The 288,358-nt window shown below is 45.9% G+C and overlaps 5 protein-coding genes, 1 long non-coding RNA gene and 1 other non-coding gene across 13 annotated transcripts in view; 1 reads left to right on the forward strand and 6 right to left on the reverse strand.

Annotated features, from left to right (window-relative positions):
* c33h22orf23 (chromosome 33 C22orf23 homolog) overlaps positions 1-17,347 on the reverse strand; it is an 18,509-nt gene extending 1,162 nt beyond the window's left edge. The window contains 5 exon segments of the mRNA XM_052042862.1: positions 3,065-3,165; positions 4,168-4,299; positions 7,767-7,945; positions 11,526-11,592; positions 17,080-17,347. Of these exon segments, the coding sequence (XP_051898822.1) occupies positions 3,065-3,165; positions 4,168-4,299; positions 7,767-7,945; positions 11,526-11,592; positions 17,080-17,347 (747 nt within the window).
* Positions 17,348-22,736: 5,389 nt separating this feature from the next.
* Positions 22,737-95,173, reverse strand: micall1a (MICAL-like 1a). Its single transcript, XM_052043030.1, has 16 exons — positions 94,969-95,173; positions 78,755-78,803; positions 65,233-65,374; positions 63,441-63,541; positions 60,613-60,749; positions 57,474-58,297; positions 48,208-48,292; positions 40,315-40,631; positions 35,511-36,070; positions 33,932-34,066; positions 30,547-30,673; positions 29,116-29,206; positions 28,702-28,775; positions 28,499-28,613; positions 27,321-27,367; positions 22,737-24,884 (listed from the first exon to the last, which is right to left on the reverse strand). The coding sequence occupies exons 1-16, from the start codon at positions 95,106-95,108 to the stop codon at positions 24,760-24,762; spliced, it is 3,069 nt and encodes a 1,022-aa protein (XP_051898990.1). The 5' UTR covers positions 95,109-95,173; the 3' UTR covers positions 22,737-24,759.
* A 14,781-nt stretch (positions 95,174-109,954) lies between these two features.
* On the reverse strand, positions 109,955-163,763 carry LOC127585514 (beta-1,4-mannosyl-glycoprotein 4-beta-N-acetylglucosaminyltransferase-like). 6 transcript variants are annotated; one of them, XM_052043032.1, is made up of 3 exons: positions 163,266-163,763; positions 152,438-152,519; positions 109,955-112,639 (listed from the first exon to the last, which is right to left on the reverse strand). In XM_052043032.1, the coding sequence occupies exon 3, from the start codon at positions 112,636-112,638 to the stop codon at positions 111,100-111,102; it is 1,539 nt and encodes a 512-aa protein (XP_051898992.1). In that variant the 5' UTR covers position 112,639; positions 152,438-152,519; positions 163,266-163,763; the 3' UTR covers positions 109,955-111,099. The 6 variants fall into 6 exon arrangements, with proteins under 6 accessions (XP_051898992.1, XP_051898995.1, XP_051898993.1 ...); XM_052043035.1 differs by lacking the exon at positions 152,438-152,519 and adding an exon at positions 147,095-147,114 and having other exon boundaries at positions 163,266-163,293; XM_052043033.1 differs by having other exon boundaries at positions 152,438-152,523; positions 163,266-163,283.
* On the reverse strand, positions 130,008-130,089 carry trnal-aag (transfer RNA leucine (anticodon AAG)). Its single transcript has one exon. It is a non-coding gene; the product is annotated as a tRNA-Leu (tRNA).
* Positions 163,764-194,743: 30,980 nt separating the features above from the next.
* Positions 194,744-220,551, reverse strand: tab1 (TGF-beta activated kinase 1/MAP3K7 binding protein 1). Of its 2 annotated transcripts, XM_052043265.1 has the most exons (11): positions 220,398-220,551; positions 219,725-219,858; positions 216,315-216,465; positions 211,936-212,022; positions 209,501-209,639; positions 208,848-208,964; positions 207,092-207,203; positions 205,929-206,073; positions 204,654-204,876; positions 198,448-198,610; positions 194,744-195,972 (listed from the first exon to the last, which is right to left on the reverse strand). In XM_052043265.1, exons 1-11 carry the CDS (start codon positions 220,428-220,430, stop codon positions 195,753-195,755), a joined length of 1,524 nt encoding a protein of 507 aa, XP_051899225.1. In that variant the 5' UTR covers positions 220,431-220,551; the 3' UTR covers positions 194,744-195,752. The 2 variants fall into 2 exon arrangements, with proteins under 2 accessions (XP_051899225.1, XP_051899224.1); XM_052043264.1 differs by lacking the exon at positions 220,398-220,551 and having other exon boundaries at positions 219,725-220,028.
* Positions 220,552-220,999: 448 nt separating this feature from the next.
* Positions 221,000-244,054, forward strand: LOC127585643 (uncharacterized). Its single transcript, XR_007958549.1, has 3 exons — positions 221,000-221,543; positions 236,897-237,092; positions 242,215-244,054. It is a non-coding gene; the product is annotated as an uncharacterized LOC127585643 (long non-coding RNA).
* A 4,148-nt stretch (positions 244,055-248,202) lies between these two features.
* The window catches only part of LOC127585436 (protein FAM227A-like), a 55,663-nt gene continuing 15,507 nt past the window's right edge, over positions 248,203-288,358 (reverse strand). The window contains exons 8-15 of the mRNA XM_052042863.1: positions 283,807-283,936; positions 273,461-273,574; positions 267,619-267,722; positions 265,398-265,551; positions 254,747-254,817; positions 253,017-253,142; positions 252,805-252,886; positions 248,203-248,312 (exon numbers count right to left, since the gene is read on the reverse strand). Of these exons, the coding sequence (XP_051898823.1) occupies positions 248,203-248,312; positions 252,805-252,886; positions 253,017-253,142; positions 254,747-254,817; positions 265,398-265,551; positions 267,619-267,722; positions 273,461-273,574; positions 283,807-283,936 (891 nt within the window). The remainder of the gene's footprint in view (positions 248,313-252,804; positions 252,887-253,016; positions 253,143-254,746; positions 254,818-265,397; positions 265,552-267,618; positions 267,723-273,460; positions 273,575-283,806; positions 283,937-288,358) is intronic.

The following is a 288,358-nucleotide window of genomic DNA, read 5'->3' on the forward strand; positions in this document are numbered from 1 at the left end:
GAGGTCCTGCGGAATGAGTATAGGGAGTTAGGTAAGAAGCAGAACCTCGAGGGTGGTGATCTCCGGATTACTCCTGGTGCCACATGCTAGTGAGGTCAGAAATAGAAAGATAGGCCTGATGAATTCATGGCTGAGGAGCTGGTGCAGGGGGCAGGGATTCAGATTCTTGGACCATTGGGATCTCTTCTGGGGTAAAGGCAACCTGTACAAGAGGGACAGGTTGCAATTGAACTAGAGAGGGACCAATATACTTGCAGGGAAATTTGCTAGTGCTACATGGGAGGGTTTAAACATGGTAGGGAGGTGGGACTCTGAGCAGGACCAAGTCATGGGATAAAGCAGTGGCCAGCGAGAGCAAGTCTAGTAATCAGGATAGCCAGGGGCACAGTAAAAGCAGGGAAAGGAATGCCCATTTATTTCAATGCACAAGATTTAGAAGGTAAGACAGATGAACTCAGTGCGTGTATTGGCTCTGAGGACTGGGATGTTATTGCCACATCAGAAACATGGCGGAGGGAAGGGCAGGACTGGCAGCTCAGTATTCCAGGATACAGATGCTACAGGTGTGGTAGGGATACAGGTAACCAAGGAAGGGGTGTAGCCTTTTTGATAAGGGCGGATGTAACATCAGACGACATTCTTGGGGGATTGTCCAGTGAGCCCATATGGGTAGAACTTAGAAACAAGAAGGGGTGTCACTCTAGTGGGGCTGTATTATAGGCCCCCCAATAGTCAGCAGGAACTTGTAGAGCAGGTGTGTAGGAAAATTGCTCATAGTTGTAAGAACAATAGGCTTGTATTAGTGGGAGATTTTAATTTCCCCGGTACTGACTGGACTACCCAGAGCGTTATGGGCCTGGATGGGGTGGAATTTGTGAAATATGTCCAGGAAAGTTTCCTGAGTCAATATATAGAGGTCCTACTTGGGCAGGTATGATACTGGACCTTCTCTTAGGGAATGAGGTCAGGCAGGTAACGGAAGTGGCAGTCAGGGAGCACTTTGGCTCTAGTGACCATAATTCTATTAGTTTTAAGGTAGTGGTGTAAAAGGATAGGACAGATCCACAGGTTCAGGTCCTAAATTGGAGCAGGGCTAATTTTGGGAGAATTAGGCAGGATCTAAGAGAGGTCGATTGGGTGAGCCTGTTTGAAGGGAAAGGAATGAATAGCAAGTGGGAGGCTTTTAAGAGTATGATATCAAGAGTCCTTTATATCTTTTTATAGTTATCCCTATTGATGAGTATAAAAAGATTAAGAATACTCTTAAATCAGGAGGGCAATGAGAGGGTATGAGATGGATCTAGTAGGTCCCCTTAAAGATCAGCAGGACCACCTATGTCTTGAGCTGCAGGAGATGGGTGAGATTTTTTAATAAATATTTGCCTTTGGTGTTTACTGGTTGCTCAAGAGACAAGGGAAACTAGTGGAGATGTTCTGGAGAACATTCATATTACCAGGGAGGAGGTATTTGCAGCTTTACAGCACATTAAGGTGGATAAATCCCCAGGGACTGACCGAGTGCATCCTAGGACTTTGTGGGAGGCTAGAGGAGAAACTGTGGAGTCCCTTGCGGAGATTCTTGCTTCATTGTTAGCCATTGGTGAAGTTCCCAAAGACTAGAAGATGGTAAATGTTGTTCTGTTGTTTAAGAAAGGTAGCAAGGACAAGCCAGGGAACTACAGGCAAGTCAGCCTGACATCAGTAGTGGGAAGTTACTGGAGGGAATTCTGAGGGACAGGATCTACCAGCACTTGGATAGACAGAGTCTGATTAGGAGGAGTTAGCATGGCTTTGTGCACGGAGAGTCGTGCTTGACAAACCTTTTAGAGTTTTTTGAAGAGGTAACCAAAAAGGTACGTGAAGGTAGGGCAGTGGATGTTGTCTATTTGGACTTTAGTGAGGCCTTTGACAAGGTCCATATGGTAGGCTGGTCTGGAAGGTTTGGTCCCATGGAATCCAGGGAGAGTGAGTTAGGTAGATTCAAAATTGGCTTGGAGGTAGGAAGCAGAGGGTGGTGGTTGAAGGTTGTTTCTCGAAATCGAGGCGGGTGAATAGTGGTGTGCCACAGGGGTCAGTGTGGGGACCCTTGTTATTTGTTATTTATAGAAATGAATTGGATACGAATGCACAAGGCTTGATCAGTAAGTTTGCGGATGACACAAAATCATGAGGTGTTGTTTATAGTGAAGAAGGCTATCGTAGACTACAGGGGGATCTTCATCAGTTAGGGAAATGGGCTGAGGAGTGGCAAATGGATTTCAATACAGATAAGTGTGAGGTGATGCATTTTGGATCAAACCAGTGTAGGACTTACACTAAGAATAGTAGGGCACCAGGGAGTGTAATGGAACAGATGGACCTGGGAGTACAAGGGCATAGTTTGTTGAAAGTAGCGTCACAAGTAGACAGGGTGGTGAAAAGGGTGTTTAGCATGCTGGCCTTAATTAGTCAGGGCATTGAGTATAGGAGTTGGGACATTATGTTGCAGTTGTATAAGTTGTTGGTGAAGCCGCACTGTACACTGTGTACAGTTTTGGTCACCCTGTTATGGGAAAGATGTGGTTAAACTGGAAAGAGTGCAGAGAAGATTTACGAGGATGTTGCCAGGACCAGAGGGTCTGAGTTATAGGGAGAGGTTGGTCAGGCTGGGTCTTTATTCTGTGGAGTGTAGGAGAATGAGGAGTGATCCTATTGAAGTTTATAAAATCATGAGGGGCATAGATAAGGTGGCTGGTGGCAGTCTCTTCCCCAGGGTAGGGGAGTCCAAAACTAGGGGGCATAGATTTAGGGTGAGAGGGGAAAGATTTAAAATGGATCTGAGGGGCAACTTTTTCACACAGAGGCTGGTGATTATATGGAATGAGCTGCCAGAGGAAGTGGTTGAGGCAGGTACAATGGTATCACTTAAGAAGTACTTGGATAAGTACACGCAGGGATGGGGCTTAGAGGGATATGGGCCAAACCCAGGGAATTGGGACTAGCTGGGTGGGTGTCATGGTTGGCAAGGACAGGTTGGGCCGAAGGGCCTGCATCCTATCTGTATTGCTCTGTGACTCTATGGTACCTGGGAAATTTCAGTGTGAATGATTCCGCGGAATTCCTTCCCTCGGCCAAAAGATTCCATTTGCTCCAGGAATTGCCGTCTCTCTTCAATCTCATTACATACTGAACAGGAGGGAAGACAAAGACAAGAATGGTGACGGCCACCCCATCCTTGATACAGCTTGGCATCACATTCTGATCTCACTCTCAGATACTGTACTCGCCCGTCCCCTCCCTCGTCACCCACTCAGAAACCACTTTGCCCCATTATTCCATCCTCAGGCACCAGCCACCCAACCTTCCCTACCCACCCTCGCCACCACAACACCCTGACCATCTGCTCCCACCCTCAGCCAGCACAGTCACCACCCTGCCAGCCTAGACCCTGCCTCACTGCACACCCAACTCTCTGATAATATACTTCACCATCCTACAATATATTCTCCTCACCTTCACTCACTTTTCCCATGAACTCGCCAATGCAAGCTCCCAATAAAGCATTCTCTCTACCTTCATTCCTGCCCATACCCATAACATGCTCCAGCACCTCAACAAGTTGGGGACGGGAGCTTGACTGGACAGCACGGTGGTGCAACAATTGGAGTGGCTGCTTCATAGTTCTAGGGACCATCAGTTGCTGTCCAGGATCCTCAGTGAGGGGCATGAGCTCCTCTGGGTGCTCCTGTTTCTTCCCACATCCTAATGATGTGGTGGTAGGTTAATTGGCTCCTGTAAATTGCCCTTAGATTAATGGCCAAAGAATCAAAGGCGAGTTGATGGACAGGTGAGAGAGAATAAATTGAAATCAGGGGAATGGGACTCCACTGGGAGCCGGCATGGGCCTAATAAATATAAACATTGGTTCCATCCACATGGAGCCATGTCTCACATCCTCGGCAACAGTCTACTGTCACCCAGGACCAGAGACACAAGGGGAGCAGAACCAAATAGGAGCAAGTTCAGTGAACATCAGAATCACAACCAAGACAAGAAACAGGTACTGGACCAGGAGCAGAACTGACATGAAGCACTGACCACTGCCAGATCCTGGACTAGCATTGTAGAGTGTTCATTTTAGTATATGGTACTAGGGATGGGTGTGATGCTGCTGGCACAAGTACTCACACTCGTCGAACCGGTCAATTTCTGGTTTCTCTTCTTCCTCTTCCTTGGGTTTTTGTTTTTTGCCTGGCATCAGACCGTCCTTCCCAGTTGCCATGATATTTTGCAGGCGTTGCTTTTCCTTCTCCAAGTTTCCTGAAGTGTAACCATACTTATTATCACAGTGAATAAGTGAGAGAACGAGCATAAGGAGGCGGTATAATGAGAAAGTTTGCAGGCGACATGGAAATTGGTGGTGTTGTTGATGGTAAAGAGGATAGTCAGAAGCTACAGGAAGATGTTGATCAGATGGTAGGTTGGGCAGGGCACTGACAGATGGAATTCAATCCTGACAAGTGTGAGGTAATGTAATTTAGGAGGAATATTATGGGTCACACATACACAGTGAACGGTAGGGCATAGGGAGTACTGAGGAACAGAAGGGTGTTAGTGTACAAGTCTAAGGATCCCTGAAGGTGGTAACACAGGTAGATAAAGTGGTGAAGAAGGCATACAGGACACTTGCCTTCATTAGGTGAGGCACAGTATATAAGAGCAGGGAGGTAATTGTACAATTTCATAAAAGATTGGTTAGGCCACCTCTGATGTATTGTGAACAGTTTTGGTCGCCACACTATAAGCAGGATGTGATTAAACTGGAGAGGGTGCAGAGGAGATTCACTAAGATGTAGCCTGGGATGCAACAGTTTATGAGGAGAGGCTGGGTTTGTTTTCCTTGGAGTGGAGGAGACTGAGGGACATCAACAGTGTTTATCAAGCGGCACTTACTAAAACGTGCTCACCCATGGTCAGTTAGGGCTTCACTGGGGCAGCTCTGCTCCAGACCTTATTGTAGCCTTGTTGAAATCTACACCTCATAGCTGAAGTTCAGAGATAAAGTGGGCCGAGAGCGACTGCCTTTGACATCATAGCAACATCGGATTGAGTGTGGCAGCAAGGAATCCTGGTACACTGACGTCGTTGGACATCAAGGGCAAAAACACACCAATGGCTGGAGTGATATCTCACTCAAAACAACATGGTTGTGGCGGTCGGAGGTCCAGCATTCTGGCCTCGGAGCATCATTGCAAGAGTTCCTCAGGGTAAAGTCCGAGCATTTTCTTCCATAATAAGAAATGGGGATGTTTGTTCAATTCCACTCACAACTCCTCAGCAAATTAAGCATCCCATGGCTGCATCAGCAAGACCCAGACAAGCATGGGTGATAAATGGCAAGAAATATTTGCATTACAAAAAAGCTGGGAAATGACCATTTTCAACAGGAGAGAATCAAACTACCTACCTTTGATATCCAAAGGTATTACCATTGCTAAACTGCTCACCATCAACAGGCCGGGGGTCACCAATGACCAGAAATTCAACTGAACCAGCCACATAAATACTGTGGCTACAGAAGCAGGTCAGACCACTGAGTATCCTATGGTAGGTGATCCATCTCTTGACATCCCTAAGCCTCTTCACATCTGCAAGACCCAAGTCATGAGCCATCTTCTGGAACCACTGAAGTCCTTCTGAAGGTACTCCACAATGCTGTAGGGTAGGGTGTTCCAGGACTTTGAGCCAGTAACAATGAAGGTATAGCAATAGATTTCCAAGTCAGGATGGAGGGCTACTTGGAGGAACTGGCAGGTGATGGTGTCCCCTTGTACCTGCTGCTCTTGCCCACAGGTTAACACTGTGGATGGAAGGAGCTGCTACTTGCTTGTACAAATGCAGCTCCAAAACATCCAGGATGAAGCAGCCCACTTGGCACCCCATGCACTGCCGCAAGTTTTCATTCCTCCTACCACCAGCACGCAGTGGCTGCAGTGTGAACCTACTGTGGTAAGATTCCTGAAATGTTGGCCAGAGAGCTCAAGGAACAATTGCTGGGATCAAATGTGTGCGTGCGTGGGGGAAGGGTGACATGGGTGCTATTGCCCGAGGTGATGGTCACGTGATGGGTTGACCTGGACAGGGGATCAACCCAGTTAGGGGCGGAGAGAAGTAACCAGGGTATAAAAGAGTGAGCACACTGGTGGTGAGGTCTTTCTGGATTGGGGCTCACACAGGTTAGGTCGCGACTGACACTGTGGACTGGTTGGAATGGGGCGCTGCAGTTAAATGGGCTCAGGCATGCTTCTGAGATAAGTACCACTTGTAACTTCGCAATAAAGTGTGTTGTGTGCAGCATTGTGTGTACAAGGCTTATTTCTATCGGATCTGCGAACAATCCTGCTTAACTTTGGCACAACAACTATCCACAAAATGCACCGCAGTTACTTGTCTGGACTACTTTGATGTCAACCTCCCGAACCTGCCATCTCTCTCAGCAGGGAGGACAGGGTGAGCAGGTGCAGGGGAACACCGCCACCTGCAGGTTCCCTGCAAGTAGCACACTGCCCACTTGGAAGTGGATTGCCGTTCCTTCACCCGCACCTAAATCCTGGAACTCTCAACCCAACAGCATAGTGAGGGTACCTTCATCAGAAGGACTGCAGTGGTTCCAGAAGATGGCCCCTCACCACCTGCCCGAGGGCTGTTAGAGATGGGCAATGAAAATTTAAAAAATGTTGGAAATGTGAAATAAAAACTGAAAATACAAGAGTGTTAACATTTGAGCCCTTTGTTAGTTCTCTGTCTCTCTTTCCACAGATGCTGCCTTATCTGCTGAGTGGTTCAAGCATTTTCTGTTTTTATTAGGACTGGGCAATGAATGCTGTCCTTGCCAATGATGCTCACATTCCAAAAAATGAATTAAAAAGAAATCATTATGATAAAATCCTGATATAAAATTATGAGAGGCATAGATAGGGTCGACAGTCAGAATCTTTGTCCCAGGGTAGAAATGTCAAATGCTGGAGGGCACAGCTTTAAAGTGAGAGGGGGAAAATTTAAAGGAGATGTGCGGGGCAAGTTTTGTTTTACACAAAGAGTGGTAGGTGCCTGGAACAGGCTGACAGGTGGTGGTGGAGGCAGGTTAAGGGGCTTTTAGGTAGGCACATGAACATGCAGGGAAATGGAGGGATATAGATGATGTGCAGGGAGAAGGAGTAGTTTAATTTGGCATCATGGTTGGCACAGACATGATGGGCCGAAGGGCCTGTTCCTGTTGCTGTACCGTTTTATGTTCTATTATTTAACTTAGAGTCAAAGTATATTTTTGTGAAATCTCAATCCCAGGCCAATATATCCTTGTTAAAGTGTGGTTCCCAGAATTACCGACGTACTCCATGTGTGATCTAGCATTCACAAGCTGCAGCAAAACCTCCTTTTCCTTGTACACTAGTCCTCCAATGGCCAGCGTGATCTGTGTACTAGTCTCTTTAGGCTTCCAACTTTTCCCTACTCACAGTGTTCTCTTTTTTAGATGCAAAAACGTTTAACTGCATTGAAGCCCATTTACACAATTTAAAATACATACATAAACTTGGAGTAACAAAACCTTGGAATGTCCAAGTTTGCTGACTTGGACTTATTCAAATTGTTTTAGAGGTTAAACTACTAAATTCTTCCTGAAGTCTCTCCCTGTAGGATTCATGCAATAAATTTGTTCACAACAAACTTGACTGTTTAGTGGGTTGTTGCTAATGTTACTACATTGGGTGTATCTGATCACTTACTTGTTGGTCGAGGCCGAAATCTTTCCCGTTGGTATGCATCACCAGCACGACAGCTTTCTGCAGGACGTAGCTGTGGTTTGGAGAGGAGTTGGACTCGGAGAGATGGAGCTGGCGGCAGTGGAGTAGGGTCTGAAACCTGGCTAGAAGTGGGGTTGCAACTCACAGGTAAGAATCACCCTCTACAAACAACACAGAGAAAGGAAGACAATAAACACAGTCTACCACTCAACTACAGGCTTTCAACAAATATGAAAAAGACACATTAAAACAGCCCTGGAGACCATTCGTCCCATCACTCCAATGCCTGCCATTTGAAATTCTGAGATTAATGTCATTGACAACTGAAATTATATACGAAAGCCTAGATCATTAATATACCTCAAAAGGAGCACTGTTCCTAATTCTGACCATTGAAGGCATTCCATTGTATCCTTCCTTCCTGTCTGAAAACAAATGTTGAATCCAAGCTAGCACTGCCCCTTTAATATAATGGGTTCAATTCGCTAATAGAGTTATTGAGCTATACAGCACAGAAACAGGCCCTTCAGCCCAACTTGTCCATGCCAACCAAGGTGCCTATTTGAGCTAGTCCCATTTGCCTGCATTTGGCCCCTGTGTCTCTAAACCTTTCCTGCCCATGAACCTGTCTAAATGCCTTTTAAACGTTGTCATTGTATCCGCCTCTACCAGTTCCTCTGGCAGCTCGTTCCATGTACCCACCACCCTCTGTGTGAAAAACTTGCCCGAGGTCCCCTTTAAATCTTCCCCTCTCGCCTTACACCTGGGAAAAGACTGACCATCCATATTATCTATGCTCTTTATGATCTTATAAGCCTCTATGAAGTCATCTCCTCAGCCTCTTTGCTCCAGAGAAAACAGCCCCAGCCTATTCAGTCTCTCCTTATAACTTCAGCCCTCCAGTCCTGTTGGCCTGTGGCTTTGCAGGTCACAGTTACTTAAGATCTCCAAGCAATTTTTAAATGTGTTCTATATCCTCCACCCTTTCAGGCAGTGAACTGCAGACCCCTACCACACTTTGAGTAATGATGTCCCCTTCTAGTCCTTTGAATCTCCCCACTAATCCTTTGAATAATTGCTTTAAACATATACACTCTGGCTTTTGATCCCTCAGCTAAGAGAAATAAGTTCTTCTATTTTACTAGCTCGACCCCTCAGAATAAAGGAGGCACAAGAGACTGCAGATACTGGAATCTGGAATAACACACAAGATGCTGGAGGAACTCAGCGGGTCAGGCAGCACCTGTGGAGGGAAATGGACAGTCCGACATTTTGGGTCGAGGACCCTTCATCTTGACTGAAAGCTAGAGGGGAGGTGGTCAGTATAAAAAGGTGGAGGGAAGGGGTTGAGCAAGAGCTGGCAGGTGATGGGTGGATCCAGGTGAGGGGGGGTGATAGGCAGACAGAGGAGGGGAGAGTGGACACAGCGCCAGAAGCTGGAAGGTGAGAGGTGGAGGCAACCAAAGGGCTGAAGATGAAGGAAATCTATTAGGAGAGGAAGGTGGAGCATGGAATCAAGTTGGGGGGGTGGGGTCAGGTTGCTAATGTCTGTCAGAAGCATTTTGAAACTCCACCTTCCCGATATCAATCACATTACTTTCATCTACCTTCACTGTTCAAAGAAACTCCATCAAGTTACTCAAACATGACTTGCCTTTATGAAATCAGTGCAGGCCAATCATTGAATTATCCACGTTTCACAGAGTGGACAATGCATTTATCTTGATTACTGTCCCCAAATACTTCCCCAATTCTAATACCGGGGCTGACAGGCCTATGGGTCACTGGTTTGTTTATCCCAGAGTGAACAATTTTTAACTTTTTTTATTTCAAAAAACTTAACTTCCCTCGTACATAAGCCACTGCTCTATAATCACACACTCTTTGCCCTAACTTCCTTCCTTGGGTCTCCTCTGCACTCTGTACTCAGCTTTATTCTCCACTGTACCATGAGCCCAACAGTTATTGTAAGCCCCTTCCTTGGTTTCATTTTAATCTCTAGTCATCTGGTGAGTTAATGGTAAAGTGAGGGACAATGGTATCACGTGGATGAGCCACGAGCACAGAATATAATGAAAAGGATTGAAGACGGTCAACAGTGCCTCAGGTAACCCACGTAGGAGGACGCTGATGCTAATCAACATGTTGGAGGATGTGAAGAGGGACTTTTCCCTACAAGGACAGTGTAATTGTCACTTCTACCAATCCTATCATTTGAATGTGTCACAGTTTTTCAGTGCTACGTACTTGAAAATTGCCTATTTCTGGAGTGCAATACCCTTGTGACCATTTCCACCCTCTCCTGAAATTCAACTGGACTTTTTTTTTCCCCCACAAACCACCTTTGGATGAATTCCAGGTCCATTGTATAAGGAATAACATTGGTGCCTGTGCAATGCTCCCTTACTATGAGGCCTGGGAAATGGCCTGGGAAGTTATATCACATTGTTCCGAGGAGTGCCCAACTTTTGTTTTAAAAGCTTACCCAATTCTTTCTCGGATCTCCTCCTCACTCTGCTGATCCTTACACATCAGAGATTGGTACTTTTGGGGAATGCATGAAAATTGGGGGCTGTGGATGGGGTGGTGGGGTAGAGGTGTTCAGATAGCAGAGTATTTGGTGGGCTGAGTGGTCTGGGGATGTCAGCCCACGTCTCGAGGTTGGAGATTTGATATATCTTTTCCTTTCTCATAACTACTCAAACCTTTTGACATGATGACTGTTGTTTCTAACATGCTATCTATTGGAACATTTGCATCCGTTGTTCCCCAGAACCAGTCCCAGCACTGCTTTACTGTTAGACTAGCACTTTTTCATGCACAATCAAGAAATTCCTCCTTGTCGTTACGCTTACATTGTTATTTTCAAAGTTTACATCATGATAACTATTATTGTGAGTCTGTTGTAATTGGATCTTTATGAATTTTGCCAGAAAAACGTACTCCTTTATTTGCTTTCTACTACTTGATGACTTGAAATATACACTTTGAAATAGAAGTTTCAGTTGCTCCAAACATATCATACAGGAAAGATGCCCCAGTGATGTGTAATTGTGTTCCCAAATGTGAATTCTGGGGTCTGTTAAACCATTTGGTCCTTTAGTCTTGGTCTGCCTAGAAATGGAGCTGACAATCATCACTACTTGCCTAGCCCTTACACACTGCTCCACAACCAGACTGATCCAGTAAGGTACTGATCCATGTCGAATCTGTTCTCAGTCTGAGTAGCTACCCCTGATACCTACACTTATTTTGTAGTCTTTGTGCCATTGGTTAAGCTTGCACGCTGATTCAACGTGCCCTGACCCTAGTCATGGGTCTAATATGTCGTACTTTACTGAAGGAATTTCTGAATCAATGCTGTAATCTCCCACAGGCTCATACAACCTTTGACTTGTGAGGGCCAGGACTAAACACAAGAACCAATCAAAGCCAGAAGTCTGCCTTGCCTGAAGAAGGCAAAGTGAAGAATTAAACAGCTTTTCCACTTTGTAAATTCTGAGTTTGCATCAAATATTTCTAGAGGCTGAGTTTAATACAGAATAGAACATAGATAGAAGAATAAAGCATAGAATAAAGCTTTTATCTACCCTGCTCCACCAAACACCTGCCAGGGCAGGTCGATCATAGCTTAGAAACAGGTAGACTTTCTGCATGCTGTCCCATAAACATTCTAGGGCAGGTACAACATGAGAATTTATTTACGACAAAACACAGAGTGAGAAGTGTGTGTGAATGTACTCACCCTGCAGCCTTCTGTTCAGCTGCCTCTGTTGGAACAGATTCAGTTTGGATTCCTGCATCATCACTGTATCAAGACAAATGAGGAGTCAGGTCGTAAGTGCAGAAATCCTGGAACAGCAATAGGAGGAGTAGGAAACATGTCCTGTGGGAAGCTAGCCTGTTTACTTGTGTTACTTTCTCTTACTGTGGCTGTGCTGCTACCCCATTTGATGTCTGCATCCTCAGTATCAGAATTATCATCTCTGACTAGACGATGTGAAATTTGTTTTGTGGCAGCAGTACAGTGCAAAGACATAAAAAAATGACTACAAATTACAAAATAAATAGTGCAAAATAAAGGAATAATGAGGTAGTGTTCATGGACTGTTTCAGCAGTCTGATGGTGGAGGGGGAGAAGCTGTTTCCGAATTGTTGAGTGTGGGTCTTCGGGCTCCTGTACCTCCTCCCCGATGGTAGTAACGAGAAGAGGGCATGTCCCGGGTGGTGAGGGTCCTTAGTGATGGATGCTGCCTTCTTGAGGCACACCCTCTTGAAGACTGTCCTCGATGGTGGGGAGGGTTGTGCTAGAGATGGAGCTGGCTGAGTGTACAACCTCTGCAGCCTCCCGTGCATTGGAGCCTCCAATTCAGGCTGAGATGCAACCAGTCGAATGCTCTCCACCGTACAACTATAGAAATTTGTAAAAGTCTTTGGTGACAGACTGAAACTCCTAATGAAGTAGAGCCGCTGGTATGCTTCTTCATGATTGCATCAATGATTGGGCCCAGGATAGGACCTCTGAGATGTTGACACCCAAGAAATCCTCTTTCCACTTGTACATGAACCTCTCTCTCCGTTACCCTGGCTTTGAATCACTCTTTATGTGTGTGTACTGCAAAGGTTAGAATCAAAACAACTCTGTGCCTATTCTGCTCCTTTTCAAGAATACCTGTGCTTGATGCCATTGCACCTCTCTACGTTCATCACTCTGTAGAATTCCTCAAACACTTGTCCAACTCCTGTTTAAAATTATTTATAAGAACAGTTCCACTACAGTTTCAGGAAGAGTGGTTCCAGATCCTGATGACTATAAATATGGGGAAAAAATTACCATTCCCCTCCAGACTTTTGAAATTGAATGTTTATTGCCCCACTGATAACAAATTTTTTTGACCTATTCAGCTTTCCAAAAACGTCATTTTGCTGGTAAACCTCTACGAGGTCACCTCTTAATGTTCACTGTTCCAAAGAGACCCATCCTAACTGTTCAAGCTTTTTCTCGTCCTTTCTTATAGTCATAGAGTCATGCAGCACGGAAACAGGCCATTCTGCTCACCACATTCATGCTGACTGGTGGGCATCCATCTGTGTTAATCCCATCTTCCAGCACTTGGCCCAGTACTCTTCTATGCCCGTGCAATTCAAGTGCTTGTCTAGACACTTTGTAAGTGATGTTAGTGACCCTGCTTCCACCACTCTCTCAGGTAGTGTATTCCAGCTACTCACCACTCTTTGGGTCAAAAGGTCCTCCTCAGATCCCCTCTAATCTCTTACCCCTTACCCTAAATTTACATCCTCTAATTTTATCTACCTATCCACCTCTGATATGGGGAAAGGTTTACTGTAGTCCACCCTATCTAAATCCCTCATAATTTTATATAACTCAGTTGTGTTCCCACTAATCTCCTCCCCTCTAAGGAAAACAGATCTAGCCTCTCCAATCTCTCCTCGTAACTGAACTGCTCCATTCTGGGGAACATCCTGGTGAACCTCCTCTGCACCCTCTACGGCAATATCACATTCGTCTTATACCTTGGTGACCAGAACTGCACATAGTAATCCAGTTGCGGTCTGACCAATGTTTTATAAATTTGGGAGCCAATCATCCCTGCTCTTGTATCAGTGTCCCGACTATTGAAGGCCAGTATCCTATAAGTCTTCTTAACCACATTACCTACCTGCACTGCCTCCTTCAAGGATCTTTGGGCATTTACCACAAGGTCCCACTGTTCCCCAAAATTCCCTAGGACCCTACCATTTATGGTGTACAGTATGTCCTAGTCTCATTAGTAGTCCCAAATCTCCATCTGCTATTCCTCAGCCCATTTCACCAACACACTGATATCACCTTGAAGCCTAAGACTACCCTCCACACTGTCAATAACTCCACCAAACTTCATGTCATCTGTGAACTTACTGATCTTGCCTTCTACATCCACATCATTCATGTGCAATTGAAAACAAGACGGGTCCCAGCACCAATCCCTGGTGATCACCACCAGTCACAGGCATCCAATCACAAAAACAACCCTCTATCATCACACTCTGTCTCCTATTGACAAGCCAATATTGGATCCAACTTGCTCTTGATCCCATGGGCCCTAACCTCTTGGACCAATCTCCCACGTTAACCACATGTACTTTGTTACCTCTTCAAAAAATTCAATCAGGTTGGTCAGATGGGATCTGCCCTTGACAAAGCCATGCTGGTTCTCTCTGATTAGTCCCCTGCCTTTCCAAGTGATCATCAATCCTGCCACTCAGAATTTTTTTTCCAATAACATCCCTACCACTGATGTTAGGCTCACAGGTCTGTAACTGCCAGGCTTTTCCCTGCTGCCCTTCGAGAAAAGTGGGACTTACATTTGCATCTTCCAGTCATCTGGTACCTCACTTGTGGCCAGCAAAGATTTAAAAATGTCAGACAGTGCCCCAGCAATATCTTCCCTTGCCTCCCATAGCTGCCTGGAATAAATCTCATCTGGCTCTGGAGATTTATCCACCTGTAAGTTTGCTAAAGCATCGAGTACCTCCTCTTTATTTAAGGAGACTTGCTCTAGAACTTCCCCTTCATTGAGTTCTCTAACTACAAAGTCTGTTTCATTTGTGAATACTGATGAAAAGGCATTTACTTAGAACCTCAGTTACGGTTTCTGTCTCCACACACAGATTGCCTGTGTCCCTAGTGGGCCCTACTCTGTCCCTGGTTATTCTTTCGCCCTGAACATACTCATAAAACACCTTCAGATTTATCTTAAGCCTGTCCACCAGTGATATTTCTTGACCCCCCTTTGACTTCCTAATTTCCTTTTTAACCATCTCCCTGCATTTTTATGCTCTTGATGAGCCTCCCACCTTTTGTTCTTGATACCTGCAAAATACTTCCTATTTCTCTTTATCCAACCCTCGATATTCCAGGGTTTCCCTGTATTTGTTACCCTTCTTTTTCACCCTTACAGGAACATGTTGGCCCTGAACTCTCGCTATTTCTCCTTTGAATGTTTCCCAATGTGCAGATGTAGACATCTGCGGAAAACATTCTGACTGGTTGCATCATTGCCTGGTATGGAAACTCCTATGCACAGGAACGCAAGAGGCGACAGAGAGTGGTGGACTCAGTCTGTTCCATCACAGGTACAGCTCTCCCCACCACTGAAGATGCCTACAAGAGGCGATGTTTCAGGAAGACGACATGCATCATTAAGGACTCCCACCAGCCGGGCCGAGCCCTCTTCTTGTTGCAGCCATCGGGCAGGAGGTAGAGGGACCAGAAGACTCACACCTTAAGGTTCAACAACAGCTTCTTCCCACCTCAGGTTTTTGGACTGACCTGAAAAAACCCTAATTCTACCTTGGACTATATTTCCCTCAACTTGCACAGAAGTCATTACGGCTTTTTTTTGTTTGTCAATTATGTATAATTTATGTTAAGTTTATGTAATTTATATTTGTCATATTTGTGCTGTGCTGCTGCTGTAAAAAGCTAATTTTCATGGCATTTATACCTGTATGTCTGCCCGCCCATGACAATAAACCTGAACTTGAACTGGACTTACCTGCAAGTAGAAGCTCCCAGTCTACCTTTGCCCTTTCCCCAGTTTAAGACCTTTAATCCTGGTCCATCCCTATCTTTTTCCATAATCACTTTGAAATATACAGTTATAGTCACGATCTCCAAGATGCTTCTCCACTGACACTCCCTCTACTTGACCAGCTACATTCCCCAAGATCAGTCGAGTAATGATCTTTCACTCATTGCTCATAATCAACATAACTTTTCCCTCAATTTGCCTATTTCCCTTTCTCCACTTGGCAACATATAACTAGAGATGACAGTGTAGTAAACAATGCTAATGGAAGCAGGAAGTTGCAGAGAGACAGTGTAAAACTGAGAGGATTAATTAATGGCAGATAGATTATAATATGAAGGCTTCAGATCCAAGAAGGCAAGATCAGATTACTTTCTTGGTGGTGAGATGCGAGGAACTGCAGACGAGCAAAGAAGGCTTTAGGTATTGCTGAGATTTAAGAGGCAGGTACAAAAAAGTTTAAAAAGCTGATTGAATGTTGGTCCTTACCTCAAGAGGGCTGGAATACTAAGAGGTTGAAATAATGCTAGAATCATAAGAAAATCAAATGTTTTTCAGTTCTGAACACCATACTTAGGATGGATTTATTGGGTTTAGAATGGCTTCAGTGCAGATTCACCAGAATGATACAGGGACTAAAAGAATTATGAGGTTGGGCTGTGTAAACTATATTTGTATTCCATTGAATGTAGAGATTGCTTCTTTTTGCACAATTTATTTTTGTAACAGTAATTTTATGCCTTTGCACTGTACTGCTGCTGCAAAACAACACAATTCACATCACTTAAGTCAGTGGTAATAAGTCTGATTCTGAGAAGTAGGAGGTGATCTAGCAGGGTTCAAGCCGAGTTGTTCAGGTGATGTCAAAAATCACTGTGAAAATTCAGAACTACTTCTGCTATAAAAAGCTGTCAACATCAATTGAGAATATCAAAAATGGTCAGTATCCACTGCACTCAGACCAGCACCAGCTCAGCCTGCTCCCATTGTTCTGTGCACAACACATCTTCCTCCACGTGCTGCCAAATGCCTAAAGTTGTCTAGTTGTACCCCTCACTGTCCTCCACCCCTCCTCCTCACCCCTCAGCGTGTCCCTCACTCCTTCCCGTCCCTCACTCCTCGTTTCTCCCTACTCCTCACCCCTCCTCCTCATCCCGCTGCCTCTCCATCACCCCTCCACCTCTTTCATTGTCCTCATCCCGTCCTTCCCTACTCCTCACCCCTCTACCTGTCCCTCACTCTCACCTCTCCCCCTTCCTCACCCCTCCTTCAGTCCCCTCACCCTCCCTCACTATCCCTCACCCTCCCTCACCCCTCCTCCTGTCCCTCACCCTCACCCTCCTCATCCCTCACCCTCATCCTCCTCCCCCTCCTCCCGTCCCTCACCCTCACCCTCTCCCCCCCGTCCCTCACCCTCACCCTCCTCCCACCCCTCACCATCACCCTCCTCCCCCCTCCTCCTGTCCCTCACCCCTCCCCCTCCTCCTGTCCCTCCCCCTCCCCCTGTCCCTCACCTTCACCCTCCTCCCCCCTCCTCCTGTCCCTCCCCCTCCCCTGTCCCTCACCTTCACCCCTCCTCCCCCCTCCTCCTGTCCCTCACCCTCACCCTCAGCGTGTCCACGGTCTCCCTGCTGTAGGAGGCTTTGGCACAGTTCCAGAACCCGCTCCCTATTTGCACTTTCTCAGGTCCCTGCTGAGCATACATGTTGCTGGATGTGCGGTGCCGCCGCCCCGGTCCCGGTCCCGGCCCCGGCCCGCTGCCGCCCCGGACAATCCGCAGTCCGAACTCTCACGCGGAGCCGCTGGGCCCGTTGCCGTGGAAACGGAACGCCGCCACCTGATTCCCAGCAGGCGCCTGCCTGCGTCACCCACTGCGTCATCCGGTGCAGGGGGCGGGGCGTGGCTGTACCACATCCAGTGCGGGGGGAGGAGCAGGGCCGTACCATCCCCAGTGTGGAGGGAGTAAGACATCGGGGTGGCACCCGATCCAGTGGAGGGGTCAGGGCAACATCTCAGTCCTGATGAAGGATCTTGACCCGAAACGTCGACTGTTTGTTTCCTTCCATAGACGCTGCCTGACCTGCTGAGTTCCTCCAGCATTTGTGTGCGTTGCTCCAGATTCCAGCATCTGCAGAATCTCGTGTCAACATCCTACCCACTGGATCCAGTGGGGTTGGTCTTGTGTCAACATACCATCCACTGGATCCAGTGGGGTTGGTCTTGTGTCAACATACCATCCACTGGATCCAGTGGGGTTGGCCTTGTGTCAACATCTCATCCACTGGATCCAGTGGCGTTGGTCTGGGTAACAAGTGGTTTGGGGCAAAAATCCTGCACCACATTGAAGAATATCTGGATGAGCACAAGAAGAGTCATAATGTTCATGGCTGTGGATCAAGAGCTGGGAAAGGGGGAATGGGGTTTAAACGTTTTTATAGGCAGCATCCGCACAATGAGCAGAATGGTCTCCTTCTGTCCCATAACGTCCTGTGATTTTTTTTGGGTAATAGGGATCTCGAGATTCAATGTGGGGGAAAAGGGTAACAAACCAAAGGTCCTGATCCAGTGAGGCTTGATAGGGTGGCAGATACAGCCTCCCTAAGCCCACTGCATGGTTATAGAATAGCAGATACAATGTCCTTGGATCCAGTAGGAGTGTTGTGTACCACAATCACATACCCAGGTAAGCAGGTGTGCCTCACCTGGATTCATTGTAGTATTAAGGGCAGAAGGATACCATTTAGGTCCAGTGCAGAGGATTATAGGGTGGTGGGTGCACCCTAATGGATCTAGTGTGGGGTGATTGGGCGGCAGATGCAATCCTGATTGATCCAATACTTCTATTTTGGTGATAATTGAGGTGACAAATAACCCATTCCCCCTCACTACAATGCAATGCAGGGTGATAGGGGCAGGTACGCAGTCCTCAACAATGGGTGATAGGGAAACAGGTATTCTGGATCTTGATGTGGCCCCTTCTCTCCTCTCCCTCCCCCCCCCCCCAACCATTCCAATTGTCATGAGAATGTAGTGGAGAGCTGCCTTTCTGAACCATTGCAGTCCTTTGGGTGAAGGTGCTCCCAGTGCCTTTGGGGAAGGAGGTTGCAGGATGAAGGAATAGTGATGCAGTTTCCAGTCAGAATTATTGGGGACTTGGAAGGAAGCCTGCAGACAGTGGTGTTCCTGTGCCTCTGTCCTTGGTGGAAGAGCTTTCAGGCTTGAAAGGCCTCAAAAGTCTTGGTGAATAACCAGTGTATGTTGCAGATGGCCCCACTGCAGCTGTGATGACCAGTGGTGGTACAGAAGTAGAAATACTGGCAGAACTCAGCCAGGAGGCGAATCACTCCCTGCAGGAAGCCTGGTCTCTGTCCTGCTCTTGCACAATCAATCCATTAAGATTCTTTACCTTGGAGGGCTGCAATGACGGTGGGGATGTGGGATGGTAATGCCATTTAACCTTAAGTGGTTGGATGGTTATTCACTGGCTCTTGTATGGCAAAAAATGTCTTGGCAATAATCAGCCATGCCTGAGTACCATCTAGACCTTGCTGCATTCAAGCAAGAGCTGATTCACTTTTGGAAGGTTTCCAAATGGAACTGAACATGGTGTAATCAACATACAGTATATAAGAAAGGTCTTGGCTGAGTTGATCTTTGTTCTCACTCTACTTTCCTGCCCGATTTTCAGAACCTTGATTCCTTAGTCCCAAATTCTATCTTCATCTTGAATGTACATAATGGCTCAATGACTCAGAATGGCTCCTAAGGACAGAGAATTCCAAAGATTTACATCCTCAGGGAACTAATTCTTTATCACCTCTGTCTTAAGTGGGTGACCCCTATCCTAACACAATGTTCTCTAGTTCTAGACTCCAGGCGGAATTTCTCACCACATCAGATGCAAGAAAGACGTATCCTGTCAAATTCCCTCAGAATTATCTCTTAACAAGATCACCACTCCTTCAGAAGCATAGGTTCCAGATTGTTCAATTTTTTCCTCCTCAGACCAACTTCTCATCCCAAGAGCCAATTCAGCAAACCTTTGCTGCAATGGCTCCAAGGAAAACACATCTTTCTTTAAAGTTAAATGCAACTAAATGTGGGTGCCCCAGGGTCTGGTCTTAGCAAAGCTCTGGACATTTGAAGCTAGATTTCCTTACTCTTGTATTCCATTCCCCTTACAATAAACATCATTCCATTACCTACCTAATTATTTGCTGTACATTAAATTCTCTGAACATTTCCACTCTTGACCTTATGGCAGAAGGAAAATCATTGATCAAGCAAATGAAGGCAACTGTGTATAGGACACAGCCCTGAGGATCTCTTGCAGCAATGTCCAGAGGTTAGAAATTAATAACTTCAACAACCATTTTGTGGACAGGTCATAACTGAGCAATTTTCCACATTTTTGAATGTGTAACATTGTTGTAATGTAATTGAAACAATTTGACAGGGATGTTATTTTCTCCTGGTATTCTGTCTTTGGTGTGAAAGTGAAGCTTTTCCTCTACAGGGACTATGTATTGATCAATCCTATCATGCATCAGCTTCAAGTTCCTGGGTGTCAACATCTCAGAGGATCTATCCTGGGCCCAACACATTGATGCTACCATGAAGAAGGCACGCCAGCAGTTTTACTTTGTTAGGAGTCTGAGGAGATTTGGTACGTTACCAAAGACTCTTACAAATTTCTATAGACATACAGTGGAGAGTATTCTGACTGGTTGTATCACAGCCTGGTATAGACCCTCTAATGCACAGGATCACAAGAGGCTGCAGAGGGTTGTCGACTTAGCCAGCTCCATCACGGGCACAACTCTCCCCACCATCAAGGACATCAAGAAGCAGTGTCTCAAGGCGGCAGCATCCATCATTACAGACCCTCACCATCTGGCACATGCCCTCTTCTTGTTACTACCAGTGGGGAGGTGGTTCAGGAGACCCACACTCACTGATTCAGGAACAGCTTCTTCCCCTCCGCCATCAGATTTCTGAATGGTTCATAAACACTACCTCATTCCTTTTTTTTGCACTATTTAGTTTTGTAATTTCTAGATTTTTATGTCTTGCTGCCACAAAAAAAATTTCATGTCATACATCAGTGATAATAAGTCTGATTCTGATCTGCACAAGAGGGCAAGTGCATTTCCCCCTCATGTTGATTCACTCACCATCTGCCATGGAAAAGGTTATGCGCCCACATCCTTCAGGACTCAGCCTGCTTGACGATGGACACAAAAGGTGCTCTGGGTGGGAGACTTGCAGGGCCCTTGGTGATGCAGTACTTCTGCCAACTGCTGGTCAACAGGGAGGAACTCTGTCCTCAGCGGAGAGATGACGGTAAGTGGTTTCCCTGCATCTGTTTGACCTGGTGCCAACTCTCAGGGTCATTTATTCCCACCAGTCTACCACGGCACCAGTCCTCCTAGTGGGTCTGTCCTGCCAGCAAGTCTAGACATATTAACACCTTACACAGACCAAGCTTAATGTGCTATTAAATGCTGCCATTAAACCATTCCAACTTATCCTATCACAGACATTCCCTCTGTTCTACACCCACCCCCACCATCTGCCCTCCTGCTGATAACTAGCTTACATTTCTCTCCTTCCCAGTTCTGAAGAAGGGTTGCTGACCCAAAACATTGACCGTTCCTCTTTCCGTAGATGTGGTCCACCAGCCGAGCTTTTCCAGCATTTTCTGTTAACGTCTGGTGTTTCCAGGAATCATGGAGGAGGATTCTGGGATGTTGGCTGTAAAGTATGACTATGTTAGGCTATTGCTCTGAGGTAGCTTTGTCAGTTGAGACATCGGACAGCTGGAAGGAGGGCATTGCAAGGGTGTTGGGAGCAATTACTTTGTCTGAATCTGCTGCCTTGTTTGCTGCCGGGTGGTCCATCTGGTTTTATTCTTGTTTTAATCTAGTGGTTTTGATGAAAATTAATGTCTCACCAGACCATTTCAGTCAGCAGTTAAGAGTCAAACACATTAGGGGTCTGGAATTACATAAAGGCCAGAGTGAGTAATGATAGCTGATTTCCTCTCTTGAAGGACATTAGTAAAAAAAAACAATCTGGTTCACTGAAGACCACCATGTTTCATAGTCACCATAACAAGGAATGGATTTTTAAAAAAAAAGTTAGAGATTATTTATTTAACTGAACTTAGATTCTTCCCAGCCATGTTGGAATTTGAACTTTTTCCAGATCATTAGACTTGGACCTAGTAACTCAACCACAACTACTTAGCCTGTCTCTCTGGATCCAGTGCAGAGGATAGTGGCCATGTACATTCACCCAGTATCCAGCTCAGGATATCATAGTGGCTAGTGCTCCAGTAAAGGAAGATATGGCAGCACACGCAGTATCTCCTGATCAAGGGTGCAAGTACACAGCGGGATTGAGCGAAGGCCAATCACCTGTAGGTAGAGTCTCACTGGATCCAGTGGAGGGTGATTATAATGGCAGGCACATGACTAACAGCAGGTGCAGGTACATTGGATATAGTGCTGGGTGTCAGGGCAGTTGAAGTTCCCCTAGATCCATGCAACTAGTTCAGGCTAATACACCCTCCTCCATCTCTCTTCCCCCCCCCCCAATACTTTCTATGGAATGATATCACTGCAGGTAGAAGTAACCCTACACAGTATAGTCACACTGGATCCAGGATATGGTGATGTAGCTGCCCAGTCTGAAATACAGTCAAAACAGGTCCAGTATGGGATAAAATGAGAGCAGAATGTCACACTCCATCCAGAGAAGGTGATAAGAGATCAGGTGTCACTCTCAATTCAGTGCAGTAAAATCCAGACAGACACAGTAGATATGGACTGTATAACTGGCTCCATTGCTGGGTGGTTTGACAGCCGGCAGTCACTGGTTTCCGTTCAGGTTGATTACAACAGGTGTTTTCTCCAGATTCATTGAAGGACAATAACGGAAGCTGGTCAGACTGGATCAAACACAGGGTGATATGGAAATAAGTGCAGTTACACTATACAGTGGAAGATGATACGAAAGCAGATGCCATCACTTGGATCCACCAACAGGTGAAATGGGACCAGGTAAAATCAGACCTGCTCCTCAGCCTGACCGGGGCTTCCCTGAATTCAGCAGACATGGAATCTTTTTGCTTAACAGTTCATCCCCAACAAACCTGAAGTAGTTTTGAAGTTGCGGATGTTGCAAATCTTAGTGATTGAGAAGTAAAACAATGGCAGAACCACTCAATAAAATCTGCCAGGCACCAGGAATACATTGCTTAAACCAGGGCAATGACTGTTCCCAGGACACGTGGAGTAACATGCAGATGGGATCCTCCATTACAATCAACAATCACTTCTGTTTCATACACCAGTCGCACATTTGGACATCTTTCCATTTTAATAGACCCAATTTTATCAATTTTGTTAGCAGAATAATATAGCTTCAGAACAGTTCTTGTGTGTTTCAATAAATATTATATACAAATAGGTAAGATAAAGTAAAAGTCAAAGATTTGGATCAGCAAAAATGATCTGAATGAACTTATGAAAGCAATACCATAATTGAATGACTAATACAAAGACATGGCACCAATACCCCAGTTACAAGAAGTATGAAAAAGACTTTAAACTGAAGATTTGACAATAAATTGGATTAAGGCTTTTTGGCAGCTGTTCCTGTATGTTAAGTAGAGATACAATTATTGCTGAGAGCTGACAAAACTTCAACACACTATGTTAATCGGGGTGAGAGTGCAGATACCAAGTGTCAGTCCAGTATTTAGATCAATAGAGAGTATACAGTGTGTTGTCCTTGTCGAATCTACTGATGGATTAAGTTTCAAAAACAAATCTAAAAGTCCCTGAAAAAGTTTGAATCATGCAAGAAATCCAAACTGAAGTTGTTTCTTGCTGGAACACATTTACCCTTGTGACCTTTCATAAGATAGTACTGCAAGTACATGGGTCAGATTGGTAAATCCCCTTGCCTTGCTGAATTAGGAACAGCTCCTAACAAGGGCCTATTGCCTGGCAATGCAACATACTATAACATACGCTGAGCATGGCCAAGGTGTACTCAGATTGTCCAGAGATTCACTCAAATGGAGATGACTAAATTTTAGTTTGAAGCTTGTGTAAATGACCCTGCTGAAAAATATTAACAGCACAATGCACGCCGAGACACCACTGGTCATTAAAGTACAATATTAATAGAAATAGCTTCACTATGACCTTCACTATGTTTGAAAGCATATTTGTATTAGTTGGTCTCTGAAGCTGGATCTGTGTGATGTGTATACACTCAAGAAATATGCATGAGAGCACACAATTTATGCATACTCTTAAACACGTACACACATTTTCTACCAGTTTTAAAAATCTGTCCCAATGTCACACAGCGGCACAGGAATCCCCCTGTTCATCACTGCTTTTACCATCCTTCAGGACAGAGTTGAATGCATTACTTGTAGCACAGAAATAAGGGTATTTAGATGACTGAAATCAAACTAATCTTACTCTTGCAAGTCCTAGCTGGAAGAATTTCACAGACTGAAAGTTTTTAGCTTCTTGCTGCATAGAGATTCACTGGAGAATTGCTGATAGACAAAGAGTGGGAGCCCAGTCTTCTATTCAGAAGCACTCTGTACATAGGTTCACTCGAAACAGTGCCTCTAGGTTATTTGTAAGAAGCAAATAGCAGTACATCACACTCCCACACAGTGCCCAGCACACCATGCCTGCACATTGTACTCCACATACCATGCTACTGTGTCAGCAGGTTCTGTTCTCAATACTGTGAAGGAACTATTATAATCTATCTTTTGAATCACTGGTGCAATATTGCATCTTAGGATAGTGCTAGTCTCTTTGCAAAGGTTTCAGTTATGTTTGATGACAGATTAATGGCATAAAATGTCTCACAAAATAAGCCTCCACAGCGTGCAGAATTCTGAATCATTCCTGGGTCACCAAGTCTTCACGCACTGTGGTGAACAGCAGCAGAATGCAGCAGGAAATGGGCCGATCTCCACACAGGAAATAGAAACTCTGCTCCAGAGCACTGGGTGACATCCAGGCGTGACCTAAAACAAGCCCTGAGCCAGTCTAACGCGAGCATTCAACTCTACAGCTGTGAAACTTTGCAGAAAACCACACGGTGGAAAGGAGAGAACTTCAGCCAAGTAACGGACTGTGTCACCAATAAGATTAGACAAATAACACGACTGTAGTGGTTTCTATTGCACATACAAGGACATATAATAAGCACAGGAAGGAGCTGCCTAATATCAAGTACGAGACTCCTATGAACCAATCACCAGACACTGTAGAGCTGCTCCCAACATGACCAGCTGTGCCAACCACACCTGCAGATCCCCCTTCATTGCTGCACTTATTCCGTCACAAGTTCTTCTCCTTGGCATTTTTAGACTTCCCCTCTGGTTTGTTGCTAAGAAACTTCAGCATCTTGCTTGGTTTGAATTTTGCCTTTTTTTTCATTTCGCTGTTTGGATCTTTGTGGAAATCTATTTTTAAAGAAAAACACCGATGATTAGAGATCATATTTCTGAAGGTGGCAAAGAGCCCGCAGCGTCGCAGGGCCTGCGGCCTTCACACGCAGAGGCCTGCATGAGGGACAAAGCCTGGATCCACAGGAGGCAGAGTCTGCTGAGGACAGAACCTGAGACAGCACACATGGGGGCCTGGAGCCTGAGGGAGGGACAGATTAGGGCCATGGTCTATAGGGGCAACAAGCCCTGGAGCTCTAGCCTGTTTGGGGATCAGATCCTGACTTGGAACCTATAAGCCTACAGAGACAGCTGAGCCTGAGCTCACCTACAGGGATGTGATGCTGCTGGAAGTTGGACCAATTGATAACACAAAATCACCTATTTGGCTCTTCAAGCCTGCTCCACAATCAGTGTAGCAGATCTTCCACAGCTCCAGCTTCTGGCACTATTTCCATCTTTCTCAATTCCATTAGTATCGAAGAATCTATTGACAGGGATCAAAAATATTCAATAGACCATCCTCAACCCTCTGGGGAAGGGAAATTCAAAGATTTACAATATTTTAAGTAGGGAAAAATAATCTGCTTATCTCAGTCAACTCCTTATACTGAGATAGTGATTAAGTTTGGAATTCCAAAGAGAGGCAACTCAACATTCCAGAGTACAGGTTGTCCTCAGGTTAGGGCAGGGTTCCATTCCTGTGAACTGTTTGTAACCCGAATAGTTTGCAAGTTGAAAATGCGGTCACGGTGCCAGCCCCGCAGCAGCCGGCAACTCCACCCTGCTAGTCTCCCAAACGCTTGCTTGGATGTACGGGCTGTATACAAGTTGGGCGTTTGTGAGCTGGGGTGGGCAGGGGGGCCTGTATAGAAGTTTCAGGCATGACAGAGGGGGATGTAAAAGGCAGGGGGTGGGGGTGGAGAGGGATATTGCATGATTGATCGAGGCTCTTCAGATGTGGCCACATGGTAGAACTTAGAATAATGAAAGCAGTGATCACTTGGCTGGGATGATACTACAGGCCTCCCAACGGTCAGCAGAAGACAGAGGGACCGAAATGCAGGAAAATCACAGAGCTGCAGGGGGGATAGGGTTACAGCAGCAGCCAATTTCAACCTCCCCAATATTAACTAGAATCACCTTATTGTGAAACGATTAGATGCAATGCAATGTTTAAAGTGCATCCAGAAGAGTTTTTAGTGCCTGAGACACAGAGACGGGGACAGGGCCCCCAGAGAGAACTTTTAACTTATGGACCAGAGTTGGGACCCAGACATGTAATGCAGACACGCCTCAGGAGCAGCAGCGCAGAAGAAAAGAGAAATCTGCATTTATATAGAACAACTTCACATAGACAAACATCACGGGGAGCTTCACAGGAAGCTAAACCACAGGAGATATTAGGCAAAATAACTAAAAGCTTGGTTTTAAATTATAATTTGAAGCAAGGTTTAGAGAGTGAATCCTATAGAGATAAAGGCCGAGGCCGCAGCCACTGATGGTAAAGTGATGGAATTGGGTATGTGTAGGAGGTGGAATTGGAAGACTTTGGAGCAGTTGTAGGGCTGGGCAAGACGACAGAAGTAGAGAGGTCAAGGTTAAGGAAGGAACTGAACAAGGATGAGAACAATAAAATCATATCATGGTGGTGCAATCAGCTTCGGGGACCCTAATTTGATCCTGACCTTGGGTGCTGTCTGTGTGGAGCTTGTATGTTCGCCCCGTGACTGTGTGCATTTCCTCCAGCTGCTCTGGTTTCCTCCCACAGACTCGCTGGTAGCTTAATGGTTACTGTAAATTATTCCTTGGTGAAAGCTATGGCAAAAAGAATCAAAGAGGAATTGGTGGGCAGGTGTGAGAGAATAATTTGCAGGGGTACAGGGGGATGGGATTGATGGGATTGCCCCCAGGACCGAATCGTCTGAACAAACTACACGTCATCTTAAGCAAAAAAAAAGACTTTGCCACATCAAGGCAGATCGGCTTGCACACAGCGCTGACGTATGCCGGTACCCATGACCTTAGTCTGTAGGGGCTTGGAGCAGGCTGATACATTTCCACGGGCATATACTCAATGCTAAAATCAAAGGTAAACCTCGTTTCTGGTACCTCACTTCTATGCTTCCACTTTCATCATTACCACCTGTACAGATCCACCCCCCCCACCACCAAGAGGGGGGGGGGGGGGGGGAGAGAACATGAGTCAATGTCAAGAGACCTGATGATATAAAATGACCCAGGATGTGCATATCAAGAAAGGATCTGGCAATTTCAGGAGGTCCACTCCCCACACAGGGTCTTCTCCAAACTTCAGACAAACCATTCAGCCAAGTATTCTGCTGATGTGCTTAGAGGAAAAGGAGCAAAAGGATAGATACAGTGCAGTGTTTAAATAAACTGCAATGTTTAAAGAAATCACCCCTTCTTTACATTAAATGCAAATAATCTTACCTTTGTTTTTAATCATTGTTTCCAGCAACTTATCCTCCTCTTCCTCTCTGTAAGACAGTGATGTGAGCATTTACCTTCCATTTCCCTCTTGGAGCTACTTGTCTGAAAATGTACCTCACGATCCTCTGCCTGTCCCCCACAACACGTCTGTGCCCCACTATTCTGTCCCATCCCCCGCAGGAACTTTATACTTAACTGTCCTGTGTGTGTCACTTGCAAATACCCTGAGCCTTTCATCTAATGGGAAGACTACTGCACTATCCTGGCCTGTGATCCACAGGGAGCCTGTGCCCCACTATGCCGTGCCCATTATCCCCAGGAAGGTTGTACTCCACTATTCTCTGCCTGTCACATAGAGACAGGAATATATGCATGATTCTATTCCATCACAAACAGACCAAGTGTCTGTAACCAACAATCCTCGACCTGTATCATCCAGACAGAAACTGGTCTTCTGTGCCTATCTCTGGACAGTAATGTACCCCAGAATACAGTGCCCATCCACCCCAGAAAGGTGTTACCCACAAGATGTTTGTACCTTCTACCTTGTGCCCATCATATACAGACAGATAAAGGCACTCACTACCCTATGCCCCAATCCCACAGGAGGATTATACTCCACTGGTGTGTTCCATCACATAGAACAGTACGGGCCCTTCGGCCCACGATGTTGTGACGACCTATATAAACCTACCCCACGATCAATCCAACCCTTCCCTCCTGCACAGCCCATAACCCTCCATTTTTCTTACATCCGTGTGCCTATCCAAGAGTCTTTTAAATGTCCCTGTTGTATCAGCCTCTACCACCAGCCCCAGCAGCGCGTTCCAGGCACCCACCATTCTGTGTAAGAAAAAAACCTACCTCCAACATCTCTCCTAAACTTTCCTCCAATCACTTTAAATGGATGTCCTCTGGTATTGACCATTACCATCCTAGGGAAAAGGTGGTGGCTGTCCACTCTGTCTATCCCTCTCATAATCTTACACACCTCTGTCGTCTCCTGTCCTGCTGACAGGAACGTCCCATATCCCACTGTCCTTTGTCCGCAGGCACGATGGGCCATTAGCCCATTATTCTGTGTGGGTACCCCATACACGAGGAGTTTGTACTCCACCATGCTGCATCCCTCACCCACAACCTGTCACCCCCAAAACCTCATTCATTCTACAGATTACCGCTGTCGGTCTTCATCCAAGCTGTTGATGATGGCGTTCCTTTGTTCAATGACCGTAATCAGCTCCTGCATCAATTCTGCCTCCCGTGCACGATCCTCATCTGTCCAATCTTTCTCTGCAGAGACAGTTACAGCAGTGATCAGCCTAGGGCAGCTGGGACTGTAGTGGGGAGTTCTGGGTTCAAGCACGCAGCAGACACTGACCTGGTTTATTCAGAAGACAGCGCAATTCATACTCCACATCTGCCTGCCGCTCCTCCAGGTTTTGCTGTTTAAAGCTGGGCATAAAGATGGGAATCAGGTTACTATGGATGTCAGTGAGTGAGAAGGGGGCTCAGCAATTTTTGCTTGTAACACCAACAGCTCATCAAATAACAAATCACCAAATTGCTCAGTAATCTGAGGGAAAGAATGAGGGTGGGGAGAATGAGTGCAGTGGGGGAAAACATTGGTGGGAATGGAGGGGAGGGACAGGAGAGTGATGGGGCCTGGAAGAGGGAGGGGAGAGGGGAGGTAGTGCAAAGCCCAGGTGGGAGAATAGAAGGAGGAAATGTTCAGAAAGAAGCCCTGTTGGGATGAAGGTTTTGGTCACCACATTGTGAGGCACACATAACTTACGTGTAGACGAGCTCTGATTCACGGCGAACCAGCAAGTGCTTCTCATGGATCAGTTTGAACCAGTCGACCAGAAGATCATCTTCATCATCGTCTGGAGATGAAAACATAAAATGCATGCTGACAGGCATTGCGACAAGCCCCACTCCCTCCCCAGTATCAGTCCCATGCCCACTTCCTCAAGCTCCATAAACGGGGCCCAGGCAGAGGGGAAGTGGGCTGGGCTGCAGCAGAATATGGGGGTGTACAGTGGCTGCACTGAGTCCAGGGCTTCACCGGGTACAGGGCTGTGTGGAAAGGGGTAGTGGGTATAACGGCAAAGTTAGGAGCTGTGGGACAGAGAAGGCTGCTGGGAGAGACATGGCGGGAAGGACCCATGCATGGGATGAACGGATGTGGCAAAAGAGGGGTAGTGACGGGTCTGACAGTTTGCCCTTTACAGAGTCCCAGGTGATGTGGCTCTTGAAACAAAACACTAAAAAGTTAAAGACATGGAGGAAACAACTATAGTCCAAGTTGAAAAGAAATCCTTGTGGTGTAACAACAGAGGTTTCATATAGTTCAATCTCCAGAAACCAATGGCTACCAGTCCGTTTTCGAGGAACTGAAGTATGTTCTGGTCATACCTTAGAAATACACAGCTTACAAAATCTCCTCATGGTTTTGAAAACTGTCACTCCATTATTTAAAGTTAGGAGTGATAAATAAGGAAATAAACTTGGTCTATTAGTCTGAGATCAGTTCTTAGAGTTTGTTATTCGGGAGAGAAGTGGCTGAGTATTTCAGCTGATAACTAATCTGAGGCAGTATAAATTTCTCCTGTGTAATTCATTTTCAATAAACCGGATTCCCATTTCGCAGAAGTGACTATGAATGTTCTTCAAGTGACTCCCAGAAATTAATTGAAAAGGATTCCATGTGAGAAAGTTTTAGCAAACACTGAAGCATGCACACGTGGTGCCAGCCAGTTGAAAAGGGTGGGAACCAGTTAATCTGGGGGTTAATCTGGAGCCGCTACTGTTGGTGTCAGCCATAACTTAGTTTCTTACTTCTGAACCAGAATGTTCTCCATTCAAGTCCCAGCCCAGGGATTTGAACACACAAATGTAGGCTGTCACTTCAGTGCTGACTGAATGAACACTGGACCGTTATTTGCAGATGTTAAACTGAGGCCCCGTCAGCTTGCCCAGGCTACAACGTCATAGGGCAGCAGGGGAGATATCCCCACTACCTGTCCAATATCAATCCCTCAATTAAAGTCAGATAAAGCATCACATTGCTGGCCGAGGGAGCTTGTCATGCACAGTCTTCCCTGAAAGAAACCAATTTCAACAGTGGCTAGTTCTAACAGGCTCTCTAATATCCTTAAAGGTACAAATAAATACAAGTCCTCTTGCCCACTTTCCTAGTTTGGTGAGTGCTCGCTCAACTCACCATTTTCACAGTTGCGTAGTTTTTCCTCCAGAGCAACTCCACGGAGTTCCAGTTCATCCAGCTGCTGCTCCAGTTGTTCCAACTCTCCTTGGATACTCTCCTCCGGAATGTATTGATTCGCATGCACCTAAAAAAATCACAAGCTGGTGACCACAGAAGATCAGGGAAATTGACAGATTAGATCTAGGGTAGGGCATGGGAAGTGTGAATCCCTTTCAAGTTCCATACAAGAGACTAGAGAATATAGGTTCACATTACTCAATCTCAATTGTCTTGAATTTACTGAAAAGTTTGATCATAGCTTCATTCTGAGAAGGTAAAATTAATATCAATTGTCCTGCTTCTCCTACCCACTGATCAACTAAAAAACAAATCCTATCAGTGACTGTGACAACAGTTGATACACACATGGGCGCTCTTCAATCCTGAAGTCGTGCCCTCTTGTACTAGACTCCCCTACCATGGGAAACAACTTTGCCACATCTACTCTGTCCAGGCCTTTTAACATTCGAAATGTTTCTATGAGGTTCCCCCTTATTCTTCTGAACTCCAAGGAGTACAGCCCAAGAGCTGTCAAACGTTCCTCATATGTTAACCCTCTCATTCCTGGAGTCATTCTAGTGCATCTTCTCTGAACCCTCGCCAACGTCAGCACATCCTTTCTTAAATAAGGAGCCCAAAACTGCACACAGTACTGCAAGTGAGGTCTTACCAATGCCTTACAGAGCCTCAACATCACATCCCTGCTCTCATATTCTATTTGTTGAGAAATGAATGCCAACATTGCATTCACCTTCTTCACCACTGACTCAACCTGGAGGTTAACTTTTAGGGTATCCTGCACGAGGACTCCCAAGTCCCTTTGCATCTCTAAATTTTCAATTTTCTCCCTATTTAAATAATAGTCCGCCTGTTTACTACTTCTACCAAAGTGCATGACCATACACTTTCCAACATTGTATTTCATTTGCCACTTCTTTGCCCATTCTCCTAGTCTATCCAAGTCTCTCTGCAGACTCTCCATTTCCTCAACACTACCTGCCCCTCCACCTATCTTTGTATCATCGGCAAACTTAGCCGCAAAGCCATTTAATTCCATAATCCAAATCACTGATATACAACGGAAAAAGCAGCCCCAACATGGACCCCTGCAGAACACCACTGGTAACCGGCAGCCAACCAGAATGGGATCCCTTTATTCCCACTGTTTCCCGCCAATCAGCCAATGCTCATGTGTGGCTGCTAGAGATAAAGGAAGAGCTTCTAAAGAGGAGGAGATGAGCAAGAACTGACAACACAGAGCAGAAAAAGGAGTTGCTTGAGAGGAAGCAGGAGACAGCAGGGCCGAGACTGCAGATCTAAGAATATTGGGCGATAGGTTGATGAGTATTACTATTTTCTCTCATCTGTAAGCTTGACCCCCTTGGAGCAAAGGTTGGGAGGAGATTTGATGGTGATGGATAAGATCATGACTGGTTCAGAGGGGGTAGTTCCCATTAACCAATAGCTCAAGGATCAGGGCTCACAGGCTTAAAATTATGGACAATAGATGCAAAGAGGATGTCAAGAAAACTTGGTGTAGGCAATAGCCATGATTGGGCAATGGCCTTCAAAGGGGAATTGGATATGCACTTGAGGGGAATAATTTGCAGGGTTATGGGGAAAGGGTTGTGGGGAAGAGACTGCCTTTCCAGGAGCTAGAGACATGATGTCCTCCTCCTGTATTATGGTCTAAACCACTGAAATTGTACCCATTTTATCAAATACACCAGATAAACCAATTAAAGTAAATTAAGTATCAAATGAAATCAAATAACTTAAACATTCTTTGATTATAATGGCCAGGCAAGTGGGGTTTTCTAACTGGATCACATGGGAGTTGAAGGCAATCAATCAACCCCTTCTCCAGTAATTATCTGCAGCTTAAATCTTGGCTTCCAATTGCTGATCTGGAGACATTACAATGTGGATGTAACAGAAAGTGTAGGCTGTACACTTTGAATCAGGAAGGAGTCACACCCCTTGGGCTAGCTAGCAGTTCAGATTTTGTCAATAATCAGGCCCAGGAGGGTGTCACTCCGAATCAGGAAGACACTGGGACCTCAGCCTCACCCAGTAGTTTTGATACCTGTACGAATGAGAACAGGCGATGGGTAATTCGACCGTTGCATCACGGCCCACAAGGAAATTCACGCAGAGAAATTAAACGAATCATGGCTGTTGTGAGGGTTGATGGTGATTCCTGCTGCAATGCCAAGAGAAGTTCAGAAGGCTGCACCACCTCCCCAATGTCAGTGTTAAAGGACACCTTACAGCTGCATAGGAATTAGGAAAACAAAGTGTTCTTGCAATATAATAAAGATGCATTCCTTATTCTTGTAATTGTACGAACTACTTTTTGAGTAGCACGTGCAGTTTTGGTCTTTCCTCAGCTGGAGGTGGTATCATGTAGATTCATCAAGTTGATTCCTGGGAGTTTAGAAAAAAAGGAAAGCTCATTGAAACAAGAGCTTTCCTTTCCTCTCTCAACATCTTTTACTTTCTCTCAGAATCTTCTCTCAGAATCTGAGAGAAAGTAAGATGATGTGGAGAGACTGTTTCTTGTGCCTGGATAGTGCAGCAATAGGGGGAACAATATTAGGATAAGCAGATGCCATTTATGACTAATGAAAAAGAAATGCAGAGGCATCAGGCACAAGAACAAGCCCTTCCACCCACTGAATCTACGTTGAGCATCAAGGACCCATTTGCACTAATCCTATTCCATTCTGCCACTCACCCACACACTTGGGACTACCTACAGTGGACAATACCAACCCACGTCTTTGGGATGTGGGAGGGAACGGGAAACCCAAGTGGTCACAGGGAGAATGTGCAATCTCTACACAGACAGGATCTGAGATCAGGATTGAACCTGGGTCACTGGTGCTGAGGCAGTGGCTTTACTAACTGTGCTGCCTTCTTCTCTCAGATTCGGGAATCAGGTCGGTACATGGGCTGACGTGTGCAAGTATATCTAGATTACTTTGTTCCAGTTTCTGTATTGTGACTTTAACCCTTCTGACCTGGAGCTACGAGGACAACATTTAATTAGGCAGCGGTGATGACCCTGTGCTCAGCCTGGCCTGGACAACTAGTGACAGGGATTCAGTGAAGAACAAAGCAAGAGAAAACAAATACAGTTTTAATGCGCTGCATTACTGTAACATTTATCAGTGTTACGCACCTCCCACAAACCACCGCAGGAATGTGACACTGGACTAGCACAGATAAAATCTCACAAGCACGAGGAAGTTCCTGTATTAGAGGTGTAGGTTTTATTGGGGAAACATATAAAAGGGAAGGTTTTATTGGCATCATGCTGAAACTCCTGATTTGTACCTACCTTGCGTTTAATCAGTGGGAATCCATGGCCGGGTGCTGGTGGACGTGCTGGCTTTGGCCCTCTCCGTGGTCTGAGTGGGGCAGCTCCTCCAGCAGGAGAGGATTTTCTATCAAATGGATTTTCTTTGCAAGATGACTGCGAAGAAAAGAATTTAATTTCCTAATCAAAGTTAGTGGGAACGTGTGGGCGAGATACTTCCAGCTGTGCATTGGATGCTTATCATTAGCTTCAATAGAATTTCGCCTCATAAACCAGCTAAGATCACTCATCATTCCAATGTTCTGACACATTCCAAAGTGAACCACACAAAGCAAACTTGCTACTTCCAGTCAGCACCAGGAAAGCCACACTGAGAATCAAGGAATGGTTGGAAAGAAACTCGATATAGAGCGATCCACTTTCTTCTGAACAATAAGTAGTATATGCTTATCACAAGGGTTCTAACTAACACCTTCATTTGTTCAACTGCACATATAGAAGCCACATACAAAGTTAGCACAGGGAACAGTGTCGTGATACTAAGAACAAGTTTAAATACACAGGCTTGGAGTGGGATGACGTTCAAGCATCTGGCCTCCTGAGTCATTTAACCAGAAAACAATTTCCATCAGGCTGCTCACCAAATCTGGAGTGGCTCGGTTTGGAGGCAGGCACAGGATGAAAGCACGATCTTGGGACTGGTGAGCAGCAACCCATGAATCATAGAAATTTCACAAGACTATTCTGTCCACACTGGCTAAAAACAAACTTTTAGATTGATCTCACTTCGCAGAATCAATGCTGAGACAGCAAAACATTTCACTCTGAATAAAGAACGTGCCTCTGATAACTGACAGGAGCCATGGTCAGCAAATGTGTGGGTGATGGATAAGTACAATCTGGTACTAATTAAGGTTCAGGCACAGTATTAACTGACCATAAGGATGTGATAAGGCTGGCCAGGAACACGTTAGAACAGTCAATTGTGGATGTAGCAAAGGAATGGAGAGAAGTTTCAGCAGCTGATGAGTAGAGGCCATGCAGAACTGGGAGATGCAGAGTGTGGAGGTGGAATAGAGGAGGTTTCAGAGACAGTGATGTGGTTTGAATTTGAGCTCAGGATTACCGAAATCCACTTCCTACAGGTTTACCCACTTGCTTCATCTAGTAATACCTTCTAATTTAAACTTCTGTCAATGCCATTGATCTTTATACCCTTAACAAACTTGGATACAACTTAATTTACATCCACTAAAGCATTAATAAATGGTGATTAGCTGAAGCCACAACATAGATCCTCTCAGCACGAGTCACATCCTGCTCACTACCCCAAATGCCTCCTGGCACATAGATTTCTGACAGTTCAATAATTTTGCCTTCAGCACTGGTACTGTCCACCAAGTCTTTTACTTAGGATTTAGCCAACATTTTCAACACTCATTGACATTCCTCTGCCCACTCAGCTTCAGTCATCTCTCCCAAAAAAAGAAAAGAGATTCATCATGCGTGACCAACCCTTCATAAATCCCCTCTGGCTCTCAGATCAGCTGAACATTTTCATTTATTGTACATTCAGTTGTGCAACACCCTCCACACCTACCTTTGACTGAGGGTCAGTGCAGGCAGCATTTGCTCTGTTTGATTCAGGGGACGGATGAAGTGACGGTACAGGGCTATGGGCCGATGGAGGCTTTGGTGGAGGTCTGTGATAGCTGGACGGTGCTGGACCTTCACTGGATGCCGTGGTGGTCTCTTTAATTGCTGGGCTCCCACTAGCCACCTCCGTGCCCCTGCTAGCCATCTCCGTGTCCCCGCTAGCCACCTCCGTGCTCCCACCAGTCAATGCTGGGCTCTCATTGGCCACCTCTGGGTTCTCACAGGTCACGTCTGGAATCCTGCTGGCACCTGTTGGGCTTCTGCTAGCCAATTCTGGGCTCCCACCAGTCGATGCTGGACTCTCACTGGCCACCTCTGGACCCCCACCAGCTACTATTGGGCTCTCGCCTGCCACCTCTGGGCTCCTGGCAGCCAGAGCAGGACTATCTTCAAATCTTCTGTGCAGTTCCGGAGTAGACTTTGCAGAATCCCCTGTAACACTTTCCATGCTAAGGGACGGGGATGGGCTTGTTTTGGGGGCTGGAGACTGGACCGAGCGAAGGGCTGAAAGAGATTGATAACTCAATTTGTCTTTGATGCTCAGGAATGAAATGAAAGATACCAAAGGGAGATAAATGCTACTTCCATTTATCCAACTAATAAACACATTCTGCTGTTAAAGTATTCAAATGTAATTCAGTCAGAAATAATAATTAGCTTTCCTGCTCTATGTAATCCCAGATGCACAATGCTGTACCATTTAACAAGTTATGGAGAGCCTCTGTGGGGAAAGCTGGAACCATTAGTTTTAAAATACTTAACAGTGTGTAAAAGAAAAAATCCTATTACGTGCATGATACCCAAGGATGAAATAAACCCAAACACAATCTTCAGGGACGACCTGAAAAACTCCAAGTTACAAAAATTTAGCCAGCAAGAGATCTAGTGTTTTAAATAATGGTGCAGCTTGATACAATACCTGCGCACATTCTGACATGCTCGAGCTGCATTACTGTCTATCCTTTCTGCATAATAATGCACAAAAATGGGTGCCGTATTCCAGATGGGATTTGATCCGGGAGATCTGAAGCTCCTTTCCCTTCGCATTTTGTCCTCCGTAAGGTAAAGGACAATTCCCACTAGTCATTTAGGCAAGTTCTCTTAGATTCTCAGTTAACATTGTGAAATCTACAAACTTGGATTCACAACTTTCAAGTCCTTCATCTAATCATTGATATCAATGTTGAAAAGCTGAAATCCTAACTCTACACCACACCTCACATTTACCCATTAGATCACCAACATTTCCAATACATGACTGGAAACGGTTGCCTTAATGGAAGCTGTCACTGCCAAACAAATTTCAAAATGGAGACTGGAGTCCAGTTATTTAAGAGAGATGAGCTTCTTTATCTTATAAGTCAATTAGTTTGGAGAAAGAGGTTTTGCCTTAAGGGTTCATTAACTCCAATTTTGTTGTAATATTATCAAGTCTGGGGTAAGCAGTAATGTCAATTAATCAATGCATTGTCTGCCCACTTTAATCTCTGAGCTCTGCCCACTGCCCCTGGGGTGCTTGATTTAGAAAGTTATATGGAAAACAGCTCTCAGTATCATTCATTCAATTGCACTCTCGTTTGACACAAGAATCATACAACCTGTATCTGATATTGGACTGTAAAGTCCACAAAACTACTTGGACGTGCACTTGAAGAGCTGTGACTTGCAGGGGACGTGGAAGGTGGCAGTAGCCTGGTTGCTCTTCTTGACCAGCAGACATGATGGGCCAATTGCCAATCTTCAATGTCATGAAACTTCCATAACTCTAAAAGTCTACTTATCCAAGATCTTGCTATTATCAGATTATGGGAAATGCTTTCCAAGGATGAGTATAAAATACCACAGGTAAAAGGAAAACTAAAGTTAACTGAAGGAATGAAACTAACTAGATTCAATGTTTAAAACCAAGTAGTGAAATCCCCAGAATCTGATTTATAGCATGAGGATATTACTGATGTGATTTTCAGGAAAAGTACCAACTTCATTAGCAACAAGCAAGATGCAAGATGCTGGAGGAACTCATTGGGTCAGGCAGCATCTGTGGAAGGAATTGGACAGTCAACAGTTCAGGTTGAGACCCTTCCATAGAACACTACAGCACAGAAAAACAGGCCATTCGGTCCTTCTAGTCTGTGCCAAAACGTTATCCCGCTAGTCCCATTTACCTGCACCCAGTCCATAACCCTCCAGACCTCTCCCGCCCACGTATCCATCCAATTTATTCTTAAAACTCAAGAGTGAGCCTGCATTTACTACATCAGATGGCAGCCTGTTCCATACTCCCACCACTCTTTGAGTGAAGAAGTTCCCCTTAATGTTCCTCCAAACGTTTCCCCTTTCACCCTAAAGCCATGTCCTCTTGTACTTATCTCTCCTAATCTAGGTGGAAAGAGCCTATTCGCATTAACTCTGTCTATACCCCTCATAATTTTGCAAACCTCTATCAAATCTCCCCTCATTCTTCTGCGCTCCAAAGAAATAGTCCTAACCTGTTCAATCTTTCCCTGTAACTCAACTCCTGATGACCCGGCAACATTCTAGTAAATCTCCTCTGCACTCTTTCAATCTTACTGATATCCTTCCTATAGTTAGGTGACCAGAACTGCACGCAATACTCCAAATTTGGCCTCACCAATGTCTTATACAACCTCACCATAACATCCCAACTCCTGTACTCATACTTTGATTTATGAATGCCAGGATGCCAAAAGCCTTCTTTACAACCCTGTCTACCTGCGACGGCACTTTCAGGGAATTATGTATCTGAACTCCCAGATCCCTTTGTTCCTCCGCACTCCTCAGTGCCCTACCATTTACTGTGTATATCCTACCTTGATTTTTCCTTCCAAAATGCAACACCTCACACTTGTCTGCATTAAATTCCATCTGCCATTTTCTGGCCCATTCTTCCATTTGGTTCAGATCCCTCTGCAAGCTTTAAAAGCCTTCCTCGTTGTCCACAACGCCTCCAATCTTAGTGTCATCAGCAAACTTGCTGATCCAATTTACTACATTATCATCTAGATCATTGATAGAGACAACAAACAACAATGGCCCCAGCAGAGATCCCCGAGGCACACCACTAGTCACAGGCCTCCAGTCTGAGAAACAATCGTCCACTACCACTCTGTCTTCTCCCACACAGCCAATTTCGAATCCAGTTTACAACCTCTCCATGGATACCTAGTGTCTGAACCTTCTGAACTAACCTCCCATGTGGGACCTTGTCAAAGGCCTTACTAAAGTCCATGTAGACAACATCCACAGCCTTTCCTTCATAGACAACATCCACAGCCTTTCCTTCATCTGGACTGGTCATTCAGGGAGCTCTGGCTTTAAGTTCTCAAACTTTTGCCACTAAGGGGAACATGCTCAAGGCAGTTATACTTCAAAAGGTCCAACGACAGTTTTCCCTGCCAAGCTTTGATTCTAATTTACTTAGACTAGATCATCCCACTGAAAGTGGCTCTTCTCCAATGGACTATTTTTACCTTGGAATGGTATATATCCTTTCCCATCGGCATTCCAAATTTACAACTATTTCCTAGATGTTCCCATGAAAGCTGCTCCAGTTGGCCCGGCTCATTTCCTAAAGTCAAGCCCAGCAATGCTACCTTTCTTGTTGAGCCAGAAATGCACTGATCAAGAAAGTTTTCCTGAACAGTCATCAAAAACTCATCTTTGCCACTTGTGATCGCTATCCATTTCTGATCAGATAACTGCATTCCCGCATTATCGGCTTTTGTATACTTCTGTAAATTTGCTCAATACCGTTTCCACCAGTTGGTAGTCTGTAGGATAATCCCAAGTGGGTAATTAGGCTACAGCAGCTTTGTTTCACATGTCTGTGCTTGTGCACATGTACTGTAAACCACAGACTTTCTTTACTCTTAATTTAGTCGTTCCAGTGTTATTTATCTCTTCCAATCCTTTCTGCACTTCTTTTTCTATTTTTTTTAATGGTAACTTAGTGCTCAAACCCCAGCCAAATTAATTTAAACCTCACCCAACAGCACTGGTGAATCTTCCCAAGAGCGGTTGGGGTGCAATCTGTCTGAACTGTGGAAGTCCCATCGCGCCTTGAATCCGTTCCAAAGCCCCACAAATCTAAAGCACTCCCTCTTACACCATTTGTTTGTGCACTATGTTGTAGAGAACTCATTTTGTTTGTTCTTTCTCTCTCTCTCTCTCTCTCTCGGGGTCTGTAGTCACTTTAAACCTATTTTATCTCAACTTTTCCTAGTTTTGGTGAAAAGTTGCTGACATGATGTAACTTTCTCGCCACAAACGCTAGTAGATCTGTTGAGTAGTTCCAGCATTTCCTGTTTTTTTAAAATTTGACTTCCAGTATTTGAAACATTTTGCTTTTATTATCCCGCTGCTCAATTGTGGAACAGTTGCAACTTGGTAGGGATACTTGTGTCCGAATATCTTCCACTAACTGTAGTACCACCACTCCCCACCCCAACAGTGTTCGATGCTAAGAAAATACAGAGCCAACTAGTTCAAAGGGAAATGCATGGTCATTTTATCGTCAAAATAATGGCAGCTTATTGGGATATTCTTCAAATATCACATACACAATAAATAATCGTTCATCAGTCAGTAAATACCACTAAATACATCTCTGCAAGTGACCCAACCTCAAATAATCAGGGAAATAATATTTATCTTCTAGAAACAGATTTTCTCTCAAATATATTCCAGTAAGTCAGCTTTACCAGCCAGCAGATAGTGAATAGGCTCACCTGACGGCGATGCGTTTGGTGCTGGGGGTGCTGGCCGCTTTTTGCTCCTTGGGCTGTTAGCTGCCTGAATGCCATACCATGGGTGATTTGCTTTGAGAATAGTCTCAGTTGACGCTACACTGGGTATTTTCTCTGATGTGTCATTTGTTTCCTCATCATCCACTTCGAAGGGGTTTAAAGAGAGAGCCTCTCCCGTCTCCCGCTGAGCGTTGCTCGGATTGGGCCGCGTTCCAGGCCGGGGTGGAGCAGGCCTCTTTTTTGGCTCAGAATTCACCAACGAAAGCCAAGGAGGGTCTTTAGGCTTGTTGTCTCCTTTCCTGTTTGAATAAAATAATGCATCAGGAACCAGGACAACAGTACCTCCTTTTAAACTGATCTCATTTCCTTTCAGGAGGCACATTATTCAAGAAACTTAACTTTAATAATTGCGAGTGCAAGATATGAGAAATGACAGGATCAGGACGTGCCTTGTGACCTCATGTACAAGAGAGAAGTACCCAAACTGAAATAACCACTGCATACAGTTCCAATGTCTGTCTGTAAACACTAGTATTAGTGCAGTATGACACCATACATCATACCTGCACTTCAAGTTGCGTAAGATTCTTTTCAAGACATGTAGTAACACATTTAATAATGGTTTATGTTTCATGAAATAACAATAGCTCCATGGATTTAGTTCTCGATTCTGGTTGAGGAACATGTCACATTAAAGCTATTTTTGTGTTTGTATTGTCATAATAGTTTTAAAATAAGTTTGCAAGATAAATAGTCAATCAGAAACCAAGAACATGGGTCCTCAAGAATACAAATGTTTGAACTAACAATAGTTCCAAAGGAATTGCAACTTCACTATCCCTTATGAGCGAGCTCAATCTTAGCCTGTCCTCAGAACCTGCACAGCGTTAAAGACATGGAGCCATTCAGGGAGTACCGGGGGGGAAGGCAGCAAAGTGACAGGGAGAACCATGGACATTATTTCCTCAGGAGATCTTCCCTCCACAGCTTCCAGCCTTATAGTATCCCAGCACCACACAGCCCACCCCATCTCCTGCTCAAAATCTACAAATGGGACTATCCTGACAAGCCCATTATTTCAGCCCATTCTTGCCTCACCAAACTTTATTTCTTCCTATCGTGATTCCATCCTTTCTCCTCTCGCCCAGTCCCTTCCCGCTTATATCTGTGACACCCCTGACGCTTTCCACCACTTTGTTTCCAAACTCCCCGGTCCCAACAGGCTCATCATTCCCATGGACGTACAATTCCTTTACACCCCTGGATGGTCTGAGGGCCTTCCACTTCTTCCTTGAGTAGAGGCCCAACCAGTTCCCCTCCACCAACACACTCGTTTGCCTGGCTAAACTAGTGCTCACATTGCTCGGGATAGAGTGAGTGGAGTTCAAGGAGGCGTCGTTCAAAGGTGCAGCTATGGGCACTCGCACGAGCTCAAGCTCTGCCTGTATTTTTGAGGGATGTGTGGACAGTTTCAGTCCTACCTGGGCCCACTCTCTCAACTGTTTCCGGCACACCTATGACTGCATTAGTGCTTATTGCTGTACTTATGCAGAACTCAACATTTTTATTACTCTTGCAGCCACTTTCCACTCTGCTCTCAACTTCACAAGGTCAATCTCTGACTCCTGCCTTCCTTTCCTGGATCTCTGTCTCTCCATCTCAGGATATGACATTGCAAGCCTACTGACTTCCACAGCGATCTCAACTGCTCTTTGTCCCACTCTGTCTCCTCTAAGGAGTCTCTTTCATTCTTGCAGTTTCTCCATCTGTGTCATATTTGGTCCGATGATGAGACTTTCCGTACAGGTGCCTCTGAAAGGTCTTCCTCCTTCTGGAACTTTGGCTACCCCTCTGGCCATGGCTAATAAAGCCCTTGACTGCATCTCATCCATTTCCTAAGCCCGTTCTCATCCCCTCTCCTCCGAGGCAAAACAAGGATAAGAGTTCCCCTGGTCTTCACTTTCCACTCTACCAGCCTCCTCATTCAACAGATCATTCTCTGCAACTTCTGCCACCTTTAACAGGATTCCACCAGCAGACATCTTCCCTTCCCCTCCCAGCTCAGGATTCACAGGGACCATTCTCTAGTTGACTCCCTTGTCCACTGACTTGTTCTCACCAACTATCAACCTTCTTACTGCACTTTCCCATGCAACTGCAGGTGATACAACATTTGTCCTTTCACCTCTTCCCTTTCCATCGTCCAGGGAGCCAAGGTCTTTCCAGGTGAGGCAGCGATTCACTTGCCCTTCTTCCAATCGAATGTACTGTGTTCCGCGTTCACAGTGGGGGCTCCTCTACATTGGAGGAACCAAACACAGATTGGGCGATTGCTTTGCAAAGCAGCTGTGTTCAGTCTGCAGGAGTGAGCAGGAGCTTGCCGTTGCCTGCCACTTTAGTAGTGCATTCCACTCTGAACTATTGGTCTGTGGCAGCCTCCTTACAATGAGGCCCAACACAAGCTGGAGGAACAGCAATTCATCTTCTGTCTGGGCAGTTGCAGCATTCTGGACTTAGTGCTGAATTCTCCAACTTGTGGTAACTTGACTTCTGTCAGTCCCAGTCATCCGTCTGTGATAATTGGCTCAGCTCATTTTGCTTTTCTTATTTTTCTTTATTTTCCCTCGGAGTGGAGGACACGCCCAGCCTGCTCTGCCGGGCACATTATCCTGCTCTGCATATCACAACTCCTACATCCTTTTGTCTACGTTCTCACTCTATAACTGCTCCCATTCACTTATTGACCAGAAAACCTTGTTTACAGCTCTTCTCCATGGTCATTCCACGTTTTACCATATTGGAGACACCCGCAGCTTAACACTTCTTCCCAATTCTGACAAAGGGTCCCTGACCTGACAAGTCGGCTGTGTTTCTCTTGCCACAGATGAGGCCTCACCTTCCAAGTATTTCCAGCACGTTCTGTTTTTATTTTATATTATACAAGGGAGAACCAGCGGGAAAGGCAGCAAGATTTTTCTGATGACAGCATCTTCCTCTGATAGCATAATGGCTATTAAGGTCACTGAGCAAGCAGAGATGATTGGCTTTGGCAGACGTGTGCACTAACACCTCCAGTTTACACAAAATCACATTGTGGGTTAGGGAATGAGGCCTTGCTCTGCCTCCTCCTCACCCACCCTCTCCTGGGTCCCCTTGACATGCAATTCTGTGAATCTCCTCTCCTTCAGCCTCCACTCACCCTACGTGATGGATCCTGTCCTTCCTCCTCCAGCAGGCACCTCTCCCTCCCTTTTTCCTCAACACCTCCCCCCCGTTTCCTACCCCAATGCTCCTTCTCCCCACGTCAACCCCTTCACATGGCCCCCGTTGCGCTCCCCTCCCTCAGTGCTCCAGCCTAAAATAAAACCTCAGGAAACTTTTGTCATCCATTTGAAACAACTGGTTGAATCCCCAGAGAGAGGGTTTCGGTTGGCTGCGCAAAACTGCCCAAGGCTGGATGAACAACTTCAGCCCGGGCTCACATGGTGTGTGTGGCAGGGATTCTCCACTGGTGAGATGAGTGAACAGATGTCCATATCCTCCCCCTGACCAGCATGGCTATTGCTCCAGTTGGTGGGCCCTATCACCTGTATGCCCGACAACAGAATCCCAAAGCAGGCACTCCATTCCAAACTCCATCATGGCAAGGAATTACCAGGAGAAATAATGAAACAATCTCAAAGCCTCTTTGAAAAAATGTAGCATCCTCACTGATCCATGGGAGTCCCTGGCTCTTGGCTGCTTAAATTGGAGATGGAGCACCTGGGATGACACTAAGAACCTAGTCCCATACTTGGAGCACGCAGAAGCCCAGTGAAAACATCCAAAGAAGCAGACCACCTCTGACACGGACAAGCACCTCCCTGCCCCACCTGTGGCAGACTCTTGAAGATTCCATATTGACCTCATCAGCCACCCAAGTACCCACAGAACTGGAGTGGCAGCAAGTCATCCTCAAACCTGAGAGACTGCCTCAGAAAGAGATTAGTTGATTGACAATGTTAGGAAAAGAATCAAAGGAAGTTCACTTTCCTTCTCAAAATATTTTTTGCTCTCTGAAAGGCCACTACTCAAACATTCTACAGGGTTCGAACTGGAACATTAAATATTTGGACACTGAAAATCATGGCTGGGAATTGCTGTAAGGTGCCAGCAGTTTCACCATTTCCTGGCTGCACCTCATGGAGTTCAGCAGTGAAGCAGAATCCTGCTGAGGTTCCAGGCTTTGGGCTGGGGAATGCTTTCTTGGATCTCAAGGACGAAAGGCAACATGTAAAAAAAATATTTGCGCTTTGTTTAACACTGAACTGTTTAGAAGTGATTTCAGTAGTTTATGTTTTTTATTTCATTTTTTAATGGTTTTCAGATGTTCCAGAAACATTGGTAAACTTTTACAATTGGCAATGCTGGAGTTTGGACTTTGTAGAAGAGCTTCATTGGCAGTGCTTGTTGTAATCAATCCACGTCACTCTATTACATAGTCTGTTACCGTGCTGCTAGACAGGACCTCAAAACTGGAGATAAATTGGTAAATTGGTTTATTATTGTCACATGTTCTAAGCTACAGTGAAAAACTTTGTTTTGCATGCCTTCCATACAGATCATTTCATCACATCAGTGCATTGAGGTAGCACAAGGAAAAACAATAACAGAATGCAGAAGTTACAGTTACAGAGAAAGTGCAGTGCAAGGCAGGCAATAAGGTGCAAGGTCATAATGAAATAGATTGTGAGGTCCAGAGTCCATCTGTTGTACTAGGGGACCATTCAACAGCGGGATAGAAGCTGTCCTTGAGCCTGGTGGTATGTGCTTTCAGGCTTTTGTACCTTCTGCCTGATGGGAGGGGGGAGAAGAGAGAAACACAGGGGAATGGGGAAAGCACCAGCAGATCAAGGCAACAGACCTGTATCATCAAAATCCAGGCCAGTAGTTCCAAAGTCTGACAGATGTAGAGTCACAATGGCAGCAAAGGTGCTACTGCAGTAAGCATTTGCCAACACAGGGTGGCATTTCAGGCACAAGTCTCAAACCGCTGTGCGCTCCAGATAGTGAGCGGGGATGCACACAACAGTCCTGGGCTCTGAATATTTATGAAGCAAATGTTATTGAAAGGATTACTGGAAAGGACCCATGAATTCAGATGAATATAATTACATAACTGAAAAAAATAGAATATAAGCATCGTAATTTTACAAAATCATGGGCCAGTCAACACCTCAAAGGCAAGACTGATTAGTCCTGACCTAGATCTCATCCTTCAGTTCTGCATCTGTTACCTCTCGGCATTTAGAGATTTCTTTTCATCTCAAAATTTAGTGAAGAAATTGAAAGATTAACAACGTTCTGGGATCAGGGATTATTCCTCGGAACTGTAGGGAGGCTAATAAACAAATATTCAAATAGGACTAGGAAATGACAGATACATTAACTTGACCAGTAAAGGAAAGTTGGTGCAAGGGGCCATCAGACATGCTCAGTATGGCTACAGAGACAGACTTGCAATGCGGTTTCTATAAGGGTGTATTTGACAGCCTAGCTGAAGTTTGTGGTGGTTAGTCAGTACGCGTTTAATGGTAATCTGGTTATTATTGTGCACTTGTAATTGAGAAAGTTAATGACATGGCCTCAGTTCACCAAGAGGTGGCTGTGATTTGCCAAGAGTTGGATAGTTTTATCAAGAGCTATTAAGGGGGCAGGGAAAGATTCTAATATTAATCTGCCGTAGCAATGTGAGTCATTGCATGTGAGTACGGTGTGCAGAACACCATCCGTGTTTGTTTGAGGTCTGCTGGAACTGCAGCACAGTGAGAGCGAGGAATCTTCAGTGAAAAGTGCTGCTTGGGGCATGCAGCTTCAGACTGGAGATTTTTTTTACACTCCAGATTTCCTTCACAGTAGGGACATCAACGTAACCTTTTGGGAAAGTGGAGAGCTGCTTAAGGATTCTGAAGTCCTTTAAGGGTAAGGAGATACGCTTGTCACTGCTGGGTGCAAAGGCTCTCTTCCTGTCCCGCAAGAGAAAGAGTGAAACCTGGCTGTCCATGTTTAATCTACGTGCCTGTCTTTGATATGGATGGTCCTGTGAGGTGGTTCCCCAAGCAGACTGTCAAAGTCTCAAAGCTTTCACACAAACACTAACACCTACATGGTTGATGGGGAGGATGACTCTCCCTATCAGATCTTATGTATGATCAGAATATTAGCCAAACTGCAAGCTGCCCTTGTGTCAACCATAGTGGATGTGAGACTGTTGCCCATCTCCTTCTAGGATCTGTCTTTGCCAGGAAGGTCTAGGAAGCAATGCAGAAGTATTTGCTGAGGTTCAACCCAAACACCAGACACTGCTCTATGGGCTGTTCCCAGGAACACACTGGGACAAATATCAACTGGTGCAGGAGAACCAGCAATGCAGTGAAAGACAGCCTCTGATCTGTCTGAAACTCAAGTGTTCCAGAGCAAGTGTTATCCAGCGGAATGGCTGCTCTAAGGTCCAGGGTTACATAAAGTAATAGTCCTACAACACAAGCTGCAGTGACTTTTTGGATGATGCTTCAATACTTCTCACTTTCATGCTGTAGGAAAAAAGGTCATCATCTGGAGCTGTGGTAGCCTTCAAAGCTGTCGAAACATTTCACAGGATGCAAGAGCGGTGAGGTTGTGCTGCCACTATACAAGTTAGACCACAGCTTGAGTACGGTTCTTGTCTCTACATTACAGGGAAGATGTGATTGCACTAGAGAGAGTGCAGAGGAGATTTACAACAACGTTGACAGGACTGGAAAATTGTAGCTGTGAGGAAAGTTTGGTTAACCTGGGGTTGTTTCCTTTGGAACGGAGGAAACCAAAGGAGAACTCAGCTGGAATGTATAAAATTATGTGAATAAACAGAAAGGAGCTGTTTGCTTTAGCAGACACACCAAAAACTAGGACACAGATTCAAAGTCATTGGCAGAAGGATTAGAGGGGGTGTGAGTGTGAAAGGGTAGAAGGAGAAACCCTTATAACATCTTAGATGTGCATGGATGTATAGTTGAAGAGCTGTGACCCGCAGGGCCACCAGCTCATTGCTGGAGAATGGGACTAATTTAAGTAACTCTTTTTTTCCATCACGGTCATGATGGGCCAAAGGGCCTCCATTCTATGCCATTAAATTTTTTTTATGATTCTACCTTTGCTTCTGTCTAGCAGTCTGTCGACACACAGTCTTGGCTTATGTTCAAGAAGGTACCAAACAGCAGCTGAATATTGAGGCAGGAATCAACAGCAGAGTCTCATCCAGAAAGACTCAGACGATCTGAGAAAGAGCAGCGGTGCCCTGAGCAAGCAGCTATATGAGCGCCTCTATTGAATGGTTTCAGCTGATTGAGCAAAAGCATCATGTCACTGAGGAAGGTAATGCAGTGGCCATCTAAAGATAAAATTACAGCTTACACAGAGCATCATATTAAAGGATAGCTGGAACCCAAATGACACCTTACAGAGATTCTGCTAAGGCAGGCACACTGCTGGTTGCAGACATCCTGTACCTCCCATATACCCGTGTTCTGCAGAAACCCTGCTGACAGCAGGTGCACCTTACTCTGCACCACTTTGCCCATTGCAGGCCTCTTCATATACCTGTCCAAGACAGGGACCTTGTGTCCCATAAAACCCTGTGTATAGTTGGTCCCCACGTATAATGCACAAACATCAACGGACCACCCCTCCTATCCCAATCGCATCCCCCACAGAAATGCCACCAACTGCAGACTAGCCCTCCCTTGCCCCAGCCACATGCACCCTGTTAGCACTCTACCCAAGGCCACAAAGTCGTGTTCGCTTCAACAATTCTACTTTTTTATAAACCTGTAGAGCTAAAGGCCCTGGTTAACATACCTGCCCTCAGGAGTGCACCGTTCAGTAAGGGATTGGGGCCGATCTCGGGGTTTCGGCACTGGTGTAGTTTGCTCAGTCACGCCTCCTAAACAAACAGCAAAAATAGTGCTGAAGCTTCTATTGGAGAGTTAATGAACAATGACAGTTGTTTCTTTGACAATTACTGTAAAACTCTTGGAGGCTCCTCTTCACACAGTCACCAGTGTAACATTAAACAGCACCAGCTCATGCTGGTTATTCACATAGGCCTGCTCCAGTGAAGTTCTCAGGTTCAATGTCACTGCGTCTCCTGTAAATTCAATGTCTCCTAAAATCAGGAGTTTACTGTTATTATCCGCAATCTAATTAAGTGTCTCATAGGTGTCAACGATGATTTTCTATGGGAACCGGGTACTTGGAAAATCTCTCAGATGTAGTCACGGTGCATTCCAATCTTTCAACAAGAAATATGCAAAAATAATCTATGCATCTCCTTTCATTTACAGCCAATGAAGATCTTATTAGGTGTAGCTACTGATGTAATGGATAAAATACAACTGGCATTTTGTGCATAGCAAGCTTCCACAAACATCAGAAGAATAATTCTGCTGTTTTAGAAATAGAGGGAGGGATTAATGTTGTCCAGGATATCTGGGGCAATTCCCCTGAAATTGAGTTATGGGATCTTTTACATTTACTTTAGAGCACAAAGCCTTGAATTAATATTTCATCCTGACGATAGTATCAATAGTGATAAATGGGTTTAATCTTATAGATGCTTGAGAGATTGAGAGATGCTTGACCAAATTTGTTAAATATTCCATATTGTCTGGCATTTGGAAAGGACAAATAAAGTAGGAAGGAGGGGGATGTAACCTTCAGAATAAAGTGTAACATAACAGTAGTGAGGAACAGTCTTGGCTCAAAAAGATAGGACACAGACTCGACAGAGAGAGAATAAGAAACAAAACACGCTTTACAGTCCCCAACAGCAGCAACAACTTGTTGAAAACATTAACTAAAAAATTAGAATAATATGTAATGAAGGTAATAGCGATGGGAGACATTAACCTTCAGTGAGACTGGGTAAATAAACATTCCGTAAATAGTTTGGAGGATGAGTTCCCCGAGTGTATTCTGGAGCAGTATGTCCTGGAACCAAACAGGCATCAAAGTAACTTCGATCTTATCTTGTGTAAATAATGTGATCACATTTAACAGATTCCAGCAATGCAGTGATGCTCCACTGTGCACTCTAAGTTCAAGCAGCACCGGTCTGGAGTGGTTCCCCACAGCGGGTCACTGCAGTGGCAGCAGGTCCTGAGGGCAGAAGCACCGTCTCAGGAATGGTGGAAAGTGTCCCAGAGAGGGCAGGAATAGGAGTGGGTGGGAAAGAAAACAGGTCCCAGACACGGTTAGAGCAGCGGGGGTCCTGGACACTGTGCATCTGGGAGTAAGTTCCAGAGACATTGGAAATAAGATGCACGCTATGGAAGTTGAAATGCCTGTGGCAAAATGCTACCTTGTGATTTACTTCATTTTTCCATATGAAGATGAAGCCACTGTTTGGTCCACTGGATCCATGCTGACTGTCAGAGCAACTCCACCTAAACATACGTCTCTACTTATTTCCTCAACTAATATTGCCCATTAATACACCACCGATTCTACCAGTCACCTACATTCAAGGATAACTTAAGGTAGCCAATCACCTAACAACCAGCATGTTTTTTGGGAGGTGGGAAGAAACCAGAGCAACCAGGGGAAACCCAAGAAAATGTACAGACACCACATCAGAGGTCAGAACCAGCTCGGGCTGCTGGAGCTGTGAGACAGTTGCATACCTGCAGAGGCACTGTGTCACCCGTGATAATTAGTACTTAGCAAACTTTAGCTGTGGGTGTAGGCATATACTGGATACAATTTGCCAGCCATTTAATTGGGGAGAACAGTATTCTATTTATATTGTGTATTTTTTCATATGTTAGCATCACTGATCTAAAAAACCCAAGGTTCTCTGGAATAACAACTAAAAACAGATGTTTTTGTCAAAAACAGATTTTGAGATTGTGTTGTGTTTAAAAAAAAGTATTTCTAAATGCTGGCATGACTTCTTTTGAAGATAACAGTTACTTAATACAACATGCAGAAAATTATTTTTTGGAACTTTTACAACTATGTAAAATTGAAAGGACTGTTTAAGACATACAAGGGGCCATGGAGACAATGAAAAGAGAAATTCTGGAGCAGTGTGTCATGGAACAGACCAGGTAACAGACTATCTTAGACTGAAACTTGCGTAATGAGGCAGGCTCATTTGCAATCCTGTTGTAGGAATCATGTAAAGAAAATGGTCACATTTAAAAGAATTCTGCACTCAGTTTGAGAACATTGTCCAGTTGGAAAGTAGTCAAACTAAATAAATCCAATTACATAGGTATAAGAGGCAATTTGACTAAGGTAGATTAGGAAATTAAATTAAAGGATTACCTAATAGATTAACAACGGCTGCATATTCCATTCCAAAAGAAGGACTTCAAGGGTGAAGCAAAAGGAAGGTGAGGGGGAGTATTAGCGTAAATGAAGAATATACAGTAATGATGCCAAGAACAGCAAGTCTGAGAAATGAGAGTTTTAGAAATCAGCAACAATGAGAAAAAGGATCAGATTCTACATTAGTCTTAGTGTTATAATTAGATAGATAGCAGCAAAACATGCTTTTCAGTCCTAGTCCGTGCTGCCTATTAAACACCAATTTTCACACTAATTGCAACCTAATATATCTGTGCCATATTCTCACCGACAACTCTCTTACCAAACCCCCTCCCACCACCTCCCCACTTCAGCTATCCACGTTATATTGAAGACTTAGGTGAAAAGACACAGCCAAGTTTGACATTACAAAGCTAGGTGGAAAAAATGTCACAAATAGCCCAGAAAGGGATTCAAATAGGTTAAATGACTGGGGAAGGAGATGGCATATGCAATATAATGTGGGAAATTATTAGGTTATGCACTTTGGTATGATGAATTGAATAATAGTATTTACATGCTGAGAAATGAATAAATATTGGTGCACCAATTCACAAGGTACAAGTAAATAATTAAGGAATTGAAGAAAATGTATTGTTGGAAAGGGACTGCAGGGCCAAATATTGTTGAGATTGTTCAGGACTTTTGAGAGGCTACACTTGAACTGTTTGGAGCTTTGGTCTTCATACTTAATGAAGGGTATACTGGCATGGTGAAGATTCACTGGACTGAGTGCTTCCCCATGAGAACAGATTAGGGAAGACTGGCCTCCACTCGTTTAGTTTCAGAAAGAAGGGAGGTCAAGTTGAATCATACAAGATTCTGAGAGGGATTCACAGGGCAAAAGCCAAGAGGCTCCTTCCAGTAGTTCAAGGATCTGGAATTGAAGGGACAATCTCAGGATAAAGGCTTCCCATTCAGGGGTGACGAGAAATTGCTCTATCCAGTGGGTTGTAAATCTTTGGAATTCTGTAGATTCTCAATTGAGTATATAATAAAAGTTGAGATTAATAAATTTTTTGAACACCAAGAAAATTAAGCGATCCAAGGCTCAAATGGGAAAACAGACAAGATGCAGAATTACCCATGATTCTCTTGAAAAGCAAAGCAGTCTAGAAGGTTCTCATGGCCTCCTGTTTCCATTTCTTACCTTCAACAGTACAGAACTCCCCAAACACTGCATTGGCATGTCAAGGTAGACTTTTGTGCTAGAACAACCTGAATCTCAAATGAGGCCACACTGTTTCAAGATAAGGGAGTGGTCATTTAAAAGAGGGACATAGAAATTTCTTCTTATAGAGAATGGTGAACCTCTGGAACTCTCTGCCTCAGGCATTGTGGAGGCTAGCTCATTAGAAGCATTTAAAGTGGAGGTGTATATGTTTTTGAAAGATCGGGAGATTGATGGCAATGGGCATTGGGCAGAGAGGAGTTGAGGTCTGGGGTAGATCAGCCATGATCACATTGAATGACAGGGCAGTCTTGAGGGATCAAATGGCCTATTCCTGCTCCAATTTTCTTGTGTGAATCCAAACGCGACTCAGAGCAACAGCCTACATGACATCAGTAGTGGGAAACAATGTTTCAGGACAGTTACCTTCAGCAGAAATGATGAAGTTAGATCAACTTGAAACACTGACTCCGTTTCTTGCTCCCCAAAAGACCTATTGAGTAGTTCTGGCATCTTATAGTTTTTGTTCCAGATTTTTCAGCACCTGCAGAGTTTTTCTGGTTCAAGGACATGGTGGAACCTCATTCCCGGGTCCTAAATATACATACACAACCACTGCATGTCTACCTCCTTAGGCAGATGATCCCACAACTCTAGTTCCAGAGAGTAGGCGAGTTCTCCTTGATATCCTGATTCCAAACCTATTCCTCAAGTATCATTAAATGAACAGTTTGAGGTGGCCTTTTATTTTAATGCTAACTATGAGATGCTGTCATAGATAAAATTGGTTATATTGTGTCAGCAACTACATATTACAAATATTCCAATGAAATATTTTGGAACTCCTGAGGTTGTATACAGATCTCACAGAATTACAATTATTTTTAAAATTATAGAATTACTTACAAAATTGTTTCTCCTCTAAAAAATACCAGAATTAAAAATAAACATTTTTCAGGATTCTCTTCAGAACAGCGTCAGAATATATTTTTAAAGTTGGCCACAAAGAAAGATAAGCTGACCTGCAAAATGTACTGCAGCATGAGTGCTGATTACAGATTGTTCATTTTCTCTGGCCTTGCCTTTGAGGTCCCTGTTAGCTTGGAAATGCTGAATCAGGGAAGATACCAAGGTTGTTTCAAGCACTTTGTTCCACATGGAGGTCAGGTGTCTTCCGACTTCCATTCTATATATGGTCTCGCTCTCACTAACATATTTCTTTCTGTTGATGACCTCATTCCATAACCAAGCCGCCAACTCATTAAAGACAGGGTCACACAATGATCTCCTGAGAAGCTAATATACAGCAGTTTCACCATATCTGGAAAACCACTGCCCTTCCTAGATAAAAACCTTCATTCATATGGCCTCATCACATTGAAATGTCTCACAACTCATAATACAGACAGCAGTCAGTGTGTGCACTAGATGAGGCACTGGCTGCGTATGGTAAACACCATTTAGCTGCATCCTTTAGTATTCTTCCTTTACAAATCCTTATACGGTACCACTGAAATTTCCTTCTCATTTCTCTTTAATAACGATAGAAGGAATACATTGTGCAGAAACATTCCTTCTCGCCTCCTTCATTCTTTGGGTAATAAACTGCAATCTGCTTGTTAGTAATTTAACAATTACTACAAACCACTCCTCACCATTTACCTTCTTTAAACCTCTCAAATATTGAAAACTGTTTACACATCCCTTAACCTTTGTTTCATTGGAAAAAGTTCCACATTTTCCTATCCTTATTCCCTACACTAACCACTGACTCCTGAATCAATACCTATGATGTAGATTTTAAATCCAAGATAAATGAGATTTCCATGACTGAATCAGGCCTTCCCGTCCATCTGATCTATGGCAGTTATGTTCCAGACAGCTTCCTTCCTTACTTGAGTTTCACCCTCACATATTTGTGGAGCTGCATCAGTGTTATTTGCTTCAACTAGTCCTTGTAGGATCAAGTTCCACATTCTCACAACACTGGGAAAAGAAATTTCCCCGGAATTCCTCTTGGATTTCCTACTAAACTTACGACTACTAGTCTGATCTCACAAGTGAAAAAAAAGTTTTTCCTACGTCATTGTCTTAGTTTAAAAATTCTCTCAGGTTACAGAGTGGATATTTTTATCAGGCTGTTCAACACTTCCTGATAGGAACAATCACTTGGGTCTGGTATACTTTCTTTCACCGACATGATTAGCCATTGGTAAGTGCAAAAAAAATCTCCTTAGTTTGTAAGGTCTTTCTGCAGCAATGATTTGTTGAGCCATAATAACGTAACTTGGAGCAGTAGGTCATCTGACCCTTCCATCTCTGCCATTCACCATGGCTGATCCTTTAGCTTAGCATCATTCTCCAGCACCATCACTACATTCCTCCACTCAAATAATATTCAGAAGTCTACTGAATGAACAGTGCCTAAACCTCCATAGCCTCCCGAGGCAGGGAGTTCCTAAGGTTCATCACTGAAAGAAGAAATTCCTCATCTCAGTTCCAAACAGCTTACCCCTTATTCTCCAACTATGCTCTCTTAGACTCCTCAGTCAGGGGGAACATCCTCTCTGTATCTTGCCTGTCAAGTCCTTTAAGAATTGTATGTTTAGACAAGGTCTCCTCTCATTCTACTCAACTTTAAATATATTCCCAGTCTAGTCAATCTCTCCTCATACAGCAAACCCATCATCCCTGGAATGTCACCTTTGATCTCGATGGACTGCCTGAGGAGGTGGAGGAGCTAAAGACTGATTGTATCCCATCCCTCCATGGTAATTAATACTCCTAACAAAATTCAATCACATTTTTCAAATATGGAATTATTGCAAAAACTTTTTGAAAAGTCCCCAATTCCCATTACCTACCATCACCCCTGATTACCCAGCTCTGAAGCTATGGCTTCTTCCCCCAAAATAATTTCTCTCTATCTATTCTATCAATTCCTCAGACATATCAATTACATTAAATCTTAACTTTACACTGAAATTAAAAAACACCAGTCTAGGCAACTTCCCAGGACATAAAAATGAGAATTCTCTAGCTTATTCTGTCATTTAATGAGATCAAGAATAATACCATGCACCTGGCTTTAATTGCAAAGCCATTATCCTTTGATTGGCACAAGCCAAAACACTGATTTAAAGTGAATTAACCTAGTATTGATTGCTGTGTAGAAGTGCTTTCCAACTTCAGTCCTAAATGGGTTGACTCTAATCTTTAGACTAACGCCCTGATCCTTCACTCTCCAAACAACAGAAACAGATTCCTAACTGTTCCTTTAATAACATGAACAATGCATCTTTCTTAACACAGTCTAGGACTGCTTACAGTGCTCCAGATGTGGTATAACTAGCATTCCATACATCTATAACACAATCCACCATTCTACCTTTTGAAATAAACATGTTTTTAAAATTAATTTTGTATTGTTCCTTAAGCTTTGAGTTCTGCAGTGCACCCCTAGATCTCCCCACTCATCTGCAATCCCTAGCTTCTCACCACGCAGAAGGCACCCTGACCCACATCAGTTATCTTGACACTTTCCCCACAGTAATACCATCTGCCAGTTTTCCCCATTTCCAATCAATCTTCCCCTTCCCTGGTACTTACTATGCACCCAATGCACCAACAGCAAATGCCACCTGAGCAACTATGTAACTTCCAGATTCACTAAAAAGCCGAGGACCCCTTACTAACTCCTTATAAAACAAATGATAATCACATCATGCCAACTGGAGTGTTAGCTAATTTCCCTAATACCTTCTAACCAACTCTCTATCCAAGCCAATAGGTTGCTTCCAATTTATGCAAACTCCTGTCCGTTGTATGGATCCCTGATGAATGCTTTCTGGAAATCCATATAAATAATATCTACAGAAATTCTCTTATCTACTTTGTAAAGTGGCTGTCTGAAGTGTCCAACTACATACATCGGACATGATTTGTCCCTAACAAATCCTCAGCACTTTGCTCTCACATTCACATTAATTTAGTTGCTCAGTTATTATATCACCATTAACAGAACCAATAACTTTCTGACGATGCATTAGGTGGCAGTTGGTCTAGTTATTTTATTAATTCCTAGTTATAACTAGCACATTTATTCAAAAAAAGGTTCTATACTTTCAGAAGCTGCCAGGATCAACTGGAGTTGCTCTGAGATAATTGTATCCAGCTCGATTATACACATTGCACAGAGACCATTCAGCCACCATGTCCCACTTCTTTGCTAGGATTACTGCAAAGTCATTTAATATGAAAAATTGTCATACTCCAAGGGACTAACTCTTCTGGGACCTGGCAGGCTGCCAACAGTGCCTGCCATCTTCACTCAATGACAAGATGGGCCAATCTCACTGTCCCCTCTGCCCGCTGGAGCAGGGTGCAACATCGCAGAGGCAATGAGGCCTCAGGCAATGCACTGATGAGGCCCTGCTCTGGAAACACCCTGACAGACTTTAACGGAAGGCAAATCTAGGGGCAGAGCTACGCCGCCTATCAAAGCCTGTAATTTAAGCATATCAAAACATTTAGAAATAATAAAAATTATTAGAGAAAAAATTGTTTTGCCCTTTTCTTCCTAATCTACAGGCCAAAAATTCTGATTGAAATGCACAGGGATCCACTCCTACACAAGGTAATTTCTCCAGTGTAATACTGGAGAATCTTAATGAGACTGGTCTCTGCAAATAGATTCCATGCGAAGTCCAGCGATAGAGCGTAGAGACAGGTATGGTGCTGTTACTGTCTCAGACATACAGGACCTCCTTCCAATGGAATGGCTGAATGCTGGTAGTTTCCTTCAGCACTGCCAGCCACCGCCTGGAAGATTAGTCTCAATGGTGAAAATTCAGCAAAGGGCCAAACTTGTTTCAGGTTGATGTGAAGGGTTGAAGACACAACAGACTGCAGATGGAGGAATCTGGACCAATAAATATCTGCTGGAGGAACTCAACGGGTTAGAAAGCAAACTGTTGGGAGAAAGGGACTGTTGGGAGAAAGGGACTGTTGACATTTGGGGATCAAAACCCTGCATCAGGATTGAGAGGAGAGAGGGGAAATAGCGAGTATAAAAGAGGGGGGTGGTGAGACAGGATTGGTGGACTTGGGGGGGGGGGGGGGGGGGGGAGATGAAAGATGACAGACAGGTCGCACCAGGTAGGGGAGGGAAGTGGGTGGGTGGGAGTTGGGAGACCATTGAGAGGCAGATGTAGCAAGGTGGGAGGAGGGGAGGGTTGGCTATCCTAGCTGGCTTTCAGAACCTGAAGCTTATATTCATCTTTAATACTCACTCTGGCTTGGCATCCCATTTGTTAAATTTATTAGTCTACTCCCATTAAATCTAACAACAGTGTCTTCTGCTCCTGCTCCCTTCTTCCAGCCAGAACCTAAACACTCCCAACACTTTAATTCTAATTTTCCTGGAAAGCCACTTCTTTTGCCAAGCTTTGCGTACAAACATGCTGCACTCATCCTTCAGCTTGCCATCCATTCTCTTCCTCCCTCAGAGGTACGCTAGGACAAGCCCCGATATTAAAGGTGTCGCATCGATACAACCAGTCGTTTACGTTGATTCATTGCATACCATTTGCCAGAGCACTGGTCTCCGATCTCCGGACATAGGTTTCATTAGTTCCACTGCCAAAGCTGACCCGTGGTCGAGGGACAGGACGTGGTGTTGCCATGGGTGACGATGCAGAGTCAACTGTTTTCCTTGGAACAGGAACAGGAAGAGTTTTCAGCCTCTCTTCAACAGCTTCTTTGTTCACCTCGGTCTGGCCTGCCTCTGGGTTTTGGTCGGTGCACCTGGCTGGAGCCTCTGAGGTATCGGTTCTCTCTGTGGCGATGTCCGTCTCCATGACTACTGCCTGCTGTTGTTCATTCTGGGAAGCGACCAGGTCAGATTGTGTCCCTGATTCAAGCTGCTTGCTTATGCCATTCTCAGTTTGACCTTTGCAGACATAATGGTCTGTTGACCTCTGTGATTCCTCTGGCATACGAGACTCCACACCAGGTTGTGATATTTCCTTGAAGTCTATGCTGTTGGAAAGCTTTGGGACTCTGTCAGTAGCAGATTGATAGCGTTCAGAAGGCACTGAGGGTGAAAGGTCGCTTCCTGGACTGTACGACTGCTCACCACTTTCCTTTGCATTTAACCCTTTCAATGGGATGCGAAGGCAGCCTTCTGACACTTCTGTAGGCACCTGGGAATGATGTGGTATCCGTGGGATAGCTGATGGAAGTGTCTGAGCTGGCAGAGGTCCATGGTACGTCAGCAGGCTCTGACCAGACACCGGTCGCTGCAGCTGCCCAGCAACCCGCCCTCGATGGTGTGTACACACGAAAGTGCCTGAATGTGCACCTGGCTTGTAGGCTCCAGGGAGCAAAGTGCTGGAACACTCCTTGCACCTGAAGCAAAACAGGGCAGAATGATCAAATCAACACGGCAGATCAAACAAGGGCAAGTAGGACATTACATAACTTGGGAAAAGTATCATTAATTACTCCAAGATCAATGAATCTGATTCCAATTCAAACCCCATCCCTCTACAATCACTCATCAGTAAAGTTAACAGCTGCCCTACAGACTGGTAGAAGGCATGGCTGTGAAATTCTTCAGTACAATATTTCAGGTTTTGTTACTACATTTGGCTTATATTTTTAAATTCTCGTAAGTGTCCAATACTCCCAAGCTAATAATTCTGCTTTTTTGGCTAAGCATCAAAGGTATAAGGTTTTCACCCCAGACTAAGGTTTGAAAAATGGCCAAATCAATATAACTACATTTATCAATCAACTGATGTGCTCTCCAGGTGACTTCAGCCACATTTTCTCATCTTGTATCTTAAACTGAGGCCAAGGAGGAGGGTGGACTTGGTCAAAAGGAAAACTTGACAGTGGTACATGATACAATCAGAGATGATGTGCTTGTTGGCCAGTCACCACAGCCCTAAGGATACTGCCTTGGTGTTCTCGGCCAGCCACTGAACAAAGAACATGGAACAGTACAGCAGAGGAGCAAGCCCTTCGGCTCACAATGTCTTTGATGCCCAGGATGCCAATTTAAACTAATCTCATCCTCCTGCACACAGTCTGTATCCCTCCATTCCCTGCCTGTTTATGTACCTGTCTAAATGCTTCTTTAACATTGCCATCTGCCACCTCCCCGACTGCACCAACTACTATGTAAAAAAACTTGCCTTGCAAATCCCCCTTCTCACTATAAAGCTATGCCCTCTAGTATTTGACATTTCCACCAGGGAAAGAGACTATTATTCTATGCCTCTCATAATTTTATACACTTCTATCAGGTTACACATCAGCTTCTGACCCGTCAAAGAAAACAATCCAAGTTTGTCCAACCTCTCTTTGTAGCTAATACTCTCTAATCCAGGCAACATCCTGGTGAACCTCTTCTGCACCCTAACAAAAGCCTCCACATCCTTTCGATAATACAGCAACCAGAACTGCACACATTACTTCAAATGTGGCCTAACCAAAGTTTTATACAGCTGCAACACAACTTGCCAATTTAAAATCAATACTCTGACCAACAAAGGCAAGTATGCCATACACCTTCCTTCCCACCTTATCTACTTATGTTGCCACTTTTATAGAACTATGGACTTGCATCCCAAGACCCCTCTGTACATCAGTGCTCCTAAAGATCCTGCCATTTTCTGTATACTTTCCCCTTACAATGGACCTCTCAAAGTGCAACACCTCACACTTGTCCAGATTAAACTCCATCTGCCATTTCTCTGCCCATATTTCCAAGTGATCTATATCCTGCTGCATCCTTCGACAACCTTCCTCACTGTCCACAACACTGCCATCTTCAGGTGTTTCATATCTGACACTCCGTTATAAGGTTACAGTTCATCTCTAATTACAATCCTACTAATAAGCCCAGCCTACAGCATGACCAGGGTAATACTGGCTGGCGTGTTTACAACTTCAACAGCCACAGTATCAGTGAATACCCATGTATTGAGGTTCATTTTTAAAAAAAAAATCAGAACTTCAGCTGGACCAGCTTTATCAACAGCCATTTACAGTCTCTACAAGGCAGAGGCTGCATACTCTGCAATAAGTGGCTCATCAGGTGACCTCTCAAACCCTCTCCACCATCTACAAGGCTCAAGTCAGGAGTCTGACGTAGGACAATCACAAGTGGTGCAACTGTACTCTGTGTTCACACAGCTCCACGCTAACTAGAGCAGAGCAGATGGACTGCTGTTGCCGCTGCACTTCCAGTATCAACTTCACCCCCTCCACTGCACCACTGGTGCAGGGTTTACAATTTATAGGACACATCGCAACAACTCAAAGGATCTCAGGAGGGCCTCATTCACCAAGGGAGGCAAAAATCATGGGAGCAATATCAGCTCCAAGTCACATACCATCCTGACCTGGCTACTTATCACCATTCCCCACTGTTGCTAGATTGAGATCCTAGAAGTTCATAAATAACTACATTGTGGCTTGTGGACTAGAGAGGTTTGAGAAGAAATGCCACCTCCTCGACACAGCAAATATAAAATGTTAACAATTTTGGCTTTGCCAGTATTGCCTCACCCAGTAACATGTCAGTGAGATTTATGATCTGTAAACATTAACAATGGCTGTTGTTGTGGCCTATTTCATTGCAGGAAGCAGCCGCTAAGTGGCCTTGCTCCAAAAGTATTAGTGTTACTGCAATGCTTCCCGTTGTTTCCCATTACCTAAAGCAGTTGCGATGGTAAAGTTTCCCATCCACCAAGTATCGTTGCACCAAGTGAACGTGTTTGCTGCATATTGCACATGTGCTGCTCAGCGTGTTCCGCTGGGACCTCTCTTCAGTTGCCACTGGGGAGTCACTCTGGTGGACAAATAAACATGAAAATTAGGAATGACACTGCCAACACTAAACGATTCAGAGAGAGTCTGCAGGAAACAAACAGTCAGCCAGCCACAGGACAGAAACAAACCATTTGCCTCCAATTGTCTCTGCCGATGTTTACTGACCACACAAGCCTGCTTCTGGCCTCCTACATCTCACCCATCAGTATCTCCTATTCTTCTCAAGTGATTATCGACCTTCACTTAAAACATATCAATGATATTTGCCTCAACTATTTGTGGCAGTGGGTACTATGTTCCATCCACTTTCTGGGTAATACTCAATTATGTATATTAGTGACTCCCTTATACTTGTGGCACCTAATTTTGGACATCTCCACAAGTACCCTATTTACCCCATTCATAATTTTATAGATAACCAGCAGGTCCTCACACTCCTCCCACCACCCCCCCCTCAAAGATTTTCTAGAAGAGATCCTAGGTCCGTTTAATCTGTCCGAACAAGTATAACTCACCTGGTCCCTCGATTCCTTTTCGTAATAGAGGCCAGAACTATGTGCAGTACTTCAAATTTACACAGCTCATGATACATGAGGGAATGTAACAATGTGGAATGACAGGTGGCTAGGGGCTCCTGTTGCACAGCAACGAACATTACATTTTGTGAATATTACACAAGGGTTGAAGAATGTAACCTTGTAGATGTGAACCAACTGCCTCAGATTTACAAGTCTGTTCCAATACACATTTCGGTGGCACAAAAGTTACTTAATATTAATCACCCACGGTCGAATATTGCCTAGGTCTTGCAATGCAGGCATGGAATGCTTCACTTGCTAAGGAGTTGCAAATGGAATTGAGCACTGAAATCATCAGCAAATGTCCACACCTCTAACCTTATAATGAATGGACATCGAAGCAGATGAAGACTTTAATAATGTCCTGAGGATAGGATGACTGCCCTTCCTTTGTGCAAACACTGATGTGTATTCTCCTTGATGCTCACTGACACCAGTTTTACCAGGACACCCTGATGCCACACTTGACCAAATGCGGCCTTGACGTCAAGATCCATCATGTTTATCTCACCTTTGAAGTTCATCTCTTTGGCTCATGTTTGGACCAAGGCTGTGATCAGATCTGCAGCCAGTGATCTTGGGCAAAACCAAAACTGGGCATCAGTGAGAATGTCACTGGTGAGTAAGTGTTGCTTGATAGCACTGTTGATAATAGCTTCCAACACTTTGCTGAGGGCAGAGTAGATGATTGGATAGCAGTTAGTCAGAAGGGATTGGTCCTGCCTTTTATAAACAAGATGTAACGGGGTAATTTTCCACATCGTTGGGTAGCCGCCAATGTTGTAACTGCATTGGACCAGCTTGGTTGGAGGTACAACTATAAGATGGGATGTTATCGTGTCTCACAGCCTTTGCTGTTTCAGTGCTCTCAGCCTATCACATGGAACAAATGGAGTTGGTTTGTGCGATGCTGGGGATCTCAGGAGGAAGCTGATAGGAACCACTCAAGTCACTTCTGGCTGACCTTGGTTGCAAATGCTTCAGCCTTTCCTTTAGCACTCACATGCTAGACCCTGCCATCAATGAGATTAGGGATGAGCCTCCTCTTGCCATTAACTCAAAATACTCATCACCAACCCAGTGTGACAGAACTGCAGACTTTTGATCTGTGGGTTATGGGGTCACTTAGCTGACCATTGATTACTGTTCTTAGTGTTAAGCATGCATTACAGCTTCATCAACTTTGTTCCTGCTCTACCCTCCTCCACCACTCATTGAACCAGGGTTGACTCCAACTTCTATCAATTCTGATGAAATATCATTGACCTGAAATGTTAATTCTAATTCTCTTTCCACAGATGCTACTTGATCTGTTGAGCACCTCAGACATTTTCTGCTTTTTCATTTCAGATTTCCAATGTATGCAGCTATACTGAATCTCCAGGTGGGCACCAGATATTGCTCATTGTCAGTGGCTCTGTTCAGGGTTACGCTGTAGTTCCCCATTTAAAGGTGTGGTTTTAGCTGTTTTGGAGACCACTCACTCTGCTGGACCTTCACCAACACTCAATTCCACTCCAATTCATGCAGCTCCTCCTCCAGCTGCCATTTAAGAGCAGAGGGAACTGATCTTGGCTGACAATAAGTGGCCTTGGCTCCTGGACAAACATGAATGCGAATCTTGTAAACAACAATGCCACAGTACGAGTTGGTGAGGAGGCATTGGTACTGTGCTAAAAGCTTCTGCAGGCACACAGATGAAACACCAACACCATAGACTGCTGCCCAGTCAATGTGGAGCAGTCCCTCCCCATCACTTTTGGTTGCCTTATATGCCCAGCCACGATCATTGGCAACTTTCTTGGTGTGTCCTTGCATCAGATTGTACAAGCAATTTCCAAGCATCTGCAGGAGCACCGCTGAAGTTCTTTAGCCTAACCTCTGCCTCACCACTTTCCTCCTCAAAATCCAGCTTTTCCATGCTGAGATCCCCCTCTGTGGCTCAGCACTTTTTTTTTAAACTGATGCCCTCTTGAAGACCACCAAGACATTTTTCTATAGGAACATAAATAATTGCTGCTAAGGTTACTATCAAGATAGCACCATTCAGTGAACTTTTAAATAAGCAGTGTCAGTTCAATGACAGTTAAGGTCACCCAAACAGTTGAGTTTCACATGACTAACAGACGTACATGCGGTGAAAGGACTTGTTTGTTCACAGTGATCACTTTCTTAACTGATGGCTCCGATGGTGATATTCCAGCTGGTCTCTTCATGGAGGGGGGAACACCAGCTGTAGAAAGAAAACAATATTACTGTGAGTCATCAAACAGACTAATCAGCACTTGCCTCACATGCTGGATTCTGTCCTCACATTTGTTTGGCTGGGTTAGTTGTTTCTAAAATGGAAGCAGTTCACCCAGCGAGGAATAGTGACCACCAGCACAGCAGGAGATGCAATCCATTTATCACTCTCCAGTCTAATACATCACTACTTGATTAAAATATTATTCAACAACATGCTGCCTCAGAAGATTCATGAACAGTTTCAGGAAATGAGATATAAAATTATGCAGGAGGGTGGCGATAATTCCGGGAGGTGGGTTCAAGTCCAGTATGTTTTCCAGGCTTGTGATGCTAGGAGTACAAGTGAGCTCTGAACAGTCAGGAGTCATCCTTCACCATAGGTCTCATCTACCTTTTCAGGAGGATCCAAAAAATCCTATTGCTCTATTCAAAGTAAAGGAGGGAGCTACAGGCACAGTAGTTCACGACAGGAGGTGGCCATTCACTCAGGCCCTTCTGAAAAGCCACAAATCCCTTCAATGTTTTCTCCTTTAGACATTTATCCATTTTGCCACAGATGGCCAAACACGAATCTTTCCCTCTGTCAAGAGGTGCATCCTAAATGCAAAGCTGAGAATGGAAGTTAATGCAAATGACCTGTAGAATCTTAACTTGTACACAAAGTTTGAAAACTATTTATAAAGGAACTTACAAAAAATGTTTGCAGTAAGATGCATAGCACAACGCAGGTAACAGCTGCAGCCTGGAAGTCTAGCCTGCAGGCTGACAACAGAAAAACAGCCGCAAGCTTACAGAAGTTGGAGACGTGAGACTGTGGGAGGAACATGTGTTGCAACAATCTCAAAGTAACAGGGTCCATGAGCTCTACCATTCATAATATTAGAACATAGAAAACCTCCAGCACAATTCAGGCCCTTTGGCCCACAAAGTTGTGCCGAACGTGTCCCTACCTTAGAAATTACTAGGCTTACCCATAGCCCTCTATCTTTCTCAGCTCCATGTACCTATCCAAAAGTCTCTTAAAAGACCCTATCGTATCCGCCTCCACCACTGTTGCCGGCAGCCCATTCCACGCACTCACCAATCTCTGAGTAAAAAACTTACCCCTGACATCTCCTCTATACCTACTCCCCAGCACCTTAAACCTATGTCCTCTTGTGGCAACCATTTCAGCCCTGGGAAAAAGCCTCTGACTATCTACACGAGCAATGCCTCTCATCATCTTATACATCTCTATCAGGTCCCCCCTCATCCTCCGTCATTCCTTAAAGCTTGCACGATCATTTCATCAGTTTTAACCCTAGTTTCATTGCTGCTAACTTTTAATTTCAAAGACTTTTAATCCTTTCAATTTCAGTGGGATTCTTTCCTAGTTCTTTGCCTTGTTATAGTGCAGAAGATACTGTACATTTTCAGCCTTGTTTAACAAGACAATTGGTAATCACATTTGCTGAGGTTTGCATGACTGAAACTAGTAATAACTTGAGGAGCCCGTCCAGCACTACAACCATCCTTTGTAAGCTGTCTTCAATTTATTTAACTTTGGGATGAACTGCTTTATTTTTTTTACTGTCCAAAAAAAACCCACTAGAAATACAGTCTTTTAGAGTCTGTACCTGAATAAATTAAAAACACAATCAACATTCCAAATCTTGCACAAGTGTCCTGACTCCATACCGTGGGTCTGGTTGGTGAAGTAATTGTAGAGCTGAGACACATAGGTCAGAATGCTGAGCCGATCTGGAACACGCATCGCCACCATGTCCTCTGCGTCCAAGAGTGCAGGGATTCCCAGCTCCTGCTCCGCCACTTCAAATGCCTAAAGAGACACAAACACACTTTGTGAAGGTGCTCAGTGATTAAAGGACCAGCTTGGAATGAACCCTCCTAGTACCACGAATGAGTTGCCTTTTCTGGGCCTAGAGAAAGTTGAGGAGCAGAACCTCATCCTTGGATGAGGGACTTTACAGCACTGAATGCACGGCAGGAAGGCGGCTATGTCAGAGTCACTTGCTAGTCACCAGTGAATGGACCTTATGACTGCCTGTTTGTCGGTTGCATGGAGCAAGGAATCTCCTGACCTTTGCATTAGTGGGAGACCTCCAGTGGCAACGATACAGGCCCCAGGGGTTTTTGGTGCACCTACACTGCTGGGTGATGGGGGCTCCTGGTTAACTGAGATTGTCAGACAGATTGGGGTCTGGAATTCCCATGGAGGAGAAAAGGGGAACTATACCACCTGTCCCATAACTCACTTTGATCAGTATACTGTAAAATCTCACCCTAGCTTCTGTTGCCTAATCTGTCCTGCATTTTTCTTTGACTTTTCCCCCTTAATAATGTTATCACATTGTTAGTTTAAAGGGCCCTAAGCCCTTCAAGTGTTCCTTCAGTTACTTCAAACTATTTAGCCACACTTTTTAAATACTGGTGCTGCATTTAATTGGAAACTCACTGCTGTCCAATGATATTTTGCAAATATGAACAGCATTTATACCGTGTACATATGCCTATGACAACAATAAACTTGAACTCCAAGAACTATTCCCCAGCTCCTGTTATCAGAGCATGAGCTCTTCTTTAGAATTTAAAGGCTCTATGTTAGCAGTTAGGTGATACCGAACTCCACATTTTGATCAGACTTCATCTGCAGAGATTTTTTTAAAAATCCTATTTAATTCTTTCTCTAATTTTCTTGAATGTGTGCTCTCCCATTATTGAGCCAAATAGTGAAAGCAATGTTGTATTTGCTCCATGGCACAAATTTATAATCCTGAAGCCCTCTTGGGTAAACACAATCTTCTCAATTTCAATGAGAAAGAGTCCCAACCCCTTAGATCTCGATTTGTAACAGTAATTATTTATTTTATGGTAATACTGGTTCTCTTCAATTGTCTTTATTACCTTTGCTATAATGGGATGTTCAATTATAGCTCTTCTTTAGAATTTAAAGGCTCTATGTTAGAGCCTTTAAATTCCAAAGGCAACTGAGAAAAGTTAATATTACCATAAAACAGGGACAACACTTACAAATGAAGATCTGACAGTTTTAAATCTACCTGTAGGTTTCCAGCATTAAATGTTTCACTTTTAGTAGCAAGTACATTTGTGCAATCCTCTTGCCTCACTGGCTTTTAAAATCTCATCTTCTAGGTTGTAGTTCCTTATCAAAATCTATTCCGTGCACGTTTTTGTTTGGCTTTGGCTTTGGCTTCAGTCAGTCTTGTTGAAAGGCACACTCCTGCTTATGTTCTAATATGGCCAAAAGTCTTTCACAGCATCTGTACTCTGATTTTGTGGTGCATGTAACTGATGATGCAAATCAATCCATTCCCAAATTCAGAATGAATATGATCTGCTGGGGGAAAGGAACTGTCTACATTTCAGGCTGAAACATCCTGATGCAGGGTTGAAATGTAGATTTAAATGTGCAGCTAGAAAGTCCTCCAACTCAGCTGATTCACTGTGCACTCTGTCAATCCAAATAACAGCAGGTGTGAATAGAGGGAACAGAGGAACAAACAAATGCTGGAACTGAAAGACATGGAACACAGCAGCTGCTGGATGTCTGAAATGGAGAATACTGGGCGAGCCCAGCAGGTCAGGAGAGAAAAACTAAGTTACATCAGAACTTGCCAGGCAGTGAAAAACAAAAAAACTGCAGATGTTGGAAATCTTATAAACAGTAAATACTAGAAGTGGTCAGCAGGCCCAGCAGCCTCTGCGAGAAAGAAATGCTCCATCCACCACTGTGAAAGGTGAGTGACCTGACACACCAAGCCTGCTCTCCCTTCTCCATGGACACGGTGTGACCTGCTGAGTAACCCCAGCATTCCCTGCTCTTACATTGGATCCAAACCAGAAACCCCGTTCAAAACAGAAAATGCTGGAAATGCTCAGCAGGTCAGACAGCATTTGAGGTCAGAGAGACAGAGTTAACATTTCAGGCTGACAGCCCTCTGTCCCAAGGAGCTTTCTTCTTTTCCCAGCAAAATACTGATGTAAAAATAATTGAAGGTCCTCCATTTAGAATATCAACTTCACCTGATTTTAGTGGGCCCACTTTGCTCCTGACCACCTTTCTCTGTCTAAAATATTTATTTAAAAGCAATCACATTTTTATCTCCTTAGCAAATTTATCTTGAAACTACTGCTTTTGTAGATCTTGCTGTTTTGTCACCTTTTGACCTTTCCCAATTACTGGCAACTGCAGTTATTTCTCCTTTGTATATTTTTCCTTTATTTTTGCATTTTCTGCTTTTTTTTTTAAAATGTCCATTGGCTTTGTTTGCCCTTTGTGGACATAAACTGGTTCTGACGACATTTTTATTGGACAACTCTCACTATACTAACTGCGGCTTTACCCATTACATTTGTCTGGTAAGTAATGGGCAGTCTCTTCCTTGAGTAATCTGGAAACATAGTAGTTGTTTCTTGTTTCTCCCTTCCAAACATTGCATCAAAATTGATACTGGGTCAGCAGCACCTATCCCAATCAGTGTCTGGGCCCAACCCAGATAGCATGGTTGCCATGGAGCTTTGGAGATGGAGGGAAGAGAAAGATCGTTGAACGTTGAAGGATGGACAACTGGCACGATCCTCCCAGCAGGAACTTATGGACAGAACTGGCCTTATCGTTTGCAGCAAAACTTTGAACCATTACCTGGGGTGTATCCAAAGCAAACCCCACCCACACAATAGTACACCCTTAAGCCACAACCTGTATTGTCCACTACCATCAGTTATTGCATATTTCTGAGACATTCCAAAAGAATCAAACCATTAAAGTCTATTTTACAATTTCCTAAAAATATTTATAAAATTAAAAAGCAAAAATCTACAATTGTATAAATACTCAAATGACTTAAAGAACATTAAACACTTAAAAATTCCCTGGATGGTCCCTCAGGTTTGAGGGTGGCTTGCTCCCACTCCAGTTCTGTGGGTTCTGAGGGGGCTGAAGAGGCCAATATGGCCAAAACAAGAGACATTGCTGTAGGTGGGGAGGAGGTGCTTGAGAGAGTGCACAGGTGAGTGGTTTGGAACAGTGGTTGGATATTGCTAGAAGACCTTTGGTATGTGGATGTTAAGTACAAGCCCCATTCTGTTGTATGCTTCTGTGAATAAATCAATATCGACTTGGAGCTGAGGTGCTGAACGTGAATGTACTTAAGTATCATCTACTTCCTGCAGCTAACTGGAGTTGGAATGACCTTGGTTCTGGAATAGAGGTGAACATAGGTTTAGCAATTTTCCATTCACCGCGTTCTTTAACTCGGTGGGAAGCTTGTCGGAGGAGACTTGTAATATTGGAGCAGGACAGATTGAGAAAAGGAATTAACAAAGCCTGCTCAACCCCAGCTTGCATTGCTCTGTGTGGATCCATTGCTTAGAATCACTACATGCATGACATCGTGCAGTAGACATGGAAAGAACACAGCTTTGAGCACTGCCAATTTTGAGAAGGATTCTTCAGTGTCTCTTGATTGACAGAAAGTTTTCTGAGAGGTCAAAAAAGGCCATGTACAGAGGATGATGCCGCTCTCTGCATTTTTCCTGGAGTTGTCACAAAGTGAACATCATGTCCATGCCTCTAGATGGACAGGCCCTGCACTGTGATTCATGGAGCAGCTCTTCAGCGTCTGGGAGGAGACAATTGAGGAGGATCCTTGCAATGATATTCCCTGCAGCTGACAGCAGGAAGGCCCCTCTGTAGTTTCCCACTGCCAAGTGTAAACTTCAGCAAGGAAACTGTCTGCTCCTGAAGTCTTGCTGTTTTTCAGTTTACACGTGACCTTTTCAACTTCTTGTCAGTATGGGACTGCGAGACTGGACTGAATCATCAGTGAATCATCCTTCACAATTTCCAACATTTTACCACCAGAACATATTCACTCCTCCACAATTTTATAAGTGCCATTCCCTTCACGAGTCCCTGGTCCACTCCTCCATCGCCACTAACCACTCCGTCTCGTGTCGTTTTTCCCCGTAACTGTAGCAAACGCAACAAGTGTCCTTTCACCTCTTCCCTTCCACCATTCAGGGACTCAGTCTTTCCAGGTAAAGCAGCAAGTCAGATGTAATTCTGATTTAGTGCACTGCATTTGGTTCACAATGTGATCTCCTTTACATTGGAGAAACTAAATGCAGATTGAATGACCACTTTGCGGAGAACCTGCACTCAGCTGTAGGGCAATTCCAAGCTTCCTGTTGTTTGCCACTAATTCTCCACCCAACTCTGACCTGCACTGTTATAATGAGGCCTAACGCAACTCATCTTCCATCTGGGCACGTTGTAGCCTCTGGATTCGATACTGAATTATCCACCTTCCGATAACTCACTTTTTTACCCTCTCATTAGCAGGCCCTGACCTGCTGTATGCAACACATCACACTTCTTTCATCCACAAACTGCCCCCACTAACAACCCATTCCCACAGCAACCCTGGCCCCAAACTATCAAGGATACTCTCTATGTCCCACCTACCCCTTCCCCCACCTTTTCTACAATTAAGAATTTTCTTTCTCAGTTCTGATGAAGGACCTTTAGCCTGAAACATTAACTGTTTCGCTTTCCATAGATGCTGCCTGACTTGGCAAGTGTTCCCAGCAGTTTGTGTCTCAGTTTTTGTTGTCAGGAAGTTACTTGAGTTTCTAATTAATAAAGAGTGAACAACTGAACACCTAACTATCGCTGAGTTGATCTGAAAGAGATAGTGGATTTGTAAAAAAAAAAATAGATCACACTTGAAGTTTTTGAGAAGGGGATGCTTATGAACATTATTGATATGTACACCAGAAAGTATCTGATCAAATCCACTCTATGAAGTTGTTATTTTAAAGCAAATTTTTAAATTATTCATTAGGAAAACATAAGAACATAAGAAATAGGAGCAGGAGGCCGCCATCTGGCCCGTCGAGTCTGCTCCGTCATTCAATAAGATAATGGCTGATCTGACTGTGGATTCAGCTCCACCTACCTGCCATTTCCCCATAACCCTTAATTCCCCTACTATCTAACTGTATATCTGTGTCTTAAATAAATTTAATGAGGTAGCCTCTACTGCTTCCTTGGGCAGAGAATTCCACAGATTCCTCTGGGAAAAGCAGTTTCTCCTCATCTCCGTCCTAAATCTATTCCCCCCGAATCTTAAGCTATGTCCCCTAGTTCTAGTCTCACCTACCAGTGGAAACAACTTTCCTGCCTCTACCTTATCTATCCCTTCCGTAAGTTTATATATTTCTATGAGATCCATGCCTCTAGATGGACAGGCTCTGCACTGTGATTCTGCACTGGGAGCAGACAGTTGAGGAGGATCCTTGCAATGATATTCCCTGCAGCTGAAACGAGGGATAAAAATAGCTGAAAAAGACAGTGGGAAGGTGGGACATAATGAGTGATTCTCCACAACACTGTGCTGAGGGCACAACTTCACTATATTCAGAAGCAACTTGGATCACAGGATAGAAAGTCAGTTATCCAATGACAAAAATATGCAGCACAGCAGTTGGAAGTTCTGAGTTGTAAAGAGATATTAATAGATTAAATTAATGGGTAAAACCATAGCAACTGGAGTTCAGAGCAGGCAAATTATAAAGCCTTTAAAAGGATAAAACAGTACTTTCTAAATGGCGAGAAAAACCGCAATGATCTGAGAAGACTTGGTGGTCTGTGTACATCAATCATTAAAATGTTTTGACAGGTCCAGAAATTATGAAAAAAAACTAATGGAATTCTGGCCTTCATGTCTCACATAGTACACCAAGTAGATCATGCCTAGAGTAAAAAGTGAGCAGTTCTGGCCTACACAGAATTATCAGATGGATTCCTGGACAAGGGTCAAATAACAAGAAAAATACAAACTTGGGCTATAGCCCCTGTGTATGGAGTCTAAGACAATGGGCACTGTTTAAAAATTAGGGTCCCTCCTATCAGGAGTGATTAGGAGACACTTCTATATCAAAGGGTGATATTAATTTGAAAGACTAATTTGCAAACTGTAACTGATGCTAGTCAATATTAATTTTATATGGAACTAATTTTTTGTTAATCAAGCACCTCAAACGCACATATATGGAGTCAGGTCACAGATCAGCTAATATCTCACTGGACAGCAAAACAGGCTCAGGGAGATAAAGAGCTAATTCCACCTCCAAAGAATCATCACTTGGCTACCAAAATGTGAGGGAGCAGAAGCGAGCGAGATAGGTTTTCTACAGGCCTGTGGATTGAGGCTGGGACAGTCACATTGAAGTGGGAAGTGCACCCCATCAGGTAGTAAGCAATTGTGTCAAGTTAAATACTACCGCTTTTAGACAAACACTGATATCTGATCCTTCCTCAGTGCAGATAAATAGAACAGAACTAACCCGTGATAATAAATAATGGTCCCACTTTAAAACCAGATTCAAAATAACACAGCGGTTCCTGTTGTTTTCAAAAATAGATCTGAAAGAAAATAGAATGGTGATGTCACGGGTTACGCAGCTGCCATAGGGTGGTGAGTGCTGTCCGAAGCTGGAGCTCCCTGGCACGGCTGGCTGTTTAGCTCTGGCTGCCTCCAGCAAGCCGCACACCAACCTGCTCAATCAGTGCCTGAAAACATACCACCTCCACTTTCAACACCAGTGGACAGGATGCAAACAAATTCAAACCATTCACAAACTAAATTGATGGGACCAGCTGAGAACTAACGGCGGTGTGTGTGTGAATTATCACTCAGCTAAATAAAGACCGTTTATCCAGATAATGAAAACCAACACTGAACTTTTCAGTCCCAACTCCACTTAAAACACAACACAATTTGCTCTCTGCCCGTCACTCATTTTCTCAATGGAGAACAGAGTGCCGTGATTTTCAATGATCTCACTCTTTGCCCACCCAAATGAATCGCCTGGATTCCAAAAATGACTGCAGACTCCCAGCTTTCCCAACCATCACCACACACTACCCTCAATCCCAGCTGTATTCTTGTTCTTGCTGCACCTCTACCAGGACTTCTTTTTAAGAACATCCACTCTCTAAACAGTGTTTTCTCATTCATTCAGTTTTATTGCCTGCCCTGATCAACTCTTGAAGCTGTTGGTGACAACTAAGAGGTGCTGGTGGTGAGCTCTCTTGAACTGTTGTGGCACATGGAGTGAAGGTATTCCCACTGAACTGGAATGAGGGTTTTGATTTCTGACCATGAAGGAATGGCAATTTCTATACAAATCAGGATGGTGTGGCACCATACACATTCCACCTACACTAGATCAGGGTTCCACACTCTGCACCTTGGGGGGGGGGGTTGGTAAAACACCTCTGTGGTTGGTCAATGCAAGGCCTGTCCTCTCGAGTTGAAGAAGTACATAGAAACAAATGCCATCTGCGTACTGCAGCTTGATGACTGAAGTTGGTGTGACCTCAGTTCTGGAGTGGGGGTGATGTAGGCTGAACAATTTCCTATTTGTCCTGAAAATTAGCTCCATTGAGCCAGAGGTTTTCTGGAGGTGCTAGGAGAAAGACTCAGAAAAATGTGGTGATAAGGATACATTGAAATATCAGGGTGGCAGTGGTTAGATTTTCTCAACTGCCTGGCACTGTGGCATAAATAATATTTGCCACTTAACAGCCCAAGCCTGAAATCCATCCTTGACTTCCTGCATGTGTGCAGGATTGCATTGTTATCTGAGGTGCCTATGCAACTGTGACCACCAGTGAACATCCCCACATCTGATGGCACCGAGACACCTGAAGATGTTGCCTTGACTACTTCTTGGCACTCAGATGTTTAGCCTCCATCTTCAATCTTCCATTGTCTCGGGTACGATTCCAATCAGGGTTGTCCCCCTGTACCCAATTCCCCACTTGGGCATCCCCCTCCATCCCGATTCTCAATAGCAGAAAAGCAACAATGCTTTCCACGGCATTTGCTCCATGGATTCTGGAAGGGTTAGACTCTTCAATGACCCCTCACTAAATGGCTCCCTAAAGTGCTACTGATGATGACAAAATCATAACTGGGATAATTAAACACAGTCACGCAATTTATTGAAGGCTTAGTCAATGTATCGCAATGGTTTGTGCTGCATATGGAGCAGAACTAATTTGGACTAATTCTCATTCACTTGACTAGTTATGTAGTAAATGACCAATCTGCCTCGGTGACAAACTTATATTGGAATCAAATTTGTTTTCTCACCTTAAGTATTGACTGGTGGCACCTCACTCAAGTCTGTCATCAGCATAAAGGCTCTTTATTCCATCTGATTATTCATTAAGCCCTCACCAATTCCCTTAACTCACATAACACAATCCAATTAATTTAATTAACTTTGCAGTTAATCCATTTATTTAAGATGTAATCTGATCTGACAATGCTCCATTTATTCTAGCACACTATTAGCACAAGAGCCAACAGATGCTTTGGATAAAATTCTATGCTTCTCTCAGTAAAATCTCACAGTCAGTGCTTTACTCAGTGAACCTTTAGCAGGTAATAGCTGCATGATGTGTACCAGTTTTTAATGGGACAACTAATACAGCCAATTTAACTCTTAGGTTGAATGCTAAAATCATTACCATCTAATTGCTGTGTTTAAATTGGGCATCACAGCATGGAATCCATCAAAGACTGTAACAGAGGAGTGGAGAAATGATAGGTTGGAATGTTGAGGAATGATCTGACAAGGGAGGAATGCCAAGCAAAGGTTGGTAATGAATGCATGGGCTTAAATACACGATGACAAATGAGGCTGGCAGGCTGCAGGCCGAGGTGGCAATAACAGTACTGGCCCAAACGAGAGCAGGAATGGGAAATTAATATTCCTGACCTCAACTTATTGAGGAGAGGAAAAAAAAGGGGATAGCAGTACTGATTAAAGATACTATTATAGATTGAAAGAAAATACTATGACTTAAGCTTGAATTTATTGAACTATAAATTGATAAAAACTGAAAGAACCCCAAAGGCCTACTTGGAAAAATTGTTTCTTTTAAATCACCAATAAAGTCCACTGGTCAGAGCGTCATCCACACAATACTTCCATTTTCATTCATTTTAAGAATACCACAGGCAGTTTTCAAAAGGTACACAATAACCAGTGATCAACCCCGATTGTTTGTGGGATGTGTTAATTAGTGGTGTGGTATCGGTGAAAAAAGCTGAAACTCTGTGGGTGAATTTGGACGGAAAGGTAGGTGTGGACGATTACATGAAAGATGATGAAGGGGAAGCCCAAACTGCAGAGTGGTCACTTCTGTGGTGAGCAGAAAACCACCTGTTATCTTTCAGTGTACCTATCCAATGGCTCACGCAACATTAAAATATCCAGCAACAAAGAATCTGCTGGAGGAACTCAGTGGGTCAAACAGCATCTGAGGGGAAAAAGAAATCGGTTTCAGGTTGAAACCAGAACTCAGGGTCCTTGTGCAGGGTTTTGACCTGAAATGTCAGCAGTTCCTCCCCCCACCCCTGCAACAGATACTGCTCGACCCACTGAATTCCTCCAGCAGATTCTTAGTTGCTCAGATTCCAGCATCTGCAGTCCTGTGTCTCCATTAAAAAATGCCAACTTCGCAGCAGGTATTTGCCAGAGGATTTTGAAAATGACTTAAGCACTGACACCACGGAGACTAATTAAAGAGTCATTACCCTTGATGAAGGCCCTGAAATAACAGTGATTAACTGTAACTGCCTCTTTTACATTCTGTGAAAACTGACACGGAAATTAAGTAAGAATTCCAACTCTCTAGCAACATTGCTTGGAAAAGTTCTGAACACATTCAAAATGTCAGGAGCTAATGTGACTTGTCTATGAACTAATTCTGCAAGCTACACAGTGAAGTTGCTCTGAAAGCTGAAATCTATTTACTGAGTATATGTGCTCCTTCCACTGTTACTTGTTAATAAGTAATAAAGTGAGGCCTCAATTTTGTTCACATCCTTGGAAATAGAATTAAAATTCTGATGGCGACTATAAATCTTGTGCTCTGCCAAACTCAACCAATCAGCACGAGCATTTAAGTCTTCTTTACATTATATATTCACCAAATGGCTGGGCAAAACAGAATACTCAGCCTAGGCACTGCAATTTCTGAGATAAAGCTTGGTTTTGGATTAGCACGCAAGTCACTGATCCTCTGAAGTAATTTTCCCAATCTTTTGATGACTGCAGTTTAATTTTTAACCACTTAGTACAGGATAATGATCAAGAAATGCTGCAGAATCATGTTCCCTCCAGCCCCTACAAATCCAAACGTTACAGCACTAGGTACTGGATAGATACAAATAATGAATTCAATAAATTTTAATCGGCTATGACTTAACATGTTTGCATTATTACACAAGTTCAATTTAACTGTGCTTTAGAGAGACTAAATATCTGTGTTTCTTCATGGAAGTTCATTAAATAACAAAAAATACCCACGTTTGCCAAACACTAACAACTCCCCACCCCCCAAAATGAACGAGAACTAAATGAAAAATTCAAGCCTTACATATGAATTTACATTCAAAACGCAGCACATGGTCAGAATTAAACACTAAACCACTGGCTGTTGTGCTGCCGAGTATGTACTGCTGAACGTGAAGCAGTTGGAAACGGCAAGAGGTGTAAGTGCAAATCAAATCTCAAAGATGGAGGAAGATTACAGACTGGGGAAAATGAAGGCGTAGTGGGGAAATGCAGTTAGGGCCAAGGAGATCATTCCTGAGAAGTTCATTGAAGGTCAATCCCAATGTGTGTCTCTATCCAGCCAGGAAAGCAATGCTGACAGATGCCCTGAGTAGTATACTCTATCACAGTTTCAATAGGCGCCCCGGGCTCCCTGGCCCATTACCACAGACAGGTGCCCTGTGCTGTGCATCACCTGGTCTGCACACCTTATTGTCACACTTGCTGCAACTCTGGTCAAAATGTACACAAGTGAGAAGTGCACAAATGTTAATGAGTGGAAAGCTTAATTGGGTTCTGTAAACACAGCTGCAACACACACACACAAACTGTTGCCAGCACTGCTACTCAATCTACAGAGTGAACTTGTGTACAGAAAGAATGCATCACTTCTCCCTATTCCTGCAAATTTTCTCCAGTGCCTGTCCAATTCCCCGAGTGACCTTTTTCAAGATTTTTCCAGATCATATTCACACACTCCATTAAAAAAGAATTTCCTCCCATTCCCCTTGGATGTTTTGCCCAAAACTTTTAAATTATGCCCCCAGTTTCTTGAAGCACCTGCTAATGATAGAGCTTTCCTATCATATTTAAACCAGTAATATTCTTGTACCATGGAAACACACGAGACTGCAGATGCTGGAATCTGGGTCGAGCAGCAGCGGTGGGAGGAAAGGAATTGTTGAGGTTTCAGGTCAAAACCCTGAACCAGGACTGACAGTGGAGAGGCGAGATGGCCAGAGTTCTTGTACACGCTACCAAGTTCTCCATTCAAAGGCAACAACCCAGCTTATCCAGTCCAAACATAAGCGATACCCTTCATCCACAGAGACAGACCGATGAATCTTTTCTTCATTGTGTCAAGGACCTTCACTTCTTTTCTAAACTGTGACGACCAGACCTGGACACGAGTAGCGGCCATCTTATAACCTCACTGTTTTAGTACTCGGTACCTCTATTTCTGAATCCCAGGATTTCAAACACATGACTAACCATTATCTCAACATCTCTTGCCACTTTAAAAACCTTTCAGACACATACAACCTCCACACCTTTAAACTGTCAACATTTTTCTCTTGTCTTTTTCTGCCAAAGTGCATCATTTCACAGTTCTCTGTATAAGTTTCAGTTGCATGTCTGGGAATTCTCCCAGCTTACCATGCTTGGTGTCATCAACAAACCTGGAAATCCCAGCCTGCGCATCCACACTCAAGTTAATATACATGGAAAAAAAGCAGTGGCTCCAACACCATGCTCTGGGGAATACCATTAGATGCCATCTTTCATTCTGTAAAACTACCATTGCTCTCTCCTTTTACATAAGTATACCTAGGCAGCTACAAAGCCTGTAGTTTCATGAGCCTCAGACTTCCTCAAATGTTTTCCAAAAATCTATGGAAAGCGCATCGACTGACAACCACAATTGTTTCATTGGTAAAATCAATCAGATAAGTCAAATGCAATTTGCCTTAAATCTATGCTTGATCTCTTTGTCAATTTCTTTTTAAAGATTTTCCACTGATCGCTTACAAAAGCTTTACCACAGCAGAGATTAAACTGAACAATCTGTAGTTGATGGGTTTAACTTTACTCCCTCAATGAACAAGGTAATATATTTTCTATGATTTAGTCATTGGCAAGTTCCCCATTTTACCCCTTGGTAAAATATACCAAAGGGCATATTTATATAACCATTTATAAATTATAAATTTATAAATATTAATTATACAACCATTTTATATTTGCTTCATTATTTCGACTACCAGGTTTGACATCCAGGCGTCTCTGGCTTTGGTTCCTTTACCCCTCTGCCTTTTGGGACTGTAGCCAGACTATACCCAAAATACCTCCATTTTAAAAGTCACCCGTTATTCTATTACAGATTTACTTATCAATATTTAGTCCCATTTATCCAAGTCATCTATGTTCTCCGTTAGATCGTTCCTTGCCCCTTTTCATTATGAATCTAAACCTTATGAGCTGACAATCACTGCTCGCCAAATGTTCTCTCACTGGCAGGCAGCGCATTTCACTTTTTAGAACCAGATCCAACAATGCCTCCTTCAGTGATGGGATCACTGAGGGAGAATTGGAATTGTCCTCTTAGAATTGCCACCAGTTTGATCTAATGAGGAAATGGCATTGGGGTCTAATGGTGGGATCTGCTGTACATGCCTGGAGTCACAATGAATGACAAGTCTTTATAGATTCAATGGAGAAGCTGGGCTTAACCAATGGCAATGCAAATTAAATGTACAGAAAGTTAAAAAAAAATGTTGCTGCTATCAGTGAGAGTAACAGGTCAGAGCAGCCATTGCGCACCTCGTACTGACTCTCAGCTCAGCATTCCAATGATTTGATTCACTCTGGACTGAGATGCCACAAATGCCACTTATTGTTTCACCTCCTTTTGGGAGCAGGACGGAGTGGTGATAATATGAGAAGTGACTTTTCTTTAGATTGCATGCAAACCACTACCAAAGTAATGGTTAGCTAAAACTACAGCAATAAGAAACTTGAAAGTTAAGATAATACAACTTACCAGGCGATTGTTCTCATAGACATTTTCTTTAGAGAGCGAATCAAAGTCTCTGCAAAAGAGATAAAGATGACAGACATAACGCACCTTGCAATAGTTGGGGTTTGTGTGACAGAGCATCCACGAGCAGAATGAGGGAGATGCAGAGAAGAACGAGGGGAATTGAGAAAAATGGCAGGGGATGAAGAGATAGAGAGTTAGAACTACACTGAGAGAAAACATCAATATATCCCACTTAGTTTCCTGCTTGTGATGGCACTGGCCTGGACTGCACAAAGGAAACTCTGGCTGTGTACCGAGAGCTTCGGGCTGGATGGTACACTGCCGCATTTCAAAAAAAATTTAAACATTAACAATTTGGAACAGCACAAAGGAAACACTGCATTAAGCACGAACTATTTATATAAATACCATGAATAAGAACATGAGAAACCAAATTAAACCGGAAAGAAGTTTCTTTCTGATTGAAATGCACTCAAAACTTGGGTACTTCAACAGTCAGATGGTTTATCCTTCAAATATATATTTCATTTAGAATACTTGAAGTAACACAATCAGGAATGTCATTATCCACATTCATTGTACCAAGCAATACCACACATTCCCTTGCAATAGGCCACCTCCTGGAGCAGCCCTGCAACAAACCTAACCCTGCAGTGCAACAGCTCAAGGTCATAGCCCTTCTGTCAACGGTAACTTGTGGCAACCACTGCAGAAGTGTGAACTCACCTCTTCTTGGCCAGAAATGAGTGGCAGAAGCAGCAGAGACCAAAGAGGTAAGGCAGAGGGGTAGAGTAACCTGGGGGGGGGGGGGGGGTGTGGGGGGAAGTAACCACAGCCAGGAGGGGTGCCAGTGGGAATTATTCTGGCTTCTGCCCTCTTCCTTTCCAGTCTTGACCCGAAACGTCGACTGTTTATTTCCCTCCATAGATGCTGCCTGACCTGCTGAGCTCCTGCATTTTGCGTGCATTGCTCCAGAAGAGTGGGAATGTGTGGTTGCTGAAGGTGGCAGAGTCAGGTAGGGAGGGTGGGGGAGGGCAGGTAGACCTGGGGGAGTGGGGGAAAGCAGAGGCAGAAAGCTGCATGGGACAGGAGCGAGAGCCACAGGGGCGTGGGGGGGGGGTGTGGGCGTGGGGCACACAAGAGACAGAAGGGGTAAATGGGGAGGGGCTAACAGAGCTGGATGTTTACGAGGGTGGAGGCTGGTCAGAGATGGGGCTGAGGGCGTGGAGAAGGACAGAGGTACATCTCCAACTCTGCCTGCAGCTACAGCTACACACTTCCTCCCGCTCTGCTTCCTACATTCCATTCTCCCGGTTTATCTGTTCCCCCCACAATTGTTGACAATGGTATTTCCATTGTCTACCATTTTCCTCAGCCATGGCCCTCAACTGCCTGTGCTCTATTTCTCACACTTTTGCTGTGACCCCCTTTGCCCACCCTCAGAACGAGGTGCCCCTTATCCTCACCTTTCCACCAAGCTTAGCTCGCACAACGTTTACCAGTGCTACCAACCAGACCCAGTTTTCTCTTCTCCTCAGAAGGGACCATTTCCTCCGATGCTCTGGGATCACTCTTCCTTCTCACACCAATACCCACTCCCCTTCTCATTGCACCCTCCCAAGGTGCCAGATGCAAGACTTGCCTTTTTACCTTCCTCCCCACCATCCGGGGTCCCAAAGACACCTTCCAGGCAAACCAGCCATTTACTCGCACCTTCTAGTTTAGTACACTGCATGAACTGTGTGTGATGTGATCTTCACTACAATGAGTCAATACATGAATTGGGTGACCGCTTTGCAGAAAGCTTGCATTCACCCTACAAGTATGGCCCTGAGTTCCAGTCAGTATAATTCTCTGTTCTACTCCCACTCCATCCACAGCCTCCTGAAGTGCTGTTGCAAAGCTTGCTTTAAGCAAGAGGAACATTTTGGGCACATCTTCTGACTGGGCACATTGCAGCCTTTTGGGCTTAATATGTTCAGCAATTCCAAACAGTTCTAGTGCTTTTATTTGAGATTTCCAGAATTCTTTCCTAATTTATTTTCTGATCATTGTTCTGCATTTTCATCTCTTCTGAGGTTTGGTTACTTTTGGTTTAACAATGTTGTTCCTTTCTCCCCTGCCTTCCATAGATTTTTTCCTCTTGTTCTTCCCTTCCCATTTTCCAAATCTACAACCTGTTTTCTCCCCCTCATATTTTCCAGTGCAGATGAAAGGTCATCAACGATACATGAATGGGTTCTCTATAAATGTGACATAACGTGCCAACCATTTAGAGTCCTTGCTGTGTTTTTTATTTCAAAAGGCAGCTAGTCAAACAAGTCTCCGCAGTCACTGGGTCCTCAGTTCTGTCCTTAAGCCCTGTAATTTTTTTACCACTTAATTACCGAACCTACCTTATGATTCACAATCTCATGCCTTTCCCTCACCGTCCCCACCAGGATTACAGCTGCCTGGCTAGAGCTGCTTACTCCCCACTCCAGTCATAACCCCTTTGAAAATCTGGTTGAAAGCTGGTCAAATGACATTTTGTAAGGGATCCATAAAGCTTTGAATCTATAAACTTCAGCAATTCACAACAGTATGTTGTGCCTTAAATCCACTGTTGGTCTTCTTCAATTAGAATACTGCATTCCGTTTGAATGTAATCTGTGATTTATGCATCATCTTTAGAGCCTGGTCTTTCCACACCTCCAATAGCAAACACCTTGAAAATTAGACAGCTTTTGTTAAGGAGATCAGTCAAGAATGGGTTTACAGGAAAATTAAAGCAGGATCTCCACTTCTGCAAGTCTTCAAACCCGGACTGAAAGCCATCAAGTAATCATTGTAAATTAACCGATTTTTCTCGTACGTTTTTGAACTTCTACCCAGATTTCCAATAACGTGCTAATGCTACAATGGAGAAAGTTATTGAAGGCTCTTGGCACTTCTCTTTAACTTGTGCTGGAAGGTGAAGACCAAGTCAAGTCAGATATACAGGTCCTCCCTAGGTTACGACAGGGTTCCGCTCCCAAGAACACTTTGCAACCTAAAGAGTTTGCAAGTTAGAGAATGCAGCCACCCAGTGATATATTTAAACAAAAAGACAGGACAACCAGGGCAATGTGTAGCTAAACCGGGTGTTTAATTCCAACTATTCAGATTTTGCCATGAACCCACGTTCCCATAGAGAAGATCCCTGCAGCCCCACAGCAGCCGACAACTCCATCCTGCTGGTCTCTCAAGTGCTTGTTCAAATTTACAGCTGTACATCAGTCAGGCATTCATAACATGGGAGGACCTGTGATGTCTCTCATTCCCTGGAGTGCCAACTTGAAAGTTCTCAATTGCTTTCACAATACCAATAAACCTCAGGCCCTGCATCCATTGCTCATCTTCAAGCTGCCAAGGGTTTTCTTAAGGAAAGCACTGACAGGCTCAAACAGTTACAAAGCTCTTTAAAACATGAAAAAAAACCACGATGATGCTGGAGGAACTCAGCAGGCCAGGCAGCATCCATAGAGAAAAGCCGGTGGTCAACGTTTCCGGGTCAGGACCCTTCTTCAGGACTGAAGATAGGAAAAGGGGGAAGCCCACCGGGGGATGGGTCAAAAGGTATGGAGGAAAAATGGGGGTTAGAAAAGAGGGGCTAGAAAGGGGAAAGAAAAGAAGCATGGTTGGGAAGGGGTTGTGGGATTACTTAAAGTGGGAGAATTCAATGTTCATGCCGTTAGGCTGCAAGGTTTCCAAAATGGAAAATGAGGTGCTGTTCCTCACTTTGCACTTGGAATTCTCCTGGCAGTGGAGGCGGCCGAGGACCTGACATCAGTGATAGTGTGGGAGGGGGAGTTGAAGTGAATGGCAATGGGGAGATGCAGATGTGGTCATGGATGGAAGTGCAGGTGTTCTGCGAAACGGTCACCTAGTCTGCGTTGGTCTCGCCAATGTAGAGAAGGCCACACTTGGAGCACTGAATGCAGCAGATGATATTAAGGGAGGTGCAGGTGAATCTCTGTCTTACCTGAAAGGACTGCTTGGGTCCCTGGATGGAGGTGGTGTAGGGGCAGTTGTTGCACCTATGGCAGGGGCAGTGGAAAGTCCCTGGGGTGGGAGCAGGATGGGTGGGGTGGGAGGAGTGAACTAGGGAGTCATGGAGAAAGCAGTCCCTGCAAAAGGCAGAAAGGGGTGGGGAGGAGAAGATGTGCTTGGTGGTGGTGTTGGATACGTAGGCTGGTGGGATGAAATGTGAGGACAAGGATCTGCAGTCCTTTGTTTCTCTGCTATTTAAAACATTGCTGCTGATGACCACCCCACGATATGGTATGAGACATTAAGGTTTGCCTTCAAGTTTCAGCACTTTGGTGAATTTTTTTTGGAACTGTTGATGAGTTTTCTCAACTGCATAGATGAAACTCACAATTTCAAGGTCATTTAAGTATTCAGATATCTGTTTGTAAGAGGGTCATCACAGATGAAGCAAGGAACAGAAAAAGATTCTGGAAATTTGGGATGTTTCAAGAGTCTGATAAGGCCTGCCACTGAAGCTGCTCCATCCACTGCAAGAATGGAAAGTTTACGCAGCAAGACACCAGCCTTTTCCGATCTTTGTCAAGCGCAGTTTTTTGTTAGTGTCAATATTGCAACTAGTTTCTCTGTGAGATACAACAGTTGTTCTTTCAGTGGAAACATAAATACATTGCCAGTTGTGGTTTATTGTCTGGGCTTCGATTTCTCAAGAATGGGACTGCAAGCTACAGAATTCTTCAGTTTGCTTTGCATTCTGCTTGCACTGATCTGGGAGATATGCCTCTCTGTACTGTGGCACAAAACTGAACTTTGCTTTATTGGTTGGTTTTGTGTTCATTGTATTTAAAACTGCCTTTCCTTCTGCAATATTATTCTTGAATTCTCTATTGAACAGAACATTTAGCACAAGTGACATTCAGTGAAATAATAAAAGTTGCTTCTGATATCGTCAACTTCCTTACCAAAGGCTGGAATAAATGCATACTTTTAGTGTCATTATCTTGTTTTTGCTCACTTCTGATAAGAAAACTTTATTCTTTGTGATGTTTCAACTTGCTAAATTTGAGAGATAAATTCTTTGCAGTAAAGGTAACAGTTTGCCTTTTTTTAAACAATGAATGCAAAATGTTCTTTCCATTATGCTTTCAACTTTATTTTCTTCATACCTGTGTTTCTCATATTTTGATGATGCCATAGTCATTCTCAAAACTAACGTAGGGCTAAGGAGACACAAGGGGTTGCAGATACTGGAATCTGAAGCAAAAAACATACTACTGGAGGGACTCAGCAGGTCAAGCAGCATCTGTGGAGGCAAAAGGATGGTCAACGTTTTGGGTCCTGATGCAGGGTCTCAACCTGAAACATCGACCATCCCTTTGTCTCCACAGATGTTGCCCGACCCTCTGAGTTGCTCCAGCAGTTTGTTTTTACTGTAAGGCTAATAACACTTAAACCTCATCAACAACAAGCACAGCACGCAGTATTTTGGCCCAGCAAGAGAATCACATGCATACTAGATGTAAAGTTGAATACAGTCTGTATTCAACTTGAATACAGTTCTGACTGCAGTCATTTAGAAGCACAGTACAACACCACACAGAGTGCATTACTTATGGCCAATTTGCCAAGATGAGAGGACAACTTGCTCTGAACATCACAGTTCCCACCCCAGAGTGTCAGGCTGGACAAACCATCCCTAACCCTTATAGCCACTATGTAAATGAGATCAATCCAGAGTCATTCCAGACATACAGTTGTAGCAGGAACTAATCTTGAGCCATCTCTAGTTTCTTCATTTATCGGTACATATGCTTTGGAGGTGGTTCAAAGATTCATCAGACTGGGATGAAAGGGGTTTCCTCCGAGGAAAGACTGAACAAATTGGGTGAGACAAATGAGAGATCTGTGAAATGCACAAAATTCTGAGGGGGGTTTGACAGGGAAGATGTTGCAAGAACATTTTCCCAAGTGGAGGTGTCTGGAACTAGGAGCAGTTTCTCTGGATAGGGAGTTCTCTATTTAACAATGAAGGTAGGAGATATTACTTCTCTCACAGGGTTGGAATTTTTTGGAATTCTCTCTTGCAGAGTGCTGTGGATAAGTGACTGAAGATTTAAATGAGATTTAAGGCTGAAGGAGAGAGTTTTTGACTATAAGGGAATCACGTCTAAGATTAATTCAGTGCCACATCCAATACAGAAGAGCTTGAAATAATTTTCAAACCTCCCCAGATGGAGGAGGGTGTTGGTAAATGTGGCACCCTTTTATACAAAGGGTGTAAAAGTAGGTCAATTCAATTAACACTGGTGGTGGGGAAGCTTTTATAAACAATCAGGGAAATAATTGATGAAGACTAGGAGAAAATTAAGGCAACAGAGAACCAGCACGGATATACCAAAGGACTCGTGTCCCAGTAGAAAGGGTAAACATGAAGGTAGCAAAGGCTTTAAACTAGCAAGAAGCGAAGATCAACAAGAAACAGATGCTGTCTAAATATAAATACAACAGGAAAAAAAGCATAGGAAAGAATAAAGTAAGAGAGAATAATGACGGCAAGAGAACAAATAGACTAGAAGTCTAAAATAATCATAAAGTGAGAGGAAATCTTACTGAAAATGAGTTAAACTGTCTAAACAGCAATAGTGTCAGTGCCTGTAATAAAACAGGAGTTGGGGCAATCATGCATTGGGAAAGTCCAGTCACAGCAGAGATTACTGAGGCACGTCCAGAGAAAACTCAGGATTTGGAATTAAAAATTGCAGGGTAAAACATGTTTAGAAAGGATACAGGGGGCAAAAGCGGGAGCTGGAGTGGCAGAACTTATTAGGCATCACACGATAGTAGAGAGAAGGATCAGTTGTTCAACGCCCTACAAACCATCTAACTGTGGGAGAGAGGAAGAAAGATGCAAACAAATTAGGAAATGAGTAAAATCAGAAAATCATGAGAGATTTTAATTACCTAACATTAACTGAATTGGAGGAATAGGTGAAGGGATAAGGAGGTGCAATTCCTACCAAATAAACAATATGTAAAAAATCCCTGCAAGGGAAATTTCCAGATCCAGATGCACTGTATCTACTACGCACAGTAAAAGGATCCAGGGTAGGTTAGCAAGGGAATTTATATTTAATGTTGCAATACCAGAGAACTGGTGGATAACTAAAGTAACATCTGTATTTCAGAAGGGGAACAGAACGTGCCGGGGAAGTTTAGATCAGTTAGAGTACCATCAGTAAACGAAAAACAATAACATTCCCAACAAAACACAGACCAGAACATCTAGAAATAATGATATTCCACATGGATTTCAAAAGGCTGCATCTTGCTTGATCAACTTTATTGAACATTTTTGAAACAATAACCAAGAGGTTGGGGCGGGGGGGGGAGGATATAGGCAATACATTGTATAATTTATCTAGACTTTCAAACGGTCTTTGGTAAGGGATCTCAAATTAGACCAATGAGTAAGATTGGAGAACGCAGATAAGATTTCTTTATTAGTCACACGTACATCGAAACACATAGTGAAATGCATCTTTTGCGTAGAGTGTTCTGGGGGCAGCCCGCAAGTGTCGCCATGCTTCCGGTGCCAACATAGCACGTCCACAACTTCCTAACCCGTACGTCTTTGGAATGTGGGAGCACCTAGAAGAAACCCACACAGTCACGGGGAGAATGTACAAACTCCTTACAGACAGTGGCCGGAAATGAACCTGGGTTGCTGGTGTTGTAATAGCATAACGCTAACCACTACACGACCGTGCCTGCCCACCGTACAACTGTGGTGTAACAACATTTTGAAAACATCACTAGCACATATCTTCCTTACATGTGTTTTTATAGCATCTTAAATGGCAGGACAAAATTCCACACATTTTGCAAGAAAATAATTAGACAAAAACTGAAACTAATCCAGGCAAGAAAATAAGAGAGGTGACCACAAGCTTAATCAAAAGAGATCAGTTTAAAGAGAGTTTTGAAGATGGAAGGAGTGCTAGGGAGACACATACAGATTTCCAGGCATTATCAGCTGGAGGCATTGCAGTGAAAACGAGCAATTAAAATCAAGAGTCCAGAACTGAAGCGGCAGAGACACGAGGGCTGCTGAGGAGGAGTGAGGCCATGGAGAGAACTTGGAAAAAAGGATGGGAATTCAAAAATAACGTTGTTACTTTGCGAGGAGACAAATCAGGTCAGTGGGTAGCAAGGGGGTTCACTGGGTGAATCGCATCTGGGATATGGGGACATTGGGCAGAGTTGATGTTGCTTTGTGGTAAATAGACAATGGGAAGCTGGCCAGAAGTACTTTGGAAGCGTCTAGTGAAAAAAGGCAGAGATAAAGTTTTCAGCAGCTGATGAGCTGAGGTAGGTATGAGTCAGTCACAATTAGAGCATTCTTAACGATGTTGTATATACATGCACAGAGGCTCATCCTGTGATCAAATGTGACATCAGCACTGTGAACCATCTGGCTCAGTTTCAGAAAACTGCCAGGGAAAGGATTGGAACTGTGGCTGAGGAACAAGAGTTTTTGCCAGAAATCAAAGTCATTAAGCTTTAATTTTCCCCAACAACTAGCTGGAGGAAAATGACATGCATCCAGAACTGGCCAGCGGATGCGAGGGGTGGTGGTCAGCTCAACCTGGGTTCCATCAGCACGCATGTAGAGCTCAAGGTGGTTTCTAATGAGATTCCTAAGGGGGAAAAAAAGGGAACCAAGAATCAATTCTTGGAAGACAACAGTAGTAGAGCTATGAGAACGTGAAGGGAATTCAGTTGCAAGTAATTTGCTGGCTGTAACAGAATAGTTAATAATGGAACCGTTACCCAAGCAGAACAATGGTGAAGAGATGCTAAAGGTAATCCACTTAGCCACACCAAAGACTAGAGACACCTCAAGAAAAATGGAGGAATGGCTTCCATGGTCACAATCCAACAAAATGTCACCTGACTTGAAAGAGCTGTTTCAGTTATCTGAAGAGGGCAGAAACTTGATAATCAAAGGAGAAAGGTGGAGGTTCAAGTTTCAAACTGCAGATGTTACAGTCAAGCATCAACAGTGGCGGAGAGTGCAGGACGTGTACAAGAAGGTTAGAGTTGAAGAATCTAGAGGTCTTGGAGAGTTGGAAGTCTTAAGATTATAGAGAAAGGGAGGAATAAGGATGTGGAGAGAAATTTTTATGTAAGGATGCAAATGTTAAAATTAATTTGTTGGTAGATCCGAAGCGGATGTAGATCACCAAATACAAAGCTGATGGGTGAAGAGCGAAGGACAAGACTTGGTATAGCTCGTGACGCGCAGATTTTCAGGTGAGCTGAATTTTATGGAAGGGGGAATTCTGACCAGGAAAATTGCAACTGTCAAGTCTGAAGTTGGCAAGAGCATGAATTTTCATTTCAGTAGGAGAGGTGTGAAAAATGTAATATTTTAGTGTAACATTGCTCACAATCTGTTCTGTATGCCCCATGAATGTTTCCTCTGCTTCCCCATTAACACACAATCTCAATTCTGTTCAAAACCACAGACAAATTTCAATTCCCATACTATATCCAGAAAACTGCCCTAATAGCATTCCCTTCCTCCCCGACTTTATACACAAAGTAGAACAATTCTGAATGTTCCATCAGTTCCAACCCCTCCTTTCCTCATCCCCTTCCACTCCACTGTCAAGCCTAAACAGCCTTTATAAATTATACCAGTCAGTCCTTTGAATCAGCTTTCGTTCTCAGAAGATGCAAAGTCCTTTTCCTGCAGTAAACCCCTCGACTCAGTGCATTGGAATCTGGCCTAACCTGGTCCAAATTAAAGTACTGCTCCCCTCCCTCTAGTTATAATGTACAAACTTTAAAACAAACTAGGCGTCAGCTAATCATTGCCTCATTAACTTGATCTTCTCCACAACCACAAAATACCACAGACACTAGAAATCTGCAAATGAAGCAGAAAATTCTGGGAACAAGTAGATCTGTGGAAAGAAACAGTTAATGTTTCAGGTTAATAACTTTTATTTGAAACGTCATCAAGGCAAACCAGTAACCTCCAGATACAACCTGACCTGCTGAACATATTTAGCAGTTCTACTTTTAATCTTGTTGTTCTGCACAGTGGGTGTCCCCCATACTACAACAGAAACCTTTCAGCACAGTTTGGATGCATTTTTGATGGAAGGGATGAGAGCAATACAGGCTTAATAACACAACTCTAAGTGGCACAAGAGCAGAGGTACCGCAGTGTCGCTGAAGGTGCTAGGATGTACTGAGAGAGCAGGCAGCAAAGCACCATGGATTCTGCAGAGATCTCAAATACAAAGATAGAGGAGTTGTACAGAACCTTTGTAGAGCTGATTTAGCAACAAATAAAGCATTGGGCACCACACTTTAGAAAGGATGAGAGGGTCCTTGAGAGATTTACCAGAAGGGTTCCAGGGATGAGGGATTTGAGCTACAAGGTCAGGTTGGAGAAGCTGGCGTTGTTCTTGCAGTAATTGAGGTTGAAGGGAGATTTAATACAGGTGGACATGATTATGCCTGGTTTAGGTAAAGTAGATAAAGGAAAGCTGCTCCTTTCTGGTACAGGGAGCAGGGGGGGACAATTTCAAGTCTTGGGCACATGAAATAGAAGGGATGTGAGGTAGAACCACCTTACAGAGCAAGTGGTAATGATGTAGACTCGTGGCCTAAGAGGGTGGTGAAAGTGAAGACAATCAGTGATTTCAAAACTGGATCATCACTGGAGGGGAATAAAGTTACAAGAGCTGGGGATAAAGCAGGGGAATGGGATGAACTGGATTAGTCTTCAGAGAGATTTCATGGGTCAAATGACCCAATGACTATTCATCTGCATATCTCACAACAGGGCTTTATTCAATGAAGGTCACTGTACTACTCACCTCTGTCCACCCCCACCATCACAGCAATGCACATATTATGTCAGGACAAAGCACAACAGTGGTGCACAACCTTCCATCTGGAGGATCAGTCAGGCAACCCAACTCACTTCTCAGGGCCACTCACAACATTTCAATTTAACCAGACACCAACTTTCAGGCATGAATGTCATATATATCAGCAACTCATTCTCAGGTTCAGACTCAAGAAATTCTGCAGATGCTGGAATCTGGAGCAACACACCAGGTTCTGTATTGCTTCAGATTAAAATGTAGGGAATTCTGACTTGCATCTCTACACGCTTGACAACATAAACTGGTTTAAATCAGCCCATAGACTCAGCAACACTTTTGGTCTCCATCAGAACAATATCCCATCAATCATTTCAACATATTTGCTACTTTCCTATACTGACCGAACTTGGCTGTGTAGATTCAGGATTGGCTCACCCATAGAAGACAGCAGGTAGTGGTAGACGGTGTGTATTCTGCCTGGAGGTCAGTGACCAATGGTGTTTCACAGGGATCTGTTCTGGGACCCCTGCTCCTTGTGATTTTTATAAGTGACTTGGATGAGGATGTGCAAGGGTGGGTTAGTAAGTTTGCTGATGATACGAAGGTTGGTGGTGTTGTGGATAGTGTAGAAGGTTGCTGTAGGTTACAACAGGACATTGATAGGATGCAGACCAGGACTGAAGTGGCAGATGGAGTTCAACCCAGAAAAGTGTGAAGTGATACACTTTGGAAGATCAAATTTCAAGGCAGAATACAAGGTTAATGGCAGGCCTCTTAGCAGTGTGGAAGAACTGAGGGATCTTGTGGTCCACGTCCATAGATCCCTCAAGGTTGCCGTGCAGGTCAATAGAGTTGTGTATGGTGTGTTGGCCTTCATTAGTCGGGGTATTGAGTTCAAGAGCTGTGAGGTAATGTTGCAGCTCTATAGAACTCTGGTTAGACCACACTTTAAGTATTGTGTTCAGTTCTGATCACCTCATTATAGGAAAAATGTGGAAGCTTTAGAGAGGATGCCGAGGAGATTTATGCCTGGATTGGAGAGCATGTCTTATGAGGATAGGTTGAGTGAGCTAGGGCTTTTCTCTTTGGAGAGGAGGAGGCGAGGTGACTTGAGAGAGGTGTACAAGATGATAAGAGGCATAGATTGAGTGACAGTCAGAGACTTTTTCCCAGGGCGAAAATGGCTAACACGAGGGGGCATAATTTTAAGGTGATTGCAGGAAGGTATAAGGGGGATGTCAGAGGTAAGTGTTTTTTTGTAGAGTGGTGGGTGTGTGGAACGCACTGCCAGCAGAGGTTGTGGGGGCAGACACATTAAGGACATTTAAGAGACTCTTAGATAGACACATGAATGATAGAGAAATGGAGGACTATGTGGGAGGGAAGGGTCAGATAGATCTTAGAGCAGGATAAAATGTCAGCACAACATTGTGGGCCGAAGGGCCTGTATTTTGCTGTAATGTTCTATGTTCTCTGATTTTGGTCTTTAAAACAATACATTGTCAGAGAAGGTTCACTATTATTCTGGGAATGAAGAGAGTATCTTCTGAGGAGGGTTGAAGAGATCAGGGCTGTACACATTCGAGTTTAGAACAAGAGGAGATATCAATGAAACAAAGATTCTTAGCAGGCTTGAAGGGAAAAATGTTTGGAGGATATTCCCCCTCATGGGAGAGCCCAGGACCATAGGGTATGGTCTCAGAATATGACGGAGATGAGGAAAATATTCTCCCAAATAATTGAGAGGTTTTGGAATTCATACCAATGAAGGCTGTGGAAGCTGAATCTTTGGATATATTCAAAGCTGCGATTGAGCAGTTTTCACCAGTAAGAGAACCAAGGGTAACAGGGAGAGGGCAGGAGTGTGGACCTGAGGAAGGAAGAATCAACCATGATCTCATTGAGAGGCAGAGCAGGTGAGGGGCTGAATGGCCTGCTTGTTTTTCTAGTTTTTACGACCCACCCTTTGAAACCCATTCTTGGTTAATCTGTATCTTGTTTTATTAGCCACTTGATTCTGACCAAAAACAAATTTGCAAACAAAGGTGTAAAAAATCCAAACTCTCATTTGCCGTCTATGCTGTCTGAGTCTCGCTCACTCCCAACCTCCCAAACCCGATATCACCCCCCTCCACCACCAGCAAATTTATAACAACACAAGATATGTGCAGGAGCTGCAGACCACTCCGTCCTTCAAGTCTGCCCCAAAATCAATGCTGCCAATTTACAGTTTACGTTCACGAACATTATTTAAGCTATAAATTATCATAGGGTGCTACAAATTAAGTATCATGAAAGTTATCCAAGATCTAGTATACACTGAAGGGCAGGTTAAAGCATTTCATAAAAGATAGGAAACATCACAGACTAATTGGTTGGACTTTGGTGAAGGAGGCAGGTGGTGGTACTCGTGGAATGGAGAAGGATCTGTGCACAGCCTAAGAGGCAAACAGAAATACTGGATTCACCCTTTTCAATGGCTGGACTTGGAAACTGTTGGAGACAGTGCTGTTTTATTCCCAAGATCAGAGTGTCAATGAAACAAAATATTTGTGTCAATGTCAGAGACAGAGTGGCTCTCTCATTGAAATTCCCCCTCCATACTCCATAAAAATTCCCAACAACATGTTCAGCCCCAAGCCCAGAACTGCATAATAGATAGAGCCCTCAAACATATCCGGACATAGGGTAGTTTGCCAGGTTTGGGAATATGTGGAGAGGGGCTAGAAAGTTTCTTTTTAAATAATCTTAGTTTTTATCTTTAACTTACTTTTATAATTTCCCAACAATTTGACTATCTGCTAAGACTTTAAGAGCAGTGATCCATGAAAAGCACTTGCCTCTTGAATCTTGACAAATGGGCGAGACACCTTATCCTCGCCACAAGGAACCGGACAGCTGCCTGAAGACAGTCAGGGAGATCAGCAGGACCCAACAGAGTCCACCCGGAATTGAAGAACAGCAACCACAGGGAAGCAAATGGCTAGTAAAACTGTTACCCAACATCCACACCAGCACCATTCCAAACACTTGGCATCAATCCAAGATAGTGGTGATTGCCAAGCCAGCTGTTCGAGGCAGCTATCGTTCCTTCACTTTGTTCTCAATAACATAGAAGCCTTTGGGCTGACACTGCTAAACTGACTGAGCTCTACCAAGCTGCTGCAAACTCTCACAACAGGTAGCTTTCACAGAAGGCACAACTGCTCCAAACTAGTCCTGTCCCTGAGGCCAGATTCTAGAAGTGATGTGCACTGACCTCACTTGTGTCTGCGCCCCAGTGTTGCATACAGTCAGGTTGCCAAAGCTCTCTGATATTACCTTGTGTGAAGACCCTACAACTAATTAATTCCATGATCAGCAACAGAACACTTCCCTGTGAACCTTGGAGATCAAATTAGCCATCCACGTACAATCAGCAATGGGCTCCCACAGAAGTCAGTCCTGGAACTGCCTCTCTTCAAGTAACTTCTCTCCTACACTTAATATCTGCTGTTGACCTGGCCTCAGGTTAACAAGGTAACAAACTGCAGGATGTTGAAAAACACCAATAGAAAATCCAACTTTTTGCATAAAGTGGAGACTTCAATAAACACTCCTCAGGCGATTATTTTATCTGGACAACCTGAAGACAAGGGTCGCATCACATCCAGTTCTGTGGTGGGCCACTCACCCAAGATCCAACATTAGAAAACCTTGGCAACACTCCAAACAGTGCCCTGACTCACTGGGGAATATTTCCAGAACATCAAATCGAAGGTCAAGACAAGGGTGAATCTTACAAGGAAAATGGCAGTGACATCAGCAGCACAGTGCTGTTACTCACCTGACTCAGGACTCGACACAAATGATAACCACCCCCAGAAAGTCAGAAGGATTATCCCAGAAGTTCTGGGACCAGCACAGTATGAGTGGCTCCTTGTTCAAGCCCACACTGAACCTCCTAACAACCGCAGGGAAAGCATACCACCAGCTGACCCGCAACAAAACACCTGAAGAACCCACGCCCCTATCCGAAATCCCACAGCCACAGGATATAACAAACACACAATAAATTAATGATAGCACTGACCAAAGCAAGCAATGACCCAGGATTTAACAGGGAAAACATAACCCTCAAACAGGCCCAGAGGTCGTGGCCACCTACTCCAATGGTGTAACGTGAAGAAGCACCCAGACTGTGACTGTGGCCACCTGAATCAGCCCAAAGCCCAGAGACTGAACTCCAGCCCGGAGGCGCCCGTTTCTGTCAGAGTCACAACCGAAGGCACTGACACTGAATGACTGCTTCCAACCCGTCACATAACCTGCCGTCCCCACCTCTGCCCCCTCCCCCGACCCCACCTCCCACCTCCCCCCTCCCCACCACTCCCCCCCCCTCCCCACCTCTCCCCCCCCACCTCTCCCCCCCTCCCCCCTCCCCACCTCTCCCCCCCCCACCTCTCCCCCCCTCTCCCCTTCCCACCTCTCTCCCTCTCTCCCCTCCCCCCCCTCTCCCCTTCCCCACCTCTCTCCCTCTCCCCCCTCCCCCTCTCCTCCCCCCTCCCCCCTCCCCACCTCTCCCCCTCCCCCCTCCCACCTCTCCCCCCCTCCCCCCTCCCCAACTCTCCCCCGTCCCCACCTCTCTCCCTCACCCCCCTCCCCCTCCCCACCTCTCCCCCTTCCCCACCTCTCTCCCTCTCCCCCTCCCCCTCCCCCACCTCTCCCCTCCACCTCTCCCCTTACCCCACCTCTCTCCCTCTCCCCCCCTCCCCCCTCTCCCCTTCCCCACCTCTCCCCCCCTCCCCCTCTCCCCTCCCCACCCTCCCCCCTCTCCCCACCTCTCCCCCTCTCCCCTTCCCCACCTCTCCCCCCTCCCCACCTCTCCCCCCTCCCCCCTCCCCACCTCTCCCCCTTCCCCACCTCTCCCCCTCCCCACCTCTCCCCCCCTCCCCCCTCCCCCACTCTCCCCCGTCCCCACCTCTCTCCCTCTCCCCCCTCCCCACCTCTCCCCCTCTCCCCCCCTCTCCCCCCTCCCCACCTCTCCCCCCCTCCCCCCCTCTCCCCCCTCACCACCTCTCCCCCTCTCCCCCCCTCCCCACCTCTCCCCCTCCCCGTCCCCACCTCTCCCCCCCTCCCCCGTTCCCCACCTCTCCCCCCTCCCCCGTCCCCACCTCTCCCCCCTCCCCCGTCCCACCTCTCCATCTCCCTCGTCCCCATCGTCCCCCCGTCCCCCCTCACCCTCTCCCTCCCCCCCTCCCCCGTCCCGTCCCGTCCCGTCCCGTCCCTCTCTCCCCCTCCATCGCCACCTCGGACACTCACATGAGGTCGGGCCGGTGCCGGTGGATGATGGCACAGAAGGCGAGCCCGTCTCTGAAGCTGGAGCTCATGTTCTTCACGTCCACGCCGGGGTAGCCGTCGGCCTGTTGCCGGGCCCACTCCTGCAGCGCACGGGTCGCCATGGGAGCGGCTCCGGAGCCTCGGCAGCGCCTGGCACCACTTCCGGTCCCCCCGCCGCATCACGTGATGCCGCAGCCGCAGCGCCGCCCCCGGCAACACCTGCTACTGCAACACCAGCGCCGCCTCCCCGCATCACGTGATACCGCAGCCGCAGCGCCGCCCCCGGCAACACCTGCTACTGCAACACCAGCGCCGCCTCCCGCATCACGTGATACCGCAGCCGCAGCGCCGCCCCCGGCAATACCTGCTACTGCAACACCAGCGCCGCCTCCCCGCATCACGTGATACGCAGCCGCAGCGCCGCCCCCGGCAACACCTGCTACTGCAACACCAGCGCCGCCTCCCCCGCATCACGTGATACCGCAGCCCGCAGCGCCGCCCCCGGCAACACCTGCTACTGCAACACCAGCGCCGCCTCCCGCATCACGTGATACCGCAGCCGCAGCGCCGCCCCCGGCAATACCTGCTACTGCAACACCAGCGCCGCCTCCCCGCATCACGTGATACCGCAGCCGCAGCGCCGCCCCCGGCAACACCTGCTACTTGCAACACCAGCGCCGCCTCCCCCGCATCACGTGATACCGCCAGCCGCAGCGCCGCCCCCGGCAACACCTGCTACTGCAACACCAGCGCCGCCTCCCCCGCATCACGTGATACCGCAGCCGCAGCGCCGCCCCGGCAACACCTGCTACTGCAACACCAGCGCCGCCCTCCCGCATCACGTGATACCGGAGCCGCAGCGCCGCCCCCGGCAAATACCTGCTACTGCAACACCAGCGCCGCCTCCCCGCATCACGTGGTACTACAACAGCGCCGCCCGCGGCATCCCGCGGTACTGCAGCAGCACCACCTCCCGCGGTACCACCTGGTACTGCAGCAGCAGCGCCGCCCCCGGCATCCCGCGGTACTGCAGCAACCTTCTCGAAGTCGAGTTTATCGTCATCTGCACAAGTCCATGTGGCACAGGGGCAATGAAAACCTCCTTGCAGCAGCATCACAGGCACAGAGCATCATAAAAGCAGCATTCACAGGAAAAAACATAAAATATACACAATTTTACATAATTAGAACAAAAAAACCAAAGAGAAACAAAGGACTGCAGAAGCTGGAATCTAGATGCAAAGCACGATGATGCTGGAGGAACTCAACAGGCCGGGCAGCATCCGTGGAGAAAAGCAGGTGGTTCGCACTAAAGTCCCTTTTAGTGCAAAGTGATCAAAGTGGTCATAAACTGCAGTGATTAGGGTTGTGCTGGTTGGTTCAAGAACTGAATGGTTGAAGGGAAGAAGCTGTTCTTGAACCTGGTGGTGTGGGGACTTCAGGCTTCTGTACCTCCTGCCTGATGGTAGCTGCGAAGAAGATGGTGTGGCCCAGATGGTGGATGTTGCCTTGATCATGGATGTTGCCTTCTTGAGACAGCAATTCCTGTAGATACTACTGATGGTGGGGAGGGATGTGCCCGTGATATATGGGGCAGAGTCCAGTACTCTCTGCAGTTACTTACATTCTTGTGCACTCGAATTGCCATCCCAGACCGTGATACTTTCAACAGTACATCTGTAGAAGTTTGTTAGAGTGTTCAGTGACATGCTGAACCTCCTTAACCTCCTAAGAAAGTAAAGACGCTGGCGCGCTTTCCTTGTGATTGCATCGATGTGCTGGGCCCAGGACAGGTCATCTGATATGTTAATGCCCAGGAATTTAAAGCTGCTGACCCTCTCCACCGCCAGTTTAGACTGGCGCATGTTCACCCTCTTCCCCTTCCTGAAGTCAACAATCAGCACCTTAGTTTCACTGACGTTGAGCAAGAGGTTTTCGATTCATTGAAGTGCTTGTGACTAGAGAGGGGTGGAGGTGAATTTAAACCAAAATAAACAGGGTAAAACATGCCAGATCACCAAAGCAGAAACAGAAACACTCAGCAGGTCACACAGCACCCTATTTTTTATCTCAGATTTCCAGAATCTGCAGTTTTAGATTTTTATCAGTTTGTAGCGACTCACTGCACCGGCATCAAACCGGCTACCGACATCGCGAACGTCATCGGAGGCCCCGATCCACGATGGTGTGGGGCCCTCCTTCTTCCCCATCATCAGGCTGGGAAAGCCCCCACGCGGGAAGGTCAAGTGACCCGCACGTGACGTCAGTACGGGAACTGTAGCGTGGGAAGTTTTCGGATATTAAAGGTGCATTGCGCCCCTGTCCATTTGACTTCGGATTTCAAACCAGCGACTCTGTGTCTTCATTTCGTAGTGTGTAGCTAGCCACTACAAGTTCACCAAACTGGGAGCTGAATGGGTCCAACCTGTTTGCTGAATGCAGCCATCATGATCGCATTCGGCCAATGAGCTGGGAACATGAAACAGTTTTGGGGAGAACAAATATGTGGACAGATAGCAGCAGGATGTAAGAGCAATAGGGTGTGATTTTAACTTTTCCAGTATTGACTGGGATTGCCTTAGTGTAAGGGGCTTAGATGGGGGGCATTTTGTTAAATGCATCCAGGAAGGTTATTTTTTAAACATTGTGTACAGAGTCTTACTAGGAAGGAGGCTTATTTTGGGGAACAAAGATGGACAAGTGGTGGAAGTGTCCGTCGAGGGACCTTTTGCGAAGAGTGACCACAATTCAGTAAGTTTTAAGGTAGTCTGCTTGGATCCACGGTCGGTTTGCAGATCGATCAGCATCTGCGACCAGTTTGAGTTTGCCTCAAGGGTCATCCCCAGGGGGATGAGGCACAGCTGCTGCTTGACTCTCTAAGTTTGTCCGATAAGTGGGAGGCACTTGAAAGCAAAACAGTAAGGGTTCAGAGTCAGCGTGTCCCTGTAAGGGTAAGAAGCGAATATGGTAATATTAGGAACCCCGGTTAACAAAGGAAATTGAGAGTCTGATCAGGAAAAGAAGGGAAACGTATGTAAGGTATAGGAAATTGTTATCTTGAGTCCTCTGCGGTTATATGGGATATTGGGAGATCATAAGAAAGAAGTTAGGAGGGCAACAGAATTAAAGAGAATTCCAAATCATTTTTTAAGAAACCTCATTAGAAAGAAGACATCAGTGAGGGAAAAGGGAAGTCTTCGCGTGGAGCCCGGGGACGTGCGTGGTGTCCTGAAGGAACACTTTGCATCAGTAATCACCAGTGAGAAGGAATGGGGAGGACGGAGGCTTCAGGGAGGTGTGCACACTGGAACATCTGCGTATCAGGAAACAGGAAGTGTTTGAAATATTCCTGCAGATTAAGGTGGACAAATCCCCAGGACCTGATGAAATATATCTTAGAGTGTTATGGGAAGCAAGGGAGGAGATTGCTGGGGCTTGGTTGAAGATTTTTGCATCATCTTAGCCTTGGTGAGGTACCAGAAGGCAGGAGGGTGGCTAATATTGTTCCCATATTCAACAACGGCAGTAGGGATAAGCCAGATACTACAGGCTGCTGAGCCTTACATCAGTAGTAGGGGAAACTATTGGAAAACATTTAGGATAGGATTTATGATACCTGGAAAGGCAGGGACTGATGAGGGAAGTCTGCATGGTTTTGTGCACCGGAAATCCTGCTTCCCGAGTCTGATTGAGTCTTGGATGAAGTTACAAAGAACATTGACGAAGGCAAGGTGGTAGACGGGTAAACGTGGACTTTAACAAGCGTTTTGACAAGGTTCATGCAGTTGGTTGGTCCAGAAAGTTAGGACACGTGATTCCAATGTGTTTTGGCAAAGTGGATCCAAAATTGGCTTGGTTATCGGAGGGAGGGGGTCATGGTGGAGGGTTGTTTTTCTAACTGTAAGTCTGTAACTGGTGGTGTACCGCAGGGATCGGTGCTAGGACATTTGTTTGTCAGATATATAAATGATTGGATGAGAATGTCTGTGGTCTGATGAGTAACCTTGTTGACAGTACAAAGATTGGTGGAATTGTAGGTGAATTGTAGGTAGCAGGGATGGTTGCTTAAGGATACAGAGGGACATGGATCAGCTGGGAAGTTGGGTGGGGCATTGGCCAATGGAACTTAACCCACAGAAACGTGAGGTAATGCATTTTGGGCTGTCTAATACTGGTCGGAAATATACAGTTAATGGCAGGGACCTTCGAAGCATTGATGTACAGTGGGACATTGGTGCAAGTTCATAGCTGCCTGAAAATGACAACAGGTGGATTGGACAGTGAAGGAGGCATTTAGTTTTCCTTGCCTTAAGAGTATAAGAGTTTTGTCGTGTTGTAGCTGTACAAGTCATAGGTTAGACCACACTTGGAATATTGTGTGTAGTTCTGGTCACCACTCTATAGAAAGGATGTGGTTGCGCTAGAAAGAGTACAGAAGAGATTCACCATGATGTTGCCTGAAATGGACGGCTTTATTTACAAGGAGAGATTGGAGAGAGGCAGGATTGTTCTCACTGGAGTGCAGGAGGCTGAGGGGTGGCCTTATAAGAGGTTTATAACATTATGAGGGGCATAGATAGGGTGGATAGTCACAATTTTGTTCCAAGGGTAGGGGAGTCTGGTTTAATGTAAGAGGGGAAATATTTAGAGGAAATCTGAGGGGCAAGTTTTTCACACAGAGGGTGGTGGGGATATGGAACGAGCTGCCAGAGGAGGTGATATAGAGGCAGGTATAATCACAGTGTGTAAAAAGCATTTGGACAAGTACCTGGATAGGAAAGGAATAGTGGGATTAGGGCCAAACACAGGGAAATGGGATTAGCATAGATAGGCATCTTGGTCTGCATGGATGTGTTGGGCTGAAAGGCCTGTTTTTTGGAACTGGTTTATTATTGTCACATGTAGAAAGCTCGTCTGGCATACCGTTCATACAGTAATCTGTGACTCCACGAATGCTAGGTGTACGTCGAGCCAAATTTCAGTTCAGTTGCACTGACCAAATGAAGAAATTTTAGGAATCCAAGCAAGATCAAAACTTCAGCAAGACAGGACACCCACAGAACCTGGATACCCTCCCAACCTGCCTTCCCATAGAGCTGGGGGACCTTCCACCAAACACAACTGCCTTTGTCCAGCCAGTGGATGAGGGCAGCATGTCCAATTTCAAGGCTTATTACTCCAATGCACCTTCAAACAGTCAGTTGAAACAACAGATAGACAGAGTAAGCAGTCAATAAGGGAATTCTGAAGGTAGTACGACATCATGAAGACCATCGATGACATCAGTGCATCCTGGGCAGTCGTTACCTGTGCTTCCATAGATGGTGGAAGTTATGGCCAGAGGCATGTGGTGACATTGTGGGATTTGAGGAGAAGCAGGTGGCTACCGGAGACATTGTCCAGCTTGCCACCCAAGCAGGACTGGGTGAAAGAACTGTGAACACAGCAGCGCTGATGGACGAGGAGAGAATGGAGCAGTTTTCAGAGAGTGACCCAGACTGGAGGGGGCGGGCATCTCCTCAGTGGACGGAGTCATGCTCGACGATATCTCCCGCAACAGAGAACTGCTCCCTGAGCAGAAGAAATGGGCAGGACAGTTAACCCTGGAGGGGTCACAGCCTGGCCCCTTCCCTCAGCTGTAGCCCCTTCCACATCACCTCCTCCTCCCACTGCTGCTCTGATGTGCTTGTGAGTTCATATTTAACAGGTTACACTGTATTTTGTATTCTTACTGTACGTTCACTGTTTAATGAATCATACTGTAATATTTATTCTCAATGAAACCCTTATTTATCACTGAAATGTGATAATGGGGTCAGTAGAGCATCTACAATATGTAAGGGTATGATGGCCCCTTTTACAGCTGATTCAGTTTGTGTCCTTAGGGGCAGGACACATCTGGAGTGTTACCTGAGGTACCAGTTCCTGCAGCTCAAGTGGTACCTGTGGTACTGCAGCAGTGGCGCCTCCCCTGGGAACTGGTGGGATTGCAGCCCCAGCGCCTTCCCTGGAAACCAGTGGGATTGCAGCCCCAGCGCCTCCCCGGGAACCAATGGGATTGCAGCCCCAGCGCCTCCCCGGGAACCAATGGGATTGCAGCCCCAGCGCCTCCCCGGGAACCAATGGGATTGCAGCCCCAGCGCCTCCCCGGGAACCAATGGGATTGCAGCTCCTGTGCCACCCTCAGGATTCTGCAGTGATGGTCTGTTGCTCAATGTGACTGTGCTGTTTCAAAACTCAGTAAAAGCAGTGTCATAGCAATGCTGTTTTATTTAGAATCAGAAATTTAACCCAGTGCAGAAGGAAGGAATTCCTTTGGCCTTATACTTTCTGCATGAGGTTTCCCGAAGCATTAATCCCAGCAGGAGTATCGGTGGGTCGTTGGACTCCTCAAATTCAGCAGCACATTTGCATTTTCAGGAGATGGTGTGTGACAGTGTCCTTTCCCAGGAAAAGGAGTCCACCGGCTTCTTCCTTCAGCAGATGGCAGGACCAAAGAGACCGACTGGTACCACAGCATGGAGTCACCAGCTGGTTTATGACCAGTGCTCCTCCCCTGTAGGAAAGCTCCAGCGCCCCAGCCAGTTTGCCAGCCAGGCTTCCTCTGGGGTCGAGGTGGGGTGGGGGGGGGGTGGTCAGCGAGTGAATGAGTAGGTAACGGGACCTGGAGGAGGATAGGAAAAGAGGGCAAATGGGCATGTTGGTCAGCATGGACCAGTCGGGCCGAAGGGCCCATTTCCATGCTGTGTGCCTCTATGCCTCAGAGGCCCGTCCCATTACCTTGAAGATGAAGGGAGGGGATGGCTGCGGTGCCTGATGACGTTTGAGGGCATCGGGTATTCCCACACTTCTCACAGTGATGAGAGCGAGGTCCAAGTTACTGCAGTGTTTAAATCCACCTCAACCCACATTCTCATGCATTTTCCCATGCAGCTGCAGTGGGTATGACAACTGCCCTTCTACTTCTTCCCTTCCCACCATCCAGGGACCTGAACAGTCTTTCCAGTGCAAGTAGTGATTCACTTGCACCTATTTTAATCAAGTGTATTGTGTTTTGTGCTCATTGTGATCTCCTTCCCTACAAAGCCGATCATCCTTGTGTCCCTCAACACTCATTGGTATTGGCTCATTATCATCACATGTACTGACATACAGTGAAAAGCTTTTGTCTGTGTGCCATCCAGACAGATCATTCCATACATAAGTACACCGAGGTAGTAAAAAGGAAAACAGAATGCAGAGCATAGTGTTACAGTTACAGAGAAAGTGCAGTGCAGGTAGACAAGTGCAAGGGTCACAGTGAGGTGGGTTGGGAGATCAAGAGTTCATGTTTCAGTGTATGGGAGGTCCATTCAAGCATCTGATAACAGTGGGATAGAAGCTGTCCTTCAGCCTAGTTTGTCCTCCTGCACCCTGGAACATGTCAGTCAGCAGCGTTCACTTATGGGCATCTCTTTGCATTGAAAGATTAAAGTTCAGCTTTCACCAAGTTGATCTTCCAGCAGTACCTGAAGTTTGTCTTGGTGTGTGTCCCAGGGAACAGCCTATAGACCAGAGATCATAGATCATTTACCAGGCTGCTTGGGGTGAACCTCAACAAGGACCCTTGCATCCTTTTCCAGACCTTCTTGGCAAATGCACAGTCCACAAGGAGGTGGATGATCATCTCACCTGCACCAAAGCTACGTTGAGGGCAGCGTGAGATGAGACTCTGACAGTGCAGGAAGGATCTGACTGGGAGGGCCCCCCTCACCGCCAGCCAAGCGAGGTCTTGGTGCTTGTCGGTGAGCTCTGGCGATGAGGCGTTCTGCCAAATGGCTTGGACAGTCTGCTTGGGGAACCATCTCTCAGGATCCACCGTCTCCTTCTACCACAGCGTCTCCAGGCTGTTCTGTGCTGACCACTGCCTGACAGACTTGTGGTCAAAGTTTTTCACAGAAACATTTCCAGGAAGGATCGGTAGTGTGACAAGGTCCAACTGATTGGGACACTGTGCAGCAATGAGGTCAGGCCCATCCTTTGCAACACTGGGGACAGGTAGAACCTCAGCACGGAGTGACGCTTGGTGTTTGTCTACTTTGGTTTTACACACAGCTCAATGCAGGACACAAAGAGGACCATGTTGGGAACATTTCCCCCCCTTTCTCTGGAGACCCTACTTCACATCCCAATGGGCATGATATATTTTGGATCCCCAGATGAACCAGAAGGTGGGTTGCATGACTGCCACGGTGTAGGAGTGGGGTCTGGGCCACACCTGCTCCATGTATCGTGATGCCTCATCTGACATCAAGAGGGGCCACTGCTCCCACATTCCCAATTTCGGTTTCACCTTGTCTGTCCACTCCAGCCAATTCTTGCCACACATCCTGCCTCCTTTCAACCAGATCCCTCGCACCTTTAGGCAGTCGGCTCTGACGGTGAAGAAGACGAAGCACTGGTTGGACCAGTTGCCAATGAACGTGGCCTCCCTCTCACTGCGATTGACTCTGGTCCCCGAAGACTAAAAAGAGGCAACTTACTATATTGATGAAGGCAGTGCAATAGATGTTGTCTACATGGGGTTTAGTACGGCCTTTGACAAGCTTGCACATGGTAGCCTGGTCCAAAATGTTAGAGCCCATGGGATCCAAGGCAAGCTGGCAAATTGGATCCAAAATTGACCTGATGATGGGAGGCAGAGAGTGATGGTGGAGGGTTGCTTTTCTGATTGGAAGTCTGTGACCAGTGGTGTACCGCAAGGATTGGTGCTGGGATGCTGGCTGTTCATTGTATACATGAACAACTTGGATGTGAACGTAGGAGGCATGATCAGTAAGACTGCAGATGGCACAAAATTTGTAGTATTGTAGATAGTCAGAATTGTCTTAGGCTGCAGTGTGATATTGAGCATATCAGAGCATTGCAGTTATCAGGGGAGATTGGATAGGCTGGGCTTGTTCTCCCTGGTGTGGAGGAGGCTGAGGTGATCTGATGGAGGTATCCAAAATGATGAGGGAGACAGACATGACAGATATATCTTTTCTCTTGGTGGGGGAGTCTAAATCGAGAAGGGGGGGAGCATAGAAGTAGGAGGTTTGCAGGGGATCTGAGGGAGATTTTGTTCACACAGAGAGTGGTTGGAATCTGGAATATACTGCCTGAGGGCCAGATGGTGGAGACAGTGATTCTCACAACATACAAGTATTTGGATGAGCACTTGAATCACTAAGGCATAGAGGGCTATTTGAAGAGTACTTGAAGATGAATAGCTCAAACCTGGCACCAAGCTCATGGTCTACTGGGAAACCGTGATCCCTGTTCTCCTGGAGACTTCTAGCATCTGGACCATCTACAGCAACATCTCAAGAGATACCATCAATCCTGTCTCAGCAAGATCTTCCAAGAGAATACTAAAACTAGAGCACATGGAATTTGGGTAATACACAGTCATGGATTGGGGATCAGTCAACAGAATAAAACAGGACAGTTATATCAGGAGGCTGTAACTAGTGGCTTCAGGGATTCCTGGGATCTTGCTGCCCACAATCTGTATCAACGATTTGGATGGAAAGACTAAAGTATAATATATCCAAGTTTACTGATAATACAAAACTAGGTGGAGGTGGTGGTGGTGGTTAGGAGGATGGAGAAAGCTTCAGAAGGATCTAGACAGGCGAAGTGAATGGGCAAGAAAATTTGTGAAGCATTTAAATAGAACAAAATAGAAGCATTTTATTTTAAATGGTGTTGACCTATGTATCTTTGCACATGAATGACTATTGATGAGGTTCAGAAGGTAATTCAGAAGGCAGATGGTATGTTGGCTGTGTGGCAAGAGGATTTAAATGCAAGAGAAATATAGGGCCTTGGTGACACCACACCTGCAATGTTCTGTACAGGTCTGGTCTCCCTACCTCAGGAAGGATACACTTGCATTAAAAGGAGTGCAGTGAAGGTTGATCAGATTGAATTCTGGGACTAAGGAACATCCTATGAGGAGAGATTAAGTAGACAGGGCCGGTACTCTCCAGAATTTAAAAGAATGAGAAGGGAGCTTTTCCTCTGCGACTCCCTGGTCCGCTCAACCTACTCCACCAACCGCTCCAATCCCCGGCACCTTCCAATACAAGTGCAGGAGATGCAACGCTGACCCTTTTGACTCATCCCTTCCCACCATCCAGAGACCTTAACGGACCTCTCTGGCAAAGCAGTGATTCCTTGCACTTCTTCCAATCTTATACAGTGCATTCAGTGTTCACGGTGTATTTACTGCAGAGCACCTCGATTTCCTCCACAAAGACAGCATCGTCTTGTCACTATCCCACTCTAACTTGCGGGTTTATGGCCTTCTGCACTGTTATAACGAGGCTCAATGCAAGCTCAAGGAACAACACTTCTTCTGTCTGGGCCTTTGGGTGTGACTATCGAATTCAACAATTCCAGTCACTTGTTTTTCCAGTTTGTATTGGAACCGGCCAGTTCTGCTGCAGGTTATCCACCTGTAATGTTGCAACAGATTATCTCTCTCCACAGCCGCTGCCTGGCCTGCTGGGTATTCCCAACACTTTCCTTTGGTTTTCGGGTGCCAGCAATGGCTCTGGGCTGTATAATTCACAGCCCTTACAGTACTGTGTTCTCTCGTTCATGAACTGCTCTCATTTGTGGATCAACTGGATGGCTCTGTAAATACAGGAATCACCTAGGCAACCCCTGGCTCATCCTATTAGGATATTTCTTTTGTCCTCTCCATCCCTCTCTGCAGCTTAAAACTAACATTTTCCCAGTTCCAATGGAGGTCTTCAACCTGAAACGTTAACTCCGTGTGTCCTTCCACAGCTGCAGTTCAACCTGCTGAGCATTACCAGCATTTTCTGTTTTTTTTTACATTGACGGCCTCCAGATAAGCTGTTTTGCAACCTTTCATCAGTACATTAGCCTTCTTTCCTTAAGAAATAAGAACCAGTCTGTTTCTCCATTTCCTGCTAAGTACACACATCCAGTTCTGCTCTCACCCTCGCAAATCTTTGCACCCTCTTCTATGCCTCTATTTCCTGTTTTCCATCTAGTAAAGAGAAAGAACACTTTTCTTTAAGTGCAGTCCACCTAAAGTTCAGTTCTGGTTTCCAACTGGTGAAGAGATAGTTATAGAAATGAATACTATCATCCAAATAATGTTCAGTTCCTGTTTTTCATATGAAGAGATGGTACCCGTTTCCTAAGTGTGGTCCAACCAAGGTTCGGTACATGTTTAACAGGGCCTTCTTACTTCTTTCACTCGAGAAGTAAATCCTACAGTTTGGTTTCTTTATGGCCTTACTAACCCTGGTCCATCTCTTGGTAATCAGCCGGTTTATGCTTCAGAATTCCTTTGTTCTATAGTGTCACCTTCCAAATGATAAGTGACCTTCCTATCCCTCCTAACAAAATGTGCGCTACCTTATATTGGTGTTACATTTACCAATTACTTGCCCATTTTGCAGATTTATTAATGTCCCCTTATTTGTTGCAGTACACCTTAGTATCCACCATCTACCCCTCTTGAAATCTGGTACATCCACAATACTAGAAATTGATCCTGAGTCGCAATAAGCAGCAGTGCCAGCGCTGAGCCTCATGGAGCATCAGCGCCTTCCACTGCACACAGCTTCCCTTTGCTTCCTTTCAGTCCTGAGATCAGCTGGCAATCCATTCTGCTACTTGAGCCCAGCCACGCTCTCTAACCCGACTCCTTAATCTAACACGAGGCTCCTCAAAGATTTTTTCTAGATAAATTACACCCAAGGCATTGTCCCCACTCTCTGTTATTGCTTCAGTAAGGCAGTCAAGCACAACCTTCTCATCTCTTCATTACTAGACTCCCTGTTTCTAGATGTTCTGTCCTCTGGTTTAGAACATAGAACATTAACTGAGGATGCCATTACTTTTCTACAACTAATGACAGACAGTCTGACTGGTCTACAATTCTCTGGCACGTTGTAACTCCCTTTTTAAATACAAGTAGTACATTAAGTTATCTACCAGTCCTCTCGCACTGCACGTCCCCCAAGTGAATCACGGTAGTACCTCCGCTGCGTCTTCCCTGGATTTGATATCCCATCCAGCTGTGTCCCCCTTCAGTTGGATTAAGCCATTTAGTGTGTCCTGTTTTTCTTGCACTCTTTTCATTATTTATCATCCCAGCACATGCACCTGCACTCTCTCACACAAAACGCTGGAGGAACTCAGCGGGTCGGGCAGCATCTATGGAGGGAAATAAACAGTCGACGTTTTGGGTCGAGACCCTTCATCAGAACTCTGATGGAGAAGCAAAAGCCCTGATGAAGGGTCTCCACTCGAAACGTTGACTGTTTATTTCCCTCCATAGATGCTGCCTGACCCAGAGTTCCTCCAGCATTTTGTGTTGCCCAGATTCCAGCATCTGCAGAATCTCTTGTATCACCTGCTCTCTCTCCTTGGCAAGTACCAAGCAATAATATTTCTGCCACCTTCTGCTCATTACCTTATCACAGTTGTAGAGCCTTTTTTTTGTAGATTCTGCTATTTACTCATATAACCTTAGATTCTGCTATTTACTCATATAACCTATTTTCTCCCTTGTTATTGACTATTTAATCCCGGATTATTTAAGACTCAGGTGGAACCTGTCTGAACATCACCCATAAAGGATTCAGAAGCTTGAGGATATCTCTACGTCTATCCAAGGGGTGTCTAACACCCAGCCCTGTGCAGGCACTGAGACAGACTGTGTGACAGACAGACTGGCTCAGTAAACACACAGTAACAGAGTCCCGCCGTTCACATGGAACCACAGATGTTTAGATTGATTTAGCAGCAAGGTGGAGTTTCAGTTCCATAACACATCACATTCCTTGACAGTCACCTCTCATGGGGATTTCAGGGGACTTTTTTTGTTTTTCTTTGAAACACAGTGGTTCAGAGTGAAACACGCTGTCAGAGGGTGTGGGGGTCAGATACAGTCACTATCTTTCAGAAACATTTTGACAGACACTTGAATAGGCAAGGCACTGAAGGATAAGAGTCTAGTGCACAGGACTAGTGTAGGGCAAGAAAGTCTGCACAGACGTGGTGGGCCAAAGGGCCTGTATCTGCGCTGTATGGCTCCTGGGCTCTGGAAGTTGATTGGGCCTGTATCCTCCAGAACTCAGAAGAATGAGAGGAACACACTCTCTTCTCATTACTACCATCAGGGAGGAGGTACAGGAGCCTGAAGACCCACTTCAGGAACAGCTTCTTCCCCTCTGCCGATTTCTGAACGGTCCATGAACCCATGAACACTGCCTCATTATTCCTCTTTTGCACTATTTATTTTTGTAACTTTAGTTTTTTTTAAAATGTCTTGCACTGTACTGCAGTCACAAAACAACACATTTCACCACAAATATCAGTGATAATAAACCAGATTCTGATACTTCCAAAACTGTCACATGGCTCACGAAGCAGGATGCAGGGTGGACGTTTCCCATCCCCGACGAGTCTAGAGTATCACTGTCTCAGAATAAAGGATCAATCATTTAGGAGTAAGATGGAGAAACTTGTTCACACAGAGGGTGGTGAAGTTTTGGAATTCTCGATCCCAGGGCAGTGGAGGCTCATTCGCTGGAGATTTCTGGATATTAAGGCAAGAAAATGGCAGCTTGATCTTGACGAATAGTGAGGCAGGTTTGAATGGCCTCCTCCTGAAGTCTGTTCCCACCATCCTTGCACTTCTCCACTCTCTATTTCGACAGACTGATCGGTAACAAATGCAACTGGGACACACAGTTCATTACATACAATTTAATGTCTTGGGTAAATATTTTACGCAAATGTTATTACCAAAGGTACAGTTGACAGCGACCCCTGCCGCACACGGTGTTGGTGGGCAGCAGGGAGTGCAAGGCCAGGAACCACTGCTGACCGAGGTCGGTTTGTTCCAACGTGAGAGCGAGTGCAGACTGTGGAACAGCTGGGCAGCTGCTGTGGAGCGGAGCCAGGTGTGACACAAGTTTCCTGGACACACCGACTTGGACTTGTACCTTCCAGCCCAGGCTGGGGCGAATGAAGGGCGGCTCGTACAGCACGGCCTGTGTAGAATGAAATCCCATCTCCCAACATTGAGGGCAGTTGCCCTTACCTGCTGTCAGATGGAATGGACTCTTTAGATAGAAGGTGCTCGTTCAGGTGCAGTCTCTCCCCAGTCCCCATCACACCGAGCACCCTCGGCCAACTAATGCTCCAAGATACTGCCCCGTGTTCCAGGAGAGCAGTGGCGAGGGCAGCGCCCACGGCTGTGTTTGGGGAGTGGATCAGGCAGTGGGGGAAGAGGTGTTTGTGCCAGTGAGTCAGGAGCACGGCCACCCCGGGCGAACCACCTCGCCCTCATCCACCTCCTCAGTGCTTGGAGAGCAGCCGAGCGCAGGGCTGCTGCCTGGCGCCGGCCGCTACAGTGGTTTGTCCCCTCAGTGCACGCCTACGGTGCGGAGGAACCACCGGCAGACACGGGGAACTATCCGCATCACTTCACCGAGCCGTGCCCGGCTGGCAAACTCCCGACAGTTTCACAGAAACTTCAAGCTAGAAGACATTAATACAGTTCAACTCAGACACACGTGCAGCCAAGCAAAAACCAAGCTCAGCCTTCAAACATTTTCAAGTAGGTCCTTCAACAAGCAACGACTTGCAGGGAGGCAGTCAGTGTGTGCAGTCGGGGCAAGGAGCTGGTGCCAGGGACTCGATGCTCTGGGGCACTGTCCCAACAGTAATCATCAGTTCCCTGAACTCAGGCCCAGCACTGTTCTCATTAGTTCTGTAGCCAGGACGCAGGCCTGGAGAACGCTCTGGGGTTGAGCGCCCACTCCCAGCGGCTGCAGCGGCTTCACGGCCCACTAAATGATGCTTTCCTTGCTGCCTGGTCACCATCCACCCACATCCCCCCCCCAACACACACCCACATGTGACACCCCCCACCCCCACCAACACACACCCACACACCCCCCTTCACTCCCAGCAGAGAGCCACACCTTGGCACAGGCCAGCCTTTGACCTTCGGACTGCCCGTCCAATTGGAAGGAGTGGGTAAGGTAAGTGACAGCCCAGGCCACCACTCTGGATTTGCTCCCGAGCGGGCAGCACAACGAGGGCGGGGCTGGCCTGGCCTGGCCTGCTGGGGAAGGGGCGCCCGGCTCCTGGTTCTGCCTGGAAAGTGACTTTGTTCCAGAGTTAAGAGAGCTGCGGGTGCCCCCAAGCTTCCTCGGACCTTCCGCCAGCGGCCACATCCCCGGGCCAGGCTCCAGGGCGATGTGCATCACCCTACACGTGGGGTTAACAATCCTGTACTCCTCCCCACCCACTCGGTCTCACTTACCCCAATCTCTCCACCCACCTCCATCTCCCACTCTCAGCGTTCCTTCTCTCACCGCCCCACCCTTCCCAACACCTGCCCCTTGTTGCCCTCCGATCAATCTGGAGTGTGCAGATGCACCACCAAGTGTGGATGTACATGGTACTTGACCCAGGCAGCAGGTTTGTGTTACAGACCCAAGCCCCATCTCCGACCCTCTTCCTCCATCCTCCCCACCCCCTCCAAACCCTCTGCTCTCATCACTGCCCCCTCTCCCCCACCCCTTCCCTCCCCCAACTGGGCTAAGGGTAAATTTTACAAAAACTCAGTTGAGTCACATTTGGTCAGAAACGTGTCTGGCCCACAGATTAGTTCAGTCTGATGCTACATACGTACTGGGTCACTGCCTCCTACATCTCCCCCAGCCCTCACCTTCCCCAGCATCGCTGCAGACTCCGTGAGTGGTCTCTGACCTCCAGGACAGCCTCGCTGACTGCCAACGTGGTGCGCTCTGCACCTCGAGCACAGAACCATTTGAATGAGGAATGACTTTAGAACATGGAAAGGAACCTTAAGCAGAATTGAAAAGGAAAGCAGCTTGGCCCAAACTGAACAGGCTGCGAACGTCAAGGTGTCAATGTAATGAGAAAGTGCGGGTGCAGCATGGCCTCAATGGGAGCAATACAGAGAAGTTTTCAAAGCCCACAGGTCCCATGTAGTGGCAAGATACCAGACAGTAGATAATGCACAGTCACCCTGACCGTCCAGTGTTGCACTTGCTGCCAGTGCCACTATGTAATCTTCCCAGTCTGATTGTACATTACAGCAGCTCCCCCCAGCCCCTGGCCCCAGCTCTCCTTTCGGTATGGGTTCTCCAACATGTACTTATATTTCTCAAAGTTCCGTAGCAGATACTTGGGAGCGTACATGTGTTCCTTAGGGTCTGCAGGAGGATACTCCTGCTCAGTACCATCAAACCAGCCCCCTGTCTGGATCAATTCCCGAATGTAGTTCAGATCCCTTTTCTCTTGGTAGTTGCCCCAGCGGGGAAAATCTCCATTCTGAGCTGATAGCAGCTTATAGCGGATCCCCTCTGGCTTGAAGCACCAGGAGCAGTGCCAGCCAGCAAAGTGAAGTGGACTCCCCAATGACCAAGGCACCAGGATGTGCCCCGTGCTGTTCTCATATTGCCTAAAGTTTGGCATCAGGTAGTACTCTCTCCGCCGCAACTTAATGCCATCTCCATTGTACACCATAAAGAGCATGGCCACAGTGCAGCCTGACACCACCTCCAGGCTCCCTGGCTGCTTCCAGAAAAAGCCATAGAGCGACTTGCGAAGGTGGAAAGCGAAAGGTTCAGTCCATCCATCAAAGAGTTTGAGGAAGAGTACTCCGTCGCGAGCTGGTATCTCATCGGCATCATCGATGAGGAAGATGTCGTCGTCGCGGAGATTGACGATCCGACTCATCCCATTCTGGGTGAGGAAGGTCCGCAGGTAATCGTCAGCGATCCAGCCATCCTGCCTCCCTCCGCTGGGGAAATGGTCCAGGAACACGTACAAGATCTTGTGAGCAATGTAGCTGTAAGTCCCATTCAGGAGCATCTCGATGAACTTCAGCGGCTTGGGGTCCCCAAAAGCGGTGAAGTTGGATTCACAGATGATGAAAACATCGACCACATTGCCCAGCTCATGGAACCGGACTTCCAGCAAGTCAAACTCGTGGTTGATGTTGATAGCGTTGATGACCCTGTGAGGCACCACCCGCGGACTCAGCCGCTCTTTAGTCGGCAGGTTGGAATACTGGACCATGGTGGGGACTCCGCAGTAGGGCCCGTGCCAACCTGGGAGGCAAGGGCATCCAACCCACCTACGCCTTGGCCTCCCACTGACCCCCAAGCCCACTGCCTTGTGAGTCAGTGGCTTGTCCATAGAATTGCGGCCCAAGGCTCCTGCTCCCTCCATCGACCCCACCATCTTGTTCTCTGTTTTAGTTCCCTGTTTAAAGCAAATTGCCCCTGCCTTGGTCCGTATGAAGTACTCTGTCTCATCGTCTTTCAGCTGGAACTGGGCTCGGTGTAGATGTGGCCAGCCTCCTTGATGAGCATTGGGTGCTGTTGGCAGACCCAGGCCGGCACTCGCATCCTCCTCCTCATTCTGCTTCCAAAAGATGTGAGAGTCGACGAAGATCGACCTGAGGGAAGGGCTGAACGCAGAGATCTCACGGGAGAACGTGATGTACGACAGGGCCTTGAGGAAGTGCAGGAAGGATATCAGACAGAGTCCTGCCATACATAACATCAGAACCACACGGTGACGCCGCATCTTCATCCTAAAGAGAAGCAAGCAGAAAACAACAGTTAAGTACATCCTAAGAACCTGCATTTCTCTAGGAAATGCACTTTGGCAGGATGATCAGAGGTACAGAGGGAGATAAAACCAAAGACTACGTATGACAAATGTAAATACCAGCAAGAACCAGGCTGATTACAAACAAGAAAATCAAAGTGAACGTTAATACAAGGCAAAGAATGTATGAAAAAAGGTTTGTTGGCAATATAGAAATGTTCCAAAAAATGCACAATATGGAGGAGTGGGGCCCATTATGGACAAAAATGGGGACTTGCACATGGATGCTGAGGGCAGTTTTAAAATTCTAAATGAGTACTTTGGAATTATCCTCTTCCCCGTTTTAGACAGATGCAAAGTAATAGTGAAGAAGGTGACTCTCGATACACAGCCAATACACAAGGGGGTCGTGGTGAATGATTATTACTTGGACTGAAGGAAGGTGAATAGTGGCATTCCCCTGGGATTTGTATTGGTGCCTTTATATTAATGACCTAGTCTTGGGAGGTGCAAGCCACAATTCTTAAATTTGAAAATGATGCAAAACTTGACAATGTTGTGAACTACAAAAAGGATTGTGATAAATTGCAGCAGGCTGATAGAATGGGCAGGCACGTGGTAGGTGAAGTTTAATGTGGGGAAATATGACGTGATGCATTTCGGTAGGAAGAATATGGAGAGGCAACATAGAACTAAGAATGCTATTATAAAAGGCAAAGAGGAACAGAGGGAGCTGGGTGTACAAACCATTGTATGTGGCAGGGCATTTAAGGCAGCTATTGGGATTGCATATATAATTCTGGGCTTTATCAAAAAGGCATGGAATAGAAAGCAGGGAAATCATGCTGACCTGTAAAACACTGGTCTGGCCTCAATAGGAGTATTTTGTTCAATTCTGGTCACCTCATTATAGCACGTGAAGGCATTAAAACTTAGAACAGTACAGCACAGGAACAGGCCCTTCAGCCCACAATGTCTGTGCCCATTTAAACTGCACACATGCCTGCACATGGTCTATTTCCCTCTATTCCCTGCCTGTAAATGCCTCTTAAGCATCTCTTAGAATGGGTCCAGAAAAGATTTGCAAGAAATGTTTCCTCAAAAGAAGGGCTACTGCTAGGATGATGGGTTGGGACCATTTCCTTTAGCAAAGAGACTGAGGGGAGATTTGATAGTGGTAAACAAAATGATGAGGGATCTGGAAGGAGTGGATAGTGCGAGGGTCTTCCGGTTGGTGAAGGGTTTGAAGACCAGAATCACAGCTAGAAAATAAAGGGGAAGAGAATTAAGAGTGACATGGGGAAATATACATTTTACGGAGCATGTGGTTAGAATCTGGAAAATACTGTCCACAGATGCGGTGGAGGCAGGGTGTCTGTCTAACCAATGTGGCAGGTACATTGCACATCTAAATGTGTGCTGCCCATCACATTGAAAAAGACTGGGGTATGGTGTCCTGGACTAGCCCCTGGAACTGGTGTTAGTCCCTCTGCAATGCAAAGAGGGAAATGCACCTTCTGTTTTATGACCACCTATTCCCCAAAATTGGGCTAATCGACCCCTGCTGGAGATGGCTGTAACCAGGCCTTCCCACATTCAGAACATGCGGGCCCCATCTGTGTTTTCAGGAGGTCCTGGCTAATATTCATCCCTCATTCCAATTACTAAAACAAAAATAGCAATTAATATCACATTGCTATTTGTGGGAACTTCGCTGTGCAAATTGTTTGCCATTCTTATAATAGAACAGTGACTATACCTCAACAACTACTTCACTGGCTGTGGATCATCTTGGGATATCCTGAATCACCAGCAGTGCGCGCTTTTCATCAAGAGCACCATGATTCATCCAGTTTAACAATCATTCCCCACATCCATTTACAAGAGCAAGTCTGTCACTTTCCAACATAATTCACTTTGAGAAAAAAAGAAAAAGACCAGACCAGGGCAGTTTTATTTTAGATATTCTGATAATGGCTATTTTTAAAAAAGACTTTCCTAGGGATACGTGTACCACTGCCAAGGTTAGCACTTATTACTCATCCTCCATGATCAAGGTGGTTGTGGACCCTGTCCTTTCACAGGTGGTGAAGTTCTGGAATGTGTTGGAACTATAAGGAATGCACAGAATGGTTACAGCATAGAAGGGGGCCATTTAGTCCCTCATGTCTCTTCCTGCTCTACCAGAGGAACTCTCTAGTTTGTAAAAGTAAAAGAAACGGCAGCTGCTGAACATCTAAGATAAAAACATAAAACGCTGGAAATACTCAGCAGGTCAGGCTGCATCAGTGGGAAGACAGAGCCAACATTTAAGGTCAGAGACCCTTCATCAGAACTGAAAAGGAGATAAAAGCAGCTTGTAGAGCTGTAGGGACTGTGGGGTAGGGAGATGTCTCTGTTGGGGATCAACTGTATACAAGCTTAGCCGAGTGAATGGGGGCAGTTAGAGAGTGAGAACAGAGACAAAGAATGTGGGAGTAGGAGGACATGCCCAGCACTCCCAGAGAGAAGGGAAAAAAAACTGTCAGTCGGCCTTATGTGATATTGGCTCAGCTTGTTCCGTTTCCCTTTGGGAGTGGAGGACATGCCCAGCCCGAACTGCTCTCAAATTCCCCCGTCAGCCTTCTCTTTCAATAAAACAGTCCAGCCCCTCGTAGCTGTAGTCAGCCTATCTCAGCAGCCTGTTTCTTGATGCAATCTATCACCACCCTCTTTGCAGTTCACAATATTCCACAATTTTATAAATTGTGCCTTATAACACCAAGACTTGGTCACTTAGAGATTAAAAAAAGGAACGGCTGTAACACTGATCTCTGGGGAACACCAACCCAGAATAACCATTCACCATGAACGCTTGCATCCACACCAATGTCCCTTATGTCCCTTTTATCCCACATGTTTGAACTTTGATGACAAGCCTGTTTTGTAGCATCTTAACGGAAGTCCTTAGAGTCATAGAATTGTACAGCACAAAAACCTTCATAGAACCATACAGCACAAAACAGGCCCTTCAGCCCACCGTGTCGTGCCGTCCATCAGACCACCCTCACACTACCTAACCCCTTCCTCCCGCATATCCCTCTATCTCACATTCCTCCATATGCCTATCCAACAAGCTCTTGAACCTGTTCAATGTATCTGCCTCCACCACCACCCCAGGCAGTGCATTCCATGCACCAACCACTCTTTGGGTGAAAAACCTCCCTCTGACATCTCCCCTGAACCTCCCACCCATAACCTTAAAGCCATGACCTCTCGTCTTGAGCATTGGTGCCCTGGGAAGGAGGCGCTGACTGTCTACTCTATTTATTCCTCTCAATATTTTATATACCTCTATCATGTCTCCTCTCATCCTCCTCCTTTCCAGTGAATAAAGCACTAGCACCTTAAGCCTCTCCTCATATTCAATACTCTCCAATCCAGGCAGCATCCTGGTAAATCTCCTCTGCACCCTCTCCAACGCCTCCACATCCTTCCTATAATGAGGCGACCAGAACTGAACACAGTACTCTAAGTGTAGCCTAACTAGAGTTTTGTAAAGCTGCATCATAACCTCGCGGCTCTTAAACTCAATCCCGCGACTTATGAAAGCCAACATCCCATTGGCCTTCTTAACTGCTCTTTCCACCTGTGAGGCAACTTTCAACGAACTGTGAATATGAACCCCCAGATCCCTCTGCTCCTCCACACTGCCAAGTACCTTGCCGTTTACCCTGTACTCTGCCCTGGAGTTTGTCCTTCCAAAGTGTACCACCTCACACTTCTCCGGATTGAACTCCATCTGCCACTTGTCAGCCCAGCTCTGCATCCTATCAATATCCCTCTGTAAGCTCCGACAGCCCTCCACACTATCCACAACACCGCCTATCTTAGTGTCGTCCGCAAACTTACTAACCCAGCCCTCCACCCCCTCATCTAAGTCATCTATAAATATCACAAAAAGTAGAGGTCCCAGAACCGATCCCTGCGGGACATCACTAGTCACTGCCTTCCAATCCGAGGGCACTCCCTCCACCACAACCCTCTGCTTTCTACATGCAAGCCAATTCCTAATCCACACAGCCAATCTTCCTTGGATCCCTCGGCCTCTGACCTTCTGAAGAAGCCTACCATGAGGAACCTTATCAAACGCCTTACTAAAATCCATGTAAACCACATCCACCACACTGCCCTCATCAATCTTCCTGGTCACCTCCTCAAAGAACCCTATCAGGCTTGTGAGGCAAGATCTTCCCTTCACAAAGCCATGCTGGCTGTCCCTAATCAGTCCATGATTCTCAAGGTGTTCATAAATCCTATCCCTTAGAATCCTTTCTAACAGCTTACCCACCACAGACGTGAGACTCACCGGTCTATAATTCCCTGGCCTATCCCTATTACCTTTTTTGAACAAGGGGACCACATTCGCAACCCTCCAATCCTCTGGCACCAGCCCCGTAGACAACGAGGACTCAAAGATCCTTACCAGCGGTTCAGCAATCTCCTCCCTAGCCTCTCGAAGCAGCCTGGGGAAAATCCCGTCAGGCCCCGGAGATTTATCTGTCTTAATATTATTTAACAACTTCAACACATCCTCTCTCTTGATATCTACAACCTCGAGAACATTACCCCTACCAGCACTCCCTTCCGCATCAAGACCCCTCTCCCTGGTGAATACTGAAGAGAAGTACTCATTGAGAACTTCTCCCACTTCTGCCGCCTCCAGGCAAATTCTCCCACCTTTGTCCTTAATCGGACCTACCTTTACCCTAGCCATCCTCCTACCCTTCACGTACTTGAAAAAGGTCTTGGGATTTTCCTTAACCCTACTAGCCAAAGCCTTTTCATGTCCCCTTCTAGCTCTCCTCAGCCCTTTCTTAAGTTCCTTCCTCGCTACCCTATATTCCTCACGGGCCCTGTCTGAACCTTGCTGCTTATACCTCACGTATGTTACCTTCTTCTCCCTAACAAGTCGTTCCACCTCTCTCGTCACCCACGGTTCCTTCACCCTGCCATTCCTTCTCTGCCTCACCGGGACATATTTATCTCTAACATCCTGCATAAGATCCCTGAATATCGACCACATCCCCATGGTACATTTTCCTTCAAAAAGGACATCCCAATTTACACTCCCAAGTTCTCTCCTTATAGCCTCGTAGTTCGCCCTTCCCAATTGAAAAACCTCTTGTCCTCTCTGCACCTGTCCCTGTCCATGACAATTTTAAAGGTTATGGAGCAATGGTCACTGTCCCCCAAATGCTCACCCACCAATAGATCCTTCACCTGTCCCGGTTCATTTCCTAAAACTAGATCTAACATGGCATTCCCTCTAGTCGGCCTGTCAACATACTGCGTCAGGAATCTCTCCTGGACACACTTAACAAATTCTGTCCCATCTAAACTTTTGGCACTAAGCAGGTTCCAGTCTATGAACTATGAACTTGAACCTCAAGGTTCCTCTGTTCATCAACATTCCTTTGTGCCCTTCCCTATCCCTATTTGGACTTCCCAAAATGCACCACCTTACATTTGATGGGATTGAATTCTGCCTGCCAACGTTCTGTCCAACTTTCCATCTGATCTATATCCTGCTGTAGCCTTAGATAACATTCCTCAGTATCCACACACCACCAAATTTTGTATCATCCACAAACTTACTAATCGTACCTCCTACCTTCACATCCAAGTCATTAACATACAATCACAAACAACAGCTGTCCCAGCACCAATCCATGTACTACACCACTGGTCACAAACTTCCAATCAGAAAACCATTCTTCCACCACCATCCTGACTCCCATCACCAAGTCAAGCTTGTATCCCATTAGCCAGCTTGCCTTGCATCCCCCATGCCAACATTCTGGACTAGCCTACTGTGCAGGACCTTGTCAAGTACCCTACCAAATCCTTATAGACGACATCTAAAGTCCTGCCTTCATCAATCTTCTTAGTTATCCAGTGGGAGTTCACCACCTTGACTTCATTATCCTCATCAACTCCACCTGCTACTTCATTAAAAAACACTACCAAATTGGTTAAACATGATTTACCCTTAACAAATCTGTTCTGGTTGTCCTTGAATAATCCACTTTTCTTCAGGTGACCATTAGTCCTGTCCTGGATCAATGTTTCTAAAAGCTTTCCAACCACCAATGTTAAACTGACTGCCTGTAAATTGCTGGGCTTATCCTTACTCTTAGAACAAGGAGTAATATTTACTGCTCTCTAGTCATCTGGCACCATCCCCATATTGGTTTATTATTGACAAATGTACTAAGATACAGCAAAAAGCTTTTGTTCACATGCCATCATGACTGATCATTCCATACACAAGAACATCGAGGTAGTAAAAAGGAAAACAATGCAGAATATAGTGACAAAAGAGAGAGACTGCAGATGCTGGAAATCTGGAACAACGCACACAAAATGCTGGAGGAACTCAGCGGGTCAGGCAGCATCTATGGAGGGAAATGAACAGTCGACGTTTTGGGCCAAGACCCTTCATCAGGACTGGAAAGGAAGAGGGCAGAAGCCAGAATAAAAGGGTAGGGGGAGGGGGAGGGGGAGGAACACAAGCTTAGACAAATAAGGTGCAAGGGCCATGGTGAGGTAGCTTGGGAGATTAAAGTTCAAGAGTTCATCTTTTAGTGCATGAGAGGTCCCTTCAAGGGTCTGATAACTGGAAGATTATGGTCGGTGCCCCATGATTTCCTCAAAATCCTAGTTAGCACCACATCTGGTCCTGGTGATTTATCTACTTTGGAGTTCATTCAACTTTTCCCAATATTTCCCTGCTACTAATTTTTTCTGAATGTAGCCAGTATCTCTTCCTTCACTACTTATTTAGAAGCACCCTCTTCCCTGGTGAAGACAGGTGCAAAATATTAATTTAGTACCTTAATATTCCTCTCAATCTGCAACTTCCCATTTTTGTTCGCAATTGGCCCCACTCCACCATGTTCCACACAACACTCATGGATTCTCATTTATGTTTGGCAGCTAATCTTTTCTCAACGTCTTTCTTATTTTCATTTTCACTTCCCTCTGATTCTTTTGTAACTAGCCCGGTTCTTCCTAGTATCTACAAACTCAATACTTGTCATATACATGCTTTTTTACTTTATCCTTCTGTGGGTCTGACATCCACCATCACAAAGTGCTTCCACAGACTGGTCATGGCACACATCGACTCCAGCCTCCCAGATAATCTCTACCCACTGCCGAAACAGGTCCTTGGTAGACACCATCTCCCTAGCCCTACACTCATCTCTGGAACATCTGGATAATGAGGACACTTACACCAGACTGCTATTTATTGACTATAGCTCCGTCTTCAATGCCATAATTCCAAATAAACTCATCTCCAAACTCTTAAGACCGAGGATTCAGCACCCTCCTCTGCAACTGGATCCTTGACTTCCTGACCAACAGACCGCAATCGGTGAGGATAGGCAGCAACACCTCCGTCACGATTATCCTCAACACTGGTGCCCCACAAGTCTGCGTCCTCAGCCCCCCTACTTTACTCCCTACATTCCCACAACTGGGTGGCCAGATTCTGTTTTAACTCCATCTACAAGTTCACAGATGACACCACTGTTGTGGGCCAGATCTCAAACAACTATGAGACAGAGGACAGGAAACAGATCTACTGCCTAGTGGCATGGTGTCAAGACAACAACTTTTCCCGCAATGTCAGAAAAACAAGAGAGCTGGTCATTGGCTTCAGGAAGTGGGGTGGAGTACACACCCCTGTCTGCATCAATGGTGCTGAGGTGGAGACGGTTGAGAGCTTCAAGTTCCCAGGTGCAAATATCACTAATATCACCATGTCCCCTCTGACCCTCACCAATTCTTATCAATACACCATAGAAAGCATTCTATCTGGATACATCACAGCTTAGTATGGCAACTGCTTTGCACAAAACCACAAGAAATTGCACAGTTGTGGACACAGCTCAGCACATGACAGAAACTAGCCTCCCCTCCACTGACCCTGTCTACACTTTCCCCTGCCTTGGGAACATAACCAACATAATCAAAGACCCCTCTCACTCCATTCACTTACTCTTCTCCCCCCTTCCATTGGGCAGAAGATACAAAAGCTTGAAAACATGCACCACCAGGCTCAAGGACAGCTTCTATCCTGCTGTTATACGACTTTTGAACGGAACTCATATGATAAAGATGAACTCGATACCTCAATCTCCCTTGTTGTGGCCCCTGCACCTTATCTGTCTACCTACACTGCACTCACTCTGTAATTAAGGCAATATTTGGCATTCGGTTATTGCTTTTCCCTTTGTATTACCTCAACGTACTTATGTATGGAATGATCTGTATAGATGGCATGCAAAACAAAGCTTTTCATTGCATCTCGGTACATGTGACAATAATAAACCAATTACCTGTTTCATCATCTAGGAAGTTCTAGATTTGTTGCTCCTTTGCTTTTCCTGCAAATGTGCCTCAGAAGAATAGATCAACAACACCGCCCTTACAATGGCAATGTGACGGTTTCTCTGTGTAAAGAATGGCACCATTTTAAATCCCCAGAACTGATTGTGATGGTCAGGGAGCTACAAATGGCCTCAATACTTCAGTTGTAGTGGAGAGAAAGATCACTAGGCTCGCCATCAATGAAGACAAGAGGAAGTCATGATGCGACTCTGATACGTAGAGGTGGGCTTTGCCTCTTTGGCCCACTAAGTCTCTTCTGAAGTAATAACTCTCAGTAGATGATAAAGCTCCTCACACACAACTGGACGGGAAATGCCAGCTGCCACACTTAGATATAGATATTTATTTATTAGTCACGTGTACATCGAAATGCACAGTGAAATGCATCTTTTCGCGTGGAGTGTTCTGGGGGCAGCCCACAAGTGTTGCCATTCTTCCGGCGCCAACATAGCATGCCCACAACTTGTGGGAGGAAACCGGAGCAGTCGGAGGAAACCCATGCAGACACGGGGAGAAGGTACAAACTCCTTACAGACAGCAGTGGGAATTGTACCCAGGTTGCTGGCACTATAATAGTGTTACGCTAACTGCTATGCTACCGTGCCGCCCCTGGCCATTTCCATGGCCAAAATGTTTTCCCCTCCAAAATAAATAAAATCTTATTGGCTAAAGTAAAATAAACCTTACATTAATGACTCTTACCCAGAATTATCTGACTTTATTCCATGCCCTTGACATCTTTCCATAAAATAACCTTGTCAACCTCAGTCTTGGACATTCCAAATGATCCCCAGCATCCACTGCTTTCTGGGCAGAGAGTTCAGTGCCCATTGTGTGGAAAAGGTGCTTGCAGATCTCCTTCCTGAATGAACAGGCTGCAGTTTGTTCTTGATTTCTGTCCCAAGAGGAAGTAGTTTCTCGTAACCTATTCTACCACATCCCACTATGGCATTTCGCAACTCAATTTCCTGCCTCACATTGTGAACTTTATAGGAGTGGAGGCATCAGAGTAGATTTTAAGAACCGCTGTACCTGGATGTCACAGTGGGTAGCATTTGCACCTTGGTTTGCAGTGCACTTAAACCACTCCAGAGCAATAAATTCTATGCTACATGGTACAAAGGGATCACTGCTCTGTCAAGAAGTGCTGTTTTTCCAATGAGACATTAGGGCAAGGATCCACCTTCTCTCTCAGGTGAATTGCAAAAGATCCCAGAGGATATTTCCAATGAAGGGCAGTGATGTTCTCTGGTGCTCTGGCCAATTTTTAACCTTTATGTAGCAATAACAAAAATCAGATGATCTTGTGAGTCATCTCCTTGCTTGTGGGAGCTTGCCGTTGGTAAGCCCCCTGCCTTTTTTCCTTACATTGCAAAATCTTATGGTTCAGAACGATCCGACATGCTTTAGAAATGCAGTTTGTCTCTCTCTAGCCCTACCCCACCCCCTACACATGTACACAACGCCAACACTATAATTTGAGAGCACCAGTTCTTAAAATATGCGCCTGTGGTTTGGAGACACGTGGAAGATTAGCCATCTGCCCATCAACACAAGCTCTGAAATGGAAGCGATGCAAAAATCTCAGACCAGGTGTCTCCTTGTTTCTTGCTCCCTGCCCACCAACCTTTTTATCTTCATACTGAAATTTAAACTTGGAAATTAACTATAGAATTTAATCCTGATAAGTGTGAGGTCAGTGTCAAAGTCAAGTTTCAAAGTCAAAGTTTACTGTCATATGCACAACTACATGTGTGCACAGGTGCAACGAAAAACTGAGGCAGCAGCATCACAGGCAACAGAGCATCATATAAGCAGCATTCACAAGAAAAACACAACTTATACACGATTTTTACAAGAAAGAACACAATTAGAACAAAGTCATTTTAGTGCAATGTGATTAAAGTGGTCATAGTGTTGCTATACTGTAGTGATTAGGGTTGTGCCGGTTGGTTCAAGAACCAAATGGTTGAAGCACAATGACAGCAATGACAAGAGTAGGACGTACACAATGAACAATAGGGTCCTGGAGATGGAGGAACAAGGGGTTCTCATTGTCCAGGGATTCCTAAAAGGTGGCAGCAGAGGTGGTTAAATGGTGAAGACGGCATACAAAATATTTGCTTTCATTAGCATGGGCATAGAATATTAAGAGCAGGGAGGTTACGGTACAACTTTTAAAATCTTTCCAGTAAACATTTCATAATTTTAAACATATTTTATGTCGATTGTTCTCCTCTTGGCTTCCTCTACTCCAGGGAGGACAATCCCAGCTGCACATAACTCAAGCTTTTATCCACAGAACCTCTCTCATAAACTTAAGATATCTTTTTCAGTCATGTGTACATTGAAACACAGTGAAATGAATCTTTTTTGCTTGGAGTGTTCTGGGGGCAGCCCGCAAGTGTTGCCACGCTTCTGGCGCCAAAACAACACGCCCACAACTTCCTAACCCATAAGTCTTTGAAATGTGGGAGGAAACCGGAGCGCCCAGAGGAAACCCACACAGACACGGGGAGAACGTACAAACTCCTTACAGACAGCGGCCGGAATTGAACTTGGGTCGCTGGCGCTGTAATAGCGTTATGCTAACCGCTATGCTACCGTGCCTGCCTAAAACTATGCAGTAAGATAAGATATCCTTATTGGTCACATGTACATTGAAACACACAGGGAAATACATTTTTTGTGGGCAGTACAAGAGAAATTCTCCTAATTTGCAGAACTCCAGCTGGAACCTAGCCACTTCTTTAAAAAAAACAAAGGAAGCAATAGTGGACGACCCATTGAACTGAAGTTGAAAATGATTTACATGGTGCTTAATTACATTCCTTTTGGAAATCCCAGTACACTACGTCTACTGGCCACCCTTTATGGATGCTGCTCATTACATCTTCATAGTCCTCGAATAAATTTGTCAAACACCATTTCTTCTTCATAATACCATGACTGCCCTACTGCACTGTGACTTTCCAAATGTGCTGTTACCATTTTCCCCAATAATGGATTTCACAATCTTCCCAATTACAGATATTGGGCTAATTATCCTTTAACTTCCACTTGAGTGTTTCCTTCTTTTAGAAGAGGGACATTGCATTTGTGGTTTTATTATCCACTGGGACTTTTTCAGAATCAAGATAATTTTGGGAAATCGTAACCAACAAATCCACTGACTAATGTCCCTTTTCATAAAACCCTAGGATGCTGCCCCATTAGTCTACTCTCAATGATCAGCAAAGTGATAGAAGGCATAATCATCAGAGCTATCAAGTGACACTTGCTTAGCCACGACCTGCTCTTGGAAACTCAGCTCCTGACTTCATTACAGCCTTGGTCCAAACATGGACAAAAGAGCTGAACTCCAAGAGGTGATGTGAGAGTAACTGCCCTCAACATCATGGCAGCATTTGATTGAGAACGGCATCAAGGAACCCTGGTTAAAATGGAGTCAATGGGAACAAGGGTGGGGGGAAAAAGAGTGGGCACAGAATCTTCTGCCACCTGGAATCATATTCAGCACAAAAGGAAAATGGTCGCTGTCGTTGGAGGTCAATCATCTCAGCCACAGGACATCTCTGCAGGAGTTCCCCAGGGTAGTGTCCTAGGCACAACGATCTCCAGCTACTTCATCAATGACCTTCTTTCAATCACAAGGTCAGAAGTAGGGATGTTCACTGACAGCAGCACAATGGTCAGCACCATTTGTGACTCCTCAGATACCAACACTTCCTATAGCTCTGTCCTACCCAGAGAATGGGGTGGAGGATCCAGCCTTTTTGGCTATTTGATTCTGACTGTACAGCTATATTAGGCTATTGCTCGACTAGTCCAAAGGGCAGTTCTTCCAAATTAGACACCAGTTCCCGAAGACGCGAGGGGTACTGTGCAAACTAGTATTTACTTCGTTTTGCTCGAATTTGGTGCCTGTGTTGATGCCATGTGATCCACACTGTTTTAGTCATATTCTGTGTTAACATGCCAGTTTTGATACAATTGAATTTCAGAAACTCGAGCAAAATTACACTGTTGTAGAGGTGGAGTCACATACAAGTCAGACTGGCTAAAAACAGATTTCACTCCCTTCAGGACACTAGTGAGCCAGTAATCATTAATTATAGGCTTAATTAACCAAATCTAAATTTTATAACTGCCGAGATGGGATTTGAGCTCGTATCTCCAGGTCGTTAATCTGGAGACTCTGCAATACTAGTGAAGCAATTTAACAACTATTTGCTTTGTGGTCATTGGAGATGATGTAAGGAGGAAAATCAGTAGATTGGTGGCTTGTGCGGTCCTGGACGACGCTGGGGTTTAAAGGCCCCTCACTCAACTGGAAAAGGACCTTAAATATTGCTCAAAATGCAAATACGGCTGGTGAGGAAGTCCATTTAGAATTGGTAATATTAAAACACTGCAATAAATGACAATTAGAAAGCTTTCAATAACGGTATGATCATCATTAAGCAAACTTTCACTATGAGGCAGCAGCTAATTGTACAGAGTTTACAAACAGAGATGTCAAACATCACTGCTGGACCATGACACCCTCATCCACCGAGATTTCTGCTGCCATGTCATTTGCTAAAGACCATTTCCTCCAAGCAACAATCTCAGGCTCAGTCAATCTTCTCATATTACCAACCTTGGGACTGAGGATCCTCTCCAACTATCATTCGGCAGAATACATAATACAAAGGAAACCTTCACTGAAAACTAAAATCACCAGTATTGTACTAACTCTTATTATCGCGCCTGATGGATTAGCAACAGTAATTATGGCACCCATCCACCAAGGCTACTCTATTATCCAGAGAGCAAAGCAACACTCCAACTAAACAGTGTCTTGCAGACTGAAACAAACATTGCGTCCTCCTGCGATCTGCTGTGCCGTTTCCATGTTCTTATCGACTCTCCCCAGATTCTACCACTCACCTCCTCACTAGTGGCAATTTACAGTGGCTGATTAACCTACAACCTGCATACCTTTAGGATGTGGGCAGAAAGTGGAGCACCTGGAGAAACACCATGCAGTCACAAGGAGGAAGAGCAAACTCCACACAGAAAATGCTGGAGGTCAGGACTGAACCTGCATTACTGGAGCCATGAGGCAGTGACTCTACTAGCTGTGCCACTAGGCTGGCCTAATCTCCTGGACTTCTTTGAGGTTGTGACTAGTGAAAGAGAGAAGGGGGAAACAGTGTATTTGGATTTTCACAAGGTCTCACACAAGTTACTTAACAAAATTAGGTGATGAAAGTGATAATATGGTTATATGGATTAATAATTGGTTAGAAAGGAGAAAGATGATGGGAATAAAAGTTTCTTTCTCAAAATGGAATACTGTGATTCTTCTTTGGCCATCTACATCAGTAGTTTGGTTGAGGGGACTAGGTGGCATATTTCCAAGAATCAAAATAGGAAGGTGGATATAAAGAGTCTTCAAGGGGACACAGGCAAGCTACACGAGTGGTTAAGAAAATGGCAGATGCAATATAACATGTTATCCACACCGGAGCACAAAACATGAGCAGAGTAGTTTTAAAATGGTGAGTGATTGTGTAACATGAAATGATCCAGGAGACCTCGGTCACTGAAAACCAAGATGCAGGCGTAGCAAGCAATCAGAAAAACAAAACGCATGTCAGCCCTTTTATGAGAGGATTTGAGTGCAGGACCAAAAGATGGCCTTCTTACAATCATACAGAGCTTTGGTGAGACCACCCCTATTGTGCACAGTTTTGGATGTTTACTCTAAGGAATCCAGAACCAAAGTTCAGAGTTTCAGAATAAGGGGCCATTTAGAAGTGAGATGAGGAGAAATGAGAGGGTGAATCTTTAGAATTCTCAATTCTGGAGGGCCAAGCAGACTCTGTTAATGAATTCATTCAGAATGGAGACCAATAGGGTTCTGGATATTAAGGGAAAGTGGGAGTTGAGACAGAAAATCAGCCATGATCTTGATGAACAGGTCAATGGGCCAAGTGGTCAACTCTTGCTCCTATTTCTTATGTTCTCATGATTGCAATACAACATGACGGCCATGACCTGCACCAATACGACCTTGTAAATCCTTCACTTGAGATTGTAATCTTACAGCTTGGCCACTGATTCTCTCAAGAATATCCAGAAATCCTGGCTCAAGGTTCACACACTTTGAAAGCATTTCCGAATTTTAGCCAATCCCATTTGCCAAAACCAGTTAAAAGCCCTTCTTGGAAAATGTAACTTCCAGAAAGCAGTTCAGAACTTACTCAGAAGTTAATTAGCCTGAAAGGATAAGGCAAAAGGGCAGTGCTGATGGCCAATGCCTTTCCTGCCAGGTAGCCCCATGTTTCTTCTTGGCAACATTATCATGATGAGGCAGACCAATATCACTGTCCAAAGTAGTTCAAGTGCACCTTGGGCATTTGCACAATCACAGTTCAATGTGGCAAGTGGGTAACTTCTACTGAGGCACTTGAACCTGTATAGCTGCCATAAAAACAGGTGCAATGTGATCAACTTTATAGGCCACAGTTCCAGCAAAATGTATTGTATATAATCTATACATCTGTTCCCTTTAAATCCAGAGAGATTTTATTTCTACCAGTCTGTACGATCATTAAAACCTCCCATTATAATGTTCATGCTATACCCCTTTCTTTGTCTATTTATGTATCCCGCACTAAATCTTTGCCAATAGGTCCACAGAAGTCAGAGTCTTGCATTCTTTACTGCTCCATTGTTCTACCTGCAAGGTTTGCCCATCTGTTCTTCCTTCCCTCTGCTGTAATTGCATCACATCCATGTTGCTCCTCCTCCCTTCCAACAATACTTGGAATACTTGGCTCTCAAATCGAACACAGCTTTGTTCAACGGTTACTGTATCAGGCCTAATACTGTGCACTTATGCTTTTAACTCATTTCCTGAGATATATGTATTGATTGTCACATCTCTGGGTAACTCTCCCACCCTGACTACAAGTCCTAATGATTGTTATTCACTTTATGCTGACTGTCTGTACATTAACCTAACACAGTACCATAGTGGCTTTGATTGGATCGCTTGTCAAATTTATTCACATGCTGGTTTTCAAGTGTAATTATTTAACATTTTCCCAAATATATGATGCTTTATACGAGCTTTCAATTCATCTGCTTTAGTACTTCATGGAATTACTGGTAGCATTTGATGAAAATCTCCAGCTAGCACTAAAGTAACACCTCCTATTAAATTATTATTGTGTCTAAAATCTTGCAACATTTGACCTAATGCTTCAATGGCTGCTTTGTGAGCCACTGAACATTCATTGCAGACAAGTTTACAACCTTTTAGAATTTTCCTTTGCAATTCCTCGACCAATGTTACATGTTGGGATCTCCACATTTGTCAATTTTAAAAGGGAATTTAACATGTGCAGTTTTCTCCCCAGCCTGATGATGCCACAACCAGGGCTTCATATTTTGTCTTCAAACTTTAGCCAAAAGTAGATTAATAAGGAAACTTTATCCTGTTCCACCAGAAATATCCAGAGAAAATGATACCTCTAACAGTATCCAAGGTATTTCTTTAGTATCTCAGCAAACTTGGTTCTCTCTCTCGAACACATTTATCTAACTGGTTTTAAATCATTACTGTTTTTTTGCAGAAACTCTGCACAAATCTTCAGTTTCTCTTTGTGGTTCAGGTAGAGCAAAAATTCCAGGTCCACCCAAACACTTAGTACCCCAAAATTATTATTTCTCTATTTGTCATTGTACTGTTGCAACAACAGCAAGAGATTATGTTGGCACTCCCTTGCCTAATAAAAACCAAAACAGTAAATTGATAAGAGCAACTATAACTATAAAATAAAACAAATATCAAGTATAAAAAATATAAAAAGGCAGTGTGCAAATGAACCATGAGAATAAGTTTCCTACTATCTGCCCTATCTGTACCCCTTATAATTTTGTACACCCTAGGTCACTACTCAGGCTCCTCCTCAAGAAAAACCAAACACAGCCTCCCAAGTGTTTCCTGATAACATAAACATTCCACCCCAAATAACATGCTGGTGAATCTCTGGTGTAGTGCAATCACACGCTTCTTGTGACGTGGTGACCAGAACAGTACTTCAGCTGTGGCCGAACCAACATTTTATGAAGTTGCACCATATCTCCCTGTTCTCGTATTCTGTGCCCCTCCTATAAATGCACTATCCTGTATAACTTCTTCACCACCTTATGTAATTGCCCTGATCCCAAGGATCATAGGTATTGCACACCAAGGTTTCTCTGCTCTGCAATGCTCCCAAGGGCCCTACCATTTATTGTGTATGTGCTATCCTTATTAGTCCTCCCAAAGTGCACCATCTTTCACTTATTAGGATTAAACTCAATCTGCTGCCCTGCCCATTTTACCAACATTATCCCATAACTGATACCCATCCTCCTCACTACCAATAACACTTGTGATATTTAACATACAATTAACCCCACTACTTCCTGCATCAAGAAACAAACAGCAAGCATACCTGTTACAGGCTGAATTTACTTGCAAGGTAGATGCACAGCAAGACAAAAAGCACTTGCAGGCTTTAAGCAATGATACCAATGTCCAGATTAGAGTCAGACTGCTAGGAACATACAGATACCTTTATTAGTCACATGTACATCGAAACACACGGTGAAATGCATCTTTTGCATAGTGTTCTGGGGGCAGCCCGCAAGTGTCGCCACGCTTCCGGCACCAACATAGCTTGCCCACAACTTCCTAACCTGTACGTCTTTTGAAATGTGGGCAGAAACTGGAGGACCCGGAGGAAACCCACGCACACACGGGGAGAACGTACAAACTCCTTACAGACAGTGGCTGGAATTGAACCTGGGTCGTTGGTGCTGTAAAGTGTTATGCTAACCACTACACTACCGTGCCTGCCCATAAAAGTTGATGGCAGCGGTGGGATTCAAACCCACGCCCCTGAAGAGACTGGAGCCTTAATCCAGTGCTTTAGACCACTCGGCCACGCTACTGACTCCGCTCGGCCACACTACCAACTGAGAGACAGGCCCTTTGGCCCACAATGTCCATATGGACCATCAAGTACCCATCCTCCCTGATCTCATTTTTCAGCACTTAGTCCGTAGCCTGCTATCCTTGGTGATTCAAGTGGTCACCAAGATACTTAAATGTTGCAAGAATATCCACGTCCAACACCCATTCAGGTGGCGCTTCAATATTCCAGCCACTTTCCGGGTGATAAAATCCTTCCTTAGATCCTCTCTAAACCCCTTACCCTAAACCTATGCCCTACAGTTTTAGACACCTCTGCTATGGGGAAAAGTTTCTAACTATCTATGCCCCTAAATTCTGTATTTCTTTGATTCCGCGCCCCCTCCCCCAGCTTCCTCTACTCCAAGGAAAACAAATGATTCAATTCCATCTGCCATTGCTCTGCCCATCTTACCAACCCATCAATATCATCTTGCAGCCCAAGACTACTCTCCACATTAATCAACCCTACCACCAATCACTGTTGTCCATTACAAACTTACCTCCCGTATTCACATCCAAATTATTAAAGTACATAACAGCAAGTGTCCCAGCATCAATCCCTGTGGTACACCATGTTATGTCATTATGCGGATATAGCATTAATTCAAATGAGAACCAGTTTTCAAGAAAACCAGTTCTAATGCAAATTGTGAGCATAATGAGTTTGAAATTAAAATGACAGCTTTGTAAGCAAACAGCGTTGTCTACAGAGCCCTGAGAGCAGGGGCTGGTCAAGAGATATGACTTGCAACTGATGTGACCATGACACATTCTCATATGCATCAGCCAAACACAAGACAATGGGGCTAAGTTAGTTTGCCTACATCAAGCCAGGCATCAGATACCAGCTAAGTTATTTTGTCACTTAGCACATCATACACTGTCATAAGCATATCTGTTCTGTCTATTAATAAGTGGGATATTTGTGTACTTAGAGTCAGTGCTAACACTAATTTTGGGTGTTGGGGTTCACGGCCCTCAGAAGCTTTAGACCATCCATGTGAATGACTCTATCCCAGCAAAGGTGTTTGAACATTCAGAGTCTTGTCAGTTAGTGTGTGCCCCTTGCAAATGTGTAATTCAATGGAACCATGTGTCAGACACAGAAGAATTGAAGTAAACAATTGTAGCTATTGAAATTGTATTGAATCACCTGCTGGTTTCTTTGTTCTTAGGAGGATAAAGACTTGATGTGCTTTTGAGTTAGGGAAGATTCTACTGATAAGGCCTCCAAGAGAATGCCTGCTTGTCGTGATGAATAAAGACCTTCATATCTCCATCTTCAGTGTCTCAGTTCACAGTCGCACACATCACTGGTCACAGACCTACCGGTCACAGACCTACCAGTCACAAAATCAAGTCTCTGCCATCACCTTCTATTACTAAGCCAGTTTTGGATCCAATTTGCTAACTTGATTTGGATCCTAAGGGCTTTGTAACCTTTTGGACCCATCTCCCAAGTAGGACTTTGTTAAAGGCCTCGCTGAGTCCATGTAGACTACATCAACCAGACTGCCCTCAATCAAACTGGTTAGGCGGGTTCTCCCTCTAACAAAGCTATGCTATGCAAGATTAATCCTTGGTTTCCAAGTGTAGATTAATCCTGTCCCTCAGAATTTTCTTCTTCTGTAACTTCCCTACCACTGACATGAGACTCACAGGCCTGTAATTACCTGGCTTGTTCCCATTACCTTGCCACATTTGATGTCCTCCAGTCATCTGGCACCTCACCTGTGGCCAGCAAATTAAAAGTCTGTCAGTACCACAGCCATTGCCTCCTTTGCCTCCTATAGCAGCCTGGGAGACAACTATCGGCCCTGGGGATTTATCCACCTTGAAACCTGCTAAGACCTCTAATACCTCTTCCTTTTAAAACGATAGCATGTTCTTGAACCTCACTGCCCCCTTCCGAATTCTCCAGCTACAATATCCATTCCCTCAGTAAATACAGATGACGTGATAAATGATCACCTACATCTGCTGACTCAAGCACAGATTGCCCGTTTGGTCCCTAATGGGCCCTACACTTTTCCTGGTTACCCTCATGGCCTTAATATACTTATAAAATGCTTTGTGATTTTAATCATGCCCACAAGTAACCCCTTGTTACCATCCCAATTTCTTCCTTTGTACCCTCCTACACACACTACTCCTGAAGGGCCTCCTTACTTTTTTATTTCTCTGTATCTGCCACAAGTTTCCTCCACCCCCCACCTTTATAGAACCCTCAATATCTTTCCTTGGACTTACTGTCCTTACCTTTCACCCTTGTGAGAGTTCAGGACAATGTGTTCCCACATTTTCACTTTTGAATGACTCCCACCTGTTCGATGGAGATTTACCAGCAAGTAGCTGCTTCCAGTCTACATTTGCTGGGTTCTGTCTTATCATATTAAAATCAACCTGAACCCAAATCCAGACTTTAATTTCTGGACTATTTTAATCCCTTTCCATAACTACCTTGACAATTGGAGTTATAGTCAACATCTCCAAAATACTCTTCCATTGACACTCCAGCCATTTGCCTGGATTTGTTGTCTAAGATCAGGTTCAGTACTGCCCCTTCTCCAAGAGGACCACCGACATACTGGCTCAAAAAGCTTTCCTGCAGGCACTTTAAATTTTTTTTTTAAAACAGCAGCCCCCCCACTCCCCCATCCTTCAAAATAAGACAATCCCAGTTAACATTGGGGAAGTTGAAATACCCTACTGCTATAATCCTATTGCCTTACAGATCATTTCAAAAAGCAAAAACACTGTCAATTTTGGAAATATGAACTGTAGCAGCCAAAGCGATGAAGTATCTCATCAAGCTCTGGGAGGACGCTGCTAGCTAGGAAGAGATCCTGGGAACAACAGAAGCAGCACAGTGAAAGAAGGTCACTAAACCTTTGAGTACAAGAAGTATTGGAGTGCACTTGATGGAAACCAGGAGGGCAAAAAGAGCTTGAGATGGATCTGGTAGGCAAGGTTGAGGAAAATCCCAAGAGATTCTACTGGTATATTAAGAGTAAAGGGGTAGCTAGGGAGACAATAGGTCCCCTTAAAGATCAGCATGGCCATATGCAGAGCCACGGGAGATGGGTGAGATTTTTAATGAATATTTTTCATCAGTCTTTACTGTAGAGGATATCATGGAAGGCAAGGAATTAAGGCAAATGAGTTGTGATGTTTTGGACCATATACAAATTACCAAAAGACGACGTATTTGCAGTCTTAAAACACATTAAAGGTGGATAAATCCTCGAGGCCTGACCAAGTGCATCCTCAGACCTTGCAGGAGGATGGGCAAGAAATTGCAGAGACCCTTGTAGAGATACTTGCACCATCATTAGCCTCAGGTGAAGATCCAGAAGACTGGAGAGTGGCTAATGTTGTACCGTTATTTAAGAAGGGAGGCCAAGACAAACCAGGGAATTACAGGCTGGTGAGCAAGTTACGGGAGGGGATTCCGAGAGACAGGATCAACCAGCATTTGGATTGACGTGAACTGATTAGGGATAGTCAGCATGGCTTTGTGTGTGGGAAATTGCGTCTCATAAATCTGTTAGAGTTTATTGAAGAGTAACCAAGAGGATTGTTGAGGGCAGGGCAGGGAACATGGTCTATATGAACTTCGGTAAAGCCTTTGACAGGATCCTGTATGGAAGGCTAGATCACATTGGATCCAGGGAGAGCTGGCTAAGTGGGTACAGAATTGGCTTGATGGTAGGAAGCAGAGGGTGATGGTGGAAGGCTGTTTTTCAGACTGGTGGCCTGAGGCCTGTGACTAATGGTGGGCCACAGGGATTGGTGCTGGCACCATTGTTGTTTGTCATTTGTATAAACGATTTGGATGAGAATGTACAAAGCATGGTTAGTAAGTTTGCAGATGACACTAAAATAGGTGGTGTTGTTGACAGTGAAGGTTATCAGAGATTACAGGGGGATCTTGATCAGCTGGGTAAGTGGGCCGAGGAACGACAAATGGCATAGAATTCAGACAAGTGCGAGGTGTTGGATTTTGGAAATCAAACCGGGGTAGGACCTACAGTGAATGGCAGGGTCCTGGGGAGTGTTGAAGAACAGAGGGACCTTGGAGTACAAGTATATAGTTCATTGAAAGTGGTGCCACAGGTAGACAGGGTGGTGGTGAAGGTGGTGTTTGGCACCCTGGCTTTTATCAGTCAGGGCATTGAGTATAGAAATTGAGACATTATGTTGCAGTTGTACAAGATGTTGGGAAGGCCATGCCTGGAATATTGTGGACAGTTTTTATCATCCTGCTATAGGAAAGATGTCATTAAGCTAGAAAGAGTGCAAAGAAGATTTACAAGGATGTTGCCATGCCTCGAGGGCCTGACATAGGGAGAGGTTGGGCAGACTAGGACTTTATTCCTTGGAGCATAGGGAACTGAGCAGTGACTTTAGAGAGGTGTATAAAATCATGAGGGCATAGGTAGGACGAATGCACTCAGTCCTTTTCCCAGGCAAAAGGGAATCAAAATCTAAAGGGTATAGGCAAGATTTAAAAGGGATCTGAGGGGCAACATCTTCACACAGAGGGTGGTGCGTACATGGAGCGAGCTGCCAGATGAAGTGCTCGAGGCAGGTACAATAACAACATTTAAAAGACTTGGACAGGTACATGGATAGGAGAGATTTAGAGGGATTTGGGCCAAATACAAGCAAGTGGGATCGACTTAGATGGTCCTCTTGGTCAGCATGGATAAACTGAGCCAAAGGGCCTGTTTCTCTATGACTCTGCTCTAATTTTTTTATTATCTAAAATAAACCATTCATAATAAAAGACAAACAATATGCAATAATAAAAGTGCAAACCTTTACATTCGTGTACAGATCAATTATTACTGTTACTTTTTACACAAACCACAGCACCGATGCCACTCATGTGGCTCCCTGGGGGGGGGGGGGGGGGGGGGGGGGGGGGTGGGGGGGGGGGGGGGGGGGGGGGGGGGGGGGAAAATACTCCAATCCATATTTACAATCTTTAAGGGGCTTTCTCGCCTGACCCCGCCCCTCCCTCTCCTGTGGCGGAAGAACCCTAAACTGTCGTCCTTCCCCACCGAGTCCTTGCATTGGCTGCACCCAGCTTCAGTGCGTCCCTCAGCATGTACTCCCTGCAGCCTGGAATGTGCAAGTCGGCAGCACTTCCCTATGGACATCTCACAGTGCTGGGAGACCAACAAGTTTTCGGGCAGCCCAAAGAGCATCTTTCACCGAGTTGACGACCTTCCAGCAGCAGTTGATGTCTGTCTCTGTGTGTGTCCCCGGAACAGCCCATAGATCAGAGAATCCCTGTTATGCAGCTGCTGGGGATGACCGTGACAAGGATCCTTGCATCTTCACCACACTCTCCTCGCAAACCCACAGCCCGAAAAGAGGTGGGCGACCGTCTCGTCCCCAGCACAGTCCTCCCGCGGGCAGCATGTGCTGGGACTGATGCTCCGACCACGCAGGAAGGATCTGACTGGAAGGCCCCTCTCACCGCCAGCCAAGCGAGGTCTTGATGCTTGTTGATGAGTTCTGGCGATGAGGCAGTCCGCCAGATGGTCTAGACAGTCTGCTCAGGGAACCACCCCACGGTATCCATCGAGTCCTTCTCCTGCAGTGTCTGCAGGATGTCCCATGCTGACCACTGCCTGATGGAATTGTGGTCGAAGGGGTTGGTCTGGAAGAACTTTTCCACGAAGGACAAGTAGTGCGGCAACGTCCAGCTGACTGGGACGTCGTGTGGCCACGGGGCCAGCCCCATCCTTCGCAACAGCAGGGACAGGTAGAACCTTGGTACACAGTGACACTTGGTGCCCACATACTTGGGTTCCACGCACAGCCTGATGCAGCCACAGACGAAGGTGGTCATCAGCAGGAGGGTGACATTAGGGACACCTTTACCCCCATTGTCCAGGGACTTGTGCACAGTGACCCGTCGGACCTGCTCCATCTTGGATCCCCAGATGAACCAGAAGATGGCGCGGGTGATTTCCAAGCCAGAGGAGCGAGGAACAGGCCACACCTGCGCCAAGTACAGCAGCCCTGAGAGCACCTCACACCTGATGACCAAGTTCTTCCCAGTTATCGATAGGGAGCGCCGTTCCCACAGTCCCAGTTTCTGTTTCACCTCCCCAATCCGCTCCCGCCAATTTTAGTTGCACACCCCGGCCCCTCTGAACTCTGCTCTAATGATTAATAGACACCTGGTCAGTATTAACTGAGAACAGAGCTGAGACAGCTTTACAGCCCTGTAAACGATCCCACTGTACACATCCTCCTGAGAGCTATCCGTAGGAGAGAATAAGGAAATGGGATGTTTTGGGAACTGACATCTTGTGAAAGGGATAAATTTGATTAAAAAAAAGCACAAACAAGCATTCTGATAATCAAGGAATCAATTAGTTGAGGTATTTACAGAAATGACATGGTTAGGGATATCCTAGAGTTACAAAGTCATGGCTAGTGGATTTTAATTAAAATGGGAACCAGTCGTCAGGAAATAAAACCTGTTTACAATTTAAATTCAGCTGAGACACAAGAGACTTTAGATGCTGGAATCTGGAGCAACAAACAATCTGCTGGAGGAACTCGGCAGGTGAAGCAGCATCCATGGGAGGAAAGGAACTGTCGACGTTTGAGGCCATCTGATACTTTAAGGCCATCAAAACCAATCACTGGGTGTGGGACATTTTGATTCTGTACCATTGTAACTACAGAGGAAGACAATAAATGTATGTCCACGTTAATTGCTGGTCATTGAAAAGTTCAAGACATTGAAAACTTCAGGATGAGATCAGGGAAGACGTTAAAGTGGCCATCTCCTGTATTAACACATTATTAAAGACATAACCCTGCCACTTCATGCACAGTTCAGGACAGGTCTGTTTGTCACTTAATATTCCAGCCAGTTGTATATTCAGGGAGCCACCCCTCAATACTGTAATAAGAGAGGTATGTTTGGGTGTCTGGAGTTTGTGCTCAGAAGCTTTCAGACCAGCCATCAGTATTTGAATGTCCAAATGTGTTCAGCTAGTTGGGATGTGCTGCTATTGGAAATATTCAGTTCTACAAAGTTACCTGTCTACATTCAGAATGTTAAAGTCAAGAAGGTAATTATGGCCATTGAAACCGTAGTTAATTGCTTATTGTCGTCTTTGTGTTCAAAAAGTATAAACCATTCTGTCGGGAGAGGAGAACTAGATTCCCTCCAGAAGATCTGATGTGTTAAATAAAGTACCTTCCGTGTAGCTCAGTTCAGCAGTCACAACAGGCATCAGCACGAGTTTCAAGTTATAGGGAAACATGTACGTGTATGGATAAGGATTGGAATTAAAGCTATGTAAACAGCAAAAAGGAACAAAGCAACGTTAAGCCAAGAAAGCTCACCAGTGCCTCTACTTCTCAGGAGGCCAAAGAAAGAGATGGTGTTGGACTTGTACTTTAGTTTCACATTCAACTGGAAAGTCCCAACAAACTTGTGATAATTTTGACCCAACTGTTGAGACCCATAATGAAGCATGGGCATTGCATAGAAATATCTGAGCATGGGAGAAGGGCAGGCAGGAGTAAGGTTTTGAATCCAGGAAGGCTTCAGGAGCAGCTACAATATTTCCCCTCCAAGAAAATACACAGGTGATCGTGTGGAGAAATTAAGCTGGGTAGAGGAAAACTGAGAGGTTGTGGAAGGGGAATATCACAACACATCATTTTATCAGGGAGATGGCAGTGGGGCAGTGGCACCCAAATCTGCTGCTTCATCTGTGGTAATGTGGGCCATTATGTCTGCAACTGTACAACAAACAGGTCATATAATCTGAATCCTATCATAGATCAGAGTTTGGAATGTGAGAAATCTTGGAAATCATTGGAGTTTTGTTCGATGTGGGGACATCACACTTTAAACATGTTGAACGTGTGCTTGTGCATGATCAATAATTTCCAGCATTCCTTTGTTTTAAAGTTTAAAGGTTCCCTTCAAGTTTGTACATTTGTAACTTAAGATGTTTGTTACTGTTTAACCCTTTAAGAGCAAGTCATTTACTGGACTGTTTCATGTGCAAATTGCGTGGGGCTACACCCATCCATCTGTTCTGTTTCTTTAGATTACATGTTAAAGGTTTTCACTGCGGAAATTAACTGTTCATTCTAAATTTTTCCAGTTATTTACAAAGCTTCCGAAGGAAGAAAAGTGCAAGTTCAGATTTTGTTTTGTCTTATCTGCGTTTTTGTGTTGTTTTATTTCTTTCCTTTGGAATTGACATATGAGCGAGTGCAAGAGCAAGCGAGAAGCCCGGATTCCACACAGGCCACATGGAGTCCAGGTTAAGGTGTTAGAAATGCGGATACAAGATTCCAATATTTCAGGAAGAAATTAGCGTTTAGGGAAATTGGTGATTTGTATACACTTAAAATGGGCATTTGAAATTGGTATTTTAGCAGAACAATTGGGGAAGAATAGATGTTGCTTTTCCTTGCATTGTTTTTCCAGAAAGTTACAAGATGTTGCTTAAGACTTTTGACATATTGATTATGAGTATTAGAGTTCTTTTTTTAAAGCATATAGTGTTTGTCCTGTAAAAGGACAGTGAGCAGCTGGCATTCCCTACTCTTAGAAGGCAAGTGTATAATTTGTTTTAAATTCAACATGTGTCAGGTAAAATGCAAATGAGGATCAGCACTCTGAATTATGCCGGACCCCCCTTGCAAGGGGGAGGGGTTTTCAGGAAATTCTGCACCCTTTTTTCTCCAAACTTTCCTGTGTCCTCACCACAAAATTCAGTGTCATAAGTTTGCAAAGGATCATCTAAATAAGCCTGCAGCATTTTGGAAACAAGTCCTGTGGACTGATGAAGTTAAAATAGAACTTTTTGGCCGCAATGAGCAAAGGTATGTTTGGAGAAAAAAGGGTGCAGAATTTCATGAAAAGAACACCTCTCCAACTGTTAAGCACGGGAGTGGATCGATCGTGCTTTGGGCTTGTTGCAGCCAGTGGCATGGGGAACATTTCACTGGTAGAGGGAAAAATGAATTCAATTAAATACTAGCAAATTCAGGAAGCAAATATCACACCACCTGTAAAAAAGCTGAAGATGAAAAGAGGATGGCTTCTGCAACAGGCTAACGATCCTAAACACACCTCTAAATCCACAGTGGACTACCTCAAGAGGCACAAGCTGAAGGTTTTGCTATGGCCCTCACAGTCCCATGACCTGAAAATCATCAAAAATCTGTGAATAAACCTCAAAAGAGCAGTGCATGCAAGACAGCCCAAGAATCTCACAGAACTAGAAGCCTTTTGCAAGGAAGAATGGGCAAAATCCCCCAAACAAGAATTGAAAAACTCTTAGCTGGCTACAGAAAGCATTTGCAAGCTGTGATACTTGCCAAAGGGGGTGTTACAAAGCACTGACCATGCAGGGTGCACAAACCTTTGCTTCAGGCCCTTTTCCTTTTTTTGTTATTCTGAAACTGTAGAAGATGGAAATAAAAAAGTAATCTTGCTTAAAATATTAAAGAAATGTGTCATCTTTAACTTTATGCCTTTTGGAAATCAGGTCATCTTTTACTAGCTTAGCTATTCACAGTAACAGAAATTTTGACCAGGGGTGCCCAAACTTTTGCATGCCACTGTAAATAGCTCCTGTTCCTACGAAACTGCAGGAGACTGGGAGATGGGCAACTTCGGGGGCAGTTGCAGTTTAATAAAAAGGAGTACATTTTGGAAATAAGAAATATTAAAAAGGGGCAAGTTTCTCATGACAATTGAACCAGGCATGTTCACAATCCCTTACATGGCTGGGCAGCTAGTGACATCAGAGGAAGAAAGATTCTACATTCTACATTGAGGGACTGAACACAATAGCCAAGTAGCTGGTGCCACTAACAGGAGGGACAAACAGGAGGCTCAAAGAAATGGAACATGGATCACGAAGTACAGGAGTAAAAGAACAATGCAGAGGTCAACAAAACATTAGAAAAAGATTTAACAGAAATCAGAGCCAGGTGGTTCAAATGGAGTCAAGTGATTGTACATAAATAAGGAAATTAGGAGAAATATTTCACAAACCAATTCCATATATTGAGACCTCTTTTTACACAGTGAAAGATGATAAACTGTGGCTCAACAAGGAATTTGCCCTAGTTATCTGGCAGGTGAACGCAGGCAATAGGAGCAGGTATAGTCCTTTTCACCCTTTGGAGATGCTTGCCCATCAAGGCTGATGTTCTCCCTCAAGATAATTTTCCTGCATTACTCCCATACCCTTGGATTTCCTGAATAGATTCTCTACCATGTGCATTACATTTCTCACCTTAGTCCAAAATGACCTACTCCTTTTTCTGAGACTGAGCTCTGGTTCTCGACAGCCAGCAAAAACATCCTCTCGGCATCTAGCTATTGAACTCCAGGAATTTTGTAACTTTTAATGAGATCAACTGTCATTCTTCTACACTCGAGATTACAGTGTAGACTACTCACACTTGCCTCATACAGCACACTGCCATCCCTGTAACTATCCTGGTTAATCTCCATTACATTCCCTCTTTGGTATGTATTTTTTTAGGTAATGAAACCACAACTGTATACAATACCCCAATGCAGTCACATCAAGACCCTATATAACTACAGTAAGACATCTTGACTTCTGTGTTCAAATCCTCTCATTATAAAGGTCAACTACCATTGACCTTCATAGTTACGTGAAGATACACATTGCTTCTGGGGGCCCTCAGGCTGACTTTAGGTTGTCAACCAATGACCCTCCAACTGCAACACCTTAACAGAATAATCTGGTCCTGAAAGAACTTTGGCAAGAGCCCAAGTGTTAAGAACTTAGCCAGCAAGTCACCCAGATGATGGCACTGAAGAAATTAAATGTGGTTGCAGCCGTCAGTTGTTTGTTGCTCAATGCTACAGAAGTGAATTGAGATAGCGATCTGTACCTTTTGTTAATATTTTATAAATAATTCATATTAGAACATATACATTATTGGCAAGCCATCCTGCTTGCCCCAAGATGATAATTGTAGCTTCTTAAGTGTGCAATTAAGAGGCAACCATGTTTGTGAGAAACGTGTAGGCTAAAACTAGGTAGAGAAGAGTTTTATATTTTTTGGAGAGGGTAAGGAGAAAACCTAACATTAATGGTCTAGATTTACAAATCTGAATTACATTTTGAAATTGCAATGGTGAATTTTAACTCAAGACCCTTTAAAAGCATCCTATTCAGATGCATCACAGGTTGGTAAGGCAACTGCCCTGCCCAAAACCACAAGAAACTGCAGAGTTGTGAACACAGCCCAGCTTACCATGAAAACCAGCCTCCTCTCCACTGACTCAGTTTACACTTCCTGCACCCCACCCACCCCACTCCATTGGGGAAAAGAAACTAAAGCTCAAGAACACGTACCACCAGGCTCACGGCTTCTATCCCGCAGTCTTGAACTGACCTCTTGATCTCTCAGTCTACTTCGTTATCTACCTGCACTTCCTGTGTGACACGTTATTTGTCTAGAACGTAGAACAGTACAGCACAGAACAGGCCCTTCAGCCCACAATGTTGTGCTGACATAGCTAATCCCTCCTGCCCATATCCCTCCATTTTCCTCTCATTCATGTGTCTATCCAAGCCCCTCTTAAAATCCCCCAATGAATTTGCCTCCACCACCCTATCAGGCAATGCATTCCAGGCATCCACCACTCCCTCAGTAAAAAACATACCCCTCACGTCTGTTCTGAACCTAACCCCTCTCACCTTAAATGCATGCCCTCTGGTATTGGATCGCTCAATAATGGGAAAAAGATATTGCTTGTCCACCCTATCAATGCCCCTCATAATTTTATACACTTCCAACAGATCACCCCCAGCCTCCAGCGTTCCAGAGAAAAGAGCCCAAGTTCGTCCAGCCTCTCCTGATAGCACATGCCCTCTAATCCAGGCAGCGTCCTGGTAAACCTCCTCTGCACCCTCTCTAAAGCCTCGATATCCTTCCTGTAGTGAGGAGACCAGAATTGCACGCAACACTCTAAATGTGGCCTAACCAGAGTTCTATAGAGATGCATCATAACTTCTTGACTCCTGTACTCAATACCTCGATTAATAAATGCAAGCATTCCATAATTCTTAACCACCCTGTCTACCTGTGTAGCCACTTTCAATGAGTCGTGGACTTGCACCCCAAGGTCTCTCTGCTCTTCAACACTTAAGGTCTTGCCCTTAAGAGTGTACTACCTCCTGACATTAGTCCTACCAAGGTGCAACACCTCATATTTATCCAGGTTGAACTCCATCTGCCATTGCTCTGCCCACATCTGCAGCTGATCTACATCATGCTGTAAACACATTTATCTGATTAACTTATGTTCTTTCTGCATTACATAGAACATAGAACAATTACAGCGCAATTCAGGCCCTTCGCCCCACAAAGCTGTGCCAAACATGTCCCTACCCTAGAAATTACTAGGCTTACCCATAGCCCTCTATTTTACTCAGCTCCATATACCTATCTAACAGTCTCTTGAAAGACCCTATCGTATCAGCCTCCACCACCATCTCCAGCAGCCCATTCCATGCACTCACCACACTGAGTAAAAAAACAACTTACCCCTGACATCTCCCCTATATCTGCTCCCCAGCACCTTAAACCTATGTCCTCTTGTGGCCACCAATTCAGCCCTGGGGAAAAGCCTCTGACTATCTACCCTATCAATACCTCTCATCATCTTATACACCTCAATCAGGTCCCCCCTCATCCTCTGTCTCTCCAAGGAGAAAAGGACAAGTTCCCTCAACCTGCTTTCATAAGGTATGCTCTGCATTCCAGGCAGCATCCTTGTAAATCTCCTCTGCACCCTCTCTATGGCTTCCACATCTTTCCTGTAGTGAGGCGACCAGAACTGAGCACAGTACTCCAAGTGGGGTCTGACCAGGGACCTATATAGTCGCAACAATACCTCAAGGCTCCTAAATTCAATTCCCCGATTGATGAAGGACAATACACCATATGCCTTCTTAACCACAGAGTCAACCTGCGCAGCCGCTTTGAGCGTCCTATGGACTCGGACCCCAAGATCCCTCTGATCCTCCACACTGCCAAGAGTCCTACCATTAAAACTATATTTCGCCAATGTATTTGACCTACCAAAATGAACCACTTCACACTTATCTGGGTTGAACTGCATCTGCCACTTCTCAGCCCAACTCTGCATCGTATCTATGTCCCTCTGTAACCTCTGACAGCCCTCCAAGCTATCCACAACACCCCCAACCTTCGTGTCATCCGCAAATTTACCAACCCACCCCTCCACTTCCTTATCCAGGTCATTTATAAAAATCACAAATAGTAAGGGTCCCAGTACAGATTCCTGAGGTACACCACTGGTCACCGACCTCCACTCAGAATACAACCCTTCAACAACCAATACGACCCTTCAACAACCTTCCCTTTCGTATTACCTTGATGTACCCATATATGGAATGTTTTGACTGCATGGCATACAAATAAAAGTTTTTCAGTCTTGGCATGTGTAACTATAATAAACCAATTACCAATATAAGCCAAGTAACAATTGCCAAAGCACCAAATTAAGAAAGTGGAGCGGGACGGAGATAGCTTTCCCTCCATTGTGGATTATTACTTTGCAGCCAATGTTAGTGACACAGATTAACCAGTCTTTTATCCCCATGTTGTTCCTGGAACCTTGCTTTGTACAACTGTATTCTTCTTCAGTTCAACACCTCATGAGCTGTGAAGATGAATGCACCACCTCACAAACCACCCACTTGCAAGCCCCTTCAAGCACCTGCCAAACTGTGGAATAGTTTACAGTTCCCATGTTAGCCTCATAAACCACCTCAGAACAAAACTGTGGAGAGGATGCAAGTAATCCTTGATCCTGGCGGACTGCCCAAGAAGCTTACACTGACGAGTGAGAAAAGGACTGGACAGCTATTAGCTCAGTCTGTCCATCTTCCAGAGCTCAACCTGTAACTGAGCTTTCTGATATGCAAGGGGTCAGTAAGGGGTCCCAGCAAACTAGCAAGCAATGAATAACTAACTAGCTGAGAACAGGAAGCTTTCATTTTCATGCAAAACAAAATGACCATTGTTGCTTCACAGCCTCCAGTGACTATTGGCTTCCCAATCGGACCCAGAGCCTTTACATGCACAATGCCTTCTTTCACATGGTCTCTCTCACCATCCTTGAGTTACACCTCTCGCTGCTGCTCCAATTCATTCAGTGTGACCAGACACCCCGGGAAAGTCAACCCCAAACAAGAGCACAGTGTGCATACAGTGACTCACTCACACAACACAAGAGATTCTGATAAAATGGAAGAGTAGAGATGTCTCCGCGTGCCGGGTATACAGCAGTGACAAAGCACACTGGCCAAGGACTGGCAGCGAGGGTTTGAGTGGAGGAAATATTTTTCTAGGGCATCAGTGAAGTGCAAGCTATAGCCCCAACATTTACTGTAGAATCAGGTTTGAGAGTTATTGGTTAAGAAACTGGCAGAAAGAAGAAACGTTTATCAAAAATATCTGGCAAGATGAAAACTGCGGAGCCTTAGGCTAGTGAAGCAAATTATCTTCAATTCCCTCTTGTCCAATTACAGACCTCACTAGCCTTACTGAACGCTGGCCTTTATGCAACCCGTGGAAATCTCGACACTGCTTCAGCCTCAATCCAGTTCAGCATCTTACAGCCCTGCAGCTAGCTCAGTCCATCCTGTCCACCTCGCCAGTCGCTGACTTACTTCAGCTTCTCACACCTGTTGCAGCTTGGTTCTCGTTGAGCTTCAGCCTGTCACCCAGCAGTCTCTGCAATCCAATCGGCTGTCCCACACTCGGCACCTGGGCTTGCACAGAATGACCTTAACTACAGAGCCTGCAGCAGAGTTTTAAGCTGCACCTTAACCTTATATGTGTTTCAATCCAAAACGCTATTCAAACTTGCTTGCCACTTCTGCATTCCCTAAACAATTCCTGGATCCCCTCTTACTCTCCACGAGCCACTGAATTGTATTAGAAGCTTGATGCTTTCTAAAGCAAGACTGCAGAATTTGGTTATTAATCTCTTTCAAGTGGATTTTTTCCCCCGGTCCTGTTTAAAACCATAATCAGTCTTTACAAAACACTGCCACACCCACAGAAGCTGCAAAATCCTCTGATTCTATTTTCCTATACAGTTGGCAGCTGTCATGAATCAGCCTCTTATTTACAAATCGGCCCAGTTCCTCCCCACTTCTTGGTGCCTTTCACTGCCATTCCAGCTGTTCTGGTGCCTTGTCCACTAATGTACAGTGTATTGGAGCATTACATTTACTGCAGGTCATATTGATGCATTTCATATGCCACTGGAGATGTATAACTGCTAAAGAAACTACCTGCAAAGAAAAGGACAGACCAGTTTCACATGGCTGAGTGAAGAACAGACAGATAATAAAGCAGCTCATTTTGCTGTCCCCTAACACCCAGTTTTAGTCATTGTGGAATGAACAGCTTCGAGGTTAATAAAAGTCCTGTGTTTTTAATCTTATTTTCATTGGAGATGACAGACAAAAGTCAGTGGAGCCCCTGGAATGACTGCATAAGGACCAAAAGATCAAGAGGGAAGGGAAACAAATTCAAACAGCATTGGCAAGCAGGAAAAACGCTGATTTGTACGATAGCATTTGTCCAACGCAAGAGGCTTGGAAACTCCTAGCTATATTCTTTACAAATCCCCTATTACGTCAACCTTGTCCTTGTATAAAGTTTACTGTTTAGCCCCAAAGTCTTAGACTTAACATTTTCCTGATTTTTCAATTACTATATGCTTGTAATTTAATGCTTCCATCTATAGTGCTTAAAATACTGTCCACCTTCATCACTGGCAAATTTAGATGCAACTTGCTATATCATCCTAGTCACATTAATGAAGCAAACAGTTGTAGATCCAGCACAGATCTTCCCAGGATCGCACTGGTCACACCCTACCTATTTTAGAACCTACCATTATCCCCACTCACTAAAGACTGTTGTACAACCAGTTTCTTAAATCAATATGATTTAAGAAACTGGTTCAGCTACAGTGAAAAATTTCAGAATAATTAAATACCTTTTTGGGGCCCCACATAAATAACATCCATTGGCACTCCCCTGTTTAGATTCAGATTCACATTAGTTTATTGTTATATACACCAGGGTGCAATGAAATTCCTTGCCTTATTACTTTAAATTACCTCTTCAGAAAAGTTGTAGGTTTGAAAAGGACAAACATTTGTATCTGTACAAAGAAATCAAGTGCTCTGGAAACACGAGAAGCTCTAGAACCCAGCAGTACATAGTCATACAACAATAACACCACAGGAAGCCATTCAGCCCATCAATCAAATGCAGGCTCCTTTTCCCCATTCTTTCCTCAGAGTTTCAAAGTATTTACAAATGCTTATACAAACTCATTTTGAAACCCTGATTCAAATCCCTATAGCAGCAGGTTTCAAAGCACAACAGCTTTCTGTGCAGAGGTTCCCCACCTCCCCCACACATCCCCTTAAACCTTTTGCACAGCATTTTGAATCTGGCATTCTAGTCTTTGAATCATCCACTTACAGTAACAGATTTCCTCTATTCACCTAATCCAAGCCAGTCAACATCTGATCCATCTTGATTCTTCTCCCAACCTTTGTTACTCTAGTTTATGCAGTCCCATCCCCGGAACTGTTCCATTAAAACCTCTCCACACCCTCTCCAGGACCTTCACATCCCTCCTGAAGTGCGACTCCTAGAATCGGATGCAATACTACAGTTGTGTCCTAAACAGTGTTTTATGTGGGTTCAAAATAACTTCATGGTTTTGTACTCTGTGCTTCTAGTTATAAATCCCAGGATCGCATTTGATTTACTAACCACTCATTCAGCATACCTTGCTCCTCAAGGATTTATGCCCTTGTACACCCAGATCCCTCTGTTCCTGCATACCCTTTGGAATACTGCCACTTAGCTTACAATGTCTGCCCTCTTCCTACCTGTGAAAGTAAATTGGTTTATTATTGTCACGTACTGAGGTACAGTGAAAAATTGTTTTCTGTGCCATTTATTGCGATCATTTAATTACAACAGAGCATTGAGGTAGTACAAGGGACAAGAACAGAACGCAGAATAAAGTGTTACAGAGAAGGTGCAGTGCAGGCAGACAATAAGGTGCAAGGTCATAATGAGGTAGATTGTGAGGTCGAGAGTCCATCTTATCGTAATAGGGGACTGTTCAATAGTCTTATAACAGCGGGACAGAAGCTGTCCTTTAGCCTGGTGGTACGTGCGTTCAGGCTTTCAAGAGAGTGTAACGCTTCACCATTCTCTGTGCTGCCATTTTTCTGCCCATTCAGCCAACCTCAGTCCTTGTGCTGTCTGTTCCCATCCTCCCCACTTTACCACAATTCCAAGCTTCACTTCATCTGCAAATTTGGAAATGTTATTCTGTACACCTAAGTGCTAGTCATTAAAGCATCGACTCCAAGAGGGTACAGCATCCTCCTATCTGAAAAACACCATTTACCACCAATCTTGCTTTCTGCCTTTAAGCCAATTTCTCATCCACGTTTTTAATCGATCCTTTAATTCCACGGGCCTCAGGTTTTGCTAATCAAACATGTGGAACTTCAAACATCTTCTGAAAATCCATACAAGTTACATCCATGTCAAAAAAACACGAATGGATTGGTCAAACACTGTGTGCCTTAAACAAGTCCACGCTGGCTCCCTCTAACTCAAACTTCAAACATCAATTTCCACTTCCTTCATCTTGGCTACTTACTCTTCCACAGATTTTGATACCATCCTTTTACTTGGTAGGGTGTAACACAAAGCACATATTTAGTATTCCACCTATGCCTTTTGCCTTTAATCATAGGTCACCCATTTAGTCTTTGATGTGTCAAACACCTTTTCTTCTTTTATCACTTCCCCACCTCTTTTGTCATTCCGGGAGCTGCGTTGTTGGTTCTCTTACTAATCCGTACTGGAAACATTCCTTCGTAGCCATTACCATGCAGCTTTGGCCCATTATTGATATAAACCTTAGGCACGGTAGTGCAGCAGCTAATGTAATGCTATTACAGAACCCGCAACCCGGGTTCAATTCCTGACACTGTCTGTAAGGAGTTTGTAGGTTCTCCCTGTGCCTGTGTGGGTTTCCTCAGGGTGCTCTGGTTTCCTCCCACGTTCCAAAGATGTACAGTTTAGGAAGTTGGCACCGGAAGTGTGGCAACACTTACGGGCTGCACCCAGAACACTACACAAAAGATGCATTTCACTGTGTGTTTTGATGTACGTGTGACTAATAAAGATCTCATCTCATCACTACCACCACTCTAAAGTTGTAAATTTCTGCAATTTTTATGTAGAACACTACAGCACAGCACAGTCCCTTCAGCCCACAATGTTGTACCGACATTTTATCCTGCTCTAAGATCTATCTAACCCTTCCCTCCCATATAGCCCTCCATTTTTCTAGCATTCATGTGTTTATCTAAGAGTCTCTTAAATGTCCCTAATGTATCTGCCCCCACAACCTCTGCCAGCAGTGCGTTCCACACACCCACCACTCTCTGTGTAAAAAAAACTTACCCCTGACATCCCCCTTATATCTTCCTCCAATCACCTTAAAATTATACCCCCTCATGTTAGCCATTGTCGCCCTGGGAAAAAGTCTCTGACTGTCCACTCGATCTATGCCCCTTATCACCTAGTACACCTCTATCAAGTCACCTCTCATCCTCCTCCTCTCCAAAGAGAAAAGCCCTAGCTTGCTCAACCTATCCTCATAAGACATGCTCTCCAATCCAGGCAACATCCTGGTAAATCTCGTCTGCACCCTAAAGCTTCCACATCCTTCCTATAATGAGGCGACCAGAACTAAACACGATATTCCAAGTGTAGTCTGACCAGAGTTCTATACAGCTGCAACATCACCTCGCAGCTCTTGAACTCAATACCCCGACTAATGAAGGCCAACACTCCATATGCCTTCTTAACAACCCTATCGACCTGCATGGCAACCTTGAGGGATCTATGGACGTGGATCCCAAGATCCCTCTGTTCCTCTACACTGCTAAGAGTCCGGCCATTTACCTTGTATTCTCTCATCATGCAGCAGACATTCTCCCCATCATTAAGTCAAACATGGGGACATTTGCTATTGATTCTACAGTGTTCAGTCCCATTTGCAACATTGCAGATAATGAGGTGACTCTTTCCTACACTGGTCAAGACATGACCAAACTGACACAGATCTAAAGGATAACATTCATCAGTCAACAAATCAGAAACACCTTCACATTCCACAGGTTACCAATGCCAAAAAACCCACCATCCACATCTAAGCAAATTTTTGACTGGAAGTTTAGCTGGAATAATCACTACACCGTGGTTAAGTGAAACAATGAGAGGCAGACTCAGCACAAATTGGCCATGCAGTGGAATTTGCCCCATTTAATAGAGTATCTGCTGTTCCAAAACAAATGAAGCAATATTCCAAACACAACAGTAACTAAAATATCAAAAAACTTAACATGGGAAATCTGAAGTAAAAATAAAGTGTATATACTCAGCAGGTTGTTTAGCATTTGGTAGAGAAGGAAACTGGAAATGTTTCAGGTCAGTGATCAGAACTAGACAAAAAAAGAGAAAACAAATGAGTTTGAAAGTGCATAGAAGTGGAGGGGTGGAGAAAATAGTTGGAATGTTTGTCTGTGATCTAATGCAGATAAAAGTTGTGACACAATGCTTTCATGAGAATTTGTGGGAGAGTCTTTATCAGAAGGAATGAACTAGCTCAAGGTCACCTTCTCAAAAACGAATAGGGAGGGACACCAAGTTTCAGATATGCAGCCTTAGCTGGTTTTGATGCAAGATCACCCGCCTGTCACATTGACTGAAGTTTTCCTCTCTCAGCAAGTGCTAACTGACCTGCTGGTAGTTCTAGCTTTTGATTTTAATGACAGATTGCTATGTCCTGCCACATGCTTTCAGCTTTGTTTTTTTTAAATCTTGAATTTCCCTCATTCACCACCTTCCACAGTACATTGTAGCTGCAGTGGGCAGGACACTAGTTGTGTGGGAACACCATCACAAAGGCTGCAGTGGCTTAAGGCCAAGGATCACCATCACCTATTCAAGAGCAAGTAGGGATAGACACTAAATTCTGTTTACAGCCCCTAAATTAACAAACACAGAAGTGTATAATCCAGTGCAAACAATAGTGTCCCACACAGGTAGTTAAGGGTAGTTAACTTTGGAGAACTAGGCAAGGTGCTGGCACTAGATAAAGTTAAATTACTAGAAGTGGCAGTATGGCCAAACATTTGAAATATTCCAACAGTTTGTATTTGAATATTAGAAGTTGAGTACTACATCAGACAGGTCCGAACAAGGTAGCTGGCTGTTCCAGGCATTCTTCACACAGACAGACCCCACCAAGATATTCAGTTCAGTTCTGCACAAGCCCAGGCAATGAAAAGCATTATTGTAACCGCTACACTACCGTGCCTGCAAAGTTAGCAAAGACTTGGTGGGTCAAAGGGCTTGATTCCATTCTGAATCTATTTTGCACCTTTTCCTGTAATTGGTAATTTGTTTATTATTGTCACATATACACAGATAGTGAAAAGCTTTGTTTGTGCACCACATTGTGTGATCTTACTAAGGCTGTAACAATAAGCACTTACTGAAGCTGCATGCTTCTCTGTGAGCTGTGAACACACAACCTCAGCTCTTTGCTCTTCTACTGCATTCCTACACTTATTCTGCAAGGATGGCATGGGGTCTTTAGACTTCCCATCAAAAAAAACACCTCTTAACTGTACTGAAATTGGCTCATCAGCTTTACGCCAGCCATAACTGGCTGTCTATGAGGCCCTATTCATTTGAATGGGATTGCTGAACATCATCAAAACAGTAATTGGCTTAAAATATTTATTTTAATTAATAACTGTAGTATTAAATATCCATCAAATGTAAAGCTAATTTTCTTAAATGTTACCAAATTTAAAATCTTTTCAAATATTACTAAATCTCTCTGATCGGAGACATTGGAAGCAAGGAAAGGGTCTTCTGACAGCAGCAGTGGTTCTGGCATGGCCTGAGGAGCCCCACAGCAACGAAAGGTTAATGCAGCCACGAGGTTCAGTCAAATGCAATCCAGCCAATACCTTTGCCATTTCCAAACCCATTACCTGCATATTTATCTGATTCACTCCCTGATGGTACATCGCTAACCTTATTTTCCTCATTAACTGTAGACCATGTTATTACTTCAGAATGAAAATACATTAAAAAAAATCAAAAAGTTTGGAATGAACTATATGCAACTTTTCTATATTCTCTTGTCGTTCCCCTCAGCAGTACTTACATTACTGGTGTGTGCCTTGCTCTATATTTTCAGTGTTGCCATTTTCCTTAACTGCACACAGCATCAAGGTTAAATTTTCTTTTAATGTATTCATTTATCAGGACACGAGAATGCTGGCAAGTTCATCCCTAACTGCCCTCGAGATCGTGGTGGTGAGCAACCTGTTTGAACCACTGCAGTCCTTTTGCTTCAGGTACTTTTATCCCAGGGACAATACATTTCCAAGTCGCACACTGTCCTTACTTGTCACGGAGCCAGCATGTGCTGGTGCTCCCTGCACCTGATGCCCTTGTCCCACTTGGCAGTAGCGGTCACAGGATTGAGAGGTGCTGTCACAGTAGCCTAGGCAGGTAATTGTACTGCATTTTGAAGACAGCTGAATCATTGACAGTTGCAATTCCAAGATGCTAGACAGACCCTGGTATAAGCTCTAACAGTTCACTGATACTGAACAGGCAATGTTTGCACGTTATAAACTTATTTGGGAAGCTTTTAGCAGGCTCAAACGTCCAAAAGGCCATAAGAAACAAGGAGAAGGCCACAGGGTCACTGCAGCTTCTCCACCTTTCAACAAAACTATGACCATCTTCCACCTCAATTCCCCTGAATATTAAAAATATATCGATTTAAGAAAAATACCTCATAGCTCCATGGTATCTATACATGATACATCTTTCCAGGGCATTGGATACCATATTACTTACAAATGAACCATGGGGAATTTCTGACCTGCAGTTTGAAAAGCAGCAAGTGTTCAAGCAAAACATTTATAACAGCTGGTTACCTAGAGGGAACATATCCATTCTGACATCACTCAATCATTATGGCATCACAGCCAATCTCTGCCGTTATCCTACATCACAAGAATGCAAATGTTCTTTGTAAGATTGCTATTCACAATTTAAAAGCATGAAAAACTCATTTGAATTAAGGAAACGTACCCAAATCATTTGGCATTTCTGGAACGTCCCAGTGTATTTTATAGATCCGGCCATCCACGATTTGCAAATTTTTTGAAGATTTCTGCCTTGGAAAAGATTCATTTAGAGATGCTGAGAATGTAGAGAAGGAAGGAACTGAATTTAAAACGACTAAATTACTACCGGTTACTAGTGGTGTGCCGCAGGGATCGGTGTTGGGGCCGCTCCTTTTTACCTTGTACATTAACGATTTGGATGATGGAATAAATGGTTTCATGGCTAAGTTTGCGGATGACACCAAGAGAGGTGAAGGAGTAGGGAGTATTGAGGAGATAGGAAGGTTGCAGAGAGACCTAGACAGTTTAGGAGAATGGGCAAGGAAATGGCAGATGAGATTCAATGTTGAGAAATGTGCAGTTGTACACTTTGAGAACAGAAATAAGCGGGCAGATTATTATCTAGAAGGAGAGAAAATTCAAAGTACGGAAGTACAAAGGGACTTGGGGGTACTTGTGCAGGACACCTTAAAGGTCAACCACCAGGTCGGATCGGTGGTAAAGAAAGCGAATGCTATGTTGGCATTCATTTCGAGAGGTATAGTGTATAAAAGTATGGAAGTGTTGATGAGGCTCTACGGGGCACTAGTGAGGCCTCATTTGGAATACTGTGCACAGTTTTGGGCCCCACATCTTAGGAAGGACATGCTGACGTTGGAGAGGGTTCAGAGGAGATTTACGAGGATAATTCCAGGAATGAAAGGGCTTACGTATGATGAGCGTTTGTCAGCTCTTGGACTGTACTCACTGGAGTACAGAAGAATGAGCGGGGACCTCATAGCGACATTTAAAATGTTGATAGGAAAGGACAGAGTAGATGTGGCTAGGCTGTTTTCCTTGGTGGGTGAGTCCAGGACCAGAGGGCACAATCTTAGAATTAGAGGGAGCAGTTTCAAAACAGAGATGAGGAGAAATTTCTTTAGCCAGAGGGTGGTGAATTTGTGGAATTCCTTGCCACATACAGCAGTGGAGGCCAGATCAGTGGGGGCGTTCAAGGAGGAGATAGATAGATATCTAAATAGTCAGGGTATCAAGGGATATGGGGATAAGGCCGGAAATTAGGATTAGAATAGGTTCACCCCACCCCCATTCCTCATTTCTTTTTTTCTCTTTTCCTTGGAGCAGACTCGATGGGCCGAATGGCCTGCTTCTGCTCCCTTGTCTTGTGAACTTACTGAACTACGGACATTCTCAACCAAGTCATTTATAATATGGCAAACAACAAAGATCCCAGCACTGATCCGTGTGGTACACCATTTGTTACAGACTTCAAGTGAGAAAAAAAATCAACCCTCCACCACATATTGACGGCACGGAGACATGAGAACAGCTGGGTTAACTGAAGTCAACAGAAATGGATAGGATTAATTGATGGAAGTAGAACAGAAATCATAGGGGTAGGGCACTGACCATAATCTTTCACTGCTCTTTGGATATGGGAATGAGGTGCAAGGGAGGGGTGGGGGTGGGAGTAGGGGGAAGGGCAGAGCTCTGGAGTGTTGAATATTACTTCTTGTTCAGAAAAGGGAGCAAGGATAAGCCCAGTGACTGCAGACCAGTCACTTTAACCTCATGGCAAGAGAGCTTTTGGAAACATTGATTCAAAGCAGGGCTAATGGTCACCTGGAGGAAAACTGATCAAGGCAAGCAAGCACTGATTTGTTCTGGGAAAATCGTGTTGAACCAATTTGACAATGTTTTTGTTTTGATGAGGTAACCAATAGATGAGGGCAATATATTTAATGTGGTGTTCATGGACTTCCAAAGCTTCTGACAAGGTGCAACACAAGAAGGTTATCAGCAAACTTGATACTCATGGCATAAAAGGCACATTGACAGCATGCTTATAAAGTTGGCTAAGTAACTGACAATGGAGCGTTGTAATGAATGTTTTCCTTTGAACTAGAGGAAGGTGAGTAGTGGCATTCCTGGAGATCGATGTTTGGGCCATTGCTTTCTTCACTTTATATTAGTGACCTAGATGGGGTTGTTCCAGCAAGATCAATCCCAGCCTATCCAATCTCTCCTCGCAACTGTGGTCTGTCAAGAGGATAGTGATAAACTGCAGCAGGATATTCACAGGGTGGCGGAATGGGCAAACATATGGCAGCTGAAGTTTAATGCCAAGAAATGTGAGGTGATGCATTTTGGTAGGAGGGATGAGGAGAGGCAACACAGAATAAAGGATGCAGTTGTACAAGGGGCGTGGAAGCAGTGGGAACGGGGGGGGGGGGGGTACAAGAAAGTGTCAAGAAGGATTGAGAAAGAGGTTAATAAGGCTTACACAATTCTGGGTTTTATCATTAAAGTCAGAATACATCAACAGGGAAGTCATGCTGATCCTTTATAAAACACTTGTCTGGCCTCATCTGAAGTACTGTGTTCAATTCCAGTTGAAAGATTGAAGGTATTAGAAAGTCCAGAGAAGCTTTATGAGGAAAGCTGCTGGGATGAGGGACCACAGTGTCAAGGAGAGATTAGAGGTTGGGACTGCTTTCTTTGAAAAGAAGATTGAGGGGAGATTTGACAAAGTACATAAAACGATGAGTGGTTTGGACAGAGAGGATAATGGGGGGCATTTCAGTTGATGAAGCAATCAAGGACTAGAGTTAGAAAGTAAAAGGTAAGAGAATTAATAGTGATACGAAGAAAATCTTTGATGAAGTGTGTGGTTGAAATCTGGATTGCGATGCCTGCAGATGGGTGAAGGCAGATTCCATTATGGCCTAAAAGGGAATTGTATAAATACACAGTGCAGAAAAATGTGCCATGCTATGCTCTGATGGAGAGCTGGCACAGACATAATGGACCGAATGTCCTCCTTTTCTGCTGTACCATTTCATGATTCCAAAAATTGCAGAGCACAGAATAAAGCAACTAAAGACACAGTTACCAAAACAGCAGCAAAGGAAATCAGAGATGCAAAAATCCAAGTAAAATTTTGAGGAGATTCTAGAGGTGATCATCTTGGAGCAGGAAGAGAAGCTACTACATTGCTTTGACTTGATAGATAGGAACGGCACGACACGACGACCCACTGAACCCAACAGAGTGCACACCCATTCAGATGGTGGCAAAGAGGAGGGTGATGTCAATTACTTCAAAGGATACAGACAAATCAAAGGGCTGCTCTATTGTCAGGGCACAGGCAGAAACCCAACGAGGACACAAAGTCAAGAGCTGTAGGAAAGGTGAGCATGGGGTTGGCAGCCACACATACAGCTCTTGGACAAGAAAGGGAAGTTGGGTACTGAAAGATTGTTTGTCTTTGGACTCTGCCAACTCTACTCCTTAGTCAATGACTCCGACCCTCATTGCCCCTAGAAACCATCAGCAAAGTCTGATTTTAAATTCCCAACCTTGTTTTTAAAACCCTCCATGGCTTTTACACTTTCCAACTCTTGACTCTTGCAGATTTCCATCACCCCACATTTGGCAGCCTCCCAATGCCCCAAGGATGGAACTCGCTCCTTAAACCTCTCCAAGTTATTCCCTTTAGAACACTCAATGGTACGAAGCAGAAGGTGATGGTGAAATGTTGCTTCTCAGACTGGAGATGTGTGACTAGTGGTGCGCTACAGGGATCGATGCTGGCACCTTTGTTGTTCGTTGTTTATATAAATGATTTGGATGAGAATGTACAAGCCATGGTTAGGATTCGTGAATGATACTAAAATAGGTGGTATCGTAGACAGTGAAAGAAAGTTATCAAAGATTACAGGGGGATCTTGATCAGCTAGGTAAGTGGGCTGAGGATTGGCAAATGGCTTTCAATTCAGTTAAGTGCAAGGTGTTGCATTTTGGGAAGTCAAACCAGGGTAGGACTTGTACAGTGAATGGTCAGGCCCTGGGGAGTGTTGTGGAACAGAGGGACCTAGGAGTGCATGTACATAGTTCTCTGAAAGTGGTGCCACAGGTAGACATTGTGGTGAAGGTGGCCTTCGGCAGACAGAGTATGGAAGTTGGGACATTATGTTACAGTTGTATACCACATTGACAAGGCCACACCTGGAGTATCGTTTTGGTCATGGGAAAGAAAACGTGTTATGGGAAAGAAATCATCAAGTTGGAAAGAGTGCAAATAAGATTTATGAGAATGTTGCCAGGAGTCGAGGGCCTGAGTTTATAGGGAGAGGTTGGGCAGCCTTGGATTTTATTCCTTGCAATGTAGGACACTGAAGAGTGACCTTATAGAGGTATATAAAGTCATGAGGGGCATAGATAGGGAAAGGGAACCAAAAAACAAGATGACACAGGTTTAAGGTGAGAGAGGATGGGTTTAAAAGGGACCCGAGGGCAACTTTTTCCCCACGAAGGTGGTGTGTATATGGAATGTGCTGCCAGAGGAAGTGGTAGGGGTAGGTACAATAACAACATTTGGACAGGTACATGGATAGGAAAGGTTTAAAGGGATATGGGCCAAAATGGGACTAGCTTAGGTGGGCACCATGTTTGGCTTGGATGATTTGGGCCGAAGGGCCCATTTCAGTGCTGCATTAATAAAACAGAAAATCTCCTTAATTCCTATCTCTATGGCTCAGGAATCATAAGCTCCAGTTCGATGTTACACCTGTCCTGTGTCAAACCTTGTTAACACATTTATGTGATGCATTTAACATGAAGTCATAGTTTTAGAAGTCTCCACTAAATAACCCCTTAGTTTTCTCCATTGTATACATGTTAATTTTCTCAGCTTGCTTTGTATTTCTATTTCATCATACCAGACTGCTTTCTGTTGAAATGTTGCAGAACCTCACTATTCCTTCCTCATCCTTCCAATGTTTCACTGTGCTGTTATAGCAAGATGCTCTAAGATGATTCACCTTTACATCACAACATTTTATATTCTATGCCTCAAAGACTAATATTCCATCATCTTTGTAAAACAAAATGGTCTAGCATTTAATGTTTTGCAAACTGCATTACAAGCTGCTCTTCCACAGAACCTTCCTATACTCATTGCTTTTCAGAAAGCAAAGTGTACTCCCCACATTTGTTGACCGAATTACAGCTACAACCTTCTTCACCCAACCCACCAGTTTATCAGATCTCTTTATAATTTCCTCTGCTTCTCAATCTTACTTTAATACTGTTAATCTTACCTCTCAATCTTACTTCTGCCACCCTCAAAGCAGAAACACATTCAAGGCAGAGACCAATAGATTTTTTTAAAAGATAAAGGGAATCAATACTAAGGGATTAGTGCAGGAAAGTGGTGCTGAGGTAAAGGATCCACTGTGATCTTTCCGAATGGTAGAGCAGGCATGAGGAGCTTAAGGTCTACACTGAATTATGTCTGTAGACCTTAACTGAAGATCTTCTATTTCATGCATTATGTTACATCCTTCTCAGACAAGTCCAGCAGATGGAACACCGACATCACAGTGCAGCTGCTCATACCTTGGAAGTTTTATAGCTCCTTTTCAGCTGCCTTTTTTCTAGCCAGATTTTTAAATTTAAATTTTCTAACTTCTAATTCAATTCCCCTCCATCTCACATCATACCTTGTCAAAGACTCTCTGAAAGTCCTTGTACAATTCATCTACCACCTCTTCAAACAACATCCTTGCTTTTCTCAATGAACATCTTCCATTTTCAAATCTACATCAGCAAATTTCCCAACTGTTCAGCTTCTAGATACTCAGTTGTTTAAAAGAATCCAAAAATTCATTCAGATGGAGGTTAACCAGGTGGCTAATAACTCAGCACTACTCAATGGCTACCTGTTCTGCACTGTGATGATCACCAGAATCAGCCTCTGAAAGAGTCATTCTTCTGCTTGGCCATGCTAATGCTCCTCATTAGTCAATATTAAATTGATTTCAGCAAGCGTTCTAATTATTCCTTTTCAAGTGGAACCTAGCTCCTCCCAGTAACAGACAGTTTTACAGCAGGTTGAAATTAAAAGTGATTTCATTTGACCTTTAACATTTTTCCAGGGACACAGTACATCAATGTCAGATACCTGCTCCAGACTTGACTGCAGGTATGTGATCACAGCTAAGATCTCCCTGACAGTTCAACTTAACATAAAGGAATGCAGCCCTCTGCTACTGTTACATTTAAAAAAGACTGCAGGTTGTTCAATGAACCTATGGAAAGTATTAAAACTTGTCTTCTCACGTAACCATGGCTGACCCATGTCTGGCTCAGGGTCTGTACACAGGACATAAATTAACCCACTCCAGCAGCACAAGAGAAATTGAATAGACACAAGTGGATGACACAGGACAACAGATGTACACCAAATAATACAGAAACTGCTGGTTACCCAAAGGAGAGCATTCAACCTCTCATCTCTTTCAAGGAGTTCTCACTTAACCCACCTCCTGATTGGCTTTTACTTCAAGAGGCTAAAGAAATTTGGCACCTCCCCCTCACCCTTTCTACAGTGCACCAATTTTTATTGAAGCACCATAGAAGGCATCCTGCTCAGATGCATCACAGCTTGGTACAGCAACTGCTCCGCCCAAGGCTGCAAGAAGCGCAGAGAGTTGTGGACGCAGCTCAGCACATCATGAACAACCAGCCTCCCCTCCATGGACTCTGCCTGGAAAAGCAGCCAACATAATTAAAGGCCCTTCCCAACACGGACCTTCCCTCTTCAATCTCCTCCATCAGGCAGGAGATACAAAAAGCCTGAAAGCACGTACCACCAGGCTCATGGGCAGACACAGGAGTGTAGTGGTTAGCGTAACACTATTACAGCCCCAGATTTCATTGGGTGTTTCGATGTATACGTGACCAATAAAGATATCTTATCCACTGTTATAAAACTATTGGACAGACCTTTGTACGATGAGATGGACTTTGACCACATAATTTATCTGTCACGTACCTTACATCGGCTTGCACTTTCTGTGTTATTATAACACTATATACTACATTCGGTTATTGTTTTCCCTTGTAATCCTTGACGCACTGATGTGATCTGTATCAATAGCACACAAGGCAAGTTTTTCCTCTGTACTTCAGTACACGACAACGATAAACTGACTTAACTTGCAAATTTCTCTGTTTCCTATTATGTATATTGCTGAATTCACACATACAAATTCCAAGATCATTGTAACTTGCTCTGTTTAAAATAAATACTCATTACCTTCTTGTCCTTTGTCAATTACCTTAAATCTGTCCTCTCATCACCAATCCTTCTGCCATTGGAAACAGTTTCTCATCTAGCTTTTCAAAACACTCCAGGTCTTTGAACACCTCTCTTAAATTTCCCCTTGATCGCCTCCACTCTGAGGAGAACCAGCTCCATTACTGCAGATAACTGCTCTCGTCCTTGGCATGTAAGCACCCCACCTATTCTATGAGCAGATGTGGTGCTTGGAGCATGACTATGTCCCAGCGTCTCTCTGGGGCCCTTGTGCTGCTCTAGCCCAGGGGTAAAACTGCTCCCCAACTGCTGTGCCCCTGCCTTCACTGCAATAAACCATCTGGGCATCCTCCCCAAGGCCTTGGCAACCTTCCTGAAGTGCAGTGCCAGACACAACTCCAGCAGAGATCTAATCAATGATTCGTAAAAGATGCGCATGAATTCCTTGTTTCACAAATAGAACAAAATAGAATGAAAGCACAGGATCTTTTACATACCCAGGTATCTTGGCCCCCATTGGCTTACATTGCTTAGCCTCATCCTTCCAAAATGCATCAATTCACCCTTTATCCTCTATTAAATCTCACCCACCATTTCATCAGGCCTTACCCCTCCAAAGTCAGTTAGCATTCGCCTTTTTGCGTACACGTCAACACGTGGTTTACATTAATAAAATTGATTTATCCCTCCAGCCAAATACAACTACAACTTCCGTGCACTTGGGAAATTACTGACAAGAGTTGGCTTTAAATAGAGGGAAGGTGTCACCTGCCACATTATGGACAATAGTTGGGCTTTTCAGGGGTAGGCCCTAGAATCACCCCAGTCTCAGCCCAAAATCTGGGAACAGCTTCTTTCCAGAACTGAAGCATAAGCCCAAGGAGACACACGGGAAGCAGCCTTGCACCAAACACGTCATTTGCTCACAGAGCAGGCTGAGAGCATTCACACCAGGTGCAAGGAGCAATTATAATGGCAGCTACCCATTCAGCAAGTAAGACCACCAGCCATGGGGAACATCATCAGGATAGGGACAAGCTCAGAGCATGGGAATGATCAGGTCCTGCAGGGTGGGGGAGATATTGAGACTGGCTGTGATCATGAAGGAACAGACTCCAGGGCCAGTTTGGCCATCCCCATCAAGGGAGAAGCATGCGATAGGGAGGTAGAAGGGTTAGGGAAAGTTTTGTGGCAGGTGATGAAAGGAGTTAGCAGCAACAGTAGAAGGGTGGGCAGGGTGCGGTAGGAGGGCAGGGGTTAGGGGCAGCAGTCTGGATCCTCAGCAGGAGATGGGAATGAAAAGGTGAGGGACATGGGGGGGGGGGGGGAGAGAAAAGGTAGGACATTAGGGATGAGAATGTGGAGTAAGGAGGTTGCTGGGAAAGGGCAAGAATATGTGGGTGGCCGAGGTGTGAGGGGTGATGGTGGAGTGGAGATGTGACAGGTTGTTTGGGGTGTAGATTGGAAAGTGGCTTGTGAGGGGCGAGAAATGGGGGGAAGTGGCTATTACTGGGGGTGAGGGGGATGGGGGTGAGGGGGATGGGGGTGAGGGGGAGGGGTGTGAGGGAGGGGGGGTGAGGGTGAGGGGGGAGGGGGGGTGAGGGGAGGGGGGTGAAGGGGAGGGGGGTGAGGGGGGAGGGGGGGTGAGGGGGAGGGGGGGGGATGGGGGTGAGGGGGAGGGGGAGGGGGAGGGGGAGGGGAGGGGGGATGGGGGAGGGGGGAGGGGGGAGGGGGGAGGGGGAGGGGGGAGGGGGTGGAGAGGGGGAGGGGGGGAGGGGGGAGGGGGGAGGGGGGAGGGAGAGGGGAGGGGGGGGGAAGGGGAGGAGAGGGGGAGGGGGGGAGGGAGGGAGATGGGGAGGGAGAGGGGGAGGGAGAGGTGGGGAGGGAGAGGGGGGGAGGGAGAGGGGGGAGGATAGGGGGGAGGGAGAGGGGGGGAGGGAGAGGGGGGAGGGGAAGGGAGGGAGAAGGGGGAGGGGGAAGGGAGGGAGAAGGGGGAGGGGGAAGGGAGGGAGAAGGGGGAGGGGGAAGGGGGGAGAAGGGGGAGGGGGAAGGGAGGGAGAAGGGGGAGGGGAAGGGAGGGAGAAGGGGAGGGGGAAGGGAGGGAGAAGGGGGAGGGGGAAGGGAGGGAGAAGGGGGAGGGGGAAGGGAGGGAGAAGGGGGAGGGGGAAGGGAGGGAGAAGGGCGAGGGGGAAGGGAGGGAGAAGGGGGAGGGGAAGGGAGGGAGAAGGGGGAGGGGAAGGGAGGGAGCAGGGGGAGGGGGAAGGGAGGGAGAAGGGGGAGGGGGAAGGGAGGGAGAAGGGGGAGGGGGAAGGGAGGGAGAAGGGGGAGGGGGAAGGGAGGGAGAAGGGGAGGGGGAAGGGAGGGAGAAGGGGGAGGGGGAAGGGAGGGAGAAGGGGGAGGGGGAAGGAGGGAGAAGGGGGAGGGGGAAGGGAGGGAGAAGGGGGAGGGGGAAGGGAGGGAGAAGGGGGAGGGGGAAGGGAGGGAGAAGGGGGAGGGGGAAGGGAGGGAGAAGGGGGAGGGGGAAGGGAGGGAGAAGGGGGAGGGGGAAGGGAGGGAGAAGGGGGAGGGGGAAGGGAGGGAGAAGGGGGAGGGGGAAGGGAGGGAGAAGGGGGAGGGGGAAGGGAGGGAGAAGGGGGAGGGGGAAGGGAGGGAGAAGGGGGAGGGGGAAGGGAGGGAGAAGGGGGAGGGGAAGGGAGGGAGAAGGGGGAGGGGAAGGGAGGGAGAAGGGGGAGGGGAAGGGAGGGAGAAGGGGGAGGGGGAAGGGAGGGAGAAGGGGGAGGGGGAAGGGAGGGAGAAGGGGGGGGGGGAAGGGAGGGAGAAGGGGGAGGGGGAAGGGAGGGAGAAGGGGGAGGGGAAGGGAGGGAGAAGGGGGAGGGGGAAGGGAGGGAGAAGGGGGAGGGGGAAGGGAGGGAGAAGGGGGAGGGGGAAGGGAGGGAGAAGGGGGAGGGGGAAGGGAGGGAGAAGGGGGAGGGGGAAGGGAGGGAGAAGGGGGAGGGGGAAGGGAGGGAGAAGGGGGAGGGGGAAGGGAGGGAGAAGGGGGGAGGGGGAAGGGAGGGAGAAGGGGGAGGGGGTAGAGGGAGGGAGAAGGGGGAGGGGGAAGGGAGGCGGAAAGGGGAGGGGAGGGGAGAGGGAGAGAGGGGAGAAGGGGGGAGGGGGAAGGGAGAAGGGGAGGGGGAAGGGGGAGAAGGGGGAGGGGGAAGGGAGAAGGGGGGGGAGGGGAAGGGGGGGGAGGGGGAAGGGGGGGAGGGGGAAGGGGAAGGGGGGGAGGGGGAAGGGAGAAGGGGGAGGGGGAAGGGAGAAGGGGGAGGGGGAAGGGAGAAGGGGGGGGAGGGGGAAGGGGGGGAGGGGGAAGGGGGGGGAGGGGGAAGGGGGAAGGGGGGGAGGGGGAAGGGAGGGAGAAGGGGGAGGGGAAGGGAGGGAGAAGGGGGAAGGGAGGGAGAAGGGGGAAGGGAGGGAGAAGGGGGAAGGGAGGGAGAAGGGGGAGGATGTCGGGCCCAGGACCAGATGGCTGTTGCCAGGGCCGGACGGTGGAGATGGAGGCGGGAAGGGGGGCCGGACCGGGCTCGGGTGGATGCTGTTTGGGCCCGGGCCAGGCCGGAGACGTGCTGCTGCCGGGGCCGGGATGCAGGAGGGGAGGAGGATGCCGGCTGAGGGGGTCCGAGCGCGGGAACCCGCACCGGCGCTCACTCACCCATCGCCCGCTGCCGCCGGCCCACTCCGGCCCGGCCCGGCTCGGTCCCCACCTCCCGGTCCCCGGTGCCGGTCCGCAGCCTCCGCCGCCGCCGCCTCACGCGACTCGGGCCGCAGGTCCCCGCCCCAGCCGAGTGCGGAGGGAGGGGGGAGAGAGAGGGACCCCCGCCTCTTAAAGGGGCCGCTCCCCTGCCGCACCGCCGCCCCAGCCGATCAGCAGCACCTCAGACAGCTCTCCCACCGCTGGACCGTCCTCCACACCACGGCCGGCGATCAAAGCGCCAGCAGCTGCTGGAGCTGCTCGGCGGGTCTGCTGGCAGCCGTGGAGAGGGAAACCCGGCGGTAAGCTTGCAGGTGGCCGACCTTGCAACGGAACTGGCCCCTTCTGCTAAGCAACAGGAAAGGCGGGTTAGCTGGAAATGGTTGGCTTGCTTCTGTGGTAAATGCCGAGGACCTCTACTTCGTCGTTGTCAGATGAAGTGCTGTCACTCAAAGCCTAGGTTGAGCAATGTTGGACACCAAAGCGAGCGGTCAGAGAAGGAGTGGGGTGGAGAATTAAAGTGACAGGCAACCGGACAAGCTCAGGATACAGACGAAATGGAAGTGTTCTGCAAATCAGTCACCCGTTCTGTATGTTGTCTCTCCAGTACAGAAGGAGAGCACATCGTGAACACCAGATTGCAATGCACCAAACTGCACAAAAGTGCAAGGAACACTGCTTTGGCAGAAGGTATATTGGTTTATTATTTCGAGGTACAGTGAAAAACTTTGTTTTGCATGCCATTCATACAGATTATTCCACATACAGCAGTGCATTGAGGTAGTACAAGGGAAAACAATAACAGAATGCAGAATAGTGTTACAGTTACAGAGAAGGTGCAGTGCAGGCAGGCAATAAGGCGCAAGGGGATAACAAGGTCTGTTTGGGGCCCTGGATACTGGGAAGGAAAGTGGTTCGAAGGACAAGTGGTTGCATCTCCTGTGGTTCCCTGGGAAGGAGAGTGAATGTTAGAGGAGATTGGAGAGTGAACCAGGGAATTGTGAATCAGGGGGGCGGGGGGGTGGGGTGGGGTGGTGCGGGGTAGTGGTGGTGGAGGCTATTTATGTTCACTGCTGAAAGGAGGTGTGTCTGGTGGTGTCTGGCAGAAACCCTGCTGAATGTGGAAGCCGATGGTAAGGTTTAGCAAGGGAAACTCTATCCTTTCGCTGGTGCTGGGGGTTGAGGAGTGGAGAGAGGAGAGGAGAAGTGCAGGCAATAAAATAAATGTGGTATAAAGGACCATGTCAACCATGGTGGAGGGGAAACCACAGTTAAGGAAATATCAAGATAAGATAGGCTGCAGATGCTAGAATCTGGCCCAAAAAAGACAGACCACTAGAAGAATTCTGTAGATCAAGCAGCAGCTGTGCAGCTGTGTTTTGATTCCTCCCACTTCTGTAGATCAAGGGGGGAGCCATGGGCCCGAGCTACGCCTGTCTTTTTCTTAGCAACAGCTCTTGTTCCAGGTCTATTCTGGCACAACACCCCCTCAAAATAAAACTCTCCGCTACATCGATGACTGCATCGGTGCTGCTTCCTGCAGAACTCGTCGACTCATCACCTTTGTCACCAGCTTCCACCCTATCCTCAAGTTCACCTGGCCCATCTCTGACACTTCCCCTTCCTTTCTTGATCTCACTGCATCCATCTCAGGAGACAGACTTGCCATTGACATCTTCTACAAACCCACCAACTCCCACAGCAGCTTCCACTACACTTTCTCCCATCCTGCCTCCCGTAAAGGAGGCCAGCCATTTTTCTCAATTTCTCCAATGTCTACCACATCTGTTCTCAGGATGAGGCCTTATGCCGAAATATTCTCCTTCTTCTGCAACATAGTTTCCCCTCTACCAGAGTTGATGGAGCCCTCCTCCATTTCCCACACGTCAGCTCTAACACCCCCCTTCCCCAAGCCAGAGAAATTCCCTTGGTCCTCACCTTTCACCCCAACAGCCTCAGCATCCAATGCATCATTTTCTGCCAGCTCCTACGCAATCCCACCACCAGTCACATCTTCCCCTCTTCTGCTTTCCATGATTCCCTGGTCCACTCATCCTTCCCCACCCACCACAGCCTGTCCCCTGGCACTTACCCGTGCAAACCATAGGGGCTGTAACACCCGTCCCCTTCACCTCCTCCCTCACCACCATTGAGCAATCTAAACAGCCCTTCCAAGTGAGTCAGAGGTTCACCTGCACCTCCTCCAACCTGGTCAACTGCATCTGGTGCTCACGATGTGGCCTCCTCTATATTGGTGAAACCAAGCGTAGACTAGGTGAACGTTTTGCACTCTGTCTGCAAGTGCCATCCTGTTACATGTAATTTTAACTCCCCTTCCCATTCCCTACACCGACCTGTGTCTTCTCAGCCTTCTCCATTGCTATGCTCCAAACGCAAACTGGAAGAACAACATCTCATATTCCGCTTGGTTAGCCTACAACCCAATGGTATGAACATTAAATTTTCCAATTTCAGCAAACCCCCCTGGTGTTCTCGTCCCACACACACTCACCTGTCCATCCTGTTTTTCTGTTCACCTTTCCCATCCCCTCCCAATCAGGTTCCATCTATCAACCACCAGCCTCTATCCCACCACCTGCTTGTATATTCTGGCAATCTTTCCTCTCTTAGTCCTGACAAAGTGTCTCGACCTGAAACATTGACTTACACCTTTTGCTTCCACAGGTGCTGCTTTGATCGGCTGATTTCTTCCAGTGTTCTGTTAATTGTAGGGAGAAATGAAGGCATCTCAGAAGCATTGGTGTGGAGTCTCATTGTCGAACGGGTATGACTGAGCCGGAGGAACTGGGAGAATGGAATAGAATGGAGTCCCTCTGGGAAGCAGGGTGGGAGGAGGTGCGGCCCAGCTGTGGGAGTCAGTGGGCTCTGAACCTCGGGTGGTTGCACGTTCTTCCTGTGAGTGTGCGGGCATTCTCTGGGTGCTTTGGTTTGCACCCATGTCCCAAAGATAAGCTAGTCGGAAGGTTAGTCAGTTATTGCAAACTATCCCTGGTGTGGGTGGGGGGGGGGGGGGCGGCAGGTGAATCAGGGGAAGCTGATGGGCATGAGAGAGAAGATAGGTCACAGAGAAACGGGACTGATGGGATCGCTCTGAGAGACAGCATTGACTCGATGGGCTGAATCACCTCCTTCTACATCATGAGAAATATGAAATGACGACTTCGATATGAACAGACAACAGAAGGCAGTCACGAGTGGTTGTGTCTTGGACAAGAGGAAGGTGAATAGTGGTGTTCCCCAGGGATCGGTGTTAGGTCATTACACTTCACAGGAGTGCAGACCACAATTCCTAAATTTGTGGATGACACATATCTTGGCAGTATGACGAACTGCGAAGAAGATAAATAACAGGAGGATATAAACAGGCTGTTCAACTGGACTGATGCAGGCATTGACGACTAGAGGTCACAGCTATAAACTAAAAGCGAACAGGATTAAGAGTGATATGAGGAGAAACATATTTATGCAGAGTATGATTGCAATCTCGAATGCATTGTCTGCAGATGTGGTGGAGGTAGGTTCCACTGTGACCTTAAAGGGGGAATTGAATACATAAACGGTGGAGCAAAACTTGCACGGCGAGGGAGAAGGGGCCAGTGGGTCAAACGAGATGGTTGTTCCATTAAAGAGCTGGAACAGGCACAATGAGCCAAATGTTCTCCGTCTGTGCTGTAACCATTCTATGATTCTGTGACAGGGAAATAAACAGTCGACGTTTTGGGTTGAGACCCTTCATCAGGACTGGAAAGGAAGAGGGCAGAAGCCAGAATAAGGTCGGGGGAGGGGGAGGCGCACAAGCTGGCAGGTGATAGGTGAGTCCAGGTGAGAGGGGGAAAAGTAGGTGGGTGGGGGGAGGGGAGATGAAAGGGAGTGATGTGAGAAGCTGAGAGGTGACAGAAGAGCAAAGGGCTGAAGAAGATGGAATCTGGTAGGAAAGGACAGTAGACTGTGGAATAAAGGGAAGTAGGTGGGGAATAGATGGGCCGGTCATGAGGGCAGGGGAGGGGAGACAAGGGGTGAGGGGGCCACAGGAATGAGGGAAAACAAAGGGGGAGGAGAGGGGAGTGGTTACCAGAAGTTAAAGAAATCGATGTTGAGGCCGTCAGGTTGGAGACTACCAAGGCGGAATATGAGGTATTGTTCCTCCAACCTGTGTCTGGCCTCAACGTGGCAGTAGAGGAGGCCGTGAATAGACACATCAGTATGGGAGTGGGAAGTGGAATTGAAGTGGGTGGCCGACTGGGAGGTCCTGGCTGTTGCGGCGGACGGAGCGAAGGTGCTTGATGAAGCCATCACCCAATCTAGAGGAGCCATCACCCGAAGTAGAGGAGGCTGCACCGGGAGCGCCGGATGCAATAAGTGACACCCTCAGTTTCACAGGTGATGCGCTGCCTCACCTGGAAGGACCGTCTGGGGCCCTGAAAGGTGGTGAGCAAGGAGGTGTAGGGACAGGTGTAACACTTGCTGAGTTCCTCCAGCATTTGGTGTGTGTTGTTGCAGCATGGTTTGGATCCATTTGAAGGAAGTCAGTGGAGTTCGAGGAGAAGTTGTTCAATGTGAGAACTGAAAATGTGCTAGCCTGTAAACTGTGAGCTGCTGATCAGATAACACGGGGAACAGGAAGGTGGAAAGATGGCTGGTTCTAAAGAGGAGCTTTTTAAAAGTCTTGTCCAAAATTAACAATTTTACTAATTTATAGATATTCTGTTTAGCTGAAAAAATAACACAGTAAAATGAAATTTTGTTTCTTATTTTTGAATTCTATCAGTTATATATTAACTGAATGAATAATTTTAATTCATGAGCTATGTTGCTTTGATATCTGCATCATATTCTGGTCAGTGAGACAGCGTTTTGGGTTTTAATTTGGGCTTCTGTTCATTTGGCCCCTATTGCTACAATCTCACTCACTACTGCTATCCTGGTGACCAGGTGCTGCCACAGATAAGTGAATCGTTACAAGGTATAAGTAAGAGAAGCCCTAATAACTCCAGCTGGAGAGAATTACATAAAAGCAAGGGGTTTTTGGGTGCCAATTAATACAGAAAGACATTCAGACACAAGGAAAGAAAACAGAGAGCAGGAATCTAGGGTCTTTTCCAAACTGACAGGCTGTTACTGGTGGGATGCCACAGGGATTGGAAATTGAGCCCTCAGCTGTTCACAATTTACTTCAATGATTTGCATGCAAAAGTAAACAGAATGTAATGCACCCGAGCTGCTGAAGGTAAGAGATGGATGAGAAAATGAGAATACAAAAGGGTGAACAAGAGTATTAAGGAGTCACAGAGAGATACAGCATGGAAACAGGCCCTTCGGCCCAACTGGTCCATGCCAACCAAGTTGCCTACTTGAGCAGGTCCCATTTGCCTCCATTTGGCCCATATCGCTCTCTAAACCTTTCCTATCCACGTAACTGTCTAAACGCCTTTTAAATGTCATAGTTGTAACCGCTTCTACCACTTCCTCTGGCAGGTCATTCCATCTAATCACCACCCCTCTGTGTGAAAAAGTTTCCACTCTGGTCCCTTTTAAATCTTGCCTCCTCTAATATTTAACCTATGACCTCTAGTTTTGGACTCCCTTGCCCTGGGGAAAAGATTTTGGCTATTCACTTTATCTATGCCCCTCCTGACTTTATAAACCTCGATGAGGTTACCCCTCAGCCTCCTATGCTCCAGGGAAAAAAAAGTCCCAGCCAATCAGTCTCTCCTTATTACCCAAGATCTCCAGTCCCGGTAACATCTTTGTAAACCTTTTTTGCACCATCTCCAGTTTAATGCCATCCTTCCTCTAGCAGGGTGATCAGAACTGCACACTGTCCCTCCAAATATGGTCTTACCAATGTCTTGTACAGCTCTAGTATGATGTTCCAACTCTTGTACTCAGTATTCTGGCCAATGAAGGCAAACATGCCAAATGCCTTCTTCACCACCCTGTCCATCTCTGTCACCACTTTCGAGTCCAGTGCAGGAAAATGTGAGACCATACACTTTGGTAGGAAGAAAAGGAAAGGCAGAATATCTTAAGTGTAAGAAACTGGTGAACATTTATTTGCAAAGAGATCTCGGTCAGCTGGTTCAGGAAACGTTCATTCAGTAAGCATGCAGTTACAGCAATCAATCAGGAAACCAAATAGTGCATTAGCCTTTATTGCAAAGGGGCTGGGGTACAAAAGTAAGGAAGTCAGTCTGACAGGGCTTTGGTGAGAACACATTTTGAATACTGTGTGCAGATTTCGCCTCTGTACCTGATCAAGGATATACTGTCCTTGGATGTTAGCATGGTATAGATTTACAAGATTAATTTCAGGGAGAAGAGCAGCTATGAAGGACAATTAAGGCAATGTGGCCTATACTTATTGGAATTTAAGAAGAATGAGAGGTGACTTCATTAAGATAGGAATAGGCTGACTCTTTATTCCAATCTCAGGAACAAGGAGTCAGCCATTTAGGACTGAGATGAGGTGAAATTTCTTTACACAGGGAGTTGTAGGTTTTTCCCCAGCCTTTGCCGGCTCCTTCCATTCCCCAGCCTACTGTCTGTGATTTCCCTGCCATTGTGGCTTTCTCAAGTTTCACAATTCTCACTTCATGCTCTTGTCCTATCCTTAAAACTGTTCTTCTGCTCCCTTGATCCTATTCCCACTGAACTGTTGACCAACTTTCCCCCCAGCCTCACATAAGTTGGAACTGTAGAGTGATTCTTTGTCCTCAGGTATCATCTCCCTGATCTTCCTCGTTACCTCAATCTTCAAAATAAACCGTTCTGATCCTTTAGTTCTCACAAGCATCCATCATCAAAGATCCCCACCATCCGGGCCATGCCCATCTTCTCACAGCAACCATTGGGCAGGAGGTACAGAAGCCTGAAGTCCCACACCACCAGGTTCAAGAGAAGCAACTTCCCTTCAACCATTCAGTTTAGCAACACTATGACCACTTTGATCACTTTGCATTAAAATGGACTCTTTTTTGTTCTAATTGTGCTCCTTCTTGTAAAAATTGTGTATAATTTATGTTTAATTTATGTTTTTCTTGTGAATGCTGCTTACATGATGCTATGTCCCTGTGATGCAGTAAGTTTTTCATTGCACTTGTGCACACATGTACTTATGCACATGACCACACCAACACTAACATCCCATCTCCAGCCTTCTCTTGAACAGGCTGCTACCTCCCAAATTCAGTCCCCATTCCTCCAGCTCATTGTTTGAAGCCTTCTTGTGAGGTTTGTGATCCTACCTCATCAACATTACAACAATATCCGCTGTGACTGTGAGAATGGTAAACTGTCCCTCCTCAACTTTCTCAGCCCTCCTGACATCATCTGTCACAGTTCATCCTTCTCCAATAGCTCTCATCCAGCTGTATGGGACTTCCAGCTGTGCATCGAGAACAAGGCCGAGGAAGGATTGTACAGCACAATGAGTGCAGGACAGTCCCTGTTCCTCACAACCTGAGAATGAAAACACTGTTCAATTAGTCCCAATGTTTCCTCACAGCCCTTTTACTTTTTCCTTTCAAGTAATTTTCAATTCCTTTTTGTACGTTTATGGAAAAAAGCCATTCCACCAGCCTGCATGGCTCAAATCACAATACTTTGTCCTCTGATTAATAAGGATCCTTCTGTCACTGCAAATAGTTTCTTCTTAACTAATCTATCAAAATGATTTTGAACACATCTTTTAAATCTTCACTCAACCCTCTCAGCTCTGAGAACAGCCCTGGCTGCTTCTTCTGACTGAACTCCCCTGGCTGTGTCAACTTTCTAAAGTGTGGTGCCCAGAATTGGACACAGAATACTCCAGCTGGAATCTAACCAGCTGGTTTAGCATAACTTCCTTTCTGTAGCATTCTCTGCCTCTTTTTATAGATTCTCTTCAGCTTGTGCAGCCATTGCCAGAGATTTCTTTGCATAAACTTATTTGTTTCTCTTATACACCCTCTCTTAAAATTCAACCATTTATATTATCTCTCCTTATACCTCTTATCAAAATGTATTGCTTTGACCTTCTATGTTGAGATGTATCTGCCATCTGTCTGTCTATTTTCACCAAGTTATGTCTGTGCTCCTGAAGACTCCTTACTTAATTTACATTACCAAGCTGCATACCATATGAAGTGTTGATATCCTATTTTATAATAGCCGGGTCATTAATATTCATAAAAAGAGCAATGGTTTTAATGCCAACCAGCAATATGTACCTCCCCCCAGCCCAAAGACAGCAGATCATCACTGCACTCTCTTCTCTGTCCTTTCAACAGCTTTGTATCCCTGCAGCCATTGCCTCTTTATTCCAATGGGCTTTTATTGTATAAATGTCTATTATCAAAGGCTTTTTGAAAATCCACATGCACAACATCAATCACATTACCTGTATTAACTGTTCACTATTTGATTAAAGAACTGTATTAAGTTAGTGACCAGAGATCAAAGAGTTTCCTGGATTCTGTTTCAGAGTCATTTTACACATGAAAATGTGAAACCTGGTAGAAGTAGAAGACCAGGGGTCTCTCCCAGGTTGGATTTGTGACAATAAGGCAAGTGAATTCCCAAGGATCAAACTCATTGATTTCTTGGGAATCCAGGTTAATAAATTCTTTTAAAATATTGATTAGAAAATGCTGGAAATGCTCAGCAGGTCAGGCACCATCGGTAGAGACAGAAACAGATTCAATATTTCAGTTGATAACCCCTCATCAAAGCTAACCCAAACTGAAACTCATCAACCAAAATTGTTAACTATTCCTCCCTACCGATGCTCTCTGACGTGCTGAGCATTCCTGACTTTTGTTAGCAACGATTAGCAATCATGGTATTTTACTTTTGTATTTTAAAAGGTAACACCAGGTGACAAGTGATTGTTCTGTTAAACAGAAGCGTTTGTCTGTAAAACAAGAAATTGATGCATAAATATCTTTATTAGTCACATGTACATCGAAACACACAGTAAAATGCATCTTCTGTGTAGAGTATTCTGGGGGCAGCCTGCAAGTGTTGCCACGCTTCTGGCGCCAACGTAGCATGCCCACAACTTCCTAACCTGTACATCTTTGGAATGTGGGAGGAAACCGGAGCACCCGGAGGAAACCCACGCAGACACGGGGGAGAACGTTCAAACTCCTTTACAGACAGCGGCCAGAATTGAACCTGGGTCGCTGGCCACTGTAATAGCTGTCACACTAACCGCTACACTACCGTGCCTGCCAAATGATGCCAAAAATGAGTGTGGAATAGGTCCTAGCTGAATCGCCCTCAAGACCCTAAAGGTCAGAGCTTTACTACACCTGTAAACTCAAGTCTTCTGCAAAAGCACATGGAAGGCAAGTGTGAGACAGGGAGAACTAAGTTTCGACTAATGTTCCTGGGATAGCAACCCTATGCAATTATAAAGAGCCTTTCACTGTTGCTTAATACTTGTTTCATTTCATAGGAAACCTAGGCTGGGCTGGTAAATTGACATTGTATGCCTGCTCTGTGACACTGGAGCAGGTTTTCAGTAAAAAGACTTTCTTGTAACTGATGGATTAATCCTCCAGGTTGCTACAGGTATAAATAGCAACCTTTATGCAGCACATTTAACAATCTCCCCAAGACGTTCCTCTTGAGTTTAAGTCACAGAAAAATTGATACTGAGCCAATCGCTGCACTAGTCGATAGGATTGTTAAGAAGGCGTATGGTGTGTTGGCCTTCATTAGTCAGGGTATTGAGTTCAAGAGCCACGAGGTTATGTTGCAGCTCTTTAGAACTCTGGTTAGATCACACTTGGAGTATTGTGTTCAGTTCTGGTCACCTCATTATAGAAAGGATGTGGAAGCTTTAGAGAGGGTGCAGAGGAGATCTACCAGGATGCTGTCTGGGTCGGAGAGCATGTCATATGAGGATAGGTTGAGTGAGCTAGGGCTTTTCTCTTTGGAGAGGAGGAGGATGAGAGGTGACTTGACAGAGGTGTGCAAGATAAGAGGCATAGATCGAGTGGACAGTCAGAGACTTTTTCCCAGGGCAACAATGGCTAACATGAGGGGACATAATTTTAAGGTGATTGGAGGAAGATACAAGGGGGGGGGGGGGATGTCAGAGTAAGTTTTTTTTTACACAGAGAGTGGTGGGTGCGTGGAACGCACTGCCCAGCAGAGGTTTGTGGGGGCAGATACATTAGGGACATTTAAGAGGACTCTTAGATAGACACATGAATGATAGAGAAATGGAGGGCTATGTGGGAGGGAAGGGTAGATAATCTTAGAGCAGGATAAAATGTCGGCACAACATCGTGGGCCAAAGGGCCTGTACTGTGCTTGTAATGTTCTATGTTCTATAAAGGAGGAGTTGTTGGGAGTGTGTAAAACTGTAACAAAAAGTTTGGTTTGAGGGGGAGATGGATACAGGTACGCTGATGACATTTAAGGAGTATTTGGATGAGAACTTGAAATGCCATGACATAGAAGTTTATGGACTGGTGGTAAATGGGATTAGTATAGAAGGGTACTGATGGTCAGCATGGACATGGTAGGCCAAAGGGCCTGTTCCTATGCTATATGACTCTAGGACTCTGAGGCTCTTAAAGAAAGTAGAAAGATTTAAGGAGGCAATTTCCAGAATGTAAGATAGATGAAGATCTAGCCACCATTGGTGGAGTGGGAATACAGCAAGGGGCCGTGTTGGTGGAGCACATAGCTCTGGGTGATAAGAAGTAACAATGGAAGTCCTGGCAGGAGTGGGAGGGCAGGAGATGAACAGGAAAGTTTACAACTGGAGGCCTTGGTGGAATTAGATGAGTGAGAAGAAAAGCTTTGGTGCCTAATGAGAAATAGGAGACTGGTCAGGAGTGTGTAGGGATAGCAGAGGCTTGGATGAGGGTTTCACCAACAGGCAAGCTGATGCTGGAAATTAGTGGTACCGTGGAAGTGGACGTTCATGGTGATGGACAAGGTGTAAGATTAGAAGCTAACTTAAACACGATGTTGACTGAAAAAAGACTCATTCAATCTAAGCGGATGTGCACGACCAGGCTGGAGGAGCGGAGTGGGACGATAGGTTAAGTGGGGAGAAATTAAGCAGGAGACAGAGAACTGAGTCACTGGTAAGGACGAAAGCCGATGACTTTGATATTTGTGGTAGTCAACAACAAAGAAATGCTGCTTGTCAATTGTAGGAGACAGATTAGTGCTGATGACGTAGAAGGTTTGTTTGTGAAACTTTGTATCAAATTTCTGAAAGGTGCAGCCCTTCAAAAGAATTCATCTAATGAAGAAATGGGAAGAAGCCATTGGGTGTGTGGGAGGAAACATTACTGGAGCTTCCCTGCCTTGAATGGGGTCTTTTTATCCATCACAGATGGCATGTTGTAAGTCATTTGGCCCACACAATAGATTTGAGGAGTTAATTACTCAATCATTTGAAGGCTGAATAGTCATAGTCAAACAATTCATGGTTGCGTTGGAGATTGAACAGACTGCCAATAATGGAGCAGTTGAGTTGACCTGCATGAATACTATTACAATGCCTGATTGTGTCTGGTGTTTACTCAAGTTGCTTGGATTTCGGAGGGAGTGGTACCGGCCACACTTCAGATGGCAGAGCTTTCAGGATCCGGACACTGCCGTCAAGGCTACCATTTTGCTGACACTGATCGGCAGATATTTCAGAATCCTTTGAAGAAAGAGGCATTTCTCGATTGGTTAGAAGCTCAGTGGGCCTTATTCACCTTATTGACTGAGAGTTGTGTAGATTCACAGGCATAGAATGGGCGTGAGTTCTAAAACCTTCAGAGTGATGTGCAAGAAAACATTTTTTACCCAGAACACAATGTACCATTGGTCCAGCTTCTAATGCAAACAAACCATAGTCATTGAGACTTGAAGTTTGTGTCTCAGCTTGTTCAGACCACCTTCTGATAATGCAATGTATGACGTATTGGTGCCTCCATTATGACCCCTGGGTAATGCTGTATTTGAGACAGATGAGTTGACCTATTAAAATATTTATAAATCCAAGCCATAAGTGAGGAACTATACTCAAAATCCTTAACCATTATCAATTCTGGCTCGGCTGCAGGATGATTGTCCACCCTTTTTCTGCTTCTCCAGAAAAAGACCTTCAAAATCTGGACCTTGAATGGGGTTACTCTGCCTCCAACAGATCAGCAATCTACAGGGCAGAAAGCAGCCTCTAAAATTTCTGTTCTAACTGATCCACTCACAAGAATTCATGCACAAAGCAGCAGCAAATTATACTCATGGACCTCTGTGAGCAAGCTCAGCTGTTGGGTTAATGTTCCCATTGGGAATGAGGCCTCAATAACTGTCCAGTCTTTGGCTTTATGTTTCTGTAGTTCTTGTTCAGATCAATCACATCTCACTTCTAGCTTTGGTATTGCTGGACCCTTTTAAAACTACATCTTCTCACCAAGATCATTTGCCCAAATACCGCACCAGCTCAGCTCCTTTCATCCAAAATAAAAAGCAAACTTGAACATTTACGGTAGGTGACCTGCTTAATCATTCATCACCAGCTCTGGCTCAACCATATAAAGCATTGTTGGATCTTATCATCTGCCAAAGCTGTTCATCTTCTAAGGTCATCCTGATAGGCAAAGATAACCGTGACTTAGCTACAGTAGTGAACAGAGCTAGTGGACAACTTTGTCCGAGGATTAAGACCAGTCACCTTCCTCAGCTGCTCCCCTCCTCCTTTCGCCCACCAGAGTTTCCCCCGGCTCTAGCCCTGAACTTTCTCCTATCTCCCTCTACATCCTCTCAGAGCTCATCTTGTCCACTTCCCATTGCACTGACTTTACTCTTGCCAATATACTGACATCGAATTTCCATCACCATAAATATTCACTCTCTCTGCCAGTGTGTACCATCTGCACCACAGACATTTGGCTACTCTGACAGAACCTCCTAAACCCACAACCTCGACTACCGCGGAGGACAAGGTAAGCAGGTATAATGGAAAGCACGACTATCTACAGGTTCCCTTCCAAGTCACACAGGGTCCTGATAAGAAAATAGAAGACTACTTAGCCCCTTAAGCTTGCCCCACCATTCAATATGATCATGGATAATCTGCCCAAGGTCTCATTTGCTCCTCTGTGCCAGTTCCTCCACAGCCCTTAATTCACCGATCCTTCAAAAATGTATCTACTTCTGTATTAAATCCCTCAATGATCCATCCTCTACAACCCTCTAGGATAGAGAAATCCAGTGATTCACCACCCTCTTGCAAGTAGAAATTCCTACACACCTCCAACTCAATTTTTTATGCGATAACCAATCTTTAGTTTACCATTGGAGGGTTCTAACTCCTGGAACCCCCTGACCAACAGCACTGCAGGAACACCTTCACCAGAGGACTGCAGTTGTTCAAGAAGGTGCTCAAAAGGGCAAGGATGGACAAGCAATAAATCCATGCCTTGCCAATGAAGCCCAGATGCCATTAAATGAATAAAACTAAAGAAAAACATATGGTAAAGCAATAACATTCATAGTGTCTCATTTATCCTTTTTCATTATAATATACCATACATGTTCCTTTGACTATTTTACACAATGATTTAATACCACAAAAGCTGAATTATTTTGTATCTTCATCTTGTTTTGAATTTTGACTTAATAAATAGTCATAGTTTTGTGTTGCTTTTGCTAAATGTGTTCTGTGCCAATAATAGTACTATGAGAAGGCAGCATCTGAGGTTGTTTACTAGTTATAATCTTTGTTCATTATTTTTTGGACAAACCACTTCCGTTGTCTTCCTAGTGAGTCTATTCCATTGATATTCCCCCACTTTTTCCGCTTTAAGGATGGGACATAGCTAACAGGTTTTGCTGGTCGAGACAATGTTTTGCTGCTTGCTAACACTGACGATATCCATTCCCTTGGGAATCTGACAAACTGTAACCTCAACATTTTTTTTCCCTTCCTGTGAGAACATGTACAATTTACAGAATCAATCCTAACGAGCCAGTTCCCCTGTTTACTGAACTGCTGCTTGCTGCCATATCCTTTTAGGAGCCACGATATCCTATTTGCACTTGGCAAGCAGGACTGTCCAAAGTTTTGCACATTGTTGTGGGGTAATGAGAAATTGCAGAGCAGCTCATTACTCCTGGCAGGGTGTGGAATCAGTGCACTGTTGGTTTTAAAATAGCTTTCTATAAATAGAAATCATTGTTGAATTTGCTCTATAGAACCATAGAACAATACAGGCCCTTTGGCCCCACAATGTTGTGCCAACCTTTTAAACCTCGCTTAACACTATCTAACCCCTTCCTCCCACATATCCCCCCATTTAAAATTCCTCCATATTGCTTATCTAACAATCTCTTGAACTGACCAATGTACCTGCCTCCACCACCGCCCCAGGCAGCGCATTTCAATGTACCAACCACTCTCTGGGTGACAAAACCTCCCTCTGATAGCTCCCTGAACTTCCCACCCATTACTTTAAAGCCATGCCCTCTCGTATTGAGCATTGGTGCCCTGGGAAAGAGGCGCTGGCGTCCACATCTATCTATTCCTCTTAATATTTTTGTATACCTCTATCATGTCTCCCCTGATCCTCCTTCTCTCCAAAGAGTAAAGCCCTAGCTCCCTTAGTCTCTCCTCATAATCCACACTCTCCAAACCAGGCAGCATCCTGGTAAATCTCCTCTGCACCCTTTCCAACACTTCCACATCCTTCCTATAATGAGGCGACCAGAACTGGACACATTGTGGTCTAACCAGGGTTTTGTAGAGCTGCATCATTAACTCGCGGGTCTTAAACTCAATCCCCTGACTTATGAAAGCTAACATCCCATAAGCTTTCTTAACTACCCTATCCACCTGCCAAGGCAACTTTCAGTGATCTGTGGATATGAAGCCCTAGATCCCTCTGCTCCTCCACACTACCCAGAATCCTACCATTAACCTTGTACTCCACCTTCCAAAGTGTACCACCTCGCACTTCTCTGGATTGAACTCCATCTGCCACTTGTCAGCCCAGCTCTGCATCCTATCAATATCCCTCTGCAATCTCCAACAGTCCTCCACACTATCCACAACACCTCTGACCTTTTTGTCATCTGAAACTTGCTAACCCACCCTTCTACCCCCATCATCCAAGTCATTAATAAATATCACGAAAAGTAGAGGTCCCAGAACCGATCCCTGTAGGACACCACTAGTCACAGCCCTCCAATCCGAATGCGCTCCCTCCACCACAACCCTCTGCTTTCTACAGGCAAGCCAATTCTGAATACACACTGTCAAGCTTCCCTGGATCCCTTGGCCTCTGACCTTCTGAAGAAGCCTACCATGCAGAACCTTATCAAACGCCTTACTAAAATCCATGTAGACCACATCTACTGCACTACCCTCAATCTTCCTGATCACCTCCTCAAAGACAACGAGGACTCAAAGATCCTAGCCAACGGTTCAGCACTCCTGCCTCACCTCGCGGAGCAGCCTGGGGAATATCCTGTCAGGCCCCAGGAACTTCTGTCCTAATATTTTCTAACAGCTCCAACTCATCCTCTCTCTTGATATCTACATGCTCTAGGACATTCACCTTACCAACAGTGTCCTCTGCGTCATCAAGACCCCTCTCCTTGGTGAATACTGAAGAGAAGTATTCATTGAGAACCTCACTCACTTCCACAGCTTCCAGGCACATCCTCCCACCTTTGTCTCTAATTGGTCCCACCTTTACTCTTGTCATCCTTCTGCTCTTCATGTGAAAAAAGCCTCAGGGTTTTCCTTAACCCTACTCGCCAAGGCCTTTTCATGTCCCCTTCTTGCTCTTCTCAGCCCCTTCGTAAGTTCCTTCCTTGCTAGCCTATATTCCTCCTGAACCGTTTCTGATCCTTGCTGCTTACACCTTATGTATGCTGCCTTCTTCCTCCTAACTAGTTGTTCCACCTCTCTTGTCACCCATGGTTCCTTCACCCTGCCATTCTTTCTCTGCCTCACCGGGACAAATTTATCCCTAACATCCTGCAATAGATCCCTGAACGACGACCACATCTCTATAGTACATTTCCTTTCAAAAGTGTCATCCCAATTTACACTCCCAAGTTTCTAGCCTTATAGCCTCATAATTCACCTTTCCCCAATTAAATATCTTCCTGTCCTCTTTGCTCCTATCCTTGTCCATGACAATGCTAAAGGTTATGGAGCAGTGGTCACTGTCCCTCAAATGCTCACCCACCGAGAGATCTGTCACCTGACCCGCTTCATTACCTAATACTAGATCAAATATGGCATTCCCTCTAGTCAGCCTGTCAACATACTGTTGACAAGAATCCGTCCTGTACACACTTAACAAACTCCGCCCCGTCTACACCTTTGGCACTAAGCAGGTGCCAATCAATATTTGGGAAGCTGAAGTCTCCCACGATAAACAACCCTGTTATTCTTGCACCTTTCCAAAATCTGCCTCCCAGTCTGCTCCTCAGTATCCCTGCTGCTACCGGGGGGCCTATAGAAAACTCCCAGTAGAGTAACTGCTCCTTTCTTGTTCCTAACTTCCACCCATACTGACTCTAGAGAGGATCCTTCTACATTATCCACCCTTTCTGCAGCTGTAATAGTATCCCTGACCAGTAGTGCCACCCCTCCCTATCCCTTTTAAAACACTGAAATCCAGGAATATGCAATATCCATTCCTGCCCTGGTGACAGCCAAGTCTCTGCTAGAGCCACAATATCGTAGTCCCATGTACTTATCCAAGCTCTCAGTTCATCACTCTTATTCCTGATGCTTCTTGCATTTAAATAAAGGCACTTTAGCCCATCCATCTTTCCACTTTTATACCCTGTACTCTGCTTCTCCTTCCTCAAAACCTCTCTATGTTAGATCTGACTTTTCCACATCCACTTCTTCCTCTGACCTACCCCTCTAGTTCCCCATCCCCCTCGCAAAACTAGTTTAAACCCTCCAAACCACCCTAGCAAACCTGCCTGCAAGGATAATGGCCCCCCTCGGGTTCAGGTGTAACCTGTCCTCTCTGTACAGGTCCCACCTTCCACAGAAGAGATCCCAATGATCCACAAATCTAAAACCTTCCCTCCTGCACCAACTCCTCAGCCACACACTCATCTGCCATCTCCTCCTATTCCTACCTTCACTATCACGTGGCATGGGCAGCAATCCTGAGATTGCTACCCTTGAGGTCCTGCTCTTCAGCCTTCCGCCTAGCTCCCTAAACTCACTTTCCAGGACCTCATCCCTTTTCCTACCTGTGTCGTTGGTACCAACACGAACCATGACTTTTGGCTGTCTCCCTCCTGCTCAAGGATACTGTGGACCCGATCAGAGACATCTCGGACCCCGGCACCTGGGAGGCAATGTACCATCCAGGATTCGTGCTCACTTTCACAGAACTTCCTACCTGTTTCCCTGACTATCGAGTCCCCCATCACTACTGCCCTCCTCTTCTCCTCCCTTCTCTTCTGAGCAGCTGGACCGGTCCCAGTCCAGAGACCTGGCTACTGGTGCTTGTTCCCTGCAGGTCATCCCCCTCAACAGCTTCCAAAGTGGAAAACCTGTTATTGAGGGGAACAGCCTCCGGGGTCCTCTGCACTATCTGCCTGTTCCCTTACTCTTTCTCTCCCCTGACAAGTCACCCTGAACCCTAGAGTACCTGCTCTAAGGGGGGTGACTGTCTCCCAATGCACAGCATCTACATAACTCTCTCCCTCCCTGATGCTCCGCAATGTTCGAAGCTGTGACCAGCTCATCAGTTGTGAGAAGTTCCTCCAGCACTTACTGCAGAAGTGGTCACCATACACCACAGCAGGGTCCACTAGCTCCCACATCATGCAGCTGCAGCATGTCGCCATGTCCTCCATCTGAAACTATTCTTTCCCAACCTAGCTGTATTCTACCTAAAAGTTATAACAATAAAGGTAAACCTTACCTTTACCTACCAGCTACTCACCCGCCTCACCCCGTTACCACCGAAGCCCCTTGAGCCAAAGCCCAATCACTCTGCTCCCTCTCACTCAGCTGCCCGCTCCGAACGCTGACCGCTGGATATGGCGGTCTTCGTTTTAAACTGCACCCGCGTTAACGGCTGACGTCACGCGCCTGCGCAGCCCTGCCCCGCTATTCCCGATGAGAATTAATGTAAAAAAAACTTACCTGTTCCAAAGTCCCGACTCCTGCCGAAGCTAAACTAACGAAACCTCTGAAATTTTTCTTTACTCGACTTTTTAAACTGCCCGCGCACTAACTGCTGACGTCACGCACCTTTCATTCAGGGGTGCAGTTGGTAAGCTAGGAACAAGAATGTGTTGGAGCAGCTTTAAGGCAAATGTATTTTCCAAGAATAAAGGAATTAATAAACTATTTGTCAGCATTTAGAAGCAATAAACCAAAATAGAGGAGACCATATCATCAGCACTAAATGCAGTACACAGGCTTTGAAGCAAATTGCTGCTTCAGCTGCAAGGAGTGTTTAGTTAATGGAAGGAAGGAAAGAGATAAAAGGGCAGGTGTTGCGTCTCCAGTCAGTCTCCCTTCTTCCCCCATCACAGACATTTTTGCCTTCCCTGTCCTTCCTCCTTTGCTGAAAACTTCCATATTTTTCCAAGTTCTGATGACGGGTAATCAAGCTGAAGTGTTACCTCTGCTTCTCTCTACATAGATGGGGACATCGATGTGGTGCATAGTGAGAAACTTGTCACCATAACAAACAGAAATAAAACCAGACGGCATAGGTTTAAGGTGAGGAGTAGGAGGACTAGAGGGGATCTGAGGAAATTTAATTTCACTCAGAGGGTGGCTGGAACCCGCAACACACCACCCAAGATGGTGGCTGGAACCCGCAACACACCACCCAAGATGGTGGCTGGAACCCGCAACACACCACCCAAGATGGTGGCTGGAACCCGCAACACACCACCCAAGATGGTGGCTGGAACCCGCAACACACCACCCAAGATGGTGGCTGGAACCCGCAACACACCACCCAAGATGGTGGCTGGAACCCGCAACACACCACCCAAGATGGTGGCTGGAACCCGCAACACACCACCCAAGATGGTGGCTGGAACCCACAAAACACCACCCAAGGTGGTGGCTGGAACCCGCAACACACCACCCAAGATGGTGGCTGGAACCCGCAACACACCTCTCAAGATGGTGGCTGGAACCCGCAACACACCTCCCAAGATGGTGGCTGAGGCCTACACTCTCATAAACATTTAAAATTAGACTGCACAAAATTTAAGATAAGATACTGGCATGGACTAAGGATTGCTTCCTGGAGAGGAGAGTGGGAATGATTTGGTCAGTTTTGGGTTGGGAAGCTGTTTAACATCTGTACCAACGCTTTGGATGAGCAGTGTAACTGATACGAAGTTGAGTGACGTTGAGTTGTGAGGACAATGGAGGCTTCAGGGGATACAGATGGACCAAGTTAATGGCACATGGAACACAATGTGGAAAAATGTGAGACCATCTACACAGAAGAGCAGAGTGTTTTTAAATAGTGGCATTGGTGTTCAGAGGAACTGGGTGATCTTGTACATGAATCACTGAAAGATGCAGGTTCAGCTAGGAAGTAGGAAGGGAAATGGTACGTTGGCCTTCGCTGCAAGAGGATTTGAGTGCAAGACTAACAGACGCCTTTACTGCCAGTATATCGGGTCCTGGCGAGACCGTATCCGGAATGCTGGGCACAGGTCTGGTCTTCGCACCCAAGCAAGGAGATACTTTCCACAGAGGAAGGATTGATACCTAAAGTGAATGACTGCCCCATGAGAAGAAATGAAGCAGACTGGGCCCTTACTCTCAAGTTCAGGGGAATGAGAGATGATCTCATTGAAATGTAGAAAATCTTATCATACCTTGAGGATAGATGTGGGGAAGATGATCCCTCTGGCTGGGATATGTAGAATCAGGGGCCACAGTCTCAGAATAAGTGGGTCATCCATTCAGGATGGAGACGAGGAGAAATTTGCCAGAGATTCTCTGGGAATACCCAGTGTTGGAGGAGGTAATTGGCAACCACAGCAGCACAGAGGATCAGACTCAGCACTGAAAGACAAAGACCGGCCAGGAAAGGCGGCGACTGTTGTGGGGAGAGAGAAATGACAAAAGCACCGAGCATCACTCCCCCCACAAATGTTGCAGCTTTACTCAGTTTGCATCAATTAGCCACCACCCCGAGTCCCTTTCACAAGTGACTGGCCCTGCTCTGGGTGAAGGGTGACAGAAGGCATGCGAGTTGTGTAGAGCAAAACTCCATAGGACATCCTCCCCTCTCCACCATGAGCTACGGAGGGTTTTACAGCTGGCCGTGCTCCAGCTTTAGTGTGGGTGCAGCTATTGCCCATCGTTGGAGTCAGGTAGTAAGGCTGTTGACCATCCACACTCCCTGAAACCTCACCTCCACCAAGGAGCTCTCTGCAAGAGGTGGCCTGACTTTGGACGTTTCTGATGGCAGAAGCTTCTCCCTGATCACAAACCAAAAGCACTGGTGGCGACAGTAGTGGTGACTGCATGACTGCAGGGATGGGCCCTCCTGTTGTCCTACCTAGACTGCTCCGTGGGCCCCCTGCAGTGAGGCAGCGCACAGCAGTGAACACTCGCTCACAGCTTCCTTCTAAGGCAGGTTGTTGATAATGGTCTTCCGATGAAGCGACCATGAGGGTCAACTAGCCAGATGTTCCTCTGAGTCAGATGCTGGGACAGAGTGAACTCAGACCAGAATGGAGTTACTGGTGGTTCTGACAGCACCTCAGGCAGGCATGAGCTCCAGGGAACCGTCCACATGAAGGCACTGGCCAAGGACTGTATCCTAGTGTGAACTAGGGCACTAAAGATCTGGTTATCTCCTGCTCTGTGCCAACCCTGTAGGCACAGCTGCCCACAGTTCCCACCACAAATATTTCACATTACTTATATCTCACACCATAGAAGGTCATTCGGCCCATTAAGTTTATGTTGATTCTCAAAGCAATCCCATTCAATGACAGAAACACTCAGCAGGTCAGGCAGCAGCTGCAGAGAGAGAAACGGAGTAAATGTTTCACATCAAAGACCCTTCATGAGGGAAGGGGAGAGAGGGGGGAAGGGAGAGAGAGAGAGAGAGAGAGGAGGAGGGAGGAGGGGGAGGGAGAGGGGGAGAGGGAGGGGGGAGAGAGGGAGGGGGGGAGAGGGAGGGGGGGAGAGGGAGGGGGGGAGAGGGAGGGGGGGAGAGGGAGGGGGGGAGAGGGAGGGGGGGAGAGGGAGGGGGGGAGAGGGAGGGGGGGAGAGGGGAAGGGGGGGGGAGAGGGGGGGGGGAGAGGGAGGGGGGAGAGGGAGGGGGGGAGAGGGAGGGGGGGAGAGGGAGGGGGGGAGAGGGAGGGGGGGGAGGGGGAGGGGGGGAGGGGGGGAGGGGGAGGGGGGGAGGGGGAGGGGGGGAGGGGGAGAGAGGGAGGGGGAGAGAGAGAGGGGGAGAGAGGGGGAGGGCGAGGGAGAGAGAGGGGGGAGAGAGAGGGGGGAGAGAGAGAGGTTAAGTTGCAGAGAAGGTGGGGGGGGGAGTGGGATGAGACAAAGGGTGAGGCCAGGGTTGCTGTGGGGATAAGTTGTTAATGGGGTCAATTAGAGGGTGTCAGAAGTTTGGTCAGGGAATGCTAATGGAGAGGGAAAAACTGAGCCAACATCACAGATGGATGAATTACAACGCAAATGGCCAGTTCTGATCCACACAGAGAAAGCAAGTTAGTGGAAGTTGGACAATTTGACATTGCAGCTGGGATGCTGCAATGTTCCCAGATGGAAGATGAGCTGCTGTTCCTCAATCCTGCATTGGGCTACATTGCAACAGTGCAGGAGGTCACAGACCAACGTCAGAGTGGAATGAGATGGGGAATTGAAGTAGCTGGCAATGGGAAGCTCAGGGTCACTCCTGACTGGATTCAGAAAGTGATCACCCAATCTGTGTTCGATTCTCCACCGTAGAGGAGACATTGTGAGCATCAAATGAAGATTGGAAGAAGTGCAAGTGAATCACTGCCTCACCTGGAAAGACTGTTTGTGTCTGTGGATGGAGAGAAGCGGTCAAAGGACAGGTGTTGCTTCACCTGCATCTGCATGGGGAATGCCATAAGACAGGGTGATTGGCGAGGATGGAAGGACAGACCTAGGAGTTGTAAAAGAAATGGCATCTTTGAAACACTGAAAGTGGAGGGAAGGGGTAGATGTATCTGGTGATGGAATCGTGATTTTCCCTCTCCCAGTTCTGATGAAGGGTCTCAGACTTGAAACATTAACTCTGTTCCTCTCTCCACAGATGCTGCCTGACCTGCTGAGTGTTTCCAGTATTTTGTTTATATTTCAGATTTTGGCATCTGCAGTTTTGCTGATTTCCAACATCCCCCCCCCCCCAATATTTCCTTGTACCCGTTCTCCCTCTCACATTCCCGTGAACGTCACCCTGCCAACCATGGTGGGGGGGGGGGCGGGGGCAACACAGCAGCCAATCAACCTATCAACTCACACAACTTCTGGACGTGGGAGGAAATTTGCATGGTCACAGGGAGAATATGCAAACTCCACACCGAGAGCGCCAGAGGTCAGAATCAACCCGGATCTCTGGAGCTGTGAGGCTTTAGCACTACCCGTTGCACCACCTGCGTGAGCAGAGTTGCCCATCCTTGTCCTGGTCCCTTCCTGAGGAGGGAGGATGGTGATGTTTTACCAGTTGGAATGGACTACTCCCTCCTTCTGGTTGATGGCCACACGAATGGTTGGTGGTGCAACCACCATTGGATCATGACCTCTCCACAGAGAGGACCTGAGCTCAATCACTACAACCCACGTTGGCCCTGAGGAAACATGGTCCGGCGGTGGGCTGCATTTCCAGCTGGCACAGTTCACCACATTCCTCGGTTCCAGGAGGACCCAGCAGAGTTTTCCCGAATCATCCAGGATCTAAAGGGACACTGACCGACCAATCCGCCACAGAGTCATACGTCACAGAAACAGGCCCTTCAGCCCACTAAGTTTATGACAACCATCCAGTACCCTTCTTCACTTAATCTTATCACCACTCAGTCATAAAACTCCTAAGCCATGGCACTTCAAGTTAAGGTCCTTTATTAGTCACATGTACATCAAAACACACAGTGAAATGCATCTTTTGTGTAGAGTGCTCTGGGGGCAGCCCGCAAAGTGTCGCCAGCTTCCAGCGCCAACACGGCATGCCCACAGCTTCCTAACCTGTACGTCTTTTGGAACGTGGAGGAAACTGGAGCACCCGGAGGAAAACCCATGCAGACACGGGGAGAACATACAAACTCCTTACAGGACAACAGCTGGAATTGAACCTGGGTTGCTGGCGCTGTAATAGCATTATGCTAACCGCTAACACTACCGTGTCCAGTTCTCATCCAAATACTTCTTAAATGTTGTCAGCGTACCTGTATCCATCTTCCCCTCAAACCAAACTTTTTGTTACAGTTTTTACACACTCCCAACAGCTCCTCCTCTGGCTCCGTATTAATGTCTGTGTGATTTGAACTGAGGAATACCTTAGGAGATTGTTCAATGTTAAATGTGCTGCATAAACGTTGCTACTTATCCCCTGTACAACCTGGGGAATTAATCCATTATATATTCTTCTAGTAACTAGATTAACATGAGTTAAGTGATTTTTCAGGAAAGTCTCTTTGAAAACCTGCTCCAGTGTCACAGAGCAGGCATACAGGAATTAAATCAGCTTTGTCAATTTACCAGCCCAGTCATTGTAAATGCCTATGAACTGAAGCAAATATTGAGCAGCAGTGGAAGGCTCTTTATAACCTGCTGTCCTAGGCACTTTAGTTGAATTTTGTTCTCCATCTCACGCTTGCCTTCCATATGCTCTTGCAGGACTAGCAAAGCTCTTGCCTTCAGGGTTTTGAGGCAGATTCACGTAGGAGTGGGTAAGTGGACACTGGACCTATTCCACAATCATTTTTTGCATCGTTTCTATTTATGCATTGATTTACTGTTTTACGGACAAACACTTCTGTTTAACAATCACTTGCCATCCAGTATCGTGTTTTAAAAGCTAACCCTCCCGTATCCATCCATACTAATCCCATCAGGTGTCCCCATCAGCCTCTTGCGTTTCAAGGAAAGCAAACCCATCTTATCCGGTCACTCATAACTGAAAGCTCCATCCAGGCAACATCCTGGTGAATCTCCTCTGTACCTCTGAAGTGCAATTGCATCCTTCCTGTAGGGTGGCAACCAGAACTGCACACTGTGCTCCCACTGTGACATAACCAAAGTTTTATAAAGTTGCACCATAACCTCCCTGCTCTTATACTCTGTTCCCCAGCTAATAAAGGCAAGTATTATATATGCCTTCCTCACCACCTTATCGACCAGTGCTGCCACCTTTGGGGATCCTTGGACTTGTAGACCAAGATCCTTTCTGTTCCTCAATACTCCTAGGGCCCTCCCATTCGTGGTGCACGTCGTACCCTTGTTAGTCCTCCAAAATGCATCACCTTGCACCTATTGGAATTAAATTCTTTATCTTTATTTCTCTATTTGTACAACAGCACGAGATTACGATGGCACTTCCTTGCCTAATAAAAACCAAAACAGTAAATTATAGCAATTATAAATAGAGCAATTATAACTATAAATGAAAACAAACATACTTACACAAATATAAAGTATAAAAAAAAGGCAGTGTGCAAATGAACCGTGAGAATAATGATAATCAGCAGCATATCAATATCAATATATTAAATAACACCATGATGAATCCAGCTGGTAAAGTGGGGGAGACATAGTATGTATATGTATGTATAGGAGGTGTCAGTCCGCGTTCAACAATTTAACAGCTTTGGGGAAAAAAGCTGTGTTTCAGTCTTGTAGTGTGTGCATGTATTGCCTTGTATCGCCTACCAGAGGGGAGTAGTTTAAAAAGGTAGTGAGCAGGGTGAGCTGGTTCTCGAATGATGTTTAAAGCCCTGCTCCGACATCGAGCCTGATAGATGTCCTCCATCGCTGGTAACCGCGTCCCAATGATGTTTTGGGCCGTCTTGATGACCCTCTGCAGAGCCTTCTGCTCCTTCCTAGTGCAGCTGGCATACCAAGCAGTAATGCTGTACGTCAGGATGCTCTCCACCGCACACCGGTAGAAGTTCACCAGAATGTTCTGAGACAGTCTGGCTCTCCTCAATTTCCTCAAAAAATAGAGGCATTGCTGTGCCTTCCTAATGACAGCTGAGGGGTGTATTGCCCAGGAAAAGTCCTCGGTGATGTATGCCCCCAGGAATCTAAAACTGGAGACTCTCTCCACAGCCTTGCCACCAATGAACACTGGACCAAGATCTATCTTCCTTGACTTCCTGAAATCCACCACAATCTCTTTAGTCTTTTGGGTGTTGAGAATGAGATTGTTGGTGGAACACCAGGCCGTCAGGTTTTGTACCTCATCCCTGTATGCCAATTCATCATTATTCATGATCAGGCCAAGTTGGACAGATCCTTTGCTCTGTCCAACTTACCAGCTGATCAATATAGTTCTGTAACCCAAGACCATCCTCCTCACCATAGGCATCATTGCCATGGTGAAGAAACAGAATTGATAATCGGTTTATTAGTGTCACATATACCAAGATACAGAGAAAAGCTTTATTTGGCATGCCATCCAGACAGATTAGTACATCGAGGTAGTATGAAAGGAAATCAATAACAGGATACAGAATCTGTTACAGTCAAAGAGAAAGTGCAGTTTGGGGAGACAAATAAGGTGCAAGGGCCATGACGAGATAGGCTGAGAGATCAAGAGCTTATCTTTAGGATCAGGGGTCTGTTCAAGAGTCTCATAGCAGCAGGATAGAAGCTGTCCTCGAGTCTGGTGGTACGTGTTGAGGGGTTCTTGATTATGTTGGCTGCTTTCCCAAAGCAGTGGGAAGTGTAGACAGTGTTAATGGAGGGGAGGCTGGTTTGTGTGATGGACTGGGCTGTGTTCACAACTCTGCAATTTCCTGTGTTGGGGAGAGCAGTTGCCGTACCAAGCTGTGATGCATCAGGATAGGATGATTTCTATGGTGCATCTATAAAAATTAGTGAGGGTCATCAAGGACATGCCAAGGTTCCTTGGCCTCCTGAGGAAATAGAGGCACTGGTGTGCTTTCTTGGCTATATTGTCTATGTGGCTGGACCAGGACAAGTTATTGGTGATATTTAAACCTAGGAACTTGAAGATCCACTTGAGCACCATTGATACAGACAGGGTCTACCCTGCTTCCTGAAGTCAATGACCAGCTCTTTTGTTTTGCTGACGTTGAGGGAGACGTTATCTTGACACCATGCCACTAGGTTCTCCTTCCTGTACTCCGCCTCATCGCTGTTTGAAATCCAGCCCACAACAGTGGAGTCACCTACAAACTTGTAAATGGAGTTAGAGCAGAATCTGGCCACACAGTTGAGTCTGTATAGGGAGTAAATTTAAGGGGCTGAGGACACAGCCTCATGGGGCACTAGTGTTGAGAATAATCTTGCAGAGGTGTCGCTGCCTATCCTTACTGATTGCGGTCTGTTGGTCAGGAAGTCAAGGATCCAGTTGAGGGAGGTGCTGAGTCCTAGCTCTAGGAGTTTAGAGATGTTTGTTTGGAATTATGATATTGAAGGCAGAGCTATAGTCAATAAATAGCAGTCCGATGTAGGTGTCTTAGTTATCCAGATGTTCCAGAAGTGGCAGTTCATGGACAAGGGGGTCAAACAGCATCATCCAGACTCCAGCACAGGGTATCCCCCAGCTGGGACATAGGCAGCTCGCCAGTTGCTAACACAGCTGATCAGATTGGAAGGGCATGTGTTGGAAGAACCAGGAGAGGTGGCACCAGTCACAAAGTCAGGAGAAATGGTGTCAGTTGGGAGACACTGCGAGATTGCTCTGACCACCAGACCTTGGGGACTGGCCGGACAGAGTTGTGGGGAGATTGTGGAATTACCACATGGTGATAGAAGTCGGAAAGTTCACACACATCCACTGGTGCATGTACAGGGCGCCCAGGTACAGGACGATCGAGAACAAGGTGCAGGATGAGTGTGGATGTGGATCACAGGATGTTTCCTATGATGGGTGTTCACTAGGAGACACAGATCATGAAGCTAGAGAGACCAGCAATCGAGTGGATGACACTAAACCTAGGGGAGGTGGTGCCAGCACCTGTGGTGGGCGCTTCAGGGATCACTGTGTAATCACGTCAGTTTTAACCGACTATAATTTTGCACTTAAGTAGTTGATGGTATGGGTTTGCAACAGCGTAGCTAATAAGTGCAAAGGCAACCACAGTAAACGTGCACACAGTGTGGTATGACTTTGAGACACTGTTTCAGACGCTGCTGATCAGTTGAGAGTTACCGCTTTCAGAAAAGGAAGTACTGTTCACACCTTGAACAAAAAAAGTAACAGATTCTGCAGTGGGTCTGTTCAGCAATCCACACTCTACACACAGAGTCCCCAGAAACTGCAGTAGCCTCCCATTTATTGAGATTTCCTTACCTTGTTTGCCTTTCCCAAAAGCAGGACCTTGTACTTCTCCGGGCTGAATCCATTTGCCACTTTTCCATCCACTGATATCAGAACGCAAGAAATAGGAACAGGAGTAGGTCTTCAGGCCTTTCAAACCCACTCAGTCATTCATCAAGATCATGGCTGATCTTCCAGCTCAGCGCCATTTTCATGCACCAACCCCATATCTCCTGATTCCTACAATATCCAGATATCGATTATCTTTGCTTTGGATGATTCACTCTCTGGGGTCGAGAGATCCAAAGCTTCACCACCCTCTGAGCAAAGACATTTTTCCTCATCCCCACCATAAATGGCCTCCCCCTCCCCCGGTTCTGAGAATGGTGTCCCTTCAGCCAGGGGAGGTTCTGTTACCTGGATCTTCCCATTAACCACACTGACAATTTCAAACAACCTTCAGCAAACATGGTTGCAGAGGCACAAGGGACTGCAGATGCTCCAATGGGTTCTTTCCCCCTTCCCTTCTCTCCCCACCTTCCGATCCTCCCATCGCCCATCTTCACTCCCTCCCCCTCCTGGTTCCATCTACCCACTCAATACACACACTTCCCCCACACCCAATCTGGTTCTGGTTCTACCTGCCATTCACATCTCCCCTAATGGTTCCCATCATAGAACAGTACAGCACAGGAACAGGCCCTTCAGCCCACGATGTTTGTGCTGAGCACGATGCCAAGTTAAACTAATCCCTTCTGCCTGCACGTGATCCACATCACTCCATTATTTATCAGGTTCCAGCACTGGTAATCCCTTGTGTTCCTGTTTATCTCCCTCTAGCAGCTGTCTCTGACCTTCACACTTCCCTCCCCACACCTCGCTCCATCTATCATTCACCTGCCACTGTCTCCCAACTCCACTCCCTACCCCTCCCCTACCTGCCTGTCATCTTTCACCCCTCCTCAGTCCAATCACCCCGCACTCCTGTCTCCACCACTCCCTTTCCCATCTTTATACTGACCTCTTCCCTCTCCACTCCCAGTCCTGATGCAGGGTTTCAACCCCAAACGTCGACAATTCCTTCCTCCCTCAGATGCTGCTCGACCCACCGAGTTCCTCCAGCAGATTGTTTGTCGATCTTAGTTGTTGCCCCTAGTTTAAAATCTAAATCCCTTTCAAGGATACTGTGCAAAGCTAGGGGCCTAGAACTGAACCCTGCAATCACTAAAATTCCCTATAACCTTTGCTTTCCCCCACTGAGCTAATTTACAATATAACTTGCCACTTTCTCTGGGATCCCATGAGTTTGAACCTGCCTGATCAATCCGCTATGTGGGACTTGGTCTACGTGGATTTTAGCAAGGTGTTTGAAGATGTCAAAAGCTGTCCCATCAACGAGCCTCCTCCTTACCTACTTAAGATATTCAATTAAGTTTCTCAAACGTGACCTTCCGTCAACAATCCAGAGAAGCAAGAAGCCTTTAGGGAGGGGAAGCAGGACAGCAAATAAGTGGTGGGATAATGAGAAGTTTAGAGGACCTTGGAGTGTATGTCAACTGAAGGCAGCTGGACAAATGGTCAGACGGAATATCTATCTATTGGTTAAGACAGACAATAAAGACATTTCTACCACTAGAGCAATGCTGAAAGTTCTGGTCATGTTACAGGAAATTTGTTATAGGAGCATGGACAGTAGATTTACAAGCATATTTTCAGGTTGGAGAATTTTAGTTATGAGGAAACCTAAGGTATCCTGATGTCATTTTCTTTGGAACAAAGAAGGCTAAGGGGTGACTGAGTCAAAGTTTATAAAGTTGTGAGAGGTTGACATAGTGAACGGAAAGAACCCAATTCCTCAGCAGAGTGGGCAATAAGTGGAGGGCATGCTGTGGTTGGTGTAGTCTATATGAACTTCAATCAGGTCCTTGACAAAATCCCACATGGGAGATTGGTCCATAAGATCCAGAGAAAGTTGGCAAATTGGATCCAAAATTGGCTTGGTGTTAGGAGGCAGGACACTTGACGTTTGTTATATACATTTAACAATGTGGATGTGAATGTAGTAGGAATGATTAGCGAGTTCCGAGATAATATAACAACCAGCATTGTGAATAGCTGTAGCCCCAGCACTGATCTCTGTAGTACCCCACCTGTCACAGTCTGACACCTGAGAAGCAACTGTTGACTGTTTTTCTGTCCACAACTAATTGTCAATCCATGTCACTGCAGCAAGTGCTCTAAACTCCAGCAGATTAGTCAAACGTGCTGTCCACAACTAATTGTCAATCCATGTCACTGCAGCAAGTGCTCTAAACTCCAGCAGATTAGTCAAACGTGATTTTCCTTTTAATGCTGTCTCTGCTCAAGGTGATCTGTTACAACATCCTTCAATACAGATTCCAGCATCTTCCCTACAACTGACGTTAGGCCAACAGGTTCATAGTTTTCTGCTTTCTCTCTCTCTCCTCTCTTCCTTCCTTAAAGCGTGGGGTCACATTTGCCATTAGTTTTGGAAGACGAGAATAATAGGACTCACCACCTATGTAACTGCCTACTTCAAACCTCTGGCACGTAGATCAGGTCTTTGGAATCATTAGCTTTTAGTATGATGTACCACTCTTGTATTTTGTTTTAAATAAGTGCTTATTTCATTTCCTTATTCTTGCTAGAACCTTGGTTCTCCGGTATTGCTGGCAGGACTTGTGACTTCTTCTGCGAAGATGGACACAAAGCAGTTGTTTAATTCCTCTGCCACCCTTCATTCTCCATTATAAATTCCCTTGCAGTCTGCAAAGGGCCCCACATTTCCCTTGACTGAAGAAGCCCCAACTGTTCATCTTTACATTTTTCATCAATTTACTCTCATATTCTAGCTTGCCTTTCTTTACATAGTTTTTGTTCCTCTTTTGCCGAGTTATAAAATTCTTCCCGTTCTCAAGCCTACTATTTCTGGCAACTTCTAAGCCTCTTTCTTGAATTTAATATTCTATAACTTCCCTCATCAGGATTGGATGGACCAACTTCCTGTTGGGTTTCTCTGTCACAGTGCAGGAGGAGGCTATTCAGCCTATCGGGTCCGTGTTGACTCCCAGGAGAGCAACCCTATTGCTTCCAATCTCCTTTGCCCTGTAGCCCTATCTCACACACCCATCAACGCCCCTATGGTTCTTTGCCCACTTACCCACTCTCTGGAATAGGTTACAGGAGCCATTAACTTACCAGCACGTCTTTGTGTCTGAAAGGAATTATTTTTTCTTCAATTTATGCTTTTATTTTCTAAAAAAATTGCTTGCCATTGGGCTGCCCACCTCTAGACCTTTCTGTGTGTTCTTCCAGTTAACTGCAGCTAACTCTCTGGTCGCACCTTCCCGGTTTTAATCCATACACCTCTTGTCCCTGATCCACACTAGACCAGTAACCGTCCCAGACCATGGGATTTCATTGCTCGACATGAATTAGTGTATGTCTTGGATGTGCACAGGTCTTCTTGCCTCTAGTCCAAGAGTTGCACCAGTCTACTCCTGTCCAACCTGCACAAGTCCACACAAGCCCAGTAACAGGACAAGTCTTAGACCTGCACTCAGCTGAGGAGAAAGGTGAGGCTTCACCACACTGTACCAGTGTGAATTTACTCCTCATGTAGAAAGTAGACACATTTTGAAACTATCAGTAACAATCACAGAATGTTTAGTGGGTATTACATCAAGCTACGTAGCCAAGGGTGAAAATGTGACTGCACTGGCCCCAGTGTGCAACAGCAACCACCCATAAGCACACGTACCCTCACACACTACTCCACACCAGTTATCCTGCAGAAAGTTTTGAAAACAATCAGCAAAAGCCACACAATTGAGATGAAGTAAAACAGCAGAAAAAAAATCCGTCTCATAATAGCCAGAAGATAGAACAGATGACAACCATAAAAGATACATATGGCCCTGAAACGGAAGACAAACACGATAATGCTTTGAAATGAAAACAGAAAATGCCTCAGCTGATCAGATAGCATCTGTGGACAGAGAAACACAATTAATGTTTCAGGTCAAAGAAAAACAATGCTTTACATTTGGGGAGGGATGGATAAGACAAAGTAAATATTTGTGATAGGGTGAGGCCAGGGTTGCTGTGGGGATAAGTTGCAGTCCTCTGGTCAACTGGCTAATGGGAGAATATTGAGATCAAAACATAGAGTTCATGTTTCTTGTTCCATACATGCTGCCCGACCTGCTGAGCGTTTCCAGCCTTTTCTATCTTTATTTTAGATTCCAGCATCTGCAGTTTTGTTTGGATTTTCATTTACTGTAACATTCTGACTGATTACAACTTCCAGTCATTCACATGCTAATCGGCATGTGCAACATGCCCTCTTTAGATAAAGATCACAAGGCTGGATGAGTGGCAGCATAACGTCTTTTATTCGTAGCTTCATCACCTGGGACTCTGACTGCAGCCACTGATAAGCTTAGCCCAGCTGCTTAAAAACACTTTTGCGATGTTGGATCAAACAACAGTGACATGTTTCAGCTCCTGAACACACACCCAGCACTCAAGAGTTCGTCAGAAGGTTCCTCAAGAACAAGAAGTCAAGCAACCTCAGCTCCATCTCCCCCCCACCCCCCCACCCCCCGAAGCTGCCTTGCACCTTCTGGGCGTTTTTCGGCCAATCATGGCTTAAGCAGTAGGCAGGCTATTTGGTTGAGGTCATCACAGATGAATTCGGCCCAATCCTAACACAAACACAGACATTCAAATATTCCTCTCCATCTGCAGGGCTCTGGTGCCCTGGTTAGCTGCTGTTGTGAGGAGGTGAAATCCGAGAGAGAATGGGCAGTCCTGAAACACTGTCTGACGTTCAGCTCCCGTCTCTCATGGAGAGTTGACGAGTCAATGACCCAGATAGGGTTCACTTTATGTCATAACCCAGAGCCTCCCAGCAGCTCAACTGCGGCCAGAGGCAGTGCTGACCGGTCATCTACTGGACTCCGGCTAGGGTCTGTTCACTGTGGTCCACAGTCCAAAGTCGGTAGAACTCCAAGAAGTCGACGTAGGGCTCGACGCGACCATCCTGGTCAGGTTGAAGGGTGTGAGGGAGCCGGTGCCGGTGGAACAAGTGGCCCTGCCCATCACCTGAGCTGGAGCTGCTGCTGTGTGTGTGCGTGTTGGTTGACTGCAATGTGGCTGTCGGACTTTGGCTGTAAAGAAACCAGAAGGGTAAGTCACGTACCTGCATTGTGTCGTCCCACAAGAGACTCCATAGCACAACTGAAACCATCAGCCAATGGGTCAACCATCCCTTTACTTATCTGAACTCCTGATGACTTTGAGCATCTCGATTAAGTCCCCTCCTAGCCTGTTCTGTGAGGAAGAACAGCTTATTCATTTTATCCAGGCCACTGAGGTCTTTCATTCCCAGGGCCATTCTGCTGAATCTGCCACATGCTGCGTACCTCACTGAAGCTCCCTGCCAGACACCACATCTACAACAGCCTGTGCTGATGTCCCTGAGCTTAGCAATCTACAGAGCAAGACCCATGATCCGAACACACAGATCAAAAACTATCACAGCAGATGCAGAATTTAACAAACAGTTAAATAAATTAATCTGGAAAAAGTAGCATGCATCACTAATAGCGACATCAATCGACAGAATCAACGGAAGAATTGTTTGTTTCTTATTGATCTTCTCGATTCTTCTTTAATTAATTTTGATCAGTTAGGGAAGTAGGCCGAGGAGCGGCAAATGGATTTCAATACAAATAATTGCGAGGTGATGCATTTTGGCAAGTCAAACCAGCGTAGGACTTATACTGTGAACGGTCGGGCACCAGGTAGTGTAATGGAACAGAGGGATCTAGGAGTACAAGTGCATAGTTCATCACAGGTAGATAGGGTGGTCAAAAAGGCATTTAGCATGCTGGCCTTAATCAGTCAGGGCACTGAGTATAGGAGTTGGGACATTATGTTGCAGTTGCATAAGTCATTGGTGAGGCCGCACTGTACACTGTGTACAGTTTTGGTCACCCTGTTATGGGAAAGACGTAGTTAAACTGGAAAAGATTTATGAGAATATTGCCAGGACTAGAGAGCCTGAGTGATAGGGAGAGGTTGGCCAGGCTAGGTCTTTCTTCCTTGGAACGTAGGAGAATGACGGGCTACCTTATAGAAATATTTAAAATTATGAGAGGCATTGATGAGGTGGACGGTAACAGTCTTTTCCCCAGGGTAGGGGAGTCCAAAACTAGGGGGCACAGGTTCAGGGTGAGAGGGGAAAGATTTAAAAGGGACCTGAGGGGCAACTCCTTCATGCAGAGGGTGGTGAGTATGTGGAACGAGCTGCCAGAGGAAGTGGGTGAGGCAGGTACAACAGTGTCATTTAAGAAGCACTTGGATAGGTACATGGAGGGGTGGGGCTTGGAGGGATATGGGCCAAACGCAGGAAATTGAGACTAGCTGGGTGGGCACCGTGGTCGGCATGGACTGGTTGGGCCGAAGGGCCTGTATCTGCTGTATTGCTCTATGACTATTAATTAACATGCGTTAGGGAAGGGATTCTGCTGACTGGGCAGAAGGGGACACATCATTCCTCGCACTCTGTACCACCACTGCCCACAGCATGAAGGACAGAGCTGTAGGCTGTAGCACAGTCCAGCTGGTGGGGAAAGGAGCAGGGGGAGGGTGGTGGAGTTGGGGGGGGGAGGCAGGTGGGGAACAAGTGGAGCTAATGCTGGGAGGGGGAGGCAGTCAGGCTGCTGGGAGGGTAGGGGCATGGAAATTGGTGACGATTTGGCAGCAGTGACGGTGTGTGCTGTTGGCAGCCAAAGGCTGCAGCTGAGGAGAGGTGGTGGATCAGAGGATGACACCTGGAGCTCCCACCGCGGAGTTCTCAGTATGGACCGCTCCCCAACTGAGCTGGAAACGCCGCACGCAGTGCAGTCATCAGCCCCCATTCCCACAACACTTGTTTCACATAAACAGAGCATCAATTCATCTCCCAGTAAAACATTTCTGCACCTTTGGACATTTCAGCTTGGCACTGAGGATGAATTAAAAGAGGCAACCTGTCCGGTGTGACGCCTGCTGCCCAGACCCTGCTATCCCTCCCACCCCGAGCAACATCCAGACCCGACCGACACCCACCCATACCAACACCCAGACCCTGCTCTCCTCCAAACTCAACCCCCCCCCCCACCCCGCCACGGGCACCTGGACCCTGCTCTTCACATCCCCTCCCACAAGCGACTGCTGCTACCACTTCCCATCCCAAGTGACACTGTGCACCAGACACCCTACCTGGCACAACAGCTGGACCAGATAGCGGGTGGTGTCTGATTCTCTCCCCACGCAGGACAACAGGATGAGATCCCAAACACTCAGGGCAGCTAGTGTGATATACAGCTCAGCCCAGGCATGAGGTGTGCACCAGCATGGAGCTGCCCTTGTCAGAGTGGGCATGGTGTGTGGGCACTAAAACATTATGCTGTCCTATACCACACCACTCCAAATGCACCTTCTGCTGTAAAACACAAAGACAACCTAGGGTAGTGAAAGACACCTTACTGGTTTTATAGCAGTTGCTGTATTACTGTGACTGCAAACACTTAAATCAAGTAATTCCACAGCCTGCCTTCTCCCGCGCAATATCACCCGCCCGCACTCAGGACACATACCTGTTAGTGAGTGTGGGCGTGGTCTCGTCCCCTGTTGAGTTGCTGTGGTTACCGTTCATCATCTGATTCTGGGATGGCATCACTAGGGAGAGCGTGACGCTGGTTTTCCCCAGAGTTCCTTGTGTGCTGGTGTAAGGGACGGAGACTGGGTAGATTCGACCCCCTGGAAAGGGCAGTAAAGACAGATCAGTAATTAAGACAAACATACATACAGGCAGGGAAAGGCTTCTCTCTGTTCTAATCTGTCTCCCATACAAATTTGTGCATCACAATACACACTTGACCCCCTACCCAGACACACATTGTCTCCTTGGTTGAATGGCCAACCAAGTTTAGCAAAATAAATCTAGAAGTTCCCTTCCAGCTTTCCTTGATCATTAAAATTAAACTAGATCACCCTGACCAATGCCCCACGCAGCTTGTGTGTAGTGATTTCTGCACAGCCAAATACAGGATTTAGTAATCAGCCAATCTACAAGAGGCATCTCCAGAGTAAGAACCACCCCTGCATCCAACTTTGCAGGAATTAAAATCACAACTGCTGGTTCTAACTGATGCATTTAACTGGAAAACCAACCTGCTCTTCATCGGTTAATGAACTGCAGTCAGATCCACAAGCATGTTTCTCTCTCGAGCACAGAGTGTAAAACCTTTCAGTTTATTCAATAACCTGGTTGCTTCAGAGTGGGAATTGGTTGTTTCCCTTCACTGCACCTATCCCAAAGCCTCATGCATTATTTATCTGCAAAGGTAGTGCTGAACGGAACTGGTCCAAGTTTTGCTAATGATACAAAGGTGGGTGGGAGAGCAAACCGAGACGCAGCAAAGAATCTGCTGAGAGCCTGGTGGTGATGCAACAATTAAGTTCCCAAAGCGGTTCACAACCGACACAGCAGCTGTTTCAGTTAATATAATCTGGAATTTTAAAAAGTCACAGTATCAGTGACCAGAAAACTACCGATTGTGGTAAAATGTCATCTGGATCACTGAAATCCTTCAAGCTGGTCAAATCCAATTTGTCCCCTCCAATCATATGCCTTCCTTGTTTGCACCTTATCCTAGCCAGTCTACTTGTGCTTGATGCATCTGTTCATGACAGCATTGGTATAAATGACAACCACACAGTCCTTGTGGAGACAAAGTCCTGTCTCCACACCAATGACACCCTCCACACTAAACGGGATAGACTCAGAGCAGTTCTGCTGGTTTAAATCTGGACACCCATGAGGCATACCGGGAGCAGCAAAAGGATATCTAAGCACGGGATGCCGACCTGGTCTGGCTGCAACTCAGCACTAATGCAGGCTGAACCGATGAAGCAACATGCAATGGAACAGATGGAACACTGCAATCCTGCAGTGTCTGGTCATGAAAGGTGGAGCACAAGTAAACAGTAAACAGGAGAAGGGTGTTCCAAATTCACTCCCTCCACCGCACTGTGTACCATGCACAAAACGCACAGTGGCTACTCGCGCAGGTTACTCTGACGGCATCTCTCAAACCTGTGAGCTCTTCAGGCACATGAGACCACCCCATGCAGGTTCCCCTCCTATCATGCACCTTCCTCATTTGGAATTTTACTGTTGAGTCTGAATCATGGAACTCCCTCTCCAACAACAACTTCACCAGAAGCATTGGGGAGGTTTAAGAAGGCAGTTCACCACCACCTTCTCAAGGGCAAAAGAGATGGGCAAAATAAACCTGTCTTGCAATGTTCAAATTTTGAAAAATTAATTTAAAAACACTAGGGTAAGGTGACGTGGGCTGAGGATATGAGGTTAATTATTTCCATATGAAGTATTTGTTTAACTAGTGGGAAACAATTAGAAGTTATTCGGACAGATTGGGTGCCTGAACTTATATACTGAGAGTAAACATATAGGTAAAAATGGCAATTACAATGTAAAAGCCTTTGTAGCAAGGAGGTGAAAGGAAGTCTCACTGTACTTGTGCTTTGGTGAGATGACACCTGAAGCACTGTGTGCATTTTGACCTTCCCTCTCCCTGTTGGAAGGAGGACAAAGCTTGCTTTCAAGGTGGTGAAATGAAGGTCCGCCAAGTTGATTCCTGGGATGAGGAGAGACTGGAAAAGACTGACTTATATCCACCAATGTTAGGAGCTGAGACTGGGCAGATTTAACCTTTAGAACCAAGCATGTCTAAACACACTGGACCTCAGAAACACAAGATCTTGGAATGACTTGAACAAACATGAAGGCAGACGCTAAGACTACAAGTGGGGGCAGAACGTTGGGTAAAGGAAAGGCAAAAAAAAATTAAAAATCTGAAACAATTGAAAATGCTGCAGTTACTCAGCAGGTCAGGCGGCATCTGTGCTGAGATAAGCAAAAAGCCTCTCCACTTAAGAGTGCTGTGAATGTGCAATTTTCTATCCTCGAAGCTCTCAACAATCCTTTACTGAGTGCACAAGGATGTTATTAAAATGTTTTGGATTCTAAGCAAACCAAGCAACACAAAGATTGGACTGGAAAGTGGAGCTAAGGCCATTATCTGCAGGCCTAGTGTAACGGGCTCAAGAGGCCTTACAATCGATACCTGTTTCTATTTTGTACATTAAAAGATTAAAACTGGAGGTTATTCTGAACAAGCTCATAAAAGAATACAAAATGGGAAGTCTCATGTTATAATTGCCAATGAATGTGTCCCAACACTCTTTACAAAAGGAAAGAAAATGCTGGAATTTATTAGGGACAGAATAACAGAACACATTGAAAGGATAGAATTAAGCATCATCATCATAGATTTATGAAAGGAAAATCATGGAGTTCTCCAAGGGTGTGACTTGTGAAGTAGTTAAGAGGGAACCAGTGAATCTAGTGTATTTAGATTTTCAGAAGGTCCTTCATTGATGGTTACGAGATCACAGCACGGGGAAAAAGGGGTAATATATTGGCATGGATTGGGAATTGGTTAACACTGCAATGCAGTGGGCAAACAAGGAAATTCAGATCAAATGTCACATTTCTACGGATTACGAGTGGGGAGAGGCTTCAAGGCGTTACTGACAGGCCGACTGAATGCGTTAAAACATGGCAGGTGGAATATAATGTGGAGAAATGCAAGGTCACTCACTTTGGTTCTTAGAACAATAAAGGAGAGGATTGGTTAAATGGAGAGAGATTGGGTAACATTGATGTTTAAAGGGGCCTGGGTGTCCTGCACACAACTCACTGAAAAATGAAGCAAGTGGTTAAGAGGAAAAATGATGTTGGCTTTTATTGCAAGAGGATTGGAATATATCTAGGGCCTTGATGAGATGAATCTGCAGTGTTGCATACAGTTCTGATCCCATCTAAAATTAGATATGCTTGATACAGAGGGAATGCAGCAAAGGTTCACTAGACTGCCTCCTAGAAGAGATTTGAGTAGACTAGGCCTGTCTTCTTTGGTTTAGAGGAATGAAAGGGGACCTCATTGAAGCTTACAAAATTCTAACAGGGCTTGGTAGGCTGGACACAGAGAGGATGTTTCTCCTGGATGAGGAGTCTAGAACCAGGGCTCACAATCTCAGAATGGGGGGTAGGTTGTTTAGGACAGAGTTGTGGAGAAGTGCTATCATGGAGAGCATGGTGATTCTTCGGAATTCTCTACCCTGGACAGATGTGGAGGCTCAGTCACTAAATACACAAAGAGATCAATAGATGTCCAGATATTAAATCAAGGGGTCTGGGGACAGTGCAGCAAAATGGCATTGAGGTCAGCCATGATGTGATCTTGATAAATGGCAAAGCAGGTTCAGAGAGACAGAAGGCCCACTCGTGTAATTTCTGTTCTTGCACTCTACTTGTTATCACTCCAACTTCTGCCCTCCACCTTCTTTAATGTTTCCCCTGAAGGGCGTGCGAAAGTTGAGTATTCCATTCCCCTACTGTGCAAGTTTACACACATTTTGCCAGTCATCACGATTGGCCTGAAGCCTGCAGCCTAAATCTCACCAATCTGCAGCCTTTCCCCATACCTGAAAACGAGACCATCAATCAAGATAGTGTTTGTGTACTGCGTCTGTAGAGATCAGCCTCCAAACAGATCCCAACCCACCTCAAGGCCTGCCAGCCAGTCCTCAATCCAACTAATTCCATTACCGATATTACAAGAGGCTTCAATCTTGTGTGGCATCTTGCCAAATGCTTTTTGGGAGTCAAATTATGTCCTTCTCTACCAGAGACATCACAAACTTCCCTTCTCTACCAGAGACATCACAAACTGCACTACTAATGGTTCCCTCAAGCATTGTCCCTTTAATGGATATTAACCTAATAGACCTGTATTTAACCGGGTCCTTTACGTCACCTTCCATTTCAAAGGACTGCATTAGCCTCCTCTGGTCTACTGGAACCATTCCAGAATGCAATGAACTATTAAGAACACGGGCTGGGTGTTTGCACAACTTCATATCCTATCTTCCTGGAGGTCACCCTGATCTATTTTTAAGCTCTTAATTAATCCTTAAACAATGTGTTCATTTACGTTAACATTATTAGTTTTATGACTGAATCCCAACAATTATATACGAAATAAGGCTAGGTGTGTGCGCAGACTGGTCAGCTGTGGAAGCCATTAGAACAGAGCCTGACTCATCCTTGACGGGAGGACCCACGAGCACATTCCCGCCAGAGTCATTCTTTAATCTGCCTCACTGAGTTGTCCCACCCCACACCTTCCTAACTCCCTATCCAGCAATAGGGGACTTGGTGCTGCGTCAGTGGAGGCTAATTCTCCGTGCAGGTAGTGTGCAGGACGAGGGCCGGCAGCATGGAGTACGTGACCTGGCACATTATGGTACCTGGTCTTCAAGAGTGCAGTACTTAGCCATACCCCAATAGAAGAAAAAGCAGTGGTAGGCAAATGCCCCAACCCCTTCAGGATATGTCACCATTCAGTAGGGTCACTGCTGGATGGCCACTGCTCCACTCCCTTCCTGTTCCCCTAAACCCTCAACTCCCTCGTAAACCCTCTTTATTGTGGCCTTGAATATATTCAACAAGTCCCTTATTAATCATTCTCCAATTCTTCACACAAATGACAAAGTTTCCCCATTTTTTCCACAATTGTCCGCAATCGTCTCTCCCATCATCTTTCTAAGCTGCTCCTTATTCTGTTTAGTAATTAGCTGCCTTTAGTTTATAGTAACATGGTTTATATTTTGTTTGGCAGTCACGCTGGATTCCTACACGCTACGGTATAGGGCGGCACGGTAGTGTAGCGATTAGTGTAACATTATTACAGCGCCAGTGACCCGGGTTCAATTCCGGCTGCTGTCTGTAAGGAGTTTGTGCGTTGTCCCTGTGTCTGCGTGGGTTTCCTCCGGGTGCTCCAGTTTCCTCCCACATTCCAAAGACGTATGGGTTAGGAAGTTGTGGACATGCTATATTGGCGCCAGAAGCGTGGTGACACTTGCGGGCTGCCCCCAGAACATTCTATGCAAAGATGCATTTCACTGTGTGTTTCGATGTACATGTGACTAATAAAGATATCTTATCGTCTTACACTGGGCACAGAAATACGACCTGCATATCATGCCAGGTCACTTACTCCGTGCTGCTGACCCCCGTCCTACACACTACCTGCACGGAGGAGTACGTCACCTGGCATGATATGCAGGTCGTATTTCTGTATCACCACTGACGCAGCACCAAGTCCCCTATTGCTGGATAGGGAGTTAGGAAGGTGTGGGGTGGGAAAACTCAATGAGGCAGATTAAAGAATGACTCAGGCAGAAACGTGCTCATGGGACCTCCTGTCAAGGATGAGTCAGCCTCTGTTCTAATGGTTTCCACAGCTGACCAGTCTGCACACAACACACGGCCTTATTTTGTATGTACATTAGCAACAATTGTTCAGTAGAAGGGCAATGTCTGTGGAATACAAACAAGCGCCTTCGTTTTGAGATTTCACCCTTCCTTCAGAACTTCTGTGGTCGGTGAGGCATCTTCCGCAACAGTTATCCCACCAAGTTCCCAGTACTGGTGGGGGAAGTACAACCAACAGCGTGGGAAACAGACAAAGTCAGCAACTCATTGAGACTGCTCTATAACCGTAGTCCTCCAACATCACTGGATGTCTAAAGGGTTAGAGCTAAACCACAAGCACCAAGAAGCCAGCTGGGCCAAATGCCGGGGCTTGGCTCAATGACTGGCTGTGATGACACAGAAAACACCCAAACAGCACACGGTGGTCTCACTTACCCTGGGTCGGGCTTGTGGACGGTTGGCTCATCTCCCCCAGAGGGTAGTTGAAGTTTCGAACAAGTAGGGTCATGTCTTCATGTCTGTCACAAAACTTTGACCTTTCGCCTCCACTGATGAAGGTATCGCGATGTATCCGTCGAACTCGGTCAACCACCGCCTGGGCCACAGCGTCCAGCCTCGTCTGCAGTGCAAACTCAGTGGCTACCATGGCTGCGATTTCCTGTGAGGGGAGACGGGAGCAACTCAGTAACAAACAGAACCCTCACCCCAGGAGTCAGGACAAGTCCGGGCAATGCTCAGGAACATGGTCAGCAGTCCACATGTCTGCTGCTCAGCTCATACCTCAACTCAGGGCCCACACCAGCTGATCTCCCTCAACACTGCACCCACCCCCAGAGCACAGGCTGCTGAACACATTCCCAGCCCCAACACTGGAACCCACACACTGCAACAAACATGTACCCATTCACCCTGTCCATACACAGGCACAGACATACAACACATTACACCCACCCCAGAGCACACAATGCTGAACACATACCCAACCCCAACAATGGACTCACACACACACACTGCAACGAACACGTACCCATTCACCCTGTCCATACACAGACATAAAACACACTACACCCACCCTACAGCACACACTGCTGAACACATACCCAGCCCCCACACACAGTGTACCCCACACTGCAAAAAAATATACCCAGCCACACACTCAATCAAACACATACCCACACTCCTCCAGACCTCAAACACTGCACACTGGAACAAACATGTGGCCATCTACTGCGCACCCCCCCAACCACACACACACACACACACACACACACACACACACACACACACACACACACACACCACAACACCCCTGCAGCAGATGCCAGATCTCTTTCCCAAAATATCCACACCCTACACTGTTCCCCATACCACCCACAACACACCCAAGCCCCTCATATACAGCACCGAGACCCCCAGTCCCAACCAACAGAGTGCACCCTGATATCCACCCCAGAGCACAGAGTGATCCACAGCACACAGCACGTACCAACCCAAACCCCAAACACTGCAACACAACCCCGCAGCACACATTGGAGAGATGCTGGACCCACCTCCACACAGCCCAGGACCAGGGCACACACTCTGTCCCAGCCAGCAGCACCCAGGGCTCAGACACCATCCCTACTCCTCACTGAGTCGCCCTCCTCAGGCTCAGGGCTCAGACTGCATCAGTTTACACACATGGTGCTCTGATGGTGTGCACGGCCTCACCTGATTGGCTTGTCCAGGACCATGAGCTGCCTCCAGGGCTTTGTACAGTCCATCTGTCATCAGCACCAAAAACCCCGTCACCCCATCCAGCGACTGTCCTCCGTGAATTTCTGGCTCTGCGATCACTGGCTTCGTCTTGGCAGGGCTACCCGAGAAAGAAGTCAGATTATTGTCATTGTAAATCAACAACGTCAGCACGAGGCAAATGCAAACAAATGGTGGGGTCGGCACCGGGAGACCGGGGGCCCGGCGCCGGGAGACTGGCGGCTACATCAGAGTCAGAAAGGTGCAGCAGAGAAACAGGCCCTTCTGCCCACAAGTCCACACTGACCATCAAACATCCATTTACACTAATCCTACATTAATCTCATTTTTATCCTCTCCACATTTTTATCAACTCCCCTTAGATTTTACCACTCACACTATGGGCAAAATTAAAGCACATGTGATTGAGAGCCAGGTATTGGTATATACAGAGGATTTGCTGGCAGTCGGGAGGAAGCAAAGAAAGAATAAATAGGCCCTTTTCCTGAGTGGCCATCTGTGATCGGTGGGTGCTGCAGAGTTCGATACTTGGACCCGAACCATTCACAATAGATATACAGGCGACTCCAACTTTACAGCTGTTCGGGTAACAAAAAAAATCACCCTAACAGAATTCAAGTTATCAGAACCCAAAAATTTCAGATATGGAATAAAATTCACTCTCGTGTAATTTATGTGTAAAAAGAAGTAAATAAATAATAATTTAAAAAAATTTTCCAACTTGGTTTCTTGATGCACGAACAGATGATGAGGCTTCACATTACGATCATTGAGACCATAGGAATGCAAACCCCTCCCACCTGTATTAATGATTTATGGACGACATGAAACTGGGTGGGAGTGTAAGCTGTGACGGAGATGCAGAGGGGCTGCCGTGTGATTTAAACAGGTTGTCTGGACAAACAACGGTATGGCAGATGCAGTATAATGTGGACAAATTGGAGGTTTATCCACTGCAGTGGCACTGACAGGAATGCAAATGATAATGTGAATGGCAAGTGACCAGGGAAAGGGGGAGGTGCAACAAGACTTGGGTATCCTTGTGCACTGGTCACTGAAAGCAAGCATGCAGGCGCAACAGGGAAGTTAGTAACACATAAGGAATAAATCCTCCTTACCTCAACATTTCCACATCACTGTAGCAGTACTTCATTCGGTAGTCTCCAATCCTGCGGCTGCTGTCCTGACCTCCAATCAACCCACATTGTTTAATTTTTGTAGCATCAAGACCTAGAGACAAAATGAAAATTTAATATTCCTTTCATTCTGAGCAGCGAGTAAGAGCATCGGGACAGAACCACACGCCGACCTGGAGCATCCAAGCACCGGGAGCAGTGACTAATTGTGCCTTCATCTGCATCTGACTTGAGAAAAAGGCCCCCTGTCTTAAACACTGACATATAATGGAAGACAAATTTGCATTCATAAATAATTAGAATTTAGTTTCATTTCAGATTCCTGGCTTTTTTTTCTTACTTGTAACCACTGGTGGATTAATACAGCAGCTATTAATGGGGACATGGTTTATGTTGTTCATTTAGAGGATGCTTTATGATTTAACAGGTCAGGGGACAGTTTTGCTGACTGTGCTATTTAAATTCTGCTGACTGTACAGGATGTACACTTCATGCCTGTGCAGTTTTCTTCTCATGTTTCATGAAGTGGCTGAGCCTGTCTTGTGATAAGGTATTGGGGATAAGAGCTTCATTTGTAGCAATTAGAATTGTTGCTGAAGTGTTGTGGCACAGTGAGTCAGTGTGCAACTATAAAGAATCAAATTTCATTGTAGAGAATTAGGATAGAAAGGCTCCACTGAGGTAACATTTCTTAACAGAAAAAATGCATTCCTCCATAAACACTACTGCTTTGTACAAAAGAGTTTAAATCTACAACCATATTTGGCGTTGGATTATTTTTTCAAGAAACACAAGCAAGACCATATCTGCTCCATTCTGTTCCTTCCCGTGTTATAAATGGAGGGTGTGATCATGAATTCCACCAAGTCCCTCCAATGTTAAGTGGCCGATGTGGTCAGATCTCCCCCTCCACTTTCACAGTTGTAATTAGATTGTTAACATTTACACAGCAGGATTTCTCTCTGAGGGAAACTCAGTCCCACAGCTGCCAGCTGTCAAATGCAGAAAATTAGCAGTGTTGGAAGCCTGCATACACCGAGGCCTCTTTCCTGTGTTGGCTTTAACAAGGTTTTGTTTAATGGCCCAGATTCAATAGAAGAACTCAAGGAGAATCGAGAGAACATGCATCAACTCCAATTTTTATGAGGTTTCCAGACACTGCATATTCAACATAAGAACTTTGCCCATTACATTATAGCAGAACCTAAATTCAAGGGTAAAAAGCAGATTCAGAGTTAAGTCTGTGGGATGCTTGTCCCTCTTAGCCCCAGTGTCAAACCAGCCCACAAATCAATCGAAAGAGACTGCAGAGGGTTGTAGACTCACCCAGCTCCATCACGGGCACAACCCTGCTTGCCATCAAGAGGCGGTGCCTCTAGGCGGCGGCATCCATCATTAAGGACCCTCACCACCCAGGACATGCCCTCTCCAGGTTACCACCATCAGGGAGGAGGTACAGGAGCCTGAAGACCCACACCCAACATTTCAGGAACAGCTTCTTCCCCTTCGCCATCAGATTTCTGAACGGTCCATGAATTCATGAACGCTACCTCGTTATTCCTCTTTTGCACTATTTATTTTTGTAACTTATAGTAAATTTTATGTCTTGCACTGTACTGCTGCCGAAAAACAACACATTTCATGACACGTCAGTGATAATAAACCTGATTCTGATTTGAGACCTGAATTTTCACCAGATGCCACAGCTGGAAATGTCCTCTGCGTCAAGGTCACTCACCAAGCTGCGACAGGCGAAAGAGCTCGTCCTCATTGTCTGTCGTGTGATCGACGCTGACTTGAGTCACCTGGAGCTGTCCGTCTGCAGTGGATTTACACAGCAAGGCTCGGCTCGTGCCTGCCAAACAGGAACAGGAGCCTAGTTAAAATGCTGAATCTCACATTTCTCAGTGCTGGATCAGCTTGGCACGTGGGTGGAGCGGAGGTCGGGGGGAAAGAGGGGCCGTCACAGAAGGCACCAGATCAATGGAGAGGGCAGGGCAGGTGACATCTCCAGGGGTGCATTGGTGATTGGGGAAGGCAGAGGAGAATGGTGCACACGTAATTCAGCACCAACAAATGCCAACTGTACTCAAACCCAGGAGGCCAATAACTCTACACAGGTCCTCCTAGAGACCCCAAACAAGCCCGGCTCCACTCCCACTGTAGGTATGGTAGGCAAGACCACTCCTGCAGGGTACAGGAGGCACCGCTTGTGAGCTGCCTCGTGCTCTCACGTTGCTTACTCCAGGGAAGCAGGACAAAGTGATGGGATGTTGAACTAAGGCAGCTCTGGGAGTGAGGGACAAGAGATGAGCAGTGTTAGGAGTACAACAGGCAGATACATGAAGACCTGTATAACAACCATTCAACAGCGAGAGGATAGCTGAGTACCTATGTTGGCAATGTAGAGTTTGTTGTTGAGAATGAGCGCAACAATGGCAGTTGTTCCTCCTGCAATCTCCTGTTCAATTTTATTGAGTTTTTCCAGGAGTTTCTGATACTGTTGTGGAAGCTGGGAGTGAGGAATGCCCTGCGAGACAAGCACAAACCACAAATTAGAAGGGGCAACATCGAGGGATTGAGACAACAGGGACGTGGAGAAGTAAAGTCAGGGAGAGGATAGAGTTCAAGAGTTGCAGCAATGGCAGCGTTCGAACTTGAGGCAGAAATGGTACCAATATTTTTGAAAAGGGTATATCATCAGATGAATTAAAGGGAGTTGATGGTAACAGACAGGTACGTACAGTAGCAGGAATCTTTATCCCCTTATCAGAGACGAATAAAACTAGAGGACAAAGATTTAGGGTTAGGGTAGGGGGAAAGAGATTTAGACGGGATCTGAGGGGGAACTTTTCTCATTCAGAGAGCAGTGAGTACCTGGATTGCACTGCCGGAGAGAGTGCTGGAAGCAGGGTCACTGACAGCATTTAAGCGTCTAGACGAGCACTTGAATCACCAAGGCAGAGAAGGCTATGACCCAAGTGCTGGAAGATGGGATGAATACGGATGGGTGCCCACTGGTTGGTGTGGATGTGTTTCCATGCTGTATGACTATGATTTTGCCCAGGCAGGAATTGGAATTGGTTTATTATTGCAATTGGTTTATTACGGTCACTTATACCGAGGTACAGTGAACAGCTTGCCTTGCACACTGTTCATACAGATCAATCCATTACACAGAGCATCGAGGTAGTACAAGGTAAAATACAGAAAGCAGAGTAAGGTGTCACAGCTACAGAGAAAGTGCAGCGCAGGTGGATAATAAAGTGCAAGGTCATAACGAGGTAGATTGTGAGGTTAAAAGTTCATCTTATCGTACTAGGGAAACAGAGATAATGGGCCTGTTCTCAAAATGGAAATTGCAAAATCTGTGGCCGGATATACAAATAATTCTACCGGAATAAAGCACATTTATTGTCCAGCATCAAATATAGTGTCACTGTCTGGAATTATTTGCAAGGAAATGTCAAAGACTATCCTGGTGAGGGAGTGACAAATGAGAATCTCACCCTAACCACACCATCCTACACTGCCCAGGCAGCATCACATTCTCACTTGTCTTTCCTGACAAAGCTGAGGGGTGATGATAGAGGTGTTCAGGATCACAAAAGCATTTCACTTGTGATGAACCAAAATCTGTGGGAGCAAAATAGGACAGTTGCTAATAAATCCAAGAGGAGATGCAGAAAAAATTCCTTTACTCTAGAATGCAGAAATGTGGAGCTCATTACAATGAATAGCAAGACATATGGGAGTAGGTGCATTTAAGGAAAATCTACACAAACGCAGGAATGAGAAAGGGACACAAATATATCCTGAAAGTATCAAGTGACCCAGGTAGGTGCCTCCTATGGTGCATAAACATGGCAGGAATTAATGCATTCCCTGCTGAGATACTTTTTTTAGGCCCTGCTGAAGATGAAGCAGGAAGACAGAGAGATGGAGAGTGGGAGTGCCTTGGGCGACTCAGCTGGGTCAACTGTGCAGTTAGTGTTGGTGCAGGAAAACACTGAAGAATCTACGTAATTCCATGTGAAAATGAAAAGGAAAGGTCTGCAGCGAACTATTCTTTCCTTTCTGTGTTTCAATCCCACAGATCTTTCAGCAATGTCTATCCTGCACAGAAGAATGCTCTGAGCACACAGGTGAATCAGTCTGACCCCTCCCTGCCTGTCTGTACGCAAGTCTACAAAAGGGAAGAGAAATCTACTGCCAAGGGACTAATATCTCAGCCCATTTTACTCAAAACTTCCCTATGAGGAATTTGCATCAATAGTTCCTTTTGCAACCTCAGGACATCACGCAGTGCTTCCCTGTCGAAACCTCTGACGTGTTGCAAGGCACACAGCAGCCTATCATACACAGCAAATTCTCACTAACAGCAATCAAGCCATGAGCAGATCATCTGTGCCCAGCAATGCTGGTTTAAGAATAAATATTGGCCAGGATACCAGGAGAGTTCCACTGTGCCACCTTCATCTGTGCCACAGGAGCCCCCCCCCCCCCACTCATCCACGACAAGGCAGACAGGATCTCTGTTTTACTTCCAAAAGACAACACCAATGACAGTCCAGGACTCCCTCGTTACTGCATAGAAATTCTCGGCTTGGATTATGGAATCATGCTTCTGGAGAGGGACTTATCAGCCAGACATCTTGATGCCAGCCATTGGAATCCTATCACGCAATGTGCTGGTTTAACCATGATACCAACACATGATGTACATGGGGTTATATAAAAGCTTACCAGTACAGAAGTGTGCACTTTGCCCCAACGGGTCAGTGTTAGAGAATATAAGATCAATGTTTACAGACATGGGTTGTTACCTCGGGAAGCTGAGACTGCAGGTTGGCCTTTTCTGCCAGAGAATCATCAATGGATTCGAAGAAGCTGCGTTCCACCACATCGAAGGCCTGTGGGAAAGAGAACACGGAGCCCTCAAACTGTGCAGCCATTTGCTCACACCTGCCAACTGATTCACTCGAGGCAAACTGGGAACAGATTTTATTTCTTTGTCATAGGCTGACAACAGCACACAAAAGAACAGCCCAATTCAACAAGAGGAGGCATCCTTGCCACATCCTCTGTAACGATCTCTCAGGATCTTATGCTTAATCAAGCTGCATCTCACTCTTAAATTTAAGTGGATACAAGCCAAGCTTGTCCAACTGTTTCTCACAAGAGAACTGGCCCATTCGTTTAGTCAACCCTCTCTGAACAGCTTGCAATGGTGAGACCACTTCTGGAGTAGTGTACATGGTCGTTCTACTTATGCGAGACCGACCATGTACACAGTACTCCAGAAGCGGTCTCACCAATGCCCCATATAACTGAAGTATAACCTCCCTACTTTTGCAATTCTCCTAGCAATAGAAAATGACAATCTATTAGCCTTCCTAATTACCTGCACTTCCTCTCTAGCCTTCGTCACGTCATGCACTAGGACTCTGCATCTCAGGGTCCTGCAATCTCTCACCATTTTGATAAAATATTCCTTTTTGATATTTTCCCTTCCTTCATGGATAATTTCACATTTCCCACCTTATACTCCATTTACCAGATCCGTGCCCATTCACTTAACCTTTGTAACCTCATATGTCCTCTTCACAACTTACTATCCTACCCATCTTTCTGTAATGTACAAATTCAGTAACCATACCTTCATGCAAGCTATATATATATATATATATATAAATTCAAAAATGTTAAGGTCCCAGCATCAACCCCTGGCATATTATTTATCACATCTTGCTAACCAGAAAAAGACCCATTTATACCAGGAAAGGAAAACAGAAAATTGCGGATGCAGGAAACAATAGAAATGCTTGAAGACTCAGCTAATCAAGCAGCATCTACGGAAAGAGAAATCAGTTCACTTTGCAGGTCAAAGACCCTTCACCAGAACTAAGAGATAAAGCAAGTTAGTCTAAGTAACAGAGAAGGTGGGGGAGGGCAGTGGGTGGAACAAAGGGACTGTCAGTAATATGGTGAAGTGACGGAGGACACTCAATGGGCAGTTGAGCTCCTTTGTCAGTGTAATGTGTGAAGTCTGGGTGATGTTGGATAGACCGGCCTAGTGGGACATGCTGAGCAGGTCAGAATATACGAATGAAAAAACAGAGGGAGCATAAATGCCCAGTCCTGGAACAAACAAAGGAAGTTACCTGAAGTTGGGGAATTCAATATTGAGTCCTGCAGGATGCAACATGCTCAGACGAAAAGTGAGGCGTTGTTCCTCGAGCTTACATCAGTCCTTGTTGTAACAATGCAGGAGGCACCTGTCCTCTCACTCCCTCCCCTCCCACCATCCAGGGGCACAAACAATCACTGCAGGTGAAGCAGCGATTCACTTGCACTTTTTCCAACCTATTGTACTGTGTCCGGTGTTCACAGTGTCCCTTCCTCTGCACTGGGGAAACCAAACGCAGGCTGAGTGATCACATTGCAGAGCACCTGTGCTCAGTCCACAGGGGTGACCCCAAGCTCCTGGTCACCTGTCATTTTAATTCACCATCCCACTCTGATCTCTGTCTGTGGTCTCCTGCACTGTTGCAACAAAGACCAACGTAAACTTGAGGAACAACTCCTCATTTTTTTTTTGTTTGGGCACCTTGTAGCCTCAGGACTCGATACTGAATTCTCCCACTGCAGATAACTTGCTCTGTCTTTCTGTTTGTTCCTGTACTGGCCACTTGCGCTGCCAGTCCTCTTCCCTTTACTTTCATGTGTATATTCTGCCGTGTTCAGTACGTCGACTATCCAACGTCACCCAGACTTCATAACACTTGCAACACGTTACACTGACAAAGGAGCTCAACTGCTCATTTAACGGTTGTCATCACCTCACCCTATTACTGGCATTCTCTTTGTTCCACCCACTGCCCTTCTCCACCTCCATTGCTTACACTAACTTGACCATTGCTTACACTAACTTGACCATTGCTTACACTAACTTGCTTTCTCTCCTTCTGAAGGGTCTCTAATCTGAAACGTTGACTGGTTTGTCTTTCCACAGATGCTGCTTGATTGGTTGAGTTCTTTCAGCATTTCTGTTTTTGATCTGTTTGTTCTCTTGAATGGGTCTTTGACCTGAAACACTAACGCTGTTTTTCCACAGATGCTGCCCACCCTGCTGTATTTATAGCGTTTTCTACTATCGCAACCCATTTATGCCTTCTGTTTCCCATCAGCCAGTCAATCTGTGTGTTACCTCCTACATCATGAGCTATTACTTTCTGCAATAACCTCTTGAAGCAACTCCTTATCAAATGCCTTCTGGATATCTAAGTACAGCACATCTACTGCTTGTCCTGTATCCATAGCACATAATACTTCTTCAAAGAACTCTAATAAATTGGTCAAACATGATTTCCTTTCACAAAACTCACGTCAACTTTGCCTGATTATTATAAATTTTTCTTAGTGTTTTAATGTTTTTAAATAATAAGCTTCTGTCATTTAATCTACAATTTAAGTCTATCGGTTCTAATTTCCCATCTCCTTCCCTTTTTGAATAAAGGAATGATCTTTACTATTTTCCTACCTAATGGAACCTTGGGAATCTAGGGAATTTTGGTCAATTAAACCAATACACCAACTATCTCATTCAATGAAAACAAAGGACGAGGAAACTTGTCACCCACAGCTCTAACAGTCCGCTCAGTGCCAGCGCCCTGAATTGTAATTTTCCCCAAGTCCCTTCCTTCCAATTCACAATTTACGGATATTTCTGGAATGTTACTTGTATCTTCTTACGGTGAAGACTGGTGTAAAACAGGTTAATTCATCTGCCATCTCATTGCTTTCCACTATGAATTCCCTAAACTTACTTTCTATAGCACCAGTGCGCATGCTGCTCAGTCTTTTTTCAAAACATCTTCTGAAGCTTTTACCATCTGTTCTTACATTTCTGACTAGCTTAGAGCATACTTGAATTTTTCCTTCCTTATTGATCTTTCAGCCATTAGCTACTTTTAAATATTTCAGACCTGTCTTCCGACCTGTTAAGAACGTCGAGAGGTGGGAAGAAATTGCAAGCGATCGCTCTCGCTGGAGGCTGGAACTACACAGAGGTCTGAAACGAGAAGAGAAGCTGAGGCTAGCTGCTGAAGAAAAGTGCACTCGCCGGAAAAACAGCACCAAAGCAACACAGGAGGACAGCGCCTTCAAGTGCAGTCACTGCAGCCGAGACTGTCACTCCCGTTTAGGCCTCTACAGTCACAACAGACGCTGCTCTACCACTACCGACTGAAGCAAGACTCTCCAATGCACAGGTCCATGGTCTTGTGAGACTAACGGATGCCACGACTTCCGACCTGCCACCTGTCTTTATGCAGTTATATGCTTCAAGTCTGATACTAACTTTAATTTTTTTTTTACTTAACCATGGATGGTAGATCTTTCGGAATTTATCTTTGGCATTGAACTGCATCTATTCTAATTCTGAAAGATCCCCATTAATGCCTGCTAGTGTACCTAACTGACCCCTTAACCTAATTTGCCAGTTCATGTTACGTAGCATACCTCATGGTTGCCTTTAGGTAAGTTTAAAATACTTGTCTTGGACCCATTCTTCTCTCCCACAAGTGAATGAAAAATTCAATCGTACTCAACCATTATGACACTAGAAGCTGCTTTTCCTTATTTACTCTACAATCGCATTCATGATTTTAATTCCTTATTGTCGTCATTTTCTTTGCTTTTAAGAAATCCCTCGCCCTCAGCTTCTACAGAAGTGTAATCCCTTACCCAAAGATTTCCTTTGTATCCTGACCAAGGTCTTTATATCCTTTCTGGGTGATGTCCAAATCAAGTTCGCCTAATCGGCGATCTATCGAGGTCTGGCGTAACCACACTGCTTGTATTTCAGGTCTCTATTTTAAAACAACTGATCCCACAAGACTTCTCAATTTGTCCTGAAAATTTCTAGAACTTGTTTAAGCATACACCCAAGTTTCTCTGATCCTTTTTAAGATGCTCTTTTGCCCAAAATGCTCTATGTGCCTCTCAGCATTTAATTTCATTTGCCACATAGATGCCTTTTTCATTATTCCGTGCTTCCTGAAATCTTTTACAATCTCCTCATTGAGCAGGATATTTCTGAGTATCTCTGTGACACTATCCCTGTGTAATGTGAAGACAGGTGCCCCACACCTCCCGGCAAGCCCCAATATGATGAACTAGATTCAGATCTGGAGGACAATACCTGCAATAACACCTTGCGTACGTCAGCATCATTGTGACTCAGAGTTAGCTGTCCCAGCAAGAGCTCCGCTGTCAGCCTTTGTGTCACGAACTTTGAGACTCGGCTTCCATCGTATCCATTGAAGACCCCATAAAGGAAACACTCGTCTTCTCTGGAGGAGAGGGAAATCAGATTCAAGTCAGCTGGGCTCAGGGGGAAGGAAAGGAAACAGGCCAATTAGCCCACCAGTGACCAGTGGGCACCCATCCATATTAATTCCAGCACTTCGCCCATAGCCTTCTATGCCTAAGTGATTCAAGTACTCTCATCTAGACCCTTCTTAAAATGCTGTCAGCGATTTTGCTTCCACCACTCTCTCAGGCAGTCCATTCCAGGTACTCACCACTCTCCGGGTGAAAACGATCTCCCTCAGATCCTCTCTAAATCTTCTACTCACCCCAAATCTACATCCTCTGGTTTTGTTCACCTCTGATAAGGGAAAAGTTTTCTGCATCTATTTATAGACCCTATCTATACCCATCACTATTTTATATACCTCAATCACGTCCCATCATACCCTCCTCCACTCCAGGGAAACTGACCTACTCTCTCCTCATAACTGACACACTCCATCCCAGGCAACATCCCGGTGAATATCCTCTGCATTCACTCCAGCACCATCACATCCTTCCCATAGTGTGGTGACCAGAACTGCACACAGTTCTCCAGCTGAGGGCTGACCAATGTTTTAAGGTTGCAGCATAACCTCCCTACCCTTGTACTCAGTGCCCTGACTAACGAAGGCCAATATTCCATATGCCTTCTTAACCACGTTACCTATCTGTGCTGCCACCTTCAAAACATTTGGACTTGCACACCAAGGTCCCTCTGTCCCTCAATACTCCCTCAGACCCTGCCTTTCAAGGTGTATGTTCTAGCCTCATTAGTACTCCCAAAGTGCATCACCTCACATTTATCACTCCATCTGCCATTTCTCATCCCATTTCACCAACACGTTGATACCACCCTGTAGCCTAAGCCCAGTCCCGACGAAGGGTCTCGACCCAAAACGTCGACTGTTTATTTCCCTCCATAGATTCTGCCTGACCTGCTGAGTTCCTCCAGCATTCTGTGTTGTTCCAGATTCCAGCATCTGCAAAACCTCTTGTGTCAATCGAAGACTACTCTCCACACTGGCAACAGCTCCACCAATCTTCATGTCGTCTGTGAACTTACTGATCTTGCCTCTTAAATCCAAATCACTCACGTGCATGAAAAACAGGGGTCCCAGCACCAATCCCTGTGGAACACCACTAGCCACAGGCATCCAATCACAAAACAACCCTCCACCATCACCCTCTTGTCTCCTATTGTCAAGCCAATTTTGGATCCAATTTACCACGGGCCCTAACCGTTTGGAACAGTTTCCCATGTGCGACCTTCTTGAATGCTTTAGTGAAGTCCATGCTACCACAGCTACTGCACTGTCCTTGTCAATACACTTTGTTACTTCAGATGGGATCTGCTCTTGACAAAGCCGTACTGGTTGTCTGTAATCAGTCCCTGCCTTTCCATGTGACCATTAATCCTGTCCCTCAGAATTTTTTTCAATAATTTACCTACTACTGACATCAGGCTCACAGATTTATTGTTACCAGGGTTTCCCCAGCTGCCCTTCTTGAAAAGTGGGACCATATTTGCCGTCCTACCATCATCTGGTACTTTACTTGTGGCTAAAGATTTCAAAACTCAGCCAGCACCACAGCAATCCCTTCCCTTGCATTCTATAGTATCCGGGGATAAATGTCATCCGGCCCTGGGGATTTATCTACCTTTAAGCCTGCTAAGACATCAAGTTCCTCCTCTTTATTTACTGAGACTTGCACTAGAATTTCTCCTTCCCCTTTATTGAATTCTCCAACTACAAAAACCCATATCCTTTGTGAATACCGATGAAAAGTATTCATTTAGGACCTCACCTATACCTGCCTCTGAAAAGATTACATCTTTTGACCCTAATGGGCCCTACTCTTTCCCTGGTTATTCTTTTGCCCTTAATTATTAAACGCTTTCAGACTTACCTTAATCCCGTCTGTCTGCCAGTGATAGTTTGGATTAAAGGTTATGCTAAATCTTTATAAAAGATGATTTCTATACCTCCTGATCAAGACAATAATTTTTTCAACATTAACTCACCTGCATTATATGCTTCTGTTGAACAGAAAACCCTCTTTAATTCATAATAGCTTTAGAATCTCCTCCCACCCGACAGCCCTGAGCTATCTCCACTCTTCCACCTCTGGCCCCCAAACCCTTCGTTCCCAGAACTTCTTTTTCCATTTAAGACACTCCTTAAAACCTACACTTTAATCTTTAATCATTTAACAAATCATGTGGCTTGGCATGAACTTTTGTTTGACTCCAGTAAAATGCTTTGGAAGGGGTTTCTCATGTTAAAAGCAGAACTTAAATGGAATTTGCTTTAGTGGGTATGTGACTGGAAGTTTATCTCAGGGTCAAACATGACTCAGTTAGTGAACACACCAGTTCAACAAGGAACAGTTTGGCTTCAGTCAACTTTCACTTTGACAAGTTGTTGTAATGTTGATATAAAGTGTGAAAAAAATTTTTTAAAAATTGCCCTTTAAACTTATAGTATCCACTGGTGACCCATCTTAAATTGTTTTCAACAGAAATGGGAAAGAAAATTTTAACCCGGATTCTGTCCTTCATTGGTGACCTATTCTCATCATCAACAATAAACTAATCGGGATCGGTGTCACAATAATAGAGGGAAGTACGCCAGTCCACTCACTCACCATGCCCAACAGGAACATATGCCAGAACCTACTTTCTGATCACTGAGCACATTTTGAGGGTTGGATTTTATTCTTCTGTGCAATTTTCACAGGAATAGCAAGGGAAAGGAGGAAGAACTCTTTCGTCCAAAGAGTAATGAATTTCCAGGAAATGACACAAACATTGCCCCTACAACGACATCAACTTGCATTTGAATAAAACCATTACAGAGAGCCCAAAAGCATTTTGCAAAACTAATAGAAAACAGCTTATACCAAGTCACATTGGTTCAGGGTTAAGTCGTAGGATTTCAGAAACACCCACAGACCAGTAACCATCTTCTTTGGAAAGGATAGATTGGCCATCCAAGGAAATTAAGTCAGGTTGCTCATAACTAATACTCAGCTTAACTTCACCACCATCTGCCTCAGCCTATCTATGGCCTCTAGTTAAGTCACACTGTTTATCTAGCACACACTGCTGAATCAGTGAAGACTTCCTTCAATTCAATATTAACAAGATCAAAGCCAAATTCTTTGGTCCACGTCACAAACTCTGATCCCAAACAACCAACATTAAATCTCTTACAAACTAGAACTCAACCCAGAAGATGGTCCAGGGTTAAAACTCACCGAAACCTCAGCCAGCCATCCTCCAAGGTGTGGGCCTCAGTGCTGGTTCCATCCAGCTGGTAAATGCGGTTTGTGCCATAACCAATCCCCGACAGGTGGCACACAGTGAGGTCATCTGTCCAGCTAGGCTGCTCCTGGTCACGGTGGGAAATCAGACAGCAATGTCCAAACATGATCACCAGTCTCCCTCACACTCAGCGAGGGGGGAAGGGGAGGCTACAGCTGCTCTCAGTCCCCCATATCCTCGCCACCCGTTCTTTCCCCATCTTCCTCTCCCCCTCCCTTCCCCCTCTCTCCCGCCTCCCCTATCCTCTTCTCTCTCCTTCCGCTCTGTTCCTCCTCTCCCAATCCCCACTTATCCTCCTCCCCAACCCCTCTCCCTACCCCCTCCCCTCTATCCCCTTTCCCCTGCCCCATATCCCCGTCCCCTATCCACACTCCCCACCCACCCTTCCCCATCTCCCTCACCCCCTTCCCCCTCCCCTCACCCTACACCCCCTCACCTCACCCTACACCCCTTCACGCCCCTCCCATCCCCCTCACCCTATTCCCTCCCCTCCCACCCTATCCCCCATCACCTCCACCTCCCCCTCCCGTCCTCCCCTCTCCCCTCTCCCCCTCCCCCTCCCCCTCCCCCTCCCTCCGTTCCGTCCCCCGTCTCCCAGTTCCTCACATTCTGAAGACCCCGTCTCCTCTGCGACGCCATTACAGCGGAAGTACGTCACCGCCACCGTTAGACGTAGAAGAAAATTCCCGGCGAGTGGGCGGGGCCGGAGGATGACGTGAAGGATGCGGACGTGAGCGGGGCCACAGCGGCGGGGCGGGCGGGCGAAGGAGCCTGGGCTCGGTGCCTGGGTTGGGCGTGGCCGGGCTCTGGGGGCGGGGCTGGGGGGGGTTTGCTGGGGGCGTGGCCGGGGTCTGGGGTGGGGCTGGGGTTTGCTGGGGGGGTGGTCGGGGTCTGGGGGCGGGGCTAGGTCTCTGGGGGCGGGACTGGGGGTTTGCTGGGGGCGTGGCCGGGCTCTGGGGGCGGGGCTGGGGGGGGGTTTGCTGGGGGCGTGGCCGGGGTCTGGGGTTTGCTGGGGGCGTGGTCGGGGTCTGGGGGCGGGTCTGGGGTTTGCTGGGGGCGGGGCCGGGGTCTGGGGGCGGGGCTGGGGTTTTCTGAGGGCGTGGCCTGGGTGTGGGGGCGGGGCTAGGGCTCTGGGGTGGGGCTGGGGTTTGCTGGGGGCGTGGCCGGGGTCTGGGGGCGGGGCTGAGGCAGGAGGCGGGGCCGAGCTGTCCAGTTATTTTCAAAAATAGCCTTTGTTGACACTAAAACATCTACCAACGAAGAACCAGAGCAAACTGTTGTCCATGGTGGGCACGTCCAGCAGTGTAAACTTTACACAAAACGTTGCCGCTCATGTGGCTCCCTGAGGTGATTCTTCAAGGGGCTTCCCCACCCGGCTCAGCCCCTCCGTGTGCGGTAGCAGAAGGAGCCCAGACTGTGGTCCTTCCCCCCAGAGCCTTAGCATTGGCTGCACCGAGCATCAGTGCGTCCCTCAGCACGTAGTCCTGCAGCCTGGACTGTGCCAGCCGGCAGCATTCCCTTCCGGACATCTCACTGTGCTGGGAGAACAACAGGTTTCGGGCAGACCAAAGGGCGTCTTTCACCGAGTTGATGACCTTCCAGCAGCAGTTGACGTCCGTCTCTGTGTGTGTCCCCGGGAACAGCCCGTAGATCAGAGGATCCTCTGTCACACAGCTGCTGGTGGATGAACCGGGACGTGGACCCGTACATCTGTCTCCACACCCTCTTAACAAACCCACAGTCTGCAAAGAGGTGGGTGAGGTGGTTCCTAGTTTAAGAAGATGAGGAGTTTTTTTGATTTTTGGGGCAGGGTCGGCATTTAAGATAAGATAAGACATCTTTATTAGTCACATGTACATCAAAACACACAATGAAATGCACCTTTTGTGTAGTGTTCTGGGGGCAGCCCGCGAGTGTCGCCACGCTTCCGGCGTCAACGTAGCACGCCCACAACTCGTATGTCTTTGGAATGTGGGAGGAAACCGGAGCACCCGGAGGAAACCCATGCAGACACTGCTTTTCATAGGCACTGGAACCCCCAATCTCAGTCCAACTGCCATACACCCCTCCCCTAATGGTTCCCATTCTCACCTCCTCTACTTATCAGAGTCCTGCACAGGTAGCGCTTTGCGTTCCTGCTTATCTCCCTCCAGCAGCCGTCACCAACCTTCATCCTCCCCCCCACCTTGTTCCATCTGCTTTACCCCCTTTTTCCTCTCTCTCTCTCTGTCTGCCTCTATCTATCATTCACCTGCCACAGTCCCCCCCAACTCCACCCCCACTCACCTCCCCTACCTGGCCCTACCTCCCTGTCATCTTACAACCCTCCTCAGCCCACCAATCACCTGGGACTCCTGTCTCACCCCTCCCTCTCTCCTCTGTATACTGGCCATCTCCCCTCTCCACCCTCAGTCCTGATGCAGGGTTTCAACCTGAAACATTGACAGCTCCTTTCCTCCTACAGACGCTGCTCGACTGGCGGAGTTCCTCCAGCAGATTGTTTGTTATTCTCCTTCTTATACTGACGTTGCCCATTTACCCCTGAGAACATAGAACATAGAACAGTGCAGCACAGAACAGGCCCTTCGGCCCACGTTGTGCCAACATATCTATTCCCTCCTACCTACAGAATGCCCATATCCCTCTATTTTCCTCTCATTCATGTGCCCATCCAAGCCCCTCTTAAAAGCCCCCAATGAATTTGCCTCCACCACCCTATCAGGCAACACATTTTGGGCACCCACCACTCTGTCAGTAAAAAACGTACCCCCCACGTCTATTCTGAACCTACCCCCTCTCACCTTAAATTCATACCCTCTGGTATTGGATCTCTCAATAATGGGAAAAAGATATTGCTTGTCCACCCTATCTCTGCCCTACATCCAGGGACCCAACAGCCCTTCCAGGTGAAGCAGTGATTTAGAGAAATGTCGATGCCAGAATCTAGATGAAAAACACGATGATGCTGGAGGAACTCAGCAGGCCGGGCAGCATTTCGGGTCAGGACCCTTCTTCAGGACTGATAATAGGAAAAGGGGAAGCTCAATATATAGGAGAGAAAAGCAGAGCAGTGATAGGTGGACAAAAGAGGGGAGGCGGGGTGGGCACAGGGTGGTGATAGGTAGATGCAGGTAAGAGACAGTGATAGGTGGGGGGGATGAGGGGAGAGCAGATCCACTAGGGGATGGGTCAAAGGTATGAAGAGAGGCAAAAAAGAGGCTAGGAAAGGGAAGAAGAGAAGAAACATGGTGGGTGGGGGTGTGGGGAAGGGGGGGTGGGGATCACCTCAAGTGGGAGAATTCAATGTTCATGCCGTTAGGCTGCAAGGTTCCAAGACAGAAAATGAGGAGCTGTTCCTCCAGCTTGCGCTTGGAATTCTCCCGGCAGTGGAGGAGGCCGAGGACTGACATATCAGCGATAGTGTGGGAGGGGGAGTTGAAGTGACCGGCAACGGAGAGATGCAGGTCGTGGCTACGGACAGAGTGCAGGTGTTCTGCGAAACAGTCACCGACTCTGCCTTTGGTCTCACCAATGTAGAGGAGGCCGCACTTGGAGCACCGAATGCAGTTGATGATATTAAGGGAGGTGCAGGTGAATCTCTGTCTCACCTGAAAGGACTGTTTGGGTCCCTGGATGGAGGTGGTGTAGGGGCAGGTGTTGCACCTCTGGTAGGGCAGTGATTTACTTGCACTTCTTCTGTACTAGTGTATCACAGTCCGTACTCATGATGTGGGAAAAACAAACACAGATTGGAGACTGCTTTACAAAGCAGCTCCATTCAGTCCACAAGGACAATCCGGAGTTTCATTCACTGTCCCACTCGCACTCTGTCCTCTCTGCTTTCAGCCTCCTGCATTGTTCAGTGATGCCCAATGTAAGCTTGATGAACAACACCTCATCTTCCGAGTTAACATCTCGGGTGACCCGTTCTGGGCCCAGCACATAGATGTAATCATGAAGAAGTCGTGCCAGCATTTCTGCTTTCTTAGAAGCTTAAGGAGATTCGGCATGGTACAAAATACTCTAACAAACTTCTGCGGCTGCACTGCAGAAATGATCCTAACTTGTTGCATCACGGCCTGGTACGGCATTTCCAACGCACAGGAATGCAAAAAGCTGCAGGGAGTAGTGGACACAGCCCGGTCCATCATGGGCACAGCCCTCCCCACCACTGACAGCATCTACAGGAGCTGCTGTCTCAAGAAGGCCACAACTTTCACCAAGATCCCCACCATCTGGATCATGCCATCTTCTCGCTGCTACCGTCAGACAGGAGGGACAGAAGCCTAATGTCCCACACCACCAGGTTCAGGAACAGCTACTTTCCTACAACCGACAGGGTCTTGAACCGACCTGCACAACCCTAACCCTACCTCAGCAACAGAACACTACAGACCACCTCTTGCACTGCCATGGACTTGCTTATAATTGTGTTTTTGCACTAAAGTCTTGTTTTGCAGTTTCTTTCTTCTGTCTTGTACAATCTATGTACCGTTTATGTATAATTTATGTTCTGTGTGTTCTCTGAACCTACCTGCCTGTGATGCTACTGCAAGCAAGTTTTTGATTGTACCTGTACCTCACCGTACTTGTGCACATGGCAATAAACTCGACTTGACAAGGCAATGTTAAAACCCTCAGGACTTAATATTGAATTTACCAATTTCAGATACCTCACCCTCACCTTTTTTCTCAGATATATCTATAGCTCTATTTCATTTTGTGTCTGTACCATCGTGTTCCAGCTGCCAGTTTTTAATTTAGTTGTCACCTTGACAAATGAGGTCTGCACCCTATCGGAGACATTCCTTCTGTTCTCCTTCACTCTTCTTCCCTTCGGCAACTTAAAACAGGCCTGATTTCTTCCTTCTCCAGTTCTCAGGAAGGCTCCGAAATGTTACCTCTGTTTCTCTCTCCCCGCTGATGCTGCCTGACCCGCTGAGCACTTGCAGCAGCCTCTGCTTTTGTTTCGGAGTTTCAGCATCTGCAGTTTCTTGCTCCAAGGCAACAGCTCCCTCTATCCCTGGAATCGTTGGCACCTCACGAAGATCACTCTTTTGACTCTGGACTGTCTGACCCACCCTCACCCCCAGCCAATTTTGATGATGACCCAAATCCTTAAACTCACTCAGCAGAAGCTCATTTCCAGTTCTAAATATTTTGTTGGCTCCAGTGTTTCCCTTGTTATCCTGGTGCAGAAGCCCATTTGGGGTGGGGGTTGTTTAAGGAAATGCAGAAGTGGTAAGGTACAGTTGCTGTGTGGTCAGACAGGTCTCAGCGTTGTGTGCGGTGCAGGGCTCAAGGGATTGATTCATGGGAGACTGGTTGCACCCAGGAGGAAGTAGCTTGTTGTGTGAACCTGCAGCAGAGGATTCACCGTCTCATAGTTTCCCAGGTTGAGGCAGAAGTCATCGCGGACTCTCATTGGGATGGATAGGTGGATGGCCCATGTTTTGCTGTGGTGGTCTTTTCCTTTCTGGGTGTTGCAACGTGTTCTGAGTCTGTGTAGCTGGGACTCGGTTGTTGTCTCGGGCTGGACAGGATGGAGTCTGTTGTGTCGGTGAAGTGTTGGTGAGAGAGTTTGACCTAAGCGCACCCAGGAACACCCGTGGAGACTCCACTGATCCTTCACTTGGAAAGTACTAGCATTCAGATTAAGCCGGGTTACGAGCTGAAATCCCTGCAGGACAAATTCACTACGTCAGCCCCCATTGTGCTGGCCCCAGGTAAGGAGATCGCAGAAGCTCCTAGTCTGTGAAAATGAGCAAGAATTCTGACCACTGCCTTTCAGGAACTGCCTCTTCTCCCTGGTGCAGTGTTTGGGGTGGAGTGTGACGTGATGTGGAAGTGTGGGCTGGGGACATGATGTGGTGGGGGCACAGTGTGTGTGGGGGTGGCAGGGGTGGGCCCAGTGTGGGCAGTGGGAGGGGTTTGGTGTGGCCTGGAGGTGTAGCATGTGCGGGTATGTTGGACCGAGGTTTGAAATGGTAAGACCATAAGATATAGGAGCAGAATTAGGCCATTCGGCCCATTGAGTTTGCTCCACCATTCAATCACGAGTGTTTTTTTCTCAACCCCAAACTTTGGTCTGGTTTGTATAACCATCTGTATTCTCACGTCTTAATGATGGGAGGTCACTGATGAAGCAGCTTAGTGTGGTTACACTTAGGACACTGTCCTAAGTAACTCCTGAAACAATGTCCTAGGCTGAGAAGGTGCGTAGTGCATGTGCTGGGGCTGGAGAGTCGCCTGCAGTTGTGTGTGCTGTCACTAGGACTGAGGACCACGCACACAGCAAGTCATCACTGAATTGTTTTATTATAAATCAGCAAAGGTCCACAGTGGGCAACGTCAGGCTACAGGAAGCTTCTTCAGGCTTCACGTCCATCATCATCCATGTGTTGTGGCAATTCTGCATCTCTATGGCTCCTGATTCCAATGAGGTTTTTCCTCTTGAGGGAAAGGTATCATCCAGATTTTCAAAGATTCTGAAAAATAAAGACTTTTAACTTATTTCCTACAAACCAAATATTACACAGCCTCCATACTCACCCATCCCTGCTGATCAAACCCAAATGTTTCTTCAGATGCACTCTAAACCACCTGTCCTCTGGTTTTAGACACCTCAAAGTTTCTTACTATTGACCCCATCTATGACTCTCATAGTTTTTTACACCGCTATCAGGTCCCCCCTCAGCCTACTCCATTCCAAGGGAAACAAATCCAACCTATCTAGTCACCCCCATAACCAAAACACTTCATGCCAGGTAACTGTCTGGTGAAGCTCCTTTGAACCCAGTACGATAAGATGGACTCTTGACCTCACAATCTACCTCTTTATGGCCTTGGACCTTATTGTCTGCCTGCACTGAACTTCCTCTGTAACTGTAACACTTTATTCTGCATTCTGTTATTGCTTTTCCCTTGTACTACCTCAATGCACTGTTGTGATGAAATGATCCGTATGGATGGGATGCAAAACAAGGTAGTCTCTAATCATGCTCCTATACTCACATCTAAATGGGTAATTTATATAACAAACAGCAATGGTCCCAGCACGGATCCCTGTGGTACACCACTGGTCACAGGCTTCCAATCACAAAAAAACAAATCGCCACCATCTCCTCTGCCTCCATCACCAAGCCAATTTGCCAACTGACCCTGGATCCCATAGAATCCAACCTTCAGGAGCACTCTCCCACATAGGACCATGTCAAAGGTGTTACAGAAGTCCATGTCAGTCAGACAGGTGCTCCTCCAACAAGGCCATGCTATCTTAATTTCTCCGGGTGCTCCGGTTTCCTCCCGCATTCCAAAGACGTAAGGGTTAGGAGATGTGGGCATGCTATGTTGGCACCGGAAGAGTGGTAACACTTGCGGGCTGCTCCCAGCACATTCTCAGTAATGCGGAAAGAAGCATTTCACTGTGTGTTTCGGTGTACATGTGACTAATAAATAAATATCTTATCTAATTAATCTCTTGTATGTAAATTAACCCTGTCACTCAGAGTTTTTCTATAACTTTCCTAACACCAACATTACAGGCCTGTAACTATGTGGTTTATCTCTGCTTCCCTTCTTGAATAAAGATACCACATCTGCTGTTCTCCAGTCATCTGACAGCTCACCTGTGGTCAGTGGAGATCTAAAAATCTCTGTCAGGGCCCCAGCAATCTGTACCCTGGCCCTCCCCTCTCCCTCTTAGCAACTAGGGATCCATTTCATCAGGCCCCAGGGATTGATCTACCTTTAAGTCCACTAGGACATCTAACACCTTTTTAATAGTGACTTAGAACATAGAACAGTACAGCACAGGAACAGGCCCTTCAGCCCACCATGTTGTGCCAAACTAATTAAACTAGTAATTAAATGCCCAACTAAACCAATCCCTTCTTCCTACACAATGTCCGTATCCCTCCATTCTCTGCACATTCATGTGCCTGTCTAAGAGCCTCTTAAATGCCTCATCATATCTGCCTCCACCACCACCCCTGGCAGTGCATTCAGGCACCCACCACTCTCTGTGTAAAGAAACTTGCCCTGTACATCTCCTTTGAGCTTACCCCCTCTCACCTCAAATGCATGCCCTCTAGTATTAGACATTTCAATCCTGGGAAAAAGATATGGGCCGTCTATTCTGTTTAAGTCTCTCCTAATCTTATAAACTTCTGTCAGGTCTCCCCTGAGCCTCTGCTGCTCCAGAGAAAACAAACCAAGTTTGTCCAACCCCTTCTTATAGCACATGCCCTCTAATCCAGGCAGCATCCTGGTGAACCTCTTCTGCACCCTCTCCAAAGCGTCCACATCCTCCCTGTAATGGGGTGACCAAAATTGAATGCAATACTCAACTGACTTGCTCTAGAATTTCATCGCACCCCTCCCTGAATATTCCCAGCTATAATATCCCCTTAATGAATACAAATGTAATATTCCTTTCAGACCTAACCTACTTCCTCTGGGTCAACATACAGATTGCCCCTTTGATCCCGAATAGGCACCACTCTCTCCCTGGTTACCTTCTGTCTCTTATATTCTATTTTTATATAGCTTTTATACATAAAGTGCTTTAAGATTTTCCTTCCATCATGTCTGCCCGTGATATTTCATGCCCGCTCTCTGCCCTTGCAATTTCTTTTTACATCCCACCGTTTTCCATACGCCTCTGGGTTTTGCCCATCCACTTTCTGCAGATTTTTCATAATTTTATAGACTGCAATTAAATCTCCCCTCAGCCTTCTGTGTTTCAGAGAAAATAAGCTTAGCCCAGCCAATCTCTTCTCACAGCTAAAATTCTTCCGTCCTGGCAATATTATGATTCTAATATGTACTATGGGTAAATATAGTGTATTACAGTGAGGATGTCTGGCTATATCAGATAATGAATGGTGTGAACCATTTTGGTGTGTATTATGCTGAGTGATGCAGAAGTTTCTGATGGTTTGAGGGTGTGGAATTTAATTGTAACTGGTGTAGATGGGTTATAAGTGTGTTAACATGAGAGGTATTTTAAGTTGTCATAAGCGTTGGGTATGTCATTTTGTTACGGCCAAGCATTTTGATATATCAGTGTGCTACAAAACAGGATGGTGTAGCAGTTAGGCATGGTAGTGTAGTGGTTAGCATAACACTATTACAGCACCAGTGACCCAGGTTCAATTCCGGCTGCTGTCTGTAGAGAGTTTGTATGTGCTCCCTGTGTCTGCGTGGGTTTCCTCCGGGTGCTCCGGTTTCCTCCCACATTCCAAAGACGTACAGGTTAGGAAGTTGTGGGCATGCTATGTTGGCGCCAGAAGCGTGGCGACACTTGCGGGCTGCCCCCAGAACACTCTACGCAAAAGATGCATTTCACTGTGTGTTTCGATGTACATGTGACTAATAAAGAAATCTTATATGTGGTATTTCAGTGTTAAAGAGAGGGGGAGTGGGATATATTTGGAAAGACAGGGTATTTTGTAGAATTACAGAGAGATATGTGGATATATCATGCTGCGGGAGGGAGCAGCAGTTTTCAGGAGGAAATTTCAGAGTTTTGGGCAAGGGGACTATGATGTCTTCATGAATTCACTGATACAAAGCTGACCCTCACCACCTGGGACATGCCCTCTACTACCATCGGGGAGGAGGTACAGGAGCCTGAAGACCCACACTCAATGATTCAGGAACAGCTTCTTCCCCTCTGTGATCAGATTTCTGAACGGTCCATGAACACTACCTCGTTACTCTTTTTTTGCACTATTTATTTTGTAATTTGTAGTAATTTAATGCCTTTGCACTGTACTGCTGCCGCAAAACAACAAATTTCATGTCATGTAAGTCAGTGATAATAAACCTGATTCTGATTCTGACAAAACAAATTCATCTAAAAAGAGGTGAAGGATTATTTGCATGACAGATCTTTAAAACTATCCGTAAGTTCAACCTTTGAGACCTGCTGCAAACTGAATGTCCATGAAACTGTGAAGATCTTGCATTATTCGAGAAGCAGGCACGCCATCAGACCACAATACAAGCATATACACAGAAGGTGCTATGTTCCACAGTTAAAGATAAACCAGAGCAGCTGAAGGCAAAGCCACCACTGGAGGAACTGATTAAAACCAGGACCCAACAGAGGTAAAACGTAGAGAAGCACAGAAATTGAAAGGACACGCTTGGCTGGAGAGGCTGAATAGTTAGTGGTTGAGAAGGGAAGGATGTAGTAGGAAGCTAAGACAAGGATTGTAAAGCAGACGTTGAGGGTGGTGTGGAAGGCGGAGTAGTTGGGACAATGCAGTGGGGAGGTAGGATGGTGCTGAGGTGCACTCTGAGGTGGATAGTGTGAATTGGGGTGTGGAGTGGGCAGGGCCCGTGCTGCACCCCTGCCTACACTACCCTCCGCACAATGCATCCCCTCACTGTCCGTTCCCTAGTCCACACTACCCCCCCACCACCCCCACCAACATTGTGCCAGGGGAGGAAGGCAGATGTTGAAAGGCACTGTCATAGAGTCACAGAGAGATACAGCATAGGCCTTTCAGCCCATCAGGTCTGTGCCAACCATCAACCACCCATTTACACTAACCCTACATTAACCCATTTTTTTCTTATCCCCACATTATCATAAACTCCCTCCAGACTCTACCATTCACCTACACACTCAGGGCATTTTACAGTGGCCAATTAACCTACTAACCTGCAGGTCTTTGGGAGGAAATCAGAGCACCTGGAGGAAACCCACACGGTCACAGGGAGAACGTGCAAACTCCACACGGACAGTGCCGGAGGTCGGGATTGAACCTGGGTCTCTGGCACTGTGAAGCAGTGGCTCCATGAGACCAGTTTTGGATCCACTTACTGACCATACCTTTGGTGCCTTTGTAGCGGCTGCTACCGTGATGCAAGAATAAAGACACAAGTCCGCAAGCTGACTTATTTACCCACCTTGCGCGGGCCTTTTAAGCGGCGCGGTTTCCGCCCTCCCAAAATGGAAATGACGTACGCGCTACGTCATCAAAACTTCTCGCGCGCGCAGGTTCTCCCCCATCGCTCGGGGAAGATGAAGGCCCAGCGCCATCTTGGGCCTTGCCGCTCCGACGACATGCGCCCCAACCGCCGAGCCGGTTCACTTGCGCGGACAGTGAGTTGCCACACAACCCCCCCGCGCCCCCCCCCCCCCAGAACCGGCGATACGGTCCCCAAAGTTCACAGCCTGTGCTAGCCGTTGCTTGGGTGGTCGGCCTCTGCGTCGCGGTGTTGGGACCTCGACCGGTTGTTGTAGGTCTAAATGGGCTGGTTTGAGGCAGTCCGTCGTGAAGACTTCCTCCTTGCCCCCAATGTCCAAAATAAAGGTGGATCCATTATTTCTGATGACCTGGAACAGCCCCTCGTAAGGTTGTTGCAACGGTGCCCGTGGTGTGCCCCTGTGAACAAAAACAAACTTACAGTCTCAAAGTTCCTTGGACACACAGGATGGGGACTGACCATGTCACGAAGTGGGAATCAGTGCCAAGCTGCCGAGCCTCTCACGTAGTCTTCCCAGGACTGCCGCAGGTTGTTCCTCTTGCCCCCTAAGGGCGGGTATGAACTCCCCTGGGACGACCAAAGGCGCACCATACATGAGTTCAGCTGATGAAGCGTGGAGATCCTCCTTGGGGGCAGTGCGTATGCCGAGCAGGACCCAAGGAAGTTCGTTGACCCAGTTAGGACCTTTCAGGCGGGCCATCAGGGCTGATTTCAGATGGTGATGGAAACGCTCTACCAACCCGTTTGACTGAGGGTGGTAGGCCGTGGTGGTATGCAGCTGCGTTTCTAGCATGTTCGCTAATGCAGACCACAGGCTGGAGGTAAACTGGGCGCCTCTGTCTGAAGTGATGTGGGCTGGAACACCAAAACGTGAGACCCACGCTGTGAGCAGTGCCTGGGCACAGGAATCGGTCGTGGTGTCTGATAGAGGGGTTGCCTCTGGCCACTTTGTGAACCGGTCCACGATGGTAAGGAGGTACCGTGCTCCCCTTGAAACAGGCAGGGGACCAACGAGGTCGACGTGAATGTGGTCGAACTTTCTACGGGTAGGCCTGTACAGCTGTGGCGGGACCTTAGTGTGTCGTTGGATTTTTGATGTCTGGCAGTGCGGACAAGTCTTGGCCCACTCACTGACCTGTTTGCGCAGGCCGTGCCAGACGAACTTGCTGGCGACTAGTCGGACAGTCGATCTGATGGATGGGTGCACCAACCCGTGTACCGAGTCGAAAACGCATTTCCACCAGGCTGCAGGAACTATAGGGCGGGGCTGACCTGTTGCGACGTCGCACAGGAGGGTCCGTTGACCTGGGCCAACTACGAAATCTTGGAGCTGCAGGCCGGAGACTGCGGTTCTGTAGCTGAGCAGCTCGTCGTCGGCTTGCTGTGCGTCAGCCGGGGCCACGTCATCTACACCCAGGGACAGGCTGCAGATGGTCAGTCTGGAGAGCGCGTCAGCAACGACATTGTCCTTTCTGGAGACATGTTGGATATCCATTGTGAACTCGGAAACGTAGGACAAATGTCGCTGCTGGAGGGCTATCCAGGGATCAGAGACCTTAGAGAAGGCGAAAGACAATGGCTTGTGGTCAGTGAAAGCGGTGAAAGGCCTGCCTTCTAAAAAGTACCAGAAATACTGGATCACCAGGTACAGCGCTAGTAGTTCTCAATCAAAGGTGCTGTCTTTAAGTTCGGGTGGCCTAAGGTGCCTGCTGAAAAACGCCAAGGGTTGCCAACGGCCTTCGATTAGTTGTTCCGATACCCCACCGACCGCGGTGTTGGATGTGTCCACCGTGAGGGCAGTTGGGACGTCTGTCCTGGGGTGGACCAGCATCACGGCGTCAGCTAGGGCTTCCTTGGCCTTAACGAAGGCAGCCGCGGCCTCGTCATCCCAGGCGATGTCCTTGCCCTTGCCAGACATCAGCGAGAACAAAGGGCGCATGATACGGGCTGCTGCAGGGCTGAAATGACGGTAAAAGTTGACCATCCCAATGAACTCCTGCAGGCCTTTGACCATGTTGGGACGGGCAAAATGGCGGATAGCGTCTACCTTGGCGGGTAGGGGTGTTGCTCCCTCGCTGGTGATTTTGTGGCCGAGAAAATCGATAGAGTCAAGGCCGAATTAGCACTTGGCTGGGTTGATAGTGAGGCCGAAATCACTGAGGCGGGAGTACAGTTGGCGGAGGTGGGAAAGATGTTCTTGACGGTTACGACTGGCAATGAGAATGTCATCTAAATAACTGAACACGAAGTCCAGGTCACAGCCTACCGCATCCATCAGCTGCTGGAAGGTCTGCACGGCATTCTTAAGGCCGAATGGCATTCGAAGGAATTCGAAGAGGCCGAACGGAGTGATGAGCGCAGTTTTGGGGACGTCGTCAGGGTGGACCGGGATTTGGTGGTATCCCCGGACGAGGTCCACCTTGGAGAAGATGTGGGCCCCGTGTAGGTTTGCCACGAACGAAGTCCTGGATATGGGGTAGCAGTCGGGGGTGGTGGCTTCATTCAGCCTGCGGTAGTCGCCACAGGGCCTCCGCCTGCCGGTGGCTTTGGGGACCATGTGCAGGGGGAGGCCCAGGGGCTGTCTGACCTGCGGACGATCCCCAGCTCCTCCATGCGGCGAAGCTTGTCTGGAGGTAGTCGTCGTGCTCGGGTGTGAAGGGGTGGCCCTGTCGTAGTGATGTGGTGCTGCACCCTGTGTTTGGGCATTGAATTCGTGAGCTGAGGTGCCAGAACCGATGGGAACTCGGCTAGGAACTTGGTGAACTCTTGCCAGACAGGGAAACGGAGTCCAGGGGCGGGGCTGGTAGGCTGGCTTCTCCCAGAGACTAAGTTTGGAAGGTTCTGGAGTGCACTAGCCACTTCCCTCGTAGGTCGACTAACAGGTTGTGGGCCCGGAGGAAGTCGGCTCCCAGGAGTGGCTGGGCGACGGTGGCAAGGGTAAAGTTCCAGGTAAAACGGCTGTCGTCGAATTGTAATTGGATTGTATGGGTACCGAAAGTTCATATCGTTGTGCCGTTTGCAGTTTTGAGGGCAGGTCCCCGTTGCCTGTTGCGAGTGTCGCAGCCAGTCGGGGGTAAAACACTGACCTCTACTCCAGTATCGACAAGGAAACAACGTCTGGACTGCTTGTCCCAAATGAATAGGAGGCTGTGTTGGTGGCCAGCTGCCGTAGCCATCAGCGGCGACTGGCCCTGGCGTTTCCCTGAAACTTGCAGGGTGGGCGGCATTTACGGGCCTCCGCGCCCCACCTCTGATGGTAGAAACACAGCTGGTTGTCAGTGTCGTCGTCTGTTTCTGGGGTGTGGTCGCTCGGCTGCTGGGACTGGTTTAGGTAGGCATTGGGCACGTGGTCTAGCGATTTGGCCAATGGACGAACCACTCTCATGTTTGGCCTTCCACAGGACATCTGCCTGGGCGGCTACCTCACGTGGGTTGCTGAAGTCGGCGTCGGCTAACAGCAGGTGAATGTTGTCAGGCAGCTGTTCAAGGAAGGCCTGCTCGAACATCAGACAGGGCTTGTGTCCCTCAGCAAAGGCCAGCATCTCGTTCATCAGGGCCGATGGAGATCTGTACCCCAGGCCGTCGAGATGAAGCAGGCGGGCGGTGTGCTCACGACGGGAGAGGCTGAAGGTCCGAATGAGAAGGGCCTTGAAAGCTGGGTACCTGCCTTCCTCCGGAGGAGACTGGATGAAGTCTCCGACCTGGGTGGCTGTCTCCTGGTCCAGGGAGCTGACCACGTGGTAGTACCATGTGGAGTCGGAGGTGATCTTCCGCAGTTGGATCTGGGCTTCGGCCTGGTCGAACCAGACGCGGGGTCGAAGTGTCCAAAAGGTGGGCAGCTTGAGTGCTACTGCGATGGCTGCTGCGTTGTCAGTCATTGTGTGGGTCCAAAATCCGTTCGGACCGTCGGGGTCACCACTGTAGCGGCTGCTACTGCGATGCGAGAATAAAGACACGAGTCTGCAAGCTGTCGAACAAGACTGATTTATTTACCCGCCTTGCAAGGGCCTATTAAGCGGCGCAGTTCCCGCCCTCCGAAAATGGAAATGACGTACGCGCTACATCATCAAAACTTTTCGCGCGCCCAGGTTCTCCCCCGTCGCTCGGGGAAGACGAAGGCCCAGCGCCATCTTGGGCCTCGCCGCTCCGACGACGCGCACCCGACCACCGAGCCGGTTCGCCTGCGCGGACGGTGAGTCGCCACACTTTCATCCAAGTCATTGATATCAATTATAAATAAAATTTATATACATTTATAAAAAGTTAAACCCGAATCCCATGACACACTCGTTACATTTTGCCATCCAGCAAAATAATCCATTTTGTCTAGTGTTTTCAGAAAGCCAGACAATCTTCTATCACATTGTGAATTTTTATTTTCCACAATAACCTTGATGGAAAGCCAAGTGTAGCATGTCTACTGGTTTCGTTTTATCCACAGTAGATGTTTCTTATTCAAAGAACAACAATATGTAACCAATATAATGATGTGACCAACCTAATGAAATGGAGCCTCCCTTGAATCTCGGGAATTTTGGAAAATTAAGATCAACACATCAGCTACCTCACCCGCTACTTTTAAGACCCCAGGAAGACGCTGATCAGGACCCAGAGACTTGTCAGCCTGGATTTGTCCTGTTGATTGTAATTTTCCTGAGATCCTCCCTCTCTTCCAATTCCCGATTTACAGCCATTTCTGGGATGTTGGTAAATTGGTTTATTATTGTCACATGTACCAAGGGACAGTGAAAAACTTTGTTTTGCATGCCATCCATACAGATCATTTCATTACACTGTGTATTGAGGAAGTACAAGGGAAAACAATAATAGAATGCAGAATAAAGTGTTTCAGTTACAGATAAAGTGCAGTGCAGGCTGACAATAAGGTGCAAGGCCATGAAGAGGGAGATTGTGAGGTCAAGAATCCATCTTATCCTATAAAGGGGACTGTTCAATAGTCTTATAACAACGGGATAGAAGCTGTCCTTGAGCCTGGTGGTATGTCCTTTCAGGCTTTTGCATCTTCTGCCTGTTGGAAGGGAGGAGAAGAGAGAATGTCTGGGGTGAGAGGTTAGCTGCTTTACTGAGACAGAAGTGTGGACAGAGTCCTCGGAGGGGAGGCTGGTTTCTGTGATGTGCTGAGCTGTGTCCAGAATTCTCTAGTTTGTATCCTCTGCAGTGAAGACTGGTGCAAAATACTTTTAATTCATCTGCCATCCCCTAGTTTCCATTATGAATTCCCTAGACTCGCTAGAGGCTCACTCTGTTAACTTCTCTTTTTTAAATATTTATAAGAACTGTGGAAGAAAATTTAAAGCATTATTAAAAAGGGTCAAAGCCATTTCTGCCATGACAGCCATCTGTCCTTGGTGGACTGCCAACTAGCTGACCATGCCTAGCTACTGTATAAGTAACTGACTCCCATGCTTGCTTGTACTATAAGGAGGATGTGGGAACCTGTCTTTCTTCGGAATCATTGTTCTATAATCTATCCTAACGCTGCAGGCAGAGTAACTTCTAAACTGATAGCTGCTTCGGGTTATCACCTAGAACATGCTGTGAAACTTTTGTATTTGTGTAAATGTTCTGTGTAAATGCTCTTTGTCACGTATATTTTAACTATAAAAATGAGTGTAATCCTTTGCTGAGCAGAGTTTCGGAACTCCGCTTTTAGGAGTCTGAGCTCTCTATGATATCATGCTACAATAAAGGCTTTCTGAAGCGGACGCCCTCCGGGTCTGAGTAATCCTTTTCCATGACAAATTGGCAACGAGGATGGGATTAGTGTCCTAACACCTTCCAAGCTGGGGAGGAACTACTGGACGGACACTTTAGCAGGATCCCTGAAAAGAACCCAAGCGGAGAAAGGTACTCTCCAAGTTCGGAGAGTTGGCATCCTAGCTGAAAGGGGGACGGCCTAACACCTCTCAAGTTGGAGAGGAAAGGTAGCTACCGTTAAGAGGCGTCCTAGCTGAAAGGGGGATGGCCTACCGTTAATAAAGGAACGGAGGGACTACTGAGGAAATTCTAAACACTGGTGAGCGCCGTAGATAAGCTTTTGGGGGAAATAATTGAGCGTGCAGCGTAACTGTGTTCTTTTTCAGGCAATGGAAAGTGTCAGCGGTCGAGCGGCTTCCGCTGCTCCTGCGACCCCGGCTCGACAAGTGAGATCGCAAGGGGCCTTGAAAGTAAGTAAGAAAACAGAGGAACGGATGAAGACTGTGAAGAAAGCTCGACAGAAGGTAGAAGATCCTCTGATGCCTCCGGGGTCACCAGCAGACACAGTAATTCGGGAAACAGGTGATGACAGACAGACCTGGTGGGATGAGGTAGCGAATGGGAATGGGGACCCTAAGTAGGATTTTGAATATATGATGGGATGTTTTGAGAAATGGATGGAGGTGGCAAAGAGACACCAAGCCCCTAAACAAAAAAGAAAGAAAGAAAGGACAAGCCTCCTGTCATACCAGGTCCCGACGAGAAGCAAGGCCTGGCATCACCAACCGCCCTGCCACCCTATCCCACGACACCAGCCCCGTACCATTATAGCCCTAGATACCTCAAATGGTATGTCAAAAAAAAGGAAAAATTATAGTCCTAATATCAGACCAGATGGAATGATTGACGAGGTAATAGAGATGGTAGCTGCCTGGCGTCAGCAAAATAACTGCACTCAGGGACAAGTGGTGCCTTTAGCTCCTGCCGGAAGAGCTGATGAACCCAAACAAGGAGCAAGGGTAGGGGAAGGCAGGGAGGCAGAACTGGGGGAAGGGGTACAAACCAGAAGTATGGCTCAACGAGCGGCCGCTGACTCCTCCACTTCTCCGACAGTTCAGGCTCCAAAGATAATGATAGGAGAAACTGCAATATTAGAACCATGGACTGCTGCAGAAGCACGAGCCATGGTGGCTGAAGCCCCTAATCCTATAAAAAGACCAGCAGCATTCCTTAATTGGTTGGAACAAATGTGCGAAACTTATAAACCTCTCCTGGGTGACTTGCAAACCCTGTTGAAATGTGCCTATGGAAGTTCCTGGGCGGCTCTGATAGATACATTCCAGGTTCCGCCCAGGGAAAATGGAGATTGGCATACAAATGATGATCAGGCTCAACAAGGTAACGAATCCCAGGGTCATTGGCTGGCCTATAGAGGGAAGGAGGCCATTATGAGGGCAGCACAATGACATGGGGACTTAGGAGAAGTGACTAGATGCCGACAGAGGAAGGCTGAAGGAGCCCCTGATGTTATAGCTTGGTTTAGAAATACATGGGAGGAATATGCAGGGGTCCCATTGGAAGGAAACGGGCCATTGGCCATTCAGACACTGCTCAATTGCATGCTTCTCCAGCAGGCACAGACCTCTAAAATGAGAAATCTGGATTGGCAAGCTATGAACTGGAATCAGATTGTGACCACTTTGGTAAATACGGATCGAGAAAGACTCTTTGTTGGTCTTCGGGTTGGCCCTAAGACACATAAGACACAATTTTACTGGCAAGAGCAAGGAGAGGGAAATGGAAAAGGGGGACAGCCTCGGGGACAAAGAAGGGACAGATCCCAAGATATATGTTGGAAGTGCGGAAAGAAGGGACATTGGGCCAGGGAATGTCGAAGCACCCCCCCCCCCCTACCAAGAACCTGTAAACTGATTGAACAGAATGAAGGGGGGATGTGACTCTTTCACCTACTACCACCCTCTTCCACAAGAATGGGGGGGGCCCAGGGGAGGTGGCAGTGCAGGGAGCGGTTATATCCCTTTCCCAATACTCCAAAACGCAACCCATGGTAACCCTTAGAATAGGAGACACTCATTTGCAAGCCTTGGTGGACACTGGCGCTACCCTGTCCTCTGTACCCCCCTCCCTGGGATTACCCCTAAGCCAGAACAGGGTAGTAACCGTGGGAGTAGCCGTCATTCCCCTGACAGAACCCCTATCAGAGAAGGTTGCTTTGTCTCTGAGAGATAGTCAAATAGAAGAAACTTTGATAATATCCAAAACTACTCCCTTGCCCCGTTGGCAACACCAGACTCTGTGCAAACTGGGAGCCACTATTTACTGCTGGCAACTCGAGGGCAACCCCTATACAGTTAAGACGTGCAGATTAAGACAAGAACTCGAGAAGCTGACGCTATCGGCTCACACTGAAGCTTTGTGGGGCTTACTGCAAGTGGTACAACACCACTCCCGTTTACACTGCCCCGCCTGGTACACAATGGAAGATGATCCTGAATACAGAGAGAAGGCAGGCACATGAAGGGCAAAAATAACTAAGATACATCCAGAACCTTATCTCTATTTTGGGAAGGAAGGACTGGGCATCCCAGTATGCCTGACCACAAAGCAGCAACCCCCGTTCTGCCTGAGACCTGAGTCAGTACCTCAATTGACCCTTGCCATGCGGCCCTCCAATCAGGCGAAACAGATAGGCCCTATGATTAAACGGTTACAATCTGCCCCCATTATTGACCGCATTGAGAATTTCGAATGGTGGGGGCCTGAAGAAGGAAGAGTATATCTTCCGGAATTTCCCGCCAGCTGGAGGACCCCCTAACTGAGTTACAACGACAGCAACCGCCTGAGTCGCCAGGCTCTACGGGCCCCTTAGCATTTGAAATAGTGAATGCAGACGTGTGGGCCCTTCACAAGGCACACGTAGACCGACTACTCAGTGCAAAAGACCACCGTGTCAAGCTAAAAAAGAATGCTGTATTACCATGTGTCAGACAGTATCGACTGGCCCCCGAGGCAGAGGAAGGCATAGCCCTGGTAATAGGCTCTCTGCTCCAACAAGGGGTTCTCAAGCCTACTGTCAGCCCCTGTAACACACCAATACTGCCTATACCCAAAGTTGGATGGCCTAATGAGTGGCACTTTGTGCAGGATCTAAGAGCTGTAATGAACATTGTAATTCCCATAGCCCCGGTGGTACCTTCCATCCATTCCATCTGATGCTACTGTCTACACCGTGGTCGACCTGTGTTCCGCCTTCTTTTCTATTCCCCTCCACCCAGATAACTAGTATCTGTTCGCCTTCACGTACAAGGGGCAGCAGTATACCTGGACTCGACTGCCCCAGAGGTATACTGAAAGTCTGGCCGTGTACGCTGCTGCTGTTAAACATGACTTAGATGAGTGCCACCTGGGAGGAAATTTCATATTGATACAATACGCCCACTACCTTTTGGTGGCGTCGCCTACCCTAGCAGACTGTGTAAAAGACTCAGTGACCCCACTCCAATTCCTAGCTGCTCGGGGCCATAGAGTGGCTAGATCTAAGCTACAATTTTGTCAGCCACAAGTACAGTACTGTGGATTTGCATTGAAGGCTGGGACTCGAGAAATAGGACTGGACCAAATACAGGCCATCCTACAGATACCGCTGCCTAAAACAAAGAAAGAGGTTCTTTCCTTCCTGGGGATGGTTGGCTATTGCCGGTGGTGGATACACAATTACTGTCTACACGATGCAGTCCTCCGCAACGCCCCTACAAAGGAAGCACCCGCACAGGTAGAGCGGACTCCGGAGCGAGAAACTGCATTCTCAAGGCAGCTGTAACAACAACCCCAGCCTTGGGGCTCCCCAACTATGAACACTCTTTTCAGTTTTCTGTGAAAAAGGAAGGTTCGCCCTCGGAGTACTCACCCAGAATCATGGGGGTGGGGAAAGACCAGTTGCTTACTATTCTACGGCCCTCCCCACAGTGGTATTGGGAACGCCTGCTTGTCTCTGCGCAGTAGCAGCGACAGCCATCGTGGTCGAGAAGTCTTTGCCACTGGTTCTCGACCACCCTTGTGAAGTGCAAGTGGCTCGCCCACAGTCAATCCTGCTACTTCTGTTCCGGAGCCCTCCGAGGAAGACGAACATGACTGCATTGCTATGGTACGGCACTCCACTTCCCCCAGAGTGGATCTGCGGACGGACTCTGCCAAATCCAGACTTGATCCTTTTTACTGACGGGTCTTCACCTAAGCCAAGAGATGACCTACTCCTTGCCGGCTATGCCGTGGCGGATCCACACCAGATAGTGGAGGCCTGTGCGCTACCTCAGGGCACTTCAGCACAGGCGGCAGAACTCCTTGCCCTAACCCGAGCTTGTATACTGGCTAAGGATCAGACTGCCTATATACGCCTCTCGCTATGCCTTTGGCGTCATTCATGACTTTGGCCAAATATGGAAGAATAGACGTTTCATTACATCCACGGGAAAGTCCATCAAACACTCCCAGCTAGTGTTAAACTTGCTCAAGGCAATTCAGTTGCCCAAGCAACTAGCGATTATTAAGTGTGAAGCACATACCAATGCAACAGACGAAATTTCTCAGGGAATGCCCGTGCTGACCAGGCAGCCAAAAAGGTGGCAGCCGCGCAGAAGCCAGTTCTGCAAGCTCTCCGCGCCTCAAGTAATCCTCCCATCCCTGTTTTAGAGTCCTCTGAATTACAGGCAGCACAGCAAAACTCTAGTCCACGGGCAAAACGGACATGGGAGAAGGTATAATGCCACTATAAGGATGGATTTTGGTTTCACCCACATGGATGGGTGGTATGTCCAAGAAACCAGTTTTTTCCCCTGTGTCGCCTAGCGTATGCACAGGCACACACGGGCAAAGGAGGGATGCAACATGCGATTGATCAACAATGGTATGCACCCGGCATAACCCCAACCATACAGAAAATCACTCCATCCTGTCTGATTTGTCAGCAAAATAACCAAGGACTGGGGGCAGCCGAGTCTGATCGCCTCCCGATACCTAAAATGCCCTTTGAAAATTTGCAAATTGATTTTGTACATATGCCCCCAGTCTCGGGATATAAGTATATGTTGGTAATTGTGGACATGTTCACCCGATGGGTGGAAGCCTACCCCACACGAGAAGATGATGCTCGAATGGTGGTAAAAATATTGTGGAAGAAACAATACCAAGATATGGAATACCCATGGGAATAAACAGTGACCGAGGTACTCACTTTACCGGCAGGTTAGTGAAAGATTTAGTGCAGGCCATGGGGTTTCAATGGAAATTGCATATTCCCTACCAGCCTCAGTCCTCGGGGATAGTGGAAAGGGTGAATGGGGAATTGAAGAATGCCCTATCCAAAGTGTGTCAGGACAATAGCTTGTCATGGCCAGAAGCTCTCCCGTGTTGTACACGATGCGAAATAGGAAGAATAGAGCTACAGGAGTGACGCCTCATGAAGCCCTCATGGGCCAGACCTTCAGTATGTGCTGAAAAATTGGCCCTAATATGGAATGATGAGCAAACTTTGGCCTATGCACAGGCCATATGTAAAACAGCAGCTGAATTACACGAGAGGATGAGACAAGGCACAGGCGTTTGTTGGAGATGCCCCTATACACGCATTCCAACCAGGAGATCAGGTATATGTAAAAAATCTTAATAAAGATTTCCTCTCTCCTAGGTGGAAGGGACCCTACACTGTTCTGCTAATAACCTGAACGGCTCTGAAGGTTGACAGGAAAGAAGATTGGATTCACGCTGCTAGATGCAAAAAGCACCACACATCGAACACTGACTGACATTTTACACAATACCTGTGGAAGATATTGGAAAAGATGCGGTGGTTAGGAGGGTTGGTGATAGTAGGAGGGCTGGTTTCGGTTGCAGGCAGCAGTCATTCCAACACCTTCTTGTCCCTATTATCATATGTATGCTAGACAGGTGAGGCAGGGAGTCTGTTGGATATGCGCGGAGGTTCCCCAACATGGAAAAAAGATGATACCCCTCACCCAGAATGAGATGCGATCCATTAGATGGTTCACCAGAAACAAAAATGGCACCAGAAAATATGCCAACTGCACCCAGGACCAAGGCAGGGATCAGTACTTCCCTTGTTGCTTTGAGGAGTGGTACCTTCGGCCACCCCCCAAGGACTCCTCGAAATTAAAAAAGGGTACTAAGGTAGATCCTCCCCCCGCGCCGGTGAACACCACCTGCTATTGTAATGACAACTGCAGTGCCCCGTACCAGTTGGGGAACAGTACTTGTACTAAATGGACTAATACCACACGAACGGTTGCAGGAACCACCTGGATTTGGGGAGGACGACTTAGACCGATAAATGGAACTTATTGGATATGTGGGAATAGGGCTGACCCATGGTTGCCTGGAGAGCTGGCCGATTCCGGGGGTGATGGTAGGACAATCACACCCAAGCAGAATAAGGGATGGAGCGGATGTTGCTACTTAGCCTATCTAGTACCTCACCTAAGGGTCATGGTCATCCCAAAGAGCACCCCCATTGGACTCAAACCCGTAGGGGAATATCCAAAGCCAAACGATTTGGCATGATAATGTTCCCCATGTATGGAATGGGTTGAACCACTACTGAAATAGTTAAACTAGCTGCTGCTTTGGAAGAACTGGATAATGGTACTACTGAAGTGCTTGAAGAAACCCAATCCCAACTACATGGCATAACCACTGAAATGATCGCTGTAAGGCAGACAGTTTTACAGAATTGTATGGCTCTTGACTTTATATTAGCTGAGAAAGGAGGCACCTGTGCAATGATAGGAAAGGAGTGTTGTACTTACATTCCTGATGCTTCTGAAAATATAACAGATCTAGGACAGCACATAATGGAAAAGGTAAAGGAGATTAGGAAGGTGGGAGAACAGCTGGAAAACTTTAATAGTGGAGGATCTTGGTGGGAAGGAATATGGGGATGGTTTTCTGGATGGGGAAGCTGGATCACACATGGAAATATAATAGTGGCCATGGGATGTGTTTTAGGCTGTTGTGCATGTGGAGCATTGAGGTTGTGCTGTAGTCAGTTAATGAAGAACGTTTCGTCTGGCCCTGAAGTTCCTATGGTACCCCAAATGATTAGAGATAAATCTAGCAAGGAACACTAGTGGGGTGAAGAGGTGTACTCAAAGAAAGAAAGACCCTTCCCCTCTGGATACGACCCCCCTTACGAGGAAGAGGAGGAAATACCATATGAGGAATGTTGATCTAAAAGATCAACAAGGAGGGAACTGTGGAAGAAAATTTAAAGCATTATTAAAAAGGGTCAAAGCCATTTCTGCCATGACAGCTGTCTGTCCTTGGTGGACTGCCAACTAGCTGACCGTGCCTAGCTACTGTATAAGTAACTGACTCCTGTGCTTGCTTGTACTATAAGAAGGATGTGGGAACCTGTTTTTCTTTGGAATCATTGTTCTATAATCTATCCTAACGCTGCAGGCAGAGTAATTGCTAAACTGACAGCTGCTTGGGGTTATCACCTAGAACATGCTGTGAAACTTTTGTATTTGTGTGAATGTTTTGTGTAAATGCTCTTTGTCACGTATATTTTAACTATAAAAATGAGTGTAATCCTTTGCTGAGCAGAGTTTCGGAACTCCGCTTTTAGCTGCCTGAGCTCTCCATGATATCATGCTACAATAAAGGCTTTCTGAAGCAGACGCCCTCCAGGTCCGAGTAATCCTTTTCCATGACAAGAACTCCTCCTATCTGTTTTCATATTTCTAGGTAGCTTTGTCTCATATTCAAAATTTTCCTTTTAGCCATTCTTTGTTTTTTCAAAATTCCACCCAGTCTTCTGATCTGTCACCATGTTTGTACAAAATAATAGCACTCTTATAGTATTCTATGTTTTTTTAGTTAATCACAGATGGTAGATCCTTTTCCTGGGACTTTATTTCTCACTATAGATGTGCTATAATGACACCATTTTGCTACCTTCAGCCCTCACCAGAGACCTTGACCCCCACTCCAACCCCAAACTATCTAATTCAAATCCTTATCCGTTACTTTTGTGGTTTTGCTTCTTAATTTGGACTCCTTCAGCAGAACCTCCCTCTTTGTCCTATTTACATCACTGATTCCCACTCCAAGCTCCTCTTTGGCTCTTGAGCCGTCCTTGGCACTGGGCAGGCAACGTGGCCTTCAGGACAACACTTACCCCTCATTCCACAATGCAATGTGTACCGCTAATTGTTACACTTATCCAATGCCCTCAACTTAAGACCGAGCCCACACTTCATGCTACAATACCTTTCCAGAAGCTGATTGTTCCAGATAAAAGCCTTACTCACACTTGTGAAACAGGAGCCTGCCCTGCTGTTTAATTTGTCTGTCCCAGCTGTTGTTCCCTGTAAGAAAAAAACAGAAATTACTTTGGAGGGAAGTAATCTGTGTCGGAGCTGGCGGCACACACTGCTCCAAGCCTGTGTGTAGCAATGCGAAGAAGTGTGTGGCAGGGCAGAGACTGCTGCCCCACAATTCAGGGCAAGCTCTTGGGAAACAAGGGGAGTAAACACAAAAGCAGAAAGGAACAGAATAGCAGTGAGCAATGTGGGTATTCAGTGGTTAGGACTGAGCTACAACACAGGTCAACATTCCAGCACAGAATGAGGCCATTTGGCCAGCCATGCCTGTCCTAGCCCTCCTAAAGAAATGATCAATACTGTCCCGCAGCACAGCTCTCTCCCCGTCACCCTGACAATCTGAGTTCTTAAGTACATCCAAATGCCTTTTGAGACCTCCTATGGAACATGATCCCTCACACTTCCTGACTATGACCACACATCATGTGAATGAATTTCTCAGTTTCCCTCTTGGTTTTTTCCCACTAATTTTAGATTTGGCTACCAACCTACTTCAAGTGAAACCAGTCTCTCCCTACTTCAGAGGGAGGTTTTTCACTCAGAGAGTGGTTGGTGCATGGAATGTACTGCCTGGGGTGGTGGTGGAGGCTGATACGTTGGTCAAGTTCAAGAGATTGTTAGATAAGCATATGAAGGAATTTAAGATAGAGGGGTATGTGGGAGGAAGGGGTTAGATAGTCTTAGGAGTGGTTTGAAGGTTGGCACAACATGGAGGGCCAAAGGGCCTGTATTGTGCTGTATTGTTTTATGGTTCTATGGTACTTGCTCCAATCTCTCTTGCAGGACACTTCTCCCCTTAGCCACCCAGGCTCCGCGAAGAACGATGCTGGCGTCACCAATCTCTCTGCAAAAGGCCCTAATCACTGGCATGGTTGTGAACCTCCTTCCATCCACCCGCTCCAAAGCCTCGACATCCATCCTCAGGGTGGGCTAAGAAATGTTCGCGCAGTTATTTCCGGAGTGGAACATAATTTGTAACAATTTCTGGGTTGAATTCCACCATTCTGGAAATACAACAGGGACTTGCAGTTGTGAACTGCATTTGCACCAGTGAAATGATTTCTGTGTCAGATGCACATGGGGAAATGCCCTATCCGTGCACCTCTCCTTAAAGTGTGGCTCAGGAAAATGGTTCTGCTAACCCAGGCCCACGAGTTGCTGTGTGCCTCTCTCTGCACTAATGAATTTCCAGCCTGTGACATCCAGAATTGAAGACAATGCACCAGCTCAGACCCAGCCAGAGATGTGTGAAATTTTAAATGTACTTTCTTGCTTTTGTATTCAATGCTGCACTTACAAAACCAATTTTCCCCTAGTCCCATTGACTGCCTTACCAATGCTCTGCCACCAACAAGGATTTGGGTCCATGTGCTCTCAGGCCCCTCTGTTCTTGCATCCCTCAAGATAGAACAGTGAAGATGAAACTGCCTCTCACGTTGCTTGGCTTGAAGTACATGACATGACACTTAGACATGTTAAATTGCACCCTCCACATGGCTGCACATTTCACACTCAGTCTGCTCTCTGACGCCCATGGGATTAAGGATAGTGTTAACCACAAGTCTTGAAATTAATTCTTGTTTACCCAACTCAAAATGACTTAGATACGGCAAAAAAAAACACTGACCCTAACACTAACTACACACTGTATACCTCCCTCCACAGAAAACCTTTGATAGCCATGTCAGTCATGGCTCACTTGATAGAATTCTCACTCCAGTTTGTTCAAGTCCTGCTCCATCAACCTGACTGCAAGAATCTAGCATCAGCACTGAGGGAGAGGTGCACGGCCAGAGATGCCATCTTTCAAATACAACATTAAACCGAGACCCCATCTCTGAGAGATCTTTTATCTGATGGCACCACTTCACAATATCCTGCCAGGTGTTTATCCCTCCAGAAGCAAATCATTTGGTTGTTATCACATTGCTGTCTGTGGGAGCTTCCTGTGCTCAAAATAGCTGCTATGCTTTCTACATTTTGAAAGCAACTACACTTAAGAAATTCTGAAAGCAACTGCTGGTAATCTTATATAAAATCTGAAAAGAGTGGAAATACTCAGCAGGTCCAGCAGTGTCTGTGGAGAGTTAACATTCCTTTTATGAGATGAAAGGTTCTGCAAATGGTCATCGACCTGAACCTTTAACTCTGTTTCTCTTTCCACAGATGCTGTTGACCCGCTGAGTATTTGTATACTTGAAAGGGTCCTTCATTGACAATAAAGGGCTTTACAAAGTCCTGAAAAGGACACAAAAGGAGCTGCATCAATGTTTGTCGTTCTTTTTGTTTGAAGAACATCAATGCTGATGTTCTTCAAACAAAACTTGAGAAGCAGTCATTGCAGTAGACCCTGGAAATCTAAAATAAGACTGTTGCATGGTACATTCTCACGTGTCCTGAAAGTCCACATACAATCTGATCCTAGGTTCTTCTTGACTTTGACCCAGGGAGAATGTGGAAATGGGGAGGGAGTGGTGAGGGATTCCATCTCAAACCTGGGCCGGCTAGAGGCAAGGGTTTCGCCCATTACACCACAGAGTTTTATCTCGAAAATGGAAATAAGACTTGACGTTTCTAAGAGTTGACATAGTGAGAAATGTAAAATTAATAATAACCCTGGAGACAGCGCTGGGGGGCAAGTACAGTAGTGCAGCTGGAAGAGCTGTTGCCTCAAAGCTCCAGCGAACCAGATTCAGTGCTGACCTCCAATGCCATGTGGAGTTTGCACATTCTCCCTGTGACCATGTGGGTTTCCTGCAGATGCTCTAGTTTCCTCCCACAACCCAAAGATGCATAGATAAGTGGGTTAATTAGCCACTGTAAGTTGCTCTGAGTATGTACGTGAATGGTGGAATCTTGGGGTAATTGACAGGAATGTGGGGAGAATAATAAAAAAAAATGAGTGATTGATGGCCAACGTGGTCTCAGTGCATCAACGGGCCCGTTTTCGTGCTGTATGACTCCGTGTCGCTGTGACAGCAGTTCCCCTTCCTTGTGCAGCAAGCTGCCCACTTCCTGTTTTGGGGGAAAAGCAGAAACAGGAACTTCTGGGAAGCTGGTGTATAATTGGTGAACATTTATATTAATGAGAGATTATACACGTGAGAAAAACGAGCAGAACTGTGCTGGGCCAAGGTAGATGGTGCGTGTGAGGAGGTTCTGTATGACACCAGTAGAGGGGGCAGCTGTTGTAACCGGCAGGCTTTACTCTGCCAGTATCAGGCACAGCTGAAAGTGCCAAAGTTGTCCTCAGATTAGCCCTTGTGCCGAGTGTGCTACATCACTGACTTTTTGTGCTGCTGCAACAGTTTCTTCTTCATCTCCTTCAGCTTCTGCAGGTTCTGATATCCTGCTTCAATCACTTCATGGTATGTGGGAGCATCATCTGTAAATCCAGTGTTAAGAAAAAAAGGCAGGGAAGATGAAATTTCAAATGAGGCTTACTTTTTTTTACATAAAATAAACTCTATTCATAATAAAAAATATATACAAGAATAAACAATGCAAAACCTTTACATTCATGGACAATGCATTCAATAGTGTTAACTTGTTTTTTTAAAACTCATAGCACCATTGCCAGTCATTTGCCTCCGGGGTGATACACCAATACAATATTTAAGGGGTTTTCCCACCCAACCCAGCCCCTGTCCAGTAGCGGAAGAACACTGGACTGTAGTCCTTCCCCACCGAGCCCTTGCATTGGCTGCACCGAGCTTCAGTGCGTCCCTCAGCACGTACTCCTGCAGCCGGGACTATGCCAGCCGGCAGCGTTCCCCTATGCGGATCTCACTGTGCTGGGAGACCAACAGGTTTCGGGCAGACCAAAGGGCGTCTTTCACCGAGTTGATGACCTTCTAGCAGCAGTTAATGTTCGTCTCTGTGTGTGTCCCTGGGAACATCCTGTAGATCTGAGAGTCCTCTGTTACACTGGATGAACTGTGACAAGGACAAGGTTTACTCTCCGGCTGATTCTGACCTGCCAGGTGAGCAGTGTGGAGACAATGATTTAATGAGCTTGTCAGCAAATGGCTGACTCTTTGCAGTCACTAATGGACTAGATTTCAAAATCAATTTCAAGTCAATGTTGTCCCAACCAGTCCGTGGGGAAAGGATTGTGGATGGGACAGAGATGCAGTGTAGGCTCACTGATCAGAATAGCTCCAGTATAGAGGTCATCTCATGGCAGAACACGGCTGGGTAAATTTATCAGCACAGAATGTGGAGAAGCCATAATATCAGTTATGGGAGGACGCATCTTGTTCTACCACAAATCCCCCCTCAACAGCAAGACTGTGCACTCAATAACAGATGCAGGGGGTGGGGGACGGTAGGTTTGAGCCTGAAGTTATCTCCAGATACATAAGATTCTGCAAGGATCTGACAGGACAAGTGCAACGTTTATTCAGAATGCATAAACTAGAACAAGGGACATTGTCTCTGAATAAGGAGTCGAGAATTGCGACCAAAAGGAATTTCTATTCATGGACGCTGTTCACTGTCAGTTGTTGAGTATATTCAAGGCTGAGACAGACAGATTGGTGTCCACTAAAGGAAATAGAGGGTATGGGGATTAGGCAGCAAAGATGAGGCACAGGACCAGCCGTGGTCTTACTGGATGGCTGCACAGCTTTGTGAACAAAGCTCTACTTTTATTTCTTAAATGCTTATGATCATAAATTCCTCCGTTAGTGGTTAAAAACTCATGAGTGGATGGAGCAAATAGCAATTTGGATTGCCCTCCTTCTCTCCCTCAACACAAGAAAGGAGTTCCCTCAGCCCAGACCTTGGGAGTGTAGAGCTCACGGTGCCCGCCCTATTCACCACTGACTCCAGAGGCTGCCAGAGCCAGGAATGAAACCACATTCACATCAGTGGTGAAGCTGTGAGCAGTGTCGAGCAGGCACCTGGGAACACCTGACACCCTCAAACATCATCAGGCATGGAAGCCGTTCTCCTCCTTCATCTTATTGTAATGGGACCGGCCTTTTATGGGAAAGGACACTGTCATGAACCTTCATCTCCCGAGAAGGAAAACACGCACCTGGATACGAGGTCTTGACCCTGACGCTCCGACTGGGGTTAATCCTTCGGGAGACCTAGTGCTGAAACCCATGCTCGTCAACCATGCAGAACACACAGGAGTGATGGAGGGGTTTTCTACAGAGCATCACCCCATAATCTGGGAGGCAAACAAGAGGTTTGGGTAACAATGGCCATCTTCCAGCTGTGGTTCCTTCCATACTTTTGCCCAGCAGTGGTGTTGCTGTGAGGAAAATAACCTTGAGCTTAAAGCACTGCTGGTGATCGACGACGCCCCAGGACACCCACAGCACCCTGGGTACCCTCCCAACCCGCCTTTCCCTGGAGCTGGTATACCTTCCACCAGACATAACATCCTTTGTCCAGCCAGTGGATGAGGGCAGCATGTCCAATTTCAAAGCTTACTACCTTCAATGCACCTTCAAACAGCCGGATGCAAAAAAAATGGACAAGGTAAGTGGTCGATAAGGAAATTCTGGAGGTCGTACAACAATTCTGGAGGTTGTACAACATCATGAAGGGCATCAATGACATTAGTGTAGTTAATCTTCATAAGTGTGAGGTGACAGACTTTGAGAGGACATAGGCAATGAATGGGAGAGGTATACAATATTATGAGGGGCATAGACCAGGGCAGATAGTAGGAACCCTGTTTCCACAGTGGAGGTGTCAAAAACGAGAGGACATAGGCTTAGGGTAAGAGGGAATGAAGTTTAGAGGGATCTGAGGAAGTTGGAATCTGGAATGGGTGGGTGGTGGAGGATGGTATCTGACAATATTTAAGAAATACTTAAACAATCACTTGGATTGCCAAGGCATGGAAAGGATTAGTGTAGATCAGATATCTTTATTAGTCATATGTACATCGAAACACACAGTGAAATGCATCTTTTGCGTAGAGTGTTCTGGGGGCAGCCCGCAAGTGTCGCCACACTTCTGGCGCCAACATAGCATGCCCACAACTTCCTAAGCCATATGTCTTTGGAATGTGGGAGGAAACCAGAGCACCCAGAGGAAACCCATGCAGACACGGGGAGAACGTACAAACTCCTTACAGACAGCGGCGGGAATTGAACCCAGGTCGCTGGCGCTGTAATAGTGTTACACTAACCGCTACACTACCGTGCCTGCCCATGGGTTCCTGATGGACAGCTTGGACGTGATGGGTTGAAGGGCCTGTTTCCATGCTGTATGATTCTATGACTATCATTTCTTATAACACAGAACAGCCGTTGCATGGGCTTGGCACAGCGTCGGCAGGCCAAGCGATCAGAGACCAGGTGCTGTCAGGCAGACACATACACATGTATACACACACATAGGAGACTTTCAGCACATGGGCATAGGCTCTGCATGGATTTCCCCTGTCTCCTTCTCACACCTTCGCTCCAGCCTGTACCTGAAACTCCTCTCCAGTATCTCCACCACCCCCCTCAATCACCTTCCCTTCAAACCTGACTCCCTCCACCCTCCCCCTCGCATCCTGCCACTTGGTCCCCTCTTTCCGTCCCTGCACTGGGCACCTGTCCTCTGTAGTTCCCTATAGTTCAACTTCTGTCCACCTTGAACGGGCATCATAATGTGAACTGGAGAGACAAGAGGCGGCTGATGCTGGAATCTGGAGCAACACACAATGGATGCTGGAGGAACTCAGTGGGTCAGGCAGCGTCTGTGGAGGGAAATGGACAGACCCAGGGTTGAGACCCTTCGTCTGGACTAAGGAAGAGGGGAGATGATCACTATAAAGAGGTAGAGGGGAGGGGTGGACCAAGAGCTGGCAGGCGATGGGCAGATCCAGGTGAGGAGGGGTGATAGGCAGACAGAGGAGGGGAGAGTGGGAATAGTGACTGGGAGGCGAGAGGTGGAGGCAACAAAGGGCTGCAGATGGTGGCATCTGATAGGAGAGGAAGGTGCAGCGTGGAACCAAATAAGGGAGGTGGGGAGGGCAGGTGGGAACAGTGGGGGCGGGGGAGGGGACCAGTGGGAGGGGTGTGTGGGTGATGGGCAGATGGGGAGGGTGGAGGAGGGGATGGGGGTTGGTGGGAGTGGGCTGGGTGTAGGAGGAACTGGGGAGATCAAGAGGAGAGAGAAAAGGGACAGAGGGGGAGCAGGCTACCTGAAACTGGAGAATTCAGTGTTCATGCTGTCAGGTTGTAGACTGCCCAGCCGGGCCTCAAGTTTGCACTGAGCCTCACCCTGGCAGTGGACGAGGCCGAAGACAGACAGGTTGGTGTGGGAATCGGGAAGGGAATTAAAATGGCTGGCAACTGAAAGCTCCAGAAAGCCACGGCAGACAGAGATGTGAACTCCTGGCCCTTTAGGGATATAAATTGGTTCTGGAATAGGTTAAGTTTCTTTTTGAACTCTCTCCTGCTAATCATCTGTTGTTTAATTGGTAAACAGGTTTTCCAATTTACTCTAGACTGTCTCTGTGTTATCCAGCTGAAGTCTGCCTTAGTGAAATCTAGCCTCTTCAAGCTGTTTTGTGTTTTGCAGTGGTGGGACTCCCAATGGCACAGTCCCCCAGAAGTAAAGCTCATTCCCTCCACTTTATCAATTTAATCCAAAAGACAGTACTTGAGAGCTGCTTTTTTAAATAAATAAATACCCCAGGCTATGACATTATGATTAAGTAATCTTACAACAGCATTGTTCTGTGCCTTCTCTACTTTTTCTGAAATAGTATACAGAAATTTTCACTTGCCAGTCCAGAGTTTAATATATGGCACAGCGCTGTATTTTCACCAATGTTCATGTTTCTCTCCTTTCAGCACAATGTACAGCTTGTTCTCCCATGTGTATGAACCCCTGTGAGAACCTGGGTCCCACGTACACACATTGCTGATGGCCACGTAACACGGCCACGTAACACGGGGCAGGAAAACCACAGCCGCACTGGGCACAAGTTCCCTGCAGCGACTGTGGGAAGTTAATGCACGTGAACCACAGCCGGAGAAAGGACAAAATGAACAAGTTCCAATGTGATTGGTGAGGGAAGAGAACCAAGAAAAGGATATGGTGGAATCTGTTGGATCTCTGTTCTAGTCACAAAGATGTTTTCTCCAGCTTTTGGCTCCAGTTTCAGATGTTGAAGGAAGTTCAGAACGAGAGGACTGAGGCCAAACAAATTAAATAAATTCCTTATGAAGTCAGGCCCTTGTCTGGCTGTAGGGGGCTGTGGGAAGGAAGAGTTTATTAAAACACTTGGTTCTGTCAGTGACCTCACTCCCGATCTCTGGGACTGGCAGTACCCTCACTCCCGATCTCTAGGACTGGCAGTACCCTCACTCCTGATCTGTGGGTCAGTCAGTATCCTCACTCTCAATCTGTGGGTCAGTACATATAAATGACACGAGAGGGAGCTGAGAAGGTTGGTGAGTTGAATGACAAGGTACATATAATGGGGTTGGGAGTTGCTCTGAGAAGAAAGATGGTGGAAAGTGAGGAATATGATGAGATTGTAGAATGGATGAGATTGTGGGTACTTTAAAGGGTTGGTAGGTGGTTGGATGGAACAGTTGGTAGGTAGAGTAGAGAGATACATTGAGAATGCAGATAAATGGTAACAAAACGTATTGATTTGGATTGAATATTATGAAAAGGTAACTACATGTATTGAAGAGGGTAAGTGCAGTTGATGTAGTTTACATAGACCTCAGTAAGATCCCACATAGGTAACTGATCCAAAAGGTTAGAGGCCATGGGATTCAAACTGCGTTGGGAAATTGGATCCAAAATTGGAGTGTTAATCGGAGGCAGAGGGTGAAGGTGGAGGGTTGCTTTTGTGATTGGAAGACTGTGGCGAGTAGCATATCACAGGGACCACTGCTGGAACCCTACTGTTTGTCATATACATTAACAATACGGATATGAAAGCAGGAAAGATTGAGAGAAATGGGAGGAGGTATTTAGGGATATGGAGAGGTGGTGGGCAGATGGCTACGGTAAGGAGGTGGGATGTAGATCCTGACGAAGGCTGAGTTTTAAGGACATTGTGGACAGATGGATAAATCAGATCGAAGGTATGAAAAGAATTGAGAGATAAAGTGCTAGGTTAGGCAGAATGATGTTGTGAGTAGCTGGGTAGGTAGAGTTAACAGATATTATGAGACAATGAGCTGTGTGGCTGAGGGCTTTGGTGCTCACTGCTCAGGCTTAAGTCACACAATGATAGGAGACGGAACTGAGTGATTTGGGGAGTAGGTAGATGGACAAGGAATGTCATCAGCTGCAGGATGGGTAGGTTTCAGGGGTATGGTGAACTTACCAGATTTGGTGTTGTGGTCGTTTAGATTGGGCAACATGGTGAAAGGTGACCAGCTGGATTTAAGGAATGAGCTGAGAAAATGGGCTGAAAGAACGTGAAGAAGTAGACTGGTGGCATTGAGTGATATGGTGACTAGAGGGGCGTGTGCTGGAGGTATATAGTGGGAAGGGATATGTGTGGATAGGGTAAGTGGTGAGATGGTAGGTTTAAGGGATATGGAGAGAAGCTGGGTGACTGGGATTGAAAGCTGGATTTTAGTGATATGATGAGAAGTGGACAGTGGGACTGGAGGATATGGCTGGAAGAGGGTAGGGTGAGAGAATGGGTAAATGGTGAAGGAATGGCTTGCTGGGTGTTTACAGTCTTGCACTTCTAATCTGGCTGAGGGAAGGAGTTCCAACTTGACTGGCAACAAAAAGGAAGTGTGATAACAGCTCAAGGACCCCGCAACATCTCTATACTGATATCTACAGGGAGAGGCTGGTGGTGGGGACCGCATGCATGTGGCTCACCTCTATCTGAAGGGGAATGTGGCTGAATCCAGAACTCTTCACAGTCACACTGCTTGCCGATTGCACGGTGTCTACAAGAGATTGAATCACAGAATTGTAGAATGGTTACAGCACAGCAGGAGGCCATTCAGCCCAGACCTGTACGATCAGTTTGCAAGACAAGTTTTCACTGTACCTCGGTACGTGACAATAATAAACCAATACCAATACCAATACCAGCCCAAGCTCCTCCTCCATAGCATTGCAAATGTTTCTTCACCAAATATTTATCCAGCTCCCTCTCGGCCACAATGAAACCTGCCTCCACCACACCTGCAGGCAGATATACCAGATTCCCATCAAAACATTTTCTCATATTACTCTTCAATTCTTGCAACCTCTGGGTCTCAAACTCTCCACTATCCAACTCCACCTAGGCCCCTCATCATCTTATGTACTTCCTTCAGCCGTCCCTTCTCCAAAGAAATTGTTCCAGCCTCTCCATCTGTCCCTGGAACTGTAGTCATTCATCCCAGGAACCATTCTTGGAAACCTTTTGTGGACCCTCTCAAATGCTTTCATATCCTTTCCACAGTATGACACCCAGGATTGAAATTGGCCAATATTTTATTAAGATTCAGCAGAACTTCCCTGTTTTTTATACTCTACCTCTGTTGCTAAATCCCAGAATTGTGTACACTTTCTCCAATGCACTGTCACTTTCAATGATCTGTAGACTCATACCCTCAGGTCCCTCTGTTCCTCTATCCCCATGAGAACAGTATCCTTTACTTTATATTGCCAATCCTCATTCTTCCTATCAAAATGGATCACCCTACATTTCTCAGCATTAATCCCAGAAGTCTGGCTGGAGGTCCGTGACTAGTGGTGTTCTGCAGGGATCTGTACCAGAATGTCTGCTGTTTGTGATATATATAAATGACCTGGATGAAAGTATGGATGGGTGGGTTAGTAAGTTCACAGACGATACAAAGATTGGTGGCATTATGGATAGTGTAGAAGATTGCCAAAGGATACAGCGGGCTATAGATCAGTTACAGTTATGGGTGGAGAAATGGCAGATGGAGTTTAACCCAGCCAAGTAATAGCAAGACCCTTAATAGTGTTGAGGTACAGAGGGATCTTGGGCTCCAAGTCCATAGCTCCCTGAAAGTGGCTGCACAGGTTGATAGGTGGTAAAGAAGGCGTATGGCATGCTTGCCTTTATTAGTCAAGGCATTGAGCTCAAGAGTCAGGAAGTTATGTTACATCTTTATAAAACTCTGGTTAGGCCACATCTAGAGTATTGCATTCATTTCTGGTTGCCCATTACAGGAACCATGTGGAGGATCTGCGAGGTTCACCAGAATGCTGCCTGGAGTAGAGGGCATGTGTAAAAAGAAGTTGGACAAACTCGGGTTGTTTTCTCTAGAGCAGCGGAGGCTGAGGGGAGACCTGATAGAAGTTTATAAGATCATGACAGGCATAGATAAATAGCCATTATCTTTTTCCCAGGGTCAAAATGTTTAATATTAGAATGCATGCATTTAGGTGAGAGGGGGCAAGTTCAAAGGAGATGTGTGGGGCAACTTATTTTACACAAAGGGTGGTGGGTGCCTGGAACGTGCTGCCATGGGTAGTGGTGGTGGAGGCAAAATATGATAGAGGCGTTTAAGAGGCTCTTAGATAGGCACATGAATGTGCGGAGAATGGAGGGAGATGGACATTGTGTAGGCAGAAGGGATTAATTTAATTAGGCATTTAATTACTAGCTTAATTAGTTTGGCACAACATGGTGGGCTGAAGGGCCTGGTCCTGTGCTGTACTGTCCTGTGTTCTATTAAACTTCATCTGCCATACGATTGCCCGTTCAACCAGCCTGTTAACATCCTGCTGTAACATCACTATCCTCTTCAGAGTTCACAACACTGCGGAGTTTTGTGCGATCCCCACATATGGAAACTGTGGCTTCCATCCCCAGGTCCAGGTCATTAATATCACAATGGCTCGATGACAGAGATGTTTAAAATGCTTTTAGATGGGGATATGAAGCGTAGAGAATGGAGGAATATGGACATTGTGTAGGTAGAAGGGATTGATTTAGTTAGGTGTTTATTTGATATTTTTTGATATTTGATATTTACTTATTAGTCACATGTACATCAAAACACACAGTGAAATGCATCTTTTTGCGTTGCTAAGAATGTGCTGGGGGCAGCTCGCAAGTGTCGCCACTCTTCCTGCACCAACATAGCATGCCCACAGCTCCTAACCTGTACGCCTTTGGAATGTGGGAGGAAACTGGAGCACCCGGAGGAAACCCACGCAGACACGGGGAGAACATACAAACTCCTTACAGGCAGCAGTGGGAATTGAACCCAGGTCACTGGCGCTGTAATAGCGTTACACTAACTGCTACACTGCCGTGTCTCCAGTTTAATTAATTTGACACAATATCATGGGCTGAAGGTTCATTATAGATTTGTAGGTGGGACTAACTAGGGAAAAAAGAAAGGTAGTCAGATGGAGGACATGGTGGTGTGCTGCAGCTGTTTGATGTGGGAACTCGTGGACCTTGCTGTGGTCCAAGATGGCCACATCTGCAGTAAGTGCTTGAGGCTGGATGAACTTCGGCTCAGAGTTGATGAGCTGGAGTAGCAGCTACAAACACTGCGCAGCATAAGGGAGGGAGAGAGTTATGTAGACACAGTCCATCAGGTGACAGTCACCCCCCTTAGAGCAGGTACATCTGAGGTTCAGGAGGCAGATAGAATGGTGACTGTCAGGGGAGGGAAGAGGAAGAAGAAGTCAGGCAGGCAGACAGAGCAGAGAGCCCCGGAGGCTGTTCCCCTCAGTAACAAGTTTTCTGCCTTGGAAGCTGTTGAGGGGGATGACCTGCAGGGGCCTAGCTGCAGTCACCAGGTCTCTGGCACTGGGACTGGTACTGCTGCTCAGAAGGGAAGGGTGGGAAAGAGACATGCGGTAGTGATAGGGGACTCCATAGTCAGGGAAACAGATAGGAGGTTCTGTGGCAGTGAGCATGAATCCCAGATGGTATGTTGCCTCCCAGGTGCCAGGGTCCAGGATGTCACTGATTGGGTCCACAGGATTCTTGAGCGGGAGGGAGAGCAGCTAGAAGTTGTGGTCCATATTGGCACCAACGACATAGGTAGGAAGGGGGATGAGGTCCTGAAGAGTGAGTTCAGGGAGCTAGGCAGAAAATTGAGGAACAGGACCTCAAGGGTAGCAATCTCGGGATTGCTGACAGTGCCACGTGATAGTGAAGGCAGGAATAGGAGGAGGTGGCAGATAAATGCGTGGCTGAGAAGCTGGTGCAGGAGGGAGGGTTTTAGATTTCTGGATCATTGGGATCTCTTCTCGGGAAGGTGGGACCTGTACAGAGAGGACGGGTTACACCCGAACCAGAAGGGGGCCAATATCCTTGCGGCGAGATTTGCTAGGATGGTTCAGGAGGGTTTAAGCTAGTTTGTGAGGGGGAAGGGAACCGGAGGAGTAGGTCAGAGGAAGAAGGGAATGGGGAAAAGTTAGATCAAACAGGTAGAGAGGCTTTGGGGAAGGAGAAGCAAAATACAGGCTATAAAAGTAGTAAGGTAGATGGACTGAAGTGTGTTTACTTAAATGCAAGAAGTGTCAGGAATAAGGGGGATGAACTGAGGGCTTGGATAAGTATGGAGGACTATGATATCATGGCTATTACTAAGATGTGGCTGACGTCAGGAGAGGAGTGGATATTGAATATTCCTGGTTTTCGGTGTTTTAAGAGGGATAGGGAAGGGGGGGAGAAGAGGAGGAGGGGTGGCGATACTGGTCAGGGACACTGTTACAGTTGTGGAAAAGATGGATGTTGTAGAAGGATCATCTCTAGAGTCCGTATGGGTGGAATTAAGGAACAAGAAAGGAGCAGTTACTCTACTAGGAGTATTCTCTAGGCCCCCCAGGTAGCAGTAGAGATATAGAGGAGCAGATTGGCAGGCAGTGTTTGGAGAGAAGCAAAAGTAACAGGGTTGTTATAATGGGAGACTTCAACTTCCCAAATATAGACTGGAACCTGCTTAGTGCCAAAGGTTTAGATGGGACGGAATTTGTTAAATGTGTCCAGGAGGGATTCCTGACGCAGTATGTTGACAGGCCGACTAGAGGGAATGCCATGTTAGATTTAGTTTTAGGAAATGAACCAGGACAGGTGAAGGATCTATTGGTGGGGGACAGTGACCATTGCTCCATAACCTTTAAAATTGTCATGGACAGGGACAGGTGCAGAGAGGACAAGAGGTTTTTCAATTGGGGAAGGGCGAGCTACGAGGCTATAAGGCGAGAACTTGGGAGTGTAAATTGGGATGTCCTTTTTGAAGGAAAATGTACCATAGAGATGTGGTCGATGTTCAGGGATCTTATGCAGGATGTTAGGGATAAATATGTCCCAGTGAGGCAGAGAAGGAATGGCAGGGTGAAGGAGCCGTGGGTGACGAGAGAGGTGGAACGACTTGTTAGGGAGAAGAAGGTAGCATACGTGAGGTATAAGCAGCAAGGTTCAGACAGGGCCCGTGAGGAATATAGGGTAGCGAGGAAGGAACTTAAGAAAGGGCTGAGGAGAGCTAGAAGGGAACATGAAAAGGCTTTGGCTAGTAGGGTTAAGGAAAATCCCAAGGCCTTTTTCAAGTACGTGAAGGGTAGGAGGATGGCTAGGGTAAAGGTAGGTCCGAGTAAGGACAAAGGTGGGAGAATTTGCCTGGAGGCGGCGGAAGTGGGAGAAGTTCTCAATGAGTACTTCTCTTTGGTATTCACCAGGGAGAGGGGTCTTGATGATGCGGAAGGGAGTGCTGGTAGGGGTAATGTTCTCGAGGTTGTAGATATCAAGAGAGAGGATGTGTTGAAGTTGTTAAATAATATTAAGACAGATAAATCTCCGGGGCCTGACGGGATTTTCCCCAGGCTGCTTCGAGAGGCTAGGGAGGAGATTGCTGAACCGCTGGTAAGGATCTTTGAGTCCTCGTTGTCCACGGGGATGGTGCCAGAGGATTGGAGGGTTGCGAATGTTGTTCCCTTGTTCAAAAAAGGTAATAAGGATAGGCCAGGGAATTATAGACTGGTGAGTCTCACGTCTGTGGTGGGTAAGCTGTTAGAAAGGATTCTAAAGGATAGGATTTATGAACACCTTGAGAATCATGGACTGATTAGGGACAGCCAGCATGGCTTTGTGAAGGGAAGATCTTGCCTCACAAGCCTGATAGAGTTCTTTGAGGAGGTGACCAGGAAGATTGATGAGGGCAGTGTGGTGGATGTGGTTTACATGGATTTTAGTAAGGCGTTTGATAAGGTTCCTCATGGTAGGCTTCTTCAGAAGGTCAGAGGCCAAGGGATCCAAGGAAGCTTGGCTGTGTGGATTAGGAATTGGTTTGCATGTAGAAAGCAAAGGGTTGTGGTGGAAGGAGTGCCCTCAGATTGGAAGGCAGTGACTAGTGGTGTCCCGCACCACTGGGACCTCTACTTTTTGTGATATTTATAGATGACTTAGATGAGGGGGTGGAGGGCTAGGTTAGTAAGTTTGCGGACGACACTAAGATCGGCGGTGTTGTGGATAGTGTGGAGGGCTGTCGGAGCTTACAGAGGGATATTGATAGGATGCAGAGCTGGGCTGACAAGTGGCAGATGGAGTTCAATCCGGAGAAGTGTGAGGTGGTACACTTTGGAAGGACAAACTCCAGGGCAGAGTACTGGGTGAATGGCAAGGTACTTGGCAGTGTGGAGGACCAGAGGGATCTGGGGGTTCATATTCACAGTTCATTGAAAGTTGCCTCACAGGTGGAAAGAGCAGTTAAGAAGGCCAATGGGATGTTGGCTTTCATAAGTCGCGGGATTGAGTTTAAGAGCCGCGAGGTTATGATGCAGCTTTACAAAACACTAGTTAGGTCACACTTAGAGTACTGTGTTCAGTTCTGGTCGCCTCATTATAGGAAGGATGTGGAGGCGTTGGAGAGGGTGCAGAGGAGATTTACCAAGATGCTGCCTGGATTAGAGAGTATTGAATATGAGGAGAGGCTTAAGGTGCTAGGGCTTTATTCACTGGAAAGGAGGAGGATGAGAGGAGACATGATAGACGTATATAAAATACTGAGAGGAATAGATAGAGTAGACAGTCAGCGCCTCCTTTCCAGGGCACCAATGCTCAAGATGAGAGGTCATGGCTTTAAGGTTATGGGTGGGAGGTTCAGGGGAGATGTCAGGGGGAGGTTTTTCACCCAGAGAGTGGTTGGTGCATGGAATGCACTGCCTGGGGTGGTGGTGGAGGCAGATACATTGAACAGGTTCAAGAGCTTGTTGGATAGGCATATGGAGGAGTGTGGGATGGGGGGATATGCAGGAGGAAGGGGTTAGGTAGTGTGAGGGTGGTTTGATGGACGGCACAACATGGTGGGCCGAAGGGCCTGTTTTGTGCTGTATGGTTCTATGGTCCCGTTCTTGTGCTGTACCCTTCTATGTTCTATTTCTACGTTGGCCTGTGCCATTGTGAGGGAGGGGGTGTTCTTGGAGCCTCTCTTCCCATTAGTTGTTTAATTGCTCACCTCCATTCTGAGTAGATGTGGTGTGACTGCAGAGCTTTGAGCTGATCCATTAGCTGCGAGATCACTTAGCTCTGTCAATGGTACATTTTTATTTGTAATCCTCATTTCAGCTTCACCATACTCAGAGGTCATTTTTACAGATGCTGCTCATAGCATGGTCTTCTGTGCTTTCCATAGATACTGGTTGGCAGTAATGATGGAGTGAGGAGCAACAAAGGACAACTAACCAACAACGAGTAATGGTGGTGCGAGGGATATGCCAGGCCAAGAGGTTATAGGTTGTTACAGCGGACATTTCTGCTGCTGACAATGGTGCACAGATCCTCATGGACGGCTAGTATTGAGCTGCCGATTGATCCCATTTAGCACATCTTTAGTGCCCCCAACACTCTGAAGACTAAAGACCATATCTGTGGAAGGTGTCTCCAGTTGAGCCAGCTTGAGCGCTGGTTTCAGAGTTTGAGCTCCAAGCTCTACAATGGTACATTGGCAAGGCTGAAAGTTACATGGATGGCATATTTTTGGAAGAGGTCACCCTGCATCTTAAGGAAAGGCATTCAGTGAAGGAATGGGTGACAACCAGGCAGAGGTAGGTGGGGAAACCTCAGAATGCATCTCGCTCCAAAACTGTTACACAAAGTTGGAAAATGATTGGGATAAATTGTATGTCTGAGGAGTCAAACCAGAGTAAAGGTCCCTCAGGTGGACAGAGGAGGAGCAAGAATCTAAGCGCATTAGTGGTAGGAGACTTGATACTGAGGGGAATAGATAGGAGCTTTGGTGCCATAGACATAAATCCAAGGTGACGTGTTGTTTCCCTGGTGTCAAGGTCAAGGATGTCACAGAATGGTTACAGTTCATTCTAAAGGGGAAGGTAAATAGCCAGAGGTCATGGCCCACATTGGTACAATGGCATAGGTAAAAAGATGGATGAGGTCCTGAAACATGAATTTAGCAGATTAAATGGTGGGACATCTAAAGTAGTGATTGCTGGATTACTTCCAGTGTCACATGCTTGTGAAAGGACGATAGGTCAGATACATAGCTAAAGACAGGGCTTTGGATTTCTAGAGCACCGGGATCACCTCTGGGGAAGGTGGAACCGATATAAGTTGGTATTGGTATTGGTTTATTATTGTCACTTGTATCAAGGTACAGTGAAAAACTTGTCTTGCATACTGATCGTACAGGTCAATTCATTACACAGTGCAGTTACATTGAGTTAGTACAGAGTGCATTGATATAGTACAGGTAAAAACTTCATTACACAGTGCAGTTACATTGGGTTAGTACAGAGTGCATTGATGTAGTACAGGTAAAAACAATAACAGTACTGAGTAAAGTGTCACAGCTACAGAGAAAGTGCAGTGTAATAAGGTGCAAGGTCACAACAAGGTAGATCGTGAGGTCAGAGCCAATCTCATTGTATAAGGGAACCGTTCAATAGTCTTATCACAGTGGGGGAGAAGCTGTCCTTAAGTCTGGTGGTATGTGCCCTCAGGCTCCTGTATCTTCTACCCGATGGAAGAGGAGAGAAGAGAGAATGTCCCGGGTGGGTGGGGTCTTTGATTATGCTGGCTGCTTCACCAAGACAACGAGAGGTAAAGACAGAGTCCAAGGAGGGGAGACTGGTGTCTGTGATGCGCTGGGCTGTGTCCACAACTCTCTGCAGTTTCTTGCGGTCCTGGGCAGAGCAGTTGCTATACCAAGCCACAATACATCCAGATAGGATGCTTTCTATGGTGCGTCGGTAAAAGTTGGTGAGAGTCAAAGGAGACAAACTGAATTTCTTTAGCCTCCTGAGGAAGTAGAGGCGCTGGTGAGCTTTCTTGGCCATGGCATCTACGTGATTTGACCAGGACAGGCTGTTGGTGATGTTCACTCCCAGGAACTTGAAGGTCTCAACCCTCTCGACCTCAGCACCATTGATGTAGACAGGTGCATGTACACCGCCCCCTTTCCTGAAGTCAATGACCAGCTCTTTTGTTTTGTTGACAATGAGGGAAAGGTTGTTGTCATGACACCATTCCACTAAGCTCTCTATCTCCTCCCTGTACTCTGACTCATCGCTGTTTGAGATACAGCCTACAACGGTGGTATCATCTGCAAACTTGTAAATGGAGTTAGAGCAGAATCTGGCCACACAGTCATCAGTGTATAGGGAGTAGAGTAGGGGGCTGAGGACACAGTCTTGTGGGATACCACTGTTGAGAATAATTGTGCCGGAGGTATTGCTGCCTATCCTCACTGATTGCAATCTGTTTGTGGTGGATGGGTTGCATCTGAACTGGAACAGGTCCAATATCCTTGCATGAAGATTTGCTTTAACTGTTAGGGAGGGATTAAACTAATTCAACAGGGGAATGGGGCACAAAGTAGATGTACATTTGTGGGGTAGGTACAGTCAAATAAAGAAAGAAAAGTTCAGTGACCAGAGCAAATGTAGGTGTAATAAAGCACATGCAAGGAATGGAAGGCTAAATTGCATCTATTTTAATGCAAAGATTAGTAAAAATGATAAACTGAGACCATTGAACGGCGCATGGGAATATGATACAGTTGCTGTCACAGAGGCACAGTTGAAAGAAGGGCAGGACTGGCAAGTCAATATTCCAAGATTTAGAATATTCATGCATGACAGGGCTGGGGGAGTGTAAATGAGGAACCTGCATCACCATGCAAATTTGTGATAAGCAGATATGCAAACAACTTACACAGAGGTGTAAGAGTGATAGGGTTATAATAGCAAGGATTTCTAACTTCCCCAATATTAACTGGGATCACCGAAACATAAAAGGATGTCCACAAGAGCTTTTTGAACTAGTATGTAGATAGTACTATTGGAGAAGGGGCAATACTAGACCTAATCTGAGGGAATGTAAGCAGGCAGGTGGTTGGAGTGTGAGTGGGAGAGCACTTTGAAGTAGTGACCATAAGGTTCCAGGTCGTTATGCAAAGTGATAAGGATGGTGCAGAAATTAAGATCCTGAACTTGGGGGAAGCCCAGATTTCAATAACTTTGGACAGAACCTGGCAAAAGTTAGATTGGGAGTAACTACTTGCATATAAGTCTACATCCAAAAAGTGGGAGTCATTCAAAAGTGAAATTATGAGTTCAGGACCAATGTGTTCCCATTAGGGTGAAAGGTAAGGACAGCAAGTCCAAATAAGCCTGGATGTCAAGGGATATTGAGGGTTGGATAAAGAGGCACGTGGCAGGTATAAATAACTGTACACCTGGGATCTGTGCTGGGACCTTTACTGTGTCACAACTGTAGAGGAGGCTTGACCCAAAAGCAGAGCAGCGGAGACAACTTAGCAGTGAATGATGACTTTAATAATAGACCACACAATAACAAGCCAAGAGGGGCCCCGAAACGGGAGAGAAGGGAAACTAAACACCGCAGGCAATAAGGTAACCCAAGGCAGGGAGAGTAAAGCTGGGAGCAACTAGTTGGGACTGGCTGGTTTGATGAGTGAACAAGGACTGTGGATGAGAACTGGGGTTAAATAGGCTGCCAGTGATGAGTCTGGAATGAGGAGCAGTTGAATCCTATTAGCTGGGTGGAGACTGGCAGATGCCTGCACATGCAGGCTGGGAGGTGTCTGTGGGAGTTGGCCTGACATATTGTTTCTTTTATATTACCGTACATTAACAATTTGGATATGAAGACAGGAGGTAAGATTAATATTCCTACAGATGACACAAAAATTAGTGGCATTGTTGATGGTGAGGACAATTGTATGCTACGGGATAATATTGAATCAATCTGATAAGATTAGAGTCTCCTATAATTATCACACAGTTTTTTTTACATGCACACCCCCATGTTTGACCTGATACCATGAGATTACACTTGTTCTCTCTCATGCACAGAGTGCACTTGTGCACAGAGCTTTTTCATACCTGCACACAGAGCACGAACACAACCTGATCTCACCCAGGTGGAATTCACTCTCAAGCAGAGGGAACAGGGTGCACAGGATTTTAGCTGTGCGTTACTTTTTGCAGCATGAACCAAGTGCTTTGTTCAACAACCTTTGATAATATTTTACTCATCATTCATACATCGTGGCTGCATTCTCACCAGTGGACCCGGCTGGCTCTTCGTCGTTTTGGCAGGTCTCGGCTTCCAGCAAATCTGAAGTGGATTCCTCTTGGCTCCCTGAACTCCTCCTCGGTTTGGACAATGAACCGAGCGGCAGTCTTGACAAGGTGCTTTGTTTCCTTTCTGTAGGATGCTGAACCCAGAAACACAGCATTAGTTGTCGTGGAATTAAAACCAATATCAGAAAATAAGCAGTTCTGTTCAGGTCCTTCATCCACCCCAAAACATCCCCTTCAAATGAAATGGTTCTACCACCAGCATCCATTCCGAAGGATCCCAGGCACTCCACACTCCTGTCTCTTGCAATATATTCAAATTTAATATAGAGGTGAGATACCAAACCAGCTTGTAGTCGGATAAAGGCATGAAGGTGTCAGTGCAGATTATCAAGAGAGAGACCATTCCCTTTGCAATTCCCTAGTCCATTCTTCCACCTCCAGCAACCCCCCGAATCTTGTGGCATGTTCCATGCAACCACAGAAGATGTGACAACTGCCCCTCTACCTCTTCCCTTCCCATCATCCAGGGGCATAGGTCTAAGATGAGGAGTAAGAGGATTGGGGGATCTGAGGAAAATATCCTTCACCCAGAGGGTGATTGGAATCTGGAACACACTGTCCGAGAAGGTGCAACGCAGCTGGAGGAACCCAGTGGGTTGAGCAACAACGGTGAGGGAGGAAGGAATTGCCAATGCTTTGGGTCGAAACCCTGCAAGAGGACTGAGTGAGGAGAGGGGCCATCAGGTGACTGGTGGACCGAGGATGGGTGAAGGATGACGGGCAGATTGAGACAGGTGGGGGAGGGGGTGTTGTTGGGAGACAGACGCAGGTGGATGATAGGTGGAGGCAAGCAAACAAAAAGGGACGCTGGTGGGGAGAGGGGAGGGTGGAGGTGGAGACAGCTGCAAGGGTGATATCAAACATCACTCTGTCCAAGATCTTCATCACTTCTTATATTTTCATACATAGCTAAGTTTCAACTTATAAACCATAAATAGGGACAGGAATAAACCATTTGACCCCTCATGCCTGCTCCACCATTCAATAAGATCATGCCTGATCTTTTACCTCAGTGTCACTTTCCTGTACTAAGATTCCCTTAATACCCAAAAATCTATTGACCTCTGACCTGAATATACGCAGTGACTGAGCCCCCACAGCTCTCTGAGGTAGAGTATTCCAAAGATTCTTTGGGTGAAAAAATTTCTTCTATCCTTGCCCTGAATGGTCGATGCCTTATTTTGAGACTGGGACTTAGTTTTCCCAGCCAGGAGAAATGCTATCCCATACATACCCCATATGTTCCAATGACATCACCTGTCAGTCTTCTAAATTCCAACAGATATAGGCTCAGTCTGCTTAATTTCTCCTTCTGTGACAAACCCACCATCTCAGGAATCAATCTGGTGGTTTCTCCCTGCACTTCCATTATTAGAAATGAATCCTTCCTTGGGTAGGGTGACCAGGCCTGCACACAATATTGCAAACGCAGTCACACCAGGGCCCTACGCACTTGCACTTTACTCTATATTACTCCAGTATAGGTGTACAAGGTGATAAGAGGCATAGATCGAGTGGACAGTCAGAGACTTTTTCCCAGGGTGACAATGGCTAACACAAGAGGGCATAATTTTAAGGTGATTGGAGGAAGGTACGGGGGGGATGTCAGAGGTAAGTTTTTTTTTTACACAGAGTGTTGGTGTGTGGAATGCACTGCATGCAGAGGTTCTGGGGGCAGGTACATTAGGGACATTTAAGAGACTCTTAGATAGACACATGAATGATAGGAAAATGGAGGGCTATGTGGGAGGGAAGGGTTAGACAGATCTTAGAGCAGGATAAAATGTCAGCACAACACCATGGGCCGAAGGGCCTGTACTGGGCTGTAATGTTCTATGATCTATTTAAATCTTCTTGCAATAAAGACCAACAAACCATTTGTGTTACTAATTGGTTGCTATATCTGTGCATTAACTTTCATGTACAAGGACACCCACATCCTTCTCAACACCAACACCATTCTATTTCTCACTATTTAAAGAACACTCTGCCTTTTTAGTTCTTCCACCAGAGTGGATGACCTCACATTTCCACATTATATCCCATGTATTAGAATTGATAACAGCTCTGTGAAACACTTCAGGATGTATTACAATGTTAAAGATGCTCTATCAAGCCATTGTTCTGTGCTCTTTACTCACCCTGCTGCTTCCTGACATCAACGAGGATCTCCTGGATCTTGAGGTTGCTGTGCGTGGGCTCAGTCTGGGGGATTGATTTAAGTTAAAGGGGGATTCGTTCATTCCTACAAAATAGACAACCTGTTTACTGAAACCATTGTATCTTTCTGCAGATTACCTATCACGTCAGTTTAAACAGCTCAACCATACAACCCAGTATTAAAGATAGAAAAGCAACCAAGAATTCACACAAAATCATTTCATCTTGGGATTTCTCCCCATCTTCTGTTCTCTGTCATACCTTCCTGTTCACTGTTACGTTCCCACATCAATACGTCACACCATTGCGCTCCTGTTGCCCTTTGCTCTCTGCCCTCTCCACCTCATCTCACTCCTTCTCCTTATCATCCTTCCCTCTCCCCATCACCCTTCCCACTCCCTTTCACCCAACTCTTCCTTGCTACAATCTTCATCAACCCCTCTGTCTCCTTGTTCCTCTTCCCATCACCTGCTCCTTTTCCCCGTCTGTTAATAATCTAGAATCTAAGCAAAGAACTAAGCAGGTCCTTGCTTAGCACTGAATTGCATTCCCAGAAAGTGTGACGTAAATTGAAACAACGCCAAATGGATCCTTTTCCTAGGCCAACAGTCAAGTCAAGAGACAAGTGACCGACTGGACAGTGGGGGATGGGAGAAGGGGATAGACCTGAGTCAGAGGGTAGTGGATTGGACGAAGGATAGAGGGTAAATAAAGGACTTGCCTTTGTGGCATTCTGGTCTGGTGTTGCTCTGAGCTCAGAACAATGACTCAGCTGATGCCGTTGCCCAGTAACACCAGACAAGGTAAGCAGTGATGGAATCACTTTTGGAATTAAACAACAATGAATAAACAAGGCTAAGCAAGGGCTACCTGTACTTGCAGCAGTGACGATCATGAAACGACTCAATAGTCATAAAAGTCTATCGGGTTCATTAAATGCCTATCAGGCAAGGAAGTCTGCCAGTCTGCCGTCCTTACCCAGTCTGGCCTATGTGGGGAATCGTCTCTCACAGATCGGTTAGAGTTTTTTTTGAAGAGGCAACCAAGAGGTTTGATGAGGGCAGGGCGATGGGCATTGTCTATATGGACTTTAGCAAAGCCTTTGACAAGGTCCCGCACAGAAGGTTAGTCTGGAAGATTAGATTGCATGGGATCCAGGGAGAGCTAGCTGAGTGAATACATAGTTGGCTTTATGGTAGGAAGCAGAGGGTGATGATAGAAGGTTGTTTTTCAGACTGGAGGCCTGTGACTAGTGGTGTGCCACAGGGATCAGTGCTGGGCCCGTTGCTATTCATCATTTATATAAACGATTTGGATGAGAATGTACAAGGCATGGCTAGTAAGTTTGCAGAGGACACTGAAATAGGTGGTATCATAGGCAGAGAAGATGGTTACCAAAAATTACAGGGGGATCTTGATCAGCTAGTAAGTGGGCCGAGGAATGGCAAATGGTCAAACCAGGGTAGGACTTTCATGGTGAACAGCAGTGTTGTAGAACAGAGGGACCTAGGATTACAAGCACATGGTTCCCTGAAAGTGGTGTCACAGGTAGACAGGGCATTGAAGAAGGCACTTGGCCCGCTGGCCTTCATTAGTCACGGCATTAAGTATAGGAGTTGGGACATTACATTGCAGTGGTACAGGATGTTGCTAGGCCGTACCTGGAGTACTGTGTACAGTTTTGGTCACCCTGTTATAGGAAAGACACCGGTAAGCTGGAAAGAGTGCGAAGAAGATTTATGTGAATGTTGCCAGGACTTGAAGGCTAGAGTTATAGGGAGGGGGTGGACAGGCTAGGACTTTATTCCTTGGAGTATGGCAGGCTAAGGGTGAACTTATAGAGGTGTATAAAGTCACGAGAAGCACAGATAGGGTGAATGCACAGTCTTTTGTCCAGGGAAAGGGAATCAAAAACTAGAGGGCATAGGTTTAAGGCTAGAGGGAAAAGATTTAAAAGGGACCTGTGGGGCACCTTCTTCACGCAGATGGTAGTGCATATGTGGAACGAGCTCCCAGAGGAAGTGATTGAGACATTTAAAAGAGATTTGGACAGGTATATGGATAGGAAAGGTTCAGAGGGATATGAGCCAAATGGGGGCAAATGGCACTGGCTTAGGATGGCATCTTGGTCAGCATGGACAAGTTGGGCTGAAGGGCCTGCTTCTGTGCTGTACAACTCTATGACTCTATATGTGACCCAGACCACAGCAATGTGGTTGACTCCACTGGCCCAGTAAGTCACTCAGTTGTTCCATAAACATTATGTTAAAACAGAGAAGGTATAAAACTAGCCGGAACACCCTGCATTGACCTAGGCACCATATTCAGACAATGCAGTCACTCCCAGATAACCTCACAAAGTGCTCCTCACAGAATCACACCTTACGCACAATCCTCAATCACAATCCCTGCGTACATCCCATCCCACTGGTAGGACACACCCACCAGAGGGGATGGCACAGTGATATACAGGTAGGAGGGAGTAACACTGGGAGTCCTTGATATTGACTATAGACCCCAAGAGATCTCAGGTCACTGTAGACAAACCTCCTTCTGATTATCACCCACTCTATCTCCTCAGCTGATGAAGCAGTGAACAACACCAGGAAGAATTACTGAAAGTAGCAAGGCTCAGGATGAACTCTGGATGGGATGTGGTTAATGTCTAAGATCAAGAATAGTTTGGTAGCAAAACCACTGACCCAGCTGGCTGAGTCCTGAAGGTCAGAGCTACCAGAATGGGTCTGTGGCAGAGAGTGAGTGAACCAACATGAGGCATAAACCTACTTAGCCACGTCCTTACTTGTCTATCTGTGGCAGATGCATCTGCCCATGGTAACCTTGATAGAAGTGACCATTACGTAGTCCTTGTGGAGATAAAATCCCACCCTCACACTGAGGACATCCTCCATGTTGTGTGGCACTGCAGTGGTGCTAAACTGGATAGACTCAGAACAGATTTGATATGTTGGAACTGGGTATGCACGAGATGCCGTGGATCATTGGCAAATGAAACTTACTCTAGCACCATCTGTAACCTAATAGCCAGCACATTCTTCACTCATTCATTGGAGACTTCTTCTTGACAAAATCCTTGGAAGAAAGCCTTATCATAACCAAGATCCTGTTTGCTGGTATGGCAACTATATTGGAACATCTCGGCCAGATGCTTGGTAAGTTCTGGGGTGCAAATCTTCAGTACTACACCTGGAATGTAGTCTGGTTCCACAACATTTGCTGTATCCAATGCTCCCAGCAATTTCTTTATATCATGTGGAGTAGATCAAATTGGTTGAAGGCGACCTTCTGTGATGGTGGGATCTCATTACTATCCACCAGGGGATCAAACCTGATTCAATGAGTAGTGCAGGAGGATATGCTGGCAACCATACCAGGAACACCTAAAAATGATGAGCTGCCAGCCTAGTGAAGCTGCAACACGTGAGTGCTGAATAGAGACCACAACATGAAAATACAGAAGCTTTATGATCCCACAATCAGATCAAAGTCCTACCACATCCAATGGTGAATGGTGGTGGACAATTAAACTGCTAATGGGACAAGGAGGCTCCAGAAACATCCCCATCCTCAATGATGGCGGAGCCGATCATCTCAGTACTAAAGATGATCGGTGGAAATGTTCTCGATAATGAAAATCAAAAAACTGCAGATGCTGGAAATCTGAAATAAAAACAGAAAATACTGGAAGCACTCAGCAGGTCAGGCAGCATCTGTGGAGAAAGAAACAGTTGACATTTTAAGTCCTGCACCCTTCTTCATAACTGGGAAGGAGATAAAGTTAGTTAGTTTTCTGCAGTAGAGTGGGTGGGGGAGAGATGGGTAGAGATGGCTGAGAGCAGGGGTGCAGGAAATAAATTAAATGGAGTCAAGGGCTCTGCCCACCATGGAAGAGGGGAAGCCACTGTTCAGGAAAAAGACATTTCAGAGGCACCGATGAAGAATATATTATCATTGGAGATGGGGGAGCAGGGAGAATGGAACAGAGTCCTTGCAGGAGGCAGGATGGGAGGAAGCATAGACAAGATAACTGTGGCAGTCTGTGGACATGTAAATGGATGCTCATGGCTAGAGAGTCACAACCATATTCTGCCAGAAGAGTCAAGTGGGTGATCCATCTCAGTTTCCTCCTGAGATCCCACCATCATAGAAGGCAGTCTTCAACAAATTCGATCCATTTCATATGATATAAAGAAATTGCTGGGAGCATTGGATACAGCAAAGGTTGTGGAACGAGATGACATCCCAGGTGTAATACTGAAGACTTGCACCCTTGAATTTACCATGCCTCTGGCCAAGATGTTCTAGTACAGTAACACACTGGTAAACAGGGTCTTGGTTATGGCAAGGACTTCTTCCAAGGATTTTGTCAGGAAGAGGTCTCCAATGAAGTTAGAAACAAAAACAGAAAATGCTGTATATACTCAGCAGATGAGGCAGCATCTATGGAGTGTGAAACCAGGTTAACATTTCATGTCTATGACCATGCAACAGAATTAAAGTAATCTACCCCAAACATTCATCTGCTTCTCTTTCTACAGATGCTGCCCAGCCTGCTGAGTATTTCCAGAAATATCTGCATTTATTTCAGATTTCCACTTTCAGATTTTCCTTATCCATTGGAGGTAACTTTACCTACTCCTTCCATGCAATTCATTGCGCACGCAGTTAAGAATGTTGAAATTATAAAGGAGGCATTTGGTGTCTTTGTGGGCATAAATCCCGAGGGCCTGTAAACATGTATCCTCAACTGCTATGGGAGGCAAAGAGGAGATGACTGGGGCCTTGACAGAGATATTTAAACCTTTGTTGGCCACAGGTGAGGTGCCAGATGACTGAAAGACAGCTAATGTGCTAGCTTTCTTCACAAAGGACAGCAGTGATAAACCATCTAGTTGAACATCACTGGCAGGGAAATTACAGGAATAAATTCTGAGGGACAGGATTAATCTACACTTGAAAAGGTATGGATTGATCAGGGATATCAGCAGGGATTTGTTGGTGGGAGATCCTGTCTGAATAATTTAACTGAGTTTTTTGAATAGGTAACTAAGTATATTGATGAGGGCAGTGTTGCTTATATGGACCACATTTCCCCTTCCATTTCTCCACCATCACCCCCTCCCCACTAATCTGCCACCCTTTCCCATTTCTCCACCCCTCCTCTTCCATTCACCTCTCTCCACCCATCACAATTATCCACTCCCCACCAGTCCCCCACTATGAATCCCCTTCCTCTCCCAGCCAATTCCCCTCCCTGTCATCCACTCCCTCTACGTCCCCTCCATCATCCTCTCCCTCTTCACCCCCTCCCTGTCATCCTCTCCCTCTACACCCCCTCCCTGTCAGCCACTCCCTCTACATCCCCTCCCTGTCATCCACTCCCTCTACGTCCCCTCCCTATCATCATCTACTCCCTCCCTCTGTCAACTCCCCCCCTTTCCTCATTACTCCCCCTCCCTCCACCATACTCACTTCTCTTCCTGTCATTCTCTCCCTACTTCTTTCAATCATTGAAACCTTCCTGTCCAATTCACATCCACAATGCTCCCTGTCCCTATTCCATTCGCCATGAAACCCCCCTTCCATCAACCCACTTTCCCTCACCCCATCGCTCTCCCACTAATCCGCTCCCTTTCTCCTGCCTATCCCTGCACCCACATTCCTTAGCAGCCCCACCTTTCCTTTCTACTTCCCTCTTCCTATTAACTCCACCCCACCATCTTCCTAAAAATGAGATCTCTCTCTCTCTCTCTCTCTCTCTCTCTCTCTCTCTCTCGTAAGGTCTCTTCCCATGTTGTTTACCTCTCTTATTTTGGTCTCTGTCCTGTGCTGTGTGTGACATCGTGTCTTTAACTTCCTGCGACAGTAAAGCATCACAGTTCCAGTTTTTATATGTTTTTGGAGCTGGGCGAATCCCTAGAAGAAAGAAACAAGGTTTAGCATGGGTCTGATGTCACAACATGAGGATCGTGTGGGAAAAGGGAGACACACATAAATGGAGCAGGAATGTTTCCTTTCACAGCAGTTCTCAGAATGTTGCAGTGTGAGAGTGCGGGCTTCAGTGGGGAGTCTGTGGGAACTTCTCAGTACTAACCTTTGGTTGGACAGTGTGCCATTGGTGCCAAAACCAAGCTGCTGGAGGAACTCAGCAGGACAGGCAACAACATTTGTGGAGGCAAAGGGATAGTCGACACTTTGGGTCGAAACCATGCAACGGGACTCATGATGCAGAGTCCTGATGCAGGACTTTGACCCAAAACGTGGACTATCCCTTTGGCAGTCAAGACCCTGCATCAGGACTTGAGGCACCAACTATCGCTTGTCTCCACAGATGCTCTCTGACCTGATGAGTTCCTCCAGCAGCTTGGCTTTTGCTCCAGATCCCAGGATCTGTAGTCTCTTGTGTCTGACATTGGTGTCAATCAGGTAGGGGGTTGGTGAGTATTTTCACTTTTTGTTTTACGATTTAATTAGGATGTGGGAACAGAGGTTGGATTATATTTTGCAGGGCCCTCTCTAAGTTAAAAAGTATGGCAGGAGAGCACTGTCCTTTGTGTTGCACAACTTGTGGGAGTTCCGAGACATTTCTTGTGACCTCGGTGACTACATCTGAGGGAAATGCCTCTAGCTTATCAGCTTGAGCTGGTTTTCGGAGTATGTGCACTGCCTGGAGGCACTATGGTGCATGCATGAGGCTGAAAGTTTCTTAGCACATCTTTATATGTGGTCATTCTGCAAATGAAGCAAAGAGAAGGAATGGGTGACCACCAGGCAGGAGGAGGAAGGCAGCCAGGTAGCCAGGGAAACCTTAGAGTGCATCTCTCTCTAAAATTATTTCCCTTTTTTGGAGAATGGTGGCGGCGAATGCATCTCTAAGGAATCCAGCCAGGGTCCAAGAGATTCAAAGGGTTCAAATCTCCTACCAGTACTGCCCTTGGACAATAATGGGAGGGGAATGGCTAGTGAGGGGAATAGAGAGGCGCTCTGCAACAGTGGATGTGAATTATGGGTGGTGCGTTGCCCCCTGGTGCCAGGCTCAAGCATGTCATAAGAGAGTCACGATGCATTTCAAAAGGGGAAGGGCAAACAGTCTGACGTCATGTTTCCTATTGGCACCAACAGCATACCTAAAAAAAGGAACTCCTGCAACATGAATTTAGGGAACTGGGTCACAAATTAAAGTGCAGGACCTCTAAGGCTGTAGATTATTTCCAGTGCCATGCGCTAGTGAGTATAGGAATAGGGGGATAGTTCAGATGAACGTGTGGTTAATGGGGTGATGTGGGAGGAGGAATTTCTTCAGCCAGAGATTGGTGAATCTGTGGAATTTGTTGCCACAGAGACCAACTCATTGGGTGTACTTAAGGCAGGGATTGATATGTTCTTGATTGATAAGGGGGGGGTTAAGGGTTATGGGGAGAAGGGGGAGAATGTGGCTACAAAAAGTCAGCCATGATTGAATGGTGGAGCAGACTCGATGGGCTGAATGGCCTAATTCTGCTCCTATACTGTATCTTATGGTCTTACAGTAGGGCTTTAGATTTCTGGATCATTGGGACTGTTTCTGAGTAAGTGAGACATGTACAAGCAAGACAGAACTGGAATGTGTCCAATATTATGCAGGGAGCTTTACTGTTGGGAAGGGTTTAAAATAATTTGGCAGGTGAATGTGACATCAAATGGATTTACACTTGTGGGGAAGGTACAGTTGAATACAGAAGGAAAGTTAAATCATTCCAATAGCAGATATGACACAAGGAAGGGATCGCAATGCAACATTAATAAAGGGGACCATTGCTGCAGTAATGAGGGAGGCTATCCTAGAAGGGTCTTCAAATAAGGCCATATTAATGGAGCTTACAAAGGCAAGGAGAGCAATCGTTTACAATGGTATGGACAGGCACGGTAGTGTAGCGGTTAGCATAATGCTATTATAGCGCCAGCGACTTGGGTTCAATTCCGGCCGCTGTCTGTAAGGAGTTTGTAGTTTCTCCCCGTGACTGCGTGGGTTTCCTCCGGGTGCTCCGGTTTCCTCCCACATTCCAAAGACGTACAGGTTAGGAAGCTGGGGCATGCTATGTTGGTGCCGGAAGTGTGGAGACACTTGCGGGCTGTCCCCAGAACACTCTATGCAAAAAAGATGCATTTCACCGTGTGTTTCGATGGACATGTGACTAATAATCTTATCTTACAAGCCTCCTAATAGTCAGTGGAAGGAGCAGATTTGTAGGGAAATCACAGAGCGGTGTCAAAATAATGGGGTTAAAGTCATAGGGAGTTCAACTTCTCCAATATTCATTGGCATCAATTTGGTGTGAAAAGCTTAGTGGGGGCAGAATTTTTAAAATGCATTGAAGAGACATTTTTGAGCCAATACACAAGTAATCTTACCAGAGAAGGGATGATACTGGACTGCATTTTCAGGAAAGGAACTGGGCAAGTGGGAGAGCATTTTGGGGATAGTGACAAGAACTCTGGAAGTTTCAGGGTGGTCATGGAAAAGCATAAGGATGGTCTGGAAATTAAGGTCCTGAAGTGGAGGAAGGCCAATTTCAATATTACAAGACAGGGCCAGGCAAAAGTATACTGGGGACTTGCAGACAGGCCTACTTTGGACAAGTGGAAGTCATTTGAAAGTGAAATAATGGGCGTACAAGGCCAAAGTCTTCATGTGGGGATGGAAGGTAAGAACAGCAAGTCCAACGATCCCTGGATGTCAAGAGATAGAGGACTGAGTAAAGAAAAACACAAGCATTTGGAACTTAGAGAGAACTGAAAGTGGGGGCCAGTCAGGTGTATATTGGGGTAATTAGAAAAGAAATATGGAGGGCAAAGAAGGGACAAAAAATAGCACTGGCAGACAGTCCCAAAATATTTTGTGTGTATTAAAGGCAAGAGGTAACCAGGGAAAGAGCAGGGTCCATTAGGGACCAAAAGGGCAATCTATGTGTGCAGCCAGAGAAGGAAGGCAAGGTCTTAAAAGAATATTTCTCATCTGCATTCACTAAGAATGACACTGTAGATGGAGAATTCAAGGACGGAACACTGAAATTCTAGAACATCATTAAAGAGGAGGATGTAAGAGGGCCTGCTGAGATGTATTCCAGGCTGTTATGGGAGGTAAGGGAGGAGATTGCTGGGACCTGACAGAGATTTTTAGATCTTTACTGGCCACAAGTGAGGTGTCAGAATATTGGAGAACAGCAAATGTGATACCCTTATTCAAGGAGGGCAGCAGGGGTCGGTAGAATAACTACAGGCCTGTGAGTCTAACAGCAGGGGTAGTGAAGCTATTGGAAAAAGTCTGAGGGCAGCATGGTCCATACAGTCTGTATGGACTTCTGAAAGGTCTTTGACTGTGCCCCGTGTAGGAGACTGGTCCAAAAGATTAGAATGCAGGGGAACAGTGCTAAATTGGCAAACTAGATCCAAAACTGCCTTGGTAATAGGACACAGATGGTGAAAGGTTGCTTTGTGACAAGAAGCCTCTGACAAGTGGTGCAGCAGAGGGATCAGTGCTGGGACCCTTTCTATTTGTTGTGTACATTAACAATGTGGATGTGAATGTAGAAGGTAAGTTTGCAGATGACAAAAACTGGCAGTGTTGCTGATAGGCAGGGGTGTAGTCTCAGACTGCAGGACGATATCGATCAGATGGGCAGCACGATGCCTAACGGAATTTAATCCCCATAAGCATGAGGTGATGTATTTTGGGAGGACTAATAAGGCTAGGACATTCACAATAAATAGTGGGGCCCAAGATATTACTGCAGAACTGAGGGACCTTGGTATACAAGTTCATAGATCCCTGAAGGTGGCACAGGTAAATAAAGTGATGAAGGAGCAATAATTGATTTCATTAGCTGAGGCATAGAACACAAGAGCAGAGCAGCTATGGCACAGTTTTATAAAACATTGGTTAGGCCACAGCTGGAGGACTGCGTACAGTTCTGGTCACCACACTATTGGAAAGGGTAAGAGTTGTAGAAGGGAACCAAGGAAGAACCTTTTTACCCAGAGGACGATTGTAATCTTGAACTTACCACTTGAGGGGGTGGTGGAGGCAGGTACCATCAGAACACTTAGAAATTTGCTATGTTGGCGCCGGAAGCGTGACGACACTTACGGGCTGCCCCCAGAACATACTACGCAAAAGATGCATTTCACTGTGAGTTTCGATGTACATGCAACCAATAAAGATATCTTATGTTATCTAGATAAGTGCTTGAATTGCCAAGCATGGAAGGATGGGCTAAGTGCTGGTAAATGGGATTTACATAGATGGGCATTTGATGGTCAGCAATGCCATGGTGGGCTGAAGGGCCTGTTTCAGTGTTGCAGGATGCTATAAAAGGGAAATGCAGGAAGAACATGGAGGAAGAGAGAGGGAAAGTGTTGGGGGAACAGAAAAGATAGAAATGGAGGGCAAGTGAGAAAGAAAGAAATGTCATCATGTTGAGTGATGTTGACAGCTGTCAATACACTCCAAGCTTCTTATATACTTGATGGGTTAAATCAAGGGTGCAATGTGTTCATGGAGAGCTCAGTACGATGGGATAAGTCACCTACTGCAGTACTTTGGCCTGGTCCTTCCCTCCTGCCTTCCAGGTTATAAACCCGATGGAACTTTTGGAAACGCCTGGATATTGGGCATGGGACATGGTATCAAAACACAGGGCCAAAGAATTATTCCATTTTCTGGTAAGATGTTCATGAGCATCTGATAGATTAGGGGACTCCATCTGAGGATATCTAAATTAGTGGGAGACCTAGGCCCAGAATTTAGTGTTGAAGCAGCATTGTCAGTCACACTGACAACTCATAGAATTGCCAAATGGTTACAGTATGGAAGGAGGCCATTCAGCCCGCTAAGTCTGTCCTGGGTCTATACATAGAGTTACACACCAGTAAAACAGGCCCTTCAGCCCAACTCGTCCATGCCGACTACTGTGCCTTCCCGAGCTAGTCCCATTTGCCTGCATTTGGCCCAAATCTCTCTATAGCTTTCCTATCCATGAACCTGTCCAGATGTCTTTTAAACCTCTACCACTTCCTTTGACAGCCTATTCCATATACTCACCACCCTCAGTGTGAAAAACTTGCTTCTCAGGTTCCGTTTAAACCTTTCCCGTCTCACCTTAAACTTGTGCTCTCTAATGTTAGACTCCTCTACCCTGGGAAAAAGACTGTGTCCATCCATCTTACCCATGCCCCTCAAGATTTTATAAACCTTTAAGATCACCTCTCCAGTCTCTCCTTGTAACTCAAGCCTCCCAGTCCTGGCAACACCTTGTGGATCTTTTCTGCACCCTCTCCAGCTTAGTCACATTCTTCCTATAGCACCAACCAGAAATGCAAACAATATTCCATGTGTGATCGCACCGACTTCCTATACAGCTGTGACATGACGTCCCAACTCTTGTACTCGATGCCTTAAATGATGAAAGCAAGCATTCCACATGCCTTCTTCACCACCCTGTCTACCTGTGCAAGAGCAATGTAGATTGCCCCACTCCCCTGACATCTCCCTGCAGACATGCACATTTCTTTTTCTTTACACTTACCCGACTCCTTTTTGAATGCTACAGTTGAATTTGCCTCCACCACTCCCATTGGCAACGCATTCCAGACCTCGACTATTTGCCATGTAAAAATGTTTTTCTCACGTTAGTTTTTGCTCTTTTGCCAATCAGCTTCCTTCTACATCCCCTCATTCTTCACCCCTCTGCCAATGGGAACAATTTCTCTCGTTCTACCCTTCATGACTTTAGATAGCTCTGTCACACCCTTTGCAACCTCCTCTGTTCCAAGGAGAAGAACCCCAGCTTCTCCAGTCTAACCATTTAACTAAAGGTTTGGCTAAAGGCTGAAGAGGTTGGGTTTGTTTTTATTGGAGCAGAAGATGCTGAGGGGTTGGGGGGGAACCTGTTTAAGATGTACAAAACTATGAGGGACATAGAGAGGTTAGGTCGTGAGAAAGTTTTCCCCTTTGCAGAGGTGGAAAGAACACATCTCCTCACTAACTAGCCATCTGCCTGCACTGTCAAACACCTTGCCCCATCTGTGGCAGTCTGTGGGTTCCATAGTAACCTTGTCAGTCGTCTCAGAACCCACAGAACTGCAGAGGAAGCAAGTCATTATTGCCCCCAAGGGAATGCCTAAGAAGAAGTCAAAGTGTACAAGGACGTATATCTGAGTTAAGCCACAGATCTTAGTGAGGACTGAGAATGCAGTTTGAGGGTTGACCATTTAAATAGATGGCTTCAAAGAAAATGGGATTAATGAAACCTGATTACTCTGGGTTCATAAGAACAGTCACTTTTCAGCCAGTGAAGCTGATAATCTCACTGCAGATGAATTTTGTGATTGTCGATGTAATTTGGGAGTTTTTTATGGAAAAGTGTTTGGTAGAATGAAAGTCTCACCTAAAAAATGATGAGATGAATTTCTCAATGGATGTTAAAACACCCAAAAATCTCACAACATTGCTATTCTGTGTTAAGCTTATTTTCAACAGGACAGTACCATTTATTTTGTTTGAACAAATTTCCAGCCCCAAATGTGTTGTTACAATTTCTCTATGAACCTCAGTTATCATCCCCAGACCAAAGGAACAGTACAATGTTACAACAACACTTTGAAAAATATGTTAAGGAAATAGAAGACAGGTTTCACAAGGACAGAGCCTATTTGTAACTTGGGAAATAACCCAGGTCTTTACACAATTTTCACCTGTTGAACTTTTCAATAGGAGATAACTTCATGGACCTCTCGAAAGTGGAGTGAAACAGAAGAGAAAAGCCTTCCATTTGGTGGAACGCTTTCTGAATATGAGGGGATATGACTCACGTCATTAAACCTAAAGACCTGCAAAGATGCCTGGATAATGCTGCAACTGGAAGTGCCTCAGTGAATTGTTAAATTCTATAGTTAGGAGTATAGAAAATCTAGGATGACGAGTTTAATGGTTACTTCATCTCTTGGGTGGATGAGCTTATAGAATACCTGTGCATGGGTCTGTTGGAGAGGCATTACTTGGGGAGCATAGTCAGATGCGGACAAGTTGAGCCTCAACTGGAAAAATTAGAGGATATTAGCAGATGGCATGGACCTTGAACTTATATGGGTTTGCCAGATATTATCAACAAGTCATCTGAGCTGACTCTGTGACAGTGGAATATAGTCCTCTGGAACTCTGAAAGTGGAAAAATATTTGGAGTCCTCCAGAATGCCTTGTGCTCAGATCCAGGATTATTCTGGTATTCCCTCAGGAGTTCAACATCTACATAGGTGAATTAAGACAGTAGGATAATAGACTTTTGAAAGACCTGTAGTAAGGTGCTGTAGTTTTAAGAAACGGTGTAACAATGACCAGCCTTCAAGGTAAAAAGGCAGGGAGATATTTTAAATAAAAATATAAAATGCTGGGGATACTCAGCAGATCAACTTTCTATTTCTGTCCTAATGGGGAATAAGGAAATGGCAGAGAAATTCCAGAAATTATGTCCGTTTCATGGAAGAAGAGACAAAAACTTGCCAGAAGAAGCTAGACTACTAAGGGTCTAGTGAGAATGAGGAACTTCACCTGTTGCTCTACCCCCTTCCCCTTATCTTTTCATGCTGGCTGTCTCCCCTCTTTCTTCACTGGTCCTGATAAGGGGTCTCGACCCGAATGTTCATTTCCCTCCATAGATGCTGCCTGACCTGCTGAATTCCTACAGCTCCTTTGTGTGTTGCTCCAGATTTCCTGTATCTGCAGTCTCGTGTCTCCATTCAGGAAATTAATGTTAGTTAAAAAAAATGTAGACGCATTGGTGAGACAGAAAGCTGATAAATCCCAAGAACACCAAATCTAGATCTAGGAATTCCAAAGGATGTAGATATAGAGATAGTGGATGTTCAGGTTATCATCTTCCAAAATTCTATAGAATGTTTCTGCAGATTGTAGAGTCGGAAATGTAACACTGCTCTGCTAGAGAGAGAAAGCAAGGAACTACAAACCTGCTCACCTAATGTCAGTAGCAGGGGAAAGCCCAGAATCCGCAATGAAGGAGGTATATCAGAACACCTAGAAAAGAGTAATAGGATTTAGCAGAGTCAGCGTGGATTTATGTTTGACTAATCTACTGGAGCTCTTTGAGGTTGTGACCAGTAGAATGTTAAGAGAAGACATGAGAATGTGATTTATTTAGTTTTTCAGAAGCCTTTCAATGAGCTCCTACACAGGAGGTTGGTCAGCAAGATTAGAGTGTATTGAACTGGGGGTAATATACTGGCACTGTCTGAGGATTGGTTATCTGACAGAAAGCAAAGTGTCAAGAGAAAAACGTCTTTCTCAAGTTGGCAGGCTGTGACCGGTGGGGTACCACAGGGATTGGTATTTGGACCCCAACTGTTCACAATCTAAATCAACCTTTGAGCCGAGGGGACAAGGTGCTACTTTTCTGAGTTTACTGATGATACAAAACTAGGTGGGGTTGTAAGGATGGAGAAGGCTGTAAAGAGCCTTTAGTGAGATACAGACAGTCTGAGTGAATGAAAACATGGCAGAGAAAATATAATGTGGAAAAATTTGAGCTCTTCTCCTTTGGTAAACAAAACAGGAAAGCAGAGTTTGTGTTAAATTGTGAGAGATTAGGAAACATTGATGTCAAAGAGACTTAGCTGTCCTTGTACACACTACTGAAAACCAAAGTGCAGACACAGTATGCAATTAATGCGGCAAATAATATGTCAACCTTTTAAAGGTAGGATTTAAATACAGGAGTAAAGATTTCTTTGAACAAGTATATCGGGCAGTGCTATTTTGTGCGGTTTTAATCTCTTTACCCAAAAATGGATAGACTTGCCATGGAGGAAGTGCAGCAAAGATTCACCATACTGGTTCCTATGATGGCAGGTTTGCCATACGAAGAGAGGTCAGGCAGACTTGGCCTGAATTCTATAGAGTTTAGGGAAATGAGAAATGAAACTTACAAAATTCTCACAGTGCTTGACAGGCTAGATGCAGGGAGACCAGAGGACACAGTCTCAGAGTAAGACAGCAAGTTGTTTAGATCTGAGATGAGGAGAAATTTCTTCATGAAGAGGACAGTAAATCTTTGGATTTCTCTACCCCAAGGGCTCTGGGAGCTCATTCACTGAGTTCATTCAGAACAGAGATCAATAGATTTCTGGATATTGAGGGAATTGAGAGATATAGTGACAGTGTGGGAAAGTGGCACTGAGATAGCAGTTCAGTCATGGTATTGATAAATAGCAGAGCAGGCTTAAAGGCTCTGCTTCTATCACTTATATTCCCACTTTCTTACTTGAGGAGGGAGAATATTTGAGTTGAGAACGGGTGCTCGGAGAGAAAGGAATTGAGAACAAAAAGTGCAGTTTGAAAAAGAATTCCCTGTTACTGGTTTGTTTGTCACGGCATGAAAGATATTATACTGTACGTGAATTACACACTTGTAAGCTTCAGTCTTGTGTGGGCTTGCTTCAATTACAATAGGTACAGCTTCATGTGACCATCCATCACTGACGTACCCCTCCTCCCCACCACCGGTTCATCTGTTATGCCATCCACCCACCCGTCTGACTGTACACAACCCACTTATTTTCCTGCACATCAGTGAATGAACTCATTGACCTCTGTCCGTACACACTTATCATAGAACAGCCACTCCGGCTGTCCATATAAATGGCTGTTCTATGATAAGTGCGTACAGACAGAGGTTGATGGGTTTGTTCACTGATGTGCAGGAAAATAAGTGAGACTGTGTCCTCTGGTCTCCCTGCATCTCGCTTGTCAAGCCCTGTGAGAATTTTGTAAGTCTCATTTCTCTAAACTCTACAGAATTCAGGCCAAGTCTGCCTCATATGGCAAACTACCATCCCATACCCCCGTCATCTCTTCCCTACTCCTAACTGACAATCCATATGCCACCAACTATCTGTAGAGCTCCACCCACCCTTCACCCCACACCGTCCATCCACCTCAGTTTATCCATACACAGTCCGAACACCCTGTTTACCACAACCCCATCTCTCCCCATCTACACCAAAACCAGCTCTCCTCCCCGCCCACACTGGCCCCCACTTTATCTGTGCATCAAACCCTGCGCAGATCCATACGCATTGTACTATTCATGGTCCCTTACCTCCAAACCAACGGTACACAATGTCGCACACTTTAGCTTTGAAATCATTGTTGTGGAACTGAATCCAGGACTGGGGGAAACTGCAGCAGAAACTGGTGTAGACGGCTTGACTGAGGCTGCTGGAAAACTCCTGAGGGACAACAAGATCAACAGTGAGAAACACAACAGTAATATTGAGATCTGGGAGCATACTCCTGCCACCAGCAACAAATCAGTGAAATGTTCCTTCAGGTCTATCAACAGCTGTAACAGGTAAGGGGATGGATCGTGCAAGGCAGACCTGCTTTTCCCTTTGTTGTGATTACTTATCCTTTCTGATATGCAGCATATGTCACCAATTTCCTACCCTATCTTCACCAGCCTGAAAGGAATGTGCTGCCCATTGTGGGACGGGTAGAAACACACCTAATGAAAATCAAAAAAGAAAATGCAGATGCCAGAAATCTGAAATAAAAACAGAAACACTCAGCAGGTCAGGCAGCACCTGAGAAAGGGAAATAGTTAAAGGTTCATGCCTCCAATCTGCTAAATGCTTCAAGTATTTTCTGTAGATACACACCTAACTTGTAACCAGCTGCCATACTCAGGGCAGGCTTGGGCAGTCTACAGACAGGCTTAAGGGGAAAAAAAAATACCCTGAAAGCATTCCTGTACAGGAATGGCTTATGACAGGACATCAATTATAGTAACTTGTGTGCATTCAATGACTTTAATGTGCTAAAACATCCTAAGGCCCTTCACAGAACTGCTATCAAACAAATTTTGACATGCAGTTATATTATGGTAGGTGACCGAAGGTACAGTCAAAGATAAACGTAGGTTCTCAGGAGCACTTTGAAGAAGGATAGCAAGGTGTCAAGGTTTAGGAAAGGAATTCCAGAGCTCAGGGCTGCTGCGGAGGCTATTGGTACAACTGCCGATGGTAAAAATCGGAGGGGCGCAGATACCAAGGAGACTTGTAAGGCTGCAGGAGGTGACAGAGCTGGGGAGGGGTGACGCAATGGAGGGAACTGAAAGCAAGGCTGGGAGTCTTAAAGTAGAGGCATACTTAGCCTGCAGTCAATGCAGATTAGCAAGCAATTTATGAACAGGACTTTGGGTGAACGAGGAACTAGGCAACAGAATTTCAGCAGACTGCAGGTTTATGGAGGGGCAAAGGAAGATGCTTGGTCAAAAGTACAAAGAAATAATTAAACCCAGAGAGAATAAGGGCAAGGACTTCAGCAGCAGAGGAGCTGCCCTGGTGGAGCTGGACAATGTTAGAGAGTTGGGGATTTTAGTGATGGTATAGATGTACTGACCTCAGGCAAAATCATTACATAAAGGTTATGATCAGTTTGGTTCAGTTTCAGCACGGGTGCCTGCAGCGAGATGAATTCAGTAGCTGGGGACAGAGATTGTGGTGGAGACTGAAGACAATGGCTTCTGTCTTCCTAACAGTCAGAGAAAATATCTGTTCATCCAATATCATCAATTTAGAGACTGTGGAGGAATCGACAGGTTGGTGGAGATGTATGTTGTCAGTGTATTTATGATAACTGATGCTTGTGTTTCCATATGGTTTTACTGAAGGGATCCATGCAGATGAAATATAGGAGGGGCTACTGAGAAAGCAGGTGTGAAGGGGATGTAAATCCTCTCGGAGGTGAGCAATTACACCAGAGGTAGACCCCTAGTGCAGAGGGCCTGGGTAATGGTGAAACCACCTCATGTTCCTTTTAGAGTGAAGGACAAGGCTAGTAGGCTGAGGGAACCCCGGCTGATGAGGGATATTGAAGCTGTGATCAGGAAAAAGGAGGCATATGTCAGGTATAGGCAGCTGGGACCGATATTATGAAAGATGAGGTGTTGGGGGTCTTGAGGCGCATAAAGGTGGATAACTCCTGACCAAGCCCATCCTAGGACGTTGTGGGAAGCAAGGGAAGAAATTGCTGGGGCCCCAGCAGAGATACCTGTATCATCGTTAGCCATGGATGAGGTACTGAAAGATTGGAGGGTGGTTAACATTGTGCCTTTATTTAAGAAGGGCTTCCAAGGACAAGCTAAGGAGCTAGAGGCCGATGAGCCTAACATCAGTGGTGGGAAATTCACTGATGTAGGGGATTCTGAGAGACAGGAAAGGTAAGGACTGATTTGGGGTAGTCTGCATGGCTTTGTGCTTGGAAAATCACGTCTCACAAATTTGACTGAGGTTTTATTTTGAAGAGGTCACCAAAAAGATTGATGAGGGCAGGATGATAGATGTTGTCTACATGGACTTTAGCAAGGCTTTTGACAAGGTAGCACGTGGTAGGCTGGTCCGGAAGGTGAGATCACATGGGATCCAGGGTGAGCTAGCCAAATGTATACAAAATTGGCTTGGTGGAAGGAGTCAGATGGTGGTAGTGGAGAGTTATTTTTCAGATTGGAGGCCTGTGACCAGTGGTACATAGAACATTACAGCACAGTACAGGCCCTTCGGCCCACAATGTTGTGCCAACATTTTATCCTGATCCAAGATCTGTCTAACCTTTCCCTCCCACATAGCCCTCTACTTTTCTATCATCCATGTGCTGCAGGGATCGATGCTGGGTCCCCTGCTGTTTGAAACATATATTAATGATTTTGATGAGAACTTGGGTGGCGTGACTAGCGGTGTGCCTCAGGGATTGGGTGCTGGGCCCATTGTTGTTTGTCATCTATATCAATGATTTGGATGAGAATGTACAAGGCATAGTTAGTAAGTTTGCAGGTGACACCAAAATTTGTTATGTAGCGGACAATGAAGAAGGTTGTTTCAGGTTACAAACAGGTTCTGGATCAACTGCGAACCCGGACCAAGGAATAACAGATGGAATTTAACTCAGGCATGTGCAAAGTGATGCATTTTGGGAAGTTAAACCAGAGCAGGAATTACACAGTGAATTCCCTGGGGAATGTTGTAGGACAGAGAGACCTAGGGGTACATAGTTCCCAGAAAGTGGCAAAACAGGTAGACAGGGTGGTGAAGAAGGGACGTGACACATTTGTCTTCAATAGATGGGGCATTGAGTACAAGAGTTGGGATGTCATGTTACAGCTGTACAAAATGTTGGTGAGACCAAGACTGAAACATTGTATGCATTTCTCATCGCAATACTATAAGAAGGATGTGATTAAGCTAGAGAGGGGGTGGAAAAGATTCACAAGAATGTTGCTGGGAATGGAGGACTTGAGTTATAAGCAGAGACTGGATAGGCTGGGACTGTTTTCCTTGGAGCGAAAGGGACTGAGGTATGACATTGTAGAGGTTTATGAAATCATAAGGGGCAGAGATAAGTTGGATGGTCACAATCTTTTTCCCAGGGTAGTGGAGTCTAAAACTAGAGAGCATAGGTTTAAGTTGAGAGGGGAAAGGTTTAAAGGAACCTGAGGGGCAAGTTTTTCCACACAGGGGGTGGTGGGTATATGGAATGAGCAGCCAAAAGAAGTGGTAGAGGCAGGTACAATTACAGTGAGACGTTTGGACAGGTTCATGAAAAGAAAGGTATAGGGGGATAAGGGCCAAATGCAGGCATATGGGTCTATCTTAGGAAGGCACCTTGGTCAGCATGGACAAGTTGGTCGAAAGGGTCTGTTTCCATGCTGTATAACCCGATGACTCTGTGCAAGTTCCCAGATGAGCTGCCTCTAACCAAGTGGCAATTAGAGTGTGTTTTATAACATCAGATGATCACACAGAGTGCGTCCAATGGCTCTTTTTAGGAATTTCCCTATAACTGGTCAAGACTGTGGGCCTGTAATTTCCTAGTTCTGTTTGAATGCTATTTTGTGTAAGCTTCCCTCCATCCTAGGGAACAAAACCTGATTCTAGCAACCTGTCAATTATAAAGACAAAGATTAGTTGAGCCCAGCCATTGTTCCTTTGAGCATTCTCGAGGGAGGATGTTGAGAGCCTCAGATCAATTGGTTTCAAACTCTCCACTTAACAACAACACCTCTGGTTGCCACTGTGCCAGGACTCTCCAGGTCAGGAAGAACAGCACCCGGGAACAGGATAGATGGTACCAAACAATGGGATTGACAGTTCCATTTGGATTGGGATAGAGGGTGCCAGGGAACAGGATGGATGGTGGCTGGCAGTGAGATAGATGATGATTGAGAGTGGAGTGGATGATGCTCTGGAGTGAATAGACAGTGCCAGGGAGTGGGATATATGATGCACACAGGCACTAGATAAATGGTGGAAGAGGTCGACACCAAGAATGCTGGTCTCACAGCTAAACTCTGCAGGAATTATTGCCTGTCAAGATCGAGCAGTAATTTAAACAGCAGGAGGACCCCATAGCTCAATACAGGCCAGTGGATCGGTGAGAGGAGTTTGGGATGGAATGGGGGGAGCCTTGGAATTATGTCTGGAACTGTGGCAGAAAGAGAGGTGAAGGGGTTTGTGGAGGACAAGGGGGTGTGGGGCAAGTATAAAGCATTGTCAGCAGATGTTCAGAGAGGGAGAGGTGGTTCCCCGCCACCCCATCCATTGCACTGACTGCAGGCACTAGTGGAAACAGCAGAGGGCAGCAGAAGGCTGCTGCTG

Source organism: Pristis pectinata, chromosome 33, assembly GCF_009764475.1.
Source record: "Pristis pectinata isolate sPriPec2 chromosome 33, sPriPec2.1.pri, whole genome shotgun sequence".
In the NCBI taxonomy this organism is placed as follows: Eukaryota; Metazoa; Chordata; class Chondrichthyes; order Rhinopristiformes; family Pristidae; genus Pristis; species Pristis pectinata.

What these genes read in the sequence shown, in the direction of transcription:
- tab1 (XM_052043264.1), bottom strand. Translation starts at nt 219,897, where the DNA reads ATGTTTGGACATTGCTGTCTGATTTCCCACCGTGACCAGGAGCAGCCT. An exon ending in AGTGATGTGGAAATGTTGAG is followed by an intron (nt 206,074 to 207,091) that starts GTAAGGAGGATT and finishes TTTCTCGGGTAG; the next exon opens with CCCTGCCAAGACGAAGCCAG. An exon ending in GTCCTGGACAAGCCAATCAG is followed by an intron (nt 204,877 to 205,928) that starts GTGAGGCCGTGC and finishes CTCCCCTCACAG; the next exon opens with GAAATCGCAGCCATGGTAGC.
- micall1a (XM_052043030.1), bottom strand. Translation starts at nt 95,108, where the DNA reads ATGGCGACCCGTGCGCTGCAGGAGTGGGCCCGGCAACAGGCCGACGGC. An exon ending in TCTATGAGAACAATCGCCTG is followed by an intron (nt 65,375 to 78,754) that starts GTAAGTTGTATT and finishes GTGTCTCTTTAG; the next exon opens with GCATTTGAAGTGGCGGAGCA. An exon ending in AACAAGTCCTTTCACCGCAT is followed by an intron (nt 60,750 to 63,440) that starts GTACGTCTGTTA and finishes TTTGTCCACCAG; the next exon opens with AGTGACTCCCCAGTGGCAAC.
- LOC127585514 (XM_052043031.1), bottom strand. Translation starts at nt 121,841, where the DNA reads ATGGAAAGATGTCAAGGGCATGGAATAAAGTCAGATAATTCTGG. An exon ending in ATAAAGTCAGATAATTCTGG is followed by an intron (nt 112,640 to 121,797) that starts GTAAGAGTCATT and finishes GCTTCTCTTTAG; the next exon opens with GATGAAGATGCGGCGTCACC.